Source organism: Geotrypetes seraphini, chromosome 8, assembly GCF_902459505.1.
Source record: "Geotrypetes seraphini chromosome 8, aGeoSer1.1, whole genome shotgun sequence".
Lineage (NCBI taxonomy): Eukaryota > Metazoa > Chordata > Amphibia > Gymnophiona > Dermophiidae > Geotrypetes > Geotrypetes seraphini.
Window position 1 is genome coordinate 155,945,268 of NC_047091.1, and position 288,358 is coordinate 156,233,625.

Consider the following 288,358-nt stretch of genomic DNA (forward strand, 5'->3'; position numbering starts at 1 on the left):
TCCTGTTCCTGGATGCATAGAGAGGTAAAAGAAGCAGAATCTGACCAGGCAATTCTATGACTCACTGTTTCTTCCTCATAGGCTCCATGTCAGTTGAATCAGTTCTGGTTTTACCCCCATTCCATCCAGGGTAGGTCTATTATATTGACCTACCCTGAGAAGCAGTGAGAATTTTCTAAAATTAGATTGCAGTTTTTATTTATTTATTGCTTTCAATGGAAGTAAAACCCAGATGACCCTATCTGTCCTGCTTACTTCCGTTGCTTTCAGTGGAAGTAACACCTGGATGTCTCAGTCTGTCCTTCTTTTTCTGGAGCCATATGGTAACCCTGGGGAGGGGGGGGTGGGGAGAGAAATATTTAGGGAACTATTTACAGCAGTGTCTCAAACTTTTTAGCTCCAGCATACTAAGGGCTCCTTATACAAAGATGCGATAGCACGCGCGCTAGACACTAACGCCAGCATCGAGCAGGCGTTAGTTCTAGCTGCGGTGTGAGTTTAGCACTAAAATGCTGCATGCGCTAAAAACGCTATTGCAGCTTAGTAAAAGGAGCCCTAAATGGAGCAAATGTTTTTCATGGCATATTATAATTGAAAAAAGCTGCTTAGACTTTTTCATTGCCAGCCATGGCAGTATTTGCTGTGATGCTCATAGGAATTCTATGAGCATCGGAATTAATGCCACCATGGCCGGCGATAAAAAAGCCTAATGCGGCTTCATAAAAAGGGGGGGTAAATCTGAGAGTTAGTTATTTAAAGTTTTAAAAACTATGTATGTGTAATTGTGACAATGGGATGCCTGCAGCGCCACTTTCTGTCCAGCTCTCCCCAACGCTCGCACCCTCTCCCTGTCCTCCTGCTCCAGGGTGCTTGAGTATCCCCCAAAACGGACGGGGGCGGGTGATGGAGAAGAGGGAGCCCGGGACACCAGTGTTAAAAGGAGGAGGGGGATAATGAGCCAAGCGCGTGACTCCGTGCGGCGGACCCTCGCTTCCCAGCCCCGCTTCCTCCCTTTCCTTTCCGGCACAGGGTACAACAGAGTCCCGCTACACGCCAGCTGTGCGGGATGGAGCCTGAAAAATGGGGGAAACCGCCACAGGCACAGTTCTACTGTACTGCGCATGCACAAGCACACCACGGATCATGGACCCACAAAGTTTGAAGTGCACATGCGCGCTAAGGGTTTTATTATTATTGATATATATATATATCTTTATTGAAAATTTTCAACGTACAAAACTCAGCAACTTACAATCAGATAAAAGCAGACCAAGTAAAGTTGTCCGTGTGAATCCTTCTCGGAGACTTATAAGATCCAAACCCCACCCAATCCCAAGCCCCCTATTTTTGACTCCTCTGTATTGTATTTATTTCACTTACTTCTATTGTAATGTTCTTTAATGGGTTATAAATGCTTAGGATTGGGATTTTACTTCTCTGGTAGCTGTTTTGTGTTGCTATTTTTTTTGTTTTCTGCTTTTGTTTTGTCTAACTCACTTTTTTATTCATTCATTCTCATAAATATAATGCTGTTATATTATTTCACATTTTGCTTTGTATATTCCAAAGAATGAAAAGGTAGATGTTAAAATACTTGCATTAAAATTAAATGAAATAGAAAAGGTGCTGGATCTGGACCAGCAGGGAAGAGGAGGAAAGGGCGGTTGCATCTTCCAGCTGTTATTCCAGCTGCAGTGAAATAAAGCACTAGGTTCAGAAAGGCAACCTGGCTGGAATTGGCATAAATTCAGCACTGCTAAGAGGAAAGTCCCCAGAGGCTTCGAAATCTCCTGGGCGAGTTCATTGGGTTCAGTAAAATTGTGAACTGTCATGATCTAGAACTCTTTTATCCCTTTAGGTTGTTTTTTTTCTGTTGCTTTTATTTCTACCCCCCCCCCCCCCCCCCCGGGACCGTTGCTGTTCAATATATTAATTAATGACCTGGAAATAGGGATGAAGTGCGAACGAAGTTATAAAATTCATGGACGACACAAAACTCTCCAGTAGGGTCAGAACTATTGAGGAATGCAAGGATCTACAAAGTGACCTGAACAAGCTGGGTGAGTGGGCAAATAGATGGCAGATGAGCTTCAATGTAGAGAAATGTAAAGTCTTGCACATAGGGAAAGGGAACCCCATGTACAGCTATACGATGGGAGGGAGGGTATTGGGGGAAGGCAACCTTGAAAAGGACTTGGGGGTATTGGTGGATACAACGATGAAGCCAGTGGCACAATGTGCAGCGGACTCAAAAAAGGCGAACAAAATGTTGGGTGTTATCAAAAAAGGTATCACTACCAGAACGAGGGAAGTTATCCTGCCGCTGTATCGAGCGATGGTGCGCCCGCATCTGGAGTACTGCATCCAATACTGGTCGCTGCACCTTAGGAAGGATATGGTGATGCTCGAGAGGGTCCAGAGAAGAGCAACAAAAATGATTAAGGGTATGGAAAACCTTGCTTATACTGAAAGGCTGGAGAGGCCGGGGCTCTTTACCCTGGAAAAGCGGAGACTTAGAGGGGACATGATAGAGACCTATAAAATCATGAAAGGTAGAGAGGGACAAATTCTTCAGGCTAGCAGGGACATCAAAAACAAGAGGGCACTCAGAAAAACCGAAAGGAGACAGATTCAAGACGAATGCTCGGAAGTACTTCTTTGCTCAGAGAGTGGTGAACGCCTGGAATGCGCTTCCAGGAGAGGTGATAGGACAAAGTACCATAATGGGTTTCAAAAAGGGCCTGGATGACTTCTTGAAGGAGAAAGGGATTACAGGGTATAGATAGAGGGGTACTATACAAGGTACTTCAGGATTAGGGCATCAACAAGTCAGGTGGAGGGAACTTACAGGTCAAGGACCTGGAGGGCCGCTGCGGGAGTGGACTGCTGGGCGCGATGGACCCCTGGTCTGACCCGGCAGAGGTAATACTTAGGTTCTTAGGTTCTATCCCTTTCCCGTAAACCCCATTGTTTTTGTTTGTCCATTGTCTTGGTAATTTTTATTGTTTATTTTAATATTTTTTATTTTTAACCCACTGTTTTTACTTTTGTCAACTGCTTTGATTTGATTTTTTTGGGGGGGGGTAAAAAATTGCGATACATCAAATAAACTAACGGTAACTGTGTTCTGCAGCATCGATGCTCCTGGACCAGAAACAAGCCAATGAGAGAAATAGATGAGCCTGGGAAATATGAACTTCAAAGATAATCCAGTCTATGTGTTTTTCTGGCACATAAAACTGCATGAAAACTTTTCGAGAGCGAGAAGGAATGCATTTCATTGTTATTTAAAAGCGAAAGAAAGACCCATGAGTTCCACAGATCATGGGAAAACCAAAAGCAAAAGCAGCGGTGGATATGGTGTTCTTGACGCAGGCTTTTATTCAATCAAAAAAAAGTCCACAATTGCATGAAGTGGATTAAGGAGGACCGAACATGGTCCGCGTTTCGGCAAACTGGCAGTTCAGCAGCATATTGTTTCCAAAGCACAGGACTACAGCACTGTACATTTTAACATACAATATAACATACAATAGACAGTCCCTGCTCAGAAGAGCTTACAATCTAATTTAGACAGGGCATTTTAGGGTTGGGGGAGATTATGGTAGAGGAAATGATACAGTGGGTACAGGTACCTGACAGCAGTGAGTGGGAGTTAAGAGTTGAACATAAGAACATAAGAATTTGCCTCCGCTGGGTCAGACCAGAGGTCCATTGCGCCCAGCGGTCCACTCCCGCCGCGGCCCATCAGGTCCATGACCTGTAAAGTGATCTTTTGTCTAGAACCTGTTCTTCCCTAATCCTTTATATCCTTCAAACCCCTTTTCTTTTTTATCTGTACCCTTTCTTTCTCCTTTATCTGTAACCTTCAATCCCCTTATCCTTCAGGAATTTATCCAGTCCCTCTTTGAAACCCCATAATTTAGTCTGACCTATTACACCCTCCAGAAGCGCATTCCAGGTATCCCCCACCCTCTGTGTGAAGAAGAATTTCCTAGCATTGGTTCTAAACCTGTCCCCTTTCAATTTCTCCAGATGTCCTCTTGTTCTTGTAGTTCCCAGTACGCTGAAGAACCTGTCCCTCTCCACCCTCTCTATGCCTTTCATAATCTTGTACGTCTCTATCATGTCTCCTTCTCCAGGGAGAAGAGCCCAAGTTTCTCTAACCTCTCAGCGTATGAAAGATTTTCCATACCCTTTATCATTCGTGTGGCTCTTCTCTGGACCCTCTCAAGTATCGCCATATCCTTCTTAAGGTACGGTGACCAATATTGGACACAGTACTCCAGATGCGGGCGCACCATCGCCCGATACAGCGGCAGGATAACTTCCTTCATTCTGGATGTAATACACTTCTTGATAATACCCAACATTCTGTTTGTTTTCTTAGAGGCCGCTGCGCATTGTGCCGTTGGTTTCATTGTTGTATCCACCAACACTCCCAAATCCTTTTCAAGGTTGCTTTCCCCCAGTACCAACCCCCCCATTGTGTAGCTGAACATTGGTTTCTTTTTCCCTATATGCATGACCTTGCATTTCTCCACATTGAAGTTCATCTGCCATTTATTCGCCCACTCCTCCAGTTTGGTCAGATCCCCTTTGCAGTTGTTCACATTCCCCTACAGTTCGGACCCTGCTACAGAGTTTGGTGTCATTCACAAATTTTATAACTTCACACTTTGATCCTGTTTCCAGGTCATTAATAAATACATTGAACAGCAGCGGCCCAAATACCGACCCCTGCAGGACACCGCTCGTGACCCTTCTCCAGCCTGAGTAGTGGCCCTTCACTGCAACCCACTGCTTCCTGCCTGCCAACCAATGTTTAACCCATCTGTATACATCCCCTTCCACCCCGTGGTTTCACAGTTTCTTAAATAGCCTTTTGGAAGTCAAGATATATGATGTCTTTGGGATCCCCTTTGTCTATATGACTGTTTATCCCTTTGCAGAAGCCATGTTTTCATTAGCCTATTTCTTTCTATGTGCTCACAGATGCTGTCTATTATCAGTATTTCTACCATCTTGCCCGGTCCTGAAGTCAAACTCACCGGTCTGTAGTTTCCCGGGTCACCTCTCGATCCCTTTTTAAAGATAGGTGTGACATTTGCTATTTTCCAGTCTTCCGGGATCATTCCTATTTTCAGGGATAGGTTGGGCCTTTAGCTTGGATTTGAACACTGCCAGGGACGGAGCATGATGTACTGATTCAGGCAGCCTGTTCCAGGCATACGGTGCTACAAGAAAGAAGGGACGGAGTCTGGAGTTGGCAGTGGAAGAGAAGGGTTCAGATAAGAGGGGCTTGCCCGATGAGCGGAGATCACGGGGAGGAGCATAGGGGGAGATAAGTGAGGAGAGATATTGGGGGGCTTCAGAGTGAATGCACTTGTAAGTCAGCAAGAGGAGTTTGAACTGTATTCGGAAATGGATGGGAGCCAATGAAGTGATGTGAGGAGAGGAGTAATGTGAGAATAGCGGCTCTCATGGAATATCAGTCGTGCAGCAGAATTTTGAACGGATTGAAGAGGTGGTTTCAGACTACACTTCCGTCTCCACTTTTGCCTTTATTACTAGCGAAGCATTTCAGTGGACCCCTGAGGAAGGCAAGTTTGCCGAAACGCGAACCGTGTCGGGTCCTCTTTTATCCACTTCATGCAATTGTGGACTTTTTTGATTGAATAAAAACCTGCATCAAAAACACCATCTTCTTTTGCTTTTTTTTTTTTTTTTTGGGGGGGGGGGGGGTTCCATTATTATTTCCCAAATGTAACAACAAACACTACACAAATTGCAGGTGAGGCATTTTATTGAGCCATCACAATACATTTTTGAGAAGAAAGTCTGAAGCTCCTTCTGTGTGTTCATCTGACAACAGAGGAACAAATCTTTAGGTCCAAAAGGGCTGAATGCAAGCCAACAAGGGGCCATACTAACCAATGTTTGCCAGTCTAACCCATCCCCATCAATCTGTCTCTTTTTCAAAAAAACCCTTTACTCATACCAAGGTTTATGATTCTAGTTTCTCTCTCCCTCCCCACTCCATGTCCAGTATCTCTCCTTCTTCTTCCCCATTCTAACTAGGTACAGTATCTTTCTTTCTCCTCCCCCCCCCCCCCTTGGACATGCTACCCAGGTTCAGTATCTCTCCCCAACAACTCTATCAGACACCCCACAACTTGGACCTAAAGGCAGAAGAGATACCCAATTACTTCTTCCTTTAATGCCTAGGAGTGAGGTGCTGCAATTTTGAAAGATGATGGCACCAGAAACAATTGGGCATCACTCCTGCACTGGATTGGATTGCGGCTGGAGTATCCGCTCTACACCAGAAATCACCAAGTCTCAGCCTGCCTGTCCAACATTGCTGCCTGGATATCCCACCACCACTTAAAACTGAACATGACCAAGACTGAGATACTTATCCTTCCTCCTAAACCAGTGGTCTCAAACTCAAACTCTTTGCAGGGCCACATTTTGGATTTGTAGGTCCTTGGAGGGCCTCAGAAAAAAATAATTAATGTCTTATTAAAGAAATGACAATTTTTCATGAGGTAAAACTCTTTATAGTTGATAAATCTTTCCTTTTGGCTAAGTCTTAATAATAATATTGTCATTTATAGCTAAAGAGACATATGATCAAGAAACTTTTATTTTACTTTTGTGATTATGATAAACATACCGAGGGCCTCAAAATAGTACCTGGCGGGCCACATGTGGCCCCCGGGCCGCGAGTTTGAGACCTCCTCTCCTCCCCACTCTCTGTCTCGCTCTCATCCTCTCTGTATCATCAGCTCACCACCTCAGGGTCATCTTTGACTCCTCTCTCTCTGCACAAATCCAACAGACTGTCAGAACCTGTCATTTCTTTCTCTGTATCTCCAAAATCTGACCACACTACCAAAACATTTATCACCTCCTGCAACTTGCTTCTCATTGATCTTCCACATAACCATCTCTCTCCCCTTCAATCTGTTCAAAATTCTACCACACGCCTTTTATTGTGCCAGATTTGCTATGCTCACATCATCCCTCTCCTCAAGTCACTTCATTGGCTCCCTATTTCCGCATACAATTCAAACTCGTCTTATTGACTTACAAGTGCATTCATTCTGAAGCTCCTCAATATCTCTCCTCTCTCCATACTCCTCCCCAGGAACTCTGTTCATCGGGCACGTCTCACTTATCTGTACCCTTCTCCTCTACTGCTAACTCAAGACTTATGTTCCTCACCTGGAACAGACTGCCTGAGTCCATATGACAAGTTGCGTCCTTGGCAGTAGTCAAATCCAGTGTAAAAGATCACTTTTTTTTAGGTTGCTTTTAATTCCTAGCTAGAGAATGACACAGTGAGTGTTTCCCGTGGCTAGCCATGGGAAACCTGCCGAAATCGGGACATTTAAAAAATGGTCACCGCGGGTACGGGGAGAAGCCCAGTCACTATCCCATGGAGTGGTGAATGGCTTTGTCCCTGCAGTTAACTGAGGATCGTGCTGAAGATTGCGTGGTCCAGCAGCTTCCACCCTGTCGTGGTCCGGGCATCTCCCTCCCTCCCCTGGCTTACTTTAATTTTCTTCTTAACAAGCCGCTGGAGCTTTGAAGTTGCGTGCTGCTGTCGGAAAGTCCTCCTCTGATGCAACTTCCTGTTTCCGGTTGTATCAGAGGAGGACTTTTCGGCAGCTGCACATGACTCCAAGGCTCCGGCGGCTTGTTAAGATGAAAATTAAAGTAAGCCAGCGAAGGTAAAGGGAAGGGAGGGAGGAAGCTGCTGGACCAAGCGAAGGGGAGAGAAGAGGAACAGATGCTGTACACTTTGGTGGATAATAAATGTGGGGGCGGGGATGGGAATGGAGCTCAAGGGGATAGGACGGGGCAAATTTTTTCCCTGTGCCATTCTCTACTCCTGGCCCAGACTCACTTGTAAAGTATCCATGCCTGAGAAACTGCCTAACTCCCTACTTGTCTTGTTTGATTAGATTTTAAGCTCTACTGAGCAGAGCCTCTCTCTTAATGTACTGTGCTATAAAAATGATAAGTAGTAGTATAAGGCTTCTGGCTTATAGTCCTTGCGCCGAAGACTGTTGTTTAGAGAATCATTTCATTATGAAGTTCACAGTTTTCTGCTGTCATCTCTTGCACTCAGGGCAGGATTAACCAATAGACCAAGTAGGCATGTGCCTGGGGCCCGAAATGGTCAGGGGGGCCCGATGAAGGAGGGCATCAACATTGTTTTTTCCAAACGGCGATGGACTCCTCCAGCATCGATCGGCAATGCGGGCCTCACCCCGATCGGCAACGCAGTCCCTCCCATCGATGGAAAGACAAGCAAGCAACGCGGGTAAGAAAGGCAACGGGAACTGTAATTGTGCAAGCGGTGCTGCTTGCCCAAAGCTTCCCTCTGATGCATCTTCCTGTTTCCGCCTGGGCGCATGGTGGGGTGGGGCGGGGCGGGGCAGGGGGGCCCAGTGTACTTGTGTGCCTAGGGGCCCTCAATTAAGTAATCCTGCCTTGCTTGCACTATATTTGACGCCAAACTATGCAATATAGTAAACGGCTATAATCTACAGGATGCTATGGAGCAAGACCTGCGTACTTTAGAAAGTTGGTCCTCGATCTGGCAGCTGGGCTTCAACGCCAAGAAATGTAAGGTCATGCAACTCGGTAACGGAAATCCTTGCAGAACTTACACCCTGAATGGAGAAACTTTAACCAGGACTACGGCAGAACGAGACTTAGGAGTAATCATCAGTGCTGACTTGAAAGCAGCCACTCAAGTGGAGAAGGCTTCATCTAAAGCACGACAGATGATAGGTTGTATCAAGAGAAGCTTCGTCAACAGGAAGCCTGAAGTCATGATGCCATTGTACAGAGCCATGGTGAGACCTCATCTGGAATACTGTGTGCAATTTTGGAGGCCACATTACCATAAAGATGTGCTCAGAATTGAATCGGTTCAGCGGATGGCCACCAGGATGGTCTCGGGGCTAATGGGTCTCCCGTACGAAGAAAGACTGAGCAAATTGCAACTCTACACTCTCGAAGAGCGTAGGGAGAGGGGAGACATGATTGAGACATTTAAGTACATCACGGGACGGGTCGAGGTGGAAGATGATATCTTTCTTCTGAAGGGACCCTCGACCACAAGAGGTCATCCGCTCAAACTCAGGGGAGGGAAGTTTCGTGGAGACGCCAGGAAATACTTCTTCACGGAGAGAGTGATTGAGCATTGGAACAAGCTTCCAGTGCAGGTGATCGAGGCACGCAGCATCTCAGACTTCAAGAATAAATGGGATAACTATGTGGGATCCCTATGAGGGTCATGCCAAGGGATAGGGTCACTAGGGTATAGACTTGAAAGAGCGGGTCAGTAGAGTGGAAGTATAATTACAATCATACTTAAGGGGGTCATTAGACTTAATAGGGAGGGTCAATAGGGTGGGCAGACTTGATGGGCTGTAGCCCTTATCTGCCGTCATCTTTCTATGTTTCTATATTTGAAAAAGCACAAAACACAGCCACAAGCGATGTATTTCTGCTTCCAGTCTGCCCTAGAAGTATTAATACACATGTCAGAGTACAAACTTTATTTCCTTGCTTGTAATATTCAAGCTCTTTAACCTCTGAGTGTATTCATAAGAGTGTTTCCAAATTTGAAACTTCAAATAGAGTTTTCACAACCTTCTCTCTCCCTCTATACATGTAAAGAGCTTACAGAAAGTGAAATATTAAGAACAGCTTTACTTCCCCAAAAAAATAAGATTTATTGTTTCAGTTGGAAATACACATATAAAAAATGTATTGCATTTCAATACAGTTGTTGGAAGATTACACTTAGGAATAAACCAATCACTTTAGTCCACGTGACAGAATAGCGACAGCCATCAATCAACTCTGAACAATACAAACCCCCTGCTCTGAACAATACAAACCCAATTGTAGAAGAAATGGCTTACGCAGTTTATACCATACTAGGTATTGTTTATTAGAATATAAGAATTGTCATACTGGGACAGACTAAAGATCCATCATGCCCTTCCAACAGTGGCCAACCCAGATCCCAAGTACCTGGCAGAAACCCAAAGAGCAGAGCTGAGACTGTGATGTCATAATGTCTCTTTCCACCAATGGCTAAGCGCCAACCTCATCAGTGATGTCACAAAGGCTTGATTTTCCTATACTTGGCTCACACAAAAACATAAGAATTGCCATACTGGGACAGACCAAAGGTCCATCAAGTCCAGTATCCTGACAGATTGCTCTGGAGGGAACAAAGGCACCTCAGCTACTGCAGGCCCACGAGGACACAATTTTTAAAGATCTCATTGATCAGGACACATCACAGCTTCACAAACAAAAGTTGCATCATAAGTGCAATCTGATTACATCGCTCCTACAGAAAACAGCAAAGATATTCACAAAGATCTCAGTTTCACAGAAAGGTTAAAATACAGTCTGTTCTCGTTATTCACAGCAGTACGGTTCCCAAAAATGTTTGCAAACTGCAAAATAGTGAATAACGAAACGTGGAGTCTAAGGGGAAAATAGAGGTTAGGGTCCAGCAGTACACGTTGCATCTCAAAAACACAGAAAGTGAACAGTAGATCCTATTGGGGAAAAAAGGGTTAGGTTTCTGCAAGGAACAGAACTTGAAGTACCTGTAATTTACTCTCCAGATGCTTGGGGGGGGGGGGGGGGATATCTGGAAGCAAAGCTTGACCACCAGGTGAAAGTGAAAGCAAAAAGCAGCTGATTTTTTAAAAGTATTGGTCTGTGAATATGCAAACACAGCGATACAAAAGGGGAATATTGGTTGCAATCAGTGTTCCCGCTAAGCTGCGCTGGCGTGCGCTGGCGCACAAAATATTACATCGCAGCGCACAAGTTTCTCGTCACAGCGCACGGCGTAAGGCAGATGGCAGGGCGGCGAGAGGAGAATCGGGCGAGTTGGCTCATAACTTGCTGGCGCCCGATATTTTTAGCTCACAGCGAAAAAAGTTTGCTCACAACACCCGCCCGCTTAGAGGGAGCACAGGTTGCAATTGGTACAACTGTGGATAGGCAAAATCACGCATCATGAATATGCGAATAACGAGAATGGACAGTTAAGGACATGGGCCAAGAATCTCAGCATTGGGTGCTACCTTCTTTCTGAAATGTCCTGCTAGATGTATTGCAACGTTTTATGGTAGAAATGATCTTCTTTTAGCCTAAGCCATTGCTTTATTTTTTGATGGCTAAAGAATTAGTAATGTCAGTAATTTCTCATAAGTAATTTTGTACTTACTGGCTGCAATGACCAATTGTTTATTCTGTTGCTGTTTGTAAAGTATTTTCCAAGAAATACAGTAGAATCTCAGCTAACCGGCATTCAATTAACCAGCACTCTCATCCAACCAGCAAAAAAAATTGCCAACCAAAAAAAAAAAAAGTTTCCTGTGCCCTTTAGACAATCTCCAAACAACCCCCTCCCTCCCTCCAACCACCGAAGCAGTAAGTAGCCACAGAACTCCCTGCATCCCTCAAAGCAGTATTGGCCACTATCTTGCCAACCCCCTCCCTCCCTCCAAACTCAAAGCGACAGCCAATCTTGCCAACCCCCCTTCCCTCCCTTGGCCCCGAAGGATCAGCCAATCCTGACAATCCCCCCCTTTCTCCCTCAGCCTCAAAGCAGCAGCGGCAGCTGGTCTTGACAAACCCCTCCATCCCCTACTGAAGTAGCAGCAACTGGTGAACAGAAGAAGCACCTCAAGTCACCTCTGACGTGGCATAAGGCCCTGCTGGAGAAGGCCTGTTTATGGCGCTTCTTCTGTTCACCGGGGAAGGAGGGGGTTGTCAGGATTGGCTAACAGTGCTGCTTTGGGGGCCAAGGGAGGGAGGGTTTTTTTTGATCAGGATTGACTGCCGCCTCAGACCTGTAGGGAATGAGGGGGGATTGCCAGGACCGGCTCCGTTGCTTCGGGGGGCTGGAGGGAGGGAGGGAAGGAAGGGTGTTGTCAGGAACGCCTGCTGCTACAGTCTTTTTTTTCACTAACTCTCAATCAACCAGAAACTATAGTTATTCGGCATCCACCACTCCCCCTGGGTGCCGGATAGCTGAGAGTCTACTGTATTGTTTTTATATCTACTTTCTATTTCCCTGTGGCTCCTCCCAAATTATTGTGGGCTAAAGTTTTTGAAATTTTTCCCTAGTATATGCTTACATTACCTTTGGAATTTCCTTTTTTTCCTGTTTTGAAGTGTGTAGTACTTGAATTATTTATATATATATATATATATAGTATAAATTTAAAAAAATGATATATATATATATATTGCATAAATTAAAAAATTTTAAAAAGGGGGCAGCATGTTGCTTTAATACTCCTGCATAGTTGCCGACTTGCTCTCTGCTATCAAATTAGAACCAAGACCAGATACACAGGATCCAAACCAGTATATAATCCTGTAAATGATGGCAGAGAAAACCAAAACGGTCCGTCAACTCTGCCCTTCTAATTTGGAAGCGACCAACCCCAATTACCCTTGCTCCAGCCGCCTGTGACTTGGATTCCTTGGTAACGCTTAAAAACAAATTTAGAAAATTTAAAGATTGGCACTAAAATGTGAGACCATGTCACAGAACACGATGCACTGAATCTTATCCCACATAAAAGTTAAAATCACTAATCTGTTGGGGAAAATGGGTCCGAGTTATCAAAGATTTGCTAGATGTTAAATGGATTACTGCCTGTCCTCACAGAGCATGTTTATTTTCCTCTGCTACGATCAAGAATACAAGTACAGAACTCCCGCTGATAATGGGCACATTATCCATAGGAGGGCTGCCAACTAACTATATTCTTTCAACTACACATCAGATTTTGTACCATCTCCCCCCAGCTGTACTGCAAGGATTTTTTGAAATTTATCAGCCTAGAACAGTGGTCTCAAACTCAAACCCTTTGCAGGGCCACATTTTGGATCTGTAGGTACTTGGAGGGCCTCAGAAAAAAAATAGTTAATATCTTATTAAACAAATGACAATTTTGCATGAGGTAAAACTCTTTATTTTATTTAATTCAATTTCTATCCCATCCTCCCAGTAGCTCAGAATGGGTTACAAGGTTTATAGTTTATAAATCTTTCCTTTTGGCTAAGTCCTAATAATAATATTGTAATTTATAGCTATAACTTTTATTTTGCTTTTGTGATTGTGATAAACATACTGAGGGCTTCAAAATAGTACCTGGCGGGCCGCATGTGGCCCCCGGGCCGCGAGTTTGAGACCACTGGCCCAGAAGGTGTCTGAGATCAGAAAATAGTATGAAACTGAGCTTAGAGGGTACGATGTCAATCTCTCACATTAGGATTGGTGCAGCGATGCTGCTTGTGGCAGATGCTAAGCTTTGAGATTCGTTGCCTAGAATTTTGCGATATTGTGATGGGAGGATGAACTTTAAGAAAATGCTGAAAACTCAATGGTTTGTTAGCGCTTTCCTGTGTTAAGTTTTCTTGGTTTCCTTTTTTACGACTAATCTAATCTAATCTAATCATTAGGTTTGTATACCGCATCATCTCCACGTTCGTAGAGCTCGACGTGGTTTACAGTAGGAGAAATAGGAAGGAACTACAACAGAGGGTTAGAGGTAGAAGTGTGAAGAAAATGTAGAGGATTTGGGATGCCAAGATATAAGAGTTTCCTTGATTCCTAAGTTGGAGGGAGACTTACATTTTTTGAGAAAAGCCAGGTTTTCAGATGTTTGCGGAAAACTTGGAGAGAGCTCAAGTGCCGAAGAGGGGAGGTAAGGTTGTTCCAGAGCTCAGTGATTTTGAAGTGGAGGGAGGTCCCTAGCTTTCCTGTGTGGGAAATGCCTTTTAGCGAGGGGAAGGATAGTTTTAATTTGTGGGAGGATCTGGTGGTATTAGGGTTTGAGGAATTCCAAGAAAGAGGGATAAAGGGAGGGAGGATACCATATAGGATTTTGAAAGTTAAACAGGCGCATTTATAGTGGACCCTGGCGATTATCGGAAGCCAGTGGAGCTTGGCCAGGACTACAGCTCTGAAATTGTTTTATGACTGTATGCTTTGTAAACCGTAGTTAATATACGGTAGATCAATTTTTAAGTACAGTGGTACCTTGATTTATGAACATAATTCGTTCCAGAAGCATGCTCATAAGCCAAAGCACTCGTATTTCACAGGACATCCTGTGTGCTTGTACGTGGTGTGCGTGTTGTTGGAGCGGCGGCCGGCTTGACTGGGGAGTTGAGAGGTCCTGCGCATGCTTCTGGAGGATGGCGGCCGGCTTGAATCGGAAGGTGGGAGGCGCTGGTGGATGGCAGAGGCACCGGCTGAAGCGGGAGGACAGCCGCACGGGGACCCCGAGGGAAGGAAGCCACCACGCTGCAAGGGCTGCAGCACCCACAGGCAGGTACAATAGTGAGAGCTCGTTTAGCAAGTCAACACTCGTTTTGCGAGTTAAGGTTTGCAGAAGTGTTTTGCTCATCTTGCAAAATACTCACAAACCGTGTTACTTGCAAACCGAGGTTTGACTGTATATTTTTTTTTAACATAAATGTGAAGAAAAGGCAAGATTGTTGAAGGTAAAGTGGGAGAGTCACGAAATCCATCTGTTAAGCAAGGTGGACTCTGAGAAGGAACCTGTGCTCCCCATGCTAAGAGAAGCCTTTAGACCAGCGGTCTCAAACACACGGCCCGCGGGCCGCATGTGGCTCTCCAGATTTTATTTGCGGCCCACGGTCTGGACTGGATCATTATCTTCCTTTTGGAGCAGCAGCGTGTCTGGCCGGCTCGTTCCGTTCAAAGCCGCGGGTTGGCGGCTCCTTGCGCTATCCACAGAAGAGCCGGCCAGATACGCTGCTGCTCCAGTGGCGTACCAAGGGGGGGGGGGGGCGGTCCACTGTTCTCCCTAGAGTGCAGCTCATCTAGAGCAATGGTGCCCAACCTGCTTCCCTTCCCTTCTCAGGCCGGCACCGTGTTATTTGATCTCCGTGCTTCTCTTCGGGACCGACCAACTCTCGCCGCCCGACGTCAATTCTGATGTCGAGAGGACGTTCTGGCTAGCCAATCGCTGCCTGGCTGCCCGGAACGTCCTTTCTGACGTTAGAATTGATGTCGGGCGGCGAGAGTTGGTCGGCCCTGTGGAGAAGAGAAAGAGGGAGATCTCGGCCTGTTCCCGATGGCAGCAGCAACCTATTCCCCGGCGGCGGTGACGTGGGGGATGGCAGGAAGGAAGGAAGAAAGAAAGAAGGGGGGACAGGGAGCCAGAAACAAAGCAAAAAATGGGACACGGAATCGAAGAAAGACAGACAAAGAGAAAGAAAGAAAAAGTTGGGGGAGGGAATGAGGTCTGGAGGAGAGGAAGCATACAGGAGGCTGAAAGAAGAGAAGAAATATTGGATGCATAGTCAGAGACTGATGAAATTACCAAACAAAGGTAGGAAAATTATTTTATTTTCTATTTAGTGATTGAAATGTGCCAGTTTTGAGAAAGAAAAGATATTAAACTTTAAATGCAGAAAAAATAGAGCACTTGGAGGGCCGCAGAAAAAATAGTTAATGTCTTATTAAAGAAATTACAATTTTGCATGCGGTAAAACTCTTTATAGTTTATATATCTTTCCTTTTAACTGTTAAAGGAAAGTTTTATAAACTATAAAGAGTTTAACCTCATGCAAAATTGTCATTTCTTTAATAAGACATTAACTATTTTTTTCTGCGGCCCTCCAAGTACCTACAAATCCAAAATGTGGCCCCGCAAAGGGTTTGAGTTTGAGACCACTGCTTTAGACTAAGCACTTCTATCCAAAGCGTCATTAGAAGACGTTGCCTCCATGCAACTGACTAATCCTGCTTGTCAAAAAGAATTACATGTTAATCTAGTGAATAGCTCTGTCAGGGATGGATTACATGGATGCTTCAGATACAGCTGCATAGATAGAAATATAGGTGCATTTCAAAGCAATTTATTTTTCCCTGAGAACTTTAACCAACTGCCTCAGGGAACAGTAATGCACATTGTGTATGCTGGATTGTTACAAAACACAGTGGATTAACCCAATGCCACTAGGGTTCATGGATTCAAGTTGATTGATCAGGTCTTATATCTGCAACATTCTAGCATGCATCATTTCACACCACAGTCACATATTATAATCATAGCATTAAAAATCCAAGGCCAAAATATGCCAAACCTCATTTGTTGAATGAAGGTCATTTGCAAACTCAGAAATTAACATAGAAGCTTACATATGAAAGCCACAAACATTACTTAAGTAAAAACAGAAATTCTATGAGGCAGATGTACAAAATAGATGTTCAAAATGCCATAGATGTTCTATAGCAATGTGTCAAAACTCCAAAGCTCTCCTAAATGTACTTCCTCACACTGAAATAAAAGATGTATTAAAGTTCTTTAAGTGGCTTTGTGGGTTAAATAGAATATTGGATGTTGTGAGAGTGCAAAGCTTTCCAGTGAAGTATACTTGGGAGAATTTTGAAATCTAGGCAGGGAAGTAATGACAAGGTGACAAAATTCATCACCGTTCCCGCCCCAGTGATAACCGCAGGAAACCATCTCCTTGTCATTTTTTAAGGAGAGAGGGAAGACTCAAAGTGTGAATGGACACAACCACTGACCCTCAAGCCTTGCATTGAAGATTTTTGGTAAAAAGGACAGAGGTTGAGACACAGGATGGTTTCCTGTAGTTATTCATGGGGACAGGAATGGTGATGAATTTTGTCTTCATGTCCTAATCGCCTTGCACTTAGATATGGAAAATATACTCAACAAATTGAAAGCCCAATACTGTGCGTGTAGATGCAACCTTTGCAGGGGGGTTTTCCCCCACGGACTATGCACCAGCTCTCAAAGGGAAAATTATAGGCATGCTTTTCCCTTTGAAGATGCCTCAAGATATAAAAAATTACCCTCAGAAATTGGAACCCGTTTTTTTCCAATGGAAAAAAAAAAATAAAAAATCAACACATGGTTAGTTTTCAAAATGCAAAACCCTCACACGGTTTTTGCTTCCTTCACATCGTGCTAAAAACATGTGCATTCGTGTATTTATTTATAGCTTCAATTTATTATTGCACCCATCTCTAAGAGTTCAGGAAAGGTTAAAAAAATTGAACAAAAATATATAAACACATATACTGTATATATTTTAAAAAAACAACACAAAAAACCCAACAATAATACATTCAAAGTCCACTAGGCACAATACTTCCATCCATGTACAGGCTGGAAAATTTCAGTCTGCCTAGAGCTGCAGCTCTTCCTCCATGTAAAACACCGCAAAGCAGGCTTAACTTGTAGAAAAAGAGCAGAGAACAGCCAAGCAATGAAATAATATGTCTTGCCTCTAACGATTTTTGCTAGATGGAGACTCCAGATCACAGATGGAACATTAAGAATGAATGAACTGCTTTGCAAGGCTCACCCTCACAGAGCCACTTGCACAAAGTGACAAAGAAGACAAAGTATTAATCATATTTGGTCAGGGTCCGACTCCTCCACATAGCACTGCAGGTCACAACCTATGGATTTCCTGCAACTCAGACAGAATGTCACCTTTCCACTCCGTACTGCAATGATATTCACAGTTTTTACCCTGCTCCTTGAGCTATAATTTCAAACGGGAACTGAAAAGCCCTCAGCATCTGCTTCTAACCACACCCAAAGGGTATAGCGGGCACTAGGACTTTTCCTAAACACTGTGCAAACAGATTTTGATCTATTGGTGTCATAATTTATCTTCTCCCCCCAAAAAAACCTAGCCATTATCTAAAACAGTGGTCCCCCAACCCTGTCCTGGAGGACCACAAGGTCAATCAGGTTTTCAGGCTAGCCCTAATGAATATGCATGAGAGAGATTTGCATATAATGGAAGTGACAGGCATGCAAATCTGCTCCATGCATATTCATTAGGGCTATCCTGAAAACCCGATTGGCCTGATGGTCCTCTAGGACAGGGTTGGGGACCACTGATCTAAAACATGACCTCTGTGACAGTGGCGTAGTGAGGGTGAAAGGCGCCTGGAGTGGAGACACCCCCTCCCCCGTCCTCTTCTCTGCCCCCTCCCACCTCCAGACGCTCTTTCCCCACCCCCTCCTGCCACGCACGCACACCGCTTCCCTTCTCTCGTACCTCTGTGACATTTCCGGCGCCAGCAGCAATCCCCAAGCTGCTTTCGTGCCAGCGTCGGCTCTTCCTCTGATGCCACTTCCTAGGTGCGGCTCCAGGAAGTGACAACAGAGGAAGAACCTACACTAGTGCGACAGCAGGTTGGGGGCTGCTGCTCGCGCCAGGAATGTTACAGAGGTACGGGGGAAGCACGATGCGTGACAGTGGAGGGGGAGGGGGGAGCACAGAGAGGAGGATGGGTGCCCTCGCCAAGACGGTGCCCGGGACAGACTGCCCCCCCCCACCCCTTTACTACGCCACTGCTCTGTGAAAATCTTATATGAAGTAATGGCAATTTTTTCTCTAAATTTCAATATTTTATGAGGTACTATCCGAAATATCAAAAATTAAAGTCTCCTCATTTAGTTAGATATCAGATGGTAATCAAAAAGCTTAACTTCAAAAATTCTTTCTGATATATCTCAATTTCAACATTTATCTCTATGATAAGCTATGTTATTAAACTAATTTATTGAATCAAACTATTTAAAGCTTTATAAACTCAGATTGGAAATCAAAATAAAATAAGAATTAGTTTATTGATGGGATGGCGGTTGGGATATGACCAATGAGGAGGCCAGCGATGTTTGAAGTCTGCACTATGACAGATCTGAATTGGTACAGATGTAGCCACTGAGGTCATGTCCTTTCTATTATTGAAAACTATTTCTTTCTATCATCAAAAACTATGAATTGAGCATATAATAAGAACATAAATGAACTGCCATTTCATCTTGCTAGTGTATGGGGATTGCACATGTCTTCTCTTGTTGGCAGCACATCTGGTGTTTTCTTGATTGCAGTGTGCTGCTCTTTGTTGTGTTTTCGCTGCCTATAATATGTATTTCTTGTATTTTGTGTATTTCTCAATAAAAGCTTTATTTGAAAAAAAATGAACTGCCATTTGCTAATTATAGAATATTGAAATTGAGATACATCAGAAAGAATTTTTGAAATTAAGCTTTTTGATTACCATCTGATATATAACTAAATGAGGAGACTTTAATTTTTGATACTGTGAAAATCTTAAGTAGCAAGCCAAGACTGAACTCCTTGCAACGCTATGATTGTGCCTATCCCTAATATTCAGCACCTTGAATTGCACACATGTCCTAGCTGTGTCTAAATTAAAGGTCTGCACGGGAACGGAGATCGCGGGAATCCTGCGGGTCCCGCAGGGGTCCCGTGGGAATCCCCCCTAACCCACGGGACTCCCACGGGGACCCCCCTCTAGCCCACGGGACTCCCACGGGGACCCCCCTCTAGCCAATGGGACTCCCAAGGGGCTGGAAGGCTTTGGAAGCAGGGTTCGTCCATATAATATAATGGACACGTCAGCCTTAGTAAAAGAGGGGATTTATAAGTTAATTACCTGAACAGAAAACAAAAAAAGGGTTCCACCAAAGAGATTCCACAAGAAAAACAACAGTGCAAACACAAAAGAAACTGTGGAATTGATGATCCTGTCAGAAGTAATTGCTGCTTTTATGGGGATGGGCGGGGATGGAGGTAATTCCTTGCGGGGATGGGTGGGGACGGAGAGGATCCTGGCGGGGACGGGTGGAGACGGAGAGGATCCTGGCGGGGATGGGTGGGATTTCTGTCCCCGTGCAACTCTCTAGTCTAAATCTGGACTGGTGTTACTCAACATCCTCATCTCTCATATACAAACCTCCATTTCAAAAGGGGCCAGAGGGGAAGTCTGCACCATATCCACAGTGTCAACTTAACCCCCACCTTCTGGAGCGATTTAGTGCCCCGCATGCAATAGAACAGTCCGACTTGAGGGCTAGAAAGTTAAATCTGTGTGTGTATTTATACACTCAGCTCAGCTTCCTGCATTTTAAAAAGATTTTCAATGATATTATTACTCGTCTTGTGCAGAAGGGACAGAAGAGACTGGCCCCGGGGGTGGGGGAGGGGGGTTATATTTCTTGTTAAAATTACGATGACCAGGGTTGTATTATATAGTACCATTTATTGTGGATTTTGTGTGGAGTCATCAATAAAAATCGTTTAAACTTAAAACAAGATTTTCAAACTGTTCTAGAAGGTTTCCCTTCCTCCAAATGAGGTTCTCATTGTGCTTCTCTGTTAATTAAAAAAAAAAACAAAAAAAAACCAACCCTGCATATATTATATACAGATTTTTCTTCCTCTACAGGTTGATCACTACATAAAATTTCTCTCTATCAGCACTGCTTCCTACTCTCCAAGAATGCACTACAGAGCAACCCGAACTGTGAGGTAGTCACAAACCCACATCCATGGTCACCACCTGGCTGAGCTCTTCTTAGATGCATCTTGATTCTACACATCTGAGGAGGTCACACAATTTTATTTGGCCACCAACCACTTACCCTCCTGCAGTTTTAATGAACTGCAGTCACTGTTGTCCAAAGGCTGAATGCGGGCAGTGACCTCAGAAATCAGTCTACAAGCAGCAGAGGAAGAAGCTCAATACCCGAACAGCCCAAAATATTTTGACTAAGTTTGGGTCAACCTTCTCCCTTCGTTATCTTCTGTTGGTCTAATGGGGGTGCATCAAACTGCAGACTGCCCTAGAAAGCTTTTCTTAGACTCCACAGTCAATGGAACTTGCACAAACATCTTCAGCTGACATTAATGTCTGTCCAAATGTAGTTGGATTCACAGCATCCTTCATAACAGCATGTGCAGATGACAGGGCATTCAACTACCATGAGGATACAACTGACTATGAAAAATAAAGTTTTAGGGTAATAGGCAAACACTTCGTTACAAAGACATGTACAAGAATTAAGAAAGGACCAACAAGTGTGACATCATCTAGTAAAATCATCTTGTCTCCAAGATCATTTACAGTTTGCAGACAGCAGAAAAAAAAGTTATTTTTTATTCTAATTTTTAATCAGAGAATAAAGAATGTTTTCAGAGTGAAGGGTCTTTGGTAAGGGGGAGGGGGGTCACTGATGGCAGTTTTCTCCGTAGACTTGTTTGAATGCATCCTGGAGTCTAGCCACTAGGTGTCACTATTGTGCAAAGAATGGGAGTCTCTCCCATCAGGGGATGCAGATTTTGCTGCTGCATTATTCCCAGTCACTTCCCATCTGAGCAGGAGTCTGGCCCAAGAGACAAAAACTGGGTTTCTACAGATATATTTAGTGAGCATAAGGAATTGCTTTAAAAAAAAAATATCCTGCAAAATACATACTCCTTTCCAAGCATTTGTAGAAAAAGGCTTTTAAAATAGCAGTACTAGTAATCATCATACTTAAAATAAATGTTGACATAAAATTTTGTAAAATTCTCAGTCTCTGCTTGAATTCTTACTTTATTTCTGTGGTGGAACAGTCAAATATGTTTGTAAGCCTCGTCTACTATGAAAAGCTCACATTTACCATTATGAATTTATGTGGATTCTCAAGCGATACTGGTAAAGTAGGGCTGTGGCATGGAAAGTGGAAGCCTGGACTTGGGAAAAGACTTTAAAAGCTCAGAGGCAGTGCAAGGTGGAGACTTTATATCCAAACAAGGTGTAAAATGCTAGAATGATAAATGCATGAAAAGGGAGGGGGAGGGGGAAGAGACAGAGAATAAGATCACAGGAGGACACAATAAAATAAATTGATATTTTAGGCTGGGGATAGTAATGTTGCTTTATCCACCTGCTAATTGGCTCTTTGTGCTCTCAAGATTCATTTGAGCACTTATATTCCTTACCCTTCAATAACAAAAAGGCTTTAATGTATAGTAACAAGCAACTTCACAAAGCCAAATGTGGGGAGTGCAACTACCCTTTGAATTTCAATCTGCTGATCAAGAGAGATGACAAAAAAATGCTTATAAAAATATATTTGATGACTGATACTAAAAAGAAAACAAAATTACATTCCCTTTAACAAAGTTTTCCTTATGGACCCTGGAGGCAGCCTCTTAGTGATGGCAGTTTGATGTACTAAAATCTTGCCGTGGTCTATCTAGATACAGTTTCCTGAGACTCTGGATAGATACCTGAGCTTAGTTCTCCTCCCAGGGCAGCACTGGAGAACTGAACATCCTGAAGCCTGCTGCACTGTGACTCTTGACATGGAGATGGCCTCGCTTCACCCTCCTCTCTCCCAGCACACTGCTCTGTGCCCATACCACTATGGATAGTGCTATGGAAAACACAGACGGATGGTGCGGTGCATAGGAACCACAACATATGGGCGTCCTCACACAAATCTAAGCCTGCTCCTGCCGCTAGGTGGCGCCAGTGTTCTTGTTGACCTTGGTCACTGCTTGCATGGCTTCTTCTGCCAGTCCCAATGGGTCGGAGAGTATGGAGGTCGTCGTACTTAGATGCCGAAGAGTGTTAAGCACCACTGGGAAACCAAGAAAGAGCGACATGGAAAATAAAGTTAGCAGGGGCAGAGAAAAAAAAAAAAGCAAGGTGACCGCGCTTAAGTGCTGCTGGATTTGCAAAGCTTGGTGACCAGGTTTAGAACAGAACACCAGTAGCATGGTCAGCTACATCTGCAGTGCCGGCATTTAACCCAGAAATTGAATGCCAGTGGCTGGATATGGCCCTGGCATTGAATATTCGGGTTTGCCAACTGCGGGAAGTAGTCAGGTTACCTCATGCGGTGTGAATATCGGCTTTACAATTTTACTGCAGTGAACATGAATATATGAAATCAAGAGGAACAGATGACTGGCTAATTTCTGTGAAAGGACTTAGACAAAGACACATATAGGTATTATGCATTTATTTAAAAAAAATAAAATATTTATATATATATACACACACACACACACACATATTATATATACACAGAAAACTCCTTCAGTATATATATTTGAATTTTCAGGATCTTAAAAGGGAGGATGTACTCACTTTATTTTTGTTTTCCATACCTAATACACAGCAACATGGCAGATAAAGACCAAAGAGGTCCCTCTAGTCTTCCCCGTAAGGTGATTAAGTCATAACTACCACTTTATGCAAGTTTCCCCCCATCTGTGCCTTCTTTCAGCTTGGTGCAGGTTACCCTCCCCTATCTATGCCTTCATTTAGGGTCAGAACCGCTGCTCCATGCAGGTTACTCTCCCCCAATATCTTTTCACACATGGAAAAAGTTATCTCACTTCTGTTTTCAGCTAAGTGCACATCTAAGAAATAAAAATAAAAGCTTCCTCCATATCTTATTTTCTCCATTTAAACCAAAGAGGATCACAATAAAACATACTTACTATAGGACATTGTATCATTGGATTGTTGTTTTGTTTTTTTTAAAAAAAACCATCCTAAAAGATTATCGGTTCCATAGTTTTCATCTTTGTGCATGGTTTCTAATGCAAAAAAGATGACATCATGAAGAGGGTGGTGTAGTGGTTAGAGCTACAGCTTAAGCACTCTGAGGTTGTGGGTATAAACCCCTGCGCTGCTCCCTGTGACTCTGGGCAAGTCACTTAATCCTCCTCTGCCCCAGGTACATTAGATAGTGAGCCCACTGGGATAGATAATAATAATAATAACTTTATTTTTCTATACCGCCATAGTCAGGCGACTTCTAGGCGGTTTACATTGTAAGAAGGCTGGACATTCAGCGAATAACAAAAGGTCTTAATACAATACAATAAGTCTAAATACAATACAATATAATAAGACTAAATACCATACCATACAATGAGTCTAAATACAATATAATAGTCTAATGGGAAACTTACGTGCTAATTGGAGTTCTATAGGTAATGAGTACCTGAATACTTTAGAACTTACATATGAATTGGAGTTCTATGGGTAGAGGATATCTGAATAGATGAGGAGTTTCTTGAGAGAAAGAAAAGGCGTTTACGGGGAGGGGAGTCCTAGTGAGGGAGGGGACAGTTTTAGTCAATGAATTTTGCGAATAGGGCGGTTTTGATCGATTTACGGAATGCACTGTAAGACAGATTGGGTTCGTTTATGTAGTTTTTCAGCCAAACTTGCTGTCTGTTCGCTTGGAACTTAAAGGTTCTATCCAGGAACGATTTGTATCTGCAGCCTGTAATCTTTGGGTACGCAAAGATGTTTTTGTTTCTGGTTGCTCGTGTGGGGTTGTGCAGGATGAAGTGAGTTTGCAGGTATGAAGGTGCTAGTCCCCAGGCTTGCCTGAAACAGGTGCAAGCGAATTTGAATAGTATCCGTGCTTCTATTGGAAGCCAGTGCAGCTTTTTGTAGTAGGGGCTGATGTGATCGTTTTTTCTTAGTCCGAAAATTAGGCGAACGGCGGTGTTTTGTATTAATCTCAGTTTTTTTTATTGTTTTTTGTGGGATGCCCAGGTAGATGATGTTGCAGTAGTCAAGAATGGATAGGATCAGTGCCTGTACCAGCAACCTGAATGAAGTTGGGTCAAAGTATTTTTTTATGGTCCTTAGTTTCCATAGCATGTAAAAACATTTTTTCACTAGTGAGTTTGTGTGGTCAGTCATAGTTAGATGAGTGTCTAGAGTGATACCGAGTATTTTTATGTTTTTGGAAATTGGGTATTCGTGATTGTTTAGGGAAAATGCTTGACATACCTGTATGTAAACTGCTTTGAGTGTGGTTGTAAAACTACAAAAAGGCAGTATACAAGTCTCCATCTTTTTCTCTGATGTCATAATGCCTCATTCCACCAATAAAAGCCAACCTCATCATACTTGGCTCACTTCTGATATTGTATTAAAGGAGAGTGTGGCGCAGTGGTTAGAGCTACAGCCTCAGCACCCTGAGGTAATGGGTTCAAATCTTGTGCTGCTTCTTGTGATCCTGGGCTTCTTGTGATTGAGAGCCCATTGGGACAGATAGGGAAAATGCTTGAAGTGCCTGTCTGCAAACCGCTTTGAGTGTGGTTGTAAAAATGCATACAAGTATACAAGTCCCAGGCTGTTTCCCTGATGTCATAATGCCTCATGCCACCAATGCCTAAGAGCCATTGCCAGATGTCCAGATTTACCCAGACATGTCTTCGTTTTAGAGGATTTTCAGGGTGTTTGGATGGCTTTCTAAATTGTCTGGCATATGGCTCTCCCCTGTCCCCCATCTACCTCCTCTGCTGAAATTTAAACTTCGAACTGGCTGGCAGCGTTGGCAAGAACAGAAAGTCACTGCAGAGAGAAGGCTTCTGGGGCAGGCCAATGGCGGAAGGCTCACCTTGCTAATGCTGCTGGCTGGCCGAAAGATTAAATTTCAGTAGAAGAGGTAGGTGGGGATACAGAGGAGAGCTATACCCGACTTTGGGGTGGGAGGAGGCTAGAGAAAGGGCCCGTGCCAGCGGATCATGCTGGGGGAAGGGTAGGTTAGAGGAAGGGAGAGAGAAAGAAAAGTACCTGCAGGAGGGGGGGTTTGAAGAGAGGGAGGGAGAAAAAAGCATCTGTGGAGGGGTTGGAGGGAGGGAGAGAAAAAGTGAGGGAAGCACCTGTGTGTTTGGGGGGGGTGGAGGGAGATAGAGAGAGAAAGAAAAAGAAGCACCTGTGGGGGAGGGGGGAGAGAGAGAGAGAGAGAGAGAAAGAAGTACCCGCGGGTGAGGGAAGAGAGAGAGAGGCACCCGTGGGGAAAGGGATTGGAGGGAGGGAGGGAGGGAGAGAAGCACTAAAAGGGTACAGAGGATGGGAAGGGGGGATTAAGGAAATGGTTGAAAAGTGGTGGTGGTGGGGGAGGCGGCAAGGTTAAGGTCATATGTCTTCGTTTTCTGACTTCTCAAATATGGTAACCCTAATGCTTCAATATATACATGTTTCACCAATATTCCTTGCAAATATCAGGCTGGGATGGGGGAAGCGCTCTTAAGAAACTGCATTAGAGAATTGTTCCATTTTTTTTTTTTTTTTAATTACAAGCATAGAGATGCTAAGTTACTCAGTTCAAGCTGGAGATTTTGGGAAGTCCCGGATTTCTGGCCACCCTATCCTGGTGCATTATGGGACTTGCAGGATTGATTTTAATGAGCAGGATCAGGCTAGAGAAAGCTTTGGGATGTACATTCAAAATCAGGACCATCTAAAATGCCTCCAGCCAACAACTAGATAACTTGGTATCTCTGCAGGCATAAGCGAAAAGAAAAGAACAGTTCTTAAACATCATTTGATAATCCTGCTGTCCCAAATGTCAAGTCTATCTCTGGCAATCTAATCACCTTTCTAGCACGATTTAACAGACTACAAACAAAACTCCCCATCTCCTAAACACATGCCAGTACCTTTCTCTCTCACTGCTTTGACTCCCGATTAATTACATTTGAAGTGCACGTGATCTACTTACTTGGTCTAAGAACAGGGAGGGAGCAGTGTTGCTCCAGCCAGGACAACGTTGTTTGATACAGGTCGTTCAAGCTGGTGGTCGACACCATACCATTGAAGGATTCAAACAGGGGTTTAATGATAATACTGAACTGCACATCAGACACAGTTAAGGAAAAGGCTTTGTAAGTTACAAAATCTGCCCTAGGAGACCAGGGCCAGTGCAAAAGTATCAGACAGCCAAGGGAGGCCTTCAGTCCTGAGTCCCTCCCAATTAATTTTTAGGCTTCTTTACTCTTGCCCCCCCAAAAAACAAATCAGTCACCCCCAACACCATTCCTCCCAGAATAATCTGGGTAAATGAGTCAAATAAATCTAAATCTGTTCCTAAGTGGTATAATGGAGTAGCATGTTTTATTAGCCACACAGGTCACCTTCATTGCTGGAAGCAAGGGTCCCCTCCAGGACATAGTCTCTCTCCAGATGGCCGAGATATCACATAATAGTTTCTCAAGTTTATTTTTTTAACTTATTGAATCGCTTATCTAATTTACTAAGCGATTTACATAATAAAAAAAGGTATACACATATATTAATTTTCACAATAAGTTACATAGATTTGACAAATTAATATACAAACTAACAGCTGCATAAGGAAAGGAGGGCAGAACTACAATAGTATTTATTAGAAAAGAAGACATGAATGGTAAGAAGTAAGAACAATGGGAAGGGGGAATAAAAAAAAAAAAGAAGATAATTGTTAAATGTGATTATAGATTAAAAGCGTCTTTAAAAAGAAAGCTCTTCAGAGAGCGTTTAAAATGATTCAAGTCATTTTCTTCTCTTAAATACTGGGGTAAGGCGTTCCATAATTGTGGGGCTATCACAGAGAAAATTTCGTGACGACGGGTTCCGATAACTTTCAATGAAGGAACTGCTAAAAGTTTTTGATTAATGGACCTTAAAGAGCGTGATGAGCTATGGGGAATAAGTAGTTTATCAATAAATTGGGGTTCGTTCGAAAATAGGGTTTTAAAGACTAAAAGTAAGATATTAAATAAATAAAATCCCAATAAAATAAATAATAAAACATGAAATAAACAAAATTCAGGAGTTGTGAAAGAGAAAGGTCATCCTGAATTGGACAGAACTGAATATTCTCCTTCCATGTCATCCTGACCCTCTCCCCTCTACAAATATCTTTTCTGTAACACAAGAAAAAACAGATTGGGAATATACTCACCAATACCTTGGTGAGTATATCAGCCGGAACGTCAACGAGGGCAATGAGGTGGGCAGAGCGTCCCAGGGCCAACAAACAACAATGTTTCACAAAGGATATAAACCCGAGCTGGCAGGCAACACGACACTAAACAAAGCAGGCTGTGAAAACTATAGGCCCCTTTCACTAAGGTGCGCTAGCGTTTTTAGCACGCGCAAACCCCGCGCTAAACGATAACTACTAATGCAAGCTCTATGGAGGCGTTAGCGTCTAGCGGGCATGGCATTGTAGCGCACGCTAAAACCACTAGCACACCTTAGTAAAAGGAGCCCTATAAGGCTGTTCACAGCTTTTCTACATGCTGTTTTAGAATCTTTAATTTCTAATTTTTCAATTTGTATTTTGTACTTATCTTTTTATTCTTTAACTAGTATTTAAGCCCGTTACATTAACGGGTGCTAGAATAGATGTGTGTGTCTGTCTTTCTTTCTTTCTCTCTGCTTGGCCGCTTTCTGTCTGTCTGTCTTTCTTTCTGTCTCTCTCTTTCCTCGGCTGTCCACCACCACCCCTTGCCTGCTACCCCTGTTCAGCAGCAGCCCTTCTCCCTTCCTTTTACCTCCCCCGTGTCCAAGCAGCACCTCTTCCTTGCTCCCCCTGTCCAGCAGCAGCCCTTCTCCCTTCCTTTTACCTCACCCCGTCTAACAGCACCTCTTCCCTGCTCCCCCTGTCCAGCAGTAGGCCTTCTCCCTTCCTTTTACCTCCTCCCCCGTCAACAGAACCTCTTCCCTGCTCCCTGTCCAGCAGTAGGCCTTCTCCCTTCCCTTTACCTCCCCCCCGTCTAACAGCACCTCTTCCCTGCTCCCCCTGTCCAGCAGTAGGCCTTCTCCCTTCCTTTTACCTCCCCTCCTGTCTAACAGCACCTCTTCCCTGCTCCCCCTGTCCAGCAGTTGGCCTTCTCCCTTCCTTTTACCTTCCCCCCGTCTAACAGCACCTCTTCCCTGCTCCCCCTGTCCAGCAGTAGGCCTTCTCCCTTCCTTTTACCTCCCCTCCTGTCTAACAACACCTCTTCCCTGCTCCCCCTGTCCAGCAGTAGGCCTTCTCCCTTCCCTTTACTTCCCTTCCTGTCTAGTAGCACCTCTTCCCTGTTCCCCCTGTCTAGCAATAGGCCTTATCCCTTCCTTTTACTTCCCCCCCTGTCTAACAGCACCTCTTCCCTGCTACCCCTGTCCAGCAGTAGGCCTCCCTTCCTGTTATCTCCCCCCCTGTCCACTAGCACATCTTCCCTGCTCCCCCTGTCCAGAAGCACCCCTTACCTGCTCCCCCTGTCCAGCACTTGGCTTCCTGGTCATTTGTGTCTGCCCTCCTCTTCAAAAAAGCCTACTGAGGATAGCAGTCAGCAGTAGCGAACCTCGCAGGCGCTATGCACCTCAGTATCACATTCCCTCTGATGTGATCCGGTGCTTCAGAAGGAATGTGCTACTGAGGTGCAGAGCGGCCTGCGAGGTTCACTACAGCCGGCCGCTATCCTCAGTAAGCTTTTTTGAAGAGGAAGGAAGACAGAAGATCCGCTTCGGTGGACTGGATGGAGGACTGCTGCTCGATGCCTGGAGGAGCTGAAGAGCAGGGAGGTATGCACTTTAAAATTTCTCTGCCAGTAGCGTGCATGCGCACTCCTGCCTGCCACGGACATACGGATCATGCAAGTAGGAGCTTAGCATTTTATTATTATAGATTTCTTTAGGGCTGCAATTAAAGGTACATTATTCCACCTCCCCACCCCCTTCCCCTGTAGCTCCTTGTGACTCTGGGCAGGGGAGGGTTAAAGTGACTTAACCAAAATCACAGGAACTACAGTGGAAAAAAACCCCCAACCCTCCAAACAAACATACCTTTAATTGCGTGATTAAAAATGTAATCAAAATGCCTTCTGTCCTCCCTCATTGTAACACACGCCCTACATTGATGGTTTTAGGTCCAAAGGCCACAGACCCTATATGCAAGTATCCTAAGTCCAGGTGTTAGGGTTTCTTTATACCCCAAACAATTTTTGTGAGGACTGTTGGAAAATCTCACCCCCCACCCCCCTAAATGAATACATCCTACTCTGTGGGCTTCCTCTTCTCTTATGCTGGTAGATAAAAATCCCTTGATCATCTCCTCCGATTCATACTTCTACCAGGTCTGGATCTAAAGTGCTGTCGCTCAGGGCTCGGCTGTTCGGGTATCCATCTGACACACTGAGAAGAAAAAGATACGATCCAGAACTTCCAGTTTTGAAGGGTTCTGTTCTTCACATACTGCTCGTACATATCCCGCATGTGGTCGAACCTCTGGCGCGAGATAGGCACCCCAGTTTCCGGAAGCTGCTGTTGACAAGAACTGAGCAATATGGAGAGACAGGAACTTCATTAAGAATAACAGAATCATTACACGAGACATCATTTTCAGCGTTTCCCTTTTTCTCCCCATTACTCGCTCTAACGGGGCTGATGAGCTGCCCTATGCTAACCCTTTCTCCCTTCTCCTTTACTGTCACTTGATCTATTGGAGCAAGGAAGAACCTGATCCCCAACATTAACAGTAACATAGTAGATGACAGCAGATAAAGACCCAAATGGTCCATCCAGTCTACCCAACCTGATTCAATTTAAATTTTTTATTTTTTCTTCTTAGCTATTTCTGGGCAGGGCAAAGTTTTGGATTCTTGCCCAGAAATAGCTAAGAAGAAAAAATAAAAAATTTAAATTGAATCAGGTTGGGCAGACTGGATGGACCATTCGGGTCTTTATCTGCTGTCATCTACTATGTTACTATGTTACATTCATATGGAGGGGCATAATCAAAAGAAACGTCTAAGCCAATTTTGGGCCTAAGTCGCAAGTCGCCCAATGTCGGACACGGGAAAAGGTCCATTTTCGAAAAATACATCCAACGTATTTTTTTTTCTGAAAATCATCCAACTGTACGTCCTGCCGTCTGATCTTCCAGATTGCTGTTGTCCATATTTATACCCCATTTTTGTACAAAAATTCGTCCAAGTCACAAACGCCTAGAAAAAGACCTTTAGGGTGTAGGAGGGGCCAGAAAAGTGATGGACTGGACACCCAAACATGGCACCAGAGTAGTGGAGTACCTTACAGGGCACTGCTGTGAACTTCACAAAAAGGATGCCACATAAACATCTCTCTACAGCTCCCTTATAGGTCATGGTGAGCCCCCCAAAACACTCCCAGAATCTACTGGACCCACCTATCTACCACCCCAATAGCCCTTATGGCTGCAGGAGCCACTTATATGACAGTACAAAAGGGTTTGGGGGGTGCACATTTTTCACCAAGAATGCAGTGATTAGAGTGGCTTATGGGCCTGGGTCCTCCTCTCCATGGTTCACTAACCTTCCCCCAAAACCACTTAAGCCACCTCTGTGCAACTCTACAAGGCTTTCCTATGCCAGGCTGCCAGGTGCTGATGTTCTGGAGGCAGATATGTAAAGTTGTTTTTACAATGTTTATTGGGGAGGGGGTGTCAGTGATCACTGGGGTAATGTGTGAAAGCCTGTACTTTGTGTCTGCAGTGCTTATCTGGTCACTGTGTTCCTTCTTGTCACTTAGACCTGGTTTTAGATGGCCTAAATCACAACAGCCAGGTTCCGTTCTAGGCAGTGTTGTAAAACTTTCGGATATACATGCAGTACAACTAAGTCTAGACCTTCCCATGTCCCGTCCAAATCCTGCCCTTGACACTCCTCCTGACACACCCCTTTTAACTCTGATCGTTCAGCAGTACTGTGAAGGCCTAGGTTGTTTTTAAATACGTCTAAAACCCGGTTCAATTATCAGCGCTTAGACGACTTGTGTTACTGATTGTCCAACTGCCGATTTAGGCCGGTTTTTAGACATATTTCTGTTTTGATTATGAGCCCCTTAGTGTACTGACTTGATAGCAGAGTTCAGCTTCTCCACTTCTTCACGCAGCCGCTTGGTTTCCTCCTGTAGCTGTACCCTCTCCTGCTGAAGCTTGCCAATATACTCCACAGTCTTCTGCAGGGTAATAGCGTGGCTGATCTGTGCAGGGATAGCAAAACCAACACTCGCTCAAAAGAACTGCCAAAGCTAGGCCAGAAAGAAGGTGTCTTCCCCCATCCCCCATTTGAAAGGAAGCTCTGGAATGAGAAGGCATAGGATGAAGTTAAGAGACAATAGGCTCAGGAGTAATCTAAGGAAATACTTTTTGTACAGAAAGGGTGGTAGATACATGAACAGTCTCCCGGAAGAGGTGTTGGAGACAGAGAATGTGTCTGAATTTAAGAAGGCATGGGATAGACATGTGGGATCTCTTAGAGCAGGGGTGTCCAATGTCGGTCCTCGAGGGCCGCAGTCCAGTCGGGTTTTCAGGATTTCCCCAATGAATCTGCATGAGATCTATTTGCATGCACTGCTTTCAATGCATATTCATTGGGGAAATCCTGAAAACCCGACTGGACTGCGGCCCTCGAGGACCGACATTGGACACCCCTGTCTTAGAGAGAGGAAGAGATAATGGTTACTGCGTCTGCCATCATTTTCTATAACCGTAAAGTTCTATGACCTCACAATGCAGGTGTAAAGAGCCTTAGCCAATAGAGAGAGGAGGAGATAATGGTTACTGCGGATGGGCAGACTGGATGGGTCATTTGGCCTTTATATGCCATCATGTTTCTATCACTTTTTTTTCAGCTTCTATCCCTTCCCAACATCAGAATCTCACTATACTTAAAGATGAGATTGATAGTTTGGTTTTCTTGCCTTTTAAACTACTGTGGGTACTACCAGATGCAGACTCTGCTCTTTGACATCGTTTGACATAATACATCCGACAAAGTATTGGTGATCCCTGCCAAAACATGGCCCCATGTCTGGTTTTTTATCTGTTGGTGCTTTGCCAATAAAAGAGTGCTATATATTCTACACTCGTGTGCAGGAAAGTTCTTCATCCACCCCTACTTCTGTGTGTTCTGAGGTCTCCCCAGTCAGTCAGGTTTTCAGGATAGCCACCATAAATATTCTTGAGAGAGATTAGCATTCAATGAAGGCATTGCACGCAAATCTTAATCATGAACAAGACCAGTTTTAGACATTGTGGACAGTATTTAAGAAGGGCCCTCCTCCCGATTCCCTTTCTTCCTTGTCCTCCCTCCCCCCACCCCATGCTGCAATTTTTATATTTTCGACCTAACAGAAGTACACAAGTCACTGTTTCTCTCTCTATGGTGCATTGTGTGGCATCTCTTTCTGTGGTGTTGCATTGTCTGGCTTCTCTTTCTGTGGTGTTGCATTGCCTGGCATCTCTTTCTGTGGTGTTGCATTGCCTGGCTTCTCTTTCTGTGGTGTTGCATTGCCTGGCTTCTCTTTCTGTGGTGTTGCATTGCCTGGCATCTCTTTCTGTGGTGTTGCATTGCCTGGCATCTCTTTCTGTGGTGTTGCATTGCCTGGCATCTCTTTCTGTGGATTTTGCATCGTGTGGCTTCTCTTTCTGTGGTGTTGCATCGTGTGGCTTCTCTTTCTATGGTGTTGCATTGTGTGGCTTCTCTTTCTGTGGTGTTGCATCATGTGGCTTCTCTTTCTGTGGTGTTGCATCATGTGGCTTCTTAAGGGTTCCATTTAATTTTTGTCTACATATGTTGTATTTTTATCGATTAACCTTTAGAGCAGAATAACACAGCTATGCCACTACTTTATTCTAAATTAAAAATAAAATTATTTTTTCTACATGTATGGTCTGGCCATTTCATTTTTTAAATCGTGTTGATTCCAGTCTCTGGTTTCTGTCTTGCCAGGATTTCCTGTCCATTTGTTATTTTTCTCTCTTCACCTGTCTTCTTCACTTCCTCCATTACATCCATCTCCAGCATAGATCTTTTCCTTTCAATTTCTTCCATTTATTTTTCTGCCTCTCTGTCCAGATTTCACACCTCCCAGTCTTCAATTTCCTTTTTACTACATCTACCTAAAGGTCTCCATCTCTTTTCCTCACTGTGGCCCTCCCATTCCCCCTTCTTCATATTTCTCAAACTTTCATTAACTGTACCCTCTCCTCCTTCAATCTCTTCCTATTCTATCCAGTCTCCTCCCTTTTTCTCTCCCTTCCAACCAGCGTCTCCCATTCTCTTTCTCCTTCCATCCACTGTTTCTCTCCACTCCCATTCAGTGTCACCCCTTCCATCCAGAATCTCTTCTCTCCTTCCCCCTTTCTCCACTACAGCCACCCAGGTTCTCTTTCTTTCTCTCTTACGTCCTGAGGACGAATCAGGGGAGAATCGGGAATAAGAACTGCATGAAAATGTAGGCGGAAGAAGACGCAAGCATAAGACCTGCATATATTGTAAGCAAAGACCCCTGAGAACCCCAAATAGTTATATTTCTAAGGGAGACATTGTGCATATGAATTCAAACTTCTAAGCAGTCATTTTCCTCTCTGCCAGTAAGAGAGAGATTCACCTTTGCTCCAGAAACCAGCAGTCAGATCGCCTGACTGTGACATCACTGTTTTGGGACTTTTCAGAACAGTACAGTACATGATAAGATTTCCTCCTAAGAAGTACTAGCGAGGGACAGTGTAACTCAGTGGGGGCTTGCTCGCTGAAGTTATTAGCCTTAGTATTGGGAATGCATTTGTCAGGGAAATATAGAAAGGTCAGTTTTGGCACCAGGCGACGTCACGCTTCAGTATGGCTCCATGATAAGTGTATATATCATATAGCCAATAAAAATGATGAATGTGATGTAACTAGGTGGTACCCTAGGCTACTATAAATATTATGCAGACGGGTATAACAGGGAGAGAAGAGAGAGGAGTCAGACCCAAAAGAACATCAGATTGCTATTTCGTATGTATGTTATCCTTATAGCCAATATGCTGTACTTTGCTATTTCATGTGAGTTGCCTTTTGCTTATCGCTAATAAACCTATCTTATTGTAACTATCACTGTCACGAGGGCTGATGATAAGATCTGCAGCCAATCTTATCAGTCCCCGCGATCCAATATCTCTATTTCTTCCCCATCTAACACACCCTTTTGTTTCTCATCCCCCACTTAGCATCATAAGTGTCTCTCCCAATATTCCTGTCTCACTCTTTTTAATCTTTCCCCCATCATGCCTCTTCCCCTCACCCTACCATTGTCCCATTATCTCCCCATCTTCTTCCTGGTCTCTCATGGAAGCCTCATCCTGGTCCCTTCCTTCTGGAGTGCAGCAGCCTGTAGGAATCGGGAGCTCACTTCCCTGCCTGTCACCTGAGCTGCCGGGGCTCTAACCCTATGCATGCCGCTGCCAGCTTCCCACCCTTCCTTGCCTGTAGCTCACTTGCTCTCCCTCCTGCCACCTCATGCAAACAAAACTAACCCCTGTCTTAGGGCCCTAGCACTGTGTGTGCTGCTGCCAGCTTCCTTCCTTCTCCTCATGATGCAACTTCCTATTTCGTGAAGGGAAGAGGAGGGAAGCCGGCAGTGGTACGCACAGTGTTAGGGCCCAGCAGCAAGGGTTAGATTTGTTTGCACACTGCCGCAGCAGGAGAGAGAGGCCTGCAAGTGAGTGACAGGGAGGGAAGCTCACCTCACCAGGCAGTCGGGGGCCCCTTGTACTGTAGCTGTGGGCCCCAAGGCAACTGCCCTGTGTCCCTCCCCCCTCAATGCCACCCTGATCGTGAATATTCATTGTGGATATCCTGAAAATCTGACTGGCAGGGGAGCCACTCAGAACAGATTTGGGAACCACTATCCTAAAGGCTCTAGGCCTGTATGCACAGCCACACATAGGACAGGCAACATCGTTAAAGTCCATTTTCACAGAAATACATTTTACAGATCCTGGGGTAAAGTTATGGAATTCGCTGATACGACAGTTAAGGAAATGTGCTGACAGAGGAACTTTTAGAAAATTCTTAAAAACACAATTGCTTGTTACTGCCTTTTTACAGGGTCTGATTCACTTTGATCAAAGATTTATTGTGAATTAAAATCTTGAGGTCTGCTTGTTTTTTTGTATTGTTTTAAGTATTATGTATGTTTGATCTTATGTAAACCGCCAAGGCCTACACGGTCTAGAAATTTCAAAAATAAATAATAATAATAAAAATAAATAGTCAGCCTTACGGAAAGGGTTGAGGGCGGGGTGGAATTTTCCCGCCTATACTCTACCCTTCTTCCTGAAGCCCCAACGGATCCCTATAGAGCTCAATGGGATAGCGAGTTGGGGGGAGGCTTGGGAGATGCTGATTGGTCCTTTTTGCATAAATTTCTGTTTTCTGTCCCCATTTCCTCATCCTTAATTGAGAATGGTTACAAAATGTACTACTGTTGGTACATGACCCACCCCCCATCGATTAGCTCGCATTTATGCACATACTGCGAGTCTTTGCTGGAGGGCATGTGGACAAGAGGGCACCTGTCGGCATATCTGGTGGGACTGTCCGGTAGTAAAGCGATTTTGGAATATGGTGGGACAGATTTTAGTGGGCATTACTCATTGTCCTATGTTGATGGAGTGTTGTCTCCTCAACGCGGTTAATCCTGGGTATTCAGTTCAGAAACAAAAGCTAGCTATTTTTGTATTCACAGTGGCAAGAGTGGCTTTGGCATGGTGTTGGCAATCCCCACACATTCCAGAGCGTGGCTGTCTCCTCTGGTGCCTGGACTATGTCTATTTGAATTGCCATTTGACAGCTTCACGACGTCAAAAACTAACTCCTTATCATAAAATATGGGATAAGTAGGTGGCGTGGAGGGCTGATCGCTAATGGTAATGTTTTCAACCGCATGGTCTCATTTTTGAGTGGTAGAAGGGGACTGGGGGGAGGTAGGTGGTTTGAGTTGTGGGTTGTTATGCTTTGCTTATTAATAAAGGCTGAGAAGTTTGGTACGTAGCGGTTGTTCATATCGTGTTGTAATATTTGAAAAGATGTGAATAAACAGATTTGATAAAAATAAATAAATAGTCAAAGAAAACAGATAAGAGGAACTGAAGCTGGGGATAACAGGGTTTGGACATTGCGTTACTACCCAAAGAGTTTCCCAGAAATACATCAGCTCTACAGACGTCTGTGTTGTGGTCCTGTGCATGGGAAACGTACTGGTTTGGTGCTGGTTGACAGCAAGCTGTGCAGGGTGCTGAAACCAATTCGGATGTTGAACCTTCTCTTTTGCTCTGCTGAAATGTGTTTCATTCTTCGACTCTGTCAAGAAAGAATACATATTTCTAAATAAAAGGACATTCTGATTAGGTGTAAGTGCTCGGTCAGTTCTTTCCAACTGCTCAGTGTCCTTCATGCACCCAAATCCAGCAAGTCTCCATGTTTCAGTAAATTCTTTCTTCAGGGTCGAGGGGTTATTACTCCGTGCCTAGACTCATTATCTTAATGCTCGACCCGTATCGAGATGGAAGAAGAGATTCTCTTTCTCAAAGGACCCTCAGCCACAAGAGGGCATCTGCTCAAACTGAGGGGCGGGAAATTTCATGGAGACACCAGGAAATATTTCTTCACCGAGAGAGTGGTTGATCCTTGGAATGAGCTCCCGGTGCAGGTGGTCGAGGCAAACAGTGTGCAAGAATTTAAGAGCAAATGGGATGCCCATGTGGGATCCCTTAGGGTTAAGCCAAGGGAACCTGCCACCAGGAGTGGGATCCCTAGGATAGTAGACTTGGAGTTGGGTCAGTAGAGTGGGTAGACCTGATGGGCTATGGCCCTTATTTGCCATCATCTTCTATGTTTCTATGAAGAAAGAATTTACTGAAACACGCATGTCGGGAGAGGTGGCGATTATTGCTTGAACACCAGATAGGAAGGTTTCTACAACAACAGATAAGTTTTGTGGAGCATTTTTTGAAAAATACTATATTTATAAAAAGAAGTTAAGTATTATTATGATAAATATGAAAATGAATCAATGAGAATTGCTGCTGTCGGGAACTATAGACTTGACAGTTTTCTGATGATCCACAAAAAACTCTTATTTTCTGTATAAAATGTGAGTTAAAAAAAAAAAAAATTTCTCGTATGTGTGATGCAATAATCTTGAATTACCATTTTCTCACACTGTGCCTAGCTGCCAGTTGTTATATAGACACATACACACTAAGAAAGTTTCAGACGCTCATGCCAACTGCCAACAAAATGATTCACTGCTTACAGCAGACTGTTAAAAAGTGTTCTACAGCTACATATTAAGTTCTCAGGCTGGCCAGAGAGTTCGATGGCAGTGCATGCTCAGTCATCAAACTGGACCTCTTCTTAGGCCTGCTTTCTGTTCCTGGGTCAACTGGGAATGTTGCAGTAAAGGAGTCTGGGACTGGTTTTCCTAAGTGTTGAACTAAGTTTTCTCTTTAATAAAATGCTGAATTATGTTTAGCTGCAGACCTACCTTATCTCATGTTCTAGCCTGCCTGCACTGGGTGTTTTAACTTGGGCATTCTAGCTTCTTATGGCTATCTCAGCATAAACAACATGTAACAGAAAGACTGCAGGGCTTAGATAAGTGACCTGCTAGTGACCTGCTAGTGTGAGCTTAGGACCAATGATTGTTAAGAAAAGTAACACGTGAAAAGTTTTTTCTAGAATTCAGTTGTATAGCCAGAAGAATGTATAAATATCTCTGTAACTTCCTGGTTTCTGGACTTCTGAAGCCAGCTTGGGGCTCAGGGGTCCGCATATGCTGAATAAAACATCTGTGCTTTCTTCAAGTCTCTAAGTTTTGTGGCTGCCCAAAGTGACCTTTCAGCAGAGGTGGTATTCACAGTGATTGGCAAGAGCATGGGAAGGTCTCAGTCACTGGGATATCGGTGACATTTACCCCCTCTTTTACTAAGGTGCGCTAACCGATTAGCGCGCACTAATCGAATTAGCATGCGCTAAATGCTAACGCGTCCATAGACTGACATGCACGCGCTAGTGTTTAGCGTATGCTAATTCAATTAGCGCGCATTAATCGGTTAGCGCACCTTAGTAAAACAGGGCCTTAGTTGCCAGATCAGTGGCGTACAAGTACTCGACCCTGGTCAAGCCCAGTTTTTGCCATGTCATGATCAGGAGGGAGGGTTGTTCTATAAAGAAGGTGCTTTAAACATGGAGGGACATGACATTCTGGGGTTGCCTCCTACCTCGATGTTGCAACGGCCTAACACCAAATAGAGACTGGATTGGACTGATTCTATGATTTTTTACGTTGGTCTTTATTTTATTTCGTTTCAACTTGATTTGATTTTTATGTTAGGATTTTATTTATTTTTGGTTGAATTTTTGTTCTTTCCGCCTTTCTATTTTATCTTTATTATACAAATGTTGTTTTGTCTTAGGCACATTTAGTCTAGATCAGGGCTGCCAAAGTCCGGTCCTCAAGATCTACGGGCAGGCCAGGTTTTTATGATATCCACAATGAATATGCATGAGAGAGAGATTTGCATACCAAGAAGGCAGTGCAGGCAACTCTCTCTCATGCATATTCATTGTGGATATCCTGAAAACCTGGCCTTCCAGTAGATCTTGAGGACCGGACTTGGGCAGCCCTGGTCTAGATTCTCTACTGTATTAATTTTGTAAACCGCATAGTATTGAAAGGCTTTTGCGGTATATAAATACCCTTGCTGCACAAGGGATGCTGTACAAGGGATGGAGGGAAGGATAGAAGCTGGTCAAGAGTTCTGCTGCCCAAGGGATGGGAGGGTGGGAAGGATAGAAGCTGGGCAAGGGTTTGCTGCACGAGGGATCGGAGGGAGGGAAGGATAGAAGCTGGGCAAACGTCTGCTACACGGGGGGATGGGAGGGAGGGAGGAGAGGAAAGATGCTGCACATGTGGAGGAGAGAAAGGAAAGAGGAAGAATTGGGATGAAGGAGAGGAAGGGAGAGATGATCATGTGCCTTTTTTGGGCCCCAAATTAATATAAGACATTATCTTATTTTTGGGAAAACACGGTAATTACTGTCTTGTTTGTGCCCTGGAGCTGGCTGAACTCTGCTATACAACTAGAGAATTTGTCCCTGTTCCCTGGTTAACCACAGGAAACCATCCCAGTGTCATTCTTTAAGGAGAGAGAGAAATATCATAATATGAATGGGCAGAACCAATGACCCTCAAGCCTTGCATTGAAGAATGCTGGTGTAGAAGGACTGAGGTTGAGATAGACACTAAAAAATGACAGTCTCTGGTATCCAGAGCAGATATTGTGATGTCATAATGCCCCATACCACCACATACCACCAATAAGAGCCAACCTCATCAGTGATGTCACAACCAATGTTCCCTCTAAGGATTGATGAGGTGTGTGCAAAAAAAAATATGCATGAGCGACAAGTTACATACTCCACAAATTTATGAGCAGGCGCGGAGGACGCATTTTTAAACAAATGTAGTTTATCCTTGTACTCCTTATGTATTTTTAATCATCTATGGATATGTTTGTATGTTTATTGTTCAAATGGTTTTATTTATTTCCCCAAATTTATTTTTGTTATACGCATTGAAAATATTTGATATTGCGTTTAAATCAAAATCTCAATAAACTTGAGTGCCCGTGAGATTGTGGGAGGGTTAAATACTCAAAACTTAGAAGAATAACAATTTACTTAAAGTTCTTTTAATTACGTAATATCATCAGTTCTTCAATCTTCACAAATATTCTCTTCGATTCTTTTCAGTTTTCCAAAGATTGTAGACCTTTTCAGCATTTACAGTTTGTCCAGAATTTAAAAAGAGCTTTATTCTCATTAAATTGTCCAGATGCTCAACATCTAATCTATTTCTATGTTTTGTCTTTATGTTGTTCATCAAACTGAATCCTCTTTCACAGTCAGCACTTGAAGCCTGGAATGTACCGGAGATATCCAGAAGCAAAAAATAAGTCTTGAAGTTGATCCTGCTGTTTTGTGAATGCAACTAGATCTGCAAATGTCTTAACTGCTCCAGTTTGCAATTTCTCATTAACAATCAATTTAAATTCTGGAAACTGCTTACAAAGTTCTCTCTGGAATGCTTCGTTGTCTTTTTCCAGAAGAACATGGTATCGGTTTCCAAGCCTCTTCATCTGCTCAAGACCAAATGTATAATCCTCTAAGTTCACAGCTGTTGAAAAACATTCTTTGTCAAATACTGCCCAATCTTGTAATTCCTCCTCTGGAAATATATTATCCAAATGTTCACATGTCTGCTGAATGAACTTAATTATTGACTTTGTGTTCACTGGGTGCTGAAATGACGAAAGCAAATGGCTGGCATTTTCGGTGTAGTGAAGTTTCTCTCCAAGATACTGTGATCTGTGTTTCTTTATTTTTGCCTTTGCAAACTGAAAGGCTTCCACAGTAGACAGCAAACTTCTTTGAAAAAGTTTACACAAGTCGCTTAATTCTGATAATACATCATTCAATATTGTAATTGCAACATGGTGTTCTGGATTCTGTAGTTTCTCTAGGCAGTATTTATGGACCGGGTCATTATTCTCATCAACCTGTTTTCTACAGTATTCCACTAAAATATCATAGTTCAAAACCAAAGCATTGACAGCAAAATGCCTGGATAACCACCAAACTTTGTTGAGTGGTCTGAATGCAATCACTTCTGCTTCAACAGCTTTGGCCAAGGCCTCAAATTTATCCTTCTTGACAGATGATCTGCAGAAAATTGTGTAAACAGTTCTCAGCAGAGTTTCTATCTCCTTCATCAATGGTATATCTTTCCATGCATCATCTAATCCCAAATCCTCTCTGTGTGCCACACAGTGTTGTTCAGACAAATGTGGAATTAACTGGCGAAGAAATGCTGCTACCCCTCTCTGCTTGCCTAGCATAACTGAGGCTCCATCAGAGGTAAACATAACCATCTTGTTCAAATCTAATTCATTGTCTGCATAAAATTTCTGAATGGCTCCAAGGATTGACAAGCTATCACAAGCTGTTAATTTAAAAATTCCAGCAAATACAGTTTTATGGACTGAATTATTGGCATTTCTAAATTTCATGTACAGAACTAACATTTTGGAAACTGAAATATCAGTTGATTCGTCCACGATCAAGGTATGGTAAACTGCATTTTTAATCTCCAATAATATTTCCGACCTAATGGCTGAATTTATACACTCAACAAATTCAAAAGCATAGTTTTTGCTTCACCAGCTTTCTGGTATCTTAAATAATAAAATGCTAGCCCGCGCATGCGCAGTAGCGAAACGTGTTCCCTGATCCCTTTTCTGTCGGGATGTGGCCGCACGAGTGCGCATGCACGCTTACTAGGTCACTGTCAGAAGACGAACCGTCACAGAGGGAGTGAACGCGGAGTCCTGCCGTCCCTCAAACGTAAGTCTCCTCCTTTGCCCGACTCCAGCCTCTGCCCTTCACCAGTCCTGCCTTCGGTCCTGTCCCTGTTAAACCGGCTGCCAATAACAAAGCCAGATGCCATGGGTTCTTCCCTTTTGCCAAATTGCTAAAGGCTCTGCCGGTCTCGATCCTGTCCATCTCTGAAGTTACTTCCTGATTTTGAGGGGCGGGATCGAGACTGGCAAAGCCTATAGCGATTTAGCAAGAGGGAAAGCCCCCATGATGTCTGGCTTCGTTATTGCCAGCCGGTTTAGTGGGACCGAGACAGGACCGAAGGCAGGGCTGCTCACAAAGGCGCACGCCGACAACTGAGCGCAAGACGGAGGCGCGCACCGAAGAAAATTACAGTTTTTAGGGGCTCCGACGGGGGGTTTTGTTGGGGAACCTGACACACGCCTCCGCGCTGCGTTCAATTGTCTGGGCGCACCTTTGTCCCGGCGCGCTTTTGACCTGACACCCTCCCCCCTCCTTCTAGCGGCCGGCAAACAACATGGAGGACTGCTTCCGGGAGGAATCGGCTTCCAGCTTTATATGTCAGGCCTGACTCGCGACTCCATTGGAAGAAGCAAGGAGTAAAAGGTGATGGGCAGAGAGAGAGATGAGGTGTTGGAGGAAAGAGGGGAGAGGATATGCTGGATGGAGGGAGCAAGACAGATACTGGTTAGAAGACTGAAAATAAAGGGGGAAGAGAGAGAAAGAGAAGATGCTGGAAGGGAGGAGTTAGCAAAAAAAAAAAAACAACAACAAAAAACCCAAAAAAACTCCCCAAAAAACAAACAACTGGAGAAATAGAAGCATATAGAGATGCAGAAAAATAAATGGAGGAAAACTGAAAGATAAGGTTAAAGTCAGAGATGGATGTAGGAGAGGAAGTGAAGACAGGAATGAGAGAAGAGCCAGATAGACTGAAAACCCTGGTAAGAAAATTGAGAGAAGAGAGCAGAAACTGGGATAAACATGAATAAAATGGCCAGACAATAAAAATAGACTGCTTTCTTTTCATATTCCAAAGTGTATAGTGTTTTTTCTCTTTCTCTGCTGTTGAACTGCATATTGCTGGACAGGGAGAGCAGGAAGAGGTGCTGATGGACGAGGGAGCAGGAAGAGGGGGGAGGTAAAATAAAGGGAAAAGGGCTGCTGTTGGATAAGGTGAGCAGTGATGGGGTGGGGGAGGACACAGGGGAGGTAAAAGGAAGGGAGAATGAACAGGGAGAGCAGACAAGGGGTGGTGGTGGAGGACAGCCAAGGAAAAAAAAGAAAGAAAGAAAGATAGAAATACAGAAAGCGGCTAAGGAGAGAGAAAAAGAAATAAAGACAGACACACCCATATATATTCTAGCACCCGTTAATTTAACGGGCTATAAGACTAGTCTTTACATATTTCGCAACATGGTCATGAATTGCCTGCACCGATAGCATTGAAGAATTTATATTAACAGCAAGTAAAACGTTATCAATGAGTATCTTTACCTCATCAGGAGTCGCTTGTTGCCGATTAACTAATTCTTTTCGGTTTTCACGATCTTCTTTCGATTCTGTCAGCATGTTTTTCAACAGACTTCTGCTTTTGTTTTTCAGTTTCGTGACTGCTTCAATGTGCGATTTTTGGCTCAAATGCTGTTTTAAATGATCAACTTTCCAATCGGTCCATGTTTTTCCTGATGTTCAGTCGCTATTGTATTCCGCTTTCATGCAAATTTTGCACTTAACACCATCAGTTTCTGAGTAATAAAAAATTTCCCCAAGTAGCACATGCTGTGCGGTGCCATGCGGTAAATCCGTTTCAACATAGCATTCAGTCAACCACTCTATTTTAAAACCCAAGCACCTCTTCTTGCCTGTGTTACATAAACTTTCCTCAGCTCGCCGCTTCGACATGGCCATGACTTCTTTAAAAATAGTGAATTCTTTGATATTTAAAGTAACTTAATCCCTATGTTCCCTCTAAGCTGAGCACATGAGCAAATGCTCATATATTCTAAGAGTGCCACTCACAGATTTTATATGTTAATAAAGCAAGATGGCTCCATCACCACACCTCCCCCCCAAAAAAAGATTCCTTATAGCACCTTGGGCTAATCAAAGAAAAATCAGGTCCTTAGATGTAAACACCCTGTAATTCTATCTGGGCCTGGATATCACCAGACCTCTCCAGAAATATCTTCAGTTATTATAGGGACAAGTCCCTATAATGGCTTCCTATGGGGTCACAATCAACTACCTCTGGTTTCTAAAATCCACCAAGGGGTGGTGCCATGCTGAACAAACTTAGCAGCTCTCCCAGGCCAACTTGGAAACAGGGCATTCCACACACTGGTTCCCTGCTCAACGAGGCCACTACTTCTCCTGCCCAATCCTAAGAGAGAACATTGGGACTCCTATTTGTGAGGGGTGCGCATGCGCGAGTCCCCAGCCTTACTGGTGCTGTTCTTCGGTCTGCCCTGCTCCTTGCCTTGCCTTAGTGTATTTTTAAGGTGAAAGACGTGGCCGCTGCATCGTTCAACTTAAAATACACTAAGGCGAGGAGGGCAAACCACCACCGACGCTTCCTCTCACCTCCGCCACCGCTTCCTCTCACCTCCGCCCGCTCGATTGAGCGACACGAGAAAAAGCATGAGCGACGCCACTGAAAAGAGTGAGCGATCGCTCATGCGCTCACCTTAGAGGGAACACTGGCAATGGCTTCATTATCCTAAGAATCAGAATATGAATGGGCCAGTCACTGACCTTCAAGCCTTGCATTGAAGAATGCTGGTGTAGAAGGACTGAGGTTGAGATAGACACTAAAGAATGACAGTCTCTGGTATCCAGAGCAGATATTGTGATGTCATAATGCCCCATACCACCACATACCACCAATAAGAGCCAACCTCATCAGTGATGTCACAACGGCTTCATTATCCTAAGAATCAGAGTATGAATGGGCCCAGCCCCTGACCCTCAAGCCTTGCACTGAAAAATGCTAGTGTAGAAGGACTGAGGTTGAGATAGACACTAAAGAATGACATGGGATGGTTTTCTTACGGTTATCTGCTGGGATGGGAACCAATTCTGTCCCTGTGTCATTCTCTAGGAGGGTCTATTTTTGTTGCAATTATGACCATAAAAGGAAGGGATGTACATAGGATCAAAGCACATGGCTACAGAACCCATTCACCACATGGCTGGTTCTCAGTGTCTGCGCAATCAGGGAACCAGTGGAGGCAGATAGCAGAGAGAAATCTACTTACCTTGAATGCTACGGCCTGTGAGTCAGCGCTGGATGTCCCTGTACAGATGTGCTGTGGGGACTGAGGACTCAGACTCTGCTCAGAGGCACATGGCGAACCTTGTCCTGAATTCTGACATTCTTGACCTGCAGAAGAAAAAAAAAAAAAAAAAAGAAGCAAATTCTGTTCAATCATACTAGCAAAGGTTAAAAGGACTCCACCCTCCAAAGGATAAGTACAAACCCCTCAAAGCAAAAAACATTGACAATTGGACAGGGTAAAATAACTCTCATGACTTTCAACTTAGAACACCCAGTCCATGCCACCTCTGAGTTAATTAGGGCTGGCAAGAGAATGGATTACTTATGATATGAATCTGAAATACTTATTAGAACTTAAGAGTTGCCACACTAGGACAGACACAAAGGTCCATTAAGCCCAATACAGGTCACAAGTACCTGGTAAGAGCCCAAAACAATAAAACAGATTTTATGCTGCTTATCCTAGAAATATGCAGTGGATTTCCGAAGTCTGTCTTAATGACTGCTTATGGACTTTTCTTTTAGGAAATTAACCAAACCTTTTTTTAAACCCGAAGGGGCTAATTTTCATAATAGAAAGACATCCAAAAATCAGCATAAAGTGTCCCTTGGACATTTTTCTGGCCAAAAGGTCCAAGTGCTGATTTTCGAAGCTGACTTTCTGGACATCTTGCTAGGCTTCTTAGCTGCTGTGCATCCAAAGTTTGAAGGGGTGTGTTGGGGGGGGGGGGCAGGCTTAGCACTTGGACGTCTTGTGGTGATAATCAAACATTTCTCAAGACATCCATGACCAGTGGTGTAGCAAGGGTGACCGGCGCCCGGGGGGGGGGGGGGGGTGGCGCCCCTCTCCTGCCCTCTTCCCTGTGTCTCTTCCCCTACAATTTTCTCTGTTAGCGCCCCCTCTCTTTGGAACAGTATCCCAAATTACTTATGTGAAAAATCAACTCTTGCCAATTTTAAGGTGAAGTTAGACATTTCTCTTTCTTGATGCTTTTGTAACTTAAACTATCCTTTTAAGACAACTTAGATTCAAGAAAGGTTTTTTTATCTTCAGTTCCCCCTCCCTTTGTTATTCTTCCCCTTGTGTGTTCTCTTTCTCTCTATCAATTGTAGTTCTAACCCTTCTTCCCTTTTGTTCCCGTTTGTCAACGTCTTAAAAAATTGTCATTTCCCCTGGTCTGTTTCTGTTTAAAATGCATTTTATTTGGCACACTGATTTGGCATTTTTGTACTCCGCCTAGAAGGCTTGATTGGGCAGTATAAAAAATTTTAAATAAACTTGAAACTTAACTGTGACGTGAGCAGCAAAGAACTTGCTGCCCACCTTGACTTCAGAGCTATCTCTGATGTCACTTCCAGGAGGAAGTGACATCAGAGAAAGAGAGCTCTGAAGTGGGCAGCAAGTTAAAAAGGTACAGGGAAGGGGCACGGGGGCGCGCAGCAGGGGTAGGAGTGGGAAGGCGGGGATGGAGAGGAGGAAGGGTGCTGGTGCTCCAAGAAGACTATGTCTGGGCGGACCCTCCCCACCTTTACTATGCCACTGTCCAGGACAGAATTTTGATGTCCGGAGCTAAACCTATTTTAACAGCATCTAATTGCCAAAAAGGAACCCAAACTGACCAGATGACCACTGGAGGGATTACATAATGACCCACACACACCCACCCCAGTGGTCAATGACCCCTTACCACCCCAATAACATCTGATTTAACAGCAGCACCTGGTAGGGGAAAGCCTAGTAGAGCAGCAAGCAGATGTCTGGAATATCCTGGTAGGCAGTGTATAGAGAGGGGGGATCCAGGCCCACTCCAACCACTAGATTTATGGTGGAAAGTGTGAGGCCACCAAAACCCTACTATACTGCCACACAGAAACATGACAGCAGATAAAGGCCAAATGGCCCATCTAGTCTGCCCATCCGCAACCATCATCTCTTTCTCTCTCCAAGAGATCCCACATGCCTATCCCAGGCCCTTTTGAATTCAGACACAGTATCTGTCTCCACCACCTCTTCTGGGAGACTGTTCCATGCATCTACCACCCTTTCTGTAAAAAAGTATTTCCTTAGATTACTCCGGAGCCTATCACCTTTTAACTTCATCCTATGCCCTCTCATTGCAGAGTTTCCTTTCAAATGAAAGAGACTCAACTCACACGCATTTACGTCACATAGGTATTTAAGTGTCTCTATCATATCTCCCCTCTCCCGCCTTTCCTCCAAAGTACACAGATTGAGATCTTTAAGTCTGTCCCCACACACCTTATGATGAAGACCATACACCATTTTAGTAGCCTTCCTCTGGACCAACTCCATCATTTTTATATCTTTTTGAAGATGTGGCCTCTAAATGAGGTGCCATCTGCAACCATAAGGGCTATTGGGGTGGTAGACAGGTGAGTAAAGCAGGATTTGGGGAAGTTTTGGAGGATTGACCACAAATTATATGGGGTTTAAGACAATTCATCAGGGCCGTTTCAGCAAGATGAACTGGCTGCAATGAATCCGATTCCGCATTTGGAGGGGCAATGCCCCCCCTCCCCTAAATTAGACCTCCAAGCGTTGGCCCTGGAGCAGCAGACCGCAGGATGAGGCTGGGAAGCAGGTACCAGTGGCTGGTGGGGAGCCCAGGCTCTGGAGGGAGAAACTGCCGCCGGAGCTGCTGCATCCTTCAGCTCTCTGCGGCAAAGGCTGGTGGAAAGCCCAGGCCCTGGGGGTAAAAGCTGCTATCGAAGTCGAATCCTTTAGCTGCTTGGGCAGCAGTAGCTGGCGGGGAGCCCAAGTACTGGGGAAGGGGCTGGAGTGTCTCTGCAGCAGTGGCTGAGGTGGAGCCCAGGCCCTGGAGGTAGAAGCTGCTGATGGAGCTTTTAGCTGCTTGTCACATGGCTGGTCGTCCATGATGAATCATTCCATTCCAAAATTTATAGGGGGTTATGGTGAGATGTACCTCTGGCACCCTTTATGTGAAGTTCACAGCAGTGCCCTTTAAAGGTGCCCCAATGCTCTGTTGGCATGTCTCTGTGGCCAGTCCATTACAATTCTGGCCCCTCCCATGCCATAACAACATAAGAATAGACTTACTGGGTCAGACCAATGGTCCATCTAGCCCAGTATTCCTCACGGAGGCCAATCCAAGTCAGAAGTAACTGGCAAAAACCCAAATAGTCTTACTCACAAGAATAGGGGTTAATGGACAATCAAAATACCACCTTGTATTTCAATTGCAAACCAATGCTGGCAACTCCCTGAACCACATATATTCAAAAAAATCACCAATAAAATCTTCTTTCCAACCACCATGAAAAAACCCACATCATAACCTCACTCAGATAAATTATCAACTAGGGTTTATCATAGAATCATGAGGATTCAGTTCATAGGACCTCTTATAACCTGGATGTTATTTCAAGTCCACATCCTGCATGAGGAATAATTTTCAACCATCTATATCCAAACCTCCTTCCCATTCCTTAAGTAAATGCACCACAAGAATGGCATGAAACACTTATTTATCTTCTAACCATCTTCTAACCATAAGGCTAATGTGTGTAAAGACAGCAACACTTATCGCAAATGCCAAAACCCAAATAGTAGCAGTATTCCATGCCACCGATCCAGGGCAAGCTGCGGCTTCTCCCATGTCTGTCTCAACAGCAGACTAGGGTCCAAATGGTCTGGATTTGGATGTTTTAGGGGTTGAAATTAATAAAGAAAGTTGGGTATCCTAAGGCTGGACATACTGATGGCCAAAATGCCTGAATAGATCATTCTCAAAAAAAAAAAATTTGGATGTCTAGCGGTTTCGAAGATGGACGTTAGGGGAGGGGAAACATCCAAAGTTGGACTTAGACATCCTATCGAAAATGCTCCTATAAGCTAACTGCTGTCAGCAAATTCTCTGGCAATGAATTCCAGAGTTGAATTTAATTACACGATGAGCGATGACATATTTTCTAGGGTTGTTTTAGATCTACTACTTAATAGCTTCATTACGTGCCCCCCTCCCCATTCCATTATTTTTGGAAAGAGTAAACAAGCGATTCACATCTATTTATTTACTGAAAAATTTATTACCCGCTTAAACCCTTTACATTCCACTCGGTATTTTATAAACCTCTATCATATCTCCCCCGAGTCGTCGCTTCTCCAAACTGAAAAGCACTAGTTGGTTTAGCCTTTCCGCATAAGAAACATGTCCCATCGTTTTCATTGCCCTTCTCTGTACCTTGTCCAATTCCGCTATGTCATTTTTGAGATGCAGTGACCAGAACTACAAACAGTATTCAAGGTGTGGCCGCAGTCCTCTATCCACTGCTGACCCTAGGGCTGGTGAATAAAGTGCACTAGGCTTTGCACAGGGTTAACGTGGCTTTACTGCTCAATTCTGTTGGTGCACACGCCAAGAAAGGTTTTGAGCCCAGTCTAACGCCGCAGAAAGCCTTGCACAGCTACCGGTGCACAGCATATTTTAAATCCACGATAACGAGGTTTTTAACTATTGTACACAGATGCAGAGAAGTGTACAGAAGACTGAAAGACTGAGCTTAACTCCCGGGCTTTTCGTTATGTCAGGTGGCTTTAAAAAAATGAAGACAGAACTGATGTTTTAGAAGAGCTGGACCATTGAGAGCTGTATAAATGCACAGCAGGTCCAAGCACAATTGTATCGGCACCCAGAGCTGTGCATGTGCTGGAATGTTATTTTGTGCAATGAATATCAGTATTGAAAAACATTCCAGCACATGGGCAAACATGGGTGGTTGCATATTAACTCCAGGTGTCGATATGATATACTGTGTTCAGACTCGTGCACAAGCTTTAGATACCACTAGTGCAAAAATGTGTATGCATGGATTCAGTGTGATTTCATAAGATAGCATACAAGTTTTACACGAGACCTATTTACATAAAATTTGGTTGCTGCATCAACAAGGAGAAATTAGGTTCTTATAGATTGGTATAGGCTTATATCTTACAGATGGGATCTTCGCTATTTTTGGCGGGAGGCCCCTCCATCTTGTCTGCAACTTCAGGTGACCTTCCCCCTGTATTGGAAAAACGATCAGGTTTCAGCTTGGGTCCCCTGCTGTGGCTCCCAGCTGAAACCTGCCCCTGTTTTTCCAACACAGGGGGAATGTCACCTGAGGTTGCAGGCAAGATGGAGGGGCCTCCTGCCCAAAATGGTGAAGATCCCATCTGTAAGATATAAGCCTATATCGATCTGGAGAGTTTGTTAAAGAAGCAAAGATTTGGCGTTATGCTTGCATTAGGAACCCGTGACCCACAAAGGAGACGATCACCTCGGCACAATCAACTGCAAGGTCCAAAAAAGGAACAGAGTGCGCCTGGTCTTCAAAACCCACTTTATTAGCAACCAAACATTAAAATAAACAGCAAAACTTTAAGATGATCAAGGACTCGACATGGCCCATATTTCGGCTATTGCCTGCATCAAGAGTCTCACCAGCGTGCACAGCGTAATACTGATTGGCTGTTCATGCTGGTGAGACTCTTCATAAGTCTGGAAGCATGCTGATCAGTATTAACGCTGTTCACGCTGGTGACTCTTGATGCAGGCAATAGCCGAAATATGGGCCGTGTCGAGTCCTTGATCATCTTAAAGTTTTGCTGTTTATTTTAATGTTTGGTTGCTAATAAAGTGAGTTTTGAAGACCAGGCACACTCTGTTCATTTTTTGGACCTTGCATTAGGAACCCGCCAACTAAGTGTCAGCACACAGTTCTAACATATGGTTAATAAGCTTACTGAATCAACCCTGTGTGGGTCCAAACAAGCTACGGTACTTAATCTCCTGGTATTCATCCTTGGACTCCCCCCTCCCTATGGTGTCCAGCATTTTTTCCCTCCCCCTGAGTTAAAGATTTGTGAATCTTCATATAAGATGAGTATTCAAGTATTATGCTCGAACATTACAAAAACATTAAGCTACGAGGGTCATTTCATAAATAATGCACACTTTTTTTAAAATTTACATGTTTTATTATTTTTTTTTTCAAGTATTTCTTTACAATCCTTCAATATAGTCTCCCTGCTTTGCAATGACCAAGTGCCAACGTCTGGGAAGCTTCATTATTCCATCCAAGACAGTTTAGTTCAGTTGCTGAATGGTTCAGGTACTGGCGGAAGAAAGCTCTTCCAGAGATGCAAAACGATGTCCACGCATAGGTTGTTTCAACTTTGGAAAAAGGTCGAAGTCTGGTGGACTCATGTCTGCACTGTAGGGAGCATGAGGTAACACCTTCCAGCCATATTCGCGTAGTTTTTCAATGACGAGTGGAGAGGTCCATCTTCCCCACGACCAAAAAAATTTTGATGAGTTCAATCAAAAGTCAAACAAATGATGATTTTTGTTTATGATTATGAAGGCATCATCATCACAGACAAAGTTCCATGTGGAAGAAGTGTCACAGCAGTGTATTATCATGATTTTTTTCAAAAAAATGCGCAGAAAAATGCACAAAACCCAACCTCAGTTGTTCTTGGTTGGGCCACTCATTCTTCACAACGCTCGCCCGCACATAGGGAATGTCATCATTGAAAAACTACGCAAATATGGCTGGGAGGTGTTACCTCATGCTCCCTACAGTCCAGGCATGAGACCACCAGACTTTGACCTTTTTCCAAAGTTGAAACAACCTATGCGTGGACATCATTTTGCATCTCTGGAAGAGCTTTTTTACACCGTTACTCGAGCCATTCGGCAACTGAACTAAAACGGTGTCTTGCATGGAATAATGAAGCTTCCCAGATGTTGGGACTCGGTCATTGCAAAGCAGGGAGACTATGTTGAAGGATTGTAAAGAAATACTTGAAAAAAAAAAAAAAAATAAATAAAACTTGTAAATTAAAAAAAAAAAAAAAGGTGTGCATTATTTATGAAATGATCCTCGTATGTTAACAAATAAGATAATAATTGGATCTATGATGAGGGTGGGTGTGTACAGTTAAAGGTACGAGATGAACCTTTGAGTGGCACTGCTGAGGTTTTTTTACTAGTAAAAAGAGGGAAAGAGGATCTTTATGGCACCAAGGTCATTATTGTATAGTCCTTGATATTTATATGTTTCTAGGGTGACCTGTCAAAAGTTCGCCAGACTTTGGCGCACCGACAATCCCGTGGTGACATTTGCGTACCGGACATATGCGCACCGCCGCTTTCAAGTCTTTCTGTTAGCTCTGTGAAGGAGGTCTGGGGGGAACCCCCCCACTACAAGTCCTCTTGCTCCCATTGGGGGGGCTTGGGGGAGAAACCCCCCCACTACACTGAAAACTCCCAAATAGCAAAAACGAAAAGGAGAATGGGAGTTTTCAGTGTACAGAAAGGCTTCAAAGCGCGCATATGTCCTGCGTGCAAACGTCGCTGCAGGATTGTCGGCGTGCCAAAGTCTGGCACGCTTTTGACGGTGTACCATTTCTGGAGGTATTAAACACGGAATATGATGAAGATTTTGAGCTTGAAGACAGAATAGAAGTTGTAAAGGATTTCAATCTCCTGGGCTCTTTTGTAAACAAAGCAACTAGCAGGGAAGAAATAGGCCGCAGAATAGCACTTCGTCACTCTTTAATGAAGACTCTTGACAAAGTATTCGGTTCATAGACAACCCCGCAAAAGACAAAGGTGCGCGCCGACAACTGAGCGCAAGATGGAGGCGCGCGCCGAAGAAAATTACAGTTTTTAGGGGCTCCGACGGGGGTTTTTGTTGGGGAGCCCCCCCAGTTTACTTAATAGAGATGGCGCCGGCGTTGTGGAGGGTTTGGGGGGTTGTAACCGTCCACATTTTACTGTAAACTTTACTTTTTCCCTAAAAACAGGGAAAAAGTGAAGTTTTCAGTAAAATGTGGGGGGGGTTACAACCCCCCACAACGCGGCGTGATCTCTATTAAGTAAGTGGGGGGTTCCCCCCACGCCCCCCCGTCGGAGCCGTAAAAACAGTACTTTTCTGCGACGCGCGCCTCCACGCTGCGCTCAATTGTCTGCGCGCGCCTTTGTCCCGGCGCGCTTTTGACCTGACACCAAGAATTCGAAGGCAAGGAAATAACACTCCAAACGAAGATCAGACTTGTCCATGCACTCATTTTCTCAGTGGTCAATTACGGATGCGAAAGCGGGACACTACAGAAACAAGACAGAAAGAAGATCGACTCATTTGAGCTTTCGTGTTAGAGAAAGATTTCATGCGTGTCCTGGACTGCCAAAAGAACAAATGGATTCTGGAAGAGATCAAACCAGCTGTCATTCGAAGCCAAAATGGTGAAATTACGACTTATTTTGGTCATACTGTCAGAAGAGAAAGATCTTTGGAGAAGGACATCATATATGGAAGGATTGAAGGCGAAGAGGATGACCTGCAATCAGATGGCTGGGCACTTTGAAAACCGTGGGGATGATGCTGGAGGACCTTACCAGATTAGTACAAAACTGATTTCTTTTTAGATCTGTAATTCATCAAGTCATAGGACTCAAGCATGAGTCGATGACACCTAAGAAGAAGAACAGGCATTTCCTTTATAAACTAGGCATAAAACAGGTGCTTTTTGGATATTCCACATGAACAGCTTCTTATGAAACTATCCTCATTTTTGATTACCTGATGCTTGAACAGCCACTTGGTTCTTGCAGTTGAGGGGTGAAATTTGCAGCCCTTTCTCCAGACTACTGTCTTGCCTCTTACTGGAAGAAAAGAGATTAGATACCATAGATGGAGCCTGCAAACAACCAGGTACTGGCTGAGTTGACCCAACAAGAACGCTGCTATGGAATTCTGTTTGACCCGGACCCTAGAAAACAACACAAAAGTTAGCTTGAACAAAAGCATGGGAGGAGGAGAAGTTACATTACGGTAGTGGTAATTACAACTCTAAACAAAGGCATGGGGAGAGGGAATAAACTACATGGAGTGGCATTTATAACTCTAACCACTGGGCTGGGCAGACTGTATGGCTCATTTTACTCTTTACCCGTTGTCATCTTACTGTGTTAGAGATAGAATGCTAAAAATAATTCAAATCACCTGATATTCAGACAGTGGTGGTCAGTGTTACTTTAAATACTAGCCACCATGGATGTTTCTAGGCCCAAATATCAAGTGCTGCTGACCCATGCCTGGATCCTGGCATAGCTGGATATCTAGTTCTTCAGCCGCTGCTAGAAATTATCCTGGTTATCACTGATTCAGCACCGGTACCCAGAAATCTATTTGGGCAAGTTAGGACAACTTTTGCTCTGCTCTCACTTGCCCAAAGATAGGACTACCAGATTTCTTTATTATAAAAAGAGGCCACGTAGCCCTGCCCCATCAAGTTCTGACCCCAGCACCACCCCTACACCACCCTCGTCACCTGTTCCCTGAGCCCGGGGTGCGTCTGGAGAGCCTCTGAGCATGTGTGGATGCAATGTGATGTCACATGTTTCATGTTTATTAAAATTTGATGCAAACGCTTATAATAAAATTTCAAAGCGAATTACAAATTTCAAAGCGAATTACAAATCTAAAAAACGAGATTTACAAATAACATTTAATTACAGTAACATTCAAGGACAAACATATGGACTACATGAGGAAAGGGGGGGTTGAATGACAAATATTTTATAGGACAGCAACAGTAATGGTTCATACATTAGGACAAGGATAGAGGGAGAATCTGTATATCAAAAGCAAACTCTGCTGGGATGCTTTGGCGCACGTGTGTGACATCATACTTGGAGGCCCTTCTGATGCGGCCCTGAGCTCAGGGCTTTTTAAAACCCAAACTGTCGTGTTTTAGAAATCTGTCCAGGCAGATTCTAAAAAGAGGACATGTCCGGGTTTTCACAAACATCTGGTAACCCTACCCGAAGAGCTACCCTGGTACAGATGCTAGATAACTTTTGGCTCTACCCTGGATTGTGCTAAGGCAGTCTGACCAGATATTAACTGGATTGCGCCGCTGAATTTCTAGCCAGGAGCCAGTCAACGGGGTTAGTCTGATAGAAGCTGCCCACATATGTTTAACTTCCACTGAAACTGGCCTCAAAAGGATTTATGGCCCTACCTTTGAGCATTCTGTGCCTAAATTTGCTTCTGAAAATATTCTATTTAGTTGTGACTTTCTATAGCACCTTTAACTGTAAATAAAAAACAGAGCAAGGCCGAGTTCCTATATTTATATTCAAAATGTCACTAGGCTCCTAAATTTAGAAAAAGACTAAAAAGTGGGTGGCAACAGTGGTGGATTTAGAGTGGGAAAGAGTTAGGAGCTTAGCACTGATTGTCAGAATTTGCCTCATAAATTAGGGATTCCTTTTACTAAGCTGCGATAACGTTTTTAGCGCACGCTAAACCTGCACCATGCGGTTAGAACAACCGCCAGCTCAATGCTGGCATTGTCTAGCGCGTGCGGCAATCCAGCGCGTGCTAAAACCGCTATCGCAGCTTAGTAAAAGGAGCCCTAGGTAAACTAATCTAGGCAAATGAATGGCAGGCCTACATTTAGGTGAATTTGCAGAAGAAAAAAAAAAAAAGCAACTTTGGCTCCTATGTTTGACTGATAAAGAGGGAGAAATTTTAGGCATCTAGTTTAGGAGCTGAAATTTAGGACTCAGCGGAGGGGGGGGGGGGGGTTATGTCAAACTCAGAGAATGAAACAGCAAACAAGAACTATTTCATCGCCCAAAGTACGAGGGCATTTCAAAAAGTAACAACAATTTGACAGTATTTCATGAAACGAACACCCCTGGCATTTCAAACTCCCACAAGGGAAGATACATTCTTAGAGGAAGCATTGACACTGCCCAATAGATGACATGGTGTGCTTAATCGGTAGGGCACTATATACAAAATGGCAGCACCCTTGGATGTTTGCACAGTAGAGGAGCAGTGAGCAGTCATCAGATGCTTGAGGTCGGTGGATGTGAAACCTCGTGAAATTCATAGAAGAATACTGCAACACTGTGGAGATGTCTGCATTGGCAAGAGAAGAGTGTACGCGTGGATAGATGCATTTAAAAATGGGTGAACATCAATCTCTGATGAGAAACGCTATCGGTCGTTCCAGCACGGCCGTCACTGATGAGAAGGTGCGTCATGCTGATGCCATTATTTGTGAAAACAGGAGCATTTCTTTAGAAGTTCTGGCCAGGGAAATGGATGTCAATATTATCAGCTTTACATTGCTGTATGTTGGCTGTCAGCAGTTCTGTTGGCCTGGCCAGAGTGTCAGCAAAGGACTCGGGGACATTATATTAAACAATCTGACCCTGGGAATGTTACTGCAGACGAACTGGGTGAGCCCCTGCCCATAATCCACATGTCTTGAGTATCCAGCCAGCCTGGATTTCTCAAGAAGATATGTTAATTGCCAGCACTTGAATAGAACAAAAGCCAGACAGACTGATTAAATCTACCATTCCTGCAAGTGTCACGCTTTCCTTATCAATTAAGGGCCATTGCCTCAAACAAGCACTAAATTGTGGCACAGAGAGATGCTGGAAAATATGTTAAAGATCAGTATTTGCTAACAATAGATGCTATTTTTAGAACAAGACTCAAACCTACAAATGCAGGTTAAACCCTTCCCCACTCTCTTATCGCCCTCTTGGCTATCTTCTCCCCCACCTCACAACCAGACACACATTCATTCAGGTTAAACCACATGCTCTCTCTGCTCTGGGAAAGCAGCGTTTTCCTATACACATACAGAAGCAGCTGTATAAAAAATATATTTCTACACATTAGTAACAAGCATATGTATAGTGTATCTATCTTCTAAGCATTGTACCTCTGAAATAACAAGCCTAGTCCTATAAAATATACTTTATATGCAAACCTTCTGGCTATTATTGTCATTGATTTTACTTTCCGCTGCCTCATTGAGGGAACTGAAGCCAGGACCTAGAATAAATGCGCATATACATAAAAACACAAAAGCTTACAAGTATCAAATCTGCACTTACAGTACCATTGTCACAGAGGTTCTCAAATATCGCAAGTTGTGTGCATGGTGGGTGCCTAAGATGCAGACTTATAAGCACAAGATGATTCGTGTGCAGACTTTCACAGCCTTTCTGGCACAGTATAATAATGGAGACGGCCTCCTGGAATTTGTTGCCGGAGAATATGGTGAAATCAGTTAGCTTAGCAGGGTTTAAAAAAGGTTTGGATAATTTCCTAAAAGATAAGTCCATAGGCCATTATTGAAATGGCTTGGGGAAATCCACTGCCTATTCTTAGGATAAGCAGCATTGAATCTGTCTTGCTACTTGGGATCTAGCTAGGTACTTGGGACTAGGGTTGGCCACTGTTGGAAACAGGATACTGAGCTTGATGGACCTTTGGTCTGTCCCAGTAAGACAATTCTTATGTTCTTATCACTATGAGCCTGAAAGCAAGAGGCAGTCTTCACAATGGCATCACACATCATCTCCAGTCAAGAAGTTCACCCTCCGCTGAAAAGGTCCTGTTAAATCTCTTCTGGGATATGAATGGACCAATTTTGGAGCACTATCAGGAAAAGAGTGAAACAGTGAATAGTGCCCAAAACAGTGCAATATTGGAGGAGCTGAAGCCAAAAATACCAAGCTGTCACAGAGGAATTTTGTCTAAAGGCGTTCTTCTCCTTCATGATAGCGTACAGTCTCACATGGCCACTGCAACTCAACACCATTCGGAGATTGAGATTTCAGATCTTACACCATTCTCCGTACAGCCCTGACCTTGCTCCCTCTGATTATCATGTGTTTGAACCCTTGAAGGACGCTTTGAGAGGACAAAGATTTGGAAGCAATGACGAGGTCAAAGAAGTAGTGCATTCCTGCACAATCAAAAATGTTTTTTTTTTTTCCAATGGAATAAAGAAGTTGGTGCAATGGTGTGAATGTTGAAAAGGAGGGTGATTATGTAGGAAAATTACATATAATTTGTATCTCTAATTGATTCAATTTGATGTTACTTTTAGAAATGCCTTCATATTTTTTATGAAAATGGAGACGTGGAGTGTGGTAATAGACTTTCAATGAAAACCAGAGAAGTGAATGATATTCCAAATTTATTAAGCTCTCCACACAGCATCAACACCACTGAGACTAGACATGGAACCGTGTTTTGGCTTCTAATGCCTGCATCAGGGGTCATATACCCTAAGTATGTCTTAGGGACACAAGCCTAAGAGCAACTGAATCAAAACATCCACTGGGTGACTGGCCTGACTGGAAACTTGACGAATCAAATCAGCTCACTGGCAAAGTTCCCTGTCAGATATGTAGTTTATGAAGCGACATAGCAATGAAAGTTTACACCTGGGACGGAGGACCAGGCATCACCGCGCCGTGTGCCCCCTGCCAGTCCGAGGTAAGCTTCCCTTACCCTAGTGATTCCAGCAGGTGCGATTAACACTTTGGGCTGAGACAGGTGAGGACTCAGGATCACTTCTTGTTTCAGTGATGCTGGGGAGACTATCACAGCTCTGGGTTGTCCCTGAAAGGCAGCTGTGGGGATAAAGGCAAACTGTTATCATCTGACTAAGGCCCCAATGCTCAAAAGCTTGCCTTGCAAGTAAGACTGGTTGTAGCCAATCTTACTTTCAAGGCAGCTCAGCCTCTGATGCTCAAAAGGCTTCTTGGGGGGGGGGGCGCTTATACCAATCGCAATAGCAACCGAGAACACTATGCAAATGCGTTACAAGGAGTTCATTAGTATTAAAATGAGCTCGCCTTGTACTATTCAGAAGGGAACCCCTACTTCCTGCTGTTTCCTGCCCCTCCCAGCAAGTTCCCCCATTCTTCTACCCTCAGTTTCCTCATCACTCCCCACATTTGTCTTTGCTCCTAACTCCACGCACCATTCCATTATTCTGAACATGCCTATTTCTCTCCTCACCTCCACCTCTCTCCATCTTACTGGGCAAAATTTTCCAGCAGGTCTGGAGCTGCCGGTAGCTGTTTGTGTGTAAGTTGTGCGAGTGTATGTCCCGTGCACACGGTCAGAACGCAGCTGTTAGGCACAGGACACACAAATACACGCACAACAGCTGCGTCTATTTCGTGGCTAAGACACAAACCCCACCACCCCCACAAAAATAAAGCTCCGGAGCACCAGCGATCAGGGACTGTACTGAGCCTGCGCAGAATAATAATAATAATTTATTTTTATATACCGCCATACCTGAGAGTTCTTTCTAGGCGGTTCACAACATTTAAGCATAGAACAAACAACGCAAATCATAGGGATTCACCAAAATTAAGTGCATACAATATAGGAAGAGATACATACAATAGAAAAAGATGGAGCAATTTTAAAATGGAGTAAAAAGTTAAAATACTAAGGTACATTAAGAACCCAATCTGTTAAATATTTGAGTTTTTATCTGTTTTCTAAAATCGAGATAAGAAGACGCTTCTAACACAGTTTTGGCCAGCCATAAATTTAGTTTGGCCGCCTGAAAAGAAAAGGTTCTCTCAAGGAACCTTTTTAAGTGACATAATTTTAGTGAGGGATATGCAAACAAATGTATTGTTCGAGAACTCTTATTAGTATAACTCAAAGTAAAATGAGGAGTAAGATAACCCGGTAAGAAGAGTTGTGCCTACCTGTCTTTTAACCGGCTGCTCTCCTCTCTTCTACCTTCCAAAGTACTTAGACAATGCAGTCTTGTTAGAATGTTTATTTTCTTATTTTTTCCTCTCTCTCTATTTTTCACTTCTTTTTTACTCTCCAGGTACTTTAGTTAGATTGTGAGCCTTCGGGACAGTAAGGGAATTTCTAAGTACCTTTCTTACTTATAATTTTAATGCATATTTTCTGTAAACCGCTTAGAACCTAACGGATTAGCAGTATATAAGAAATAAATGACATTACAAATTACATTACTCAGCGTCCACGTGATTTGCATGCTATTTGTGCTGAGCAAGCAAAATCGCTCTCAACCCGGTAATTTTTTTTTTTACCAGGTTGCTGGAGCTTTGTGCACCCACAAAGCACGATAACAACCTGCGGTGGCACTCTCATACCTGCATGAGTGAGATCACGGATAAAGCTGCCCTCGGCTCAGTTTCTATCCTCTTCTTGAAGTACTTTAGTCAAGCTGAGGTTATGGCGCCACAGACAGCGAGAATGTAAACGCCATCATTTGCAAATACTTTTATTGACAGCTGAGTCACCGAGGGCCATATTCTGTAAACACCGCTGAACATCAGGCCAGCTGCCAGCACCTAAATTGCTTTAATCTGTTTTAATTGGCATGATAATTGAATGCGCCATTGAAAACTGACTAAAAATACATTTTAAAAAGTAGGCGCCTTAGGTGCCCACTGGGGTAGGTGCCAGAATCGGGCCTACGGAATGGCGCCTAGCGACATCCAAGGTCAAAGTAGGCGTGTTTAGGGGCAGCGACGACCTGAGGCGTCACTAGGCACAGCTCTGTGCGATTCTCCATAATACTTAGGCACTAGAAATGAGGGCCTTTAAAACCCTGGCACCTAAGTGCCAATAGCTGCGATTCTGTTTATGACACCTAAAAGTGATTGTCAAGCGGTCAGCGCTGTTTTTCTAGGGCCAGCCGATTTAGGCGTCATCATTTACAGAATCCAGGCCCGAGTGGCCACACTCTTGAAGACATTCGGGCCAGTTCTGGGCTGGCAGCTTCCATGCAATGCATTCTGGTATGTGTAAGTCCTGCCTCTTTGAAAGTGGAGAGCAACATACCAGAATGTATTAGATATGAGAAAGTAGAAATGAGTCTACAATTTCTCACCATACACTGAGTCATTTAACCAATCTTCTGAAAATAAAACTGTAAATGATTCCAAATGACCTTACTCTTTCTCCCGCTCTATCCCTCATCTCTCTCAGCACTCCTTTCTCTTCCTTAACGCCTTCAGTATTCTCCAACTCATTCCCTCTCACCTCCCTCAGTACGCCTCACCGTTCTGTTTATTCCCTGCCCTACCCAGCAAGTTCTCCCATTCTCCTGCCCTCAGTTTCCCCATCACTCCTCCCCATTTGCTTGTCTTTGCTCCTAACTTCACTAACCATTTCATTATTCTGCCTCCTTCTCTCCTCACCTCCACCACTCTCCTTCTCCTCTCACATTACTTCCCCAATCCCACGATTCCTCACTCCATCATCATCATCTCCCCCATTCTCCTGCTCCTTCCCCTCCAACATCCCCTATCCCTTTGCCCCTTCTCTCACAATCAAAGCAGGCTGTTTCTCAGATTAACCTGGGGCTATGAAGGCATTCTTTAATAGTAAGGACATGGTCTCGGGCTGTGGACCTGGCACAATCTTCTGCGGCTGCTTCACTCGGGCTCTAGATTTGGTCATCGGGATAGTTTTCGCTGAACTGAACTTCAGCTGAGCTTGTGGTGAAGGCTGAGGCTGCTGTTGGACGGCTACAGTCTGTCCCAGGTGTGGCACCTGCTGCTGAGTGGCCAAAAGCAGGCCCGGGCTAGGGCTAAACGTGGTAGCGGCTGCATTCTGGGTAAGGGTAGTAGAGTCTGTATGTGTGATAACAGTGGAGTTACACAGAGCAAACTTAGCTGGGTCCGAGGGAGTGTACAAAGTCTGGGAGCTCAGGGTCGGACTTGGGGATACTGCTGGAAGCGCTTGGTGCTGTCGAGTGGTTGGCACTGGTTGGACAGGAGGCACTGGAGGGGAAAACATAGATACAAATGCTCGCTGTGTGCTTAAGGATGATGCTGAGTTGAAGCATGCTGATCCAATGCTACCCAAACTGGCACTCCTCTCTCGTTTGATGTCAGGGGCTCTAGCAGAAACAGGAGCTGACCCAGGGGATGCAATCAACGCCACATCCAGATTCACCGGGCTAAGTGTGTCTGGCAAGACAGCAGGCTAGAAAGGAAACAGGAAACAGATATAATCCAGGTACAAAGAGTGGACATCACATAATAGACTTCTTATTATACATAGTTTGTTCTAACATAACTCAAAAAAATGTTATCAGGAATCTGAAACTGGACTTTTAGTGCATAAGACTTCATCTTGTTACAACATGAGACAGGAAGTGAGCAGTACCTCCACAGTTAAAACCCAATGAGAACAGAAGCAGAGCAGAATGCAAGTTCGGCCTCCCATTTGCCGTTACAAAAGATACCTGAATAGAACTCTCGCCTTCCAAGCAGGTCAACTTAATAATTGGCTGGGCAATATTATCTCGCGCTCCTCATCCTACCTAAACTTCAGGAAATTACTAAAAGCTAATCTATTTAACCGATTTATAATCTAAGACCTCTATGCCCGATCTATGGCCCCTTTTTATTGTACCTGTATCCTGCTTACCCATATAAACTGTATCTTCATTTGCTGATTGTACTTATATTCGCTGACTGTCCAGCCCCCTCTTTGATGTACCTATAATCGCTGATTGTACCTTTTCGCTGACTGTCCAGCCCTTCCTTGTTGTACCTATTTTCGCTGACTGTACCTATATTCGCTGATTGTCCAGTCCTTCTTTGTTGTAAACTGCCTTGAACTACTAGGGCTTTGGCGGTATATAAGAAATAAATTATTATTATTATTATTTATCCCAATAGGCTCTGTACCACCCATCTTGACCCCATCTAATATCTGCATTTGGCCCTACAGCTATATGATAAGCACTGTTCCTAAGCACTGTTCCTGGGCAAATCACTTATTCCCCCCATTGTCCCAGGTACATTAGATAGATTGTGAGCCCACCAGGACAGACAGACAAAAATGCTTGAGTAAACCGTTCTGAGCTCCCCTAGGAGAACAGTATAGAAAACTGAATAAATAAATTAAATTTACCTGCCTTCAGGAAGCAGGTGAAAGCTTGACTCTTCACACAGGCCTTTAATGGAAGAAGTAACTAACTTGCTAATCACACACTTAAGGAATTATGCTTGGCTGCACATATTATAGCAAAACATGTTAATTCACTTCAATTTTCAAGCACCAGTCTGACCTCATGTGCTACTTTCTTCAAATTAGTCCCTTATTTTTTGAGCTCTGTTACTCTGTCTCTTCTATCTATATACTCCATCTTTGCTTACCCCTTGTGCTGTCTATTAAAATGTTTTATTGTGCATTGTGTTGGCACTGTAATGTAATATACTATGTCATATGGAAATATTAGATTTTTACCTCAATAATCTTCTGTCTTGTAGATGTGTGTAGTAATTCTGAACCATAGGGTTATGTATCTGAACCCGCAAGTTGCTTGCAGAATACTGTCAATCATCTTTGAATTACGCCTCCTTCCCAAAAGCAATCAAAGAGGAGACACCGCCTCCATTGTGCTGAACACAGATGTTGAAGACCCTCGGCAGTTCAACTAGGTCTTCCACATAAAGGTCACAAAATCTGGAGTGAAGTCTTGCACTGGGGGACTTAAGGGCCCTGGCAGGGAATCCCTGCAGGTCCTCCTGGGCTCTGTGGCATCCACGCATCTGTGCTTAGCCAATGCACCTTTGGAGGGCTCTGGAAAGGGTCTCTTCCCTTGGGAGCACGCATCTTGTGGATCTCCAGCCCTGGAGAACTCAGAGGGGTTAAGCCCAAGGCTTCTGCCCCTCCCTTGCATGCTCTGCTGCACACAGGACATGGATATTCCTTGGCTGGCCAACCAGCACAAACCTAGGCATGAAACAGGGGTAGGAAGGCCTGAGGGGATCATCCCTATCAATTTTAAGTAAAATTGATGGGTTGAGGCAGATGGAGGCTTCAGAAAAAAGATTGTTTAAAATCCAAGATGGTCACCTTGCCAAAAACAGCCCGTGGGGACTCTCCTGATTTTCCCCATAGGCTAAAATAGCCTTACTCAATGTGCCTGCCTGTTTCAGCTTTGGAGTGAAGCTGGGACAAATGGAAAAGAAATCTGCCTCACAGGTTCACAGGACAAACGATCTTTGGGCTGCCAGTTGGACTGAGCCTCAACCCCTGGAAAACCTCATGCCACAACGGGGGAGCAGATCATGCAGCCGGATCACTATTAACCCCGGCCAAGCAGCCTCTGAGCAACTTGCTTACAGAAAAAAAACAGAGGGGGCAGAAACAGCTGCCTGGGAAGGAAGCAAGTTCAAAAGATGATTGACAGCATTTTGCAAGAAACTTGTGGGTTCAGATGCAAAACCCTAGCGTTCAGAACCACTAGACACATTGCATTAGAATTTGTATTTAATCTGAATTTTTTTTTTTTACTGCTGCAATTGTTTATTGCTTATGTCTGACTTATTCTTGTTGTACACATAACAACAAAATCACAAAGGCAGTTCAGCGAAGAGACGAAGCGAAAACATGTGTCACGCTCGTCTGTGTCTTGAGAGACCCACAGGAAGTTTTTTGCCAATGAAGTTCCCCCGCCTGAACACCTTATGCAACTGCTGTGGCAGTGCGAGGACCTTTTCTGAGGCTTTTTCCTCCCGAGTGGTCTGTTCCTTACTTGTGTTTTAGCTTCGTCTCTTCGATGCGCTACCTTTGTGATTTTGTTGTTATACGTTCCACTGTCTTCTCACTTTAACTGAGTTATTATACTTATTCTTGCTGTACACCACCTTGAGCGAACTACTTAAAAAATACAGTAAATAAATAAATACATGCTTTATAGCTGTTTCATAAGTATTATGCTTACATTGTACTATAACTCTCTTATCTGAATTTCAGTGCTGTTATAAGCATATTTCTGAAACCGTTTCATGGTAGTCCTATTATGACGTTTCAATTTGCTGATTTTGAGTTCACCTTGTTCATTTTATTTATATTTGATCTTTTTATTTCTGTTATGCTGTTAACAAAATTGTAAAATTTAAGTTGGATTGAATCTCTCCATAAAGGTAGTTTAATTACCCTCCCCCCTTTTTACTAAACCGCGATAGCGGTTATTAGCGCAGGGAGCCACACAGTTATCAAAATCAAGAGACTATGCAAGCCCAGTATATTATAATCACATTCAGAAGAATCCATTAAATAAGTAGCATTTTTCTAAAGGAAAGATAGGAGTTAGTTTATCCAGCTTGAAAAGACAAAATTCTATGGAAAAATCTTTGGTATATGCAACCTTTTACAGTAGGAAATGTAAATAATCTAAAATGCCGAGAAAAACGTGTTGTCAGTAAATTTAAAGTGATCAATAATATCATCAAGTACGAGGGATGTTCAAAAAGTATCAGACCTTTATTCATAAAAAATACTCGTATTCAGATACTTATACTAATCTCCTTCAAAGTAGTCCCCTTGGGCTGCCACATACTTCTTCCAACAGTTCTGCCACTGTCGGAAACAGCGCTGGAACGCCTCCTTTTGAGATTGCTCGCAACTAGTCCATCGAATTCTGCATGATTTCTTCTCTTGACTGAAACCTAGTCCCTTTCAGGGGCATTTTCAGCTTGGGGAAAAGCCAGAAGTCACACAGAGCCATGTCGGGAGAGTGGGAGCCTGAGGAATCACAGGTGTGTTGTGTTTGCCCAGGAAATTCCGTATTAAATGTGAAGAATGGGCAGGTGTGTTATCGTGATGGAGTTGCCAATTGCCCGCTGCCCACAGGTCCGGCCATTTGCATTTCACAGCGTTACGAAGGCAATGCAGAACTTCTTGGTAGTACCCCTTGGTGATTCGACGATCCTGCATCACCAGGGTCCTCACTTGGTCAATGACGATCTCATTTCTAGATGTTAAGGGCCTACCAGAACGTGCTTCACTCTCCAATGATGTGTGGCCATCTCTGAAGCGGTTGTACCACTCCTTTATCTGTTTGGTGACCATTGCTTTGTCCCTGAAGGCCTGTTGAATCTTGCAGATCGTTTCCACTTGGAAATCGCCAAGCTTTACACAAAATTTAATGCAGTAGCGTTGTTCAACTTTTTCTGTCATTTTGTCAAAAATGAAAATTGGACGGCGCTCACTTAAACTTCCTCACTCATCGGCAGTCTGCCGGTGACTGACAGCTTCTGTAGGCGGGAAAAATTCAAGCATGCACATTAGGATCGCCTACATAAGTGCACCAAACCATGCCTCCCTAGCTTTAATTGTTTATGCAAGAAAAATTTAGGTTTGATACTTTTCGAACAGACCTCGTATAAGGCCAAACAATGCCTTGTAACAGGTACAACCTAACTTGAATAATATTTTTGCCTCAACTGGGAGCCAATGTAGCTTCCGATAGAATTTAGTTACATGTTCAACATATCTATGGATGCTTGTCAAGATCCTACTTATAGATTAACAAAAGTGCTTGGTGCTCGGCCTGCAGCAACAGCCATTAAGTAATTCCACAGCTATTCTCTTCCTGAACTGCGCTAATTATATCTGTACCTTTCACTTGGCAGACAGCCCACTGAGAACTGAAAATGCTTTAACTTCCTTATTTAAAGTGATTTAACTGGCCAGAAATGGCTCCTGGCCAGTTAAATCACTTGTTTGGGGCCAACCAGTCATTTTCAGTGGCACTTAACTACTTAATGCTGCTGAAAATGACCGGTTAACGCTCAACACAAAACCGGGGGTGATCCGAGGCTGAAGTCGGCACCTAGCCAGTTGTGACGCTATTCAGCACTAAACCAGAAAAGGTCACCACATAAACAGGCCCACATTACAGTCGAGAGCATACTTCGATGTCGCCTCATTCAGACTCTTGGTTCAGACCCTGGTCCTGAGCCAACTGGACTACTGTAATATTTCTGACTTGGCAAGAACATTGAAAAACTTGCAGCAGAGATTGCGCATTGTCCAAAATGCTGCGGTGAGATTAATTTTCAAGCCAAAGAAGGCAGACCATGCCACTGCCTTCTTTTGCGAATTGCACTGGTTGCCAGTGGAGGCCCGAATTAAGTTTAAGTTCAGGTGTTTTTGCTATAAGACCCTGTTTGGTCTTACCCTGCCTTACCTCACGAGTTCATTTTCACTCGCAACTAGGGAACATACTAGACGTTCACATGCCACTTTCATTTTTCCATCAGTAAAAGGATGCAAATTCAAAAAATTCCACCAACGTCTCATCCTATCAGGCAGCGTGTCCTGGGACAAAGACTTACATCTCTTAACCATGACTTACATCACTTATTTAGATTTCTGGAGGCATTTGAAAACATATTTGTTCACCAAGTAGATAACTAAGTTATTCTATTCAATTGTAACAACTTTCTCTTTTGTAAAGCACATAGAGCTTCACGGTCCTGCGGTATACAAGCAGAATGTTGTGTCATGTTTATGTGGTGCCCCATAACTGGTTTAGTGCTGACGATTGCATTTAACCGGCCATGGTGTATACAGCTCTGCAAATTCTAAAATTACATTACATTAGTGATTTCTATTCCGCTTGTGCCTTGCGGTTCTAAGCGGATTACAAATTAGAAGATATCTGGACATTACCAAGAGAATTGTATAACAAAGATTCATGTACATTACATGATACAGTTGATAGTTACAAATTAGAGGATATCTGTATTTATCCGATGGAATTACATAGTAAAGATTCAAGTACTTACAGGAAACAGTGGAGAATAACAATATATTCGGGTAGCTGAGGAGGATAACCTAACATTGAAGGGATAAGTTTATTGGATGCATGTGGTAGATGCTTATTTAGCGGTCTGGATATTTTTTGGTTGGTAAGATTCGAGGAATTGACTAGTGTGTTATTCACAGGGGAGAAAGCATGTACGAGTGGGAGGAGATTAGTAAGTAAGGACGTGTTTTTTGAATAGAACTGTTTTGATTTCTTTTCGAAACACTTTGATGTCTGTTGTTTTGATCATCAGTTTGGTGATGGTGGGGTCAATTTTCGCTGCTTGTGTCGCCTGGCATTGACTTTCTGAACGTATCGCTGATGGCGGTGAGAAGAATTCCTTCTGTTAAGACCCTTTTCCACAGGATGCATCAGGATATTCACTGAGCTTAACTTCTCAGGGGGAGGAAGGACAGCAAGGGAAAGAGGGGACCCCCAGCAAACCAATATTTTATAATAACATAGTATGTTATTATGGCAGATGGCAGATAAAGACCTGAATGGTCCATCCAGTCTGCCCAAAAGTCACACTCATTACTAATTGTCTTTCTTTTGCATTTCTGGGACATAGAGTGTAGTGGTCCACCTGGCACTGCCCTTATGCTCCAACTGCTGGAGTCGGTGTTGAAGAACATTCCAGCCTATCCAAATCTTGTCATCTGCGGGACACAGACCGTAAAAGTCTGCCCGCAATTACTGGAGTTTTCATCAAAGCCCTCTCCAGCCCAAGCTAAACCGAACTGCCATATACGGGACACAGACCATGTAAGTTTCAGGTTTTATTATAATTTGTTACACCACCTATGGTAACTTCTAGGCGGTTTACAATATTAAAATTATTTTTAAAAAATGGAGAACGAACATATTTACAGGACTGACAAACAGACGGACAGAAGTCTGCCCAGTAGCGGCATTAGTTCTTTACAGCCGGAGTTCTACTCGACACATCAAATACATGCAATCATTTAAAATTAGTTTTTTTATTCCATTCATTTTCTAATTAGTGATCCTTTGTGTTCATCTCGCGCCTTTTCGAATTCCATCGCCATTTTTCGTCTCCTCAGAAGGGAGGGGGTGGTGATGAAAATGGTGATGGAATTAAAAATTTTCTTTTTTTGCTTAAAAAAAAAAAAGTATATCCTGCTTTATCTAAGCATTCAAAGCAGGTTCCAGATAAATGTTCATAGAATTAAAACAAATAGAACATAGAAAAAACCTATATAAACTGTATCCACAATACAATTAAAATCAATCTGTTCCAAAATATATCCATAAGAACAATTTAAATTTGTTCAAATGCTTGTGTAAGTCTTCAAGGATTTTCTAAAGATGTCGTTTGTCTTAACTGTAATGGAAGATCATTTCATAGCTCTGATCCCGATATAAAAATAAGTGCAGTTTGGCAGCCGTCTCATCCTAAGTGACATTTCTGGCGTAGAATGAAAATATGACTCACCTCTTCTTGTCACTCTCTCAACACCAGTGCACCAATGTACACTACTTTCCTCAAAGGTGCATTATTTGGTTACTTAAGAATGTAGTTTGGCAAATGATCACGCATCTCCTGTGGGTTACCCACCTGTGCGGCCTGGCTGTTTGTGCAGAGGGCATTGGCTGGAGTCGTGGTAGAAGCAGCAGCAGAGGCTGGGGCAGGCCCAGGGGTCAAAAAGCTGCCCGACTGGAAGCGAGTGAAGGAGAACAGATCTGAAAGAAAAATTCAGGTTTCAGAAAGACCTAAAATCCCACCTTTAGGGACTGATCTACAGCCACCCCACCCCAAACTTCTCCTATCGTCAAGATGCCACATAAATCAGCTATTCGCCTCCACAAAGACATACAATTTGTCCAGGAAATGCAGTGTGCATCATATAGTATGATTTGGGTACAGATATTAAACTCAAGAATTGTTTTTTTAAATGCGAAACTATTGTTCTTCTTAACTTTGTAAAATTACAATGCTACAATAATTGGTTAATCTCTATATTGTGAATTGTTTCCTAAATTCAATAAAATTTCTGCATAAAAAAAATTAAATGCAAAACCAAGCACCGCCATTTTTTTTTTTTTTTTTAAGGAATTACAAAGGTCTTCTTTTATCAAGCCGTGATAGTGAGTGCCGCGCAGCAAATGCACTGAAGCCCATTCAATTCCTACGGGCTTTGGTGTGTTGGTACCGCAGCTTTGTAAAAGGGGCCCAATGTTATTTTGATAGGTAAGCTGAAGAAAGTTCCCTCAGACTAATCATTATCATAAGAGTATTCAGCTTTCTCTCAGAGTCACAAATAGATGCCATCTGTAAAACTGACCATTGCCAGCTGGGCCCAGTCCAAGTTCATCTATCTTCCCTGCTAGCATACACTCACCTATAACACTGGCTTCCTTAAGGAAAAAAAAAGAGGCAAAAGGGCTCCAAGTTTGTGGATACAACAGTGTAAATTCAGGAGCCACCAAGCACCCAAGTATTGGGTGACCTGTCTAAAATGCGCAGGACAAAGGTGTGCCGACAATGGTGCGCAGAATGTCAGCGCGCCGGATTAACCCTTTCAGGACCAAGGGACATATTTGTCCCATAACTTTAAAATCCTATAAATTTTGATTGGGATAGTCTACAGTTCTAAATTTGATATGTACGGATTCCATATGATACTGCCTTTATGTAAACAAACTGGTTCCGACATTCATTCATTAGCGTCGTTGCTAGATTGACGAGAAGATTCACTTGCCACACTGTCCATAAGCCAGAAGTGTGATTTTTTTAAATAAAAATAATGATATTTCACAAAAAAAATCAATTTTTTGGCATCTGCAAGCCCTTTTTACCATAAAAATGTCGTCAAAACCACAAAAATTGGCCTACGATCCTTATGGTCCTGAAAGGGTTAAAAGAGTAATTTAAAATGCTCAGAGAGTGTGAGGGAGAGGGGGGAACCCCCCCATTTTACTTAGAACTGTTGGCGCGCCCATGGGGGGTGGAGAAAACCTCCCCATTACAGAGGAAACTAATTTTTCCCTAAAAAAGAGGAAAAAAGGCTGTTTCCTCTGTAATGGGGTCTTCCCCCGCCACCCACCCCCAACAGGAGAGCCAACACTTCTAAGTAAAGTGGGGGGGGGGGTCTTCCCCCCAAACCCCTCTGCGGACCGCTTATAATTACTCTTAATCCGGCACGCTGACATCCTGCGCACAATTGTCGACGCGCCTTTGTCCCACATGCTTTCGTTACAGAACCAAGTATTGTGCTTCATTTTTGAATTAAAGTGCCCTGACATGACCTCTGCCCTCGCTCTGTACTCTATGGCTGGGTCCCACGCTGACTCTGGGAACCAAGAACGTAAAGAAAGCTCAGCCCTACCTGGAAAAGGTTCCAGGGTATCCATCAGATCTAAATTCGGCTGCAGCGGAATGAGTCCCGGCTGGATCATGTCGGCATTCCAGGCATGTGCTGTCATGAAACACACAGATCTGCTTTAGCAACGCTCCAGCCAAAGTGAGCACAGGACCAGAACATTTCCTGCACTAATAGTAACAAATATCTGTTGATCTTGCTTTCAAGAAGGAAATGACATCACTGGGCTCATTTTCAAAAAATAAAAACATCTATAAAGGACTGTTTTCTTGCCAAACCCTTCTAATTTGCTATTTCGAAACCTATATCCTAGACCAGTGTATCGCAAACTGTGTGCCGCGGCAGATTCCAAGCGTTCTGCATGATGCTTGCAAGGAGAAGTGCCGGCTGACCGCTTACAGGACGTGCCTCTCGCGCAGAGAGGCACTTCTTGTGGGCTGTCAGCCGGCACCGACGCCTCTCCTCCTCTCCCCCACCGGCAAAGGGACAGGTTCAGGGTCGCAGCCGGAAGGCCTCCGCCCTGCGAGGATATTGATGCGGTGATGTCATGCATGTGCGTGACATCGTGGCGTCAACATCCGCACACTTCTGGGTGCCTTCTGGCCGTGGCACCGGATTTAGTGTGCCTTAGTGCCGAAAAGTTTGCAGGACACTGTTCTAGACGGATATCTAAGCTGTGGATCAGTGGTTCGTCTAAATCGCAAAGAGGCACGGTGTGGGCGGGCTTATGATTCGGACCTTTTTCTACCGTAATCAAACATTTAAGACTACGTCCAAGGCACAGTTTGGACATCTGGGGCTAGACCTGTGTTAATAACGAATGAGTGCTGGAAAGGTGCCCAGACTGACCACTGGAGGGATTGAGGCATGACCCCACCCCCATACAGTGGCGTAGCAAGGGGGGGAGGCGCCCGGGGCGGTGGCACCCCCACTCCTTCCCCGCCCCCCTCCTGCCGCACATGCTCCCCTTCCCCTGTACCTGTTTAGCTTCGGCTCTCCCTCCAATGTCACTTCCTAGTCGTGGGACCCGGAAGTAACAAAGGGGAGCACTGAAAATAGCGCGAGCAGCAGGCTGGAGCTGGAGGTACGGTGGCGGTGAATCGAAAGTGTGTGTGGAGGGGTGGGAAGGAGAAGGGGGGCAAATAGGAAGAGAGGTTCTGGCGCCCCCCCCCAAATGGCGCCTGGGGTGGCCTGCCCCTCCTTAGCACGCCACTGCCTGCATACTCCAATGTTCACTGATCCCCTCCCCCATACTTCCCCCCATGTTCACTGACACCCCTCCCCCCAAAAGATGTGACTGAAACGGTACCTACCAGTCCTATTAGAGCAGCAAGCAGGTTCTCGGAGTAGACTGGTGGGCCCATAGCCCACCTAACTACCACACTTGTGGTGGATTATGTGAGCCTTCCAAAACCCACTCTAATCTCACCTACAGGCATAAGGGTCCAGTAGGTTTTGGGTGGATTTTGGAGGGCTCACCATACACTATAAGGGGGTTATGGTGAGATGTGTACCTGGGTCTTTTTATGTGAAGTTCACTACAATGCCCCACTGCTCTGCTGGGATGTCTGTGTGGCCAATCTACTAAAAAGCATGTGTGTACCGTTGGTGTATTCTTGATACGAATTTTCAAACAGAAAGAATGTGAGAGCTTTCTTTGAAATCAGCTTGATGTGTAGGTGCTAAAACACAGCCAAACAATTTGGGGCTGATTCTAGAAATGGCGCCCCAATTGTAGGAGGTGGTAGGTATCAGATTGCTGTCTAACTAGCTAATCGAGATGCATGCTTTCTAAACCCCCCCCCCCCGCCTGAGGCAGGCTGCCTACACAGTAGGCATCTGTTGCGGGTGCAGGAAGATGCATCAGGACACTTAAGGCTGGGAAGTGGCCTTGAGAGAACTTAAGCAGCCCTAGGCTTCTCTCTAAGGCCACGATAGATGCTTGAAATGTAGGCCAGCAAAATTCTGGCCTACATTTCAAATACATGTGGTCGCTGATAAGCCGAGCGGCCATGGCAGGGCACCCCCCTCCCCCACAAAGTCCCCTGGCAGGAGGGATGCCCACTCCCTCCGGCCCCAAGCACCTAAACCCGTTCCAAAGTGGCCAGGCAGAAGGGATGCCCACTCCCTCCTGTCCCCTCCTCTGTTGAAGACTGGGAAGAGCAATGCCCACTCCCTCCTGTCATCACCCTCCTGAACACCCCCGGAATCCTGATAACCCATGAACAAGAAAAAAAACCAAACAAACAAACAACACCCCCCTAAAGCTGCAGGCCCCCACCCGCACCCCTAACTCTATCACCCACCAATGTACCTTGTATTTGAAAATCTGGCCAGAGGGATGCTCACAGGCTTGCCATTCCAACATGATGTGCCTTCCCCTTCCCAGTGCATTATGGGATGCACCAGGGAGGGGACTAAGACTCAGATTGGCTCAGATGCCTAAGGCCCCTCCCAGAAAAGTAAAAGTTTTTGTTTTGTTTTCATTTGGAGATAATAAATTATGTTGAACTTTGGAATTGTTTGAGGTGAATGAAACAGAACCCAGAATGGATTAATTTCTGGCTACCAGTAGTGTAGTGAGGGAGGGGCGAGGGGGAAAACCACCTCAGGTGCCTTCTTGGTGGGGGGTGCCAGCATCTTTCCTCCTCACCACCCACCCATCTCTTCAAATCTTCGCAAGCATCTCCTCCTACCTATTGTTTGCGCTGGCCTCAGGTCTTCCTTGGATGTCACTTCCTGGCCCCGTGACCAGGAACTGATGTCAGAGGAAAAGCTTAGATTGGCGCAAGCAGTTAGGAGATGCATCTTGCTGCTGTCAAAGATTTTGAGGGCATTGGTGGGCGGTGAGAAGAAGTGCCGGTGCCCCCACCAAGAGGTATGCGGGAGAAGGAAGTGGGGGGGGGGGGGGCACAGTGTAGCAATACTGGGTGCCACCACCCTGGGCACCTCCTTCCCTCATTATGCTGCTGGCCATGATTAAACTCCAAGGAGTTTGAGTGTTTCTTCTGACCTGAAAGAGTAGGGTTACCAGAATTTCCGTTTGGAAAATCCGGACCCCCATAAACCCGCCCCCAGGCCCGCCCCATCCTGCCCCCAATCCCACCCTAGCCCCTCCCCTGCTGCCTGCTCCGGTCGAGCAGGAGTGCATCTGCGCATGCGACGCGATGTCACGTACTCATCCTGTCCAACGGCAATTTTGAGGGAGACTTTTGAAAACCCGGACAAAGTGCTGGGTTTTGAAAAGCCGTCCGGACCCCCGAACATGTCCTCAAAAGGAGGACATTTCCAGGAAAATCCGGACGTCTAGTAACCCTATGAAAGAGGGCGGAGACTTAGGCCAATGTGGTTCCTACCCATGACGAAGGTGAGCAGGATCATCTGTGTGCATGTGTGTGTATGTGGGTGTGCACAGCTGGCTCACATTGAAAACTAGCCTTATAAGTAAGGACAGGTGATGCCAGCAGAAGAAACACACAAAAAAAAGAGATATCAAAGTACACACCAATTTCTCTTGGATTGGACCATGGGAGGGGCTGATGGGAAGACAGCGTTGAAAAGAGCGTGTCGCTGAACTCCGCCATAAGCATATCCATATCCAGGAGCTGCTCCTCTTCCATAGGGACCGGTGTCTCCCTCCCCTCCCTACTTTCATTCCAGAAAACCAAGTCATCATCCTGGAGAGAGCAGAAAAACAAAACACGACCCAGATGAACAGGCTCCACAGAGTCCGACAAATAACAGAGTGGAGAAGACCTCAAGGTGCTGGAAAGGTCCTTTATTGAGAAATAAACAAGTTTTCAAGTTTCTTTAAAAATTTGTTATATCGCCTATCAGGCTTCTAGGCGGTGTACATTAGTCAATAAAAACATTCACGTTAACAAACATATTGGGGGGGGGACAATTAACTAAACGGAAAGATTTATACAAAAGGAGAGAAGGGGTCAAACTACAATGTTATAGGAAAGAAACACTGAAGGAGAGAACAAAAGGTAGGGGAGGGGCTTAAAAAACGGGACTCAAATTGTCCTTAGAAGGGCGGTTGCTATTGAACAGCATCTTTAAAAGAGAAGGGGCTAATCGAAGGCGTCTTTGAATAAGCAACCTGGGACCCTAATACACCTCTTAATGTTTAAATATATTTATTAAAGTTTTCAATAATGTGCAAGCAAACAAAACAGAAATTACTAAGAGTTCTCATAATTGTGCAGAAGTTATATCTGTACCCCAACTTCCCCCCCCCATTCCCACAAACCCACACAATCATCTGCAGGTCAGGAGCAAAAGCGACATCCAAGGTTGGAATCCAGGTCACCAATAAGCCTTCGCTCCAGGGAGGCATGTACAATCATCAGCGATCTCCACTGGGCACAAGTCGGTGGTTCACTGGACAACCAGTTAGTCAAAATAGCTTTCTTACCAAGGAGCATCACCCTAGCAATAAAACCTGACATTCCCTTAGGTTTCTGACCATGTTTCCCCACTCCTGTCCAATCTTCACTGGCTCCCAGTGATTTCCGGAATCCATTTCAAATGCTCCTGCCTGGCTTTTAAGATCATTCACGGTATCCTTCCTCCCCTAATCCCACTATCCTTTAACTCCTCGAGTCCTGACTCCACCAGACCTGCCCAAAGATATAAACTATCCTTCCCCTCTCTACGCGGTGTTCTCTATGCAGGTAAACTGGGAAAATCTCTTCTCTTCAAAATCACAGGTCTCTGGAACGACCTTACTATCCCGTTGCGGAACCTGGGCTCTCTCCAACTATTCCGCAAGCAACTGAAAACTTGGCTCTTCTCCAACATGTAATTCTATTTTCCCCCTTACTCTTCCATTCTATATACAAGCTCATGTAAACCTTTTCCTTTCTCTTCTTATATTTTAAGTTCTTGTAAACTGTGCCGAGCTCCACTTCCGTGGAGAGGATGCGGTATATAAACTTAAGGTTTAGTTTAGTTTAGTTTAGTAGTTTCGGTGATGTAATGTCCAAAAAGTGCTCGCGGGGCTGGTGTCCATCGCCGACCCCACAAAGATGTAGTATAGTGACCCAAGCATAGCCAAAACTGAGAAATCTGTGGACAGGACCAGAACATGTGTCCCAGATAATCAAGTTTCAAGTTTTCAAGTTTATTAATATATTTGATGAATCGCTTATTAGGATTACTAAGCGATGAACAAAATTAAAAATAGAGTATAATACAAATAAACTAACATATTGACAATATTCTTTCATAAAATACACACATGAGTCGGGAGGGAAAGTGGAAAAGTTACAATTTTCATCTTGGTAGAAAAAGGGAAAAAAATAAAAGGGAGGGAGGTGGTTAAACTATAGCACATTTTTTGAAACCTTTCTTAAAAAGTTTAGATATTAAAAGCATCTTTAAAAAGATAAGATTTTAAAGATTTTTTGAACAATGTGAGATCTTTTTCGTTTCTAATATATTGTGGCAGAGAGTTCCACCATTCAGGACCCATCACAGAGAACATGTCCGATCTTCTTATTCCTATAATTTTCAAAGAAGGAACAGAAAGGAGATTTTGGCTTGATGAACGAAGTGGGCGTTGAGTACTGTGTGGTATTAACAATCTTGATATAAATTGGGGTTTGTTGAATGCTAGAGTTTTAAATATAAGCAACATTATTTTAAAAATGATCCGATGGCCAATTGGAAGCCAATGGGCATCTATCAACAACGGTGAGACATGGTCATATTTCCTAGCATTGTATATTACCGTATTTTCACGCATATAACGCGCGCGTTATACGCGTTTTTACCTACCGCGCATACCCCTCGCGCGTTATATGCGTGAGCGCGGTATACAAAAGTTTTAAAACATAGTTCCCACCCCGCCCGACGCCCGATTCACCCCCCCCAGCAGGACCGCTCGCACCCCCACCCCGAACGACCGCTCGCACGCGCTCCCACCCGCACCCGCATCCACGATCGGAGCAAGAGGGAGCCCAAGCCCTCTTGCACGGCCGACTCCCCGACGTCCGATACATCCCCCCCCCCCCGGCAGGACCACTCGCACCCCCACCCCGAAGGACCGCCGACTTCCCGACAATATCGGGCCAGAAGGGAGCCCAAACCCTCCTGGCCACGGCGACCCCCTAACCCCACCCCGCACTACATTACGGGCAGGAGGGAGCCCAGGCCCTCCTGCCCTCGACGCAAACCCCCCTCCCCCCCAACGACCGCCCCCCCCAAGAACCTCCGACCGCTCCCCCAGCCGACCCGCGACCCCCCTGGCGACCCCCACGACCCCCCCACCCCCTTCCCCGTACCTTTGGTAGTTGGCCGGACAGACGGGAGCCAAACCCGCCTGTCCGGCAGGCAGCCAACGAAGGAATGAGGCCGGATTGGCCCATCCATCCTAAAGCTCCGCCTACTGGTGGGGCCTAAGGCGCGTGGGCCAATCAGAATAGGCCCTGGAGCCTTAGGTCCCACCTGGGAGCGCGGCCTGAGGCACATGGGCCCAACCCAACCATGTGCCTCAGGCCGCGCCCCCAAGTGGGACCTAAGGCTCCAGGGCCTATTCTGATTGGCCCACGCGCCTTAGGCCCCACCAGTAGGCGGAGCTTTAGGATGGATGGGCCAATCCGGACTCATTCCTTCGTTGGCTGCCTGCCGGACAGGCGGGTTTGGCTCCCGTCTGTCCGGCCAACTACCAAAGGTACGGGGAAGGGGGGTGGGGGGGGTCGTGGGGGTCGCCAGGGGGGTCGCGGGTCGGCTGGGGGAGCGGTCGGAGGTTCTTGGGGGGGGCGGTCGTTGGGGGGGAGGGGGGTTTGCGTCGAGGGCAGGAGGGCCTGGGATCCCTCCTGCCCGTAATGTAGTGCGGGGTGGGGTTAGGGGGTCGCCGTGGCCAGGAGGGTTTGGGCTCCCTTCTGGCCCAACTACCAAAGGTACGGGGAAGGGGGGTGGGGGGGTCGTGGGGGTCGCCAGGGGGGTCGCGGGTCGGCTGGGGGGGTGGTCGGAGGTTCTTGGGGGGGGCGGTCGTTGGGGGGAGGGGGGTTTGCGTCGAGGGCAGGAGGGCCTGGGATCCCTCCTGCCCGTAATGTAGTGCGGGGTGGGGTTAGGGGGTCGCCGTGGCCAGGAGGATTTGGGCTCCCTCCTGGCCCGATATTGTTGGGGAGTCGGCGGTCCTTCGGGGGGAGGGATGTATCGGATGTCAGGGGGGGGGGCATCAGGCTTTCAGGATGGGGACAGACCTTCAAGGGGGGACAGTGCACGGAAGTCAGGGGGGGTGAACGGAGAGTCGGAAAGTCAGGGCGGGCGAAAGGAGCGTCGGGCAGCATGCGCGGTATACCCGTGAGCGCGGTATACCAAAGTTTTTGTACATATCATCGTGATTTCTGCGCGCTATACCCGTGTGCGCGTTTTATACGGGTGCGCGTTATTTGCGTGAAAATACGGTAGTTTGATTGCAGTGTTTTGTATTAACTGAAGTCTCCTTTTTTCTTTTTGGGAAATATTAAGGAGAAGTGCATTGCAATAGTCAAGTTTTGCTATAATTAGAGAGTGAATTAGTATTTTGATCGAATTTGGGCTCAGAAATTTGGCAATTGATCGGATTAAACGTAACTTAAAAAAGCAATTTTTGACAGTAAGAGAGATATGTTCGTGATAAAGTAGTCTATCGTCGATTATTACCCCAAGGATTTTAACAGAAGAGACTAGGTTTAGAGAAGTATTGTTAAGAATAAATGAGGTTTTCAGGGTTATATCTTTTTTCCAAGTGAATAGCATTGATTTTGTCTTATTTATATTTAATGCCAATTTGTTTGTGTTAAGCCAGTTTTGAATTGTTTCTAGTTTTTTATTGATAGATGAAATATCATTATTGTTTTCTGGGTCCAATGGGTGAATGAGTTGAATATCATCGGCGTAAGAAAAAGGAGTGAAGCCGATAGACTGACAAATGCTTAGTAATGGAGAGATAAAGATATTAAACAAGAGAGGGGACAAAATAGATTCTTGAGGAATTATCAAAGGAAGAAGAGTAAGTTTTAGACAGTTCATTATTAAACCTAACTAATGAGGTACGATTAGCAAGATAAGAGGTAAACCAAGAAAGAACTTTCTCGTTTATACCTATCGATTCTAGCCTATTTAAAAGTAAATATCGAAAGCGGCAGAAATGTCTAATGAAAAAAGGATAACAGATTTGTGGTGGTCTAAAAAGTATTGTATATTCGATGTTAATCCTATCAAAGAATATTCCGTATTGTGGAATTTTCGAAAACCTGTTTGGTTAGGATGTAAAGCGTTAGTGTTTTCAATAAAATCAGAAAGTTGATTAAATATCAATTTTTCTGTTAATTTTGCCAAAAATGGTAAATTAGCTATCGGGCGGTAATTTGATAGTTCGTTTACACTAGTTTTATGGTTTTTAAGTATAGGAGTAATGATTGCAGTCTTCCATAGGGATGGAACGGTAGCAGTGAGTAAACTCTTCAGAATAAGTGAGTGAATGAAAGGTCCGAAGCATGAATAGTGTTTTTTTAAGTAAAATGGTGGAATGATTTCAGAGCTGGAACCTTTTAAATTAACTTGTTGAAAGAGAGATTCTATATCTTTAATTGAAGGGATTTTGAAATTGGAGCACTTTGCTATAGGAATAAATTTAGTTTGGTTAATATTCGTTGAATTACTTGTTATGTTAGAAGGAAAAGAATTTTGAATAATACACCTTTTATATGAATGCCCTAACTTACAACTTACAAGACATTTGGTCCAAAATCTGCTCAATTTTAAACATGAATATTAATGAGTTGCCCATGTCATATAAATCAATCATATTGCATTCCTCTAATCCAGATATATCAATACTACCGTTATATAAAAAAATATTTGATTTCATGATTGCCTTAGCTATCCACCATGTTGTTTCCAATTGGAAAGACAATTCTAGGCTTAATTTTTAACGAACGGTGGAATCACCTTTGTGTCATCAGAAAATATGAGGAAATAACAACATTCAAACAAAATAACATAGTCAGATTCACAAAAATTTGGGCCCCTCTTGATGAATATGTAAGGACTCATGTAAATCCTAATTAACTTTACTTTGTATATTAACTATACTATATTTTGCATATTATTAGGTACATGTTGGTATCTGCAGCTTATTGTTTTGTTTTATTCTTATACTTTTGTATTTGTAAAATTTCAATTAAAAAAAAAAAAAGTTTGTTTCCTCTCTTATGTGATTGGGTATGGAGTTCCAGAGGGTAAGTGCAGTGACTGAGAAGATGTTTAAGGCCTCATCATGAGTTTTAGTTACAGCAATAAACCAATAAAGTGTTCTGGAAATAACGCAGCTTGCATTAAAACTTTGTGGCGAAATCAACTGCCTGTGGATCATAACTAAAAGCAATGTGTAATAAAACACGGCTGCAAGCTCAAAAATCTACCATATAATGCTGGGTAGAACACTGTAAATGAGCTTTATAGATTTTGAGCGTCTCTGTTAAGGTCACCAGATGTCCGGATTTCTCCGGATAGGTTTTAAAAAGCTTTCTCGAAATCGCCTCGGGCAGGAGGGCATCCGCACATACGGAGATGCCCTCCTGCCTGACGAGAGCAAGCAGCGGGGGGCAGGGCTGGGGCAGAGCTAGGGCAGGACTGGGGGTGTCATGGGGCAGGGATGGGTGGAACTGGATGGGTCTTGGGGGGCGGGGGATCCAGATTTTACTAAAGTAAAATCTTTGCCCTTATGAGCGTAAGAAACCACGCCGAGACGTCCATTGCCCCGACGCAGCCACACAGCGAAACGCCAGCTAGCTTCCGTCGGCAAAAGTGGATCGGCAAAGACAGCAGGGGGAATTAATAGCCCTGCTGTTCAACTTGATTGAAACCCTGCCTAAGCCAAGGTCTTTGCCTTACCTTTATACTTTTTGAATTGAAACGTTTTGAAGAAGCCCAACACACCGAATTGTGACTTAGCATTGAACGGATTGTATTAGGCAGGAGGGGGGGTGGAGCCAGTGAGGCATTTTCCCTTTCTAGTGCGGTTATTCAGTTAACATACTACACAACGCCCCTTTTAAACAACAAACACACTAAAACACATCAGAGACGAGGTGAAGAGAAGGACTTTCATTGCCCCTTTCTCCCTGATAAAGTTAGATATACATGAAGGAAAGAATATAAAAGAGAGGTATTTTTGGAAGAACCCGCTGCTTATCTCTAGGGGTTGGTAGAATGAAATCTTGCTACTTTTGGGGTTTTGTCAGGTACTTTTGGCCTGGATTGGCCACTACTGGAAACAGAATACTGGGTTGGATAGACCTTTGGTCGGTCCCAGTACAGCAATAATAATAATAATAACTTTATTTTGTATACCGCCATACCCAGAGAGTTCTAGGCGGTTCACAGCAGTTAATTAAGATTACAAACGAAGAGATCATTGGAATTAACATTTTAGGAATGTAGAGGTCATTGAAGTTGATAGGGATATACAAGAATGTACAAGGAATATACAAGAATGTACAGGAATATACAAGAATGTACAAGGAATATACAAGAATGTACAGGAATATACAAGAATGTACAATAGGAATATTTTATTTTCAGGAATATACCGGTCATTGAAGTTAATAGGTTTGGAGGGTACGAAAAGAGAGAAGGAGGTGGTTCACCTGTATTGATGGGAGTTGAAGAGGTGTGAGGGTGTATTAAGGGTTCTGTCCGTGCCACTTGGTAAAGAATCTTTTGGACCACCCTTTCTACTCCTTGGTAAACAATTATCTGAAGCACCTCATGGAATGAGTTAGAAATGTAGCAAGAAACAGAGTTAGGCCCTGGCCTAGCCCAACATAGAACATTACCACACTAATAGCTCAGATGCCATTCTTAATGCCCCGATTCTTGAGTCAGTCAGTGGAAAAAAAAAAAAAAAAAAGCCAGATTAGAAATGGTATTGCTACAAGGAGGTAAATTCTTTTTTAACTGCTTGAATCAGGTGGTTGTGTCAATCAGGATAATTTCCCAATCTGTCTCTAATTCTTACACACTCGTTCCACTGTAAGCATACTCTAAATCTGTCTGGTCTTTCACCCACTAACTGTTAATTTCAGCGTAAATCTATCTCTAGTCCCATGGCCAACACTTTTGTTAGAACAGCAGCTCTCGGATAAGACAACCTTTGCATGCTGCAGGGCATTACTTACTTTGACCAAAATTGAAAGATCCTCATCCTTATGTTTCTGTAACTGTAGAAAAGAAACAGCAAATTAGGAGGGTGGGGGAAAAAGACCCCAGATTTAGAAAATACTCCAGACATGCTTTGGTTGATATTCAAAATGATTTAACTGGTCAGAAATGGCCGCCGACTGGTTAAATTGCTTGTTTAGGGCTATCCGCTAATTTTCAGTGGCATAAAACCAGTTATCGCCACTGAAAATTAGCGGTTAGTGTCTAAGTGAAAGCAGACTATTTTTGGGGCATTGGGGGGGGGGGGGGGGGTAGCTAGCACCTGGCCGGTTAAGTGCCAAAATTCAGCACTTAACTGGCCCGGGTAATCACATAAATGGGACCGCATAAAACACACCCCTATCTTTATATGGTAAACTGTGGCCACTTAAGTTCTGAATATCGACTTAATTGGCTACGTGTTAGCCAGAAACACATAAACTGGACACGGCTTGGCACGGAATATCTGGGAATAACGCTGGCAGCGATCAGCAAGATGCTCACCACCGTCGGCTGAGTATTTACCCCATTATTACTAATTGTTCTGCCCCTGTGTGTCATGTTGCGACGCCCTTGGATGGATCTGTCAATACCGATGACAATCGGCGGCCCGAGCTTCGTCAAGTCCTACGTCAGCGGCTGCTGTGCCCTGGGCTGCTGCATGTGTGTTTGTGGCCAGGATTTGTTCCCCAGACTATCTAGTGGCAATAGAAGAGGGAGTGACACTGGCAGTCTGCCAGCTTCCCCCTGTAAAAAAAAATCAGCAAGGCCAGCTGCTGGTCTCGGGGAGTTGCTGCAGGGGACAGGAAAATCTGGAGAAGAGCTAAAGCTATTTGCAAATTATGGTATTTGCGAGAGGGCTGCACCCCTATCCCCTGTGAACATGGAGGGAGACCAGTACATCAAATGCATGAACCTTTTTATTGGTTACTTCTTTCTCTTCCCAAAGAGTGGAATGGAGGAGTGGCCTAGGGTTGGAACTGCTAGCTCGGCACCCTGAGGTTGTGCCGCTCCTTGTGACTTAACCCTTCTTTGTTCAAGGTACCATAGTCCGATTGTGAGCCCTCCAGGACAGAAGAAATTAGAGTACCTGTTTACTAGAGAATGACACGGGGAAAAAATCTGTCCCCGTCACCGCCCCGTCACCGGCCCACCATCCTCTGCACCGCCCCGTCACCGCCGTTTCCTTCACCGCCCCGTCACCGTCACCGCCATCCCTTTCACCGCCCCGTCACCGCCACTGCCATCCCATTCACCGCCCCGTCACCGTCCCCGCTGCATCCTTTTCCCTTTCACTCCCTCCTTACAGTTTGAGCCGGGAACACGGGTGATCGCACGGTCCTCGCAGCCCCCACCCGCCTGCCCAATCGATTCTAGTGTTTAGCCAGCTCTCTCCCTTCTCCTCACCTTAGTTTGCAGGCTTTCTTTTTCGGCGACCTGCACACTTTCCCAAAGAGCCGCACACGCGCGGCTGCTCAGTGTTCAATCTTCTGCTCTGCTGCAACTTCCTGTTTCCGGTTGCGTCAGAGCAGAAGATCGAAACTGAGCAGCGGCGGGTGCGTGGCTCTCTGATAGCGTGCGGGTCGCCGAAAAAGAAAATCTACAAACTAAGGTGAGGAGAAGGGAGAGAGCTGGCTAAACACTAGGATCGATTGGGCAGGCGGTTGTGAGCTGTGGGGACCGCGCGATCCTTCATGCCTCACTGCGGGGACAAGACCCATTCACCGCCCCGCGGGCGGTGAATGGCCTTGTCCCCGTCGCCGCAGCGACTGCTAGTTTTCTTCCCCGTTTTCGGCGGGTGACCCGCGGCTAAAATGCGGTGGCCGCGGGTAAACCGCCACCGTGTCATTCTCTACTGTTTACTATTCAATGTATTGTAAATTGCCTTGATATCTGCAGAGGAAAGGCGGTATATCAAATAAGGAGAGTGAAAAGTATTGTGTTCTCAAAATTCTGGAGAACTTAGATACAGGAAGGCATGCTGAGAGGTTTTATAAAGCAGGGAAACAAACAAACAAACAAAAATACCCTTTTTTTGAAGTACGTTCTCCACTTATGGTATTCCCGGATCACAATCTCAATTCTTCTTTTCCAGTACTTCCCTTCTGTGGCAATGTCCTGGAAGGTAAAAACAAAGACGTTTAACTGGGAAGGTGTCTGGGTCTTAGCTCTCCACTAGACCCTCATTCCCTCATCTTCAGCCTTCTCCAGCATCCCAGTCCCATGTCATGAAAGTGAGCAAATGAACATTAATCCAGGATAAAAGGCAGACCTTACAAAAAGAGGGTAAATGTGAATTGCTCGTTTACTCTTTCCAAAAATACTAGAACTGGGGGCCATGCAATTAAGCTACTAAGTAGTTGATTTAAACCAAACAGTAGAAAATATTTCTTCACCCAACATATAATTAAACTCTGGAATTTTTTTGCTGCAACTTCGACCAGCACAACCGGAATTCTCTCTCCTATTGTACTTACCTTCTTCCTCTCGCTTTCCTTTACAATATTGCATTTCCTCCCCTTAACCTATTGTTTCACTACAAGTTGTTTTGATATGCACTCGCACGATGTCTTGAACTGTAAATGTAATCCTTAGTTTTATTTTATCTACTTATGCACGCCACTTAGAAATGTGATAAGTGGGTTAACAAATTTTAGCAGGGTTCAAAAAAAAGGTTTGGATAATTTCCAAAAAGTCCATAAGCCATCATTAAGATGGACTTGGGAAAATCCCCGTTTATTCCTAGGATAAGAAGCATAAAATCTGTTTTACTTTTTTGGATCTTGCCAGGTACTTGTGACCTGGGTTGGCCACTGTTGGAAAAAGGGTACTGGGCTTGATGGACCTTTAGTTTGTTCCGTTATGGCAACTCTTATGTTCTTATGGAGCTCATGCAGAGCAGAAAGGGCCCGATTATCTAAAGGACACCAATCTTGGCAGCTAACATAAGAATTGCCACTGCTGAGTCAGATCAGTGGTCCATCATGCCCAGCAGTCCGCTCACGCAGCGGCCCTCTGGTCTAAGACCAGCACCCTAACTGAGACTAGCCCTACCAGCGCATGTTCTTGTTCAGCAGAAACTTGTCTTAACTTTGTCTTGAATCCTTGGAGGGTGTTTTCCCCTATAACAGCCTCTGGAAGAGCGTACCGACTTTCTACCACTCTCTGGGTGAAGAAGAACTTCCTTACGTTTGTACGGAATCTATCCCCTTTCAACTTTAGAGAGTGCCCTCTTGTTCTCCCTACCTTGGAGAGGGTGAACAACCTGTCCTTATCTACTAAGTCTATCCCCTTCAGTACCTTGAATGTTTCAATCATGTCCCCTCTCAATCTCCTCTGTTCGAGGGAGAAGAGGCCCAGTTTCTCTAATCTTTCGCTGTACGGCAGCTCCTCCAGCCCCTTAACCATCTTAGTCGCTCTTCTCTGGACCCTTTTGAGTAGTACTGTGTCCTTCTTCATGTTTGGCGACCAGTGCTGGACGCAGTACTCCAGGTGAGGGCGTACCATGGCCCGGTACAGCGGCATGATAACCTTCTCTGATCTGTTCGTGATCCCCTTCTTTATCATTCCTAGCGTTCTGTTTGCCCTTTTTGCTGCCGCCGCACATTGTGTGGACGGCTTCATCTACTTGTCGATCAGACCTCCCAAGTCCCTTTCCTGGGAGGACTCTTCAAGTACCACCCTGGACATCCTGTATTCGTGCATGAGATTTTTGTTACCAACATGCATCACTTTACACTTATCCACGTTGAACCTCATCTGCCATGTCGATGCCCATTCCTCGAGCTTGATTATGTCATGTTGCAGATCTTCACAATCCCCCTGCGTCTTTACTAAGAAGTGGCTGCCGATCACGTGTCAATCACGCATTGGCATCCTATAGTGAACTGCATCTTTTTTTTTCTAACAGACACTTTAAATGTAGACCAGCATTTTCCTGAACTACCTTTAAGGTGTCTGGCTTGCGCCTACTCAGATGCAAAGGAACGCTTACGGACACCCAAGGTCACTTCTGATGGAAACCATGCCCATGCCAGCCTTGGGTGTAGCGCCATGGAATTTTTTTTCAAAATGTGCATCCCGATTGGCTGGTGAGTCGGTAGTAAGATGTCTACTGCCGCCTACAACTGGGACGCCATTTGAGGAATCAGACCCAAAATGTGTTCGAAGGATGAAGGTCTTTCCCGTGCATACTTGCAAAAAAATCTTTACATGTGGGAGCATGACACCCTCCTTCCAGGTTAGAGGTCTGCACGGGAACGGGGATCGCAGGAATCCCACAGGAATCCCTCCCCTAACCCAAGGGACTCCCACGGGGACCCCCCTCTAGCCAACGGGACTCCCACGGGGATGGAAGGCTTTGGAAGCTTACTTCTTTCCTCCCTCTAACCCCCCGAACCCCCAAAACAACCTGCTCTACCCTTTTTTATCTGAATAGGACCAGATATCTTTTTGTAATCCACCCTCTTTAACTCTTTTGTAATCTGCCTTGAACCACAAGGTAATGGCGGAATAGAAATCCCTAATGTAATGTAATGTATTGTTAGATTTGTACTTCTATTAGTGCTTGTACTGTTTTTGCACGTTTGGTTCATAATAAAAAGGAATTTTGATAAAAATCACCAAAACTCTGGTTAACGACCTTTACTATGCATACTTTCCATGGTCTCACAGGCCGCATAAAATTCTAATTCTTGATTTCACCAACTTTTATTGAAATTTTATAACAGTAAATAAAATCCAAAACAACTAAACCAATACAATTATCATCAAAGGGGAAGAAATACAAAAAAAATATCCCTGATGAAATAGCATTATTTAAAATAATGATATATATTTCATCAGCAGATGTACTCTAATTATGCAAATCTAAATGAAATACAGTGGTACCTTGGTTTACGAGCATAATTCGTTCTAGAAGCATGCTCGTAAACCAAAATACTCGTATATCAAAGCGAGTTTCCCATAGGAACTAAGGGAAACTCACTTGATACGTTCCCACCCCCTCCCCCACCCCCGAGGCCAGCGGCACATAAATTCAATGTCCGACAACATGATGCACGACCTACTCCTACTGGAGTGCTGGTCTAGGTCCTGGCAACTCAGCTTCAATGCCAAAAAATGCAAAGTCATGCACCTGGGCAACCAAAATCCATGCAAGACTTGCACCCTTAATGGCGAGATCCTAACAAGAACTGAAGCAGAACGAGACTTAGGGGTGATCGTCAGTGAGAACATGAAGACTGCCAATCAAGTGGAGCAAGCTTCATCCAAGGCAAGGCAAATCATACGTTGCATACGCAGGAGTTTCGTCAGCCGTAAGCCTGAAGTCATTATGCCATTGTATAGATCCATGGTGAGGCTCCACCTGGAATACTGTGTGCAATTCTGGAGGCCGCATTACCGTAAGGATGTGCTGAGACTGGAGTCGGTCCAGAGAATGGCCACACGGATGGTCTCGGGACTCCAGGATCTCCCGTACGAGGAACGGCTGGATAAGTTACAGCTGTACTCACTCGAGGAACGCAGAGAGAGAGGTGACATGATCGAGACATTGAAGTATCTCACGGGCCGCATCGAGGTGGAAGAAGATATCTTCTTTTTCAAGGGTCCCGCGGCAACAAGGGGGCATCCGTGGAAAATCAGGGGCAGGAAACTGCACGGGGACACCAGGAAATTCTTTTTCACTGAAAGGGTGGTTGATCGCTGGAATAGTCTTCCACTTCAGGTTATTGAGGCCAGCAGCATGCCTGATTTTAAGGCCAAATGGGAAAGACACGTGGGATCTATTCACAGAGAAAGGTAGGGGAGGCTCATTGGGATGGGCAGACTAGATGGGCCGTGGCCCTTATCTGCCGTCTATTTCTATGTTTCTACCCCCCCCCCTGAGAACCGGTATTGCTCCCCGCGAAGGCCCTCCCCCGTGTAATTCAGCACCCTTCCCCCCACGATCTGAAATCCCCCAGACCCACACGAACACACTTCTTACTTCCATCTAGCCACCGACACCGGCACCGGCATGTCCTGTGCGTTGGTGCCGGTGCCCCAAGATCTGCCTCCTCTTCATTGCTGGGCCTTGAGCATCTGCGCATGCTCAAGGCCTGCGAGTTCACGCTCTCTCCGAGATTCTCGGAGATCTCTGAGAATCTCGGAGAGAGCGTGAACTCACAGGCCTTGAGCATGCACAGATCCTCAAGGCCCAGCAAAGAAGAGGAGGCAGATCTTGGGGCACCGGCACCAACGCACAGGACATGCCGGTGCCGGTGGCCAGATGGAAGTAAGAAGCGTGTTCGGGTGGGTCTGGGGGATTTCAAATCGCAGCGGGGGGGGGGGGGGTGCGATGCGAGCGGGGGGGGGGGGGGGTTGCCGGATCGCGGGGGGGGGGGGGGGGTGCCGGATCGCGGGGGGCAACGCTCGCAAATTGAGGCAAGCTCGGTTTCCGAGGTGCTGATTTTGCAAATGTTTTGCTCGTCTTGCAAAACACTCATAAACCGGTGCACTCATAAACCAAGGTACCACTGTATAAGAATAAATAAAACCAATATACAGAATCTTGGAAAGTCAAAAATGATCTATAGGAGAATGGAAATGAGACCATATTATAATCAATAGTATTTTGTCTGTTCAGCAGCTTTACATTCATATCTATGTATTCTGCCTTTTTGGAGTTTTACAACCACACTCAAAGCGGCTGACATACAGGTACGTCAAGCATTTTCCCTATCTGTCCCGATGGGCTCACAATCTCAAGAAGTCCAGGATGACAAGAAACAGCACAAGATTTGAACCCATTACCTCAGGGTGCTGAGGCTGTAGCTCTAACCACTGCGCTACACTCTCCTTCAATACAACATTACAAGTGAGCCAAGTACAGAACAATGAAGCCATTGTGACATCACTAATGAGGTTGGCTCTTAGGGATTGGTGGCATGAAGCATTATGACATCAGGGAAACAGCCTGGGACTTGTATTCTGCCTTTTTGTAGTTTTATAACTACACTCAAAGTAGTTTGCAGTAGAGAATGACACGGGGAAAAAAATCTGTCCCCGTCACCGCCCCGTCCCCGGCCCACCATCCTCTGCATCGCCCCATCACCATCGTTCCCTTCACTGCCCCGTCACCATCACCGCCCCGTCACCGCCACTGCCATCCCATTCACCGCCCCGTCACCGTCCCCGCAGCATCCATATAAGCCTTAGTACTGTAATATTTAGCTTATTCCTTTCTTATAAATCAAAGTTCCTGCTGTTGAACTAGAGAAAGATGTTCAGCTGGCAGGGCTTTGTTTATAAATGCTTATCAACACAACTAATATACACAAAACTAATAGAAACACAACACAACTAATATAAAGCAAAAAATAAATAAATAGAATTTTTTTTTTCTACCTTTGTTGTCTGGTTTCTGCTTTCCACATCTCATTCAATTCCTTCCATCCACTGTGTGTCTTCTCTCTGCGTCTTCCATTTGCTGTTACTGTGCCTCTCCCTTCACCCCCTCCTCCCCAATTGGTCTAGCACCCATCTTCTTCCCTCCGCTCCCCCATAGTCTGGCATCTGTCTTCTTCCCTTCCAGCATCTTCTCCCCACTCTGTCTTCCACATTTCCCTTCAGGGTCTGTTCCTCTCCACCCTCCTTCAATGTCTGTTCTATTCCTTTCCACCACCACCCTTCCCTCCCTCCTTTACCATCTGTTCCTTTCTACTACCCTTCAGCTCCTCTCGCGTGGCCTATCTATCTACCTTCCTCCCTCTTATTTTCGTGGCACGTTACAATGTAATTTGTGCAAGCCACTGGAGCCTGCGAGCTCGGTCCCTGTCCCATCCCCACAAACCATCTCGCTTCTGTGCTCCTATTTTCCCCATTTCTAATATCTCCCCTATGTATCTATTGCCCCCCCCTGTGTCCATATACCATCCCAATGGCATGTTCCCTTTATGTCTCTGTCCCTATGCCCCATGCACATAATTTCCCCTCTTTCTGTTACCTTCCTGTGTCCAGATTTCCCCTATCTTCCTCTTCCATACCAGTGTGTCTCTTCTTTTCAACCCCATCTAGCTTCTTTCCCTCTTTCTTCCCTCCCCCCTGCTTCCAGCATCTGGCTCACCTGCCTGTCCTCCCTTTTCTTTCCTGCTGTGGGTTTTTCTTTCCCTCTTCATCCCCTTGGTCAAGAATCCTTTTCCCTTTCACTCCCTCCTTCCAGTGTGAGCCGGGAACACGCAGTCCCCGCAGCCCCCACCCGCCCGCATGATGGATCGTAGCATTTAGCCAGCTTCCTCCCTTCACCTCACCTTAGTTTGCAGGCTTTCTTTTTCGGTGACCCGCATGCGCGGCTGCTCAGTGTTCAATCTTCTGCTCTGCTGCAACTTCCTGTTTCCGGTTGCGTCAGAGCAGAAGATTGAACACTGAGCAGCTGCGCGTGCGCGGCTCTTTGAAAGCATGCGGGTCGCCAAAAAAGAAAGCCTGCAAACTAAGGTGAGGTGAAGGGAGGGAGCTGGCTAAACGCTACGATCGATCGGGTGGGCAGGGGCTGCGGGGACCGCGCGTTCCTTGATGCCTCACTGCGGAGACAAGAGCATTCACCGCTCCACGGGGCGGTGAATGGCCTTGTCCCCGTCCCCGCAGCGACTGCTATTTTTCTTTTCCTGTTTTGGCGGGTTACCCGCGGCTAGCCGTGGGTAACCGTCACCGTGTCATTCTCTAGTTTGCAGACAGGTACTTCAAGCATTTTCCCTATCTGTCCCGATGGGCTCTCAAGCTCAAGAAGTCCAGGATCACAAGAAGCAGCACAAGATTTGAATCCATTACCTCAGGGTGTTGAGGTTGTAGCTCTAACCACTGCACCACACTCTCCTTCAATACAGTATCAGAAGTGAGCAAAGTATTGAACAATGAAGCCATTGTGACATCACTGATGAGGTTGGCTCTTAGGCATTGGTGGCATGAGGCATTATGACATCAGGGTAAGAGACTGGGACTTGTGTACTGCCTTTTTGTAGTATTACAACCACACTCAATGCGGTTCACAAACAGGTACGTCAAGCATTTTCTTTATCTGTCCTGGTGGGCTCACAATCTATCCAATGTACCTGGGGCAGTGGAGGATTAAGTGACTTGCCCAGGGGACAGATGGATGGATGGATTGAGGGAAGAGATGGTGTACATGGACAAATGAAGGGAAGAGATGGTGCACATGGAAGGAGGGAAGGAGAAGAGTTGGCAAGATAGATTTGAGATGGAAGCAGAAAAATGGAAGAAAACTGAATATAAAAATCAGTGCCAAAGATGGATATCGTGCACGATGTGGAGAGGAAAGAAACAGCAAATTCATAAGGAGGCCTTGGAAGCAGAATTAAGAGCACAGATGGAAAAAGATGACCAAAAAAATAAAATTGCCAGATAACAAAGGTAGGAAAAATATTTTTAATTTTCAATTTAGTGACTGAAATATGTCCATTTTGAAAATTTACATTTGTCAAGAAAAGTGTGGAATAACTTGTACGCTACATTTCATAGTTCCACATCACTCTCTTCTTGGTTGGGCTGAGAACTTCTCAATGGCCTCTCATAAACCACTTTGGGACGGGTAAATCTCTTCGTGAAAAGGTGGTTAATAAATCCCAATAAATATATAAATAAATAGAAAAATGATTGCCTTCGATCATCAAAAAGAAGCTGATACTAGCAGGCACAAGAGCTCTTCTGGGCTTTTCACCTCAACCAGCAGATGACAGAGCGAGAGTCAGAAGGTAGCTGCAGTAACCACAGGCTGACCTGATCAACAGATATAGCAGAAAATAGGGGGGATTGGTAGGCCTTTGCCCCTCCTTCCTAGGGCACTGCCTGCAGGGGATGGTTAGTCCTTGCTTCTACTTTCCAGGCACTGCCCCCAGATAATCTTTGCATGAGCTGGCAGGAACTTGATTTCCTCTCCTGCATCCAGTACCATCTTTCGAGGACTTTATTCTTCCCATCTCTCTCCCTATCCCCTTTCAGGTACCTCCTACTTGTGACAGCAGCGGGCTCTTGCCTCTAAGCAGTTTCATTCCTGCTGATGCTCAGGTTCACAAAAGCCAAAGAGACATCTAATATAGGATATGATTCAGCAGCAAAAAAAAAAAAATAAAAAATCACAAGACAGCTGTGTCAGCTAGCCAAAAATCTGAATGCAAAATGCATTATCTGTCTTTATGAGAAGAGTACATTATATATATATATATATATATATATATATATATATATATATATATATATATATACATACACACAAGTGTTTAAGCACGTTACATTAACGGGTGCTAGTAAAGCCTCCTTCCCTCACATGTCCCCTATTTTCAGCCCCAGCTCCAAAACCATTTCCCCCCAGCCCCCTTCTCCCATCTTTTCCTTCAGCCTCAGCCCCCCACGAAGCAGGCATCGTCCCCGTAGCACATGCCGTCCCCAGAAGAGGAGCTGAGCGCGGGGAAGAGGGAGGGTGAGCCTATTAGAGCCGGCTCCTGTGCATCTGCCGTGAGGTGAGCCAACCCACCGCCATCTTCCTCTTTCGACGTCGTGTTCTCGACGCAGTAGCCCCCTACGCCCACGCTCCGTTGCTATTCAGATGCGATCATCTCTCTGTCTGGCAGCAGGCTTGCCAGCTCCGGCCAGACAAAGTTCATTTTTTAGTTCAAAGCCGATGCTGCGTCTCCTCTCTCGATCCCCGCCAGAGTCGGAAGTCTTCTCCGACTCTGGTGAGGTTTGATAGAGGAGCCGCAGCGGGGGCTTTGAACAAAAAAATGAACTTTGTGTGGCCGGAGTCGGCAAGCCCGCTGCAAGACAGAGAGATGCGTGGTAAGCGCGCATGCACACTCTGCTGGCCACGGAATTACAGATCAGGCAACACGGCATTAAGAGTGCGCCTGCGCGCTTAGCGTTTTATTATTATAGATAGATATATATTTATATAAAACAAACTTTTTTCATATTATTATTTTTCACTTAGTAGTATTTTCTCATTATGGAGGAGACATTATGTATGATGTATGGGGCAAACTCATCAATAATAATAAAAAAAAAGGATTGAAGGGATAGAGGGGTACAGATAGAGGACTACTACACAGGTCCTAGACCTGATGGGCCACCACGTGAGCAAACTGCTGGGCACGATGGACCTCTGGTCTGACCCAGCAGAGGCACTTCTTATGTTCTTAACCCTAAGAGAGCATGTGCACTCCTACCTCCGTGATCCCTGCCTCCGTGATCCGTAGATCTGTGGCCCCCTATGCAAAGTAGAAGGAGCCTATGGCGTTTTGTGTGCGGCGGTTTTCTGGCTCCTTCTACTGCGCATGCGGAGGCACGGAGTCTGAAGTGGCAAACACCACGGCGGAGACTCCATAGAGGAAGCCACTGAGCAGGGAGGAACCGCTTACTAGGGAAGTGGCAGTGCAGTGGCAGCAGTCCTGACCCCATTCCTTACCCAATGCAGCAGTGGCAGCGCTATAAACAGGCTATTTGCGGCAAGCCCTTCAGGGCCTTTCCTCTGCCGCATCACTTCAAATGCGGTATAAGAAAGGACGCGAACAGCCTGTTTACAGTGCTGCCGCTGCTACTGATATTTGGGTGGGGTAGGAAAAAGATGCCTGATTGGGAGTTGGACAATAACTGGGTTGTTATAACAATGTAGACATAGACTTAGTCGAAATACCTCAGCCCCACCACTCCACCGCAATAATGAATTTTTTCTAAAGCGGGAGATTTACGTGGTGCTTCATCACTGGTAAATCGTCTCTAGCGCCATGGTTATGTTTAAGTTTTATTTTTTATATATATATATATATATATTTTTAGTTTTTTTCACTTATGGATAAATAATAAATTGTAAAAGTGTATAAGATTATATACTTAACGTCTATACACAGCTAGACCTGGGAGTCCGACCCGACATGTTTCGCACCAATTGTGCTGTCTCAAGGGTCTCCCGAGGTAGCCGCAGTCATCCGACTCACAAGTAAACTGTCTGTGAAAGATCTTTCACAGACAGTTTACTTGTGAGTCGGATGACTGCGGCTACCTCGGGAGACCCTTGAGACAGCACAATTGGTGCGAAACATGTCGGGTCGGACTCCCAGGTCTAGCTGTGTATAGACGTTAAGTATATAATCTTATACACTTTTACAATTTATTATTTATCCATAAGTGAAAAAAACTAAAAAAATATATATATATATTAAAAAAATAAAAATAAAAATATATATATATATATAAAAAATAAAACTTAAACATAACCATGGCGCTAGAGACGATTTACCAGTGATGAAGCACCACGTAAATCTCCCGCTTTAGAAAAAATTCATTATTGCGGTGGAGTGGTGGGGCTGAGGTATTTCGACTAAGTCTATGTCTACATTGTTATAACAACCCAGTTATTGTCTTTGTACATGATTTAGTGGAGGGGGTTGGTTATAAATCTATATAAACTACTGGGTCTTGAGTAATGATTGGGAGTTGGGGCATGGGTTGGTGAGAAGAGAGACATGGGATAGCCACTGGAAAGTGGAAGCCATAGCTGGATTTAGGAAAGGGCAAGGGATCTCTTAGCTGGCACAGCTGGAAGGCGGCTTCAGTGAGGGTCTGGGCAGGGAGAGAGAGAGAGAGAAAGAGAGAAAGAAAGAAAGACAGCGTGAGAGAGAGAAAAAGAAAGAAAGATAGACGGGGCAGGAAGAGAGAGAGAGAAAGATAGAAAAAATGATAGACGGAGCAGGGAGAGAGAGAGAAAGAAAAAAGATAGACGGGGCAGGGAGAGAGAGAAAAAGAAATAAAGGAAGACAGACATCTATTCTAGCACCTGTTAATGTAACGGGTTTAAACATCAGGCGGCGAACCAGCACCAAGGGTGAGCAAACGGGGTTCGGAGGGGAGACCGGACACATTTGCCCATTGTGTAGCTGGGCAGGTGTGTGCGGGCAGCAAGGGATCCCTTAGCTGGCACAGCTGGAAAGCGGCTTTAGTGAGGGTCTGGGCAGGGAGAGAGACAGAAAGAAAGAAAGACAGGGCAGGGAGAGAGAGAGAAAGAAAGAAAGGAAAAAAAAAAAAAGATAGACGGGGAAGGGAGAGAGAGAAAAAGAAAGAAAGGAAAAAAGATAGACGGGGCAGGAAGAGAGACAGAAAAAAAGAAAGACAGACAGACATCTACTCTAGCACCCGTTAATGTAGTTTAGGTTATAATCTCCAAGAAATATGAGTTGTCTGCCCAGGGGCACACTGCTAAAGATTTGATTCACTGCCATTCCCCAGTACCGAAGTCTCTCCCGATTGATTATATTTATGTTTTATATTCTTGTACTCCTCCCCATTTTGACACATATAGTGAGGGTTTTTGCTCTTTCTATATTAATTGCTGATTTTTATTGGTATTGTGTTTTATGGCAGCAAGTCATATTTTCCAAGCAATGAATTTTGCTCTTCTGGATGTTTTGCAATCAAATTTTGTCACATTATTTTTCATTTCCAGTTTTTGGCCAGAGAACCGCAGGCCCAGGTGTCCACCAGACTGCTCTTCAACCGGACCTTGCTGAGCATCGGACACCCGAGAACCAGTGAACTACAATACCTGCAGCACTAGATGGTCTGGGGAGCAAATCCGGGTCGCAAACACACACGCAACAGCACAGGGCCATGGCGGCCACTGATGTAGGACTTGACATACCTCAGGCCGCCGATTGTCATCTATATCGACAGATCCATCCAGTGGTGTCACAAAATGACACACAGGGTTCTTCCGCTTTTCCAAGTCTGAAAGAAACAGCAAGTACCTTTTAATGTGCACAGTCCAGAGAAGTGAGAAAAGACACTATCGAAAGCTTCAGGGTTTTAGTGAGACGCTGGAAACTGTATTCAGTGAGCCAACAAATGCGTAAAGATGTCTGAGCAGATTTATTTTAGGTGTTCATTTCAACAGATTTGATATACTGCTCTTCACAGCGGATATGTGGATAAGTTAGCATGCCTGAATATCTGCATAAAAATATATGGATAACAGATTGCAGGATTTGCATTCCTAATTTCACATGCATTTGTTACCTGTATAGACTTAGGTCATTATATGACTTAAAACAGATAAGCTAAATATAATTCTCTCTTTATATAACCTCAGACCCAATCCTGGAATGCCCTTTCGCTTCTTCATGAAATACCAATAAATTCTGGCCTTATACGAACACATATTGTCAAAATGTATATGTTCATCATGGCCCAAAATTTAAACTGAAACACTTAGGCAGTCAGCATCACACACCCCAAACCCTCTAGGCCCCGAAACGTTGTCTGTACTATCTTCCTTTGATTGTTTTGGGTCTGCCCCATGAATAACAGAAGGGAGAGCCTTAATGGTATGTGATATGCTGGGGTCACTGGCTAGTTAAATTGTTTGTTTGGGGCTAGTCACTAATATTCAATAGCACTTAACTGGTTAAATGCCAATGAATATTGTCATTAGTGCCAAACAAAGCAGATTATCTTAGGGGCATTTCGGGGGTGGAGTAAGTGTTGATATTCATAATGCATAAGTGAAACTACAAAAATATCTATAGATGTTTACGCGGTAATCCGTGGCTGCTTAAGTAATGAATATCGACTTTAAGTGGTTATGTATTAGCCAGCTTAAAAATAACTGGACAGTCAAAGCCAAAGCCCATGCAGGTCCCAGCTTTGACTATCCGCGAATAAAGCCATCAGCGGTGAGCAAAATGGAATGGAATGGGTTGGGCCATGGCCTGACCACTACTTTGTTCAACTTAGCATGTGCCACTAGAGCAGTGTTCTTCAACCACCGGTGCCGGTCCACAGAAATTTCCTGCCGGTCCACAGGGCCAGCACATGCATCAGGCCCAAAACAGTGTTCTTCAACCGCCGGTCCACGATGCGATCGATGAGGCGTTATCTTCGAGCCAGCTCCCTCTTCCTCACTGATTCAGTGCACAAAGCCACAGGCAGTGGCTTCTACGCGCATCCTGCGCCTGAACCAGAAGCCTTCTCTCTGACGTTTCAACGTCAGAGGAAAGGCTTCCAGATGAGGCACGGGATGTGCAAGGGGCCGCTGCCCACAGCTTTGTGCACTGAATCAGTGAGGAAGAGGGAGGCGGCCTGAAGATAATACCAGGCCAGCATAAAATGACCAGGCAGGAGCAGGCCAGAAGGTAAGGCATAGCATGGAGGGAGGGAGACAACAAAGGTAGGGGGGAATGATTTTATTTTTGAATTTAGTGATTTGAATTATGTCAATTTTGAGAATTTACATCTGCTGTCAGTGTGCTTTGTGTAGTTTAATTTTGTGGTTAACCATTATGTGTTGTTAATAAGATTATATTGTGTATCTGTGAAAAATGAATGGAAAAAATAGTGTTACAATTAGTACTATTATGGGGGCGGGATCTGGGGTGGAGATTCGGTAGAGATGGACGGGGTCTGGCCCATGACCTAGCCCAGTGTTCTTCAACCGCCGGTCCACAGAATAATTCTTTTATTTCTGCCGGTCCATAGATGTAAAAAGGTTGAAGAACACTGCACTAGAGGACTTGGGAGGGGGGCTGTTTGGCTGCACAGGGTGTAAGGGAGATGGGAATACAAAATTGCTCACTGTCCATTGTTTCTCCTGTTGCAGTTGCAGTGCAATGGGTGGGACAGGAGCGGCAGTAGCGTAGTAAAAGGGGGTGGACCGCCCCGGGTGCTGTCTTGGTGGGAGTGCCAGCACCTCTCCGCCCCCTCGTGCCACGCTTGCGTCCTCCCTTCCCCCCCCACCCAGTACCTCTTTAAATCTCCGCCAGTGCAAGCAACTTCTCCGGCCTGCTGCTCATGCTGGCCTGGCTCCCCTCTGAAATCACTTCCTGGTCAGAGGTCAAGCCAGCGCCGGCACAAGCAGCATTCCAGAGAAGCTTCTTGTACTGGCGGAGATTCAAAGAGGTATCGGGGGGAAGGAAGGGTGTGAGTGTGGCATGGGGGGGTCTAGAAAAGAGCGGGGGAGCACGGAAGGAGTGGGCAGGGTGGGGGGTACAGGGATGCTACCACCCCTGGCACCTCCTATCCTTGCTAGGCCACTGGACAGGAGTGCTAGGGGGCATGTTGTGCAGGGTCCGATTCCAGCTCAGGATGCTTCAGAGCTTTACATTGGTTCGTTTTGCTGCACTTGATATCCCTCTCACATGGACCAGTAGAAAAAAAAAACAACCCTTGCTCCTGCTTGATAACATTAGCCACAAGTACTGACTCGCATGCCTCCTACTCTCTGTTTAATCTTCATTTTTTCATTTGTCAATAGGGAAAACCAAACATAGACAGACAGAGATAAAGTGATGAGCCCAGGGTCACACAGAGTCACTGGCAGAGGTAGGCCTTGGACTCCTGCCCTAAACCTTCCTCTGGCTCGTGGCCGAGAGCTCCAATGTCTACCTCAATCAACCTTCCTCAGAGGCATCTGGGCAGAATTAACAGTGACCAGCGACAGGGAGAACAGAAAGCACCCTACCAGACAGCCCACAAATGTCTATCGGAATCAAAACTAAAATTCAGCAAGTAAAACCTAGGGATTAATGAACAGATTTAACCAGCTACTGGGAGACAGAGAGGTAGCACAGAACTATTACTGACTGGTTTCCAAAGAGACTGGAAAGCCAAATGAAAATAACAGTACTTACACTGCATATACCACGCTCGCCAGATGGCATTATTCAGGCGAATTTTGTCTCTCCACTGAAGCTTCAAGCCTTTAAAGTTCTTCCATTTGGGTGAGACCAGCTTCCCACTGGAATAAAATGGCGAACAGATTAGAACCTTCACAGAGGGATAAACTGATAGGGAGCAGGGCCTAGATTTTTACATCAGCCGTGACACGACGTCATCTAATGGGTATGAAGTTGAAAATGCAAATCCTCTCCTTTGATTTTGAAAAAATTATGATGAGATAAATGCATTACATATCACAAGAGAGCAAGGGAGCAGAACAGGTACAAGTGGATCGATTTTTCACTCTGTCAAAATTTACAAAGACTAGGGGACACTTGATGATGTTATAGGGAAATACTTTTAAAACCAATAGGAGGAAATGTTTTTTCACTCAGAGAATAGTTAAACTCTGGAACGCGTTTCCAGAGGTTGTGGTGAGAGCAGATAGCGTAGCTGGCTTTAAGAAAGGTTGGACAAGTTCCTGGAGGAAAAGTCCATAGTCTATTATTGAGAAAGACATGGGGAAGCCATTGCTTGCCCTGGATCGGTAGCATGGAATATTGTTTCTCCTTGGGTTTTGGCCAGGTACTAGTGACCTGGATTGGCCACCGTGAGAACGGGCTTGATGGGCTACTGGACTTGATGGACCATTGGTCTGATCCAGAAAGGCTATTATGTTCTTAAGGGAGGGAGAGGCAGATAGAGGTGGAAAGAGAACCAGTCTTTCTTCTTCTGTGCTATTTTCTATAGTTGATCACTACATAAATTGGGAAGGAAAAATCTAGTATTAATTTGGTACTAACCTATACAATATTTTTAGAAACTGGACACCACTGAAAATTAAGAGTAATTTTCAAAGCCATTTACCCAAGTAAATAGTGACCTACCTGGGGAAACTGATCTGTTTGAAAATTGTCCCCCTCTGCCTGGCTAATGTACAGGTTTACATAGAGGGGCATAATCAAAAGAAATGTCTAAGTCCCCTTTTGGCCTAAGTCCACTGAAATCGATCAAAATTAGTTTTTTTTTTTTAGAATGACCTACCTCTACGTTCAGCAGTTTAATCGCCCAGACCACCACTACGTCTCTCCTTAAAACACATTCCCAACCAAGTCCCAAACGTCCAAAACAAGACCTTTTAGTCGAAGAAGGGGCCAGTCCTTCGCCTAAAAGCAGGATTCTGTAACCAGCATCTGTCATAAAAAACGCCAGTTACAGAATCCTGGAACTGTCCCCCCCCAACCAATCGTGGCAGGAGATATGCCTAACCTCTCCTGCCACAATCCCTTCTAACCTCCCCGGCAGGAGAGATGCCCAATCTCTTCTGCCGACAAAATCCCCCCCCCCAAACCCTGCGATTACCGGCAGGAGAGAGCCCAAGCCCTCCTGCCAGACAGAACCCCCCCCCAACCCCCCACTGGCAGGAGGAAGCCCAAGCCCTCCTGCTGGACAGAAACACCCCCCCACCACTCACCGGCAGGAGGGAGCCCAAGCCCTCCTACCGGAAGGAAACCCCCACCACCACTCACTGACAGAGCCTTCCCCCCAGACCCCTCTCCACACTCTGCCAGACCCCCCCGCACTAACCTAAATTGATGGCTGGCCAGCTGGGTCCTCCCTCCGGCCGGCAAGCCCGCCTTCCTCGGAATGGCAGGCTTGCCCCTTTCTGGTGCATTGTGGGATGCACTGGGGAGGGGCCTAGAGTCTGATTGGCCCAGGTGCCTAAGCCCCCGCCCACAGAGGGGCATTAGGCACCTGGGCCAACCAGAATTGGGCCAGTTGCCTAACGCCCCTCCTATGGGTGGGGCCTTAGGCACATGGACCAACCTAAGAATAGAAGCAATGCAGCCTTTATTAAACAGGTGCATTTGGAAATGTTTATATGCTCTTTTGTATAATGTCACCCCAACATATTATATTACATTACAATCATATTTGTGGATCGCTAATATACCCCAGAAGGCGTTCAATGCAATTTACAATGAGAAGAGCCTGGCCATATCCAGGGATTACATTATTTCATTAGGGTTCATGACACGGATAACTTGGTTTGTGTTCATGTAGGTGTATGATTATGGCATATGGTTCGGAGAAGACTGGCTATATCTGGTGTTACAGTCTTGATATTATGGGTTCTGGTATGGATGTCTCTTTCCCGGTTTGTAGGGAGCTTGGTCATCTATCGAAATAGGAGAGGTGGTTTGTGTCTTGTTTGGTTTCTGGCGTTTGCAGCCGGCTTTCTGTGCCTTTGTCTCATATTTTAAAACCCTGTAACATCTGTATAAGAACGCAACTTTCACTTAACGTCTGCATATTATTATGTGCCTCTTACAATATATTTTTTAAATTGAGCAAGTCTCTGTTTCGCACAGTAAACTTCATTAGCAGATACAGAAAGGTTGTCAAGTCTATAACTGTATATTATGATCAATGGCTTTTCTCTTCAGAGATACAGAGTAGGAGGACATCGTTTGATAATTTAGTTCTGTGATGGGAAAAGAATGTCAAGAGCAGCCACTTCTTCAAAGCAGAAGACACAATCCCTGGCCACCAAGAAAGGGTTTTATTGGACTCAGTATTTTACTGCCCACCCTCAAAGAAACAGGCCCTAGTTTCACAAGTCTGAAACCAAAGCAGAACCGCTTCCCCCCCCCCCTTTCAATTTATTCTATCATGACATTTTAAGAACTCAGTTTTCAAGAGCTGGGCTGGTGGAAGAACCCAGGTTCAGTTCCCAGGCAGAACTGTACCCTAGGTTGGTTGAAGCTTGGGAGGCTGCCAAAACAATGCTCATCATCTCTGGAGGATAGAGTTACTCTATAGTCATTATCCAATTGCGACACCTAGTGGACAATTATAGAGCCCATGGTTGCAGCGTTGGAGGAGCTTTGATATAAGGTCCTGGCAAATAATTTTTGTTGTAATGACAGGGCAGGGGTAAGCTGGATTGGATTTTTTTATTTTGATATACTGCTATTGACTTGAGTTTTAAGCAGTGTATAATACACAAAAAATTCAAAGCAGCTACAGAAATATAACAATACAGGTGTACATTACAATACAAAAATACTACAGAGCTAGTGTTAGAATTACTAAAGTTACTCACAGTCAATGAATAGTTGGCCCATAATACTGATGAAACAAAATTGTCTTAATTAGCTTATGAAAAGCAGAATAAAAAAAGATCACTATAAAAGCTGTCATACAAGGCATTCCAAAGTGCAGGTCCAGCACAGGAAAAAGCTGTACCGTATTTTCACTCATATACCGCGCACCCGTGTAAAATGCGCACACGGGTATAGCGCATGGGGAACAGAAATTTATGTAATAAAATTTTAATATAGCGCGCACACGCGTATACCGCGCATGCTAAAACCTAGTCCCGTCTACTCTGAACCGGCATCCTCCCCCCTGCTCGTGTCACCCCCCTCCTCCGCGATCCTACATCCCCCCCAGCACCACAAAGACAACTCTTACCCGATTTGGCACCGGCACCAGCACCAATGCACAGGATGTGCCAGTGCTAGTGCCCGAAGATCCTCCCTCGTTGGGTTGGGCTGGGCTGGGCGGTGCGAGAGAGATCCTCCTTCTTCCTATGCTGGGCTGGACTAGGCTTTGAGCATTAGCGCATGCTCAAAGTCTTTTGGTCTCGCTCTCTCGGAGAGAGCGAGACCAGAAGGCTTTGAGCATGCGCAAATGCTCAAAGCCTAGTCCAGCCCGGCACAGGAAGAAGGAGGATCTCTCTTGCAACGCCCAGCCCAGCCCAGCCCAACCCAACGAGGGAGGATCTTCGGGCACTGGCACTGGCACATCCTATGCATTGGTGCTGGTGCCGGTGCCGGTGCCCAATCGGGTAAGAGTTGTCTTTGCGGTGCTGGGGGGGGGATGTAGGATCGCGGGGGAGGGGGGAGGATGCCGGTTCGCAGGGGGAATGCCGGATCAGAATGAAAAAAAAAATTTGTACAACGCGCTCACACGTATAACACGCATGGTTATGCACGGTTTGTAAAATCGTGTATAACGCGCGCGTTATATGCGTGAAAATACGGTACTTCTGATCGACAGAAATTTGATCTCTTTTGAGGCCAGGTAGTTTGAACTGACCTTTTTGAGAAGAGCGCAGGAATATATTTGAACAAATTTCTTAGACAAATACTCTGGTTGTAGCAAATGGCAAGCCTTCATTTATCTTATTCAGTTAAGCCTTCAATACCTAGCACAACAGTTTAAATTCCATACGTGTAGAACAGTGGTCTCAAACACGCAGCCCGGGGGCCACATGCAGCCCGCCAGGTACTATTTTGAGGCCCTCGGTATGTTTATCATACCGGTAATCACAAAAGTAAAATAAAAGTTTCTTGGTCATATGTCTCGTTAGGTATAAATTACAATATTATTATTAAGATTTAGCCAAAAGGAAAGATTTATAAACTATAAAGAGTTTTGGTGTCAGGTCAAAAGCGCGCCGGGACAAAGGCACGCGCAGACAATTGAGCGCAGCATGGAGGTGCGCGCTGCAGAAAATTACTGTTTTTACGGCTCCGACGGGGGGGGGGGGCGTGGGGGGAACCCCCCACTTTACTTAATAGAGATCGCGCCGCGTTGTAGGGGCATTGTGGGGGGTGGGGGGGGTTGTAACCCCCCACATTTTACTGAAAACTTCACTTTTTCCCTGTTTTTAGGGAAAAAGTTAAGTTTACAGTAAAATGTGGGGGGTTACAACCCCCCCAAACCCCCCACAACGCCGGCGCGATCTCTATTAAGTAAACTGGGGGGGGGCTCCCCAACAAAACCCCCCATCGGAGCCCCTAAAAACTGTAATTTTCTTCGGCGCGCACCTCCGTCTTGCGCTCAGTTGTCGGCGCGTGCCTTTGTCTTTCGCCGAGTTGTCTATGAACCAAGAGTTTCACCTCATGCAAAATTGTCATTTCTTTAATGTGGCCCTTGCAAAGGGTTTGAGGTTGAGACCACTGGTTTAGAAACAGGTAGCTGATGCAATCCATACAAAAGGCTAGAGTAACCTGCTCAGTTTTCTTTGCTCCTGTAGAAACATAGAAACATGATGGCAGATAAAGGTCAAATGGCCCATCCATAGTAACCATTATCTCTTCCTCTCTCTAAGAGATCCCATGTGCCTATCCCAGGCCCTCTTGAATTCAGACACAGTCTCTGTCTCCACCGCCTCTTCCAGGAGACTGTTCCACACATCTACCGTCCTTTCTGTAAAAAAGTATTTCCTCAGATTACTCCGGAGCCTATAACCTCTTAACTTCATCCTATGCCCTCTCATTGAAGAGTTTCCTTTCAAATGAAAGAGACTTGACTCATGCGCATTTACATTACGTAGGTATTTAAAAAGTCTCTATCCTATCGCTCTCCCGTCTGTCCCAATATGCCTTATGATGAAGACCACATACCATTTTAGTAGCCTTCCTCTGGACAGACTCCATCCTTTTTATATCTTTTTGAAGATGCAGCCTCCAGAATTGCAATATTCTAAATGAGGTCTCGCCAAAGTCTTATACAGGGGCATCAATACCTCCTTTTTCCTGCTGGCCATACCTCTCCCTATGCAACCTAGCATCCTTCTAATAGAAACATAGGAGCCTAAGAGCGATGTTCTGGATGGGAATAAAAAAGAGACAGATCACTTGATACTTGCAAATGAAGGCTTGTGGTACCAGATCCCAGAAGCCAAAAGGAAAAAAAAGTGCCTTCTTTCTCCTGGCTGAGATGGTGAATTTAAGCGCACGTGCATTTGAAGCTAACCCACAGCGAAAAGAGGCTCTCTTCCCTTCCTCTGATACAGCAGCAGAGTCCGATGGGAACAGCGCCAACTATCAAGGTCTCATCTTGCGAAAGCATGGACAAGCTGGCACCAGCTACTTCTGCTGCCATGATTACAGCAAAGCGGATGCTCCTGGCAGCCATTTTTAGATTTAAACTATTTTATTGATGATGACTGAATGCATACAATACAGAAATTGGTTAACTGAACAATAGAGAATCGAACAAGAAACAGAGTATTAACACGCCAAAGGATAAACAATCATCACCAGTTTTACAAAATAAAGAATGCTACTGGTTTGCAGCCTATGATCACATCTGTACCAGGGCCCTGGAGATCAATAGCTCAAGAACCCCCTCCCCTGCTGAACACCCCAAGACGGAAAACAAACAGAACAAAAAAGAGAAAAAAAAGAAGAAAAAAATACCCCCATGGAAAGGGGGGGGGGATCAGATGACCAGCAAAAGCGACCGTCTCATCCCAGGGCCCCCCCGGCCAACACATCCATTAAGATCTCAAAGTTTAAGAGTATTAAGAATCCGGCTACGAGTTCTAGGAGGCAAAGAGTTCTAGGAGGTCCCCATACTTGAAGGAAAAATTTTGTTTGTCGAAAATAACCTCGCACCTGACCCCTCTTGAGGAGCACGTTAGCCATTCCACCATGCCAAATAAAACGGGGGAATGGGCCCAATAAGACTCTCCCAAGGCTGGTCTACTGGCAGCCATTTTTAAAGCAAGATGGTTCTTGGCAGTCATCTGCAAAGCGAGATGGCTTCACAAGTGCAAGGCATCTGGTTTAGCAAAACCTGGTTACGTTTCAGATTGTTAATATACTTTCCTGTTGCAGACAGAAGCTGTTCCATTAAAAAGGTTTCTTGTAGAATAGCAGACAGAATAAGCAATGGATCAAAGATTATTCACCCAAATGCAGTAGCTGACAAGCACTGCTGTGCTGCCACCCTTTGAGATTTCAGCTTAAGTTCATATAAAAGAACAAATGCTGACAGCACCAATCGCCAGCCTACTTCGAAGACAAGGAGCTGCGAGTACACCCAGACAGTGCGATGGCTAGGAACTGTTTACCAGGCACAGAAATCTGAAACCAGGTTGCCTGTCACAGAGCATAAAATAGCGCTCAGTACAGAACGTGTCATGCTCATAAATAGACCCAACCACTACAGCAACTATCAGCTACAAGAAGCTATGGGCTTTTTTTGTTTTTGGACTTCAAAAGGGTCCAGAGAAGAGCGACTAAGATGGTTAAGGGGTTGGAGGAGCTGCCGTACAGCGAAAGATTAGAGAAACTGGGCCTCTTCTTCCTCGAACAGAGGAGATTGAGAGGAGACATGATCAAAACATTCAAGGTACTGACTTAGTAGATAAGGACAAGTTGTTCATCCTCTCCAAGGTGGAGAGAACGAGAGGGCACTCTCTAAAGTTGAAAGGAGATAGATTCCGTAAAAACGTAAGGAAGTTCTTCTTCACCCAGAGAGTGGTAGAAAACTGGAACGCTCTTCCGGAGTCTGTCATAGGGAAAAACACCCTCCAGGGATTCAAGACAAAGTTAGCCAAGTTCCTGCTGAACAAGGACGTAAGCTGGTAGGTCTAGTCTCAGTTAGGGCGCTGGTCTTTGACCAGAAGGCCACCACGTGAGCGGATTGCTGGGCACGATGGACCACTGGTCTGACCCAGCAGCGGCAATTCTTATGTTCTTACACTTCCCTTGTCTGGTTCTCATAGTTCCAAAACAGAAAGTAAATTGCTGGATTTTTGTTTAATAATTACAACAGTTAAAACGCTTAAAGAACATATCCATTTTGACTGATCACTAGATTTCAGTTGCTTTTGAATCTACAAATGCTTGAAAGATCATAAAACAAGCCATTCCATGTCTGACATATATAGGGTTACCAGATATCCGGATTTCCACAGACATGTTCTCCTTTTTGAGGATATGTCTGGGGATCCAGACAGTTTTTCAAAACCCGGCACGTTCTCCGGTTTTGAAAAGCTTCTCGTCAAAATTGCGTTGGGAAGGGGTATTCACGCATGCGCTGATGCAATGTGGTGACATCACATGCACGTGACATCATTGCATCACATCCGTGCGTGGATGTTATCTGGAAGCGGGGCAGGCCTAGGGGCGTGGTCTTGGGACTGGATTTTCCTTCAGGAAAATCTGGTAACCCTGGACATAAACAGTAAAACCTTGGATTGCAAGTAACTTGCTTTGCAAGTGTTTTGCAAGACAAGCAAAACATTTTATTAAATTTTAACTTGATATACAAGCAATGTCTTGCAGTACAAGTATATACAGTATACACACGTCACAACTGAGCCAATGGTTCTGCTCTCTCTGACACTGCAGGAGTGTAATGACTGTTCTAAACGAGCAAAGTCTTGCAATACGAGTACCGTATTTTCACGCATATAACGCGCGCATTATACACAATTTTACAAACCGTGTGTAACCATGCGCATTATATTCGTGAGCGTGTTTTACAATTTTTTTTTTACATAGTTCCCCCCCCCGACAGTCCGATTCACCCCGAAGGACCGCTCGCACGCACTCGCACCCGCACCCCGAAGGACCGCTCGCAGGCACGTGCACCCGCACCCCAACCCCGAAGGACCGCTCGCATCCCCACAGCCTCCCGACCCCCCCCTCCATCATGTAAAAGTTCCTACCGCGTGGTCCTGCTGCTTCCTCTTCGGCGGTCCCGGCCCTTCTGTGAGCCCTGTGCCAGTGCTGCTTCCTCTTCCGGCGGTCCTGCCTTTTTTCTGACGTCAGAGAAAGGGCGGGACCGCCGGAAGAGGAAGCAGCGCTGGCGCAGGGCTCACAGAAGAGTCGGGACCACCGAAGAGGAAGCAGCAGGACAACGCGGTAGGAGCTTCTACATGATGGAGGGGGGGGTCGGGAGGCTGTGGGGGTGCGAGCGGTCCTTCGGGGTGGGGGTGCGAGTGCGTGGTCCTTCGGGGTGGGGGTGCAAGCGGTCCTGCGGGGGGGGGGGGGGAATCGGACGTCGGGGGGGGCATCAGGCTTTCAGGCGTGGGGACAGGACTTCAAGGGGGAGAGGAGAGTTGGGGCAGGCGAAAGGAGAGTCGGGGTGGCCAGAGGAGAGTCGGGCGGCGACGGGAGAGTCGGGGCAGCATGCGCCTTATACGGGGGTGTGCGGTATCTAAAAATTTATTTACATATATTACAGTTTCCCGCGCGCTATACCCATGTGCACATTTTACACGGGTGCGCATTATCTACATGAAAATACGGTACATATAATATACACGCGTCACATCATCACAACTGAGCCGATGGTTCTTCTCTCTCCGACGCTGCAGGAGTGTAATGACTGTTCTAAATGAATGAGGTCTTGCAATACAAGTACGTATAGTATTTTGAATTAAAGTTTTGGGGTTGTGGAACCAATCGTCTGAGTTTCCATTATTTTTTATGGGGAAATTCGTTTTGCTATACGAGTGCTTTGGATTACAAGCATGCTTCTGGAACGAATTACGCTCGCAAACCAAGGTTTGACTGTACATTTATATAGATAAAAACTGTAGTGGGGGAATCAAGTGGCGATATATATATATATATTTTTAATGTACTTTATTAACAGTGGAAGAATGCATACAAAGACAAACCACTTTCAAGATTCAACAAGTACTGTGAACAACACATAGGGCTCCTTTTACTAAGCTGCGATAGCGTTTTTAGCGCACTAAGCCCGTGTGCTACGCGGCTAGAACTTAACGCCAGCTCAATGTGGCGTTAAGGTCTAGCGTCCGCGCTAAAACCACTATCGCAGCTTAATAAAAAGGAGCCCATAGCCAATTGTGTACAGAAGTACATTAGTTAAAAACCAAATCTCAAGTCCCAATATTGATCCTGAAGCAAACTGCATTCCTCAAACTGGGATAACAAGGCATCTAAACACGGAGGAGTCTGGGAGCTCTAGGCCAGCGCTTCCCGAGGCAAACTTACATTAACAGACATATCGCATGGCACATTTACATTCACAGGACACAGTATGGACAGGTTGAAAAGGCAACGGTGGAAGCTAGGAGGATGCTTGGGTGCATAAGGAGAGGACTGGCCAGTAGGAAAAAGGAGGTCCTGACATAAGACTCTGGTGAGACCTCATTTAGAATGTTGTGTGCAATTCTGGAGACCGCACCTTCAAAAAGATAGGATGGGATTGGTCCACCGGAAGGCTACTAAAATGGTCGGTGGTATTTGTCATATGTCGTATGGGGACAGACTTAAAGATCTCAATACTTTGGAGGAAAGGTGGGAGAGGGGAGATATGATAGAGATGTTTAAATACTTATCTGGCATAAATACACATTAAGCTAGTCTCTTTCAACTGAAAGGAAACTCCAGAGGGAGAGGGCATAGGATGAAGTTAAGAGGTGATAGGCTCAGAGGTAATCTAAGGAAATACTTTTTTGTACAGAAAGGGTGGTAGATGCGTGGAATAGTCTCCCACCCGAGTTGGTGGAGACAAAGACTGTGTCTGAGCTCAAGAGAGCGTGGGAGAGGCACGTGGGATCTCTTAGGGGGAAGAGGAGATAGTGGATGGTCAGACGGGATGGACCATTTGGCATTTATCTGCCTTCATGTTTCTATGTTATGTCTGACAACATTCCCATCTAATCTTTTGCCTAGTTATGGAGCCTGCGACAGAATGTCCAAGCCTAAACGCTGAAATGTTATCTCGGAGAGAGGTTAACATTTTCAGTCACGTCCCAAACCGCTTCCCTACTGCAGTTCACATCGTCTAAACACATTGTTGTCAATTCCATCCTTTGAGACATCTTATGTGGTTTACAAAACCTAAGATACAGGTATGGCCAATATTGTTTGGGCAGTATTTTCACTTAATCATGAAATACGCAAGGTGAAAGTCTCAGTGCTGGGGTTGCATATCTTTTCTGTGTTCTGCTCCGACGTACTCGAATGCAACCCCTCTTGAATCAAGCCACAGCATTCTGTGGTGTGGTGTGGTATGGGGAAATACGCCGGCCTGAGAGAAAGAGAAGTTCGTTGCCACTGTACTGGTGTGTACAACTGGCCAATTAGCACCACTGAGGCTTGTCTCAAGTTTTCAAGTTTTATTAAAATTTGATTCAATCACTTATCCAGGATTCTAAGCGAGCTACAAACTTAAAATTGGAGTGCCACGAAAGTAAAAACGCACGAACAAAATTGTAATGAACATCATTATACGGACTAACCGGAACGAAAAAGAAAGGAGGGGTAAAAATACATTCTTTAAAATATAGAAAACATTTAACGTTTAAAACGGTTTGGAGGGGAATAAATGAAGAAGCTGGTAAATGAAAGAGAAAAAAAGCTTCCATCGATGGCATATTATAAAATAAAGGGATCCTTAAATAAGATGCTTTTCAAGTTGCCCTTGAATCGGTCCAGGTGTTTTTCCTCTCTTAGATAAGTCGGCAAGGCATTTCACAGTTGTGGCTACCAATGAAGCATCGTATCTGTTATAAAATTACATTACTGTCTTTTAAGATTTGCCAGGCTAATCTTCCAACATTTCTCGACAGGTTACTGACCCCCCTTACACTCTTTCATCAGATCAAAACCTCCTTTCTGGCCCATCTAAGTATATTGGCACAAGACGGACAGAAATCTTCTCAGTAACCACACCACAGTTATGGAACTCACTTCCAGGATATATAAGAGAAGAAGCGGCACTGGATACACTCCCCCCCCCCCCCTCCGTATTTGCGGGGGTTAGGGGCAGAGCCGGCCTGCGAATAAGGAAAATTTGCAAATAATTTTTGTGCCGACTCTGACCCATCCCCGCACTTTACCTGGTGGTCTAGCTGTGACGCGGGGCAGGAGTGATCTTTCCACACTCCTGCCCCGTGCAGAACCGTGTTGCAAGTTCCTCTGGTCTCACGAGACTACAACGGGAGTTCCCATTGTAGTCTCGTGAGACCATGGGAACTCACAGCACGGGTGCACAGCACAGCTCTGCAAGGGGGAGGAGTATAGGAAGATCGCTCCTGCCCTGCATCACCGCTAGACCACCAGGTAAGGTCCGTGCATGAAGTTGCCACCGGAACTGTGTCCACAGCTGAGGGCTGTACTCCTGGGGTGGCTGCCTGCTCCCTCCTCCTCGCCCCGATCCAAGTCCCGGGGCCAGCTCTGGTCAATGTGAGCTGCCTCCGAGCAATTCTCTAGTGGAGGGGAGGGGGTCTGGGAGAAAAAAAAATTGCAAATAGTTGAAACCGCAAACGCCGAAACCGCAAATAGGGAGGGGGAAGTGTAGATTTAAAAGCTCTCTGAAAACTTTTCTATTTAGAGACACATTCAATAATTAGACTTCATATCTGCAGATAGCGTCCCAGCAAACTTTGCTTTTAGCATAGATTTTCCTTCTTCCCCTATCCTAGTGTATGAGCCATTATTGTTAGTTCCCTATAAAATATTTGTAGTTCAACCCCCTTTCCACATGTAGTCTGTAAGTTTGTCCTTAAATGCCATTATAATTACAACTAAATGTTATTTATAAATCCCATTTTTAGTAGATTTGTAATTCGCTTTGAAATATTATTATAAGCGTTTGCATCAAATTTTAATAAACATGAAACATGATAACAGAAAAGATGTCGTGACGTCTTGTGCTGATTATCTTCAGTGACGGGATGGATAGTAGGTTTCAGCTGACTTAGAATATGTTTGAAATAGTAAATATGTGATCGGAAACGCCATTCCTTCCTCAATATCACAGGTCTGACTTTATCCTTTCCATCTCTGAAAGCTGTAAAATACAATCATCATTCAATGATCAAATTAGAAAAATCCAGAATTCACTCCTCATAGAGTTGCTTATTACTCTCATGTATGCTTTATTTTGCAAAAATCTGAAAACATGGCTATTTCATAAAGCCTACGTTAGAGATTTAGGGCTTCTTCCATACGAAGAACGGCTTGACAAATTACAGCTATACTCGCTCGAGGAGCGCAGAGAGAGGGGAGACATGATCGAGACGTTCAAGTATCTTACGGGCCGCATCGAGGCGGAGGAAGATATCTTCTTTTTCAAGGTTCCCACGACAACAAGAGGGCATCCGTGGAAAATCAGGGGCGGGAAACTGCGAGGTGACACCAGGAAATTCTTTTTCACTGAAAGAGTGGTTAATCGCTGGAATAGTCTTCCACTACAGGTGATTGAGGCCAGCAGCGTGCCTGATTTTAAGGCCAAATGGGATCGGCACATGGGATCTATTCACAGGGCAAAGGTAGGGGAGGGACATTAGGGTGGGCAGACTAGATGGGCCGTGGCCCTTATCTGCCGTCTATTTCTATGTTTCTATGTTTCTTTTACAAAGCCGCATTAGTGGCTGCCGCATGGCAAGCACTCCGACGTCCATTAATTTCCTACAGGCCACTTTCATACAGAATCAGGAAATACATTCTTGTTAGTAAATATAGAAGGTGCAAAATGAGCTGTTTCAGAGACAGCCTGGCCTTGTCAGTACTTCACGGCAATTAACTTTTATCAAATACCACTTAATCCCAGCCGAGTGAAATGTCAGCACCAAAAGTCCATGTGTGGGCACATGGCCGGGCTCTGGGAAACTTGTCCAACATGACAGACAGCAAACCACACTAAAAATAAACTGAGGCCTTTATTCACACACTGGGAGATGCCACACTTGTTAGACTTTGCAAGCTGAACAGGGTCGGCCTGGCTGGGACCCTCAGATTCTACTGAGAAAAGGTCACAGGTTTCACTTTGGTGAACACAATCGTCAAACCCTCTATACTTAAAAAATGGGCAGAAAGAACTGGGAAACACAGAGCAAAGACTCAGCATTCCCGCAGGGAGATCCTTCCGGATAAGCACTGCGTACAAACGTTCCTACAGCCACTTCCTCCCTCAGCAGTGGAACCAGCTGCTCACACAGATAAGGTCACTGGACTCACTAATGACCTTTCGAAGAGCAGTGAAGACTTTCCTCTTCCGCTGAATGGGCCATCGGTGACTAGCCTCCTCAATATACTTCTCTTTGTGGTGACCAGTCTGGACTCTAGAATAAGATCTGTGATTGTCTAACTGTAACCCGTTCATTGCCATGACTAGTCTGTCTTGAAAACCGATCGTGAATGTCAATTTGTAACTCGTTCTGAGCTTCTGGGAGAACGGGATAGAAACTCAAAATAAATAAATAAATGTTCAAAATGGACATTCTGGTGTGGGGGTTTTTTTTTTTTTCATTCTGGTGTTGTGTTATGTGTAATCTGATATCCCACCAAATCCTCATCAAGGGAGTTTGAGGCAGGTTACAATCAGCATTATTGCTACACACAGGTAAACATAAAGTATAAAATCAAAAATCCTCCAAGTTCCTAACATATAGGCCCTGTTTTACACTTCTCCCTCGTCATTTGCGGGGGATACGGGCAGAGCCGGACCGTGAATGCTGAAAAACCGCGATTATCTGGCTCTGACCCACCCCCACCTCCCTGCCGCCTTCCCGGCCTTATCTGGTGGTCTAGAGGGTTTTCGGGGCAGGAGCGATCTTCCTACGCTCCTGCCTCGTGCAGATCGCCATCAGGAAATGGCTGTAGGGAGTTCCCGACGTAGTCTCGAGAGACTACGGGAACTCCCAGCAGCCATTTCCTCATGGCGATCTGCATGGGGCAAAGGCGTAGGAAGATTGCTCTTGCCCCGAAAACCCTCTAGACCACCAGGTAAGGGCCAGGAAGGCGGCAGGGAGGAAAAAAGACTGTTTTTTAAATTTTCCCCCTCCCCAGAAAAAAATTGCGATTATATGAAACCGCGAGTGCAGGAACCGCGAATGGGGAGGGGGAAGTGTACTAAGGTGCGCTAACCGATTAGCGCACGCTAATCGATTTAGCACACACTAAACGCTAACGTGTACATGTTAGTCTAAGGACACGTTAGCGTGCGCTAATCGGTTAGCGTACCTTAGTAAAACAGGGGGATAGTCTTCTAAAATAGCGGGTTACAAACAGAATTTTCATTACACACTGATAAAACACAAAGGGCAGAGTCATGGTCAAATTAGTTCCCCCCTCCCTTCTACAAAGCTGCACTAATTAATTAGCGTAGGGAATTAATGGACGTCGGAGTGCTGGCCACGCGGCAGCCGCTAATGCGGCTTTGTAAAAGAAGCCCTAAATCTCTAACGTAGGCTTTATGAAATAGCCATGTTTTCAGATTTTTGCTAAATAAAGCATACATGAGAGTAATAAGCAACTCTATGAAGAGTGAATTCTGGATTTTTCTAATTTGATCATTAAATGATGATTGTATTTTACAGCTTTCAGAGATGGAAAGGATAAAGTCAGACATGTGATATTGAGGAAGGAATGGCATTTCCGATCACATATTTACTATTTCAAACATATTCTAAGTCAGCCTGTTTCTGTAGATGTTACTCTCTGGAGGGGGGTGTAGCCAGTCAGGTTTTCAGGATGCCCACAAGAAACACTTATAAGATAGATTTGCACACCAAGGAGGCAGCGTATGCAAATCGATCTCATGAATATCATTGTGGATTACCCTGAAAATTTGACTAACTGAGGTTCCCCCGTGAGAGATTTAAGAATTACCACTCTACAGTCTATGGTCTCGTATGCTCACATATTTCTCTGTGCTTACGGAACAAATCTTAACTAACTGAGCGAGAGAAACTGGTTCTGTTCGGTTCAGTGAATCACTCCGAGGCAGATTCAGATCTTTTGGGAGATAATTTCCCACTCCCTTTATGTAGCATAACTGTTTGAAAGGTAAACATGATTCCACGCGGCATTTACACCTACAAGTGCTCCATCCAGCAGACAGAAAATTATGCAATCAAACACGGGAACTGATAAATACAACAAAACGGCGAGAAGAGGGAATCGAAGTACACATCAAGCAGTAGACTCAAAAAAAGCACCAAGGGCCTCACAGATTGGGATAAAACTGAGTTCACGTTATGAAATGACCCGACCCGGGCCGTGTTTCAGCCAAGATTGCCTGCATCAGAGGTACATTCAACTTAAGTCAGATGAACAAGTAATCAACCTATGTGAACTCTCAAATAACCAATCCAGATAAACATCTGTAAATCAGTATGCTAAGCTTCTACTAGAGTGGCATTCTCTTCCACAATAGCCAGCCGGGGACGAATTGCTTATCCAGAAATATATTGCACGCTGTGTAGGTAAATTTAGAGACGGGAGAGAAACTTTCAGGTAGGTAAAATACAAACTCTTAACACACTCATCAAATATTATAGGAAAAGTCGTATATTGTGTGACTTCACATCAAAAGAGATCAAAGAGTGGCAAAGCTCTTAGTGGTTACAAATATGAAATCATAATAATGTACAAAACTCACAAGCCCATAGCACTTCAGCTAATAATCCAGACCAGTTCACAAGGTCCACTTTTGGTGAACTCAGTCTAACAGAGGCAAGTCCCCCCTATAAGGAAAGTCCAAAAATCATAGAACAATCCAGAGCTTAGTGACTTCCAAGACAAAAAAACTGAAAAGGAGGCACTGAAGGTGTCTCCAATGGGAATTAAAAAAAAAAAAAAAAGATCTGGGTTTTCATGCAGCAATTTTCAACACAACACAAAAGATGTGAAAAACCAGGACAATGACAATGCGGGAGAACATCCCGATACGGCAGAGACAAATGGGAGAAATCAAGAATAAAACCAGAATGACAAGCTAATGCATGCCACAGGGTAAAAATAGGACTGGACTGCCTCGTTCTTTATGACATGGAGCCAACTGGCACCCTACACTGGGGTGACTCATGGAACTGAAATGGGAGAAACAAAGCCACACAGCTAGAACGCTTGGCTCCTTGGTACTCCAGGCCTGAAGCCTAAACATAGGCCTTTCATTAAAAGGAGTTCCCACTTCACCTTCTCTATCTGTCTCTGCCAGGCAGTTAAACTTCCAATTATCTCAAGATAAGCAAAAACTGACAGTTCCACTAGGGTGAAATGTATACACTTTCCAAAAGTATGCAGTAAAACGAGCCCTGCAGACAAACCAGAGGAGTAGCCTCTGTAAGTACACTGCTGAAAACCAGGATTGATTCTGTCTGCGGCTCCTTGAGCACCTGGGCAAGTCACTTAACAACATTACCCCAGACACAAAAACTTAGATTGTGAGAACTCTGGGAACAGACAAAGTTCTACTACAGAAAAGCAGAATATGAAGAATCCAGGAAACTAAAAAAAAACAACAACACCCCTACGTGGGATGAACACAAAGGATCTAGAATCAGAAAATAATATTAAATATTGAACTAAGGCCAGTACTGGGCAGACTTGCACGGTCTGTCTCTGTGTATGGCTATTTGGTGGGGGATGGGCTGGGGAGGGCTTCAATGGCTGGGAGGATGTAGATGGGCTGGAGTAGGTTTTAACGGAGATTTCGGAAGTTGGAACCCAAGCACAGTACCGGGTAGAGCTGTGGATTCTTGCCCAGAAATAGCTAAGAAAAAAAATTTAAAAATTTAAATTGAATCAGGTTGGGCAGACTGGATGGACCATTCGGGTCTTTATCTGGTGTCATCCACTATGCTATTATGTTACCAATTATCTGCCTTAAATAAAATGGTAATTACTTTTCCTCTTAGGTTTGTCAAAGGTCCCAAACGGTTAACCTGAAATCCGCCACACTGCCTGCTTCACATCACCTTATCAAATCCTCTGTATAATTTTAGCCTCATTCAGAATGTTTGAATACAATTGACATCTTCAGAAAAGCTTTCCTGCATTTAAGCCTCATTTTAAACATTAAAAAGAAGCTTTTCCAAAATTGTTTGTATGAAATATATGCGCTGACAATGACAGGCACACTTACATGCATGTTGTTTTTAGGCATTCCTGAGGGAAGAGCTGCAATGCAAGTGTTTACTTGATCAAGGCTGAAAGAGAAGGAGGTTAACCAAGGACTAAGCTCTAAGAGACAAGACAGCGGAAGAATTCTTGGGGTAGAGGAAGACCGACATAACAGATCAGAGAAATCTATTCCTGAAATGGCAACTTAGTGAAGTGTGGCAATCTAGCCATTGGAAATGTGAGGCAGGAACTGGACTGCAAAAGAAAGGCCAGGTTGACTACAGGGTTTAGGAGCTTGGGAGTGGGTGGCACAGGGGTTAGTGCTACAGCCTCAGCACCCTGAGGCTGTGGGTTCAAATCCCTCGCTGCTCCTTGTGACCCTGGGCAAGTCACTTAATCCCCCCATTGCTCCAGGTACACTAGATAGAGTTTGAGCCCACTGGGACAGATAGGGAAATATGATAAAGTACCTGAATGTAAACCACATGGGATATAAAGGTAATTAATAAATAAATACTGAAATAGCTTTTTGGTTAATTATTGTATGAGCTAATCAGGTTACTATTACCATGTTTCCCCGAAAATAAGACACTGTCATATTAATTTGGGGCCCAAAAAAGGCACTAGGTCTTATTTTTTTTCATGTACAATGATTATCTCTCCCTTCCTCTCCTCCACCCCAATTCTTCATATTTCTTTTCTCTCCCCCACTTGTGCAGTATCTTTCTACCCTCCCCCTCCCTCCCATCTCCCTGTGCAGCAGAAACTTTGCAGCCTATATCCCTCCCTTCCTCCCATGGAGTATTTTTTAATCCCTCCAAACTCCCTGCCGCCGCCGCACACCCTCCCCTCTCCCTGCTGATCCTTTCATCTCTCCCACCCATCCGAAACCCCAACCGTGAGACCGAAATACAGTACCTTATAACAAACATGGCAGAGAAACGCCAGGGCTTGAGAAAGCCGCGTTGGGGCCTGTGCTGCCGACGATGTGGTTTGTTATAAGGGTTCAGATGGGTGGGAGAGATGAAAGGGTCGCGGGGGAGTGCTGCTGCTGCCGCCGGCGGTGACTAGGGCTTATTTTCAGAGTACGTCTTATTTTTGGGGAAACACGGTACTACTATTAATTATTTTTATAGCACGACCAGACGTACACAATACTGTACAGATTCACAAATAAGAGAGTCCCTGCTCGAAGGAGCTTACAATCTAAACAGACAAGACAGAACAGGATGTCATAGATAAAGTTACGGGGAATGGTTAATCTGCTGGCTAGGTTGGTGGGTAGTAGGGTTATGAATTGAAAGCTATATCAAAAAGGTGGCTTTTTAGTCTGCTTTTAAACAAGGGAAGAGAAGGGGCGTGGCAGACAAACTCAGGTAATTTATTCCAGACATAGTGGACAGCTAGATGAAGGGAACAAAAGTTTGGAATTGGCAGTGGAGGCAAAGGGTGCAGCTAAGAGCAGCTTATCTGAGGAACGGAGTTCTCTGTGAGTCGTATAAGGAGCAAGGAGAGATATTGAGGGGCTGTAGCATGAACACACTTGTAGGTCAGCAATAGGAACTTGAACTGTATTACTGCTATTGTTCTGCACCCATTTTACGTGGGCATTTTCTCAGTTCTTGTATAAACAAGTATATAAGTGATTATGCTAAAATGTGTAAGCAAAGTGTGCTCTGTGGACTTATATCCCCAGAAAGCTTTGCTTCTCACAGAGAAGCTTGCCCATCTTTAGCTTCTGAGAGAGAACAATATCAATTTTGTTACACCGCATGGCTGCATGAACACTTAGGTCTAGCTTTATCCTTTTACAAGGTTTTAACCCTTTATTTCCACTAACCTAATACAGTTTAGATTCAATATCTAAGTCTGAAGCATAGTGTTATTTTCCACAAGGTATGTGGACACACTCCCAGCTTTCCTTTGGATAGGTTGTGCCAGTAGAGTAAGAAGATTATGTACATAAAGTTGGATTGTCTTGAAATCTTCAAATTGTAAGCGTTTATTCTTTACTTCAACTTATTAAAGAAAATTGTTCAAAGAACTACAGAGTCTGGCTGATAACACTAAGGGACCTACAATCAAAAAAAGCATCCTAAATCAGTACTTGGATGTCCTAATCGCCAGGACATCCAAGTGCCAATAATCAAAACTGTCTTTCTGTATGTCTAGCAAGGTGTTCCAGCCTTCGTATATTCAGAGCACGAGTTGGGTGTGGTAGAGGTATGTTAAGGGAGGGCTTTGGGCAGAATCAAGGACAAGTTAGACATGGACGTCTTATAGCAATAGTCAAACATTTTGAAAGACATCCTAGACAGAACTTATACATTTGGAACAAGACCTGTTTTAAAAGGGTTTAAGTGCCACAAAGGTGCCCAAACTGCCCAGATGACCACAGCATGCATTAAGGTAAGACACCTCCACACTCACCCAATGCTCATGGACCCCCCCCCTCACACCCACAAAGATTAGAATACAAAAGTACATACCTGTCTCCAGAACATCAGCACCTGGTATAGGAAAGCCTAGTAGAGCTGCTCACAGGTATCTTAAGTAGCCTGTGGGTGGGCCAGTGAACCATAGAGAGGAGTAGCAAGTTAGAGAATGACACGGTGACAAAATTCATCACCGTCCCCACGGATAACCGCGGGAAACCATCTTCATGTCATTAAGCACATAAGCATTGCCTCCGCTGGGTCAGACCAGAGGTCCATCATGCCCAGCAGTCCGCACACGCGGAGGCCCATCAGGTCCAGGACCTGTGTAGTAGTCCTCTATCCGTACTCTTCCATCCCCTTTTCTTCAGAAAGTTGCCCAATCCCTTCTTGAACCCCAATACTAACTAGAAACGCCTTCACCGGATCAGACTTTAGGTCCATCTATTTTGGTGACCCGCACACGCGGAGGCCAAGCCAGGTGCTCCCAGATGGAGACCCTGACTACCCATATCCCTCAATGTGATTTGCAAGGAAGTGTGCATCCAACTCACGCTTGAAACCCAGAATGGTAGTCTCCGTCACCACCTCCTCTGGGAGAGCATTCCAAGCGTTCACCACTCGCTGTGTGAAATAGAATTTCCTGACATTTGTCCTGAGCCTGCTGCCCCTCAGCCTCAGTCCATGACCTCTTGTCTGTGTCACTTTTGACAATGTGAACAATGGTGTTTCTTGCTCAATTTTATCGAATCCATTCAGTATTTTATAAGTCTCAATCATATCTCCTCGCAGTCTCCTCCTCCCGAGGGTGAACAGTCCCAGTCCTTCGAGTCATTCTTTGTAGCTCAAATTTTCCATACCTTTTACTAGCTTCGTGGCTCGCCTCTGCACCCTTTCCAGCAGGGTTATATCCTTTTTTTAGGTATGGAGACCAGTGTTGGACACAGTACTCCAAGTGTGGTCTGACCATTGCTCTGTAAAGCGGCATTATAACGGCCGCCGATCTACTCGTGATCCCCTTCTTTATCATACCTAAAATTCTGTTTGCTTTCTTTGCCGCCGCTGCACATTGAGCCGACGGCTTCAGGTTCCTGTCTATCAGTACCCCCAGGTCCCTTTCTTGATCGGATTTGGCCAATGTTACACCTAACATTTTATATTCATGTTCCTTATTTTTCCTACCCAGGTGCCTCACCTTGCATTTGTCTATGTTAAACCTCATTTGCCACTTTTCCGCCCATTCCTCCAGCTGATTTAGATCCTTCTGGAGATCTTCACTTTCTTTTTGTGACCCAACTGCCCGACATAGTTTTGTATCATCTGCAAACTTGATTATAATACTTGTTGTTTCCTCTTCAAGGTCATTTATGAAGATATTGAATAAGATGGGCCCAAGAACCGAGCCCTGGGGCACGCCGCTAGTCACCTTCTCCCAGTCCGAGAATTTCCCATTTATGCTTACCCTCTGCAATCTATTCTCTAGCCATTTGCCTATCCATCTAAGTACGTCCCCTTCAATTCCGTGGCTTAGTAGTTTCCTTATAAGCCTTGTGTGCGGGACCTTGTCGAATGCTTTCTGGAAGTCCAAGTAAATTATATCCACCAGGTCTCCGTTGTCAATTAGTTTGTTCACCTTCTCGAAAAATTGAAGTAAATTCGTCAAACATGACTTCCCCTTCCTGAAGCCATGCTGACTAGCTCTCATCAGGTCATGATTCTCCAGGTGTTGCACTATGCTATCCTTGATTAGTGCTTCAACCATCTTCCCAGGAACCGACGTAAGACTGACAGGTCTATAATTGCCTGGTTCTCCTCTCGATCCTTTTTTGAAGATTGGGATGACATTCGCTATCTTCCAGTCATCAGGTATTTGCCCGGTTCTAATTGACATGTTAGTTAGGGTTTGTAATAGTTCTCCAATTTCTACCTTTAGCTCCTTTAATACTCTCGGGTGAATTCCATCCGGTCCGGGGGATTTGTCACTTTTCAGTTTGTCAATCTGATAGTATATCATGTCCAATTCCACGTTCACTGAGGTGAGGCTATCCTCTATGTCACCCATGAATACCCTTCTTGTTTCCGGTATTGTTGTTGTTTCCTCATTGGTAAAGACGGAGGCAAAGAATGAATTTAGCCTGTCTGCAATTTGTTTGTCTTCTTTAATGCACCCTTTCCTTCCTTGGTCGTCAAGAGGGCCAACTGCCTCTCTTGCTGGTTTTTTCCCTTTTATATACCTGAAAAAGGGCTTGAAGTTTTTAGCTTCTTGTGCTATCTTTTCCTCATAGGCTGTTTTGGCGTCTCTTACCACCTTGTGACATTTCTTCTGGTCGACCTTGTGTCTAATCCAGGCCTCAGTTGTTCGTTCGCGTTTCCATTTCTTGAACGAGTTCCTCTTATCCCTTACCGCATCCTTCACCCCTTTAGTTAGCCAAGCTGGCTCTCCTTTGTTCTTTTTTCGCCTTCCTTTGGATATCTGCGGGATGTAGAGATTCTGTGCTTCGGTGATTGTATTTTTTAGTAGGGACCATGCTTGATCGACCGTTTTGATTCCGGCTGTCTTATTCTTGAGCCATTTTTTTACCATGACTCTCATTTTGTCATAATTCCCTTCTTTGAAGTTAAAGGTTGTGGTTTGGGTCTTGGTTTTTTTTCCCTTCCCAATGCCAATTTTAAAATTGATCATGCTGTGATCGCTCGTCCCCAGGGGGACCAGGACTTCCACGTCTGATGTTCTCCCAGTTAAGCCATTGAGGACTAAGTCCAAGGTTGCGGAACCCCTTGTTGGTTCTCCCACCATTTGTTCTAAGAAGCAGTCCCCTATTGTTTCCAGGAACATCGTTTCACTGCCGCAGTTCGAGGTTCCTAGGTTCCAGTTGATTCTTTAAGGAGAGAGGGAAGAATGAGAGTATGAAGGGCCACAACCACTGACCCTCAAACTTTGCTTTGAAGAATGCTGGTGTAGAAGGACTGAGGTTGAAATAGACAATAGAAAATGACATGGGATTATTTCCCGCGGTTATCCGTGGGGATGGGAACGGTGACGAATTTTGTCACCGTGTCATTCTCTATAGCAAGTCCCACAAGCCAATCTAACTACTACATTTATGGTAGAAAATGTGAGCCCACCAAAACCCTACACTACTGCCATATAAGTGCCACCTGCAGTCATAAGGTCTACTCAGGTTGTAGACAGGTGTTATAGTGGGTTTTGGGGGGGGGGCTCATCATAACATACATGGGAGTTCTGGTGAGATGTTTATCTGGCAGTCTTTATGTGAAGTTCACAACAGTGCCCCACTGCTCTGCTGCCATGTCTGGGTGGCCAGTCCATTAAAGGTCTGGCCCCTCCCATGTCCAAATGTTCTTGTTCTGGGTGTCTGGAATGAAATTTTGTTCGAAAATGTGGTATAAAGATAGACATCCTGGCAATCTGAGTGTCCCAATGGCCTGGACGTCCAGACAGAGGATGTAAAAATAAATAAATAAATAAAATTATTTCTAGACATATGGAGATTTGCCTTTCGAAAATAGGCATTTTCGTACTGCTGACTTTTGGACGTCTAGCATCATAAGTCCAAATCAGACGAATGTTTTGAAAATGCCATTCCGTGGTTACAGAAGTAAGGACTAACTGAGAGGGATTCTCTGAGACGTGCCAATCTAATGCAGTTAGTTCTGCAGTGCATGGCCAAGAGAAGTCTCTGGTTTTCAGTACAAAACCTGAGGAAGTTCCAGTAAAAATCTAGGGTAAAACTGTTCAGTAAAGCTGTAATCTGCACACTTAAACTTGGATCCAGCATAACTAGTATTAAATATCAATTTCTATAGTGTAACTAGATGCATGCAACACTGTAAAGAAATGCGTTAAGAGACAGTCCCCTGCTTGACAGCTTACAATCAAATAAGGGATCAGGGAGTTCCATTTATTATGGGAATGATTAAAACGACATGGGTATTGTATAGGTGAATAAGAGGTTAAGAGGTAAAAGCAGCGTTAAAAAAAAAAAAAGAGCTTTTAGCTTAGATTTGAATAAGAACAGAGATGGAATATGACCTACCAACTCCAGAAGTCTATTCCGGGCACACGGTGCAACAAGATAGAAGGAGTAATAACACTATTTGGCCTGTTCCATATTCTTCTGACAGGAGAAATAAAGTTCTTTACAAAGAATGAAATGTGCACGAGTCTTATTCTTCTGCTATTTCCTACCAGCACATCAGGCTCACCATTTAAACAAATGCAGCCCTGGAGATCCCATGGATGCTCGTGGCGCAGTGGTTAAAGCTACAGCCTCAGCACCCTGCTCCTTGTGACCCTGGGCAAGTCACTTAATTCTCCCCCATTACCCCAGGTACATTAGATAGATTGTGAGCCCACCGGGACAGACAGGGAAAAACGCTCGAGTACCTGAATTCATGTGAACCGTTCTGAGCGCTCCTGGGAGAATGGTATAGAAAAATGAATTAAATAAATAAATAAAATCTAACTACAAGTCAATGTTCCCTGTAAGGGCACACATCCGAAATCCTTGGGACCAGGTATATTTTGGTTTTTGGAATGGTAATTTTAAGTCAGTAAAAGACAGGACCATAAGACCATAAAATTGACACCAGACTTGTCTTTCGGTTTCTTTAAGTCATATATGGTTGTTGTTCCCGTACCATATTCTTCAGGCAGCCACTGTACAGATACAGCATGATCAAGCTTCTTCACTACCTCAACTTTCTGTGCTATTGAAAATAATAATAATAATAACAGTTTATATACCGCAGGACCGTGATGTTCTATGCCGTTTACAATGATGAAAAAAGTTACAGATTGAGTAGTACTAACAGAGTTAAGATTTAGCGGTCCGTTATTGTGGGGAGAGGATTGTTCAGTGTAGCTGCCTAAATACTTTGGGAACAAATATGTTTTTAGGTGTTTCCTAAATTCCCCATAAGTATTCGCAAGCATGACTAATTGTTTCAGGTCTTTACCCCATAATGCTGCCTGATAAGAGAAGAGATGTTGATGGTGTCTTTTAAATTTACATCCTTTAACCGGTGGAGAAACAAAACTCAAGTTTGAGCTTCTCTTAAGTCGATTGGTGGAGAAAGAGAAAAGGTCAGTTATACATCTGGGGGCTAGGCCAAAAATTACCTTAAAGCAGAAACATCCAGACTTTAAACTTCACACGTGCCTCCATCGGCAGCCAATGCAGGAGTCGGTAGGAAGGAGTTACATGGTCGAACTTCTTCAGCCCAAAAATCAGCCTGACCGCCGCTTCCTTTTCTGCTCCTCAGTGTCACGCTTAGTGGAATCTGCAGCTCTGTTGGCCATTTTTCCAGCCCTCTGACTTGAATTGTGCAGAGAATAGGAGAAACACACACTGTTCTGGATTATTGCAATAATATATTTGGGATCTCATTTAAAAAAAAACAACTCCTTAAAAGATAAAAACTTATTCAGAATACAGCGGTCCATTTGATTTTTGGTCTGAAAAAAACATGACTGTGTCACTCCATTTTACCAACAGTTACACTGGTTGCCTTTTGAGGCAACAATACACTTCTGCCTCCGTATTCGCGGTTTCTGCACTCGCGGTTTTGCTTATTTGCGATTTTTTTACATGCTGACTCTGCCCCCCCCCCCTCAAATTACATCATGAGTAAAGTTCCTTTTCTTTTACTGTACCGATAAAAAAGTTTAGCTCTTACCAACATTCACTCTGAAAATCGCTGCTTCAAATCTTTCTCCCTCAAAATCGCTGCTTCCCTGCTTCCCAGTGTGCACAGAGAAAAATGCTGCTTCCCAGCATCCATAGCAAGAAACGCTGCTTCCCAGGATGCATGGAGAAAATTGTTATTACCCTGAAAATCGCTGGGGATCTCTGCTTGCCTGCTATAAGCCCGAAAATCGCTGGGAGTCACTGGGAATCGCTGCTTGCCTGCTATAAGCACGAAAATCGCTGGGAATCCTGCAGTACTTGTACAGGACGATGAGGAGGAAGACACTGCCTGAGTATTCTTTAGTACTGTACTGTAGTACAACTATTCCAGTATTGAACTTTTTTTTTCCTTGTTGAGAAACCAGTATTGTACTTTTTTTTTTTACCCTGAGATTATTACTGTACACTTACTGTATTGTTGCGCGATAAATATTGTTATTCCCCCCAAATTGCAAAATTTTGATAGTAATAATAGTGGCTGTTTCCAAAAACCACGAATAACAGTTGAAAATTTATTCGCGGTTTCAAAAGTAAAAACGCTGGCTTTTACAAAAAAAAAAATGCAAATAACATATAAAAAGTTATTTGTGGTTTTTCCATATTCGCGGCTATGTTCCGCCCGCATCCACCGCGAATACGGAGGGAGAAGTGTACTGTTTAAGTTCGGTTGCATTTGTTTTACGGCCTTATTTGGTCTGGCTCCCACTTACCTGTCTTATGTTTTGAATGATATAAACAGGATCACTCGAGGAAATTATCTATTTGTTTATCCAACCATAAAATCCTGTCGATATAAGATTTCTTGACAAACTATTTGCATTTCAGGCAGGCAAAATGAATTCATGGTTATGTACTATTATTTCTCAGGCTTATTCTTATGTGTCTTTTAGGAAGCTTTTGAAAACTGATCTGTTTGGTAAATTTGCAAATTGCTATTTTAATATGTATATTTTAATTTGATCTTAATGTATTTTTATACCAATTGTATTTCTTTTCACTGATTGTACAGTTCTTCTAGATGTGAACAGCCAAGAACTGTGTGGTGTGGCAGTATATAAAAATACAATTATTACTTCTGTTGGTTTCCGCATGTGTTATATCAGGAAAGTTGATGACTTTCTGGTTCACATCAAATTTTGGTTTTCGTAGCATTTCAGAACTTTGGATAAAGGATCTTGTACCTTTATTATTCCAACTAAGAGATTGCCATTCTAAAAGGAGATTAAAAAATGTGAAGGAAAAGCAGAACAATGACGCAGAAAATTTTGATGTACACTGACAACATCTGCATCATGCATCAAGGTATTCACATTTAAAATGTTACAACTAGAAAAACTGAATAGGAATCATGGTAGCGGATGCAGGACACCCAGGATAATTCTGAGACTCAATTTTTCCTGTTAGGGGCATGTAAAATATTGTCACTGATTCAAATATATTTAAGTGGCACCTGCTTTTTCACAACAAAAACATTAGAAAGGATTGTGAATGTTAATTGAAAACCACCAAGAAAAGATATAGTGGTGCTAGAAAAGGTTCAAAGAAGAGCGACCAAGATGATAAAGGGGATGGAACTCCTCTCATATAAGGAAAAACTAAAAAGGTTAGGGCTCTTCAGCTTGGAAAAGAGATGGCTGAGGGAAGATATGATTGAAGTCTACAGAATCCTGGTGGAGTAGAACGGGTACAAGCAGATCGATTTTTCACTCCATCAAAAATTACAAAGATTAGGGGACACTCGATGAAGTTACAGGGAAATACTTTTAAAACCAATAGAAGGAATTTTTTTTTTCACTCAGAGACTAGTTAGGCTTGGAACCCATTGCCAGAGATTGTGGATAGCATAGCTGGTTTTAAGAAAGATTTGGACAAGTTCCATACTCTGTTATTGAGAAAGACATGGGAGAAGCCACTGCTTGCCCTGGATCGGTAGCATGGAATATTGCTACTCCTTGAGTTTTGGCCAGGTACTAGTGACCTGGATTGGCTACCATGAGAACGGGCTACTGGGCTTGATGGACTATTGGTTTGACCCAGTAAGGCTATTCTTATGTTCTTAGGTATTTTCAGGCGGGGTATACATTTTAAAATAAATAATAATAATTTATGAACCCCCTTCCTTTACAAAGCTGCGATGGCGTGGCTTTGTAAAGGAGGGGGGGGGTAAAAGAATTATTGCTTTGCAACTGTAATCAACCATAGATGAGATGAAAAAGTATTCAAATAGTCCTTATTGCTCAGGGGCTTTATTATCTCATCTACGGTTAATTACAGTTGTAAAGTAATAATTTCCTTTTAATAAACCTGTTGGGTTAAAAAAAAAAAAAAAAATCTATCCAGATACTGGTTTCTTTGTTTTACTATTTTCTGTTGTGACTTTTGCATTGTGGAACTTTTCCCCCCTCTTTTTAAATTTGGTTGCACCTACTTTTTTCTACATTTATTTCCACCTCTGCAAAAAAAAAAAAAACAAAAAAAGAACAACAAATTCTTTTCCTCACAACATCCCTATGTTCTAACCTAATCTGATTAACACATTTTTTTTTTTTTATTGTATTTTTTCTTTTTCCCTCCTTTCCTACTGTTTCATGTGTTTGTTACCCCAGTTCGTTTTTTTAATTTTAAAGTAATTATTTTTATTTACGATGTATTTGTGATTTAAGAAATCCAATTTTATTTCTTTGTAAAACGCTTTGTATCCTGAAAAGCGTTTAATCAAATAATATAATAAACTTGAAACTTGAAACAGAGGCAGAAAGGGTGAGATATCCTGCATATCTCATAGTTGGGAGATCTCCTTAACTATAGCAATGCAAATCACATGGGCCAGCTGGTCCTGTCCTAAAATTATTATGGAGAAATTAGGTCTTACCCAATAATTTTCTTTCCACTAGTCCTTCAACCTGTTCCAGACCAGTGGGATAGTCTTGTCCATCAACCAGCATAGAACTCACAAAGAGAGCTGCCTTACAAAGTGAACCCAGACAATAAGACCCCCAGATAACACCCGTGCTTGTGCTGCCTCTGCCAAACTTCCAGACCTTCAATGAACACTTCACCCTTCTTTCTTTTTCCTTACAGCCCAGCCTTGAACCAGCGCACAGTGAAACAAAGGTTACTGCAGCTCCAGGAAAATAATGTCCAGAGAGAGAGAGAGAGAGGGCTTTTGGAATAGTGTGAAGGACTAATGAAAAGAAAATTATCAGTTAAGACCTAATTTCTCCTTCCATTGCCTCCTTTCCACTATTCCAGACCAGTGGGATGTTCCAAAGCAGACTTTAGCAAGGGAGGGCCACTGGAGCTGCTGCCTGCAAACCCTCTGCTCCAAATCTAGAATTCCACTTGGTAATGTCTGACAAAGGAATGAACAGGCGACCAGGTGGTCGTCTTGTAAATGTCCTTTGAGGACAACAGAATTGATTCAGCCCACGATGACACCACACGTCTCGTCGAATACACCTGTAATTGGGCTGGAGGCTGCTTCTCTAACAGCAAATACGCCAAGCCAATCACCTCTTTCAACCATCTCAGAATCGTAGGCTTTGAGGCGGAACAATCATGGCTCTGACTACCCCAAAGAACAAACAACCGATCCAACTTCCAGAAGTCATTGTGGCTAGAGAATGACACGGGGACAAATTTTCCCCCGTCTCCACAGGAACTCAATTGCCCCATCCTGTCCCCGCAAGTTTTGTTGCTCTCCTTGTCCCTGCTCCATTCCTGAAAGCTCTGCTATGACTGTTGACTTACATAGTGCTGTAAGGGGTGTGCAGTTACCAGCACCATGTCCAAAGAGCTTACATTTGAGAAACATGCTCTGGGAGACACTGATTCATAGAACATGGCAAAAATTAAAAGGAAGTCATGTGGAGGCAAAATTAAGTACAAACATCTGTTCTGGTGCTAGACTATGCCATGAGATGCAGCTTGGGCAAGAACTGTCTGGGTTCTGCAACACTAGAAACCCTGAATGCAGAGCCCATATGTTATCCAGTCTGACGACAGCAGTTGGTTATCCGAGTGTGACAAAAACAACAGACCTTACTCTGGCAAGATCTCAGGTGTTCAAAAGGCAACTCAACAGAATGGAATGTACTCTTGGAGAAAGCAAAGACATCGGGGTACTGCAATCACAAGGTTGGCCGGTGAACCATCAATGAGATCACTGTACTTTATCAAAACTTTGTAAAACTTCATCAGTTTTAAGACATGTTTTTTTTTTAAAGGATAAATAAAAGTAGGGCAGCAGGGACTAAAATCAGGGTGGCCTGTAGTTTGGAACTTTAGCTAAAACAGCCATCGGTATTTTCTTAATGTAACCCCGAAATCTCAGTCAGTAAACACTTGGTGATTTATTTTCCACATGGACTTTCCTCAGTGCAATGAAAGCAAAACAGAGCCTGCTCCAAAAGACAAAACAACAAATTCACGGCTCCCGAAAGCACCTGCTGACAAGAAGTCAAAAAGAAATCATGTGATATTGTGGTTATGGGACAACTTTGGCTGCCACTGTGACTTTAGCCTCCAATTAAAAAGGTAACCATTTATACTCGAATATAAACCGAGATTTTGGGGCCAAAAAATGGGGGTCTTAGTTTATATTTGAGTTGGTGCCTCCCACCCCCCTCCTGGACCTGTTGCAGGCCTCCCCCTGACCTGTCATGAGCCTTGGTTGTCCAGCGGTGCGCCGAGACAGGAGAGTTCCCTCCCTCCTCCTGTCCCGGCCAACTCTAAAACATCCCACCTCCCTCCCGCCTCCCAGACCTCTAGAATGCCTACATTGAAAGCCCTGGCGGTCTAGCCCTGAACCAGGGCAGGAGTGATCTTCCTATGTTCCTGCCCTGTGTAAGCTGCTATCTAAAATGGCTGCCACAAGTTCCTGCAGTCTCGCAAGGTTTGCCGCGGGAACTCACGTCAGCCATTTTAGGTAGCAGCTCGTACAGGGCAGGAGCGTAGGAAGATCTCTCCTGTGCCGGTTCACCACTGGACCACTCAAGTTAGGCTTTCTAGAGGTCTGGGAGGCGGGAGGGAGGTGGGATGTTTTAGAATCATCTAGGACAGGAGGTGGGAGGGATCCCTCCTATCCCGGATAATTCCTGGACCACCAGGGCTTACGGCAGGCCTTGAAAAAGGCCTGCAAGGGGAGGGAAGAAGTAAGGTGAGGGTGCAGAGCCTGGCAGGGGAGGGAGGGGGAAGGAGGCAGGCTGGGTACAAGCCCTGGTTTATATTCGAGTTAACCTCCTCCCTCTTTTTAGGAGAAAAAAGGTCACCCCGGTTTATATTCGATATATATGGTAAATACAAAGTCTTCACTGGGAAAGAACTTGTAAAATCTTGACACCTTGTTCATGTCAATCAGAAACAAACTTTCCTAGGCCAGTCCAAAGTTGACAGTGTCCATTTTCTGATTTTCAGTGTCCCGTTTTACCAGGTCCTCAGCTGAGCATCTGAAGTGAAATATGTTATGGTGGTTCTCAACCCAGTTTTCAGGGCACATCCAGTCAGTCAAGTTTTCAGGATATCCATAATGAATATGCATGTGAGAAACTTGCATGCACTGCCTTCAAGATCTATCTCAGGCATATATGCATTGTGGATATCTTGAAAACCCAACTGGCTGGGTGTGCCCCAAAGATTGAGTTGGGAAGCACTGAATTATACTAAAAAGCTATTGAAAAATAAACCCCTGAAAACACACATCCATCTGATCTCTTTTTGCCCTGAAGTGCATTCTTACACTGCCGTCTCTAAGGGGACTGCCGCCAGTGCTAGTCTAACACCCACAAAATGACTGTGTAGAACTGCCTGGCTGCCTAGATTAGAAAACACACGTTTATTAGGAGAAGGAAGTTCCTCTACCCAATATGGTGGGCTACCAAGGAGGAAGGTTCAAAAGATCATCCAGAGTAGGGAGGAAAAAATTTCCAATAAAAATGGCTGGCCGCCTAGGCAATGGGGTGGGGATAACCTTCCACTGAACTCGGCTGCTTAGGTACACTCAGAGCAATATGTGGAAATATGAAATTTGATCTAAACCCACTCACTCATTTTCACTTGCTTCTTCAGCCCATTTTTCCCATCTAATACAGGCAGTCTTCGAGTTACAGACACCCAACTTAAGTACGACTCATACTTAAGAACCTGGTTACGGCTCCATTCGATTTCACTGAGCAGACTTCCAAGCGGCATAGACTCCTACACTTCTCCTGCAGCAGATTCAGGAATGATACATGGCCACATTAAGAACAATGTGTGGTTGTGCAAGCTGCACCTTAGAGGGAACACTGGTAAGGACAGTTGGCCCTTTTGTCAGCTGGGAGCAGAGTTGAGCAGCAAAAGAACCTAAAAATCTACAAGTTCCGACTTACATACAAATCCGACTTAAGAACAGCTTTAAAAACATAACTTATTCTTATCTCGGGGACTCCCTGTATTCTCTTCAGTGTGGGGAGGGGGTGGGGATGGCAAAGGACAGGAATTATAAGAAGAAGTTGTATTTAATGGAGGGCTCTGCACTTTCAATAACAGGACATAAAACCCAAAGCCTTACTCTACAATTTTGGCTTAACTATTTCAGTGCGGTCTCAGCACTTTCTCTGGACTGACATCTTCTATACAGGGCCAGATTAAAGAGTAGGCCCAGGAGGCATGTGCTTAGGGCCCAGAAATGTCAGGGCGTTAGGGGGGAGCAAACAGGGCAGCTGCCCTAGGCCCAACAGATCCAGGGGGCCCCGCAGTCCGAACTTCTTAAACTCCTAAATTGTCCTTTTCAGAAGGGCCCTGACATGGCAGCTGTTCTCACAAGCTACCGGCGGCTGCCCCAAAGCTTTCCCTCTGCCGCGATATGCCCTGTTGGAAATGGGAAGCTGTGGCAGAGGGAAAACTTTGGGGCAGCTGCCGGTAGCTTGTGAGAACAGCTGCCATGTCGGGGGTCCCTCTGAAAAGGACACTTTTGGCTGCAGGGGAGAAGGGATCTCTTGCCTTGCCTTCTCCCCCATACTGTTCAGCTTTCCCTCCCCTGCTGGCTGGAACTCCTCATCTTTCCCTCTTCTCAGCTGTATTGGCAGGCAGGGCCAGCGTTAGGGGGAGAGCAAGGAGAGCAGCTGCCCTGGGCCCTTGCCTTCTGTTTTGGGCTGCGATGGTCGTTTGCTTTCTCCCTGCTTCCCCGACACGGCGGGCCCACAAGCCTTTCCCCCCCTGATGTCGGAGAGGAAGTTCCGGGCCAACCAGAATTAACGTCGGGCGGGAAGGCTTGTGGGCCCATTGCGTTGGGGAAGCAGGTAGAAATCGACGGCGGTGGCTTAGTGTAATCAGCAGCAGCGGCGGTGGCCGTGGGGGGCAGGGCAGAAAGAGAGAAAGGAAGAAAGAAAGAAAGAAAGGGACAGGGAGAGAGAATGAAAGAAAGAGGGGTCAGAGAGAGAAAAAAAAGAAAGGGGAGGAGGCAGGGAGAGAGGAAGAAAATGCTTAAAGTTGGAGGAGGGAATGGAGTGTGTTGGGTGGCAGGGGCAGGCAGGGAGAGAGGAAGAAAAAGTTGGACTCATGGAGGGACAGAGAGAGGTGTTGGTTGGGATGAGGTTTGGAGGAGAGGACGCATGCAGGAAGATGAAAGAAAGGATGCACAGCCAGAAGGAAGTGCAACCAGAGACTCATGAAATCACCAGACAACAAAGGTAGGGAAAATGATTTTATTTTCAATAGTGATCAAAATGTGTCAGTTTCTTCAAATTTACATCTGCTATATTTATATTTTGCAGAGTATTAGGGGATTATGGGTCATTATTTCTGTGGTGTTTCACTGTATGCAGTTTGGCTTCTTGGCGGTTCAATTTAACCTTTATCTACGTATTACTATTTTTAGTTTGTGATTACTTATTCCATACTGGGTGAGGGTGTATCTGTGTTCTGTGTGTATGAAAGACATGGTTTTCTGTTAGCATTGACTAGCCTTGTTTGGTGAAATGAATCAGGCATGGTTCTTGGGAGCACCTTGAATAAACCTGATTTGAATCTCCTTATTGTCTGCCGATCTTCTTTTGTTTCATGTTGGATTCTTTGGTGGACTGCTTGGCTTGTTTCGTTACAAGTTAACATACATGGAGTGGAACGTACTAGAGGAGTTACAGAATTGGTTGTTTATACATACATATGGGTTATAGTTGGTCGACGTAGAGTGAGGCAGTTGAGAGGCATTGTAAACATGGTTATTAATATAGACTTATATTTCGGATAGTATTACTGCTTTACAATATATTTGAACACTTTTATATACGTATGGAAAGGGTTCAGAGTTAAAGTCCTGGATAAGTAGGTGGGAAGGGAAGAAAGGGGAATTTGTTCAGAGATGTTTAAGGGTGGCATAGAAAAAAACTGTGCACTGGTATGCTAATTTTTGTGTTTTGAATTAAAAAAAAAGAAAGAAAGAAATACAAGTGGAAATAAAGTAAATAAGAAAACAGATAAATGGGGATGGGGCAAAGCCAGGGGGGCCAGTGTGCCTAGGGGCCCTCAAAGAATTAATCCTGCCCTGCTTCCATAGTTTATCTATGATCTACTATGTTCCATTGTTTGTTATGAATGTTGTGCTATATTTCTTAACTGAATAAAACAGATTTAAAGTTAAAAACAACACTGGCTCCTTCCCCCTTCTCCAATACATTTTCCATGGACCCCCATCCCATCCAATTTCAACCTCTGCAGCTTGTGAAAGGGACCAGAGCATGCCCTTATGATCTGCACCCAGGGTGGACCACCCCCACCGCCTCACCCTTGGTACGCCACTGCCCCCCAAGACAAGAATATAGTTTAAAATGCTAAACATCTAATTGGTGAGGTCCAGTTTTGTCATTTCTCTAGACAGCAAGCAGCTGGAAATATTAAAAAGCAGAGTGAGAAAAACAGCCGGGCACAATCCCACTTGAAGACAAAAACACAAACCAAGCAAGGACGGACTGAATAAGCACCTGATCCCAAAACCTGAGACGGCATGCGCCAAGCACGTTTTGTTAACAGATCCAACAAACTGATAAAGTAACTAGAAAGACAAACAGGCTAATTACATAAAACTCAAGATCAAAAGTCAGAAAACTCCAGTATTAACACAACAAAAGAACTCAAGAATCCAAAGTCCAGAAACTAGAAAGCACAGTTACTTACCGTAACAGGTGTTATCCAGGGACAGCAGGCAGATATTCTTGACTGATGGGTGACGGCACTGACGGAGCCCCGGTACGGACAATTTTAGAGTGATTGCACTCTAAGAACTTTGAAAGTTCTAGTAGGCCGCACCGCGCACGCGCGAGTGCCTTCCTGCCCAACAGAGGCGCGCGGTCCCCAGTTAGGATAAGCCAGCTAAGAAGCCAACCCGGGGAGGTGGGAGGGACGCAAGAATATCTGCCTGCTGTCCCTGGATAACACCTGTTACGGTAAGTAACTGTGCTTTATCCCAGGACAAGCAGGCAGCATATTCTTGACTGATGGGTGACCTCCAAGCTTTGAACATTTTGACTCCTGAGAGTCGTAGTCAGGTCTTGAATAGACTCCACCTCTGACACTGTGCTTCTCGGTGTCTATGCTGATCCCTGCTTATGAGATTTTCTGTATCTCTGGGGGGATGGGGAGGGGTGGGTGGGGGGTAGGGGCTTCTTTGTTGGGGGGTGGGGGTAGGGTGGGTCCGGGGAGGACATAAGAGTACAGTCCTCCGCGGGTGTTTGACGAAAATGTATCACATGGTTGTTATTGCTGTTGTCTTTACTGTTGCTTAATAAAATAGATTTGAACTAAAAAAAAAAAAAAAAAAAAAAAAAGAGGGATGGAGGGAAGGTTGGCCATTAGGAAAATAAATTTTGTAAAACAGATTGGCCGAAGTGTCCATCCTGTCTGGAGAATGCATCCAGACAATAATGTGATGTAAAAGTGTGAACTGAGGACCAAGTAGCAGCCTTGCAGATTTCCTCAATGGAAGTAGATCGGAGGAAAGCTACAGACGCTGCCATAGCTCTAACTTTGTGGCCCGTGCCAGAACCTTCCAGTGTCAGGCCCGACTGAGCATAACAGAAAGAAACGCAAGCAGCAAGCCAATTGGAGAGAGTGCGTTTAGATACAGGATGACGTGTTAGGATCAAAGGACAAAAATAGTTGAGGAGATGATCTGTGGGGCTTAGTACGTTCAAGATAGTAAGCCAGAGCACGTTTACAGTCCAAGGTATGCAAAGCCTGTTTACCTGGATGAGAATGAGGCTTTGGAAAAAATACAGGCAGGACTATGGACTGGTTAAGATGAAAGTCAGACACAACCTTAGGAAGAAATTTGGGGTGTGTACGGAGAACCACCTTATCATGGTGAAAAACAGTGAAAGGTGGATCGGCCACTAGTGCATGCAGTTCACTGACCCTCCTGGCAGAAGTGAGAGCTATAAGGAAGACCACTTTCCAGGTAAGAAATTTGAAATGCGCTGTGGCCAAAGGTTCAAAAGGAGGCTTCATTAAAGCGGAAAGAACCACATTGAGATCCCAGACCACAGGAGGAGGCTTGAGAGGTGGTTTCACATTGAAAAGGCCTCTCATGAACCGAGAAACCAAAGGATGAGCCGAGAGGGGTTTTCCATGAATTAGCTCATGAAAGGCAGCAATGGCACTAAGGTGAACTCTGATAGAAGTAGATTTAAGACCAGAGTCAGACAAGGAAAGAAGATAGTCCAACACCAGTCCCACTGCTAGAGACATGGGATCATGGTGATGTAAGAGGCACCAGGAAGAAAACCGAGACCACTTCTGTTGAAAACATTGGAGCGTGGCCGGTTTCCTGGAAGCATCAATGATAGAGCGGACAGGCTGAGAAAGAAGTGAGTGAGCCGAAGTCAGCCCGAGAGATACCAAGCTGTCAGGTGCAGAGACTGAAGGTTGGGATGCAGTAGGGTCTGCTGATGCTGAGAAAGCAGAGAAGGAAACAGTGGAAGAGGTATGGGTTCCCTGGAACTGAGTTGAAGTAGAAGGGAGAACCAATGTTGCCTGGGCCACCGTGGAGCGATGAGAATCATGGTGGCTTGTTCCCTCTTGAGCTTGAACAGTGTTCGCAGCATGAGCGGTAGAGGGGGAAAAGCATATAGGAAGAGACTTGTCCAATCCAGGAGAAATGCATCGGGCGCCAGACGGTGAGGAGAGGAGAGTCTGGAGCAAAACAGGGGCAGCTGATGGTTGTGGGGAGCTGCAAAAAGGTCCACTTGAGGAGTGCCCCATTGAGCGAAAATGGACTGAAGAGTCGAGGGATCGAGAGTCCATTCGTGAGGTTGGAGAATTCTGCTGAGATTGTCCGCTAAGGAATTCTGTTCCCCTTGAATGTAGACAGCCTTCAGGAATAAGTGACGAGCTGTCGCCCAAGAACAAATCCGTTGGGCTTCCTGACACAACAGGCGAGAGCCCGTTCCTCCCTGTTTGTTGATGTAGTACATTGCAACTTGATTGTCTGTGCAAATGAGTAGTACTTGAGGAAAGAGAAGATGTTGAAACGCCTTGAGGGCATAGAACATCGCTCGGAGTTCCAGGAAATTGATGTGGTGTTTCTTTTCCTGGGCAGTCCAAAATCCCTGAGTTTGGAATTCGTTCAAATGAGCTCCCCAGGCGTAGGGGGAGGAATCTGTGGTGATGACTAGTTGATGAGGAGGGAGATGGAACAGCAGACCTCTGGATAGATTTGAAGATGTCAACCACCAAAGAAGCGACTGTCGTAGAGACGAGGTCACAGATATGTGTTGTGAACAAGGATCCGTCGCTTGGGACCATTGGTTCGCTAAGGTCCATTGAGGAGTACGCAGGTGGAGACGTGCGAAGGGTGTGACATGTACTGTCGAAGCCATGTGCCCCAATAGCACCATCATGTGATTCGCAGAAATGGTAATCTGTTGAAACACCTGCTGACAGAGATGGAGGATGGCGTGAAGGCGGTTGGATGGAAGAAACGCCCTCATCAGAACAGTGTCCAGAACGGCTCCAATAAATTGAAGTCGCTGGGTCGGAATGAGGTGAGACTTGGGTAGATTGATTTCGAACCCTAATAGTCGAAGGAAGTGAATGGTCTGATTGGTGGCAAGCAGAACCGCCTGAGGGGAATGAGCTTTGATCAACCAGTCGTCCAGATAAGGGAAGACTTGAAAGTTGTGAGAGCGGAGATAGGCCGCTACCACAATCAGACATTTGGTGAATACCCTGGGAGAGGAGGCCAGGCCGAAGGGTAGCACTTTGTACTGATAATGATGCTGATTGATGAGAAAGCGCAGATACTGCCTGGACGTCAGATGGATAGGAATATGTGTGTAAGCCTCTTTGAGATCGAGGGAGCATAGCCAGTCGCCCTGAGCGAGAAGAGGGTAGAGGGTGGCAAGAGAGAGCATTTTGAACTTCTCCTTGACCAAACATTTGTTGAGATCTCTGAGATCTAAGATGGGTCTGAGGTCTCCGGTCTTTTTGGGAACTAGAAAGTACCGGGAGTAAAAACCCTGACTTCACTGATCTTGAGGAACTTCTTCGATGGCATTGAGAAGAAGGAGGGATTGAACCTCTTGAGCTAGAAGGAGGGACTGAGACTTGTTGGAAGCAGACTCTTTTGGCAGGCCTAACGGCGGGGGAGTCTGAAAATTGAGGGAGTAGCCATGGGCTATGATCGAGAGCACCCACTGGTCGGTGGTGATTACCTCCCATCGAGAGAGAAAAATGGTTAATCGACCTCCTATGGGCTGTGGAAGAGGACAGGAGGGAGGGAGACTGGCAATGCCCAGGAGACGGGAGTCAAAAGGGCTGAGTCGGCTTAGTCTGAGTGACAGGCTTTATGGTAGGCGGCTGTTGCTGACGTGCTTGTTGGTGCTGTTGCCGCTGCCTCCGAGGTTGTGGAGGTTGAGGCTGAACTGGCCGAGCAGAAAACCGCCTCTGATATGATGGCTGCTGTCTAAATGGACGAGGAGGAGGAGGCTTCTTTTTATTTTTCAGCAAAGTATCCCACCTCGTCTCATGGGCAGAGAGCTTTTGAGTGGTGGTATCCATAGATTCTCCAAAGAGCTCATCACCCAGGCAGGAAGCATTGGCAAGGCGGTCCTGGTGGTTCACATCAAGGTCGGAGACTCGGAGCCATGCCAATCGTCTCATCGCTACAGACATAGCCGTGGCTCGGGATGTGAGTTCAAAAGTATCATAGATGGACCGGACCATGAACTTCCTGAGTTGTAGGAGACTGGAAGTGCATTGTTGGAATGCAGGAAGCTTACGGTCAGGAAGATACTTTTGAAAAGAAGAGACTTGCTGAATCAAATGTTTCAGGTAAAAAGAGAAGTGAAACGCATAATTACCTGAACGGTTGGCCAGCATTGCATTTTGGTAAAGTCTTTTACCAAATTTATCCATGGCCTTGCCCTCTCTGCCAGGAGGGACAGAGGCATATACACTAGAGCCTGCCAATTTTTTGAGGATGGACTCCACCAGCAGAGATTCAAGGGGCAGCTGGGGTTTGTCAAACCCTGGAATAGGAATCACCTTGTAAAGCGATTCCAGCTTCCTAGGGGCTCCTGGAACAGTGAGAGGAGTTTCTAAATTTTTGTAAAAAGTTTCCCTCAAGATGTCATGGAGGGGTAACTTTAAAAATTCTTTCGGAGGCTGGTCAAAATCCAAAGCATCAAGAAATGCTTTGGATTTTTTAGAGTCAGACTCTAGAGGGATGGAAAGGGTGTCCGACATCTCCTTAAGAAACTTGGTGAAGGACGAGTGCTCTGGCTTACCAGCAGGATCCTGCACCGATGTAACATCCTCCTCCGAGGAATAATCTGCCTCGGTACCGAGGGGGTCATCAGAATCATCCCACAAATCAGGGTCCCGTATCGATGACAGACGGCCCTGAGAAAGTGGGGTAGAAGGTTCGGTATGCTTGGTTTTGCGTACCGATTTACCAGACCTCATGGACACCGTACCGGGTGACTGTACAGCAGTACGGGTGTCAGAGAACGGCACCGGCTCCGAAGTCGAGTAAGAAGTGCGTCGAAGAGACTTCGGTTCCGCCGAGAGAACAGGCATAGAAACAGATTTTTGCGATGCCGACAACGTCGATGCCGACAAAAGAGGCTGTTCGACGATCGGCACCGAATGCTCAGTAGGTACCGACACTGGAAGGCTCGGAGTCAGCAGAGCCGGGAGCAAGTGTTGTAACTGCTCCTTAAGCTGGACCTGAAGGATGGATGCTATTCTCTCATCCAGAGACGGTCCCGATGGCACCGGTACCGCTTTTTTCTTGCTCGGTACCTGCGGTGCAGCTCGACGCTCAGGCGAAGTCGATGCCGATGAAGAGGCAGTGACTTCAATAGGAGCGAAGCGTTTGCGAGGCCGGCGTGCAGTCTGCAGGACTTGGCTCACTGCTTGTTCGACTGGCGGGCTAAGGACAGTAGGGGATGGCTTCTTAGCCGGCTTACCTACAGGGTGCGACACCGAGGATGGATCTTGCGGTGTCGAAGTCACCGGTGCCGATTTGGAGGAAGATGACGGCGTCGATGCCGGGGGAACTTCCATGGCGGCACCGAAAAGAATTTGCTGTTGAATTTGGCGATTCTTTAGAGTTCTCTTTTGGAGAGAACTGCAGCGGGTGCACGTTTCTGCCCTATGGTCCGGACCCAGACACTGAAGGCACCACTTGTGCGGGTCGGAAAGGGAAATAGGACGTGCACACCGCTGACACTTCTTAAAACCCGGTGAAGGGGGCATGAAGGGAAAACGTCCGTAGCAAAATCGAAGCCTGAGGCTTCGATGGTGCCAACAGGCCCCGCCGGGGCTGACCGGAAAAAAGTTGAAAAAAATTGACTTTTTTTTTTTTTTTTTAAATAAAAGAAAGAAACGATAAGGTGAATAAATCACGACAAGAAAATAACGCGCGAGCGGGAAGGCGAGAAAAATTTGAAAAAATTTTCCAACAGCAGTTGGAACACGCGTCTTCTTAGCTCCGCGGAAACTAAGAAACTGGGGACCGCGCGCCTCTGTCGGGCGGGAAGGCACTCGCGCGTGCGCGGTGCGGCCTACTAGAACTTTCAAAGTTCTTAGAGTGCAATCACTCTAAAATTGTCTGTACCGGGGCTCCGTCGGTGCCGTCACCCATCGGTCAAGAATATGCTGCCTGCTTGTCCTGGGATAATATACATATTGTATTGTACTCATATGTGGCTGGCGGGGATCCCCAAGTCCCACCAGCTGACGACTTCTGGATCTCTCTCCCTCCTCATGGGCCAGGAAGTTGTGTCAGGGCAGTGCAAACAGCAGGTGTGAATTACTGCTCACTGCTAGTGAAGAACTGAAGAACTTAAAGGTACAGAGGGATTGGGGAAGTGGAGTTGAGACTCTCAATTAACCAGGAAAGGGGCAAGGAAATGCATTGCTGAGGTGGGGAGGAGGGGTTCTCTTACCCATCTGCTTTGGGCTCAGACTCACCCAAAATTGGGTGTCTGGCTATACCAGGGGTGTCAAAGTCCCTCCTCGAGGGCCGCAATCCAGTCAGGTTTTCAGGATTTCCCCAATGAATATGCATGAGATCTATTTGCATGCACTGCTTTCATTGTATGCTAATAGGTCTCATGAGTATTCATTGGGGAAATCCTGAAAACCCAACTGGATTGCGGCCCTCGATGAGGGACTTTGACACCCCTGGGCTATACCCTTGCTTTGCATAGGTTCGGGCCTGAGAAGTGTGACATCAGAACCAGCTGACCAAGAGTGGGAAGGGAATTTGGATTATTCTAAAGCTAACAGGCTATTCCCAAACAAATCTCCTGTTACTCGACCTTTATCGTGTCCTAGCTTTATCTCACAGTTCTGTTTATGTTCAGCAAATAAAGAAAGACAGAAGAGGCTGTTGACAGCAGCGAGAAAGACACACTACCCAAAGCAGGGCCAAACAGGCAAGATGACAAGGTTGATTTGAATGGAATAGGGTAGGGTTACCAGATCCAGACATGTCCTCTTTTTATAGGACTGTCTGGGTGTCTGGACCAGTTTCCTGGACTGCAGGGAGTTTGTCTTGGTTTTGCACTCACTCTCTCCAGTCCAGCCCCCTCCCCTGACTCGGGAATGGCTCTCCGAGTCTCCCCTGTTCCCAGTACCAACTCTGGCACTGCAGTTTCAAAACTTCAAGCAACCGGCAGCATTAGCAACATGGTCCTGCTGCCTCTGCAGCATCCCTCCTAAGTGCAAAGTGAAGGCTTCCGGCGCAGGTCAGCGGCAGAATCATATTGCTAACGCTGCCCAAAAGTTTTTGACATTGCAGCGCCGGAGGAGATACTGGGACACAGGAGACTCCGAGAGCCATACCCGACTCCAGGATGGCCCAGGTAGGGGGCTGGAGTGAAAGAGAGAGAGGCTGCGCTAGGGGGGGGGGGCAGGTGTGATGCAGGGGGGTGAGACTAGTGGAATGCAGAGGAGAGGCTGAGGGTCAGATGTCCAGTTTTTTGGCTTAACAAATATGGTAACCCTAGAACAGGGGCTAGGATGGGATTACAACATTTATTTAGGGAATACGTGTATATGACCTGACAGGTAAATGTCAAAGATTTGCTTCTCTCATTCCCTTGAACAAAATGACAGTAAGGTACAGAAAAAGGTGCCCCGATACTGCATCTTCCTGGTTTTATACCCCTGAAGTTCTCACTTCCACATTACAAGCCACCTCCCCCCCCCCCCCCCGAAAAAAAAAAAAAAAGATATCACACACCCTTCCAATCCGAATGTCCCCCCTCAGAAAAGCCATCCTCTTGGAAATATGCTGAAAATACAATACAAAACCAAACGTGAACAAATTAGTGAAGAAGCCCAGCAGTTAGAGCACTGGGCTGACAACTTAGGAAGCCCAGTTCAAAAATACTGGGCAAGTCACTTAACCCTCCAATGCTGCCTCAGGCACAAACTTACTACTACTACTTATCATTTCTATAGTGCTATTAAATGTATGCAGCGCTTAACACTTCCCCCTCCAAATCCGCGGTTTCAGCATCCGTGGATTCGGTTATTCACGATTTAAAAAAAAATAAAAAAATAATAATTTTAATTTTTCGGGCTATTTTAAGCCCTGCAAGTCCCCCCTTAAGCCTTACCTGGTGGTCTAGCGGGTTTTCGGGGCAGGAACGATCTTCCCATGCTGCTGCCCCGTGCAGATCGCTCATATGAAATGGCTGCCTTGAGCTCCTGTAGTCTCTCGAGCCATTTCCTATGAGCGATCTGCACGGGGCAGGAGTGTGGGAAGATTGCTCCTGCCCCAAAACCCCGCTAGCCCACCAGGTAAGACTTAAGGGGGGGGGGCTTACAGGGCTTAAAATAGCCAGGGGGAAGCAGGGCTTAGGGGCAGAACCGGCCTGAATATTATTCACGTTTTTTTTAATATTCACGGGCCGGCTCTGCCCCTAACCTCCATGGATATGAAGGGAGAAGTGTATATGCAGATACTTTCTCTGTCCCTAGCGGGCTCACAATCTGAGCTGGGGTTGGGGGGTTTGTTTTTTTGTATCTGGGGCTATGGAGGGTTAAGTGAATTGCCCAGGGTCACAAGGAGCTGCTGCAGGAATTGAACCCACTTCCTCAGGATCTCAGCCTGCCGCACTAACCAACAAGCTACTCCTCAACTCCAAAGCTAGACAGCGCAGGCTGCTGCGGTACTTGCCTCGAAGTCCATAGAGATTAAAAGGGCTTTTGCCACCCAGTTTTGTAAAAGGGAGGGTTCGACTGTGGGAAATACCTAAAAACAGTGATTCTTAAACCAGGCCGAGGCACACCCAACCAGTCAGGTTTTCAGGATATCTACAACGAATATGCATGCAGTAATTTTCCTAAAAGAGAAGTCCATATGCCATGACTAAGATGGATGTGGGGAAATCCACTGCTAATTCCTAGGATAAGCGGCATAAAATCTGTTTTACTCTTTGGGATTTTGCCAGGTGCCTGGGTGGTCTAGATGGGCCAATGTTGGAAACCAGATACTGGGCTTGACGAACCTGCGGTCTGTTCCAGTATAGCAATGTTTATACTCTTATAGATTTGCATACCACGAAAACATCATTATAGCTTGACCACAAAACAACTCGGTCTTCTAAGTTTTCAACACTAACATCTTTTGTTCCTCTGTCTGAAACTGGCAAAGCAGCTCTTCTGGGTTAAAAAAAATGTGACCATGCGAGTCCTTTCTATCAACGACTCCATTGGTTGCCATTGGAAGGGAGAATTTTGTTTAAATTTGGCTGTATCTGCTTTAAAGCCCTGTTTGGTTTGGCTCCAGGATACCTACCTTCCCAATTTAAATTTTATATAAGTCGAATAAAAATACTCGAAATAACTGCTTGCTATATGGCACCCATAAGAGCATACCAAGCCCACATCAGTACTTCAGCAAGATGCCCCAGATGCGCGGCTGCCAGAGCTACTCTTGGACACATGTTTTTGCTATGCCCCGGTATTCAAGCCTACTGGCGGCGCATAGGGCTCACAATACAGTCTCTATGGAACTGCTCCTGGACACAGACGTCGACTTTCCTCTTTACATTGAAATTCTCACTGGACCCGGCTAAGCCAGGGGTAAATGCATTTGTACAAAGGGCTATCCTGGTGGGCATAAAGACTATTTTACAATGCTGGTTGTCCCCGCATATGCCTTCTGTTTCGCAGTGGCGAACTCAGATGATTTACTGGGCTGGTTATGAAAGACAAGATGTTCTAGACATACATTCTAAGAAAGGGGTTCAATTTCTTCGTTGCTGGAGGCCTTTTTGTTCTACTTTGTCTCCCGTAGCAAAAGCTAGATTATTGGAGTGAACTTATTCAGGCGAGCTTGACAGTGGCTGTTCCCTTTGGGGGGGGGGGAGGGAACGGGAGGGGGGGTCATTCTTTTGTGTATTGCACAATGTTACGTCTTGTATCTTATGTTTGCTGTTTATCAAAAATAATAAAACAAATTTAAACATAACTGCTTGTTTATGTATCTAGCTGTAAAAGCTTGTTGCTAATAAGAGATTTTTAGATAAGACTTTTGCTTTCCAGTTAGGAAAAATGAATTCCTGGTTAAGTATTCTGATTCCGCAAGCTCAATCATATCATGCTTTCAGAAAGTTGTAGATATCCTGAAAACCTGACTGGTTGGGTGTGCCTCGGCCTGGTTTAAGAATCACTGTTGTGGGGGAGGAAGTGACGTCATCTTACTGAATGGCAGCTTGAAGCAGGAGCTCCGTCGGGCTTTTGTTTATTTTTGTGCTTGGCGCTTCCAAAGTGAGTTTTTTTTTGTCACTATTTTGGGCTGGCAGGGCTCCTTCTTATGGCGACTCGAAAACACTTCGAAAAATTAAAATTTTTTGGCGAACCGCCGGATAAATCGGGCCCGGAGGCGACGGGCGGCATGGGGGAGAAAAAAAAGATGGCAGCCGGACCGGCGATTCACTCCGAGTCGGAAGACGAGGGCATTCCGGAAGAATCACTGTTGTGGGTTCAAACCCCGCACTGCTCCTTGTGACCTTGGGCAAGTCACTTAATCCTCCATAGCCCCAGGTACGTTAGATAGATTGTGAGCCCACCGGGACAGATAGGGAAAATGCTTGAGTACCTGATTGTAAAAACCGCTTAGAAAACCTTGATAGGCGGTATATAAAATCCTAATAAACTTAAACTTAAAATTTGTTTGAGAAGTTTGATTATTCTTGTACCCCGACCCTGTATACATGTATGTTTCACTGATTGTACAGCCCTTCTTGGTTGGGAACCGCCTGGAACTCATGGTTGGGCGGTATACAAAAATAAAGATGATTATTATTATTAATTGACTGAAACGCAGGCAGTGTTATAGTTCCAGCACCGAAAGGTCAACGTTATCATCTGTTCTCTTGGCTCATGAACAGGGCAGCAGTTCAAAAGCGGGCGGTGGATTTTAGTTAAGGCCAGTGGTCTCCAACAACACGTGGCACCAGAGCCAAATGCAGCCCCCAAAGTCCTCCATCGTGGCCCTCAATCAGTTGGCTGAAATGCTCTTCAAAGCCTATAAATGCATTACTTTCAATCTTGCTCGCTTGATATAATAACTGCACACAATCTCTTAAGTATGTTACTCAGGAGTCTCAGTTATAGAATTTATTGCTGCTGACAATCCATAATCAAGTACGTTTTTAAAATATATCCTTGAAGTGTTGTAGAATCAATATCATGGCTGTGGAGTCGGAGTCGAGGAGTCGGAGGAAATTTCGGGTACCTGGAGTCGGAGTCAGAAGTACAAAAAACTGAGGAGTCGGAGTCGGAACATTTATCTACCGACTCCATTTTTGAACTTGGCATACCAATCACGAGCGATTCTTTCAGCTATAGCACCCACTATATACACAGCACAAACGTTGCGAGCAGCTTCTGCGGCCTTAGAACCTTGATTAAAAGCAAAAAGAAGGTGGTGTCGAAAATGCTCATTTCTCTCAACTTGACATTCCATTTTAATGATCTGAAAATTAACCAGTGCTGTGGAGTCAGAGTCGAGGAGTTGGAGGAAATTTCAGGTACCTGAAGTCGGAGTCAGAAGTACAAAAAAACTGAGGAGTCGGAACATTTATCTACCGACTCCACAGCCCTGAACAATATTAGAATTAAGTAATTTTTACTGTTTAATATCCAATCTGAACAAACAGGTCAAGGTAGTTTACATCCCCTCCCCCCCCCCCACACTTTTATGAAGCTGTGTTAGGCTTCTTTATCGCCGGCCATGGCAGTAAAAGCTCCGACGCTCACAGAATTCCTATGAGCGTCGGAGCTAATACTGCTGCGGCCGGCGGTAAAAAAAAAAAAGCCTAACGCGGCTCCATAAAGGGGGCCCAAAATGAGTATGTGTAAGCCTTAAATCTTTTGGTGACCCTCCAAGCTCTCTCATTCACGCTGCAGCCCTTTACATGAAAAAAGTGGGAGACCGGTGTAGTAAATCATTCCGATCACCCCGATTTTGTAATTCGAAGAACTTCTGGAGGGAAAGGAATGTTTATTACGCCGTCTGGTGAAGCCATGTGCTGGCGTTTCGGGAATCATGAACATTTCTGTGTTCATAAAAAGTGATAAAGCCGCCAACATTGATAAAAGTGCCTCTGTATGCAGACAAAGCATCTGTACATGTCTGCAGGCGGAGGAGCTGCCAGTGGTGTAGCCAGGGCGGTGGCACCCCCTCCCCCACCCCATGCCATGCACGCGCCTCCCTTCCCTTCCCCCGGATCTTTCCAGGTGAGAGCAACGGCACAAACCTGCTACCCGCACCGTGTCGGCTCTCCCTCCGGCGTCGCTTCCTAGGTGCGGGGCCCAGAAGTAACGTCAGAGAGAGGAGACACCGCCGCAGGCAGCAAGTTCATAAGGCTGTTCGCACAGGAAAAATTAAAGCAGTACGAGGGAAGGGGGTCGGGAAGGAGGTGGGCAGAGAGGAGGTGGCCGGGCCTACACCCTTTACAAAGACCACCCCCCCTCCCCCCCCCCGCCCAAGGCTATCAACGGAGCCCAACTTACTTGAATAACAGACTAAATCAATCCTCCTCAATCAGACACAGAAGAACCCATTCACTATTCTATTACCCACCATCCAAAAATGTCAAACGAAAAAAACCTTTATGACAACTTAATAGCCTCCAAAGCACTTAAGTTGGACAAACAACTCACCACTCTGTTATCTCCATCCACAGATTACAAAACCTTCAAGAAAGAAATTAAAACAATACTCTTCAAAAAACACAACAATCTTAACCCAACATCCAACACTCTATAAACCCTTAGTACTCTCTAATTTTTCTAGTTACCAAACATTATCTAAAACCCATAATTCTCCCTTAAAATTTTATCTCATCGTTTATTCTTATTACTTCAAAGTTGAAATGTAATTCTTGTTTTTAGTTTGGATGTAATCCGCCTTGGGAATGGCGGAATAGAAATCACTAATGTAATGGAATGTAAGAGGTGAATAGCAATTAGTGAACCACATTCTCGTGATCACTGCAGAGTAAATGAGGTGTTACGCAGCAGAAATTAGTTTGCAGCAGTCTAACTAAAAGTTACAGATTCCTTGACCGAATGACCGGTCAGGGAATCTGTTAAGAGTCTGATACTCCTCCCTCTGCCTGCAAGAACACATCTGGGCTTTCTCCACACTGCACAGTATTTGACTGGGGCTTCAGAAAGGCGAGCGCTAGCCCCAAGAAGACCATCTAGCATGCCGTTGGTCAATCTTTGTGGCTGTGATCCCACGATCTAAGCCAAACAAAACTGTGTGACCCCCCTCCGCCCCCGGAGATGCAGAATACTGATGCAACTATGGAGGGCCCTTCCAGGTCATGACCTCAAATATGAGTTCTGCGACTTCATTTGGGGGTCCCGACCCACAATTTGGGGAGCTCTGATCTACAAGATGATAAAAAAAAGGAGCAGAAAAATGGCTCTCTGTGCCCCAGAACATAATAGACTATGACAAACCATGGGGAGAAAGAACATGGACCCCATGCACCAACCAGCAAACCCACCTAAGCCCAGAATTTAGACTTAATAATAATAATAACTTTATTTTTCTATACCGCCATAGTCAAACTGACTTCTAGGCGGTTCACATAGAAAGAAGGCTGGACAATCAGCGAATTACAAATTGCAAGAAGAAGGAAGTTACATCATGAATTGGAGAAGCATGGGGAAAGAATACATGAGAAAAGAAAGATGTTACATAATACAATGGGGTTATAAGGGGAAAAAAAACAAAACAAAAAAAAACTGAGAGAGGTGATCTCATTAAGCAAGGAATTTGCCAAATAGAACGGTTTTAATTGATTTTCGGAATGTGTTGTAGGTCTGCCTGGCTTTATTTGCTGTCTGTTTGCTTGGAACATGAAGGTTCTGTCTAGGAAGGATTTGTATTTGCAGCCTGTGATCTTTGGGTATGCAAAGATGTTTTTGTTTCTGATTGTACGTGTGGGGTTGTGTAGAGTGAAGTGAGTTTGCAGGTAGGAAGGTGCTAGGCCCCAGACTTGCTTGAAGCAGATACAAGCAAATTTGAACAGTATTCGCGCCTCCACAGGTAGCCAGTGTAATTTCTTGTAACCCATCCCAGTGCAATCTGGAAGCCCTCACTGGGCTAGAATTTATTTATTCATTCAATTATCTATACCATTCTCCCAGGAGAGCTCAGAACGGTTTACATTAATTTATTCAGGTACGCATGCATTTTACCCTGTCTGGCCCAGTGGGCTCAAAATCTATCTAATGTACCTGGGGCAATGGGGGGGGGGATTAAGTGACTTGCCCAGGGTCACAAGGAGCAGCGTGGGTTTGAACCCACAATCTCAGGTAGCTGAGGCAGCATTAACCACTGCGCCACTCTAGAAATCATAATGTAGTAAAAGTGAGCCAAGTAAAGGATAATCAAGCCATTGTGACATCACTGATGAGGTTGGCTCTTAGAAGCACTGTTGGAATGAGGCATTATGATGTCACAATACCAGCTCTGGTTATGAGGCTGAAACTTTTCACATTATATATTTATTCAATTTTCTATACCGTTCTCTCTGGGGAGCTCAGAACGGTTTACATTAATTTATTCAGGTACGCAAGCATTTTATCCTGTCTGTCCCAGTGGGCTCAAAATCTACCTAATGTACCTGGCGCAATGGGGGGATTAAGTGACTTGCCCAGGGTCACAAGGAGCAGCGTGGGTTTGAACCCACAACCTCAGGGTGCTGAGGCTGTAGCTCTAACCACTGCGCCACACAAAGGGAAAAGCATGGGAGTGTTGCTAGCTGCGATGGCACCGCTGGCTGAAAAGTGACCACAGTGAGCCAAATCTCCAACATGCCACGTTTCCAGTTCCCAGAATTCACAAAGAAACGGGAATCATGTCAACCGGAATCTTGAAATTTTCATTTTTACAGTTGTGCCTCTTCCCTAACCTCATCAAAACATTGACGAGAGTCCCTGCTCAAAAGAGCTTACAATCTAGTCAGGACAGACAAACTGGACAAGGCGGTGCATCTATCCACAGTGATCAGGTGGAGGAATCATACACAGCTACATTATGATGTCATCAAGAATTCTGGGTATGACCCAGCTGCATTGTGATGTCACAGAGTATTTAGAGAGCTTGAGCTTCTACTACTACTACTACCACTCATTTCTATAGTGCTACTGTACATCAAAACACAGACAAGACAGTCCCTGCTCAAAAGAGCTTACAAACTGGACAAGAAGGTGCATCAATACACTGTGCTCAGGTGGGGGGAATTACAGAGGGAATCTAACCACCGACATGGAGTAACTGTTGGCACGCTAAGTCCATCTTGCACTCATGTTCTGTAATGGAATCTTGGTGTTTGTATACTGTTATACAATCAGTGCCAAGGGCATGGCAATGCAGCAGTTATGGCACCAACGTTATGGTTCTGTGTTCACCTTGGCATTTTTCAGGCCCATTTATAGAAAATACACATCCCTGTCTGCGAGCCAGAAATAGAACAATTGTCACTATTTAAACGTGTTTCAGGTCTACATGATATTTGTTCAAGCAGCTGAAACTCCAAGGGCACAGAAGGACAGAAAGTTTCAGTGCAAGAGGTGGTCAGTTGGATCTCTCCGATCAGAACATTCATCCTACGAACGGACGGATTATAAAGATTTTTTAAGATAAATAGAAGGCAGGCCTGAGGAGTGTCATGCGTCGTGCCCTCTTCTTTGCCAAGAAACTGATACTGTTATACTGGCTGGACTCGGTCCCTCCCAGTTTCAGAATGGTGAACGCCGATGCTGCATCAACTGAAGATGGAACGAACGGACGCGATTGATATGGATTCTGAAAAGGGCCTCCGGCTTCAGACTGTCTGGGAGCCTTTAATAATAATAATAACAGTTTATATACTGCAGTACCGTGAAGTTCTATGCGGTTTACAAAAGATTCAAAGAAGGATACAAATTGATTGAACTTAAAAGAGGTGAAAGATAGTGGTTAATAGGTCAAGAGAACCGTTATAGAGGAGAAGGAGATGTACGGGTCAGCTGTCTAGATACTTCAGGAACAGATGTGTTTTTAGACGCTTCCTGAATTCCTCATAAGTGGCGGGCGAAAGCAATTGTTCTAGATCTTTACCCCATAATGCTGCCTGATGTGAGAGAAGGTGATCATGGTGTTTTTTCAGTTTACATCCTCTAACTGGGGGGGGGGGACACGAAGTTCGAATGTGAGCTTCTCTTGTGTCTGTTGGCTGAGAAGGAGAAAAGGTCAGTTATGTATTTAGGGGCTAGTCCGTATAGTACTTTAAAGCATATGCTTGCAGTAATGTTCTGAATCTTTAACTGAGCGCTACGTTTTGTTCTCTGGAGTTATTGTCCTCTATGTCTCGCCTCCCCCCCCCCCTTTTTTTAACTTTTGGGAGGGGGGGGGTTGGGTGGGGTATTGGATTTTTAATAAGACAGTTTGTGATGCTTGTTTTGCTCTGTTTGATCAATAAAAGATATTTGAAATAAAATAAATAGAAATGACCTTCTGCTCCGAGAGCCTGATAAGAGGCTCACGTACGGTACAGTTTGCAAGCAAAGAAAACGAGGTCTCAGGCCCAGCGCAGTGTGGGTTAACATTTAAGAGCACCTTTTGAACAGAGCCTTCTTTGTATTTAAAAACGCACAGGCTAATATTTTCACTCGTGCTGCTGGTAATTCAATTGAAGAATGGAATAAAAAAAATAAACACTGGGACGTCACCTTAACTGCATTCTCAAGGAGCTATCAGTGCTGGGAGGAGGCGTGGCTAAAGCTCCTTCTACACTTCTCCCTCTGTATTCGCTGTGATAGGGGATTAACAGACCCGTGAATACAGAAAAACCAGGAATAACTTTTTCATGTGTTATTCGCGGTGTTCTATTAAAAACCATTGTGAATATGGTGAAACCGCGAATAACATGGTGGGAGACTGGCCTGTTCCTGAAGGAGAGGCAAAACACGGTAAAGAAAGTGCTGGGAATCAGCAATTTCTCTTGATGTAATTGGGGGGGGGGGGGGGGGGAGGAGCCAGCAAGCTAAAAACCGCAAATAATCGAAACTGCGAATGCTGAAACCGCGAATACGGAGGGAGAAGTGTACACTGTCACATGTTTTTTTTTAATGGGGGGGGTAGATACTCTGACTCCACATGTATGCAGCCGTGTCTTACTTGGTTGCCCCTGACTTGAGCTTTTGTTGTTCCTTTTCTCACATTCCTGGTGTGGGGGGAAAGGGGGGGTGAAGGGATGGATAGTTACTTAACCTGTTGGCCTTTATGACATTGTCTCTGCTTTTTGTTTTATTGTATATGGCAACTTTTCTTCTGTGTTGCACGGTTGTACTTGCTTATATTTTTTGAAAATTTAATTGATAAGATTGAGTTGGGGGGGGGGAAGGTGGGGTGCTGCTGCTCTGATCATCAGACTGATACATGTGTAGTTTGAATACAGTGTCAAGCAACCGCAGTGGGATGGGACAATGGTTCTGCCAAATGAAGAGAAGCCAAAAAGGGGATCAATAAAAAAAAATATATATATATCAATTAATCAATTTATTCTGTCCATCCTCAAAAACTGCTTTTGTGGGGGGGGGGTGTTTTGTTGTTTTTTTAAAGTGCACATTTGACCCCTGAGGCAGACGTACTGGACGCCGAAACACAGTGCCATGTTGGGTCGTTAACTTTGTGGATGGACAGAATAAATTTGGTGTTTTCACGGATCCTCTTTTTGGCTTCTCTGTAGGGGGTGGTCCTGCAGAATTTGCCTGTCCCTGACTAATGAAACTGCAACCCCCCCCTCCCCCTACTGGCAGGACTATAAGTGAAGGAGTCCCAGTCAGCTTAGAGGGAAAAGCATGAGTAAGGCATGAATGCGGCATGGAAACCTGAAAAGCCAACTCAGAAGGGAGCTTAGGCAAAAAGTGGGAATGTAAATAAGAATACAGTATCATGCATAGCCAGTTTCCAAGGGTTTTCTCGTTGCCTTCAACACTTACTCAGCAGGCACAATATGCAGTTGTCAGAAATACATCATGAGTGCGATTCTTTCCTGCCCCATACAGTCCTCGCTCTTGTCCATTTTCACACTCCATGCCATTCCAACTCGATCCTTTATCTCCTTGTACCTCTGCCCCTCTCTACATGTCCTTTTACCTCTTTTCCCACTCATGCCCCCTTTGTCTTTCTTCCTTCCCCATCTCTCAATCACTGGTCTTCCTACTTCGCTTTTCTTTTAAAATTATCCCCAACCCTCTTGGTCTCCTATAATTATTGGGTACAAAATAAGGGCTAGATTCTCTAAGCAAACCGATTGTGTACCGATCAGTTTGCGACCCGATTTTCCACAGGCCCGATTCACTAACGTCTGTCCCGATCATCCTCCAATCCAACCAGCTGCTAACTGCTTTCCAAGTGCATCTTGCTCTCTCGGCCTGGATTCTCCTGTCTGCTCTCCTGCCTTGACTCTCCTCAGGCCGCCCTGCTCTGCTCTCCTGCCCTCCCGACTCTCATGCCATTCGCCACACTACAAGCCCGTGGTTTAAACCCGCGGATTAAAACCACAGCTCACGAAGAAAAGCAAAACCAAAAAGTTTTTAAAAAAAAGGCTGCTGCTCTTTACGCATGCGTAGACCATCTACAGATGGTCTGCGCATGCTCAAGGATCGCTGTTCAGTGATCCGATTCAGTCGGTTGAGGGCGTGATTCCGATCGCCCTCATTTGCATGAGGGCAATTGGTGAATCAGTCCCCTAGACACAGATCGTATCCCTTAGTGAATCTAGGCCTAAGTACCTGTATATATGTAAAACCATTTTGAATGTGTAACCACAAAAAGACAGTATACAAGTCCTATTCCTTTTCCCCCTTCATTTCCATACCAGTACTCTTTTTTCCTTCCAGCCTCAATGGCAGCCCAATAACAGAGACTACTCATGCTACTCAGGAGCCGAGAGCGGGGCAGGTTTGTCTTCAGCTGGCAGGACACCGAGGCCCCTCCAGCCTCTCTCTACCACTTGCTCTGTGGCCAGCAGATGCTAGGAATGATTAAGAAAGGGGACCACAAACAGATCGGAGAAGGTTATCATGCTGCTGTACTGGGCCTTGGTACGCCCCCACCTGGAGTACTGCATCCACCACTGGTCGCCGTACATGAAGGACACGGTACTACTCAAAAGGGTCCAGAGAAGAGCAACTAAAATGGTTAAGGGGCTGGAGGAGTTGCCATACAATGAGAGATTAGAGAAACTGGGCCTCTTCTCCCTTGAAAACAGGAGACTGAGAGGGGACATGATAGAAACATTTAAGATACAGAAGGAAATAGACTTAGTTGATAAAGATAGGTTGTTCACCCTCTCCAATGTAGAGAGAACGAGAGGGCACTCTCTAAAGTTAAAAGGGGATCGATTCTGTACAAATGTAAGGAAGTTCTTCTTCACCCAGAGAGTGGTGGAACGCTCTTCCGGATTTATAGGGGAAAACACCCTCCAGGGATTCAAGACAAAGTTAGACAAGTTTCTGCTGAACCGAGCGTACGCAGGTAGTGCTGGTCTCAGTTAGGACACTGGTCTTTGACCTGGGGGCCTCCGCGGGAGTGGACTGCTGGGCGCGATGGACCACTGGTCTGACCCAGCAGCAGCAATTCTTATGTTCTTATGACGGGCATGCAAATCTGCCTCATGCATATTCACTAAGTATATCTTGAAAGCACGACTGACTGGTTTTCAAGATATACTTAATGAATATGCATGAGGCAGATTTGCACGCCTGTTACCTCTATTATAAGCAAATCTATCTCATGCATATTCATTAACTTAATTAAACAGCAACTCAAGTAAAACTAATTACATCCTCAATTCAAATATTTCATCATTTATTATATTATTCATTAAATTATTTTATTAAATGCTCATTTATATAACTCACATTAACTACACACAAATGCCACAAATACAGAACCTCCCAGTTCATTCACCCAATTAAAATGTCCCAATTAAATGAATTGGGGAGGTTCTGTGTTTGTGCCATTTGTGTATAGTTAATGCGAGTTATATAAATGAGCATTTAATAAAATAATTTAATGAATAATATAATAGATGATGAAATATTTGAATTGAGGATGTAATTAGCTTCTCTTGAGTTGCTGTTTAATTAAGTTAATGGGTGTAGCTATTGGTGTAGTTTATTTAATGCATATTCATTAGGGATATTCATTAGGGACTGGCTAGGGGTCCCCAGGAGAGGTTTAAGAGCCCCTGACTTAGGATATAGGTGGTATATAAATAAATAAATTGTAAGTATGAGGGAAAAAACCCTTTCTATTATCCGGTTCATAGACAACGGCGCGAAAGACAAAAGCGCGCGCCGACAATTGAGCGCAGCACGCGCTGCCGCACCGCTCTAAATTACAGTTTTTAGGGGCTCCGACGGGGGGTTTTGTTGGGGAACCCCCCCAGTTTACTTAATAGACATCGCGCCGGCGTTATGGGGGATTTGGGGGGTTGTAACCCTCCATATTTTACTGTAAACTGAACTTTTTCCCTAAAAACAGGGAAAAGTTAAGTTTTCAGTAAAATGTGGGGGGTTACAATCCCCCACAACCCCCACAACGCCCCCACAACGTGGCGCGATGTCTATTAAGTAAAGTGGGGGGGTACCCCCCACGCCCCCCCGTCGGAGCACTAAAAACAGTAATTTAGAGTGGCGCGGCGGCGCGCGCTGCGCTCAATTGTCTGGCTGCGCCTTTGTCCCGGCACGCTTTTGACCTGACACCTATTATCCCACACAAGGGTCATATTGCACACGTGATACTGACTGCCCCAGCTTTCTTCAGAATCTCAATCTCCACCCCTCTGTCCCACCAATCCTGTCTCCATTTTCAACTCCTGTCCCCCCCCCCCCCCCCCCCAGGATCTCAGTCCCTTGTTACTGGGCACTGTATTAACAGATAAATGCAAATCCGTTGTTTGCTCTTTCAATACATGACCCATAATGAGAAAAGAAATGGGAAGGTCTGTCCACTTTCTAGTCACCATATTCCCTATGAAAACATGAACCAACAGGTCTGCTGCTTCCCATTAAGAGAAAGTACATTATGTATCATACGCCCCAAAAATAAAAACCTGTCGAGTTTATTATGCAACACATCTTTAAACAGTAAAAAAAAAAAAACAAAAAACAAACAAGGCCCTACTGCATATCTAACCAAAACTGCAGTCTGTAATATTAATGACAAAATCATGAACTCCGAAAGACCACCACTAGATTTTGCATTTAATAGGAATCAAGGAAAGGGGAAGAGGGTGTGATTTCCAAACCGACAACATACAAATAAGCCTCTTGGCACTTTGGTACATGATCTGTCACCCTGCAGTAGAGCTGAGATGCCCAGCTAAACAGGTAATGAAAGGGGCTTCTTTGATTGCGTACAGAACTTAGGTCCGCTTTTACAAAGCTCAGTAGCAAATGCACCAAAGCCCACAGGCATTGAATGGGCTTTGGAGCGTTTATCGCAGCAGCCGCTGCAGGGTTTGAACTCGCAACCTCAGGGTGTGGAGGCTGTAGTTCTAACCATTACGCCACGCTCTCCTTCAAGACAGACTGGACAGCAGAACGCATTAACCACACACAGCCCTGCCGCACGTTAAAATATATAACATATAGAGAATGACCCGGGGACAAATTTTTCACCATCCCCGCGAGAACTCATTTTCCCATCCCGTCGAGTTCTTTTCCTGTCTCTGCTCCATTCCTGCAAGCTCTGTCCTCAATCCGCACAAGTCGTCTATACTCAAATATAAGTTGATCTGAATATAAGTCCCAAAAGGAGAAAAAATGGTTGACTCGAATATAAGTCAAGTGGCTTAATATTCAAGTGCCCTGCCAGGATCTGCACCCAGCAACCCCTCCCTATCTCGTCAGGCTCTGCACCCAGCCTCCTCCCTGTCAGGCACTGCACACATCCCCCTCCCTCCCAGGCTCTCCACCCTGTCCTCCCCCTCCCTGCCCATCGTACCTTCTCTGCTGCTAGAATCCCTGGTGGTCCAGGGGTGTAGTGAGCATGAGTGAGTTTTCTGTGCTCCTGCCCTGCTGCTAACTCGGTCGGTTGCTGCCCAAGTTCCGGCTTCAGAATTTGTGGGAGCCATTCAGAAAGCCGCTTAGCACTGAGCAGCAGCACCAAAGCACACTCCTACTCGGTACCGCTCAGCGGATGAAGCCAGAACTCGTGGCAGCGACTGACAAGGTTAGCAGCGTGGAAAGCTCGCTCCTGCCCGTTACACCTCTGGACCAACAAGGATTCCTGGACAGGGCATGGGGGGGGGGGGGGGGGGGGGAGAAGCCTGAAATAAGTCTGGAAGGGGATTGGGTGGGTGCTGGCCCAAATATAAACCGGGACCCCATTTTTGAGCCAATTTTTTGGTCCAAAAATCCCGGTTTATATTCGAGTATATACACCGTCTATTTAGAATAATCCAAAACTTTAAAAAAAATTCCTCTACTGGAAAAAAATGACAACTGAACCACATATGGTCGGTAAACCAACTTTATTCCAAAGATCATCTGAAACCTTTCTCAAAATTTATTGAAGTGTATCCGTCACTGAAACACAGTGAATTCCACTGGTTACTGTTAACTTCACTCACCTCATCTTTATCATTAATTCACTCCATTCCAGATGATGCTACATATATTAAGAAATGGTGTGACTTAGTCCTCATACAAGGTTAAAGCTGTTTCCAGTTTTTATAAACTCTTAAGGGGCTACCATTATGTATTTACTGAGGCAATCTGCTCTAAATGGTCCCAGCATCTTACTACTTCATTAAAAGACCTGGCATGGAATATCTTTTGGTCTAAAGTTAATAGACCGCTGCTCTCTGTTGGACTATGTCAACTCCTATACTTCATCATGTGGAAAGCCACCTGGACTCCACACAGAATGCGGAAAGCTATTGCAATTCATCATCTGGCACTCTATTACATATGTTATTTGATTGCTCTAATGCTTTTTGGAGAGCAATCTGGTCATCACTGGATGTTCCGCTGACATTAATTTTGACATAATAATTCTTTGATCGCTACATCCATGCTTTAACTATTTTATTTGTAAACCAAAACTAATTGACATCCTGCTTTCATAAACTCCATAATCATAGAGCTCGGCACGGTTTACAGGAACTTAATATAAAGAGGGAATACCATAGAAAGGGTTAGGGAAGAATATAGAGGGAAGACAGAATTACATTTTTCAGAATAGCCAAGTTTTCAGATGTTTTCGGAATAGTTGGAAGGAGCCCAGACTCCAAAGTGAGGTAGTAAGGTTATTCCAAAGCTCTGTGATTCTGAAGGAGAGAGAAGTCCCTAATTTTCCCGTATAGATGACGCCTTTTAACAAGGGGAAGGATAGTTTAAATTTTGGGGTGGATCTGGTGGTATCAGGACTCGAGGAATTCCAAGATAGTGGAATTAGGGGAGGAAGGATGCCGTGTAGGATCTTAAAAGTTAGGCAGGCGCATTTAAAGTGAATCCTGGAAATTACTGGGAGCCAGTGAAGTTTAGACTCGAAATCTGAAAAAACCTGGAAACCTGCTAAGTTCCTGGACTACACTTTTTGGTGGGCCTCCGTTTGCATATATAAGTACTTTGAGCTACATGCGACAGAAAAACATACTCCTCTCTCTTAACCTATTCAGAAAGCACTGTGGTCTCCCATTGACATATATTTACAAATAACTGGTCTTTGTTTTCATAGACAACGGCGCGAAAGACAAAAGCGTGCGCCGACAATTGAGTGCAGCACGCACCGCCGCTCTAAATTACAGTTTTTAGGGGCTCTGACGGGGGGTTTTGTTGGGGAAGCCCCCCAGTTTACTTAATAGACATCGCGCCGGCGTTATGGGGGGTTGTAACCCTCCACATTTTACTGTAAACTGAACTTTTTCCCTAAAAACAGGGAAAAAGTTAAGTTTTCAGTAAAATGTGGGGGGTTACAACCCCCCACAACGACCCCACAACATGGCGCGATGTCTATTAAGTAAAGTGGGGGGGTTCCCCCCCACGACCCCCGGTTGGAGCGCTAAAAACAGTAATTTAGAGCGCCGCGGCGGCGCGCGCTGCGCTCAATTGTCTGGGCGCGCCTTTGCCCCGGCGCGCTTTTGAGTTGACACCGGTCTTTGACCTGGGGGCCTCCGTGGGAGCGGACTGCTGGGCGCGATGGACCACTGGTCTGACCCAGCAGCCGCAATTCTTATGTTCTTCTGACGGGCATGCAAATCTGCCTCATGCATATTCACTAAGTATACCTTGAAAACCCAACTGACTGGTTTTCAAGATATACTTAATGAATATGCATGAGATAGATTTGCATATAATAGAGGTGACAGGCGTGCAAATCTGCCTCATGCATATTCATTAACTTAAACCTATAATATATCTGTTCTTAATGTTAAATAAGACTATTCATATGACCTGAAGAGAATTTCTATGTTTTGCCTTATCGAGATATTCTTGATTGATATTTTTCAGTGTTTTATGCCTTTGTAATATTTACAAACTTCAATAAAGAAATTTAACAAAAACCAACTCCTGATATAGGTTATCAAAATTTATCCTGGCATAAATGTTGGAAGCCAAGGAGTCTGGATCCATGAAATGGCCTCTAATCAAGGCCTGAAGCCCTGAACTTTCCTGAACAAGAAATACTGGAGATTTTAGCAAAAGGGGGTGGGGGAGGGGAAAGGTGCAAAAAGGCAGGAAGTGTCATGCGCACACCAGCTCCTACACTGTACAACCCTAAGGAAAAAGTAAGTATAACTACTTTTTTCCGACTAAGAAGTTGGGATTTGTGCTGGTTTATAACAAACTTTCCCTCAACCTTTGTGGTTTACATTTTTCTTACTGTTGCTAGACATTGATTTCGCAACACTCTTCTCAGCTAGAAACAGTGTTTCTAACGACGAGGAGCCAAGTGCAGACATTTACCCAATAACGTCCTAAAACAATGCAGCATGTTTCACTTTCTCCCAACGCTACCTTCCTACATCGGTGTACACAAGAGAGAAAAAAAAAACAAGGGCGAAAGAAACGCGCGCGGAACATGCAAAGGGTCACGTGAAACACAGGATTTCTGCAAACATCCAAGGAAAGTGACAAAGCAAAACAGAACCCCTCTGCTCTCTTCCCTGACACTCGCCATGTGCCTGCACAACACGAGCCAGGCTGGCGTGTCGCATTTATAGGGGCTTAGGAGAGAGCAGACAACCCCCGGCAGTATCATTGCGTGCGTGCTGCTCGCGGTCTCCAAAACCCAGTCAACAAAACACAGCTGTCAAGAGCCCTGGAGGACTCGATCGAGTTACCCAAGGGCCAGGGACGGTGAGAATAATACGCGTCAACGGCCAGGGATAGCATTCTGAAACCAGTCCAAGGCCACAGTATGCTCTACTCAGCCTGGAAGTAGGGAAAGGGGCAACGAAATAAAGAATGACACGGGAACAAATTTTTCCTCGTCCCCTCCCTGCTTCTTTTCCTGTCCCTGCCCCATTCCTGCTAGGTTCATCCTCCTCTGCACAAACATTCTAGAGCTCAGATTGTGATGTCATAATGCCTCATTCCGCCAATGCCTAAGCTCTGTCCTCATCTGCACAAGCCTCAAACCCTTTAAATTCAAAAGTAGCAACATTCTAGAGCTGATTGTGATGTCATAATGCCTCATTCCACCAATGCCTAAGCTCTGTCCTCATCTGCACAAGCCTCAAACCCTTCAACATCATAAGGAGCAACATTCTAGAGCTCAGATTGTGATGTCATAATGCCTCATTCCGCCAATGCCTAAGCTCTATCCTCATCTGCACAAGCCTCAAACCCTTTAACATCAAAAGTAGCAACATTCTAGAACTCAGATTGTGATGTCATAATGCCTCATTCCACCAATGCCTAAGCTCTGTCCTCACCTGCACAAGCCTCAAACATTTTAAAATCCTAAGTGTTCCAGAGCTTACGGGAATGGGGCAAGGACAGGGACAAAAATCGTGGTGACGGGACGGGGAAATTGAGTTCCTGCGGGAATGGGGAACAAATTGTCCCCATGTCATTCTCTAAAACTAAACCTAATACACCAAAATGTTTTTCTACAAAAAGATCAACTGGTAGACGAACAGCCCCCACAACGTAATCTACATTCCTGCCACAAGTTTCTAAGTTCAGATAGGCACTTAGAAATAATAAAATGAACCACTGGAAGATGGATGATTATTCCCGGAGATGTACATTTTTATCCTATACAAAGATTCTCTAAAATACGTCCACCAAAACAGAACTCGGTATTTCTTGCACACTTTCCCGACCCACTGCTGCAAAAACTAGTGGAGGTGAAGGCACGGGAATCACCTCGGGGGGGGGGGGGAGGGGTAGTCCTAAGTGTGGGGGGGGGGGGGGGCGGCTGCCTCTACCTGTAAGCCAGGGTCATGCACTCGAAGAGTTTGGTGAGAGACGCGTCTATGGAGAGGTGGCAGGCGCTGGCTTTGCCGAAGCTGTACGTCTGGCACGTCTGCTTGTTCACCGTGTCGAAGTCGTAGCCCTTCTTCGGGGGATGCTCGCTGTGCGGGGACGAAACCATGAAGTGTCCGCTGTGGATGATCTGCGGTTCGGGGCTGTCCGACTTCTTCGGCAGAAGGTTGGGCTCGTCCGTGTCCGAATCGTCGTCAGCCTCCTGCTTCACAATCACCTGCGCCCGGCAGCGGAAGGCCGGCGTCGCCCGAGCGGTCATCATCCTGCCGCCCCCACAGCCAGAGAAGCGACGATCGGCAGCGGCTGCACTAGACTGACCATAGCCAGGAACTCCCCTGCCCCAGCGGCCCTTCGCTGCCTCAGTCTCCGTGCAGCTGGAGCATTGTGACGTCACGCGGGCGGAGGGCCCAATCGGCGGGTCGCTGCGCCGCACGGGGGCGGGTACTCAGCTCCCTTACGGAGATTGGATGGAATCGTGGCAACGCCCACGGCCGGAATGCCGAAGGGAAGGGGGTGGGCGGAGACTAATGGAGGGGCTCGAGGCTAGCCGGGAAGCTCAAGTCCCGGGAGCCCCACGCCTGCCAGCCCCTTTGCGTGCTGCCCATATTTGGTCTGGGGGAGGGGGAGACTTGCAGGAAGTAGACTCGAGGTCTGATGCGGTTTGCGTAAAAGTGGAGTCTCTCGCCTGCAGATGGAGATCTGGTATTGACCGTAGGTCATTTAAAAAAATCAAAGCTGGACAATTTAGCTTGCGCTGCAAATCAACACTGCACTTTACCATTTGCAGTGCGGAAAAGACGTTCTGAGTACTCCAAGCAAACTTATGTTTATGAAAACAGTATTTCGGGAACTAAGATGAGCTCAGATTTATTTGTAGATCACTTGACAATGAAAACAGTGGGAGTTTCCTGTTGGGAAATTTTTGTGTGTGTGTTGGATCCTTTTAAGAACCTGTTTCCTTTCCCCCCCATTGTAGCTGGCGGGAAGGTAAAGCTAGTGATGGCCTTCAACCCAGGGCAGGATTAACCAATAGGCCAAGTAGGCATGTGCCTAGGGCCCAAAATGGTCAGGGGGGCCTGATGAAGGAGGGCATCAACATTGTTTTTTCCAAACGGCGATGGGCCCCTCCAGCATCGATCGGCAACGCGGGCCCCACCCCGATCGGCAACTCAGCCCCCCTCCATCGACGGAAAGTAAGACAAGCATGCGACGCGGGTAAGAAAGGCAACGGGAACTGTAATTGTGCAAGCGGTGCTGCTTGCCCAAAGCTTCCCTCTGACACAGCTTCCTGTTTCTGCCTGGGCGCATGGTGGGGCGGGGCGTGGCAGGGAGCCTAATGTACTTGTGTGCCTAGGGGCCCTCGATGAATTAATCCTGCCCTGCTTCAACCTGTTTTTTATTATCACCTAAATGAGATATTTTTTTAACAAAACGACTGAAAAAAATGAGATTATATAAAAAAAATTCTACAAGTGAAATGCCTACTGTACCTTAATGTAACTAGCCTTGAGCTGCTACTACTGGCTGACAGCATCTTCAGATTAGAAAATAGTTCTCAATCTGTATCCCTAGCAGTAAACATGATTTATCCCTCCATAAGGTTAAGAACATAACATAAGAACATTAGACGTTGCCTCTGCTGAGGCAGACCAGAGGTCCATCTCACCCAGCGGTCCGCTCTCGCGGCGGCCCTTCAGGCCTATTGCCTGAACAGTGATCCCTGACTATTTCTATAACTTACCTCTTACTCCTATCCCTATAACCTGCCTCTACTCCTATCTGTACCCCTCAATCCCTTTGTCCTCTAGGAACTTATCCAAACCTTCTTTGAAGCCCTGTAACGTGTTTCTGCCTATCACAGCCTCCGGAAGTGCGTTCCATGTATCCACCACCCTCTGGGTGAAAAAGAACTTCCTGACTTCCTGACTATATTTTAATTCATTGCCTGTCTGCCTTTCTGCCTCTATTTTCCACCCTCCCTTTTTGCACAGACATAATTTCTTTCCTTAACAAACTCCCCCGCTGTTCATATCCCCAAAGTAGTCCAGGGAAGTTGTATAAACTGGTCCTGAGCAAGGTGACAGATTGTATGCCAGTGCAAAGTATTCCAAGCCTCATTCTAGAGTTGCCAGAGATTTTGACTATACTCCCTTTGGAGTCCCACAGCATCTTCTTTCATCCTTGCAGGAATTGGGTGGGATTCCCATAATCACATACAAAAACACCCACTTCTTTATGTAGAATCTCACTGTGCAATACAAGAACACGGCAGCTAGACTGATTTTCCAAAAGAGATTTCCCCAATGAATATGCCTTGAAAGCAGTGCATGCAAATAGATCTCATGCGTATTCATTGGGGAAATTCTGAAAACCCGACTGGATTATGGCTCTCGAGGACCGGAGTGTATATAAACTGTTATTAATATTATTATTCCCTACCTCTGTTCTACGCTATGTAAATATTCCGCTAACTGGGCGTCGACACCGAATTTGAGCACTTTTGCAGGCCAAGAGATTCCTGCTACTGGCCAAAATACTGTAGCGTTTTGTGTCTCAAAGAAGCTGCTGCATCAGGGAAAATGATCATTTCTGCTGTTTTTCTGTTAAAAACTGTAAATCAATCACAGAATCATTAATATATCAAAGGCTGGAATGCTATTAGAACCCAAAATAAAAATGCTCAAGACTAAGGCCTCCTTTTGTGAAACTGCCATAGCCTGAATGGCCCGAGCTGCTTCTGACGCTCATTGAGTTCTTGTGAGCGTTGGGAGCAGTGTGGGCCATTCAGCGCGGCTCCCCTCGCTAGAATTTCTATTGCAGTTTCATAAAAGAGGGGTTAAGTGGTCTTCACACAAACCAAATTCTATCTAATTTAACAAGATGTCTGAGATAATTATGATATGTTGTAAGGGAGTAGCTCTGCTATAGAAATATGGAGTTTGTTTCAGGTTTATTTAAAATTTGATAATATCACTTATAATACTGCTAAGTGATGTACATTTTAAAAACAGGGATACGATATTACAAATTAAGAACATAAGACAAGATCATATAAGGACCAACATGATGCAAAAAGGATCAGGGGAAAGAAGCAGGGGGTGCTGGGTTTATTTTGAGATTCTGTCCAATCCTGTAGAGAATCCAGACTTCACTTCCACACTGAAGAATTTGTAGAATGGTGTAATCAATTATAATGATGGTTTTACTTGTACCTGGTAGCTGACATTAGAGGTAAGTTTCTGTATACTGTACATCAGGGCTGCCCAAGTCCGGTCCTCGAGATCTACTGGCAGGCCAGGTTTTCTGGATATCCGCAATGAATATGCATAAGAGAGATTTGCCTGCATTGCCTTCTTGGTATGGAAATCTCTCTCATGCATGTTTATTGCGGATATCCATAAAACCTGGCCTATCAGTAGATCTCGAGGACCGGACTTGGGCAGCCTTGCTGTACATATAAAAGGCCCTAGTGTCTTCTATTGCTAATTTAAAATGGGGGTTGGAGGGGGAGGTTCAGATGTGGTGGTGGACAGGATGTGTGGAAATGTCATTTTGGCTTGCCCCTCTATTGCTACTCTAAATATTTCTGTTTAGAGGTGTCATTGGGGAGGACACTGGAGTTGCCTGTGTGCCCTAATCCAGAGCCTAACTCGCTGAGGGGGGTCAGTGTAGAAACCTTGTGTTAGAACTGCGGGCTTCCTAATGCATTTTGTAGTAACCAGACAGCGCACATATTTTTTTTCGCACTGGGCTTATTTGCATACTAACATGGGAGAGCGCATTGAACACATGCATACACAGGCCTGCGCTAGCGGCAGACTTAGCTTTTGCATAAATCAGCACCCGTGTGTACTGGTATCCTAGATGGTGGACTGGCCTGGACCTGCTCTAGTAGTGTGCCGTTCGCTTTTCCATTGTTTGCACCTTTTTTTGTATTCTTGTTCTGATGATTGTATTGTCAGCTCTATGGGCCACTTGCCATTTTTCAATAAAAATATGTATAAAAAAATAAAATTTGTCCAATATCAATATTTATGTGTAGAATAGCATTCCTATCAACGAAATAGTCATAAGGTCTAGGGCAAAGGGTATAGAGGACATAGCCTTCTCCTATCCATACAAAAGTTTATGGTATAAATAGATAGTGCAGTTTACCAATAGAATAGCATTCCAGGACATACACAAATGCACATGTGTTCAACCCTGGGTGTTGATACAATTTGTGCTTTGATCTGTGCATGCATGCAACTCCCAGCAGTCCAGCACTTTGCCCTTTGTCCAGCACACCACCCCTTTACTTCTGCCTTTTTTGCAAATTTTAATCCTTGCTTTTTATGGCATCCAAAAAGTTGTGGGTGTTTATACTCTTGAATCAAGGACAGTGAACAGGTATGAAATGCTCACTAATGTTGGCTGGAGAAGAATGAGGTGCAACCTTTTACACCTCTTCAAATTTTGCATTCAAAGCCTTATCATTGAATTCAGCCTTTTGGTCTTCCGAACCTTTCTCTACAATCATTAGCATCATAGGCATTGGAACGGGGAGGCCACAGCGGCCATGGCCTCCCCAAAAATTCTCGTTCATTTTTTTGGCTCTTCCACCCTCCATTCTCCCGGTGGTGTTGCTTAAATCTTCGAGTAGCCACCATGCAGCCGCCGTCAGTGTCAGACAGCAGGCATGCCACGGAACCCTTCATTCTACTTCTGGTAGCAGGCCTGCTCCATGGATGTTACGTGGCCTGCTACCAGATTTAGATTTAACTGAAGCGCTGGGAGGAGGTGGGCAGGGGACGCAGGAGCTGTTTAGAGCAGTGGTTCCCAACCCTGTCCTGGAGGAACACCAGGCCAATTGGGTTTTCAGGCTAGCCCTAATGAATATGCATGAAGCAAATTTGCATGCCTATCACTTCCATCATATGCAAATCTCTCTCATGCATATTCATTAGGGCTAGCCTGAAAACCCGATTGGCCTAGTGTTCCTCCAGGACAGGGTTGGGAATCACTGGTTTAGAGGTCGTGTGCCAAGGCAGAACTCCTGCCACTCCCCCACCCCCAAACAAAGCAGCGTTTTGCTGCCTATGATTAGCATGGATTTAAGTATATTGTGTGCTGGTGCCTATGCAAGGCTTGTGTACAAATTAATTGTTGGCGTTATGTGCCCATAAAATTGTGCACCAAATCAAACTAACTCGTGCACAAAGCTTTATGAACTTTGCTGTATCTGCCCCTGAAGATGTGTTCCTTTGCCTGGGAAGAGGAGGAGCTGGAGGGAAGAGAGGAGGAGCTGGAGGGAAGAGAGCAGGAGCAGAAGAAAACAGAGCCTGTGTGACATCTAGCCATATTTTATTATTTGAAGTTTACTGATTGGAATGTACTGTATAACGTAATATTGTAGTAGCTTTGTGGCACAGGATTCTCTGCAGGCTAATGATAGCTTTTATTGAATCAATATGCTTTATCTAAAAATTTGATGGAAGGGGCCTGTCTGAGGAGGATCTGGAAGATAGAAAACAAAAAGTACAGGGTCCTTGTTATATTGTGTTGGAAGGGAGGGGCCTCAGCCACTGCCAAGTGATTATACATGAGCTATCCAGAGTAGAAATGTCCCTTCCCCAGAGGTGAATAAGGTCACTGAGGTGGTATCTGAAGAAGGGACGTATTTGGTTTCAAAAGCTCATGTATTTGCTTTTATTTTAATGAAACCCATAGACACCATGTTTTATTAAGGGTTACTGTCCGAATCTTGTTAACGAAGAGAGAGGGGAGACATGATTGAGACCTTTAAGTATATTACGGGACGTATAGAGGTGAAGGATGATATCTTCTGTCTTACAGGGCCCTCGGTCACCAGAGGGCACTCGCTGAAAGTCAAGGGAGGGAAATTTCATGGTGATGCCAGGAAATACTTCTTCACCGAAAGGGTGGTCGATCATTGGAATGAGCTACCTCAGCAAGTAATTGAGGCCAACAACGTGTCAGATTTTAAGAGAAAATGGGATATCCACGTGGGATCTCTAGGGGAGTAAAAGTCAGGGAGTGGGTCATTGGTATGGGCAGACTTGATGGGCCGCGGCCCTTTTCTGCCGTCAATTTCTATGTTTCTAACTGGTTTCATTGGTCTTTTGCCAGAAAAAATGGTCTTTAAAAAAACCCCAGAAATAAATAAATGTAGAATGTGAATTTTTATCCTGATTCAGTAAAATGTTTATTTGCCAAGAATCCTCTGATTAGAATATAATTTTCAGTAGTAAGTTATTTGTACATTTTATTCGTTACTAAAAAAAAGAAAGGTGGTGGTTAATTTATGAAAACACGTCATGGCTCTGGACAGGGATGAAAAATGCAGGGACGGTGAGAGGACGGGGAAGAAAAATGCACTTCACTGTGGGGATGGTGAGGGGACGGAGATGAATCTTTGGCCCTGTGTCACTCTCTAGTTGAAAGGAGCTTCTGTGTACCAGATGATCTGAGCAAAAACTTTCCAAATCAGCAAGGTTTACAATGGTGCCAAATGCCAGTCAAGGGCGTATGAGAGGCCAGAAGTGGAAAGCATAGTGAAAACCTCCCCTCGCATTCATCTCAGATCCCTAGCTTAGTGCTGAACTGCTCTAATGAGTGTGTTTATATGTAATGGGTAGGATTTCTGAATGGAAAACGGAGAAACATGCCACAAGATTTAGGGATTAACTAAGGGCAGTAATTTTCCTCCCACTGCCAGTACAGACTAAAACAAACACACACTTCAGCCTCTTTCAGTAAAATAATGCATGGAAATAAACTTTATAAAGGTTAATTCAAAAAGATAAGAACATCAGAATAGCCATACCGGAGAGGGGTTGGAAGGAGGGCAAGACAAGGAGGATATGCACGACGTCACATCTTAATTAGATTAATAATAACTTTATAATAATAATAACTTTATTTTTCTATACCACCACAATCTTGTGACTTCTAGGCGGTTCACAAAGAAGAAGAGCTGTACAATCAGCGAATTACAGTAAATGAATACAAGGTGGTTGAAAGGAAAATTATACATAGGTTGAATTATAAGAAATTAACTATTTTACATATTACAATTGAAAATAGTCGGACACCAGCGAATATCAGGATATAATTATGAAGAGGGAATTTTAGCAGACAGGGAATGTGGATACCTAATGTGAGGAAGAAATTCAGGATAAGGTGTGGAAGTTATGTTCGCGGAAGAGTGTCTGGCTAGGACAAGAATTTCTTAAACAAAGTGGTCTTTAGTTCTTTCCGGAAGATGCTGTAGGTCAACCTAGTAGTATCGATGAGATAGCCTAGCCATGATTGCTGTCTACCAGCTTAAAACCGATACTCCTGCCTGTGGATTTTCGCTCTGTCGTTCAAGCGTTATTTGCTATCTCGAATTGATTACTACAATCTTTTATATCTTGGATTGTCAAAGAAAACATGCCAACCTGTGCAACTTCTAATGAATTCAGCAGCTCGATGGGTATTCCTAGGATTGCCCATATAACTCCGATCTTAAAAAAAGCTCTACACTGGTTACCTGTTCAACTCTTAACTCCCACTCACTGCTGTCAGGTACCTAGACCCACTGTATCATTTCCTCTACCATAATCTCCCCAACCCTGTAATGTCCTGCCTAAATTAGATTGTAAGCTCTACTGAGCAGGGATTGTCTATTGTATGTTAAAATGTACAGCACTGCGTATGCCTTTTCAGCGCTATAGAAATAATAAATAGTAGTAATTTGCTATAAAGCTCTGTCACTTGTTCATCAAATACTGTACTCCTCTGTTCCTATTTGCTTTCAAAACTTGTGGGAAGTCTATCAGCCTGCAAGATGTTTGAGATCTGAGGGGGGGGGGGGATGTTGCTCATCAGTTAAAAAAAAAATGGGATTCGCTATGTTAAATCTAGAATATCTATTTTCTCAATTACCAGTAAGAATCTCTGAAATTAAATTACAGGTATAATGAGATTATGCAAAGATCGTATGTCTTTCAAGAAATTGTTAAAAACACAATTGTTTGTGGATGCCTTTCTCTAACTCTGGTTATTGTTTGTTTTAGATTTGAATAATTCTGTATTAAGGAATTTTTTTTGGGGGGGACTGATTTATCTGTTTACTGCATTTTTATAATGTTTGTGTTTCAAATTGTGGATGGAATGTTTTTGTACATTGCTTAGGTTTAAGCAGGGGTCTCAAAGTCCCTCCTCGAGGGCCGGAATCCAGTTGGGTTTTCAGGATTTCCCCAATGAATATGCATGAGATCTATTTGCATGCACTGCTTTCATTGTATGCTAATAGATCTCATGCATATTCATTGGGGAAATTTTGAAAAACTGAGTGGATTCCGGCTGAGGAGGGACTTTGAGACCTCTGGATTTAAGCGATTCATACATTAAAAAAATTTAAAAAGATTATATTGTGCGTATATGAAGAATGAATGGAAGAAATGGCATTACAATTAATACTATTATTATGGGGGCAGGGTCTGAGATGGAGGTTGGGCAGGTCAAGGGCTGAGCTTTTGCCTCCCCCCCCCAAACAAAAAAGCATTCCGTTGCCTATCATTGTAAATATTTTATTTCCAAAGCCACCTGAAATATCTTGACTTCTAGGATCCAGAAAAAATGGTTTGCAAGCTAATTCTACCAGCCAGCCTTAGGCCTTTTAAACACAGGAGGTCATGGTGTGTGTGTCAGCAATTGACACAGCCATCGAAAATGTGAGATTTATCATGGCTGCTGCTTTCATTCAGCATGGGTAGGTAAGTTACACCTTGAATCATTCTCTCAAAGGCTGGCTTTGCATCTGAGTTGGTATCACTGGATTTCCTTTACCTGTGCACTCAAGAATGCCTTTTCCAGCATGACTGCAGCTGGTTGAAGGGACCAGCAACTCCTTCAAGTCCAAAACTGGAAATGGCTCCTGCATGTGGGTGGCTTATTGGTCCTACATTCATTTCAAGGCATTTCTAATTAGGATTACTGTACTTTTTTCTATTTAGGATTTCTATCTAATTTATGGTCAGTTAAAAGGAGAATGTGTTTCATTATTAACCCTCTCATCATGTCCTCAGTACTTTTTCAAATAGTGTTACAGCTTTGCTTCTATTTGCCTCCTCCTAGTGGATATTATATGAAAAGACAATTTCATTTTGGCTAGTAGCAATTCTAAGAAACTTGAGAGAAATTCCACTTTATACAGTTTTAAAATATTTATTTTTAGCTGAAGACGGCATTACAGCTCTGCTGGATGTAGAATAATGCAGTAAGATAGGAGGGAATTGTGAGACGTTTTATATAATGGTTTCCATACAGTCATACCTGTAATGATCAGCGAGTTTCAAATTCAGTTTCTTGGAAAAGACCATGTTGTAGGACAGTGGACAGGTGAACTTTGAAGGTGATGTTGAACAGAAGAATAGTAAAATCCTACTCATTAGTAATTGACAGACACAAGGGGGCTGTCATCTGCAAAGCTCCTGAACTGTGGAAGTGCTGATGGCATTCAATCTGCAACAGTTTATAATCGTATTAAAAAATAATAGATATTTGGATTGATTTGGGAATATAGGACTCTCATGCAAAGGTTTATGCCAGCATCTAATGGATGAGAATAAAAGATCTCTATACATAAATGAATAGGGCAAGAAGGAGGCTGACATTCAAAGTAAAAGAAAGCCATCATCTCCAAGAAAAGGCTGGAGCAATTACAAAATACATTGCATTGAAGCAATGACTCTGGCCTGGAGCAAGTGCTGGGCACAGACATGCTGAAAGGGGGATGAGACTTGATTAACCGCTTTTTCTGTATGGTTTACACAATCAAAGAGGTTAATATGGTACAATGAAGTGTTAATTTGTTTTAATTGATTTTATTGTGCTTTGTAAGCTGCATTGCTCTGTTGTAAATTGCAAGATACCAAATTTTAATAAATATAAACATCAAGAGGGGCATAATCAAAACTTTAAAACATCCAAAAAACTGCCTAAGGGCTAGATTCACTAACCCTCCGATCCGTGTGCGATCCATTTCCGTTTGCATGCAGGCCGACAAATTCACTAAAGGCCTGCATGCAAATGGAGACGATCGTTGGCATGCCCCCAGCCAACTGCATGGATTGCTAAAGCCCTGACAGAAGAAACAGCCGTCTTTAAAAAAAAATTTTTAATTGGGTAGATATTTTGCGTGTTTTACACACACAAAATATCTACCCGATTAAAAAAAAAAAAAAATTAAACCTCCCCTCCCAACAAGTGCCCCGAACCCCACAAAAAATTTGCCCCGCAGCCTGCTCTCTGGTGCCCCGAAGCTCTGCCCCAAATCTCCCACCCAAAATCTCTCCTGCCCTTCCCCGCACTGGGAGCCCTTGTAAACTTTTTTTGTCAGGCAGGGATTAAAACAATGGGCTCGCAGTGCGGGAAAGGGCAGGAGAGATTCAGGGCAGCAGAGAGCAGGGCCGGCAGAGAGCAGTGCTTTTAATGGAGCTGGAGAGTCGAAAAGACGTTTTCGACTGGTCCCCAGCAGTCGCTTTTTGGGTTGATCGGCCAGCCCAGTTGGATCAGGAAATTTGTTTAGTAAATCGCGTCCCTACCTACTTTGCATGCAGTTCTCCTCATTTGCATGCACGGATTGGAAGCAGATCGCAGGAGAGGTTAGTGAATCGGGCCGGGGTCGCTAACTGATCGGTACACGGTTTGCTTAGTGAATCTAGCCCTAAGTCGGCACTTGGACGTCCTAATAGCAGGAACGTCCAATTGCCGATAATCAAAACCAACTTTCTGGATGTGCAGCAGCACTTCTAAGATGCTGTGTGTCCAGAACTCAAAGGAGCGTGTTGGGAGGTGTGCTATGAGCGGGAATCGGGTAGGCTTAAACCTGGACGTACTGCAGCCATAATCAAAGCTTTCCTAGAGGGAACTTAGATGTCAGCAGTTAGACCTATTTTAGTTGCATCTTAGTGCCCCAAAGCTGCCCAAACTGACCAGATGACCACAGGAGGGATTAAGGCATGATCCCCCTTACTCCCCCAGTGGTCATTGACCCTCCTCTCCCACTACCCAGAGATGGGAGAAAAAACAGCACATTGATGGCTTGCCATCAGCTGATCGCAGTAGAGGAATCCCCATCAGCAGAGCTGGTTTTGGGGATTCCTGCCAGCTCAACTGATGGGGATTCCCCCTGCCAGGATCAGCTAGAGCCCTACACCCTCCCCCCAACATCCCTGTACCCCCCAACAACTCCCCTAATCCCCAGGCTCTCCCCCACACATCACCTGACACCTCCGTTATGAGGCAACACCCCCCACATCATCCATGAGGCAACACCCCCCATCACCTGAAGCCCACTCCCTCCTGCCTACAGGGCCACATGCTGAGAATGACAGGCCTTCCCCCTCTCAATGCATCTTGGGATGCAGTGGAAGGGGCCTAAGACCCCGATTGGCTCAAAGTCACCCAGAGTCACAAGGAGCTGCAGTGGGACTTGAACTCACAACCTCAGGGTGCTGAGGAAACTGCTCCAACCACTGGGCCACTCCACTCCCAGTTTGATCCTTGACTTTGTTCTGCTGCTGCTCAGGTCAGAGGTAGCGTTCAGCGTATATCTAGACTCTAGAGGAACTGTCTTTATGCAATTTTCTAGGTCCATGGCAGGACTATCCTGGCCCAACAACTAGGCAGTTACCTAGGGTAGCAAAGAGCAGCTGCTGTCAAAGCAAAACAATAGGTTGTGACAGCTACACACACTCAAAGAATCATCAGTGCAAACTTTTACCATGGGCAGTTTCCAAATGCAAAAAGTTAGTACTTGAATGCTTTCTCAGAGTTGGAATGGGAGCACTTAAATAATATGAAGTCTCAATGCACAAGAGCAACAGATGCTAGGATAATGCCAATACTATCATTGGGACTCCTGGCAGTTGTTGCTTTTGTGCTACAGGAGCTTTGAGGCTTCATAATAGTTAAGATTAATTCATTTAAGCTGCGTGCTCCCATTCCAACTCTGAGAAAGTATTCAAGCACTAGTTTTGTTCAGTTTTCAAATAGCCCATGTGCCTTGGAAATTGCCGAATGTATCAGCACCACCACAGGGAGGTGGGATCAGCCGGTTATCTGAGCCACAAAAGCAGCCAGATGAACCCAGACGGGTTTTGGTCTGAGAAATGCACACACATCCCAGGAGGTCAGCACTTGCCAGTATCTACTAGCTTTAGAATCACCACAGTTACCCCAGTAACGGAGCAATCAAAGGAAGCAGAACTGATTTCATGAACCGTTTGCAGTTTCTTCAGTGTACCAGCTTTAGAGGAAGAATGTGCAAGCAGACACGGGACCATATTTCACTTTGAGCCACAGAGTGCAGCTCCTTACACAGGAGAGTTTTACACCTGTTTATTATCGATTTTGTTTACTTTACCCATTCTGGTTTTCTGATACTCTGTGTACCAACATTAGGGACCCCTGAGGAAGGAGTGTTTTTTCAAAACATGGACCATGTCGGGTCCAGTCCACATGAATATTAGGACCAGCTGTTTTGGATATTTTTTATGTAGTTTATGCACTTGTTTTTAAGATTTTTGCTTTTGTCATCTTAATAAAATTACTGCACCCTGTACGTTTTCCTGCAGTATTGTTGTTGTTTGCCTTGTGTGGTTTTTTTCACTGCAGGTTTTGTTGGTTCTTTTTTTGGTTTTGCCATATTTCATGAAATCACTTGCTGTTTCAAGCAAGTTTTTTTTTCTACTAAATCAAAACTTTAGTGCAACATTATAAATCCAACAATTAACTTACACCTAACTATAAGACAGGTGGTCTCTCAAATAATGTCTTAAAAATGGTGACCACGCTCTCAGATGCCAAACTTTAACCTATCATATGGGTTACTCAGCTAATAAGGTCAACATTACACTAGAGAGAACTAAACCAATGCAAGATTTAATCCTGCTGGAGCTACCGTATTCAGAGATACAAGTCCATCATTGGGTGGTTGTTTTTTGTTTTTAATATATAGTTCAGCAATTTCATTATGTCACCACCCTCCCATCCAATCTTAATTTTATCTATAACTTGCCACTTAAAATCTTATATTGTGTGCCACTCATCACATCAATGAGCCACTTATGGGGATGTAAGACAGTTACCTAAAATACAGGATTCGTGCTCGGTGAGTCCTATCTTAATCTGCCTAAATGTTCAACCAATATAAATCAGTTGGCAAAGGCATTGAATCACATTAGTAGATTCACAATTGGAATTTATTCTAGAACATTTCGATATTGCTGAAGGGTTGTCTGGTAAGATTTGCCTCTTTGCGAATGATAGCAAAATCTGCAATAGAGTAGACACACCGGATGGTGTGAATAACATGAAGAAAGATGTGGCGAAGCTTGAAGAATGGTCTGAAATTTGGCATCTAAAATTTAATGCTAAAAAATGCAAGATCATGCATTTAGGATGCAAAAACCCAAGGGAACGGTACAGATTAGGGAGTGAAGAGCTTATGTGCATGACAGAAAAGCGGGACTTGGGTGTGATTGTATGTGATGATCTTAAGATGGCCAAACAGGTTGAAAAGGTGACGGCGAAAGCTAGAAGGATGCTAGGTTGCATAGGGAGAGGTATAGCCTGTAGGAAAAAGGAGGTATTGATGCCATTGTATAAGATGCTGGTGAGACCTCATTTAGAATATTGTGCACAATTTTGGAGGCCGCACCTTCAAAAAGATATAAAAAGGATGGAGTTGGTCCAGAAGAAGGCTACTAAAATGGTATGTGGTCTTCATTATAAGGTGTATGGGGACAGACTTAAAGATCTCGATCTGTATACTTTGGACGAAAAGCGGGAGAGGGGAGATATGATAGAGACATTTAAATCAAAAATAGTTACAAAAATGTCACTCACCAGTAGTGGGTTATACCTCTAAGATCAACATTAAATTGAAAACAGGTGAAGAAAAACTTCATGGTAAATATCACGTAGCAATCATTGATGATTTACAGCTGGCGTTATTCTTGGCATTGGCATAAAAAACTCACACCCAGGAAATGTAAGGATCTATAGAGGAAAAACCCCACTACTGTGAACATCTAATCTATATTTTTAGTTTTATAATGTATTTTTTTCAAAAACAGGAAAAGAATTAATAACTTAGCTCTGGCGCCAAAGGCTTACTGCTGCAGTTGAAAGACAGACGCCGGCGTCATGCATACATTCACTCTTCATCGGCATTCAAAGCTTCTCTCACAGCACCCAACTTCCCAAGCGGGCGGCAGAGCTGAAACACTCCTACAAGATCTTGTTTCACCAATTGCCACCAGAGCTAAGTTATTAATTCCTTTCCTGTTTTTGAAAAAAAAATGAATTATAAAACTAAAACTATAGATTAAATGTGCACAGTAGTAGATTCCTTACATTTCCTGGGTGTGAGTTTTTTTATGCCAATGACAAGAATAACGCCAGCTGCAAATCAACAATGATTGCTGCATGATAACATTTACCTTGAGGCTTTTTCTCCACCAGTTTTCAATTTAATGTTGATCTTAGAGGTATAACCCACTGCTGGTGAGTGACATTTTTGTAACTAATTTTGATTTAGTTGTCACTACTATTTTTTTACTTGAGAGACGTTTAAATACCTATATAATGTAAATGCACATGAGTCGAGTCTCTAATTTGAAAGGAAACTCTGCAATGAGAGGGCATAGGATGAAATTAAGAGATGAAAGGCTCCGTAGTAATCTAAGGAAATACTTTTTTACAGAAAGGGTGGTAGATGCATGAAACAGTCTCCCAGAAGAGGTGGTGGAAACAAAGACTGTGTCTGAATTCAAAAGGGCTTGGGATAGGCTCGTGGGATCTCTCAGAGAGAGAAAGAGATAATGGTTACTGCGGATGGGCAGACTAGATGGGCTATTTGGCCTTTATCTGCCATCATGTTTCTATGTAAATTGGTTTGGTATTATATCTATCAACAGAAACCTCTCTTGACATACCTTCCATGATCACATTTACAACCTGTTTTACAAAGCTGCACAGCAAATGCTCCGACACCCATTCAATCCCTATGGGCATCGGAGCAATTACCATGTCAATCCATGATATCGGACTTCGTAAAAGAGGGGTTTAGTATGGCCACTCAGTAGTGCCATAGAGGTTTTTAATCCAATTGTTTATAAGACAATACTTGTCTAATAGTATGTCCCTTCCAATAAGCTAAAATAACACAGTGAAGTGAAAAATTATTAATAATCAACCACTCTTTCACAATAAAGTGCACAAGGTCTAAATTTCAATATTATATACCATGAACGTTTGCATATGCTCAAGCCAAACATGAAAGGAGGAAAAAGCATCAGACTACATTGCACAAGCCAGCTTTGTTAATGGCTCTAAGGCAAGGCTAAATGATACCCCAGGGGTATTAAAAAACCTCCTTTATTTTGCTTGAAAAGTGCTCTGTGCAATGCAAACTATCAAGGAAAAAGACTCAAAAGGTCCAAATAGCAACAAAAAGTTAATTATTTTCATCCGGGATCAGTGCACCAACAATGGCCAGCATTTCACAATTTTCTTGCTGCCTCAGGGTATAAACCGCCAATTGATCTTCTCTTTAGGGAGTGTGATGCAGGGAGCGACGCGTTATGTGCACTCCCTAAAAAGATTGATTGGCATGACATAAATAAGCTAAATCTGATCAAATGAGCAGATTGATTTTTTTTTTCAAAATTGATCCATAAGTTTTGTAATTGGTGTGATAAGTTACCTAGGGCTCTGCTTAGCTCCAAGTTTCTCATTGTTCCAAATTTTTTTTGTAAAGAGTAGTTTGCATCTATTTTTATTTAGGAAATATGTCCTGCAATGCTAATCCAATGTTTGTCTAAGCTTTGAAATATAATTCCTTGAAATGTGCAGATACCTCTTATTATTGTAAGCTGCCTAAAACTGAATAGAAGTCAATAAATGAAATGTAATGTAATTGTCCAAAGTTTAAATATGCCTTTAAAATTAATTGATCAACCAATCTGACCATGAATAATCCCAAGGTTATATGCGACCTACATAACAGTGGCAAAATAAGGCAGCATTAATTTATAGAAGAGGCAGCCCTGTCCTATGTAAATACCTTGCTGTGAGCTCCCTTTACAAAGCAGGAACTGAATGGGCTTCTTCGCATTTAGTGAAACGCTAACTAGTAGCACTGCTTTGCAAAAAAAGCTCTCTATGAATACCTACCAAACAATGCAAGTATACTTAAAAGGTCACATTTAAAATATATATTTATTTCACATGAGAAAATACAACCCAAAATCTTTTTTGTAAGAGCACTCAAGAGTAATTGATCACACTGTATTCATGTTTTTTAAAATTTTTTTATTGTTTCTGAAATGGTACCATTGTACACTGTACAAACCATAGCTAATAATGGAATAAATAAGTGAAAAAGAAATCATTACTGCTGTACAAACACACAAACTGTAAAGTAGAAATGATTACGTACGCAAATAAAAAAAAAAAAAAAAAGAGAAAACCAAAGGGTTGGGGTTTTTTTTTTCCTTGTTTTGTTTTTACACCCAACAGATCCACAGACATAAAAAGAATGTCAAAAACGGTGAAAATGTTTATGCGGCAGTAAGGTTACTGCCAAAAACAAATAGTTTTAAACTGCCTTGATTTTTTCATAAGTGCCAGCACTTTTCGGAATGTTTTAACTATATTTCCAAGCATAAAAATTCCAAGGAATAGCTGTACTATAAAATTTTGGCTGAGTAAATCCTTTATTCAGGCCTTCACATGTGTTTCACAAGCTTGGCTATTCCTTTGCTTCTGTTTTTATTAACTTTATGCAAGCAACTAACTTGACAACATTCAGCACGTGGTACGGAAGCACTTGTTCAGGTTTTGCACCATTTCTAAACATTTTACCCGTCAAGAGAACTTTTTGTTACCTAGAAAGCTGCAACTGAACCAGCTCCTTCTGGTTTATATATGATTGATTCTGCATGAACAAACACCACCATTCGCTGGCAGAAAAGACCCCAAAACAAAACATTTGCATCACTTTTCCCACTGGCCCCAGTAATGCTGTCAGGCACTTCAATACAAGCCTAATAACAGTCAAAGACTCATTTCGAATTATCCCTACACTAAAGGCTCCTTTTACAAAGGTGCGCTAGCATTTTTTAGCGCACGCACAAGATTAGTGCGTGTGTTAGCTGAAAAATTACCGCCTGCTTAAAAGGAGGCGGTAGCGGCTAGTGCGGCGGCATTTTAGCCCTCGCTAAAACTGCTAGCACACCTTTGTAAAAGGAGCCCATGGTAACCAAAGGGGGTGTTTTACTAAAGTGAGCTATGTTTTTGTACTTAGCAAACCTTAATAGCCAAAATTAAAGTATGTTAAGTGCAAAGGCTTTGTGCTAATTGTCGGGGGCATGCCAGCATGTCCTCAGCAATTGCCCCAATGAAGAGTCGTTAACGCACTGAGGCAGCGCTAAGTAGACCCATGCTAACAGTGAAAGTGACAGCACACAGTTAAGTACCACATTCTAAACTATACTATATGCAGCCCCGGCCATTCTCCGCCTACTTTCCATCTCCTATGACAACTTGTGAATTTGTGTGCTAACTGGCATGATACTTTACTAACAGCTGGTATGCTTGTGGGGCAGTGTGCACAAATTTGTGCATTAACAGCTTGATGCACTTTAGTAAAAGGGCTCCTATGTGCCTCTGACAGCTCTTCATCATAAACACCGACATTAACAAGTTTAAGGAACTCGCACGTGTGTGCTGCTGGTCTGAAGCATGCAGAACTGTTCTCAATCTAGTATGAAAACTGAGATTATCTCAAAGGATCAAAAAAGTGCTAGCTTTTTAGATTTTAAACAGGAAAACAGCCACAGAATGAGGTCATGCTTTGTTGTTTTCAATGCCACAAGCACACTGAACACAATACAGAGCAGAAGCAAGCAGGAAAGCATACACAAAAATGCACTTAAATTTAAACCTGCTGGTGTCAGTAACATTAATGTTGTTTTATTTTTTTGAGAAATGTGCTTTGAGGTATTTTAATGATGCTATTGTGTTTACTCTTCTTACTGAAGTACAAGAAGGAGCCTGCTTCTATAACAAGATTTATATCCACACCCTGGGAACATATATGGGGGGGGGGGGAACCCAAATTAAAACTGAAAATTCACACACAGTGGTCAGATCCATGAAAAGCAGCCTCTACAGAACTTTTAACATATACCATTCTTTTTGTTATGTGAAAAAATTTGTTCTAACCACCTCTAGTTTAAAAGCTGCTAACAAAAGGTGTGAAAAAAAATTATTTAAAAAAGTTACAAGATAATGGGAGGAAAAATAATTCCAGAGATTTACTCCCCTCTTCTACAAAGCCGCGCAGCAACAGCCCCGAAGCCCTTTATAGCTCTATGGGCTACGGGGCCGTTACTGTGCGGCTTTGTAGAAGAGGGGGTTAGTATATAAAAAAAATTTCTGCCTTTCAGCACAGATATGCAGAAATCTTTCTCCTATTCCCTTAAATAAATCCGGGCTCACTGATGCCTCAGTACCTGAAAATTCTGTTTGTCTGTATACTGTCCAATTATTCTTGAGAACAAATCTAAGTGAGCAGGTATCCTAGGTTACACTGGGCCATAGTTTGCCTTTAAAAGCCTCCTGTATGAATTCTATTAAAAGGCTCCATAACATTCTGGAATTTTAGCCTCTGAAACCCTTGTTCCAATTCAACGAGTCTTTGCCCGTGAACACTGCAATGGGGGACCTCACAAAACCCTGCGCCATAAAAAAGTACCCACTGGTTAGAACGACTAGAACTGGTGATGCCCGCATTCAAAGGACTTCATTTTCCTTTTTTCAACTTGTGCCCTTTCACTGCAAGTAGTCCTGGCCATGAGTGCTACTTTGGTACTCATATTACAGGTTCAGCTACTGCTGTAGCCTCAACCCCTATCACCATTTGTCACAATAAGAACCAGAATGGATCCAGATGGGTGATAAAGGGAGATTAGACCAAAACGAGATGGAGTTCCTCAAGGGAATGCCACAGACTACTGTGAAGGAACTTGGGACAAGTGCGCAGCCTTGTAACAGGGGGCCTTAGTGCAGGAAGGTAATTTGGGGATTAATAACTATGAACATGCTATATTAAAGGGTAGCATGGAGATTTTATATAATATAAAGTCTTTTTCCTTTTTTTAAGTGTCTTTAACATGAAAGCAGCAAATGCAAACAGAACAGTCAAAGTTCAAGCCATTTTCACCCAAGGAGAGTTCAGAAATAGTTTAGCAAGTTTAATAAGAAAATAGACTAAAAACAGTTCCATGCATTCCTGTATATGTTCATTTTGCATACTAGGTGCATCCGTGATCCAAAATGTTAATATTTTATTTTAAAAATGACAAGACCCATCTGCTCCATACAGAGCAATAAAAACAGCACAGTCATCACTGAGCACACTGAAAAACAACTTCATTACACAGAGCAAGCCTAAAATTTCTACAAAATGTAGAGAATCAGGAGGTAACATAGCCAAGGTGGCAATATTTATAAGAATGCCTCATAAGAGAGACAAAAGCTGGCCTTAGGGGACATTAGAGGCAGTTTCCAGGAAGGTTATGAATGACCAGGAACTTACTACCAAGCAAACTAGTGTCATCCTGAATGAAGATCAGATTTAAGACAAAGGCGCTGAGTAATCACTAGTGCATGGTAAGGTATGATAAAGGATGCCAAAGGCATATCCTGAGTGCCTCGTAAGGCATAAAATTGAGGGAGGTTTAAGCCTGCAAAATACACTGATATTAGAGAATGACATGGGGACAATTTTATCCCTGTCCCCATAGGAACTCAATTTCCCTGTCCCATCCCTCCGAGTTTTGTCGTCCCTGTCCCTGCTCCACTCCTGTAAGCTCTGCCTTAACCACACAAGCTTCGAACATTTATGAATTTAAAGTGTTTAAGGCTTGTGCAGAAGAGGTCAGAGCTTGCAGGAATGGGGTAGGGACAGGAAAAGAACTTGCGGGGACATGAAAATGAGTTCCCGCAGGGATGGGGAAAAATTTGTCCCTTTGTCATTCTCTAACTGATATTCTTCAATGCTAATCCTGTGTGCTGGCACACAAAAAGAACACCCAGATACTAAATATTATGTACATTTAAAAATGTTTAAAATAAAAGTTAACTCAATCCTTTTTCTCACTATTTCAATTGGAATTTCAGTGAAGCTAGAGCCCACTGTGATGTCACCAGCATTCACTAAGCATTTTTGCTATTGGTTGATGGCTTACAATGCTTAGTTACATGATACTGATAAATCTGTATTTTTCTTGTACTTTTTCTTTGGGAGCAAGGAAGATATATGAATGAATTCTGCACCAATCCCTTTCATTTTATAAAGTTGATAAAACTTGGAACTAATTTAGGGCCTAAGGTTTGTTCAATGATCTGCTTGTGTCTGAATTGGTTTAAGTATACAAGGCCCAGATGAAAAATTTCACTAACAAGTGCATATTTCCTGCATAGAGGACAGTGAAGAGAAAGGAAGTCAGCTAATTGCTTAATTTAGCAACTCTCCTAGTGAAGAAAGTCTGAGTATGTTCTATGTCTGGTACCACTGATGTTTAAGAGAAACTCAAATATTAAATTGGTTCACAGATTTGATAAACCATTAAGAGTATCCACCACAATTAAAGTAGAAGAAATACTGTATAATTGCTTTACTCCAGATGTGAAAATGGCTTCTTATTCATCCAGCTTTGCTACATTTGTTAACAAGTTGTATAGAATGAGAAAAAAAAAACTTGCTACATGGCATCATACAAACATAGGGCACTTTTGCAAAATAGGACATCGCAAAACAACTATAAAAACCGTTAGCAGTGTTTTCAGAACACAAGGCACAAAAGAAGCAGACAGCATGTCAGAACGAAGAACCTCACATGTAAGCTAATACCTGACCTGTACCATTTTTAAATATTTTACATTGTTAAATAGAGAAATGAAAAAAATACAGCAGCACAAATGTCCAACTGATTTTTAGAAACAGTGCGTAGACCCTCCTGAGTTGTTTACTCCAACCAATTTCAAAGACTGCAACTTAAAAAAAATTCTTAATTGATGCCTTGGAGGAAAAAAAAGTTTAGCAGTCTCAGAAGTCACACCTCTCTGAATTTTCTTGGAGTTCTCCTTGGTAACCTTGAAACACGTTCTAGAGTTCTGTTCTCATCAGAGCCATTTAGGTAAGATTGTTCTGTAATTAAGCCCACTGATGTACCTTACAGAAAAAAAAATGACCAGAAAATCTAATTGTATAGTCTAAATTTCCTCATCATTTTGTTGGGAAGCATCTACTTTAATCTTTTTAGAAGGCGGCACTCCTCCTTCAGAATCCTTAATGGAGGCAAAAAAAAAAGAAAGAAAGACATATCAGTGCATTAATCATGCTTGGTTTTGGTTCTATTCAGAGAAGGAACTCTGAGTACATAGGCTCAGCTTGGATTTTGTATATAAACTTTCTGAAGCATATGTATTACTTTAAATCACTTGACCATGTGAAGGCAGATTTCAAGTGGACAATAGCTTTAAAATTGAATTCTGATATAAAATGCTAATTCAACAAGACAGGCAGAGGACCCAACTTGTGCTCTAACTGGCAATGGGAGGCTAACAGGAACCAGACAGTGAGGTTTTTTTTCCTACTTATTTGGAAATTAAATTGAGGTCCTGCTTCCTTTTGGAAAGTTCTGCAAACTATATTTACCATATATACTCGAATATAAACTAAGATTTTTGGGCAAATAATATGGCCCCAAAATGGGGTTCTCGGTTTATATTCGAGCCTTCTTTGGATGATGGTGCTTTTCCCCTCCCCTCCCCACTGGATGACCAACAATGCTATTGTCCACCCCTCCAGATGCCTGGCATTGCTGTCCCTCCACCCCTTCACATGACCCGCAAAGCTATCTCTCCCCCACTCCCGATGACCACCACTGCTATCCTCACTGGTGACCACTGCTAGCTCCTCCTTCCCCCTGATGATCAGCAGTCCTATCTCCCCCCCCCCTCGTTGACCGGCATGCCTATCCTCCACTCCCCCAGACCAACATCACATTTACAGTCCCGATGTGCCTGCTGGCTCCTGCCCTCTCCGGGATTCTTGAAGGGAGTCAGGCAAGCCTTGAGCATGTGCAGACGATCAAGGTCCTTCACCAGTCCAGCACAGAGAGTTGGCTTCTTGAACATCGGGTTGTAAGTGCAATGTTGGTCTGGGGAAGGGAGGAGCGAGTAGTGGAGTACCTAAGACAGTGGCTTCCTCTGTATTTTTCTTTTGCTGTGGTCCACGCACCCTCTGAAGCAACTTCCTGTTTCTGCTTGAGTGGATCACAGCAAAGGAATGGTGCAGGGGAGGCCATGGGCAGCAAGAGTAAGGAGATGGTGGCACATGGATGGCAGGAAGGGGAAGAGATGGGGCACATGGAGGGAAGAGATGGTGCACATGGACAGAGAGAAGGGGAAGAGTTGGAAAGATAGATTTGAGATGAAGGCAGAAAAATAGAAGAAAACTGAATATGAAAATCAGTACCAAAGAAGGATATAGTGCAAAAAAGTGAAGGAGAGGAAAGAATAGCAAATGTCTTAGAAGGCCTTAGAAACAGAGTTAAGAGCACAGATGGAACAAGATGACTAGAAAAATAAAATCGCCAGATAACAAAGGTAGGAAAATGGTTTTTATTTTCAATTTAGTGAATGAAATATGCCAACTTTGTTTTCTGCATGTGTGACTGAGGCCAGGTGTTCTAGGGGGGGGATAACAAATGACACTCATATACCCAAATGTTTAACCTTGGGTTAACCTTAAAGTCAACCTTTTTCCCACATCTTTTTGGGGAAAAAGGTTACCTTGGTTTATATTCGGATCAATGTATATTTGAGTATATACGGTATTTCAATTATTTTAATGTTATTATAGACCACTTTGTAGCCTTTTCTGTTGAAGAAGTGATCTGTAACATAAATAAATTAAACAGACTCACTCACTGTCTGAGAGTTTTTGGATAGCAGAGTTTACCTGAGAGTTTTTGGATGACTCTGTAGTTAAATCTTTGTCTCCACATGGCTGCACTTCTGTTTTTTCTGAACTATTCATTGAACTTGCTATTGAAGACTGTGAGTTCTGCCCGGAAGTATCTGAAAACCAAAACAGAATGTGTATATATTTTTCCCCAGAATGTTAAAAACCTTTCTACACATAAACATACAGAGGGAGAATATGTAAAAACTGGCCTAATTTCCTCTGTTGCGTCCCTGATGACGTCATCGGGGACGCGGCAGAGGAAATTAGGCCAGTAGAAGAGCTGAAGAGCAGTGTGTTTAGTGTGCCTGGGATGCTGCTGGAGCTGCCAGGTTTGTCGGCCGTGTAGCGGTGGGAGGGTCGGCTGGGAGGGTCAACGGGGGTATCTGGTGTGGCGGGTAGGGTCGGCAGGAGGGAGGGGAGTCACGGCGTGTTAGTGGTGTGGCGGGTAAGGTCGGCGGCGGGGGGTGGTGGAGGAGGGGGAGTCGCGGTGTGTTACCTGGCTGGTCCTTCGATGTTTCTTGGCGGCCTACAGGCTCTGCATGCGCACTCCTACCTGCGGGTCCCTAAAGCGCATGGAAAACGGGTGCACGTAGGTGGAAGTGCGCATGCGCGCTTAGGGCTTTATTGTATTAGATTCAATTTTCTATACCGTTCTCCCAGGGGAGCTCAGAAAACACAGTTACTTACCGTAACAGGTGTTATCCAGGGACAGCAGGCACATATTCTCACATATGGGTGACGTCATCCACGGAGCCCCGATGCGGACAGCTGCACTGCACATGCGCAAGTACCTTCCCATCCGACGTAGGGCGCGCATCTCCTCAGTTCAGATAGCTAGCTAAGAAACCAACCAGGGGAGGTGGGTGGGTTGTGAGAATATCTGCCTGCTGTCCCTGGATAACACCTCTTACGTTAAGTAACTGTGCTTTATCCCAAGATAAGCAGGCAGCATATTCTCACGTATGGGTGACCTCCAAGCTAACCAGAATGGGATGGTGGGAGTGTTGGCATTTAGGAGAATAAATTTTGTAATACTGTTTGGCCAAAATGGCCATCCCGTCTGGAAAAAGAACCAAGACAGTAATGTGAGGTAAATGTAATGCAAGGTGAATGTATGAACCGAGGACCAAGTGGCAGCTTTGCAGATTTCCTCAATAGGAGTAGATCTAAAGAAAGCTACTGAAGCTGCCATAACTTTAACTTTGTGTGCTGTGACTTGACCCTCCAGTTGCAGCCCAGCCTGAGCATAACTAAACGAAATGCAAGCAGCCAACCAGTTGAAAATCATCCTTTTGGAAACTGGATGTTCCAACTTGTTTAGATCAAAGGAGACTTTAGGGATGGAAATCTGATAAGTTCTGATCCAGGGCATCAGAACACAGGCAAGGTCAGCACACAGGCAGTTCTGAACCAGGCCAGGTAGGCACACTGATCTAGGCCCTGTATACGGATCTAGGCCCTGTGAGGCCCTGTGTAGAAGTATGAACCTTTCTCTTTCCCTCTTGACAAAGCAAGGAAAAAGGTTTGCACCTTGAGACAGAATGCTGAGGCAGTCCCCCCTCCCCCTTTGTCACAAGATTCTTGCCACATATTAACCTGACACAGGTTTACCCTTATCTTATCTCGTACCTTGTTTAAGCATCCCTTATATGGGCAACAATCAGACTTTGCCTAAGTGCCAAAGCAGGCCCTGAGTTTAAGGCTAATCAAGAGAGCTTAAGAACCATGCATTATAACCTTTGGACTGTCACATGCTATAGTAAGATTTGAGACCTATCAGAAATGTACACATTGGGAATCACTTTATTATAACCATTATATGTATTCAGATGTCACGTGAGATAGTAACTTTGAGAAGCACATGAAATATGTAAACAATGAATTACCTTGGTCTAATCCTCACTACAAATGCATTATTAAATTATAACCTTGTAGAGCATTAGCTAAGTAATTAATGGAGCTATGATTCTCAATAAAAGGGGGAGACCCCATCCATTTAGGTCACCTCATCCCACTCTGAGCCTTGTGTGTGCAGCATCATTCCTACAGGAGACAAAAAAGTTGAGAAGATCTATGTGATTTAGTCCTTTGTAAATAGAAGGCCAAAGCACACTTGCAGTCCAGAGTATGAAGAGCTGTTTCTCCAGGATGAGAATGAGGCTTGGAAAAAAATACTGGAAGTACAACAGATTGATTGAGTTGAAATTCTATAACAACTTTGGGTAAGACTTTGCAAGCAGATGTGAGAACAATGAGGAAGACCACTTTCCAAGTGAGATATGTCAGATGAGCCGTAGACATTGGTTTAAATGGAGGCTTCATGAGTTTAGCAAGTACAACAATGAGGTTCCAAACCACTGGAGGTGGTTTGACAGTGAAAAGTACTTTCATAAATCTGGAAACCATAGGATGAGCAGAGAGGTTTCCCTTCAAGCGGTTGATGGAAAGCAGCAATTGCACTGAGATGGACTCTAACAGAGGTGGATTTGAGACCAGATTGAGATAGATGAAAAAGATAATACAGAACTGAAGACACGTCTTGCAGGACATTACTACCGAGGAGGTAGCGGAAGAGGCTCGGGTAGACACCCAGCGCACAACTTGGACTCCAAAACACGCTGATCAGCCCCCCCGGAAGGAGCGCAGAGTGGTAGTCATTGGGGACTCCATGCTGCGAGGAACCGAGGGTCCAATTTGCAGACCAGATTTGCAGTCAAGGGAGGTCTGCTGTCTCCCTGGAGCCAGGATTCGTGACATCACCACCTGTCTCGATAAACTACTAAAACCTAATGACCATTTCCCTATGCTTCTTATCCATGTAGGTACGAACGACACTGCAAGGAACACCTCAGAGAACATAACCGATGACTTCAGAGCCCTGGGTAGGAAGCTGAAGCAAACAGGTGCACATGTGGTCTTCTCATCCATCCTCCCAGTTAGAGACAGAGGAAGAGCCAGGGAAGAACGCATCCAACGTACCGAGTGGCTTCGCAACTGGTGCATAGAGATGAACTTTGGATTCCTACACCATGGAAAGGCACTCCAGGGACTGCAGGGACCGGACGGACTTCACCTGACCAGAAGAGGTAAAAACGTACTTGGCCACCGTCTAGCCCGCCTACTTTGCAGGGCTTTAAACTAGGTAAGTTGGGGGAGAGTATCCACTCACATTCCAGAGCAGTAAGGAATCATCCTGTGGAGGCGAGACACAACCGCTCTTCTGAGCCCAAGGTAAGCACCCATAATACGCATGACAGCCCTAGCAAACACAAGGGATGGAGGGCCATGTATGTCAATGCACACAGTTTAGGCAATAAAATTCTGCAATTGGAGACCGAGATAGTGAATGCCGACCTAGATGTGGTGGCGATATCCGAGACCTGGTTCACAGACTCTCATGGGTGGGATATGGCTATACCGGGTTACAGTTTACTTCGTCGTGACAGAGAGGGCAGGTTAGGCGGAGGGGTAGCGCTATACATTAAAGAAGGCATCAAAACCACCAGAATCACGGACGTTAAGTACACCAGGGAATCCCTCTGGGTGAACCTGGCCAGAGGGAAAGAGAAATGCCTGTATCTTGGTGTAGTATATAGACCTCCAAGACAACCGGAAGACAAAGACACGGAACTAATCGAAGACATAGAAAATATCGCTCTACAGGGGGACGTTGTACTAATGGGAGACTTCAATATGCCGGATGTAGACTGGAGCACACCTTCAGCAACAACCAGCGGCAGCAAGAGGCTATTAGTCTCCATAAGGGGAGCACGCCTCAATCAAATGGTAATGGAGCCCACCAGGGCCCAAACGATCCTTGACCTAGTACTCACCAATGGGGAAAGCGTCTCAGAAGTCTTCGTGGGAGATAAGCTAGCCTCCAGCGATCATAACATGGTATGGTTCCACCTGAGGAAAGGTTTCCATAGATCAAACACTAAAACAAAAGTACTCAACTTCCGAGGAACAGACTTTGCACGCATGGGAGTTTTCGTCCATCAGGCGCTCCAGGACCAAACTAAGACAGGGAATGTGGAGGATATGTGGTCATCCCTGAAATCTGTCATACATAAGGCAACCGGCCGTTACATAAAATCATCACATAAACAGCGAAGAAAAGACAAACCCCAGTGGTTCACCACAGAGATCTCACGTCTCGTTAAGGAGAAGAAAAACGCATTTGCTTCCTTCAAACGCACGGGGAAAAGCGAAGATCAACTGCTACACAGGATCAAGTCCACAGAGGTCAAAACGGCAGTCAGGGAGGCCAAACTTCGAGTGGAAGAAACTCTAGCAAACAACATTAAGAAAGGGGACAAATCCTTCTTCCGGTATATCAGTGACAGGAAAAAAAACACAGACGGGATAGAACGCCTGAGAAAAACGGACGGGAATTACGCAGAATCGGATCCCGAAAAGGCTGAACTACTGAATGAATACTTCTACTCGGTCTTCACCTGCGAGGCGCCAGGGTCCGGCCCTCAATTGAAGCCACAGTCAAACACAATAGACCCATTTCGGAATTTTAAATTCACACCCAGCGAGGTTTACTTTGAGCTAACAAAACTCAAGGTGGACAAAGCCATGGGACCGGACAATCTGCACCCCAGAGTGCTCATGGAGATAGGTGATGTCCTTGCAGAACCGTTGGCCGAGCTATTCAATCTCTCACTGAGTACAGGGACAGTCCCCTTGGACTGGAAAACAGCTAACGTCGTTCCTCTGCACAAAAAGGGTTGCAGGACAGAGGCTGCAAATTACAGACCGGTGAGTCTGACATCGATAGTATGCAAACTTATGGAAACACTGATCAAACGCCAATTGGACACGGTCTTGGACGAAGGGAATCTACGGGACCCCAATCAACATGGATTCACCAAGGGTAGGTCCTGCCAATCAAACCTCATCAGCTTCTTTGACTGGGTAACAAAAAGACTGGACGAAGGAGATTCACTGGACATAGTGTACCTAGACTTCAGTAAAGCTTTTGACAGCGTCCCACATCGCAGACTGTTAAACAAGATGAAATCGATGGGGTTAGGAGAGACTCTAACGGCATGGGTCAATGATTGGCTGAGTGGCAGACTTCAGAGGGTGATGGTTAACGGTACTTTCTCTGAGACATCGGAGGTGACCAGTGGGGTGCCGCAGGGCTCGGTCTTGGGTCCGCTCCTCTTCAACATATTTATAGGAGATCTGACTCAAGGGCTTCAAGGTAAAGTAACATTATTCGCCGACGACGCCAAACTATGTAATATGGTAAGCGAGAGCAATTTACAAGATAGTATGGCGCAGGACCTGCGTACATTGGAATGCTGGCCTTAAACCTGGCAGCTGGGCTTCAATGCTGGGAAGTGTAAGGTCATGCACCTAGGTAGCAGAAACCCGTGCAGAACTTATACCTTAAACGGGGAGACCTTGACCAGGACTTCAGCGGAACGAGATTTAGGAGTAATCATTAGTGCAGACATGAAATCTGCCAATCAGGTGGAGAAGGCTTCCTCAAGGGCAAGGCAGATGCTGGGTTGCATCCGTAGAAGTTTCGTCAGCAGAAAGCCTGCTGTCTTAATGCCACTGTACAGGACCATGGTGAGACCTCATCTAGAATACTGCGTGCAATTCTGGAAGCCACATTACCGCAAAGACGTGCAGAGGGTTGAGTCGGTCCAAAGGATGGCCACCAGAATGGTCTCAGGGCTTAAAGGTCTCTCGTACGAAGCAAGACTAAACAATTTGCAGCTCTACACTCTCAAGGAACGCAGGGAGAGGGGAGACATGATTGAGACGTTTAAATACGTCACCGGACGTATAGAAGTGGAAGATAACATTTTCCTTCTCAGAGGCCCCTCAACCACAAGGGGGCACCCGCTCAAACTCAAGGGCGGGAAATTTCACGGCGACACCAGGAAGTATTTCTTCACGGAGCGAGTGATTGATCAATGGAACAAGCTTCCAGTACAGGTAATCGAGGCCAGCAGCGTGCCAGATTTTAAGAATAAATGGGACGCCCATGTGGGATCACTACGTGGGTCAGGGCAAAACATTGGCTAATCTTAAGGGGAGGGTCTATAGAGTGGGCAGACTTGATGGGCCTTGGCCCTTTTCTGCCGTCATCTTTCTATGTTTCTATGTTTCTAAGGAGGTAGTCGAGGCTCCTTATGATGAAGATTGCACCAAGCGGAAAACCTAGTCCACTTCTGGTTGTAACATTGCCTAGTGGCAGGTTTTCTGGAAGCATTTAAAATGTCTTTGACAGATTGAGAAAACTGAAGGTGTGAAGTTATATTGAAAGGAACCAGGCTGTCAGATGTAGACTAAAGGGTTGGGATAAAGAGAACCATAGCTCTGTGTAAGCAGAGACGGAAAAACTGGTAGAAGTAGTGGCTCCCTGTTGCTGAGCTGAAGTAGAAGGGAGAACCAAGGTTGTCTGGGCCACAAAGGAGCTATTAGAATCATGGTGGCATGTTCTTGTTTGAGTTTGACAAGTGTCTTGAGAATAAGAGGAAATGGAGGGAACGCATATAGGAATTTGTTCGTCCATTCCAGAAGAAAAGCATCTGCTTCCAGGCGGTGAGGAGAGTAGATTCTGGAGCAAAACTGGGGCAGTTTGTTGTTGTGGGGAGTCCCCCACTGAGAAAAAAATGTGATTGAGAGACAGAGAATTGAGTGTCCATTCATGAGGTTGCAGACGACTCAAATTTGTCCGCTAATTAATTTTTCTCTCCTTAAATGTAGACAGCTCTCAGAAAAATGTTGTGAGGGATTGCCCAATTCCAAATCTTTTGAGCTTCCTTGCAAAGGAGAAAGGATCCTGTTCCTCCCTGCTTGTTCACATAGTACATAGCTACTTGATTGTCTATACGAATGAGCATGACTTAATTTTGAAGAAGATGCTGAAAAGCTTTGAGAGCATTGAAGATCACTCTGAGTTCTAACAGATTGATGTGATTTTGATGGTCTGTGGCGGACCAATGCCCTTGAGTACGGAGCCCATCTAGATAATCCCCCCCCCCAAGCGTAGGTCGAGAAATCTGTTGTAAGAACCTTCTGATGAGGGTGCGTTTGGAACAGCAATCCTCTGGAAAGATTGGAAGAAAGCATCCACCACTGAAGAGATTGCCGTAGAGAAGATGTCACTGTAATGTGCTGAGAGAGCGGGTTGAAAGCCTGCGACCATTGAGAAGCCAGAAATCCTTAGGTGAGAAATCCTTAGGTGAAGTCTGGCAAAAGGAGTCACGTGAACAGTAGAGGTCATGTGACCTAGGAGAATCATCATGTGTCTTGTTGAGAGTGAAGTGAGGATGGACACTTTTTGGCAAAGTTGCACAATAGCCTTCTGACGCTGTTGGGGAAGGAATGCTCTGAGTTGCACAGTGTCTAGAAGAGCTCCAATAAATTGTAAAGGCTGAGAGGGCTGCAGTTGAGATTTGTGAAAATTGATTTCGAATCCCAAATTTTGCAGGAACCAAATGGTCCGTTGTGTCGCTACAGTAACCCCCTGAGACATACGGTCTTTGATGAGTCAATTGTCAGATATAGAAAAACCTGGAGTCCATGACTTCGTAAGGCTGCTGCTACTACTACCAGGCACTTAGCAAAAACTCTGGGAGATGATGCCAAATGATACCCTGTATTGGTAATGTTGATTTCCCACCCGAAATCTGAGGAACTTGCGAGAGGCTGGATGAATAGGGATGTGAGTGTAAGCCTTCCTGAGATCCAGAGAGCATAACCAATCGTTGTGATCCAGAAGGGAGTACAAAGATGCCAGAGACAGCATCCAAAAGTTTTCTTTGACAAGAAATTTGTTGAGAGCTCTGAGATCCAATATTGGTTAGAGACCTCCTGTCTTCTTCAGGACAAGAAAGTAGCTGTTCCAGGGGAACTTTCTCGACAGCATTGAGAATGAGCACAGCTGGGACTTCCTGGAGAAGAAGAGAGGCCTGCGAAGGATTGGAAGGAAACTCTTTTGGTGGGCGATCTGATGGAATTTGAACGAAGAGAATAACCTTCCTTGATGATTGTGAGCACCCAGAGGTCAGAAGTGATTAGTTCCCAGCGGTGATAATAATAATGAAGACGACCTCCGATGGGAAGAGAAGACAGAGTGATAGACATTATGCTCTGGCTAAGATGGTCAAAAAGGCTGTGTGGGCTTGGACGCAGCCGGTGTTTGAGGTTTCTGCGGACGTTGCTGGCACTGTTTCTTCTGCGGTGGTCTGGAATATTGTGTAGACTTGGGAGAATAATACCTCTGATAAGAGGAAGATGGTTTGAATCCCCGGGAAGCAGAAGATTTGGCCTTAGGTCTGAGCAGTGTGGCAAAGGATTTCTCATGTTCCAACAGTTTTTTAGTGGCATTTTCAATGGAGTCTCCAAAGAGTTCATCACCAAGGCAAGGGATGTTCGCTAATCTGTCCTTGAAATTAGGGTCCATATCAACGATCCTCAACCACGCCAGCCACCGAATGGCTACTGAGAATGCTGTAACTCGAGAGGTCATCTCAAAAGCATCATATGCCGCCTGCACCATATGTACTCGAAGTTGCGTGAGAGTACGATGCATATGTTTGAATTCTGACAGGTGATGAGAGGGTAAATATTTGAAAAAAGTTGGCATAGTCTTTATCCAAAATTTAAAATATGAAGTAAAGAAAAAATTATAATTCAAAATTCAGTTGGTCATCATAGAGTTTTGATATAATCTGCGACCAAATTTGTCCATACAGTAGCGTACACTTTAGAAGGATTAGACTTCTTTAGAGAAGATTCCACCACCAAAGATTGGTGTGAAAGCTGAGGCTTCTCAAAACCTTTACATTGGATGACCTTGTAGCGAGAGTCCATTTTGCCAGGAATTGCTGGAATCAAATATGACGTGTCTAAATTTTTTTGAAAAGTGTGTTTAAGGATGCCATTCATGGGAAGCCTAAGCAATTCCTTAGGAGGATGTTTAAGTTTCAACTCCTCCATGTACTCCTTGCTATACTTGGAGTCTGCTTCTAGATTAATGTTAAGGTCTTTACTTATTTGATGAATGAACTGAGTAAAAGAAACTGGTTCATATGGTGAAAATTCTCTCTGAGAGGTGAAACGAGGAGAACCCATGAACCTTCTGCCACCGAGTAAGAAGGTGAAGCTGCATGAGCATGCTTGAAGTGAATGTCTGAATACTCAGGCATGAAGAATAAGAATAGCGCTTCCTAGAGCGTTGTGGAGTGGATGATGTAGAACGCTTCCTCTTAATAGAATGTGCAGGTGAGAGATGTTTAGATTTGGAAACATGCTTCCCTGATTTAGAAGATTGCAATGAATGTTTAGAGAGACTGGATCCGTGCCTCGAAGTATGAAGATGCCTTTGCTGACACTCCGAGGAAGAATGATGCTTCGGTGGAAGAGATCAATGCTTTGATGAGCGTTTAGGAGAAAATGATCTCTGCCTCAATGATCGATGCTTAGGAGAGGATGATCTCTGCCTCAATGATCGATGCTTAGGAGAGGATGATCTCTGCATCGATCATCGATGCTTAGGAGATGATGATGATCTCTGCCTCGATGATCGATGTTTAGGAGAGGATGATCTCTGCCTCGATGTTGAGGTGAAACTTATCGATGCTTCGATTATCGATGCTTCTTCTATATAGGCGAAGAATAACGCTTCGGTAGAGAGCTACGCTTTGAAGAGCGATGCATTGGTGAAGTCTATCGATGTCTCGAAGACCGAGGCTGTGAAGCATGGCTCAATGATGAGGATCGATGTTGTCAATGCAGCATCGATGGCTTGACACCTTCCAGTGGCATGGAGTGATGCTCAGGCTGGACTGGTATTGGAGGTGCCAACATGAGAGTAAACATGGCGAACATGTCACCAAACTCCCTTCGAAAGAGAGCATCGAGCTTCTCTTTAAAGACATGCACTGATACCGTAGGTCTAGAAGTTGGTAATACCGGTACTGGAGTGCGCTCTGAAGAGGAAGACATCGAAGAAGATGCTCCTCAACACTTGGAGGCAAGCTGCATAAGAGGTCTCTGAGTGGCCGGCATGAATGGACTTAATGCCTATATGGCCTGAGACTCTGTCTGGGAAGCTGGTGGCTTCTTAGCTAACTTACCTGACTCGGATGGTGACATCGACTTGGACATCGATGCTTCGGACGATGTCAATGTTTTCCCTAAGGTCGATGGTTTCCCCAATGACGCTGGTTTGCTCGATGTTGAAGCCGAAGTCAATGGCTTAACTGGAGTAGGATCCTTATTACTGAAGATCTTACTTTGTTTGGTACGCCATTTTTTTATGGATCGCTTCTGTAGAGTGGCACAGTGCGAACAAGACTTCACACAATGGTCTGGGCCCAAACACTGAATGCACCACTTATGGGGGTCTGTTAGCGAAATCATGCGCTGATACCTGCTACACTTTTTGAAACTGGTAATCAGGTGTGACATGGATGGAAATACTGCCTCAACCAAATCAAAGGCTTGTCCAAAGACTGAGGCGGCAGACATGGCCCCGCCGTCAAGAATGGCTGAAAAAAGAAAACGAAATAAAACAAAATATTTTTTGTTTTTTAAAAAAAAATTTATTAATAGAAAAAGAAAAGATCAACTGATATAAGACGCAAAAAAACAAATGGATAAAGCCCGTGGCTGAAAGGCACTAGGAAATTCACACAGAATGCAAAGTAGGGACTTCTCAGCTCTGTGGAAAAACTAGAACTGAGGAGACAAGCACCCTATATCGGGCGGGAAGGCACTCTTGCATGCGCGGTGTGGCAGGCGTGAACTTTCTAAAGTTCTTCAAGCTGTCCGTATCGGGGCTCCATAGATGACATCACCCATACGTGAGAATATGCTGCATGCTTGTCCTATGATAATGGTTTACATCAATTTCAGGTACTCAAAGCATTTTTCCCTGTCTGTCCCGGCAGGCTCACAATCTATCTAAATGTACCTGGGGCAATGGGGGGATTAAGTGACTTGCCCAGGGTCACAAGGAGCAGCGTGGGTGCTGAGGCTATAGCTTTAAACACTGCCCCACACTCTCTGACACTTGACAGATTTTGGAAACCCAAGATGGAGTTATGATTATATGAGGCATGGTTTGAGAGTATGGCCACAAAAGGAGATTATGTACTTACCCTGGTAAGATCTTTTCCAATAGATAGGTGAGACATTCTAGACCAGGGGTGGGCAAACTTTTTGACTCGTGGGCCACAATGGGTTCTTAAATTTGACAGAGGGGTTTGACCAAGAGCAACTTTCTATCCCTCCATCCCTCCTATCCCCCTGTGCAGCAGACCCTTGCCCAGCTTCTATCCTTCCCTCCCTCCCACCCATCCCTCGTGCAGCAGAACCCTTGCCCAGTTTCCATCCTTCCCTTCCTCCCATCCCTTGTGCAGCAGAACTCTTGAGCACCCGCCCCTGCCGCGCAGCCAATCCCCCACTGAGCCTCCATCCTTCCCTCCCATCCGAACCCCGCTGTCCGCAAGCCCTACATACCTCCCTTCAGAGCAGCGTCAGGCCAGCAGCACTCTAAACAGGCTGTTTTGCGGCCTTCTCTTGTCGGGACCTTCCGTGTGCCGCTTGACTGATGATGATTGCGATCGACCTTTTGGGCAACCCTGGTTTAGAATGTCTCACTTATTGCACTGGAATATGAATTACCAGATCAAGCTAGACCATTTCCTTTAGTGTTTGGATAGGGCACACTACAGGGACAACTGGTAGCCAAATATGTACTTTGGAGTTTTACAGATTTAAATAATCTTGTGAAGTTTGAAAAATTGATTGCAGGATATGCTTTATGTAAAGGGGATGTTAAAGTAGTTTTGTGTAAATTGTTAGGTTCTGGGATGGAAGTAGTAATGCACAGCAGGAATATGGGATGTATCTATGGTAGATTCACAGCTTGACAGAGTAGAATGTAATAGATTCAGAGGATATATTTCCATATGTGAGAGATCTCGGTTCTCTTATGGCAAAAAGGTTTAAAATTGGGAAGATACAATACAATATTTAACAGGCTTTCATGGTAGTTGGGAATAACAGACGGGGGGAGAGAGGTTTGATACTCCTGGTATGCTGTCTATTTCATATCAATTCTTGAAGGCAGGATTACCAAAATCTTTACAGCAGAAATCAGGGATTGAGAATAAATCTTGGACAGAAATACAATCCCATATTCTGCACATATACGGCTTTAGCCAAAGAAACAGAAAAAACCTATTAAAGAATTGCAGGATATGCAGCAGAAACTGTGCACTGCAATTAAAGGGGAAGCTCAGAATAGTTCACAGGTTACTCCTGGAAATGAACAAGAAATTATGATACAGGCAGCACATATAAATTGGATGCTACAGAGGGGGAGGTTTCCAAGGGCAGTCAGATTTAGACAGCAAGTACAATGCTGGTCATGTGGTAAGATGGGACACTTTAACAGAGAATGTAGGTCCAATGCTTCTGGTGGCTGAGAATACAGACATGGTAGGTTTGGCACTCCACAGGGGCAGAGGCAGAGGACAGCATGCTAATCTTTTGTTTCATGAGCAAATCCAAGGAAATTTTTGTGGTTTACCTGCAATTACATCACTTTCTATTCCAGAGATAAATTAAAAAAGATTTGACATCAAAATGTAAACATTTCTTGAGAAAGAACTGAATATTTCATAGGGTGTCCTAATTTTTTCACATGACTGTATATATATTTAGAGATACATTAGTTCCTCAGTAGTAGTGCTACTTCAGCACAAAAGTATCTAGAGGGGGAGTGTTAGGAACAAATTTAGAAATTATATTATTTTATCTCTATGAATTGGGGATAACAGGATTAGTGAGATGTATGCTAACTTAAAATGGAAGACAAGGGAAGTTGTCTCTCTCGAAAATGGCTGACAAGCTTGTGCTTGGCATAATTTGACTGTTTTTCAGAATTAGCAGATGCTCTTTGGCCTGTTATCTAATAATTGGTATGGCCACATGTTTAAGTTGGACCCAAAGCAGCTGACTCATGCGAGGAAGCAATAGGGCTGAAGAACAGACTTATCACATGACATGCCTAGATGTGAGGAGCATGATGTCCTAGACCTGGAAGAGGTTCTGGGAAAAGGAGAATGGCATGCACATGCATCTACCTATTGGATGTTAGGGACGGGAGGTATGGCATAAACCAGCCAATGAAGAGTGGCTGCTATTGTGTATTTTCCCCCTCCTTATAAGGTCTGTGTAAAGATGACTTATGCCCTAAGAAATGAATGCATGAAAATTTGGGACTTACATGGTATAATTTTTATGGATAAAAGACTATTCAGAGGTAGATTAGGGGGGCTGCAGCTGGTTACCTTCCACTGAAAGCACATAGCTGCGCGGGCCTTTCCAGAGAGAGATGCGTGGGTAATATATCTCTTTGACTTAATTTTATATTCTGTAGTTACAATTATGATATTGGGGAACTAGTGTTTTGGTTTTAGTTAAGGGAACATAGAGTAAGAGCTAGCTGAATTACAAAAGTGATCATAAGAACATAAGAATAGCCTTAATGGGTCAGACCAATGGTTCATCAATCCCAGTAGCCTGTTCTCACAGTGGCCAATCCAGGTCCCTAGTACCTGGCCTTTGAAAGACATATGTTTACCTCCAGTTATATATTACCAGCTGTACTAAGTTCTTTTCTTTGTAATTTTGCTGAATTAATTATTTTAATAAACTTATCTAATTATTCTATGTTACATTTTTCTTTGTCATATGTTAGGGCGGTATAGTATATGAAGGGTGATTTTCTGAACCTGGGAACCGTTTCCTAACATTAGCTTAATAAAATATAGATCTTTGGGTGGAACATAGCCAAAAAGTGCACACATTTGGTAGATTGCTCAGTGCAGTTTACCATAACATGCTTTGATTTTAGGAAAAACATTAACCACTGGGGGATTAAGAAAATGACCTCCTGATCCCTTTAGAGTTCTGCTCAATAAGAGCACTTTTCTGAAATCTAGACATCCTGGGTAGCAGATATAAATCTCCACATGGATCTGTTAGTATACAGACCTTCATTCCCCTTCTGAAATGGGTAGAAAGCTGGAACGCTCTTCCGGAGGCTGCTATAGGGGAAAACACCCTCCAGGGATTCAAGACAAAGTTAGACAAGTTCCTGCTGAACAAGAACGTGCACTGGTAGGGCTAGTCTCAGTTAGGGTGCTGGTCTTTGACCAGAGGGCTGCCGCGTGAGCAGACTGCTGGGCATGATGGACCACTGGTCTGACCCAGCAGCGGCAATTCTTATGTTCAGTTTCTAGCTCCATCCATAACCTGCTCAGACTAAGTCTTCTTGTTTGACTATTTTTCAGTTTTAGATGTGTATATCCCAGCTCGTAAAATTAGAAAGTTGACCACGTAGACCTTGGTCCATCAAAGCTCATGCCTCAGATCCACTTCCATGTTATTTCCCTGACACTGGTGTGAATGGGACATGAAAAGTTCTAGATTACCTTCAGAATCAGGCTGTTCGCTTGTGTTTGTAGGGACTTCAGACCTGCCTAGCTCTGGGCCATCAGCTTGTGTTGAGCAGCAGTTCTGCTCCGGTGCTGGGCTGGAGTTACTGCTGTTCTCTTGCTTTACTGGAGAACCATCAGCTATTGAACTCTGGTTGCTGTTGTCATCTGATGGGAAAGTAGGAAGGGAGAAAAAGATTTATTTTTTTAAACAAAAACTAAAAATAAACAAGGGTATGTTTATAAATTACACAGACATATTTCAACCTAGTAGACTCTAAATTTAGACAGTTGTAAAAAAATACCCAAAGGTTACACAATGATAAATTTAGCACTGTACAGCTTCAGAAAGAAAGATTATTCTCACCTTGATAATCTTTCCTGTACATGGGTGTAGAGATCCTGCATGTTCCCTGCAGAAGGCATCAGTCATTTTCTTGGCTCCACCTCTTTCCCCAGAGGGCTGTGTTGTAGTTCCTCAGTTTGTACCAAAGCAATGGAATATTTCTATATAATCAAAATATACAGGAGGTGGCTCAGGGAAACTCCCTGATGAACAATTGTTTTGTTCTGCTCTGTAATACCATGCATAAACCACATGAATTAAACACAAGGTGGAATAAAATAGCCACCTACTTGAGCGCAACTTGCACTAACAGTTAAAGAGTTCTTACCAATTCTTGTTGGGCTCTTGAATTGCTGAAGCCTCATCACTTTGCGACACTGCTTGACAGGGGATGCAAACGTGTTAAGACATACCTGACTAAAGCAGACAGTCTATTATACTGCAATACATTTCTTGGAACCCCAAGCAGGCGAAGTAACAACTGATGAATGAGTTTCAGGACCTCTACACCCATCTACAGGAAAGAAGATTATCTTGGTAAGAACCTAATCTTTCTTTCTAGTGCAATGGGTATAGAAGTCCTGAACAGCTGTGATGTACCTAAGCAGTCCCTAGAGTCTAGGGTGGGACAGATGAGGCTACTGTCAGCACCGAGGACCCAAAGGCTGTGTCCAGGCTAGCCACTACATCCTCCCTGTAAAACTTTGTAAACGTACATAAGGGGGACCATGTCACTGCCCTACAAATTCCTTTGGGTGGAATTGCCTGGGACTCCACCCAGGAAGCTGCCACACCCCTGGTGGAGTGTGCCTTTAATGAAATCGGGGATTGCTTTCCACTCCCAATGTATGCTGCAAATATGGCCATATGGACATCTTGGTTATGACCTTCAGCAAGAAGGAAGGGGCTGTGTGTATTGATACTCCTACCTCAGTAAATCTGAGGAACGGTTCTCTATAGGACAAAACCTGCAGCTCCGAGACTCTTCTCACTGTGGCGAAAGCTACCAAAAATACCGCCTTCACTGCAAGATCCATAAGCGACACCCCCTGTAAAGGTTCATACGGAGTCCTACAGAGGGCCTTCAGGACTAGGTTAAGATTCCACATCAGACAAGACTGTCTTGCAGTGAAAAAATGTTTCCTCCTATTTGTTTTAGAGATATTTACATGTAATTTCATCAAATGTTCCCTGATCTTTGTACTTTTTGAAAAAGAGTCGAAAATCCAATTCACTTTTACCCATTCAATGCCACTCAGATTTTGTAGACCTTAATCATATCCCCCCTCAGATGTCTCTTTTCCAAACTGAAAAGCTCTAACCCCTTTAGCCTTCTCTCTTATGAGAGAAATTACATGCTCTTTATCAGTTTGGTTGCTCTTCTTAGAACATTTTCTAAATCTGTTATATCTTTTTTGAGATATGGTGACCAGAACTGAAGGCATACCTAACGTGACCAAACGTCCTGTTTTGAACGGGATCATCACGTTTTTAGGTAGCCTATCCTGTTGTCCCCAAGCACAACTTTGGGACACTGAAATGTCCCGTTTTCAGAAAGAGAGCAATCCACTAACAATTTCAAAAAAAGGCGCTGTGCTTGGGGACAACGGGATGCAACTTTACAAGCGATGTGCCCACAAGCCTTCTCTCCCCCCCCCCCCCCCCAACGACAATTCTAATGTAGGAGAGGAAGTTCCTGGCAAGCCAATCCCTGCCTAGCTGGCCCGGAATTTCCTCTCCGACATCAGAATTGAAATCGGGGGGGGTGGGGGGGGGGAGGGGAAGGCTTGTGGGCCCGCCACTTGTAAAGTCACTGCACGTACATGGCCTGTTGCTTCGTTGGAATCGGGGAAACAGGAAGAAATTTGCGGTGGTGGCTTGGAGAAATCAGTGGTGGGGGGGCAGGGAGAGAAAGAAAGAGACAGATATCTACAATGTTATTACCTAAAAATTAGTAGATGTCCTGTTTTGAGGAAAAAAAATTAATGGTCACGTTAGGCATACCCAATATGAGGTCACACTATGGAGCGAATACCGATGCATTATAATATTCTTGGTCTTAATACCATCTCTTTCCTAATAATTCCTAGCATTCCATTTATTTTTTTGGCCACCGCCACACACTGGGCAGAAGATTTCAGCCTAGTATCTACAATGACACCCAGATCTTTTTCTTGGGTGCTGTCTTTAAGGTGGATCCTAGATTATTATTCCTAATATGCTTCACATTAAATTGAATCTGCCATTTCAAAGTCCAATCTTCCAATTTCTTAAGGTCTACCTGCAATTTTTCACAATCCACACGTGTTTTGATAATTTTGAATAGTTTTGCGTCATTTGCAAATTTAATTACCTCATTACTTGTTCTAATTTCCATATCATTAATGAATATGTTAAATAGCACTGGTCCCAGTAAAGAACTCTGCAGCAATCTACTATTTACCATTCTCCACTAAGAAAAATGTCCATTTAACCCTACCCTCTGTTTTCTGTCCAACAACCCAATTTCTAATCCATAATGGAACACTGCCTTCTATCCCATGATTTTTTAATTTTCTCAGAAATCTCTCGAGAGAAATTTTGACTAAAGCTTTTGGAAAATCTAGATACAGTACAACAACTGGTTCACCTTTATCTACATGTTTATCAAGCCTTCAAAGATCACTAGCAGTAGATCAGCAATTTCATATTTAAATTCTTTTCGTACCCTTGGGATGTATACCATCTGGTCCAGGTGATTTATCACTCTTTATCTTATCGATCTGGTTCACTACGCCTTCCAGATTCACTGATATTTTTTCCAGTTTCTTTGTATTACCATTCTTATGGCTAGATCTCTTACATCTTCTTCTGTAAGACCAAAGTAAAGAATTCATTCAGTCTCTCCCTATGGCCTTGTCCTCTCTGAGTACCTCTTTTGCTCCTTGATGACAGTTCCACAGTTTCCCTCATAGGCTTTCTGCTTCCAATATAACTGAAAAAGTTGTTACTGTGAGTTTTTGCCTCTGTGGCAAGCTTCTCTTCGCATTCTAAACTTCTTTATCAGTGCTTTGCAAATTAACTTGCCAATGCTTTATGTTGCTTCTTATTTTCTTCATTCAGATCTTTTTTTCCATTCTTTGAAGAATGTTCTTTTGGCTCTAATAGCCATGCGGGCTGTCATATGCTCTTCTTTCTGCCTTTAGTAATCCATGGAATACATCTGGTCTGGGCTTCCATGATGGGATTTTTAAACAATGTCCATGCCTGGTTTAAAGTCCTATACTTTACGGTTAATCCTTTTAGCTTCTTTTTATCCATTTTCCTTATTTTATCGTAGTTGCCCTTTGGAAAATTAAATGCTGCTACAGTGCTGACTTCATTTCAGATATCAGCTCAAATTTGATCATGTTATGATCAACATTTTACAAAGAACCGATGTGCCTCCTCTGCCTGAGCCTAAAATTGTTGGAGCTTTTTATCAATGCTGCCTCGATAGCAGCTGTTACCTTGGCAGTTATCTCCGCTGTCCAGGCCAAGCTGATGGTATTTGTTGGGGGCGAATATGGTGCCACCATTTTCGAGTCAGCCTGTTTTAATCATTTTGGATACCATACGGGGCCAATTTGCGAAGGGTATGTTGAACAAGTGATGAGAAAACAGTAGGAGGTTAGAATGTCCTATTGATATTTATCAATGACCTGGAAAAGGAGAAAAAGTGCGAGGTTATAAAATTTGCAGATGATACCAAACTGTGCGGCAGAGTTAGGTCCAGGGAGGAGTGTGAGGACCTGCAAAGGGACCTGGACAAGCTGGAAGACTGGGCAAACAAATGGCAAATGCGCTTTAACATGGAAAAATGCAAGGTCATGCATATAGGGAAAAAGAACCCGTTGTTCAACTACAAATTGGGGGGGGCATTGTTGGGAGACAGCAGACTTGAGAGAGACTTGGGTGTGCTGGTGGATGCATCACTGAAGCCATCTGCACAGTGTGCAGCAGCCTCGAAAAAAGCCAACAGGATGCTGGGCATCATAAAGAGGGGCATAACAACCAGGACGCGGGAAGTCATCATGCCATTGTATCGAGCGATGGTACGTCCACATCTGGAATACTGTGTTCAGTATTGGTCGCCGTACCTCAAGAAGGACATGGCGGTACTTGAGAGAGTCCAAAGGAGAGCAACGAAACTGGTAAGAGGGCTGGAACACTGCCCATACGCCGAGAGGTTGGATAGGCTGGGACTCTTCTCTCTGGAAAAAAGGAGGCTCAGGGGAGATATGATAGAGACCTTCAAGATCATGAGGGGCATAGAGAGGGTGGATAGGGACAGATTCTTCAGACTGAAGGGGACAACAGGTAGGGGGCATTCGGAGAAACTGAAGGGAGATAGGTTCAAAACAAATGCAAGGAAGTTTTTTTTCACCCAAAGGGTCGTGGACACTTGGAATGCGCTACCGGAGGAAGTGATCAGGCAGAGTACGGTACAGGGATTCAAACAGGGATTGGATGGATTCCTGAGGGATAAAGGGATCGTGGGATACTGAGAGAGGTATCCAGGTAATAAGTATAGAAACCCAACCAGGTCGTGCATGTGCAAGACCGGATGGTTAGGACTTCGATGGGAAGATAGGACTTCAATGGGAAACCAAGGTGGCAAGGGAGCCCCTTCTGGTGATTCAGACAGGTCGTGACCTGTTTGGGCTGCCGCGGGAGCGGACTGCTGGGCAGGATGGACCTATGGTCTGACCCGGCGGAGGCACTGCTTATGTTCTTATATGAAATCTGACGTTTAATGCATAGATTCTGAAAGGCTGCACGGAGCTCCGCTCAAACCCTGCTGCTCTGTGGCATGGCAACACGTGACTCCTCTTCCATCGCACCTTTAGTGTATGCATTAGCGGGTCCTCCTCTGCTTCTATCCTGTTAGTGGTTGGCGTACCCCAGGGTTCTGTCTTAGGACCTCTTCTTTTCTCTCTCTACACCTCTTCCTTCAGTACCCTGAGCTCCTCCCATGGCTTCCAGTATCACCTATATGCTGATGACTCCCAGAACCACCTCTCTACACCCAAAATTTCACCTAAAGTTCAAGAAAAAGTCTTAGCCTGTTTGACTGACATTGTTGCCTGGATTTCTTGCTGCCATCTGAAACTAAACATGTCCAAGACTGAGCTGCTCCTCTTCCTCCATTCTGCATCTCTGTAAATAATACTATTACTAACCAACAAATGTGTTCATGCTGCAGCCCCTCAGAATTTCTCCTCATACGCCTCCCTGAGAACTCACCAACTACCTAGTTGACCATAATATACTTCATTCCTCTCAATCAGGATTTAGATCTCACCACAGCACGGAAACACTACTAGCAACACTACTAGACATAGCCCGACAATACCTCAGTAAAGGACACAGGATCCTAATTATCCAACTAGATCTTTCCGCCGCCTTCGATCTAGTTGATCACACCATATTACTCCAGATACTTGATGCAATTGGGATCTCAGGGGTGGTTTACAACTGGTTCCAAGGATTCCTTAAAACAAGAACGTACAGAGTTAAGACAAACAACACGAAATCTAACCCATGGTCAAATCCATGCGGAGTCCCGCAGGGGTCTCCACTATCGCCCATTCTATTCAATCTCTTCATCTCCTCCCTCGGTACCACTTTAGACAACCTAAATGTAACATCATTCAGCTACGCAGATGACATAACTATTCTCCTCCCCTTCGAAACCCAAGACCACACCTCAACAGGACACCTGGAAATAATTCTGGATGAAGTAGAAAAATGGATGACAAACCACAAACTGAAACTAAACTCGGACAAAACCAAATTCCTAATGCTTGAAACGGACAAAAACCCATCCATAACAGACCTAGAAATTAAAGCAACCAAATACCCAATCCAGACCTCACTCAGAATCCTGGGAGTGCTGATAGACAGATGCTGCACTATGCAGACTCAAATCAACAAAACTACCCAAAAAGCATTCTTCACAATGCGCAACTTAAGAAAAATAAGGAAATTCTTTGACAAAGAACACTATAGGATCATTGTACAATCCCTGGTACTAGGTCTTATGGACTACTGCAATATCCTATATCTACCATGCCCCACAAACATGATCAAAAAACTTCAAACCGTTCAGAACACAGCTCTTAGACTAATCTACTCACTCGGAAAATTTGACCACATCACCAATGCCTACCTAGACTCACATTGGCTACCGATTCGAGCCAGAATTCAATTCAAACTATACTGTCTACTCTTCAAAGTAATTAACGGTACTGCACCTACCTATCTAAATGATCGCCTAAACCGTAACCTTCCACCCAGAAAGCACAGTTACTTACCGTAACAGGTGTTATCCAGGGACAGCAGGCAGATATTCTCACATGTGGGTGACGTCATCCACGGAGCCCCGATGCGGACAGCTTTTCAAGCAAACTTGATTGAAGATTTCAAGTTTGCTAGTGCTGCACCACGCATGTGTGTGCCTTCCTGATCCACTAGAGGGCGCATCCCCTCCTCATGGTCTTCAGTTTAGATAGCTAGCAAAGAAGCCAACCTTGGGGAGGTGGGCGGGTTGTGAGAATATCTGCCTGCTGTCCCTGGATAACACCTGTTACGGTAAGTAACTGTGCTTTATCCCAGGACAAGCAGGCAGCATATTCTCACATGTGGGTGACCTCCAAGCTAACCAAAAAGGGACGGAGGGAAGTTGGCAATTCAAGAAAACAGATTACGCAAAACCGACTGGCCAAACCGGCCATCGCTCCTGGACAGAGTATCCAGACAGTAGTGGGAGGTGAAAGAATGAACCGAAGACCAAGTGGCAGCCTTGCAAATCTCCTCGATAGGCGTTGACCTGAGGAAAGCTACAGAAGCCGCCATGGCTCGGACTCTATGTCCCGGGACTCGACCATGCAGCGCGAGACCAGCCTGAGCGTAGCAAACCAGCAGCCAACCAGTTGGACGAGGTGCGCTGGGAAACAGGGCGTCCCACCCGAGTAGGGTCGAAGGACAAAAACAATTGAGGAACCGTCCGATGAGACTGAGTGCGTTGAAGATAAAAAGCCAACGCCCTCTTACAGTCAATCGTATGAAGCGCCACCACGCCAGGATGAGAGTGGGGCTTTGGAAAAAAGACCGGAAGAACAATGGAACGATTGAGATGAAAGTCCGAAACCTTCTTGGGCAAGAACTTGTAATGAGTACACAGGACCACTGTGTCCTGATAAAATACAGCAGAAGACGGGTCCGCAACCAGAGGTTGCAGCTCACGGACTCTACGAACAGACGTGAGACCAACCAGGAATACCACCCGCCAGGTGAAACAGATCAAAAGAGCGTTATCAATGGGTTCAAACGGAGGTTTCACCAATTGAGCCAGGACCACCCTAAGATCCCAAACCACCGGAGGGGGCTTGAGCGGAGGATGAACATTGAAGAGACCCTTCAGAAAGCGGGAAACCGTTGGATGGACGGAGAGCAGCTTCCCATCCAGCGGCCAAGGAAAGGCAGCAATCGCACAGAGGTGGACTCGGATAGATGTCGATTTGAGACCAGACTGAGACAAGTGGAACAGAAAATCCAGCACTGAAGGGAAGGAGGCAGAGAGTGGATCCATGCAGTGCTCAGCACACCACGCAGCAAATCAGGAGCATTTCTGGGAAAAGCATTGCCGAGTGGAGCCCATACGAGAAGCCTCGAGAATATCCCCACCGACTGAGAGAAACAGAAGGAGGGAGGCACGTTGCGAGGAACCAAGCTGATAAGTGTAGAGACTGCAGATTGGGAGGCAACAGAAACCTCAACACTGAGACAGCAGAGAAGGGAACATAGGTAGAAGCAGAGGCTCCCTGACACGCTGAAGGAGCAGGGAGAACCACAGCTGTCAGGGCCACAGAGAAGCCAGCAAGATCATGGTGGCGCAGCCCGACAGGAGGTGCATCAAAGATCTGAGAATCAGAGTAAAGGGAGGGAACGCATAGAGGAACCTGCCCATCCAATCGAGAAGGAAAGCATCCACCTCGATGCGAACCCGGAAGAACAACCTCGAGTAATATCGAGGCAACCAGTGAGTGAGGGGCGAAGTGAACAGAACTACCTGTGGGGTTCCCCACCGAACAACCACATGCCGCAGAGTCTGAGAATGGAGCGACCATTCATGCGGCCGAGAAGGGCGACTCAACGTGTCCACCAGACAATGCTGCTCGCCCCGGAAATACACCGCCCAAAGAAATAAGTAGTGGTGTAACGCCCCCTGCCAATGACGAAGGGTTTCCCTGCAAAGTAACAGGGAACCTGTACACCCTGGCTTGGTCACAGAATACATCGCCACCGGGATGTCGGGACGCACCAGGACCCCGCAATCTTGCAACCAATAACGAAAATCCACCCCGGCATTATAAATGGCCCGGAGCTCCAGCAGATTGATGTGGCTGCGACGGCCCGCACCCAACCAAAGACCCTGAGTCCGAAGGCCATCGAGGTACACCCCTAAGCCTATGCCGAGGAGTCCATCGGCAGAACCTTCTGATGCGGGGATATGAAGAGGTGGCACACCAACGAAACAAGCGTGTCAAGGAGGGAGGCACCACAATGTGCTTGGAAGCGGGATCCCGATCCTGCCACCACTGAGATGCTCGGGTCCAGCGGGGAACACGAAGATGAAACCAGGCGAACATCGGGACATGAACAGTGGAGACCCATGATCCCAAAAGGATCAACATCAGCTCGGCCGAGGCCGAAGACTGCGGAGACACCAGCTGACTCAAGCGCAGACAGGCGGCCTGCCGAGGCAGAAAAGACCGGAGGCGGACCGAGGACAGAGGGGCCACCTTCCGGCATAAACAAACAAGGGCCACCCCCTGAGGCCGAGACAAGAAGGAGCGCAGACAAACTGGGTCCAGGTCCGCCCCAACGGACTCCCGAGACTGGGGTGGGCAGAGTCTGAACCAAGTTTCCAAGTTTAATATGTATTTGATTGATCGCTTTATCAATTTCAAAGCGATTAACACACGTTTAAAATTACAATATATAAAAAATTACAATATATTAAATTATTAAAAAAAAAAACACGACAAAACATAAACTAATTACAAGACAAATTGGAAACATTAGGATAAGTAGGGGGAGAAATTACAATATGTTTGAGCAGAGTGGGAAACAAATTAAGGAAAACACATATGGGTGGGATAAGAGGGGAGAAGATTGAAAAAATATTCTAGCAATAAAAAATGAATTGATTCCGAAACTTGTAAAAATATGGAAGAAGAAGCCGAATAAAATTAAATAATAAAAGCGTCGTTAAATAAAAAAGTTTTAAGATTACTTTTGAATTTGTCCAAATTAGATTCTTCACGTAAGTGGATGGGGAGAGAATTCCAGGTTTGGGGCGCTGTAACTGAAAAGATATATTGTCGACGCGTATTGATTATTTTTAATGAGGGAATTGTTAATAAGCGCTGTTTCTCTGATCTTAAAGTTCTGTTAGAAGAATAAGGAATTAGTAATTTATAAATGAAAGCCGGAGATTTAAATAGGAGGGATTTAAATGTAAGTAAGCAAAGCTTATAGATTATTCTATGGGCCACAGGGAGCCAATGGGCCTCCTTAAGGAGAGGAGTAATATGATCAAACTTTTTAGCTTTTGTGATAAGTCTGATAGCTGTATTTTGTATGATCTGCAAACGTTTAATCTCCTTTTGTGCAATACCTTTAAACAGTGCATTGCAATAATCTAATTTGGATATAATGAGAGAATGAATGAGTATCTTTAAAGAATCAGTATTGAATAATTTAGAGATAGATCGTATTTGTCTAAGTCTAAAAAATGAAGACTTAATGACGCTATTGATGTGGTCATGGAAGGAAAGTTTGTTATCGAGAATAACTCCGAGTATTTTGGTTTTTTGTACCACTTGTAAAGGAAGTCCAAGTATGGAGATTGGTGAGACAAATGTTGGATTATCTTTCCAGGGAAAGAGCAGTACATTTGATTTAGTGATGTTTAGTGCTAGACGATTATTGTTTAACCAGTGGTGTACTTTTTCGAGTTTTGTATTAATTAGAGTTATATCAGAGAAATTATTAGGGTCGATTGGATGTAAAAGTTGTATGTCGTCGGCGTAGGCGAATGTAGTGAAGCCGATGGATTGACATAAAGTCAACAGAGGTGCCAGAAATATATTAAATAAAAGTGGAGATAATATAGAACCTTGAGGTACACCATGCTTAGTAGAGAAAGTGTCAGAAGTTGTATTATTAAAGGAGACAACAGAGGTACGATTTGCGAAATAAGATTGGAACCAAGCTAAGACTTGATCTGAGATGCCTATTGATTGAAGTCTGTCTATTAATAAATCATGATCAATTGTATCAAAGGCCGCCGAGAGGTCTAAGGAAACTAAAAGAACTGACTGATGATGGTCCAAGAAATAGTGAATAGAGGTGGTCATACCGATTAAGGAATGCTCCGTGGAATGATATTGTCTAAAACCTGTCTGATTAGGATGAAGAACGTTAGTTTTTTCAATGAAGTCGGAAATCTGATTGAATACAACCTTCTCAGTCAACTTAGCTAGAAATGGAATATTGGCTATGGGTCTATAGTTTGTACAATCTCCAGCACTGATTTTTTGGTTTTTTAAGATGGGGTGAATAATTGAGTGTTTCCAATCATTTGGCATGATGCCTTGTGCTAAACTTTCACTGACTAAAGTATGTATTGGTGGTCCGAAAATGCGAAAAAAACGTTTAAGAAGAAAAGGAGGAATGGAATCAGTCTTAGAGCCTTTTATATTAATAGTATTTATGATAGATTCTAATTCCGTTAGACTAGGTATGTTAAAGAAGGAGCATCTGGAAGAGAATGAGATGTCATCAATAGGTGGTAGATTAGATTTAGAGATTGAGTTTATTGTGAAGGATGATCTAATGTCTTCTATTTTTTTAATGAAATATAGAGCAAGGTCATTGGCTGTGAGATTAATCTCGACTAGAACTAGTGCAGGTCACGAAGGGCCTGGACCAGACGCAGATGGGAGGATGGGAATGCCCAACCGACAGAAGCGAGGCTATACTCCCGGTGCGTAGACACGGAGACACCCCTCCCGAAGGGAGGGGAGGAATCCCAGAAGGAGAGCAGCCCAGAGGCTATGCGAGAATAGTCAAAAAGACGGCCAGGAGTCGCCGAAGCCGGCGACTGGACCATAACCCGGCGCTGCTGCAGCTGTTGCGGTTGCTGCGAAGGAGGCCGAGAACACAAGAAAGGTATCCAGAGGGCCCCTCCGGAGAAGGAGTCCAAACCACCAAGGCAGACGGGATTCAGCTGAAGGCGTCCCGATAGGCGAAGGACCGGTCGCGTTCTGAGAGGCGGTTAGTGGCCACCGCAAGAGAGGCCTCAAGAAGCGCAGAACTCACGCAAGTAAAAGTGTCGAGACGATCCTGGAGGTTCGGATTCTCAGCCACACTCTGCGCCAAGCGAGATAACGCAAGGCAGGAGCAATAGAGCCGGAGCAGGGAGAGAGTCTCCTCCAGGCAACCAAACTCCATACTACAAGATTCCGTCACGGCTGCCCGGAATGAACCGAAGAGAAAGCGGGGAACCCTTTCGAACAGGAGCTGGAGACGCCGAGGCACAGAGCCCCAGACGACGTCGAGACACTAAGCCCCCGTCGATAACGGGGCGAAAACCCGCAGTCGACGCCGAGGCCCAAAGCCTCAGCCGCTGCCGAGATATAAAGCCCCCAGCGACGTTGCGGCACCAAGCCACAGTCGACATCGAGACACAAGGCCACCGCCAACCAAAGGGCAAAGCCCCAAGCGACGTCAAGTCACAAAGCTCCAGTCGACGGCGAGACACGAAGCCTCGGCAACGACGAGGCACAGATCTCCAGCCGACAATGAGGCCCCCAGCCTCAGTCGACGTCGAGGCACAAGCCTCAGGCGCCGTCGAAGCACAAGACTCAGGCGCCGTCGAAGCACAAGCGTCAAGTGACGCGGAGCACACGGCCGCAGCAGACGTCGAAGGTACAAAGCATCCGTCGACGTCGAGACACCCAGCCTCAGTCGACATCGAGACACCAAGCCCCAGTCGACATCGAGGCAGAAAGTCGAAGCACAAAGCCTTAGACGATGTCAAGGCACCAAGCCGCCTCCTACGTCGAGGCACAGGGCCTCAGGCGGCGGTGAGGCACCAAGCCACAGTCGACGTCGAGGCACCAAGCTGCAGTCGACGTCGAGGCACCAAGCCGCAGTCAACATCGAGGCACCAAGCCGCAGTCAACATCGAGGCACCAAGCCGCAGTCGACGTCGAGGCCCAAAGCCACAGTCGACGTCGAGGCACAAAGCCACAGTCGACGTCGAGGCACAAAGCCACAGTCGAGGTACGAAGCCCCAGTCGACATTGAGGCACCAAGCCCCAGTCGACGACGAGGCACCAAGCCTCAGTCGACGAGGCACCAAGCCTCAGTCGACGTCGAGGCACCAAGCCTCAGTCGACGTCGAGGCACCAAGCCTCAGTGGACGTCGAGGCACGAAGCCTCAGTCGACGTCGAGGCACGAAGCCTCAGTCGACATCGAGGCACCAAGCCCCAGTCGACGACGAGGCACCAAGCCTCAGTCGACGAGGCACCAAGCCTCAGTCGACGTCGAGGCACGAAGCCTCAGTCGACGTCGAGGCACGAAGCCTCAGTCGACGTCGAGGCACGAAGCCTCAGTGGACGTCGAGGCACAAAGCCTCAGTGGACGTCGAGGCACGAAGCTTCAGTCGACGTCGAGGCACGAAGCCTCAGTCGACGTCGAGGCACGAAGCCTCAGTCGACGTCGAGGCACGAAGCCTCAGTGGACGTCGAGGCACGAAGCCTCAGTGGACGTCGAGGCACGAAGCCTCAGTCGACGTCGAGGCACGAAGCCTCAGTCGACGTCGAGGCACGAAGCCTCAGTGGACGTCGAGGCACAAAGCCTCAGTGGACGTCGAGGCACGAAGCCTCAGTCGACGTCGAGGCACGAAGCCCCAGTCGACGTCGAGGCACGAAGCCCCAGTCGACGTCGAGGCACGAAGCCCCAGTCGACGTCGAGGCACGAAGCCCCAGTCGACATCGAGGCACGAAGCCCCAGTCGACGGTGAGGCACGAAGCCCCAGTCGACGGCGAGGCACGAAGCCCCAGTCGACGGCGAGGCACGAAGCCCCAGTCGACGGCGAGGCACGAAGCCCCAGTCGACGGCGAGGCACGAAGCCCCAGTCGACGGCGAGGCACGAAGCCCCAGTCGACGGCGAGGCACGAAGCCCCAGTCGACGGCGAGGCACGAAGCCTTAGTCGACATCGAGGCACGAAGCCTCAGTCGACGTCGAGGCACGAAGCCCCAGTCGACGGCGAGGCATGAAGCCTCCACATCGAGGTTCAGAAGTCGGCACCGTACCAATGAAACTGGTAATAAAGGTGCAGCAGTGCGCTCCATAAAGGACAACCTCGAGATGAGTATTCCCATGAAAGGAGGCACGCTTCAAAGGTATCGTAGAGGCGGGCACGACTGCACTCGATGCCTGGAATGCCTGAGACTCAGCCGGTGGCATTACCGAGGTAACGCAGCTAGAAGAACAGAAAGAAAGAAAGAAGACTTACCGGGGATCGAAGCTACTCAGTCCGATTCCAACGAAGGAAAAATGGTCCTGGCCATCCTGCTCACACGAGGTGAGCCCAGAGAGAGGCCAGGGAAGAAGAAAATACAGCTGCAGCCAAATGAGGCCTAGCCGCATGGCTGAGGCCCAAGAAGGGCCTGCTGGTGGAACCAGCAGAAACACAATAAAAAGTCCTTTTTTTTTTTTTTTTTGAAACAAAGAAATACACGATCAATCAACAAACGCACAGCGACTCCCTAACAAAATAAAGAAGTCGCGGTGCTAGAAAGGCACTTATAAGAACGCAGAGAAGAGAGACAGGGCTTTCTGGCTCCACGGAAAACTAAGAACTGAAGACCATGAGGAGGGGATGCGCCCTCTAGTGGATCAGGAAGGCACACACATGCGTGGTGCAGCACTAGCAAACTTGAAATCTTCAATCAAGTTTGCTTGAAAAGCTGTCCGCATCGGGGCTCCGTGGATGACGTCACCCACATGTGAGAATATGCTGCCTGCTTGTCCTGGGATAACAAGAAGAATACTGACATCATTCTCATACCCACCACTCAAGGGTACTCATCGCAAAAAGCTTTATGATAGCCTCCTGGCAACACATGCAGCAAAACTCGAACCTTCCATCACCAGATTGTTAACCACAACATCCGACCTCAAGAAATTCCGTAAAGAAATCAAAACACTGCTGTTCAAAAAGTATATACAATCTACCTAATCTCCCTCACCTCATCCCCCAAGAAATCATAACACTGCTGTTCAAAACATCTTCCGATGTTATTAAGTCTTTACCATCATTCTGTTATTAAGTCTATATCCTCAATCTGTATTCTCCAATGTCATGTACCCTCCTGGAAATGTCCAGTTCTCTTCTTATGTAATCCGCTTTGAACCGCAAGGTACAAGCGGAATAAAAATCACTAATGTAATGTAATGTAATGTAACTCAGTTCCTCAGATAAGATGCTTTTATCTGTACCCCTTTTCTCCTCCTCTGACAATTCTAGACTTCATCCATCAAGCCCCACCCCTTCCCTTGTTTAAAAGTAAACTGAAAACCCATCTTTTTGATATAGCCTTCAATTCATAACCCTATTCCCCCACTGCTCACCACCCTAGCCAGCAAATTAACCATCCCAACTGCCATCCTGTTCTTATAAAGTGCATTCACTCTGCAGCTTCTCGATATCTCTTTTCTCTCATCCTACCCTATTCCCCTCCCCGAGAATTCCATTCATTGGGCAAGACTCTCTTTTCTGTACCCTTCTCTTCTATTGCCAACTTCAGACTACATTCCTGCTGCACAATACACCTAGAACAGACTGACTGAGCCAGTATGTCAAGCTCTGTTCCTGGCAGTATTCAAATCCAGGCTAAAAGCCCACTTTTTTGAGGTTGCTCTTATTTATTTGTTTAGATTTGTATCCCGTTCTCAGGAGCTCAGAACGGGTTACAATTGACATTCACAATAAAGTTACAGGACAATAAAATTATACGTATTCGAAGAAGAGACAGGTGAGAAGACATAGAGAAAGAAGGTGAGGAGAGCAAGGAGTTAAAGGAAAGGGAGCAGGGAACAGGAGAGTGGGAGGAGAGAAGGAGAGAGGGAAAAGAGAAGTAGATAAAGAATGGGAGCTAGGAGGAGGTTGTTAGCACTGTTCAATTGAAGAGATGGGTCTTCAGAGGTTTCCGGACAGACATCAGGGAGTCTTGTGATCTTATCTGGGCAGGCAATTGGTTCCAAAGATGGGGGATGAAGTGGCTATATGAGTGTTTATGAGCTGCTTCCTAATTCCCCCTCGCTTGAGAAACTCCCTGATCCTCTACTTGTCCTGTTTGTCTGTATGATTAAACTGTAAGCTCTATAGAGCAGAGACTCTCTCTCGAATGTTTTAATGTACCGTACTTTATGCATGTGTGTATTTTATAAAATAATAATAATTTATTTCTTGTATACCGCTATACCAGAAGTTCAAAGCGGTTCACAACAAAGGATACATAGAAACATAGAAATAGACGGCAGATAAGGGCCACGGCCCATGTAGTCTGCCCACCCCAATGACCCTCCCCTACCTTTCTCTGTGAATAGATCCCACGTGTCTATCCCATTTGGCCTTAAAATCAGGCACGCTGCTGGCCTTAATAACCTGAAGTGGAAGACTATTCCAGCGATCAACCACCCTTTCAGTGAAAAAGAATTTCCTGGTGTCCCCGTGCAGTTTCCCACCCCTGATTTTCCACGGATGCTCCCTTGTTGCTGCGGGACTCTTGAAAAAGAAGATATCTTCTTCCACCTCGATGCTGCCCGTGAGATACTTGAATGTCTCGATCATGTCACCCTCTCTCTGCGTTCCTCGAGTGAGTACAGCTGCAACTTATCCAGCCGTTCCTCGTACGGGAGATCCTTAAGTCCTGAGACCATCCGGGTGGCCATTCTCTGGACCGACTCCAGTCTCAACACATCCTTACGGTAATGCGGCCTCCAGAATTGCACACAGTATTCCAGGTGGGGTCTCACCATGGATCTATACAATGGCATAATAACTTCAGGCTTACGGCTGACGAAACTCCTGCGTATGCAACCTATGATTTGCCTTGCCTTGGATGAAGCTTGCTCCACTTGATTGGCAGTCTTCATGTTCTCACTGACGATCACCCCTAAGTCTTGTTCTGCTTCAGTTCTTGTTAGGATCTCGCCATTAAGGGTGTAAGTCTTGCATGGATTTTGGCTGCCCAGGTGCATGACTTTGCATTTTTTGGCATTGAAGCTGAGTTGCCAGGACCTAGACCAGCGCTCCAGTAGGAGTAGGTCGTGCATCATGTTGTCGGACATTGAATTTATGTCTGTTGTGCTTTTGCCCACTATATTGCTTAGTTTGGCGTCATCGGCGAATAATGTTATTTTACCTCGCAGCCGATATTTAAAATACAGAATTAACATTTGATATCTAGTGCAGAATAAAAACAATCAGTAAAAGAATACATCAGATAAAGTCAGTAAAAGTTAAGACAATAGTTCAATTGCAAGTAAAAAGCTGTTAAAAATCATAATAGATTTGACAGTAACATAGCTAAGAGGAAAACATATCAAACAGGCGTGTTTTTAGTGATTTTCTAAAATCAAGATAGGAAGTGGCCTCAAGTATTAATCTTCCAAGCCATGTATTCAGTTTGGCGGCCTGGAATGAAAAATTTCTGTCAAAGAATTTCTTGTATTGACATGATTTAAAAGGATAATTAAATAGTGGAGATGATGCGGTATATAAACTTAAGGTTTAGTTTAGTTTAGGTTTATTCTTCGAGTACTCCTATTGGAACTATTCATGGAAAACTGGGAGGCAAGATAATCAGGTAGCATCCCAAAAACTGCTTTGTAACTAATGCAGGAAAGCTTGAACATAACTCTAGACTCCACTGACAACCAGTGAAGTTTTTGATAGTAAGGGGTAATGTGCTCCCATTTTTTTAAACCAAAAATGAGGCGAACCGCAGTGTTCTGGATTAGTCTTAGTCTTTTAAGTATTTTTTTGTAAGCCCCTAAATATATAATATTGCAATAATCCAGAATACTCAGAATGGATGTTTGTACCAATAGACGAAAAGAAGGTTCGTCAGAATATTTCTTGATGGTACGAAGCTTCCATAAGACTGAGATACATTTCTTGAATAATAGATCAGTGTGTTTTTCCAGAGTCAAATGTTTATCAAGAGTTACACCTAGTATTTTTATAGATTGTTCAATTTTGTATTCTCGTCCGCTCACTTGAATACATCACAAATCTGCCCCAGCTCCACCCACATTATACTACCAGGAAGGATTCAGCCACACAATGTTATAATGGTCATTTTTCCTCTATATGCAATTATCCCTAATAAGAGTAAAAAAAGTCATCCACCTAGGAAAATGAGCTCTTTATAAACAGGCCACAACCCTCATAAGTAAAATTATGTGCTGATGATTTTTCCACTTTACAAGGGTGTCAGGACCTATTATTTATACCACAGTTGCTGCTCCCCTAAGCCAATTGGGCCAGCCTCAAATTTCTACTTTTTCTTAATTATTCCTTTCCAATCCTCCTATGTAAAGAGCATGTTTTGACATGCTTTATTTTCTTTTCACTTACCATGTATGTCCATCATTCCTGGAGAAGAGCTGTTCTCTGGAGTTGTCAGTTCAGAACCGCACTTTTCATCTTTGGCCTTTTTCTTGCTCTTATTCTTCTGAAAAATAAAATGAGAGAGTGGTTTGTCAGGATAAGGGGGGATTTGCATTAGATTTGTATTTCACTTTTCAACTCAATTCTTCCTTTATCCCATTCAGAAATGTTAGGAGATTAAGGGTTAGACGTATACTATACCCCATATGTCATGGTGGACAGTTATAAGGAAGTTTTTTAAATAGGTCAGAAAAACACCCTACTGCATTAATTTTAATGTATTCATTTCTATTTTCAAAATACTGCACAGTACAAAAAAAAAAGCCCAAAACTCCAAACATTAAAATCCTATATATTGTTAGACACTCATTAAAGTATGACACTTTTACAATTCTCTTTCTAAAGTTCAGAAAGCATGCTTAGCATATAACAAATATGTATCACTATTATTAAACAAAGCATCTTTGTACACTGCCATTAGGTTTCTCTATCTTCATACTTCTGTTTTTTATAATTATGTGCTGCAGCCAAGTCCTAGTCAGTATACTAACCAGTTATTTTTCAATTAAAACTTGCTGATACAACAAATTTTTAAAGCTGCTTTCAAACAACCTACACCTGGTTCTCATGGATCACAGACCAAATGATTTTAACCCTGTTTTCCCATAATATATTTCTCCATGGATATGCATGATAGTGCAGCCACACTTTGAATATTCTTTGCTCTAGCCAGGAATGCAGAACAGCCCTCACTAGCTTGTTTAAACTGTTAAGCCAATACAGTACTTCCCCGATATTCACAGGGGTTCCGTTTCAGGAACCCCCGCGAATCTTGAAAAACCATGAATACGGTTTGTCGTGGGGGAGACTGGAGAGGGCAGCGGGAGAGGCAGGAGAGAGCAGCCAGAGCGCCGGCGAGTGAAGGAAATAGTAACATAACAACATAGTAAATGACAGCAGATAAAGACCCGAATGGTCCATCCAGTCTGCCCAACCTGATTCAATTTAAATTTTTTAATTTTTTCTTCTTAGCTATTTTTGGGCAAGAATCCAAAGCTCTACTCAGTACTGTGCTTGGGTTCCAACTGCCGAAATCTTTGTTAAGACTTACTCCAGCCCATCTACACCCTCCCAGCCATTGAAGCCCTCCCCAGCCCATCCTCCACCAAACAGCCATATACAGACACAGACCGTGCAAGTCTGCCCAGTACTGGCCTTAGTTCAATATTTAATATTATTTTCTGATTCTAAATCCTCTGTGTTCATTCCATGCTTCTTTGAACTCAGTCACAGTTTTACTCTCCACCCCCTCTCTCGGGAGCGCATTCCAGGCATCCACTACCCTCTCCGTAAAGTAGAATTTCCTAACATTGCCCCTGAATCTACCACCCCTCAACCTCAAATTATGTCCTCTGGTTTTACCATTTTCCTTTCTCTGGAAAAGATTTTGTTCTACGTTAATACCCTTCAAGTATTTGAACATCTGAATCATATCTCCCCTGTCTCTCCTTTCCTCTAGGGTATACATATTCAAGGCTTCCAGTCTCTCCTCATACGTCTTCTGGCGCAAGCCTCCTATCATTTTCGTCGCCCTCCTCTGGACCGCCTCAAGTCTTCTTGTGTCCTTCGCCAGATACGGTCTCCAAAACTGAACACAATACTCCAAGTGGGGCCTTACCAATGACCTGTACAGGGGCATCAACACCTTCTTCCTTCTACTGACTACGCCTCTCTTTATACAGCCCAGCATCCTTCTGGCAGCAGCCACTGCCTTATCACACTGTTTTTTCGCCTTTAGATCTTTGGACACTATCACCCCAAGGTCCCTCTCCCCGTCCGTGCATATTAGCTTCTCTCCTCCCAGCATATACGGTTCCTTCCTATTATTAATCCCCAAATGCATTACTCTGTATTTCTTTGCATTTAATTTTAGTTGCCAGGCATTAGACCATTCCTCTAACTTTTGCAGATCCTTTTTCATATTTTCCACTCCCTCTTCGGTGTCTACTCTGTTACAAATCTTTTTATCATCTGCAAAAAGGCACACTTTTCCTTCTAACCCTTCAGCAATGTCACTCACAAACATATTGAACAGGATTGGCCCCAGCACTGAACCCTGAAGGACTCCACTACTCACCTTTCCTTCCTTCAAGCGACTTCCATTAACCACCACCCTCTGGCGTCTGTCCGACAGCCAGTTTCTGACCCAGTTCACCACTTTTGAGTCCTAACTTCAGCCCTTCAAGTTTGTTCAACAGCCTCCTATGAGGAACTGTATCAAAGGCTTTGCTGAAATCCAAGTAAATTACATCTAGCATATGTCCTCAATCCAGCTCTCTGGTCACCCAATCATAAAATTCAATCAGGTTTGTTTGGCACGATTTACCTTTTGTAAAGCCATGTTGCCTCGGATCCTGTAACCCATTAGATTCAAGGAAGTACACTATCCTTTTTTTCAGCAACACTTCCATTATTTTTCCAACAACTGAAGTGAGGCTCACCGGCCTGCGTGTCAAAGCAGCTCCTGATTGGTAAGGCCCGACTTTAGTGCAGGAAGAAGCGATTGGAGCATACAGCGAGTGATTTCCTTCACTCGCTGGCGCTCCGGCTGCTCTCTCCTGCCATCCTCTCCTGGTCGGTGATTTAGTCGGAAAATACCACGAATGACCGGGACTGCAAACCAACGACCGCAAATGACCGGGGGAACATTGTAATAACACTGTATTTTTCTCACCTCACTGATGTCACACATACTGAGGATCAGCCTGGTTTTCTTCTGTACTGAGGTAAGGATGCACCAGCCCTCTCCTCACTCAGTTTGGAGGATTTAAAATTACAATTTATTAAATGGACTGCTGCCATGGCTCAAGTACCTACATGCTCCAACAAGAACAGCCTCTCTAAGGTACTAGAGGGCTCTCCTTCTGTGAACAATGCTTCTGCTCCTGTCCCTGCAGGCTCAGAGTATATATGGGACCTGGCACTCAGCTGTTACTACCAGTTTCCCCATTGGGGTGAAATCACAGAATGGAAGATTAGGTTCTTACCTTGCTAATCTTTCTGCTATAAGATATAGGATTCTGTACCATAGCTGTTGCCTCTCACTAGTTGTGAATCTGCAGAAGGGTGTCACTCAAAACTTTGAAGTCTTCCCTTCTGCAGTGGAGAACAGCTCCTTCTTCAGTTAGTACCAAAGCAATCGAACTCCTGTCAAACAGAAGAAAAGAGAAGGAGGGGCAAGAGGAACTTCCTCAGCAAAAAACTATATTCTGGTCTGCTCTGTAACTTATGAGAAAAGAACAATGATTAACAATTAACAACAACTGGGCTCCGTGGATGATGTCAACTATTTGTGAGAATATGCTGCCTGCTTGTCCTGTGATAAAAACTACTATTGCAAATGTAAAGCAATTTTGTTTTTCATTATAGTAAAGCTTTGACAGCTCCTACTCTATGTTTAAAATAGGACTGTAAATTCACAGGAAGGAAAATTGTAAAACAAAGGACAACTGTAGAGTCAATATTCTTGGTAAAAAATTAAGTTTATTAAAAAATATAATAAAATCTCAAGAGGAAAGTCAAGAGGAAAAAATAACCACAATCAATAGGATGTAGACCCATGTAGGGTGTATCCGACATGGTCCATGCTTCGGCTAAAAAGGTCTTCTTCAGGGGTCCAACTTGGGCTAACATCAGTATAAATGAGAGTAGTGAATTGTAACACCATAGAAGTAACTAAAAAGTAACTCTAAAATTCAGTAAAACCATAGTAGGATAAGAACCAAGTGCAAACTTGTGGGAGGTAAAGGAATATGGTAACCAAATAATTTACTTTGTCCAGTGCAAGGTACACTGGCAGCACTAGAAAGAATAACTACTACTGTTCAGATTTCAATCTTGAAGAGGGCTGGGAAAGACCACAAAAAACAAGACCCTGATAATTTTTCAAGTGTATAATAGACATAGAAACATAGAAGATGACGGCAGAAAAGGGCTACAGCCCATCAAGTCTGCCCACTCTGCTTACCCACCCCCTGTCTGTGCCCTAATGACCCAATTTCCTTATCTTGACCCTCGTAGGGATCCCACATGGGTATCCCATTTATTCTTAAAGTCTGGCACGCTGTCTGCCTCGATCACCTGCACTGGAAGCTTGTTCCAATGATCAACCACTCTCTCTGTGAAGAAATACTTTCTGGTGTCGCCATGAAATTTTCCGCCCCTGAGTTTGAGCGGGTGCCCTCTTGTGGCTGAGGGTCCCTTGAGAAAGAAAATATCATCTTCCACTTCAACACGTCCCGTGAGGTACTTAAATGTTTCGATCATGTCTCCCCTCTCCCTATGTTCCTCGAGAGTGTAGAGCTGCAATTTGTTCAGTCTCTCTTCGTACGAGAGACCTTTGAGCCCCGAGATCATCCTGGTGGCCGTCCGCTAAACCGATTCAATTCTGCGCACATCTTTACTGTAATGTGGCCTCCAGAATTGCACACAGTACTCCAGATGAGGTCTCACCATGGCCCTGTACAACGGCATTATGACTTCAGGCTTTCGGCTGACGAAACTTCTATTGATACAACCCAATATCTGCCTTGCCTTAGATGAAGCCTTCTCCACTTGATTGGCAGTTTTCATGTCTACACTGATGATTACTCCTAAATCTTGTTCTGCTGAAGTCCTAGTTAAAGTTTTTCCGTTCAAGAAGTACGTCCTGCATGGATTTCCGCTTCCGAGGTGCATGACCTTACATTTCTTAGCATTGAAGCCTAGCTGCCAGGTTGAGGACCAACTTTCCAATGTAAGCAGGTCCTGCGCCATATAATTCTGTAAACTGCATTCACTTACTATATTGCATAGTTTGGCGTCATAGTGTTATTTTACCTTGAAGTAAGAACACAGCACAGTTTAATCTAGCAGATGGTTTCTGTTGCAGATCTTGTATGCAAACTTATTTTCCTACATATCTAACTAAATGGCAACTTCACTGCTTGCAGCACAAGTTAATCAAGCTTTCTCTTTAGGCAGGAGATGATATAATGATCAAGGAGTTTTACTAATCTCTGGTCATTTGACTGTATACTGGCATCTGAATGTTGACATCTTCTTTATGATGAGGAATGGGTATGGCATTAACAATTAATCAACACTTTATTTAAGAAAAAAAAATTGTTTCTAGTGCCAATATCCAAGTTACAGAATATATTTTCCATTTCTCTTCTCAATATGTTCCACTTGTTCCAGAATGATGTCAGTCCCAAGGAAATTGGATTCAGTGTGGAAATACATGCAATTCATTGTGCTTATTATTTAACATAGCATTTAAGTACAGTCAAGAGCTTTGTGCTGCTCTTATACATGCCAGCTCCTGCTATCATTTCAGCATGGTAAATCAGAGGGATGCAATGTCTGGATACATGGTACATATGGAGACCAAGTCAAATAACTTATCCTGATTCTCTGTGCTGGAAATAGCTGCATCAGGCAGAACAGCTGATTCAGCTTTTTCTGCTGAAAAAAAGATGCAGCTCTGCAGCTACATATCCACCACAGGAAAGGTCTAAATTGGCCCTTTATTTTATAAACAAAAGCCCATTTGAACTTGTGAGGGAGGTGTCTCACATAGGGCATAATAAATTCAACATCAATTACAGGAAATATATTCCCCCCTTTTACAAAGCTGCGGTGGCAGCTGCCATGCGGCAAATGCTACGACATCCATTAAATTCCTATGGGTATTGGAGCGATTACCGCAGCTTTGTAAAAGGAGCCCATAGTCAGTTGTAAGAAAAAGCAGTTCATTACGGTTTTAAAAATTCTTCCACCTAATTTATAAATTGAACAAAGAATAGCCCAACATCTAAATCAGTCAGCATATAACAAGAATGTCTGTCCTCAACATAAGAGAACTAGCTTTAGGCAACAAAACATGGTCTCCATGCTGGCTAATATATATGTCCCCTGCCTCCAAAACCCTCTTTCTGACTTAATCTTATTCTTCAGACTTACATCAAACCACTGTTTATTAAGTAATTCATTTTAACATTTATTTCTAATTTAGTACAATAAATTAGGACTTAAGGCAATTCTTTCCGGAGCTGAAATCAATGGACAATGACCATCCCTACTGTCTGCAATCAGCCCTTGAGATTAAAAACCCCCAAAACAAACCAGATTATGTCCTTACCTTGATAATATCTTTTCCAGTAGATAGGTGTATCATGCTGGACAAGCGGGTTATCTCCCCATGGCCGTGAGCCATATGCAGAAGGAATCTACTCCGTATTTTTTTGTGATCCTACTACTTCACCAGGAGCTCTACTGCCACCTGCAGTTAGTATCCAAGCATGCAAGAGCTCCATCAAAATTATGTGAAGAACAAATAAGGGAAATTTCCTAATAAATCAACTGTTGTGTTCAAACATAACACTTGAACACTCAATGAACAAGCCAACAGAAGCTTCAAAGGAGCTCAAGTAGATGCTAAGAACATATCATACAAAATTCTTTAGAGCCCAAAGGGCTCACTGGCATTCAAGATACATACTTGGAGAAGAATAAACAGAATGAGACAGGCGCAGGAAGGACAGGGCAGGGGGTCCAAATGACACCCTATCTACTGGAAAGCACAGTTACTTACCATAACAAGTGTTATCCAGGGAGAGCAGGCAGATATTCTCTACATGTGGGTGACGTCATCCACAGAGTCCCGTCGTGGACAGCTTTTCAAGCAAACTTGATTGAAGATCTTAAAGTTTGCTAGTGCTGCACCGCACATGCGTGTGCCTTCCCGCTCAGCTAGAGGGCACGTCTCCTCAATGTGGATCTCAGTTCAGATAGCTAGCAAAGAAGCCAACCTGGGGAGATGGGAGGGTTGCGAGAATATCTGCCTGCTGTCCCTGGATAACACCTGTTACGGTAAGTAACTGTGCTTTATCCCAGGACAAGCAGGCAGCATATTTTCTACATGTGGGTGACCTCCAAGCTAACTAGGAAGGGACGGTGGAAGAGTTGGCAATTTAGGAGAACAGATTACGCAAAACCAACTAGCCGAACCGGCCGTCGCGTCTGGAAAAAGCATCCAGACAGTAGTGAGAGGTGAATGTATGAACCGAGGACCAAGTGGCGGCCTTGCAGATCTCCTCAATAGGCGTGGACCTGAGGAAAGTGACAGACGGCGCCATCGCTCTGACTTTTTGTCTCGTGACCTGACCCGGCAGCGGAAGACCAGCCTGAGCGTAGCAGAAGGAAATACAAGCAGCCAACCAGTTGGACAAGGTGCGCTTGGAAACAGGACGGCCCAACCGATTAGGATCAAAAGATAGGAAGAGTTGAGGAGCCATCCGATGAGACTGGGTGCGTTGGAGGTGAAAAGCCAACGCCCTCTTACAGTCAAGAGTGTGAAGCGCCACTTCACCAGGATGAGAATGGGGCTTCGGAAAAAACACTGGAAGAACAATGGACTGGTTGAGGTGGAAATCTGAAACCACCTTGGGCAAGAACTTTGGATGAGTACGAAGGACCACCTTGTCATGATGAAAAACAGTAAAAGGCGGGTCCGCAACCAGAGCTTGCAGCTCACTGACTCTGCGAGCAGATGTGAGAGCAGACATGAGAGCAACACCACCTTCCAAGTGAGGTACTTCAGAAGAGCCTTATCAATGGGTTCAAAAGGAGGTTTCATCAATTGAGCCAGAACCACATTAAGATCCCAAACCACAGAGGGGGGCTTGAGAGGAGGATGGACATTGAAAACCCTTCATAAAACGGGAAACTTACGGATGGACCGAGAGCGGTTTCCCATCAAGTGGCTGATGAAAGGCAGAAATCGCACTGAGGTGGACTCGAATAGATGTCGACTTGAGACCAGACCGAAACAAGTGCAACAGATAATCCAGCACAGAAGACAAGGAGGCAGACAGTGGCTCCATGTGATGCGTAGCACACCCCACAGCAAATCTAGTCCATTTCTGGGAGTAGCATTGCCGAGTGGAACTCTTCCGAGAGGCCTCGAGAACATCCCGCACCGACTGAGAAAAACTGAAGGAGGGAGTCACGCAGAGAGGAACCAAGCTGTTAAGTGTAGAGATCGCAGATTGGGATGCAGCAGTGAACCTTGACTCTGAGACAGCAGAGAAGGAAATACAGGCAGAAACAGAGGCTCCCTGACACTGAGTCGAAGTAGAAGGGAGAACCAAGGTTGTCTGGGCCACCGTGGAGCTATCAAAATCATGGTGGCGTGAACCGACTTGAGCTGGACGAGAGTCTTCAGAATCAGAGGAAATGGAGGGAACGCGTAAAGGAACTGGTCCGTCCAATCCAGAAGGAAAGCATCCGCCTCTAGACGATCCGGGGAGTAAATCCTGGAGCAGAAGAGGGGCGAGGCGAACAGATCTATCTGTGGCGTCCCCCATCGAGCAAATACCTGACGCAGCGTCGAAGAATGGAGTGACCATTCATGCGGATGGAGAAGGCGACTCAACCTGTCCGCCAGGCAGTTGTACTCGCCTTGGATGTAGACTGCCCGAAGGAAGATGTTGTGGTTTATCCCAGATCCGAAGAGCCTCCCAGCAAAGAGACAGGGAACCCGGACCCCTCTGCTTGTTCATGTAATACATCGCCACCTAGTTGTCTATGCGCACCAGGACCACGCGATCCTGAAGCAAATGCCAAAAGGCCACCAAAGCATTGTAAATGGCCCGAAGCTCCAGCAGGTTGATGTGGTGACAATCGGCGCTCGACCAAACACCCTGAGTCCGGAGGCCGTCAAGGTGAGCCCCCCATGCATACACGGAGGAGTCCGTTGTTAGGATCTTCTGTGGCGGGGGCGCGAGAAAGAGAAAACCTCTGTAAAGATTGGAAGAGAGCGTCCACCAGCGGAGTGAACGCTTCAAGGAGGGAGTCACCGCAGTGTGCTGAGAGGCGGGATCCCAGTCATGCCTCCACTGGGACGCCAGGGTCCACTGAGGTACTTGGAGGTGAAGTCTGGCAAAAGGAGTCACATGAACGGTGGAGGCCATGTGTCCCAACAGGATCATCATCTGCTTGGCAGAGGCCATGGACTGAAGGGAGACCTGCCGGCACAAGTGGATGAGGGCGGCCTGCTGAGATTGAGGCAGAAACGAGCGGAGGCGAACCGTGTCCAGCACCAGCCCAATGAACTGCAGAGACTGAGAGGGGCACAACTGGGATTTGGGAAAGTTGACCTCGAAGCTCAGACGCTGAAGGAACGTAATAATCCGACGGGTCACTGAAATAACCTCCAGTCTTGATGGTGCTTTGATGAACCAGTCGTCGAGGTATGGGAATATGTGAAGACCCTGCGACCGCAGGGCCCCCGCCATAACCACGAGGCACTTCGTGAAGACATGTGGGGACGAAGCGAGCCCGAAGGACTTGATACTGTAGATGAAGGTCTCCCACCTAAAAGCGAAGGAACCTGCGAGAGGCCGGGTGGATCGGGATGTGAGCGTAGGCCTCCTTCAGGTCCAGGGAGCATAACCAGTCCCCCTCGTCCAGCAGGGGATATAATGTGGGAAGAGAGAGCATACGGAACCTCTCCTTGACCAGGAACTTGTTCAGCACCCGGAGGTCCAGGATAGGGCGCAGGTCCCCGGTCTTCTTGTACTGGGAGTAGAATCCGGTGCCCCGCTGACACAAGGGGACCTCCTCCACCGCCCGGAGGCGAAGGAGAGCATGAGCCTCCCGGAGAAGAAGAGGGAGTTGCGCTCTGTTGGAAGGACACTCTCTTGGGGGCAGGTCCAGAGGCGGTGCCCGGAAGTGCAGAGAATACCCCTCTCTGAAGATGGAGAGGACCCAACTGTCCTTAGTAATCAGCACTGAGGCGGCCCCCTATATGCAGAGGAAAAGGCTCGAGGACGGAGGGGGCCGGCCCTCTCCAACCGAGACAGTCAAAAGGATGGCGCAGGCTTAGCCGTTGTAGGGGGTCTGATGCTTCTGAGGGGCCCTCTGCTGCTGCTGAAGTCAAGGTGGCCTGGAAAAAGCCAGTGTCGACTTCTGGGGATAGCACCGGGGAGACAACTTGTACAACTCAGGAGGAGCGGTCTTTGCCTTGGGTTGGACTAAGGAGGCAACGGAGCGCTCATGCTCGGAGAGGCGTTTGGTGGCGGTCTCGATGGAGTCATCAAAGAGCTTGTTGCCCAGGCACAGGAGATTCGCCAGCCGATCCTGCAGATTCGGGTCCATATCTACTATGCGGAGCCAAGCCAGGCAGCGCATGGCTACCGCAAATGCGGACACCCGCGAGGAGAGTTCAAAGGCATCATATGTCGCCTGAAACATATACAGTCTAATCAGCGACAGCGTATCCAGGAGCCGGTGAAATTCCGTCCAGCGATGGACCGGCAAATCATCCTGAAAGGAGGGCATGGTTTTAATGCACTTCTTGAGATAGGATGTGAAAGTAAAATTGTAATTCAGAACCCTGTTCGCCATCATGGAATTTTGGTACAGGCGTCTGCCAAACTTATCCATAGTCCGGCCTTCGTGGCCCGGCGGGACCGCCGCATAGATCTTGGAAGGGTTAGACTTCTTCAGGGAAGACTCCACCACCAGGAACTGGTGGGAGAGTTGAGCCTTCTCAAACCCCTTATAGGGGACTGTCTGGTACCTGGATTCTATTTTGGATGGAATGGCCGGGATAGCGTAAGGAGTCTCCAAATTCCAGAAGAAAGTCTGTTGCAAAACCGGATTCAAAGGGAGGCGAAGGGATTCCTTCGGTGGATAAGGAAGCTCCATCTCCTCCAAATATTCCTGGGTGTACCTGGAATCAGACTGGAGGTCCAATTGCAGCGCTTTGCCCATGTCCACCACGAATATGGTGAAAGAGGACGGCCTGCTCGCAGAAGGCCCCTCAAGGGGGGAAGCCGAGCGAGATTTCGGGGCAGCTGAAAACGAGGGGGAAGCCTCCCTCGAATACTGCGCCGGCATGTCAGTGTCAACAAGCATGGACGTCGAGGAGGCTCCGCTGAAAGAATGCAGGGGAGTCGAGGACGGCTTGCGCTTAGAGAGCCTGGACGGCGAGGACCCGGGGGTCCGAGGACCGAGGTCCGGGGAGCCCATTTTGGCGAGCCCCGGGAAGAAGAGGCCTGTCAATGAGGGAGGGAGGCGGGAGTCCGACCTCAGGGCTCCTCGGTCCGGGGACCGAGGCAGCACAGGAGAGCGGAAAAAGACTAGGGTCAGACAATATGAGGTCTGATGGCTTGATGGAACCTGTAGTGCGAGGGCCTGGTGACCTACCCTGCTTCGGGGAAGAATCCCTGGGCCACATGGCAGACCTCCACCTCGAGGAAGAAGCACTTCTCGACTGGCGCTTCGAACGAGGCCGGGCAGCGGGAGAAGTCTGCCTCGAGGGAACAGGCGAGGTGTCACTCGAGGACAAGCGTCGAGACAGATGCACCTTGCCTCGAGAGCCCTCGGAGCAATGCTCAGGTTGGTCCGCAACGAGCAAGGTCGAGGCCGGGGCAAGCTGAGCTAAAGCAGAGTAGATTTGCGAGGTTAAGATAGCCTTAAGCATATCCTTGAACATCGGCCCGAGACCAAAGGATTTGGACATACTGGTGCAGCCGTGCGCTCCAACGAGGGCGACCTCGATGTAGAGTATTCCCTTAATGTGGAGGCACGCTTGGGAGGAGGTCTCGTCGAGGCCAGCAGGACTACACTCACTGCATGGGTGGCCAGAGACTCCGAGGACGGCTTCTTCGGTAGCTGAGCTGAACCTGGAGGAAGAGGAGACTTACCCGAGGTCGAGGTCTTCAAAGCCGGAGCCGCCGAGGCCTTCGAAGTTGAGGAAGACTTGATCAGGACTGAGGTCTTCGAGGCCGACGTCGAGATCGGGGTCGAGGTGTGGTCAACTTCCATGGCGAAGAGGTCCAGAATCTTGGCCCGACGCCGACGAAGAGCCCGGGGTTGAAGGGTGGCACAACGAGGACAAGAGTCCGTAGGGTGATCAATACCTAGGCAAAGGATACACCAACGATGCGGGTCTGTGATGGAAATAACCCGACCGCACTGTGTGCACTTCTTGAACCCAGTAAGAGGCCGGGACATATGGTAAAAAGGAAGGCCATGGCCATGCGAGGCCCGCTGACCAAAAAAAAACTGGGATCCCCCGGTTGCTGAATGACGAAGAAAAACCGAAAAATAAAACTTATTTTATTATTTTATTTTTTTAGAGAAAAAGACGCAAAGCACAGCGACTTCTGACTAGAAAACAAAAAAAGAAGCCGCGGTGCAAGAAAGGCACTTAGGATCGCAGAGAAGAGAGACAGGGCTTTCTGGCTCCGCGGAAAACTAAGAGCTGAGGTCCACATTGAGGAGACGCGCCCTCTAGCTGAGCGGGAAGGCACACGCATGCGTGGTGCAGCACTAGCAAACTTTAAGATCTTCAATCAAGTTTGCTTGAAAAGCTGTCCGCGACGGGGCTCTGTGGATGACATCACCCACATGTAGAGAATATGCTGCCTGCTTGTCCTGGGATAAAAGATATTATCAAGGTAAGGACATCATTTCTTTTTCCAATGCAATAGGTATGTCATTCTGGAAAAACAAGATGTACAAAAGCAGTCTCAGAAATCTAAGGTAGGCTGACTGCACCAGCCTGTAACCTGGAGAAACCAAAGGCAGAGTCTTCCCTTGCCGCAACGCCCACCCTATAAAACTTTGCAAATGTGTGTAGAGTGGACCAAGTCGCTGCTCTACAAATCTCAGCTGGAGCGATGGCCCTAGCTTTGGCCCACAATGAAGCTAAACTCCTTGTTGAATGCACCTTGATAGAAAATAGATTCTGTTTCCCACAGATAATGTAGGTTGACAAAATGGCCTTACGGATCCATCTAGAAATTGTGCCCTTGGAAGCAGGTGCGCCTCACTTAGTCAAATGAGTCAGCACAAACAGATGGTTGGTCAGAGTGTCTAAACTTGTTGGTGACTTCTAGATGCACTCTTCTCATGTCCAACCTTTTCAAAATGCAGTCCTGGTGAAGTTTGAAGAATGGTATGAAATTTGGCATCTAAAATTTAATACTAAGAAATGCAAGGTCACACATTTGGGCTGCAAAAAACTGAGGGAATGATACAATTTAGGGGGTAAAGAACTTATGTGCATGACAGAAGTGCAGGACTTGGGTGTGATTGTATGTGATAATCTTAAGGTGGCCAAACAGGTTGAAAAGATGATGGCGAAAGCTAGAATGCTAGGATGCATTGGGAGATATATGGTCATTAGGAAAAAGGAGGTATTGATGCCCCTGTATAAGACTATGGTGAGACCTCGTTTAGAATACTGTGTACAATTCTGGAGGCCGCACCTTCAAAAAGATATAAAAAGGTCGGCATGAGTAATCTAAGGCAGTGGTTCCCAACCCTGTCCTGGAGGAACACCAGGCCAATTGGGTTTTCAGGCTAGCCCTAATGAATATGCATGAAGCAAATTTGCATGCCTATCACTTCCATCATATGCAAATCTCTCTCATTCATATTCATTAGGGCTAGCCTGAAAACCCGACTGGCCTGGTGTTCCTCCAGGACAGGGTTGGGAATCACTGATCTAAGGAAATACTTTTTTACAGAAATTGTGGTAGATGCGTGGAACAGTTTCCCAGTAGAGATGGTGCAGACAGAAACTGTATCCGATTTCAAGAAAGCCTGAGAAAGTCACATGGGATCTCTTAGAGAGAGGTAGAGATAATGGTTACTGCGGATGGGCAGACTGGATGGGCCATTTGGCCTTTATCTGCCATCATGTTTCTATGTTTCTAATCTTGTGCAAAAGGTACGTACCACAAACGAGGCAGCTGCTGCAGCCTTAATGCCCGAAGAAGCCACTTCAAAGAACTTAATACCAAGTCCACCCTGCAATCCAGAGCATCTTTAAGCATTACTCCTCCTTCACTAGGGAGGGCTGCGCACTTGGTAACCTGAGTCACTGCCAAATCCACCTTCGGCTGCTCAAACAGTTATTGAAATTCCGGAATCATAGGATAAAGCTTAGCCATAGCTTTAGTCAACTTGAAAGAACTCTCTGGTGTCTCCTACTGTTCTGTAACCAGAGCAGTGAGATCTGGATGAGCAGAAAAAAAATGTTAGAGCATTAGAGTGGCTCATGGCTACACACTGAGACATGGAGGGCTGACCTTCCAAGTTCACTTCTTCCATGGCGTCTGTAATGAAATGGTGGACTGAAGCAGACTTAAACAGCTGGCGTATGGAGGGGCCATCACTCAGATCAGAGCTCCCTGAGGCATCCTGCTTAACTGTCCCACAAAGGGAATTAGTTTCATCCAGGGTGGAAGCAGCATCTGGTGACAAAATAGGCATAGTATCAGCATGCCAACTAAGGCAGTCTAGGTCCATAGGAACCAGAGCACTGGGAATCTGGATAGGTGACCTCTGCCAAGGAGGGCACTGGTCTGGAAGCTTGTGGAGCGCCCTCTGACAGCACTGCATGAGCCAGGTCCTTAAGATATGCTATCCATATGAGCTAGACAAATTCCGGGGAAAAAGCCACACACAGGAGCCGAAGCTGAATCACTCCGGACCCCAGACGAGGCCTGCAAAGAATCCCCAAAGCAATCTACATATAAATTCATCTGATTAGAGGTTGATGAGTCCATCCCTGATGATTTTGTTTACAAAATCGAGGAGTTATGAGGCAGAAAAAAAGTTGAAAAATGATCAATAAAATCCAAAATGGCCATCACCAGTAAATTTAGAAATGATTGAATTTTGGAGGTAGGAGACCTGAACCTTACTCCCAGAAACTGCTAAAAAAATACTTTTTAGATCTCCCTCACCCCTGATTTTCCCATAGGAAATAATGGGGCTGTACTCAAGTCTCAGAAGTGCCTTCCTGTGTCTGCAGCTGAAGTGAAGAAAAAGGAATTTCTGCCTCAAATTTTCTCCAGACTGTCCAATCTTCAAGATCTTCAGGCTGCCAGAAGGACAGACCACAACCGAAAACTCAACACATGACCATGGGTGGGAAAACACAGCTTGTGCTCTGATACGCCGAGGGCTCTTACTCAGGGCACATACAGCCTGCACTTAAACCTCTGACAAGGTCAGAAGCCAAGCTGGCTCCCAGAGGGCCGAACCTCAAGCTGTGATAGTGGCACACAGCAGACTGGCTCTACAGATCCACTCAATGCTTGCCCTGTAAAGCTGAGAACTGCTTCCTTTTCCAGACAAGAGAACCCTTTAATAAGGGGGCTCAAGGCACTAAAGCTATCAAAAAGAACAAACTTAAAGTAAAAAAAAAAAAAAGAAAAAAGAAGAAAATAAGCAGATCAGATCCACCTTACAGACCCGGGGCTTTTTCTCCCTGCGTTGTTGGAGACAATGACAGAGTATGGGGACTTCTTGGGATTTAAACTTAACTTAGATAAATCTCTGGCACTAGCCACGTCTGGTGAGGTAAAGGCGAATTGGAGAGGGGTGTTTCTGCTGAAATAGGCTGACCATTCTTTTCATTAACTTCAACTACGTCTCAGCTGAAGGAGACTAATTTGACCTTATTGATGGATTATACTCGTCACCGTTTGGCCTTTTGGAAACTTTTTCCTATCTCTCTTCATGGTAGAATCCAGTTATTCAACATGATAATTTTTCTGAAATGTCTCTATGTGTTACAGCTTTTACCCCTCCGTTTGTTGAAGGATTTACAAGCATTGTATGGACTTCTGTCTAAATTCTTCTGGGGCGGTAGAAAACCTTGTGTGGCTTTTCATTCTTTACTAGGGAGGGATGGGAGTCCCTGATGTGCAAAAATATAATCTAGCATGCTTGCTTCGATATCTTGGGATTGGACCCTAGACCAAGAGACATATTCTTGTTTTGAATATGAATTAGCAAGGTACTGCCCCTGGCATTTGAATTCATTACTTCAGGCCCCCAGATCTATTTTCCCTCTTCATTTGCGCTCCAGTCTATTGCTTTGTTCTTTGAGAGGTACCTGGAAAGCTTTGGTAACCTTACTGGGGGGGGGAGGATACTGGGTGTTTCAGACCAATTACCTTTGCAAGGGAATCTTCAATTCTTACCAGGGCACAACAACGCCACCTTTCGGAGATGGGAAAGTTTGGGTATATCTTTGTTATCACATGTTCTCCGGGATCATGGGTCCTTGACACCTTGGGGAGATCTTCAGCGTAGACCGGGAATTGACCAACAGACTGTTTTGCATACCTGCAGCTGAGACATTATGTGAACTCCTTAAACGTGGAAGGTTTGAGGGTAGATTTGGGAAGTAAGCTTAAAGCCTTTTTTGATAGATTTGCAGAAGGTTTGGCCGTTACTTTGCTTCATAAAGCATTGTATCTCCTTTCCCCTAGTAAATCATGGGAACACCTGTGTGTCCGCTGGGCGCCGGTTCTTGGTATTTTGCCTAGGGATTTAGATACAGGATGCCTCATCAGTCATATTCTGTCTCTGCAGATTTCTGCTGAGCTACCAGAATGTCAATTTCGAGTATTGCACAGAACATATTTTACACATGCAAAACTATTTAAGTCGGGTCTGTAGGATTCACCCCAATGTGAAAGGTGTAAGCAAGGGGTTGTCTTTTTTCCACGCTTTTTGAAATTGCCCGGGGATTAAGGCCTTTTGGAGAAGGGTGATTAACTATTTAAAATGTTTATTGGGCACTCCATTCCCCATACACCAGTGGGATTCTTTTTAGACAAGTATGAGGTCTTCAGCTTGCCTGCTTGCTCTTATAGACTTTTCATTAGGAAAGCTGGTCTTCTAGCTAAGAAAGTAATCTTAGGGGTGTGGACCTCAGCATTGCCCCCATCATTTTGGGTGTGGCGTAACCATATCCACGCTCTCATGCTTTTGGAAAGAGGTTGGGTAAGGGTCCTTCCAACAGAAAAAACTTTTACTTCAAATTTGGAGTCTATATCTCAATTCTCTGCCTCATAAAGCTCGTAGTCTTGAATTCCCTGTAAGTTAGATGGATCTTATGGCGGATTTATATGGAACCCCTACAGATATCAGCACTTCTAATTTCTCAACTGCCATGCCCTCTACCATCTACTTTTTTGTCCCTTTTCCTTTTTCTTTCTTTTCTGGGGGTTGAGGGACGGGCTGACTGGGGGAGATGTTGGACCACTTATTGAACATGGATACTTCTCATGTATTGGGTTGCATTTACTTTTATCCATGTCATCTATTTTGCGATTAATAGTTTCATTATGATGCTATAACAGTGTATGTTAGGGTTTTGAGCTATGCTTACATTTGATTCTTTGTTTTGCATTTTTTTCAGTGCTGCTTGGTTCTTTTATAGCATCTGTACCATTGTTTTCAACTGTCCTAGAAAGGGGAGGGGACCGCAAATAATATTAGATGACTTATTTGTACTGTTTATTGTTATTGTACTGCTATCAAGTCATCAATAAAAAAACTTAAACCTAAAAATAAGCAGATCAGAAACAGTTCTGCATGGTTCGCTTACAGAAAGGGGGGCTCTTTGTTCCTCTGCTAACTAGGAGGAGCAGAAAAGAATATGTGGATTTGTGCAAGACTCGGTTCTTGGGTACAGATTGAACACCTACTATACAGACTCCGGAGTGGATGTAACAGAAGGACTGTTTAGGTCTTTATCTGCTGTCAATTACTATGTTACACTGAAGTGCTGCTTTAAGAAATACTTACCTCATCAACCTTCGGCTCTGTTACAGGCACCCACTTGTAGATCCTGAGGGATGTATCACCTACAGTCACCCATTTCTTCTCCCTGCAAATCACAGTAGAGAGGACATCACAAAATTTAACAGAAGAATGCTGCAAGCGAAACATCTAGCATAGATTAGAAGACCAGAAGCATCTACACAAAGCAACACACAAGCTGAAAATCCACTTCTGTATTTTATGGTCTTTTATTAGCAAAAGTTTTTGGGCTTGACTTTCAGTTGGGCAGCATTTAAAGCTTAAGAACCAAAGCCAACACCGGTGCTAAACCTAGTAAGTATGTTCTCTGTTTAACAAGCACTTCCGGATACATGTGTAGTATAAGCTTTGACTAAGCTGACAACTGTCCATTTAAATTTAGGTATTTTGTCAGCCTCAAACAAACAGTTAACTTATCAATTTCACAAATGAATACTACCACTAAATGGATAACTAACTGCTGGTTCTGCCTTTGCTTCTCTCCAAAGCCAGTCCCTTATTATATGGATAAAATCTGGATGTTTAATGATTTTATAAAAGCTGAAAATATAGATAGGCGAGTTATACAGTCACAGCTTGTCAGCAAACACAACTCCCTTTGAATATCCTCACCTTTGTATTTACTGAAAGTTAAGAAAAACATAAATAAAGGCAATATCTTTTACTGGACTACAGCAGTTCCTGACTAGCTTTCAAGTGCTAATATTTCCTTTCCTCAAGGCAGAACAATAGCTTTCTATTTAATCTGTTCTGATACAGAGAAGGGAGAAATAGCTCCTTAAAAGGTAGAAATGTGGACTTCCGGTTGAGCAATGGGGCAGGGAGGACGCTGCCTTTTTTGCTCCAGAGCTATCTTTCTCTACCTTTTGTAGCGCCCCACTGATGTAGTTTTTGATTTATTTTTTTTGTTTGTTTCCTTTTGATTTTGTTTGATTCTTCCATTCCCCACTAGCAATAATTGGATTATGATGAGCAAAAAATTGTTTTCAAGACTTCTCAGCAAGTGTTTATACTTCATCGAGGAAATTACACCGTATGAGCATACGTTTTACCTTACAATACCCAGCAAAATTAAAAATCATGCTCAATGGCGTCTCCAAGATCTGGGAACAGGTGGATGAAGCAGCGGCTTTCATGACGCAGTTGGAACAGGATCATGCAGCTTCTTCTTCACCGGGAACTTGAGGTCCTTTGTGCACAATGGCCATTTGGAGGGTGGAATATGGGTTTCAGAATGTGTAAGTGTGTGGGGCGCTGGGCTGTTTATCTGAGTTTCTTTTCTTCTTTTTTTTCTTCTTTATTAATTTTAATAATATTCACAAGCATAAATCTTGTTCCATATAATACAGAGAAGGAAACAATTCCAAATAAAATCTTTCCACATAATCGGTATAATTTTTACCTCTTTCTTAGACCACAATATAGAGGAGTGGTATCAAACATTCAAAAGAAAAGGCTTAATGGGCTATCAGCTGCAATATTCTAACATAATATCCATTCCTTAATCAATCTTTAATGATCTTTTTAACTTTTAGAAACTCCCTCAAATGGTCTGGAGAATAAAAAGTATATTTTATTCCCAAGACTAGGCATTTATAATGGTATGCTAGAAAAAACGTAGCCCCAAGTTTGAGAGTCTCTTGTCGTAGGAAAAGGAAATCTTTTCTTCTCTCTTGCGTAACTTTTGAGACATCCGGGTATATACAAAGTCTTTGATCTCCAAATAATTTTTGGGAATTTTTAAAGTATAATTTTAAGATCATGTTTAAATCTTGCTTGAAAACGAAAGACACTAAGAGAGTAGTTCTTTCAGTATCTACAGACAAAGTTTGTTCCAAAAGAGCAGAAATATTCCCAAAGTCAATCTGTTTGTCTTCTCCGTCCTCTTTTCCTCCATCTTTTTGAGGAATCTTATTTGGTAGATAGTAAATTTTATTCAATGGAGGAATATTGTTAAAGGGAATTTTAAAATTCTCAATTAAATATCTTTTAAAAAGATCTATAGGCGGATTTCCAGATAATAGTGGAAAATTCAGAATACGGAGATTCAATCTTCGATTATAGTTTTAAAATTGTTCTAGTTTACGATGTACTGAGGAATTATCTTTAATCATTGCTACTTTAAATTGTTGCAACTGGTATATATCATCCTGTGTTTGTCTAGCTTGGTCTGAAAGATCTTTTTTCACCGAGTCGACAGTTAAAGTTAAATTATCAAGTTTAGCAGTAATAGTTGTTACCTCCTCAGTAGTTTGAGTCAATTTAGTCTCCAGACTTCGTACGAATGTCCAAAAGTCTCCTAAAGAGGCCTCCATGGGAGCGGGAGAAAATCCCTTTCTCTCCAGTTGATTCTTCAGCTGCACTACCTGTGCTGGCTCTGCACCCTCACAGGGAGACCCCGCGGATCCACTTCCGGGATTGCGAGTCTCCTGCAGCAAAGCCCCAGTCGTAGCTTGACACGAAGGGTTGGAAGGAGCCGGAGAGGATAGCGATGTCTCAAACCCTGAAAGATGGAGAGGCTCTCCAATATCTCTCCCCAGTGCCGGGTCACATCCTCCAGGTTCTTTAGCAACTGAAGGCAGAGCTGCAAAGAAGCGGTCTACAGTTTGCTGGACGGGTATTGAGACAAGGGCCTGCGAGGGATCAGCCCTAATCACCCCCTTCCATTTTGAGTAAAGCTTTCCCGCTAGAAGAATCAGCCAATGGTGGTAAGGTAAAAATAATGTTCAAATGGAAGGCACCAGCATGCGCAATTTTCCTCCGTCTCTCTAGCAGCTACTCACACCGCTACCATTTTGACCACTCCCCTGCCTCTGAGTTTATTTTCTATTTCTTTTATTTTTTGTTTGGGGATACACACTGTTTCACCTGTGAACTGCTTTTTCCACCCTTTGTTTTTGACATAATGCTGTTGGTTTTCTTTTGTTTTGGGGTTTTTTTCCTTTTCTTGCTTTTTGGGGGAGGGATGAGATAGGAGGTGTGGCACATTTGCTTTGTGCAGGGTTAAGATTTTTGGGGTTCGGGTTGGCTTGGTTGCGGGATAGTTTGGGGTGGAGGAAGGGATTTTGTAGAGGGGGGGGTATGAGGGGATTCTGTACTTCCTGGTGATGTTGTGGGGAAATCAGTTCTATCTGTTACAACTGTTCTGAGAGAGGAGTGGGGGAGGTGAAGGCTGGGACGCCTCCTCAGATTTTTCTGGAAACTGTCCCTTGACATTTAAGGATCAGCTAGAAGGGTTATGAAATGTATCACATGGAATGTGGGGAGAATATCTTCCCCAATAAAAAGGTATAAAGTTCTCCAGGCATTAAATTGGCGCTATGCAACCTTAGCGTTTCTCCAGGAAACTCATTTGACAATCCAGGAACAAAAGAAATTATGTAAATGGTGGGTGGGTCAGTATATAGATGCCCCTGCTAGTGGTAAAATAACAGGTATGATTATATTAGTATGCAAAAGTGTTCATCTGGACACACATAAAATAGTATGGGATCCATCTGGCAGGTTTGTTAAAGCTCATGTTATATTAAAACGACAGGAAATAGTGTTATGTAATATTTATGCCCCTAACCAATATGATAACAAATTTTACAAAAAGATCTTGTTACACTTACAGGGCTTTGAGCACATCCCATTTCTTATGGGAGGGGACTTTAATGATGTTCTTGAACCAGCTTTAGATACCTCTGGTGCTCGAGCCAGCAGTGGGGCCGGGAGAGTGTGGGGACTTTCTGTACTTTGTGAGCTGCTGGACATGGTGGATGTCGGGCATTGCATCCTATTGAATGGGATTATACACATTTGTTCCAGGCGCACTCCACCATGTCCAGAATTGATTATTTATTGCTCTCCAGGTCTTTAATTACTTGTGTGACCGCCACAGATATATCGGACCATGCTATAGTGTGGATGGATATGTACCCCTCAGGATCCCCGTCCGGTCCATCCCAATGGAAATTCCCTTTTCATTTTTATGGTAACATTAAATTTCAAGAATTTTTACATCAAAAATGGAATTTTTATAGGGTGTCCAAAGCAGCTAATAGTAACATGCCAATTCTGGTTTGGGACACTGCTAAAGCAGTACTTAGAGGGGAGATCATAGCATATATTTGTCATCAATGTAAAGCTAGAGATCGGGCTATTTTACAACTCAAGCGTAGGGCAACTCAATTGAGACGACAATATGGTCAATACCCAACAGTGGCTCTTAGATTGAGTCTTTTGGAAGTACAAGAGCTTAATGAGCTACTTTTTCAGCATACAGACTGTTATAGATATTAGCTATATAAGCATGCAAACAAGAGTGGGAAATTAATGGCACATTTATTTCGACAAAAAGTGGGCCTTCTAAGATTTATGTATTGTGTAGGATGGATGGCTCTTTGTGTAATTCAGATGAGAAGATTCTACAGGTTTTCACTGCTTACTATGAACTGCTTTATTCTACTCCGGATCCTCTTCCTATGGATAGTAGGATATATCTTTCTAATCTGTCTCTCCCTTCAATAACGCCCTCAGAGTGTTCCAAGCTCAATGCCCCTATAACACAGGAAGAGGCTGAATGGGTTATACAGTGCAGTCCCTTAGGGAATTTTACAAACTGTTAAAAGCTGAGATTGCATGCCCACTCACAGTTATGTTCAATGCTATGATCGCAAATGGTGTCATGTCCAACTCTCTTAATATGGCACAAATAATAGTTACTTCGCAAGCTAAACAGAGACCTTACATTTCCTGAGTCTTACCGTCCAATATCACTGCTCAACTATGAGGCTAAAATTGTTAGCCGAATCACTTGTCTCAGCTGCTACCTAGACTTATAGTGGACCCTTAGGTTGGTTTCGCTCAGGGTCACCATAATGTGAAGAATATGTGTCAGAAACTGGCCACTCTGTTGATTGCCCAAGCCACTAAGACTTCTTCTTTGCTAATCAGTTTTAATGCGGAGAAGGCTTTTGACAGGGTGGTCTAATCCTTTTTGTATGGAGTATTGGATGCCTAAGGCATCACAGGGTTTTTTCAGGAGGCTATTAAGACCTTATATAGCTGTCCGAAGGCTAGGATTAGAGCAAATGGAGTAATGGCAGCCCCTTTTGACATCAAACATGGGACCCAGCAGAGGTGCCCACTATCCCCCCTACTTTTTGTTTTGATGTTAGATCCAGTTATTCGGGACATTTTGGATAATCCAGATATAAAAGGTTTTACTCTGGGTCCTCACACATTTAAAATAGCAGCCTTCGTAGACGATTTGTTAACCCATATAATGGATCCTCATGTTTCCTTGCCTACGGTTTGTGAAAGCTTTGGGGAATATGGCGACTTCTCAGGTTTTCAATTAAACCTGGACAAATTTGAAGTGTTAGCACCAGGGGATAGTTATCAGCGGGCCTGGGGTGCTTCTTTTCCTTTAAAATGGGCAACTGATTCTTTTAAATATTTGAACATTCGCTTGACCATGCAGCAGGATCGGTTATACCAGCTTAATGTAGGCAGATTACTCTACGAGACCAGATGTCAATTAGATAAATGGCGTTTATTGCCCCTCTCCTTCCTCTAGTGGCTGTATGTGCTCCAGGTTCTGCCGTTATACTTACTTCGTAAAGATTTGTTGGCTTTGCAGAAGTTATGCTGTAATTTTTGGGGGGCAGGGATAAAAATCAAAGACGCACATGAGTTACCTGTATGACTCTTGGGGACGAGGAGGATTGGGTGTTCCTAGTTTTAAGAGCTATAATCAAGCATTTATTAAGACATTTACGAGATTGAGTTTTTGCTTTAGAGGAATTCAGTCCTACCTCGAGGGAACGACATCTTTTTGCCCCAAGGCATTTTTATTCCTTATTACATGCTGAGTCGGGTGCTTTGTGCCAAACCTTACGTATGCACATTTTATTGCGGCCCATGCACTCTTTATGGAAGGATCTAATAGCTTTGTGGCAAGAGAATTTTAATTATAACAACCTTTTGCCAGCTGTATGGAATTTAGCTTTCACTCCCAGGCAGGAGTGAAACTTTTTGAAACTGGAGGGACTGTGGTTTTGACCTTTTGGAGGACTTTCTCAGAGAACAAGGAAAATGTTGTTACCTCAGATTTACAGCAGCGCAAGACCCTTATCTGGAGAGACAATTTTGCGTACCATCAACTCCATCATTATGTAGCCAGTTTAGATCAAGCCGGGCTACACTCCCATCTGGGTAATAAACTTAGGCTTTTTCTGCAAGAAGATGCAGTGGACCCTATGTCGGTTTCTAGCCATCATAAAGCTGAGCTTCAAGAATGCTAATATCGTATTATTTGTAGAGCATACATTTCTCAGCGCCAGGCTCACCAGGCAGGTTATGCCCCTAAAGTTGTCTGTGTTAAATATGCCTCAGCTGATAATACTTTCTTCCATGCTTTTTGGGAGTGCACCACTATATAAATCTTTTGGACTCAACTTCATAGTTATTTGGTTAGATTATTAAGGTGTAGTATTCCTTATACATGGAAAAGTGTTTAACAGAACTGAGGGGTATGGAATTCCTGGTAGAGGGGTTAAATTGCTGCTGGGTAAGGCCTATACCCTGGAAAAGAAATTGATATTGCAACATTGGCTACAGGAGGCCGGGCCCTCTATATTTTTGGGGGTAGGGGAAAAAATCAAAGACGCACATGAGTTACCTGTATGACTCTTGGGGACGAGGAGGATTGGGTGTTCCTAGTTTGGCTACAGGAGGCCGAGCCCTCTATATTACATTGGAGAAATAGATTACATGCCTTATGCTCTGGGAGTCGAGAGAGGCCCAGCATTCGAGGAAACAGCAAAAAATGTTCCTGAAAATTTGGAATGTATATTTGCAAGATATTCTTCTGAGAGCATGTAGTGTTGCTCTCAATGGATTTTCCAGAGACCTGACATTCTCCCTTTTACGGAGTTCACAGTTAGTCTACTCCTTACCTTGTCAGGAAGTACAATGGGGAGGGGGGATGGTGGGAGATGGGATGGGGTGGGGAAGGGGGAGCAGATGTTTCTTTACTATTCATCTCTTGTACTCTGTTCTTTCCTACAATGCTTCATTCTTTGTATTGGAAACTATTCTGGGAGGCTGATATGTTGTCAGGTAACCATCTTTTTTTGTATGTAGCAATGAACAGATTTCATGTTAGATATTGGGAAGACGGGGGAGGGGGGATGTGGGTTCTGTGTAAAAAAAAGATGACGAACATGGTTCTGTTATGCCTTTTATTGTCATTGTGATTTGAAGTTATCAATAAAAAATTGTTAAACCTTAAAAAACAGAGAACACGCATTACCCCACCCTGTTCTGCCCCATCCCCACATGCACCTCATGTCTCCTTTCCTGGGCTCCGGGCCATGTCTGGGGGGCCTCCACGCATGCGTGGATGTCGTCACGATAGCATGATGCTTATGTGTGTGGTGTCATCACATGATGCTCACGTGTGGTGTCTGCACATGCGTGTGGGGGGGGGGGGGGGTCCTCCGGATGCGGCCCTGAGCTGGGCCTTCCAAAACCTGGATAAACTGCCAACATGGCCCCAGTTATTTTCCTATTTGGGGCCATGACACCAATAATACTTCACAACATTCTTTCCTACCAGAACACCAGAAATTCTGTGCAAATACAGAACCAAAACTAAAAGTCCTAATATACACAAACAAAACCCTAAGACGCCACTCTGCATGCAGTACATCAGAGAGATAGAAAGAAATATATTTCTGCCTTAAAAGTGCAAAATATAAACAGCAAATGTAAATTCTGAAAACTAACACATTTCAATCACTAAATTGAAAATAAAATCACTTTTCCTTTAAAAAAAAAAAGGTAAGAAATGTATCAATTCATGCACAAGATAGGGGGAAGACCTGCATTGCCTGTGCTAGGCTAATCTTTCAGTACTGTAGCTGGGAAAAGGAAAAGGAGTAAGAAGAATCTATGCCAATGCAGGGACAGCAGTACTGTCATTCTTGTACATGTCATTGCGCTGGGAACTCCTGGGAAGTGGAGTTTATGTCAGTGTAGAGTAGCACCTCTGTCAGTCTTGCACCTTTCACTGCACTGGGAGCTCCTGTGGATGTGCTCTATACCAGTGTTTTTCAACCTTTTTTGGGCAAAGGCACACTTGTTTCATGAAAAAAATCACGAGGCACACCACCATTAGAAAATGTTAAAAAATTTAACTCTGTGCCTATATTGACTATATATAAAGTAATTCTCTTGAATAGGAATCAAATAAACACAAAGAAAGTATTTTATAATGCTGCCACCGCCAACATCACCGTTGGCGGCGGTGGCACTCAAGTGGCTAAAGAGCCGCAGTTTGCCGGCCTAGGGACAAAACTGGAGGGTGGCCAGCTGTGCACCCCCTTGGGACGTAAACCCGGGGTGGGGCAGACCGCCCCCCCCCCCCACCCTGGTATGCCACTATCTGTACCTCACTCCCTCCCTATGACCAAAAATTCTCCTTTCTTCTATTCCCCGTGTACACAACCATCTCTTTCCCTCCCTTCCTCTCTCCAAAGTCCATGCCTTCTGTGTCCAAACACTCATTCCCTCCCCCACCTCAGCATCTCTTTCCCTCCCTTCCTCTCTCCCAAGTCCATTTCTTCTGTGTCCAAAAACGCATTCCCTCCCCCACCTCAGCATCTCTTTCCCTCCCTTCCTCTCTCCCAAGTCCATTTCTTGTGTCCAAAAACGCATTCCCTCCCCCACCTCAGCATCTCTTTCCCTCCCTTCCTCTCTCCCAAGTCCATTTCTTCTGTGTCCAAAACGCATTCCCTCCCCCACCTCAGCATCTCTTTCCCTCCCTTCCTCTCTCCCAAGTCCATTTCTTCTGTGTCCAAACACGCATTCCCTCCCCCACCTCAGCATCTCTTTCCCTCCCTTCCTCTCTCCCAAGTCCATTTCTTCTGTGTCCAAAAACGCATTCCCTCCCCCACCTCAGCATCTCTTTCCCTCCCTTCCTCTCTCCCAAGTCCATTTCTTCTGTGTCCAAAAACCCATTCCCTCCCCCACCTCAGCATCTCTTTCCCTCCCTTCCTCTCTCCCAAGTCCATTTCTTCTGTGTCCAAAAACGCATTCCCTCCCCCACCTCAGCATCTCTTTCCCTCCCTTCCTCTCTCCCAAGTCCATTTCTTCTGTGTCCAAAAACGCATTCCCTCCCCCACCTCAGCATCTCTTTCCCTCCCTTCCTCTCTCCCAAGTCCATTTTTTCTGTGTCCAAAAAACCATTCCCTCCCCCACCTCAGCATCTCTTTCCCTCCCTTCCTCTCTCCCAAGTTCATGCCTTGTGTCCAAAACGCACTCCCTCCCCCCTTTTGTGTTCCGTGTTTGCCTCCCAGCCCATCTTTGCAACTTTCTCAGCAAAACGAAGCTCAAGCCCCGAGGCTTGTCTTCTGCTTCCTGTCTGCCCTGCCGCACACAAATAGCCGAACGGAAGTATTCTCCGACGTCAGCGCTGACGTCGGAGGGCAGGCTTTGCTTAAGCCCTCCCTCCGACGTCAGCGCTGACATCGGGGAACGCTTGCGATCGGCTATATGTTAGCTGCAGGGCAGGCAGGAACAGAAGACGAGCCTCGCGGCTCGAGATGTATTGAACTCTGCGGGTCCCCCGTCCAGCTCTCTCCTGTCCACGTGAGGCGGACCGCCCCTCTCCCTAGACTGGTGGTACTGCCCTGATGGCGGCCCTGACCGTACGGCACACCAGGCAACATCTCGCGGCACACTAGTGTGCCGCGGAACAGCGGTTGAAAAACACTGCTCTATACAGTGGATACAACACCTGTGTTGATGACAGTGGGCAGCTTAAGAGTTGGAAGAAAAGCCTAGAATGTGGACAGACCCTAGATTGGCATTTGGGTATTTCGTGCTGGAAGAGGAAGGCTCTGTAAGATGTTGGCGAATGCTAAATGCCACAACTTCGGAGGCCTCATGTCAGGGCCCTGTAGCCATACCAGGGAATCTTCCTAGAGTGGAGCATCAGGAAGGACAAAGGCAGAGATGTGCCTGAATTATTTTGAGATAAGAACATATTAGCCATACTGTGTCAGACCAGTGGTACATCTAGTCCAGTAACCTGTTTCCACAAGTGGTCAATCCAGGTCATAAGTACCTGGCAGAAACCCAAATAGGGCAACATTCCATACTACTAATACCAGGGCAAGCTGTCACTTCTCCCATATGTCTCAATAGTGAGTTCCAGAACTTAACATATTTTCACCTTTTGATTTTATAGGTATTTCCATGTTACTTCATTAAGTGTCCCCTACTCTGTGGTAATTTTTGAAGAGAAGTGGAACAAAATGGATAAAAAGCAGCTAGATAGGGTTGCAGTTACCTATAAGAAGGCAGGCTCTTGGGAAGCAAATCCAAGCTGGCACCACTATGCACAGCTGCTTATCCTTCTTGTCCATGGAGGGGAAAAAAAAGAAGCCATCACCATACATTTTTTTCTTGTTTAGTTTAACATGTATTTCAATGCACTCAAATGGAATAACATGGCAATCATACTTCTTTGTAGTCACTAAAGTCCGAATTCTGTAACAGGTGCTGTTGGCGGCAGTCTTAAAAGTGGCTGCCAATTGTGTGTCAATCACGTAATGGCGCTAGGTACAGAATTACACTTCCTGCAAAGGTAGGTGCTAGAAATGGCCTACATTTCCAGCGCCTACCTAGAACATGAATCGCACCTCCATAGGCAATTTAGGCCACCTGACACTTCCAGCATTAGCCACGCTCACAGTGGTGTTAGGCAGCCTAAAGCGCCTACGGAAGCATGATTCTGGAACTGATTTTTTAGCACCCGATAGGCACCTAGAAACTCAGTTAAAAACTTCATTTCAATGGCATTTTTTTAACCAAGTTTGGGTACCATTTAAAGAATCTAGGCTCAAATTTATAAAATTGTTTGAATTACTGAAAAGGGAATATCACACCATATGGGTACCTCATGCTGGTGAGACACTTTCAGAATTTCTTTGTGCACTTGAGTCACATAATCAAAATTTGTTTGCAAGTTTAATGTACAACATTCATCAGCATCAGGACATAAGTCATGCTGAGTCACACCAAGGTTCATCAAGCCCAGAATCCTGTCTCCAACAGTGGCCAGTCCAGGTTGCTATTGGCAGATTCCAAAATGTAGACTTATTCCCTCCTAGTTCATTTCCAGAGATGATCAATGGCTCTACCACATCTACTTACCTAGCTATTTATTTATATTTAAAGACTTTTCCTCCAGAACTTGTGCAATCCTTTTTTGAATTTCAATATGTTGGTCACATCTTCTGGCCTTGTGTGCTGCATGAAAAAAACTCTCTCTGATTTGTTTTCAATCTGCTGGTTTTTAGTTTCATGATATGTTCTCTTGTTTTTGTGTTTGAAAAAGTTAAAACAACTTTTCTATGCCCTTACCATTTTACAAAGATCCATCATATTCCCTTTTCAGTCATCAGCAAAAGATCCATCCTAAATGATAGGCTGATTACAGTAACTGTTTAAAAATGCTTTAATGATTTTTACAACATTTACTACTCAGTGCTTCAGAAACTAGGTTCATTTTATTCCCAATGCAAAATCTGACCAAAGATTTAGGTTTCCTTTTACTAAGCTGCAAGTGCTTCTAGCTGGTGAGAACGAACAAGCGAGCAACTCAAAGTATGTATGAAAGTTGAAGTCCATATGCCCTGAAGAAACGGTTTTATACCGTGAAACATTGGCTATTGCTTAAACATCACTTATATCCTCACAATATAGAGGCAGCTGTGTATCTCAGTCCTGCACTAAAATTGAATAGTGGTATTAGCACATTCTCCTCGGAAGTTTTTGCCAATGATGTGGGTGGAGGAGGTCTGAGCATTTATGCTCTACCTTAAATAAAAACCTGAGGCTTTTTTTCCGTTGAGATAGTGCTCTCAATCCAGAAAGTGGAGTATTTATTCTTGAATCTATATAGGCATAATGTGGATTTCTGTCATCCATTTTCTAGATGTAGAAATCACTTGGAAAGAGAACAAGTTCTCTACTACAGTCTATAAGAAACCGACCGACTGCAATTCCATTCTACACTCTAGCAGTTGTCATCCTGTGAGTTAAAAAAAAAGTTTACCATATTCACAGCTTGTATGTTTTAAGAGAATTTGTAAGGACCAAAAAGCTTTTAAACAACAGACCAATTCCCTCTCCAGAGAATGGAGAGTGAGTTCAGAATGGAGTGTGAGTTATGAGGGAGTGATAGCCTTGAGAAAACCGTTGGTAACACATGGGTGAAACATGTCGGTTGTCTCCCCCTTTCTGTGAACTGAGACCAGAAGTTAAACTAAATAAAGCTAAGTAAACTACTTTTAATTAATATTTATAAACTATCTAAGATAAGAAGAAAACGGAAAGTTTATAAATGAATAAAAGTAAAAAGTATTAAGGATCCAATGACGAACTGAGGAATAAAGCCGCCCACTATGAGTGTATACTGAGTGGGGAGATGGCCTCGCTGAGGATTGAAGTGTTTCAAAAATTATTGGAGCGAATGAGGTATGAAGATATATGGTTTATAGACCATATATATTGGAGCCAGTGATATATTATTGCCTCTTTCTTTAATATTTAAGTAAGCTGAGTGCCTTCTGTTCTAATTCATTGAAAAAGTAATTGAGCCATATAAGATCCAGTACCAGTCTAACCAAACTTCTCATCAGGGGTACCCGAAAGGAAAAAGAATAACTGCCCTGGTCCCAGTGGTCAAGAGGAACTGGAACTACTGTCTCAAATTCCATTAACCGCTGAAGGGGCCTACCACCACCATCACCTATGGCTGCTCAAGACTTGGTGACCTCCAGAAAGAAACTGTAATAGGAGAGAAGGAGGCAAAGTTGCAATCAACCTAAATAAGGTCTAAAACCCATTGACTGTACCGTTTCATGTCTCCCCCTTTGTGAGAAAGCCGGATGAGCTGGCAGAGGGAGCCAAGACTTGGAAGGTCTAGATGCAGTAAAGAAACTGCTATGAAAAAATCCAGTGCGCGGTGAAAGAAAGAACATAAGAATGAGTCCACGGAAGCAGTTACAAAACCCAACTGCCCTCAAAGGGAAGACGCCCTAGGCAGAATCTTGAAACTGCATTAAGCACCCTAAGGCAAACGAACTGTACCCTGTGATCCCAAAAGAGAACCTCAGCCATGAAACCAACTTCCAGATATCCTACACCCCTCATAAAAGCTACCTGCGGCAAAAAGAGAGGAAGCACAGACAACAGAACCTGGGGTAATCGGTGAACGGGTACTCAAGACAGTCCTTGTGGATCTGTTTCAGCCTTCAAAGAGGTAGGTTTAGGGGAAAAATTGACTTTCCCTAGGCCACCAAAAGAGTGCCCTGGGCTACAAGGAGCTGCACAGCACATGCTGCCAGCTTGGAGGGCAGTCCAAAATGTCAAATTAGAAGATGGCGGTCCTAGACTGCTGCTGATTAATAGACTGTAAAACCGGGAGAACCGGCTACTAAAAAATAGAGGAAGACAGGCCTGCCACCTGAAGAGGAGAAGCATCATCTGGCCACCTCGCTCCTACCCTATCTCATCTGCACCCCGGAAAGTCTCACTGAAATCACCATGAAATAATGCTATAGCGCCACCAAACACCCGCAGCGCTATCCAGAGACCTAGAGAACAAAACAGCCAAGCAGGCCCAGCCTCTAGACTGAAAGACTCCGAGACTGCTGCTATTTAATATATTTATAAATGATCTAGAAACAGGGACGAAGTGCGAGATAACAAAATTCGCGGACGACACCATAGAAACATAGAAATAGACGGCAGATAAGGGCCACGGCCCATCCAGTCTGCCCACCCTAATGTCCCTCCCCTACCTTTGCCCTGTGAATAGATCCCATGTGCCGATCCCATTTGGCCTTAAAATCAGGCACTCTGCAGGCCTCAATCACCTGTAGTGGAAGACTATTCCAGCGATCAACCACCCTTTCAGTGAAAAATAATTTCCTGGTGTCACCTCGTAGTTTCCCGTCCCTGATTTTCCACGGATGCCCTCTTGTTGTCGTGGGACCCTTGAGAAAGAAGATATCTTCCTCCGCCTCGATGCGGCCTGTAAGATACTTGAATGTCTCGATCATGTCCCCCCCTCTCTCTGCGCTCCTCGAGCGAGTATAGCTGTAATTTATCAAGCCGTTCTTCGTATGGAAGATCCTTGAGTCCCGAGACCATCCGGGTGGCCATTCTCTGCACCGACTCCAGTCTCAGCACATCCTTGCGATAATGCGGCCTCCAGAATTGCACACAGTATTCCAGGTGGGGCCTCACCATGGATCTATAAATGGCATAATGACTTCCGCCTTACGGCTGACGAAACCCCTTTGTATGCAACCCATGATTTGTCTTGCCTTGGACGAAGCCTGCTCCACTTGATTGGCAGACTTCATGTCCTCACTGACGATTACCCCCAAGTTTCGTTCTGCTACCGTTTTTGCTAGGATCTCGCCATTAAGGGTATAAGACTTGCATGGATTTTGGCTGCCCAGGTGCATAACTTTGCATTTTTTGGCATTGAAGTTGAGTTGCCAGGTCCTAGACCAGCGCTCCAGTAGGAGTAGGTCGTGCATCATGTTGTCGGTCATTGAATCTTCGTCCGTTGTGCATTTGCCCACTACATTACTTAGTTTGGCGTCATCGGCAAATAATATTATTTTACCTCGAAGCCCTTCTGCCAAGTCCCTTATAAAGATGTTGAATAGGATTGGGCCCAAAACTGAGCCCTGTGGCACTCCACTGATCACCTCCGTCATTTCGGAGGGGGTGCCGTTCACCACCACCCTTTGAAGCCTACCTCCAAGCCAGTTCCCAACCCATTTCGTCAATGTGTTGGGGACTAAAGAGGACTGCGAAGAATTACAAAGGGATTTGAACAAACTGGGGGAATGGGCAACGAGATGGCAGATGAAGTTCAACGTTGAGAAATGTAAAGTACTACATGTGGGAAGCAGAAACCCGAGGTACAGCTATACGATGGGAGGGATGTTATTGAATGAGAGTACCCAAGAAAGGGACTTGGGGGTAATGGTGGACATGACAATAAAGCCAACGGCACAGTGCGCAGCAGCTGCTAAGAGAGTGAATAGAATGCTAGTTATCAAGAAGTGTATTACAACCAGAATAAAAGAAGTTATCCTGCCATTGTATCGGACGATGGTGCGTCCGCATCTGGAGTACTGCGTCCAATATTGGTCGCCGTACCTTAAGAAGGATATGGCGATACTCAAGAGGGTTCAGAGGAGAGCGATACGTTTGATAAAAAGTATGGAAAACCTTTCATACGCTGAGAGATTGGAGAAACTGGGACTTTTTTCCCTGGAGAAGAGGAGACTTAGAGGGGATATGATAGAGACATACAAGATCATGAAGGGCATAGAGAGAGTGGAGAGGGACAGATTCAAAACGAATGCTAGGAAGTTTTTCTTCACCCAAAGTGTGGTGGACACCTGGTATGCGCTTCCAGAGGACGTGATAGGGCAGAGTATGGTACTGGGGTTCAAGAAAGGATTGGACAATTTCCTGCTGGAAAAGGGGATAGAGGGGTATAGATAGAGGATTACTGCACAGGTCCTGGATCTGTTGGGCCGCCGCGTGAGTGGACTGCTGGGCACGATGGACCTCAGGTCTGACCCAGCGGAGGCATTGCTTATGTTCTTATGAGACAGCCCAGGAGAAACCCACATAAAGCACTGGGTAAACGCCAATCACTGATGGCACTCTGCTTCGATGGCCTGTGGCAATCCAGTGCGGAAGGCCCCTAAACCGAGCAGGCAATCACCAAATTAAAATCTCCCTGCAACACCTTGTCAAATCTAACAAGGTGGGTGCCTAATACAGCACGCACCGGAAACACAAGGCCAAGTGCAAAGAAACACTGCCCGAGATCAAGAACGGCATCATATATATATACATACATATATATTTTTTTGTTTGTTTGGGGTTTTTTTTGTAATGCAGAAAAAATTACAGCCAACTCAGCGAATTCCGACACCTCGGCCCATTGAAAATGACAGCCTCCGGGAAACACTGTGGCATCGCCAACTGCAAAGGAATTCGGCCCGCTGAAAATAACTGCCTCGGGAAGCGCTGCGGTACTGCCGACTGCGAAGGAGTTGTGCCTGCTGAAAATTACTGCCTCAAGAAACGCTATGGCCCTGCTGACAGCGAAGGAGTTGTACCCGCTGAAAATTACCACCTCAAGAAACGCTGTGGCCCTGCCGACAGCGAAGGAGTTGTGCCCGCTGAAAATTACCGCCTCAAGAAACACTGTGGCCCTGCCGACAGCGAAGGAGTTGTGCCCGCTGAAAATTACCGCCTCAAGAAACACTGTGGCCCTGACAACAGCGAAGGAGCTCGGTCCTGCCGAAATGCCCGGCCTCAGGAAACGCTGTGGCCCTGCCGACAGCAAAAGAGCTCAGTCCCGCTGAAAAGTATAGCAGCGGGAAACCCCATGACTCTACCTATAGCAGAAGAGAGGAAGCGTATACTGTCTGCGCACAGGAAAAATGGCCGGCATTCAACAGCTTGCAAAATACAAAACCGAAGCCCACCAAAAAACAGTCTCCTACTGGAAATACCAAATGTGAGAAATGCCCAACCGAAACCGTATTGCACAAAGCACAAAATAACAGATGTTGTACTTGCGCGATGCCGAACCCACATTGGAAATAAAGACAGACAAAGCTTATTCACAAGCTGGTGGATATAGCTGGTTGAGGCCGGTTTTTCAGCACAAACATGGCAGACAGAATGTAGTAATTGTTGTCTCCTTTTTTTTTAAACAATGACGGGAAAGATTTAAAATGGAGACCCAGTCAGATCCTCTATCATCAGAGGGAGGGTGAGGCAGGGACCTGGGAGGGCCCAGGTGTAACCCCTAAAGCTGGCACCATTCAGCCGGACACCCCTATCTCATTGAAGAGAAAACCTCAACAGGAGAAATAGAAATGTCAGCTCACTGAAGAGAAAACCTCAACAGGAGGAAACAATGTTCCAGACACAGCTAGAATCCAGGTGCTAGTTGAATAGCGACCATCACCTGCTGGGAGATAGAGCATACTGAAGACGCAGGAGGCGTGCCAGCCAATAGGACCACATCTTATGCTGTTGCTAAGGAAGAAGACGATGTCAAGCATCCACCACAGCTAATGATTTATAGAAATAGCGGAATGTTTTACCCATACCTCAACTGGATATGACTGGAGAGTGGACCTGTTGACCAAAGGATCATATACCACATTAAAGACTTCTACCACAATAACAGAGCGAGGCATATAAGGCATGCAAAGTCTCATTAAGGTCTTGCAAAAAAAAGTAGGATTGTGTGTATTAGAGCCATAAACTACAAGTAAACAGAACTCTCTGCCAAGCACCTGCATAGCACTAGAGCACTTTATTCTCGCCCTTCACCTCTGTGATATCAATTTGCATTTTATGTTTGTTTTTATTGTTGATTGATTGTTTTTTTATGTCTCTTTTTAACTTCCCATTTTAGACCTCTGTAAGCCTTCCTCGGATCTGCTGCCGCAAAGCGGCAGCGCGTTGACACTACTAGCAGCTGACTTCTGGTACATGATATTTAAATTGACCTCCTTTGCGGCGCACGCCAAAGGAGCGCAATTAAGGAGCAGGTTCTGCTCCTTAATGCGCCTCCTTGGTACACCTTCCTTTATAAATTATTAGCTCTCAAGTCAAGACTTTTTCTATTCAATTTGTTCCTTCTTCAGTTTTCTTCGATTCAAACCTTATGGAGGGCCCAACTTTTTTGATTCCAGCAATCTGGGGCAACAGACCAACGAAAAATGGTGAGTTAATATCTCCTTGACCACCTACATATACGGAAATTCCTTTAATTACTCCAAATATAACCCAGTCAAGAAATATAAATTTATGCTTAATTAATGTAAGATCAATTAAAAGCCAATTTCATGTAAAGCAATGTTACTTACCCTAACAGTTGTTATCCAGGGACAGCAGGCAGCTATTCTCACTAGTGGGGTGATGTCATCCGACAGAGCCCCGATGCGGACGTCTCACAAGCATACTTACTTGAAGAAACTTCAGAAGTTTCGAGATGCCCGTACCGCGCATGCGCGAGTGCCTTCCCGCCCGATGCACCGGGCGTGTCTCCTCAGTTCAGGTAGCTAGCAGAGAAGCCAACCCAGGGGAGGTGGGTGGGACGTGAGAATAGCTGCCTGCTGTCCCTTTATAACAACTGTTACGGTAAGTAACATTGCTTTATCCCAGGACAAGCAGGCAGGTATTCTCACTAGTGGGTGACCTCCAAGCTAACCTCAATGGGATGGTGGGAGAGTTGGCAACTTAGGAGAATAAATTTTGTAATACTTTTGGCCAAACTGTCCATCCCGTCTGGAGAAAGCATCCAGACAATAGTGAGAGGTGAATGTATGAACCGAGGACCAAGTGGCAGCCTTACAAATCTCCTCAATCGGTGTCGATCTGAGGAAAGCTACAGAGGCCGCCATTGCTCTGACTTTACAGGGAAGGAGTAATCCAGCCTGGGCATAGCAGAAAGAGATGCAAGCTGTCATCCAGTTGGAGATGGTACGCTTCGAGACAGGACGTCCCAACTTGTTCGGATCAAAGGAGACGAAAAGTTGAGGAGCAGTTCTGTGTGGTTTGGTGCAATCCAGGTAGAAAGCCAAAGCACGTTTACAGTACAGAGTGTGAAGAGCTGATTCTCCAGGATGAGAATGAGGCTTTGGAAAAAACACAGGAAGAACTATGGATTGGTTGAGATGAAATTCAGAGACCACTTTAGGCAGGAATTTCGGATGAGTGCAGAGGACCACCTTGTCATGATGGAATACTGTGAAAGGTGGATCCGCCACTAAGGCTTGAAGCTCACTGACTCTGCGGGCAGAAGTGAGGGCAACCAGAAAAAACACTTTCCAAGTGAGAAACTTCAGCGGAGCCTTGTTGAAAGGCTCAAAAGGAGGTTTCATAAGTCGAGAAAGGACAACATTGAGATCCAAAACCACTGGAGGAGGTTTGAGAGGAGGACTGACATGGAAAAGTCCTTTCATAAATCTGGAAACCACAGGATGAGCAGAGAGAGGTTTCCCTTGCAGAGGCTGATGGAAAGCCACAATAGCACTCAGGTGGACTCGTATGGATGTAGACTTGAGGCCAGAATGAGACAGGTAATGTAATGTAATTTAATGTAATGTAATTTATTTCTTATATACCGCTACATCCGTTAGGTTCTAAGCGGTTTGAAGAAAATATACATTAAGGTGTAGAAGATAGTCCAATACAGCAGATACGGAGGCTTGTTGAGGCTCCTTACGATTAGAAACACACCAGTTAGAAAATCTAGTTCACTTATGGGAGTAGTATTGTCTAGTAGCAGGCTTCCGAGAAGCCTCCAATACATCCCTCACCGCCTTGGAAAACTGGCAAGGAGTTACGTTGAGAGGAACCAAGCTGTCAGGTGGAGAGACTGCAGGTTGGGGTGGAGCAGAGATCCTTGATGCTGAGTAAGCAGTGAAGGAAACATTGGAAGAAGGAATGGCTCCCTGCTGCTGAGTTGAAGTAGAAGGGAGTACCAAGGCTGTCTGGGCCACCGAGGAGCTATCAGAATCATGGTGGCATGGTCCGACTTCAGCTTGACCAGAGTCTTTTGAATGAGAGGAAACGGAGGAAATGCATATAGAAAGAGATTCCTCCAGTCCAGAAGAAAGGCATCTGCCTTGAGGCGATGAGGAGTGTAGATCCTGGAGCAGAATTGAGGCAGTTTGAAGTTGTGGGGAGCCGCAAAGAGGTCTATCTGAGGTGTCCCCCACTGAGAGAAGATCTGATGAAGGGGCCTGGAATAGAGGGTCCATTCGTGAGGCTGGAGGAGACGACTTAAGTTGTCCGCCAAGGCATTGTCCTTCCCCTGAATGTATACAGCTTTGAGGAAGGTGTTGTGGCGAATCGCCCAATCCCAGACTCTGAGAGCTTCCTGGCAGAGGGAGGCCGATCCCGTGCCCCCCTGCTTGTTGACATAATACATGGCGACCTGATTATCCGTGCGAATGAGGACCACCAGGTCGTGAAGCAGATGTTGAAAAGCCTGAAGAGCATTGAAAATCGCTCTGAGTTCCAGAAGATTGATATGGCACAGCCGGTCCGCACTGGTCCAGAAGCCCTGAGTGCGAAGACCGTCCAGATGAGCCCCCCATGCATAGGTCGAGGAATTGGTCGTGAGAACCTTCTGGTGGGGAGGAGTGTGAAACAGCAAACCTCTGGATAGATTTGAAGAGATCATCCACCAATGTAGAGACTGCTGAAGAGCAGGAGTGACCAGGATGTGACGAGTCAAAGGATCTGACACCTGTGTCCACTGAGAAGCCAGGGTCCATTGAGGAATTCTGAGGTGAAGTCTGGCAAAAGGAGTCACATGAACTGTAGATGCCATGTGGCCCAGGAGAACCATCATGTGTCTCGCTGAGATGGACTTGCGAGAAGACACTGACTGGCAGAGATGAAACAGAGCATCCAGGCGTTGAGGAGGAAGGAAGGCTCTGAGCTGAATAGTATTGAGAACTGTCCCGATGAAGGGGAGAGACTGGGTCAGTAGCAGATGAGACTTTGGGAAGTTGATTTCGAATCCCAGACTCTGCAGGAACCAGATAGTCTTTTGGGTCGCTGAGATGACCCCTGGAGCCGAGGCGGCTTTGATGAGCTAGTCGTCGAGGTAGGGAAACAGCTGAAGACCATGGTTCCGGAGTGCAGCGGTCACCACAACCAGACACTTTGTGAAGACTCTGGGAGACGAGGACAGGCCAAACGGAAGCACTCGATACTGCAGATGCAGATGTCCCACCCGAAATCTGAGGAATTTGCGAGAGGCCGGATGAATGGGAATGTGAGTGTAGGCCTCCTTGAGATCCAGAGAGCATAACCAGTCGTTCTGCTCGAGGAGGGGGGAGAGAGAAGCTAGGGTCAGCATGCGAAATCTCTCCTTGACCAGGAACTTGTTGAGAACTCTGAGGTCTAGAATCGGATGCAGGTCGCCCGTCTTCTTCGGAACAAGGAAGTACCGGGAGTAAAACCCCCGGTTGTGTTGGTCCACAGGAACCGGCTCAACGGCCCGAAGCAAAGCCTGAGCTTCCTGAAGAAAAAGGGCGGTCTGGGTCAAGTTGGAAGGATACTCTCTTGGAGGATGGTCCGGGGGGACCCGATGGAACTGAAGAGAGTATCCTTCTCTGATGATGGTAAGGACCCAAAGGTCGATGGTTATAGCCATCCATCGATGATAAAAATGATGGAGTCGACCCCCAATAGGAAAGACAGTGGATAGCAGAATGGTGTTGGTTATGCTCCCTACCAGAGAGTCAAAAAGGCTGAGTAGCCTTGGGAACAGCAGAAGGCTGAGGTTTTTGCTGAGATTTCTGCGGGGGTTGTCTCTTCGCTGGCTGCCTCGCAGCAGGAGCCTGCCTGGGAGTGTTGTTCTAGACCGAGACACTGCAAACAGCGTTGGTGCGGGTTTGTCAACGAAATCGCGCGCTGGCACTTGATGCACTTTTTAAAACCGGTAATTGGCTGGGACATAGGCCGGAAAAGCTCCGCCGCTAGATCGAAGGAGCGGGGCCTCAGCCATGCGGCCGACCCGGTCGGATCTTCGGGAAAAAATTTTTTTTTTTAAAAATAAGAAAACGACAGAATGAAAACACATGATTAAGAGAAAACAAACTCAAAACCGCGGTACTAGAAGGCAAGAACATGGGTTCACTCAGCGCAGAGAGTTGAAGCAAACTTCTCAGCTCCGAGAAAGAAAAGAACTGAGGAGACACGCCCGGTGCATCGGGCGGGAAGGCACTCGCGCATGCACGGTGCAGGCATCTCGAAACTTCTGAAGTTTCTTCAAGCAAGTATGCTTGTGAGACGTCCGCATCGGGGCTCTGTCGGATGACATCACCCCACTAGTGAGAATACCTGCCTGCTTGTCCTGGGATAATTAAAGATACAATTCATCAATTTAATTTAGATATTCTTTGTATAACTGAGACCTGGCTCCCTACTGGAGACAAGGCATATCTCTCTTTTACTTGCACCTCAGGATTCTCATACATTTATAATCATTGGATAGGCAGGAAGGGAGGTGGCCTAGCTGTGCTTTTTAAACATTCATTGTTACTTAAAGTAGACCACTCACCTATAGGAACTCTCATCGAATTCCAACACTTTAAAGTAAATACTTTTCCACTGACTGAGTTTTTGCTTTTATATACTCCTCCTCCAATGAGATGTGAAACTTTTGACTCCTTGAAAGCATTATTATTTGATTTTAATTCCTTATCATCTAATGCCATATTACTTGGTGATTTTAACATTCATCTGAATGATATATGTAACCCCTTCGCAGTGGAATTTTTAGAACTAGCTTCAAATTTAAATCTCACCACTTTGATTAAAGATCCTACTCACACTGCCGGTCATACTTTAGATATGATCCTTGTCTCTACATCTCAAAAAGATGCTTTTACAAACCCCACAATTAATTATGTTCCATAGTCAGAGATCATTTCCTAATTACTACAAATTATTGTCTTAAATCTGTCAAGAAAGCACAGTTACTTACCGTAACAGGTGTTATCCAGGGACACCAGGCAGCTATTCGCATATATGGGTGACGTCACTGACGGAGCCCAGATGCGGACGCCTCACAAGCAGACTTGTTTGAAGAAACTTGAAGTTTCGAGTTGCCCAAACCGCGCATGCGCGAGTGACTTCCCGCCTGGCACAGGGCGCGTCTCCTCAGTTCAAATAGCTAGCAGAGAAGCCAACCAGGGGAGGTGGGTGGGTTGTGAGAATAGCTGCCTGCTGTCCCTGGATAACACCTGTTACGGTAAATAACTGTGCTTTATTCCCAGGACAAGCAGGCAGGTATTCTCACATATGGGTGGGTGATCTCCAAGCTAACCAGAATGGGATGGTGGGAGTGTTGGCAATTTAGGAGAATAAATTTTGTAATACTGTTTGGCCAAACTGTCCATCCCGTCTGGAGAAAGTATCCAGACAATAGTGAGAAGTGAAGGTATGAACAGAGGACCAAGTAGCAGCCTTACAAATTTCCTCAATAGGTGTAGATCTGAGGAAAGCTACTGAAGCTGCCATTGCTCTGACTTTATAGGCTGTGACTTTACTGTGAAGGGGTAATCCAGCCTGGGCATAGCAGAATGAGATACAACAAGCCACCATCCAGTTGGAGTACCGCTGAGAAATAGGATGGCCCAACTTATTTGGATCGAAGGAAACAAAAAGTTGAGGAGCAGTTCTGTGTGGTTTGGTGCGTTCCAAGTAGAAGGCCAAAGCACATTTACAGTCCAGAGTATGAAGAGCTGACTCTCCAGGATGAGAATGAGGCTTTGGAAAAAACACTGGAAGAACAATGGATTGGTTGAGATGAAATTCCGAAACCACCTTAGGGAGGAATTTAGGATGAGTACAAAGAACCACTTTGTCATGATGGAACACCGTGAATGGTGGGTCAGCAACTAAAGCTTGCAGCTCACTGACTCGTCGAGCAGAAGTGAGTGCTATGAGAAACACCACTCTCCAAGTGAGATACTTCAGATGAGCCTTATCAATTGGTTCAAATGGAGGCTTCATTAGTTGAGTAAGGACAACATTGAGGTCCCAAACCGCAGGAGGCGGTTTGAGAGAAGTTTGACATTGAAGAGTCCTTTCATGAATTTGGAAACCACCGGATGAGCAGAGAGGGGTTTCCCTTCAATAGGCTGATGGAAGGCCGCAATTGCACTGAGATGGACTCGGATAGATGTAGACTTGAGGCCAGAATTGGATAAGTGCAACAGGTAGTCCAAAACAGAAGATAAGGAGGAATGCTGAGGCTCCTTATGATGTGAAAAACACCATGTAGAAAATCTAGTCCATTTTTGGTGATAGCACTGTCTAGTGTAGGCTTCCTAGAAGCTTCTAAAACATCTCTTACAGATTGAGAAAACTGAAGAGGGGTTATGTTGAGAGGTACCAAGCTGTCAGGTGGAGAGACTACAGGTTGGGATGAAGCAGAGATCCTTGACTCTGTATAAGCAGAAAAGGAAAAACTGGTAGAAGGTATGGCTCCCTGCTGCTGAGTTGAAGTAGAAGGGAGTACCAAGGTTGTCTCGGCCACCGAGGAGCTATTAGAATCATGGTGGCATGATCGTTCTTCAACTTAATGAGAGTCTCGAGAATGAGAGGAAATGCATATAGGAAAAGATTCGTCCATTCCAGAAAAAAAGCATCTGCCTCGAGGCGATGAGGAGAATATATCCTGGAGCATAACCGAGGCAGTTTGTAGTTGTGGGGAGCCGCAGAGAGGTCTATCTGAGGTGTTCCCCACTATGAAAAAATGTGATGAAGAGGCGAAGAATGGAGTGTCCATTCGTGAGGTTGCAGAAGACAACTTAAGTTGTCCGCCAAGCAATTCTTCGCCCCTTGAATGTAGATAGCTTTGAGGAAGGTGTTGTGGTGGATTGCCCAGTCCCAAACCTTCAGAGCTTCTTGACAAAGGGAGGCAGATCCCGTCTCTCCCTGTTTGTTGACATAATACATGGCGACTTGGTTGTCCATCCTGATGAGGACTACCTGGTTGTGAAGAAGATGTTGAAAAGCGTTGAGAGCCTTGAAAATCACTCTGAGTGCCAACAGATTGATGTGACATTGATGATCCGTACTGGTCCAGTGGTCTTGTGTACGGAGACCATCGAGATGAGCACCCCAAGCGTAGGTCAAAGAGTCTGTTGTGAGGACCTTCTGATGAGGGGGCGTTTGAAAAAGCAAGCCTCTGGAAAATTTGGAAGAGAGCATCCACCAATGGAGAGACATCGTCAATGAAGAAGTGACTGAAATGTGTCGAGAAGGAGGGTCGCAAACTTGCGTCCATTGAGATGCCAGGGTCCACTGAGGAATTCTGAGGTGAAGTCTGGCAAAAGGAGTCATGTGTAGAGGCTATGTGACTCAGAAGTACCATCATGTGTCTCGCTGAGATGGAAGAGCAGGAAGACACTGTTTAACAGAGTTGAAGAAGAGCTTCTAGTCGTTGTTGTGGAAGGAATGCTCTGAGTTGGACAGTGTCCAGAATAGCTCCAATGAATTGTAGAGTCCTTGAGGGTTGAAGCTGAGATTTGGGAAAATTGATCTCGAATCCCAAACTTTGTAGGAACCAGGTAGTCTGTCGGGTCGCTACAATAACCTCTTGAGACGTGGAATCTTTGATGAGCTAGTCGTCGAGATAGGGAAACACCTGAAGACCATGATTCCTTAGAACTGCTGCTACCACTACCAGGCACTTGGTGAACACTCTGGGAGACGCGGCCAAGACGAATGGTAGTACTCTGTATTGATAATGCAGATTCCCCACCCGAAATCTGAGGTATTGACGGGAGGCTGGGTGAATGGGGATATGAGTGTAGGCCTCCTTGAGATCCAGAGTAGAGAATGACACGGTGGCGGTTTACCCGCGGCTACTGCGTTTAGCCGCGGGTAACCCGCCAAAAACGGGGAATGAAAATTAGCAGCCTCTGCGGGGACGGGGACAAGGCCATCACCGCCCCGTGGAGCGGTGAATGGTCTTGTCACCGCAGTGAGGCATAAAGGATCGTGCGGTTCCCGCAGCCCCCACCTGCCCACCCGCCGGCTCGATCGTTTAACCAGCTTCCTCTCTCCACCTCACCTTAGTTTGCCAGCTTTCTTTTTCGGTGACCGGAACGCTTTCAAAAGAACCGCGCGGCTGCTCAGTATTCAATCTTCTGCTCTGACCCAACCGGAAAAAGGAAGTTGCAGCAGAGCAGAAGATTGAACTTTGAGCAGCCGCGCATGCGCGGCTCTTTGAAAGCGTGCCGGTCGCCAAAAAAGAAAACCGGCAAACTAAGGAGAGCTGGAGAGCAGTAGTGTACCAAGGGGGGGGGGGGGGGGGGCGGGAGGGGCGAAAAAGGTAATGGCACCAGGCCTTGGAGCACCGAGGCAGACCGCTTCTCCCCCCTCCCAGCCGAACCCCCGCTGACCCTCCTATCTCTCCCCTCCAAGTGAACCTTTCCGACCCTCCCAGCGAAAGCAGCAAACCTCCCTCCAGTAGCGTCAGCTTTCTCCTCCCTCTGCCGCATCACTGATGACGTCATCAGTGATGCGGCAGAGGGAGGAGAAAGCCGCGAAGGAGGTTTGCTGCTCTCGCTGGGAGGGTCGGAAAGGTTCACGGAGGGGGGGGAGATAGGAGGGTCAGCGGGGGGCTGGGAGGGGGGAGAAGCGGTCTGCCTCGTGCTCCATTACCTTCTTCGAGCAGCAGCAGCGTTTACAATTTGCTGCTGTTGCCTGCTTCAGGCCTTGTTCTCTGCCGGGTCCTGCCTACTTCCTGTTTTCATGAAGACAGGACCCGACAGAGAGGAAGGCCTGAAGCGGGCAACAGCAGTGAATTGTGAATGCTGCTGCTGCCCGATGAAGTTCAGGACATCAGGACATCGGGGAAGGAGCAGGGAGAAATCGGCTGCTGGCTTGGGGGTGAGGGTAGGGAAAGAATCGTGAAGAGGAGAAATTGGCACGATGGCTTTGTGGGGGCTAGGGGGAGAGAGAAAGAAAGGAAAAAAATAAAGAGGGGGGCCAGGGGGAGAGAGAAAGAAAGGCAGAAGTAAAGAGGGGTCAGGAGGAGAGAGAAAGAAAGGCAGAAAGAAAGAGGAGGGCCAGGGGGAGAGAAAAATAAAGAGGGAGGCCAGGGGAAGAGAGAAAGAAAGGCAGAAATAAAGAGGGGGCCAGAGGGAGAGAGAAAGAAAGGCAGAAATAAAGAAGGGGTCAAGGGGGAGAGAAAGAAAGGCAGAAAGAAAGAGGAGGGCCAGGGGGAGAGAGAAAGAAAGGCAGAAAGAAAGAGGGGCACCAAGGGGAGAGAGAAAGAAAGGCAGAAATAAAGACGGGGGCCAGGGGGAGAGAGAAAGAAAGGCAGAAATAAAGAGGGGAGCCAGGGTGAGAGAGAAAGAAAGAGGGGGGGGGGGGGTCAGGAGAAGAAAGAAGAAGGACCAGAGACTCATGAAATCACCAGACAAAAAGGTAGGAAAAATGATTTTATTTTCAACTTAGTGATCAAAATGTGTCCGTTTTGAGAATTTATATCTGCTGTCTATTTTGCACTATGGCCCCCTTTTACTAAAACGCAATAGCGGTTTTTAGCGCAGGGAGCCTATGAGCATCGAGAGCAGCGTGTGGCATTCAGCGCAGCTCCCTGCGCTAAAAACCGCTATCGCAGTTTAGTAAAAAGGGAGGGGGAATATTTGTCTATTTTTGTATAGTTGTTACTGAGGTGACATTGCATAAAGTCATCTGCCTTGACCTCTTTGAAAACCCGCAGAATATAAATGATAATTAACATTTTCTCTGCGTACAGCGTGCTTTGTGTTTTTAAAATTTTATTGTTGGTAGATCATTTTGACTTGGCCACAAAGGTAAGGGGGAGGGAAGGAGGGGAGCTGCTGAAAGACATCTAGTAATCCTTGCAGGCTCGACTGTGCAGGGAATTATTTTTGTAAAATCATGTTTTGTTATGTGACTGGCATTATCTAGACTTTAATTTCTATGAATGAATAGAATGAAAATGATATAAAATTACTTGCTTGCGGGGATCGCGTGTTCCGGCTCACACAAGGAAGGAGGGGGTGAAAGGGAAAAAGTTTATCTTCCTTTGAAATAGATTCTGAAGTGACCTCATCAAAGAAGACCAGCACCAAATGTACAAGAAATCCCTTAAACAATGTCAAAAGGGCCCAAAATAGAAAACTGCTACTGCCTTGAGACTCCATTATTGAAGGAATCAACTTGAAATCACAGAAGAGACAGGAAAAGGTTAAATGCCTTATGGAATCCTCAGGTACAAAACACAAACCAAATTGTGAATGAAATCAGAGCAGACAGTAAGAATTATAAAATTGATGTCATTATCCATCTGGAAAAAAAGGCGTACTAGAAATAATGCCTCAGCAATACAATTTTCAGAAGTTCTATTTGCTCATGGTAAGGGAGAAGAGAGACTGCTAGTGATGGTGGGGGGACTGATAGAAGATATGAAAGAAGGGTGGTAGAAAGGAACAGATGGTAAAGGAGGGAGGGAAGGGTGGTGGTGGAAAGGAATAGAACAGACATTGAAAGAGGGTAGAGAGGAACAGACCCTGAAAGGAAATGTGGAAGGCAGAGTGGGGAGAAGACGCTGGAAGGGAAGAAGACAGATGCCAGACTATGGGGGAGCGGAGGGAAGAAGATGAGTGCTAGACGGTGACGGTGACGGGGCGGTGAATGGGATGGCGGTGACGGTGACGGGGCGGTGAAGGGAACGACGGTGACGGGGCAGTGCAGAGGATGGTGGGCCGGGGACGGTGCAGTGACGGGGACAGATTTTTTCCCCGTGTCATTCGCTAATCCAGAGAGCATAACCAGTCGTTCTGCTCGAGAAGGGGATAAAGGGATGCCAGGGTCAACATTCGAAACTTTTCTTTGACTAGAAACTTGTTGAGAGCCCTGAGATCCAAAATGGGTCGCAGATCGCCCGTCTTCTTCGGAACAAGGAAGTAATGGGAGTAAAACCCCCTGTTCTGATGTTCCAAGGGAACTGGTTCAATGGCATGGAGACGAAGCAGAGCTTGAGCTTCCTGAAGAAGAAGGGCGATTGGGACGGATTGGAAGGATACTTTCTTGGAGGAAGCTCTGGTGGAACCTGAGAGAAATGAAGAGAGTACCCTTCCCTGATGATGGTAAGCACCCAGAGGTCGGATGTAATTATCGTCCATCGGTTGTAAAAATGATGGAGACGACCTTCTATAGGGGGAAAATGAGACAGTCAGAACAGTGGAGGTTATGCTCTGTTGTAAACAGTCAAAAAGGCTGAGAAGCCTTAGGCGCAGCAGAAGGTTGAGGTTTCTGTTGCTTCTGAGGTTGCTGTTTCTTAAGAGGAGGATGAGTATAAGGAGCCGGCTTTGGAGCAAAACGCCGTTGATAGATAAGAGCAGGGCGTGCAGGTTTGGCAGGAGCTGGCTTTGGCTTAGGTCTGACAATAGAAGCAAAGGATTTTCATGGTCAGACAGTTTCTTGGTGGCTGCCTCGATGGATTCATCAAAGAGGTCATTGCCCTCACAAGGAATATTAGCTAAGCGGTCCTGAAGATTAGGATCCATGTCAATGGTACGAAGTAGAGAATGACACGGTGACAAAATTCATCACCGTTCCCGTCCCCACGGATAACCGCGGGAAACCATCTTCATGTCATTCTTTAAGGAGAGAGGGAAGAATCAGAGTATGAATGGCCACATCCACTGACCCACAAGCTTTGCTTTGAAGAATGCTGGTGTAGAAGGACTGAGGTTGAAATAGACACTAGAAAATGACATGGGATTATTTCCCGCAGTTATCCGCGGGGACGGGAATGGTGATGAATTTTGTCACTGTGTCATTCTCTAGTACGAAGCCAGGCAAGACGACGCATAACTACAGAGCAAGCAGCCGTTCGGGCAGACAACTCAAAGGCATCATAAGATGACTGGAGGAGATGCAAACGGAGTTGAGACAAGGAAGCAAGGACTTCCTGAAATTCAAAATACATTTGGGTATCCAAATAATTCAAAAACTTTGGTAGTAAAGAAATAAGGAATTCAAAGTAAGTGATGAATTGAAAATTATAATTGAGGACTTTAGAGGACATCATAGCATTCTGGTAGATGCGACGTCCGAATTTGTCCATAGTTTTCCCCTCCCTTCCAGGAGGAATGGTAGCATAAACTTTGGAAGGATGGGACCTCTTCAAAGAGGACTTGACAAGAAGGGATTGATGAGATAACTGTGAGTTGTCAAACCCTTTGCGATGCACAGTCTTATACCTAGAATCCAATTTTCTTGGAACAGCTGGTATGGAAAAAGGTGTTTCCATGCATTGACCAAAAGTCTGATTCAAAAGCTTATGAAGAGGAAGCTTTAGTGATTCTGCCGAAGGTTGAGGGAGATGCATGACTTCGAGATACTCCTTAGAGTATTAGAGCCAGTGTCCAATTGAAGATCCAAGTCCACAGCCATCTGCCGAAGAAAAGATGAAAAAGATAGCTGATCCGCCAATGCTTTGCCTCGAGAAGGACTCAAGGACACCGAGGCTGCTTGGGTCGAGGATGAAGCCTCAGCAGGAAAAAAGGCATCAAAGGAACATGGTGACTTGGACGAGGCAATTGAAACTGGGATATCCTCGAGGTCCGCCATCAGGGACCTCGAACGAGGAGTCGGTGGTCTAGTCGAAGTTGGAGTAGATCGAGGCTTAGTTGAAGAAGGTCATTCTTTAGAAGAAGAACTATGCCTGGATGGATGCCTCGATGCAGGTCTCGATAGTCGGTGAGAATTGTGCCTGGAAGCAGATCTCGAGGATCAAGGAGACTTTGCCTCGGAGACGGAAGCAGCCGATGCTATCAAAGAATGGATAGAACTGGAGGCTGTAGATCAAAGCTCCAGAGGCTTGGTGGAGGAACCTCGATGCACTCCCAAAGACTCTGCTCCTTGTATAGAGTGTGAGGATTCCTGTCGGAGCACTCACAAAGAATCTGCTCCTTGCTTCACTTGCTTGGATACCAGACCAGACACTCGCAGAGACTCTGCTCCCTGCAAAGAGTGTGTAAGCTCAGACTGATGCAAAGGACGCGGCTCGACCTCGCGGGAGTCTGCTGAATGCCCAGGCTGGATAAGAGGAAGCAGTTTGGGTCCCATATTTGTAAGGAACTGAATAAACTGCTTCTCTAACATGGTCTGGAAAGAAGCCTGTAAGGATGGATCCGCATCTGAAATCGGACCACCTGCCTTGGCTGGAGGTTCCTTCGAGGTAGTGTGAGTGTGCTTCGACCTGGGAGTCTTAGGCACTTTAATCACTACTGGTGGAACCAACTGCTGAGCTATCTGAGCTGAGGAAACAGGGGAAGATACAGCAGATGTCGTCGAAGAAAAAGCCGCTGCAATCGATGAAGGTCTGATGAGGCTCGAGGTGGAAGCAGTAGAAGCAGGAGGAGCCTCGGTAGGAGTCGAGGCCGAAGTTGCCTTCGAAGTCGAGGGATCAAAAGAAGACTCCATCCCGAAGAGCTGGTCCACCAAGATACAACGACGACTGAAAGCACGAGGCTGAAGTGTTTGACAAGGCAAGCACGACCGAGGATGATGATTCGGCCCAAGACACTTGAGGCAGCGACAATATGGGCCCGTAAGAGATATCGTGCGCTGACACTTGCCACACTTCTTAAAGCCTGTAGCAGACTGGGGCATAGAAGAAAAAATAGCCACCGCAAGATCAAAGCCCTTGGGCTGGGGCCCGGCGGCCTGTCCCGGAAAACGAACGGAAGAAATTTTTTTTTTTTTTTTTAAAAGAAAGAAATAAAATAAAAGAAAGAAAGAACAGCGATTTGTGAGAAAAAGAAGTACAAATCGCGGTTCAGAGAAGGCACTAAGTAACAAAGTTCAAGCAGAGAGTCAAAGACAGACTTCTCGGCTCCGCAGAAAACTGAGGAGACGCGCCCTGCAGGAAGGCACTCACGCATGCGCGGTGCGGGCGACTCGAAACTTCGAGTTTCTTCAAGCAAGTCTGTTTGTGAGGCGTCCGCATCCGGGCTCCGTCAGTGACGTCACCCATATGTGAGAATACCTGCCTGCTTGTCCTGGAATAATAATTATCTCCCAAAAACAATTACTTATCGAGATTACAATAAAATTGAACTTTCCTCAATTATTGCATCTTTTACTTTAAAAATTGAAGAATTTTATCTTTTGCCAATAAATGAACAAATTACATCATGGCACAGTGCAACAGAAAAGTTAATAGAAAAGTTGGCTCCACTACGTAGCAAAACTATCAGTCAAAGGAAAATAAGAAACCCCTGGTTCACAGATGAACTTTCACTTATTAAAAAACAACTTAGGGCATTCGAACGGAAATGGAGATGAACAAAAACAAGGGATAATTTAAATAAATACAAAGAATAAACGCAGTATTATAAAAATAAAATAAATTTAGCAAAAAAACATATTACTCCAACAAAATCTCTTTACGCTAAAAACTCTTCTGCTCTTTTCGCTATTTTAAAAAATCTTAGAGCCCCAAAAAGAATAGAAGACCCATCTTTAGAAAGTAAACCTAGTTCACAAAATCTTGCTGATTATTTTGCAAATAAAATTAATAAAATTAGAAAAAGCATCGATTCAAAAATTAATTCTTGTTTGTAAATCTTTATTCATTTTTTTGTGTTACAACAAGTGTTACAAATAAACTCAATATAAACTTGAATACACACTTGACTAACTCATATATTAATATCAAATTTAACTTTTTTTTTTTGATAAACATTATTTTATAAAATTATAATATTATACAATGAATCTAAATTTCTGATATTTTTATTGAATATAATAATCCCCTATCCCTCCCTCCTTCCCAATCAATAATACATAAATCAACTTTATTGTAAATTCTTTAAAATATTAATTTAGTATGTAATAATCAAAAATAAAAACCCATCCCATTCCCCTCTTTTCAAATATCTTATCATGGGAGAAGTTAATTTTTCATTAGAGAAATCATGTTAACGGTCTTCAGATATTTCCAAATTTTATTTATAGGAAAAATTATCATTCCTTACAAAAATCTGTTAATGGTCCCCATATTTTTTGAAATTTATTCATGTATCCTTTGTGTGTTGCAATAGCGAGTTCCATTTTGTATATGTGGCATACCGAATTCCACCAGAACATATAATTCAATCTATCATGTTGTTTCCAATTGGATGTGATTTGTTGTATTGCAATTCCAGTTAAAATAAATAAAAGTTTGTTATTACTTGATGAAATTTGGCTTTTTGCTCTCATGGTTGTTCCAAATAATATAGTATCATATGTCAAGGCTACTGGATTTTCTAACATTTTATTAATTTGGGGCCAAATTGATTTCCAGAATGATAAGATAAATGGAATTAATTATCAAAAATTAATTCTAACACAGACCAGGGCTGTGGAGTCTGAGTCGAGGAGTCGGAGTCGGAGTAAATTTCAGGTACCTGGAGTCGGAGTCGGAGTCAGAAGTACAAAAAACTGAGGAGGAGGAGGAGGAGGAACATTTATCTAACGACTCCATTTTTGAACTTGGCATACCAATCACGAGCGATTCTTTCAGCTATAGCACCCACTATATACACAGCACAAATGTTGCGAGCAGCTTCTGCGGCCTTAGAACCTTGATTAAAAGCAAAAAGAAGGTGGTGTCGAAAATGCTCATTTCTCTCAACTTGACATTCCATTTTAACGATCTGAAAATTAACCAGTGCTGTGGAGTCGGAGGAAAGTTTGGGTACCTGGAGTCGGAGTCAGAGTCTGAAGTACAAAAAACTGAGGAGTCGGAGTCGGAACATTTATCTACCGACTCCACAGCCCTGACACAGACACAGAATAAATACAAATGATACCTATCTCCAAATGTGCTAATTTCAATATACCAACTCTAGAAGATCTTAAAAGACTCCTGCAAAGTATTAATAGTAAGGGCTCAGATTTCAATTCAATCTCCCCTCTTTTCTTAAAACGTTACTTCTCCTTTTTCGGTCCTTTTATTCAGACATTGATTGAAACTAGCTTAACTACAGGATTTATACCGAAAGAATGGAAAGAGGCAGTCATCCGTCCAATTATGTTCAAATATATTTATTGAGCTCAACAAAAGAAATGAAACAAGTAGCAATACACACAAAAGGCAAACAAGCCAAATCATTTTCAAGAAACCTACAACAGATAACAACCCCCCCATCAAACCCCCCAGCTCCCTACCCCACCCCAACCCACCCTAGGTCCTCCTTCCAGGTAAATCCCCAGTATCGGACTACAGAACAAAAACACAACAAAACAATAGAAAGAGGCATCGCCAGTTAAGTAAGCGGCTACGGGCCACCGGCGTCATAGTAGACCAAAAGGGCTCCCAGGTGTACTGGAAAAGGCGACCTGGGGGCGAGAAGAAATTCCTCGCATCCCGACGCTCCCACATCAGAAGAATAATCATCCGGCACCTCCACAGACAATAATCGGGCGCTTCCCCATCAAGCCATTGAAGTAAATACATTTCAGGGCAATAAGCACTGTCCATTTGAGAAAAGCAGCAACTCCACGTTTGCGGGGAGAATAATGGGGAACAGCTCCAAACAGGACCAGTGGAGAGCGCGTGATAGTGATACTCCAAATACGTTCCACAAAAAAAAAAATGGAGCCTCAAAAGGATTGAATGGAGGGGCAGTCATCCGTCCAATTATAAAAAACCCAAAAGAATCAACTGCAATTGAATCAAATTACCGATCTATAGCCAATCTTCCCTTTCTTATCAAATTAATAGAAAAGTTGTCTTTAATCATGTAATCAACTTTGTAGAAAAAATCATATTTTACGTCCCAATCAGACAGGCTTTAGGTCAAACCATTCAACTGAACATTCCATGATAGGTCTTACAACCAATATCCAATATCACCTGGATCACCATAAATCTGTCCTGGTTTCACTTGATTTATCTGCAGCATTTGGCACTGTTGATCATTATTTACTTATCAAGAGACTATCTTCCATTGGCATTTCCGACCAAGTATTAAATTGGTTTAAATCATATTTTCAAGATCAGTCCGCTAAAATTATCTTTAACAATTCAGTATCAAATAATTACACAAACTCCTATGGTATACCTCAAGGCTCAATTCTGTCCCCGCTTTTATTTAACATCTTTTTGTCACCTTTACTTACCCCTCAGTCAGTTTATTGGATTTTCCTCTTTTGCCTATGCAGATGATATTCAACTCTTGCACCCATTAAATATAGCAGATCCCAATGAGATAACTAATAAAACAGTAAGTTAAAACAAATAAGTCAATGGCTTAAAGATAATATGTTGGCCCTGAACGTATCAAAATCCTCAGTAATGTTTTTTCCATGGTAAAATGATCTTAAATTTTCATCGCGAATACTCTTAGATAATACCCTACTCCAAATAGTAACAACTACAAAAATATTGGAAGTGATTCTAGATCAGGAACTTTCTAATCATGATCAGATTAGTTTAGTAGTTAAAAACTGTTTCTATAAGTTACGTCATTAGATCATTATCAAAAGTTTTAAAACCAGAAGCTCTTTACAGGTCTGGGGACCTTGTATATATTCCTTGTCGCACAGAACCCGTAGTATGATTCTTAATACCTTGCTGGTTTAGTCTGCCTTAAGTGCTGTGGGGTTGGCAGCCACGGGGTGGCCTTTTTTTCCCTTTTCAAAATCTTTGTTGCTTGTCCGATTGCTTACCTTGGTTTGTGCTTCTTAGGTGTTTTTGATTTGGGGAGTGGGGACTGTTGAGGGGGGGGGGAGGTCATGCACATTGTCCTTTGGGGCTCATAAGAATCCAGGGCTCTGAATGGTATGCTTTTTCTTTGGTATAGGTCAGACCTTTTCCATTTGGTGGGTTGGGATACTTGTTCTTTTTTTTGGTTCCTGTACTGCTGGTTTCCCCTTTAGTTTGTATGCACCAAGTTTTCATGCATTCTTTCTTGTTAGCCTCTAATGGCTGCTACTTCTATATTTCTCTGTTCTACAAGTGAGAGCTAGGGATAGGGGGTGCGGGGATCTTGGGACCAGGGGCCTCTTGTTGTATACTTTCTTGAACTACTGTATCTCCAGTTGTTGTACTTGCTATTTTTTTTCTGGTTTGTTCAATAAAAAATTGTTTTCACTAAAACCAGAAGCTCTTAAACATCCTCATTCATTCTTTAATTATTTCTAGGCTCGATTATTGCAACACAAGTTATCATGGTATAACCCAGAAAGAAATAAGAAGACTACAAATTATACAAAATACAGCAATACAAATTATTACTAATTCAAAAAAATACGACCATGTCACACCACTTCTACAAAAAGCACATTGGCTATCAATCTCATACAGAATTACTTATAAAATTGCGCTGTTAACCTTTAAAATTCGACATTCTAATGCACCAATATTTCTGGATCGTCTTTTGATATCATATTCACCATTTAGATCCACAGAACAACATTTACTGACCATCCCTTCTTTAAAAGTCATAAGTACTAGGAGATCTATTATAATTTCGGTATAGCACCCCAGCTCTGGAACAATCTACCAAACTACTTACGTGGAGAACCCTCATTAGAAAAATTCAGAAGTTCTATAAAAAGTTTCTTGTATAAAGACGCATTTGAGACATAGATAAGATAACTCGTCTACCACTAAATCTTATGCTCTAATACTTAGGGCTCCTTTTACGAAGCTGCGTTAGCGGCTTTAGCGTGCGCGACTTTTAATCACGCGCTAACCCCCATGCTAGCCGAAAAACTACCACCTGCTCAAGAGGCGGTGGTAGCGGCTAGCGCGGCCAGCAGTTTAGCGCGCACTATTATGCGCATTAAACCGCTAATGTATAGGTCACAAACTTTTCCTACCTTCTCTTCTACGCTTATCCATTTTCTTATATTTACTCTTTGTCACCCTCCAGATGTGCTCTCCTTAAATGTTTATTTTCTTTAAAGATTGTAGTTCATCCGCCCCCCCCCCTTTTGTATTTAAATTAGAACGTATATATTTTATGTTAATTTGTAATAAAACTATTTTATTTTTGTCCCCTATTTTTAAATTGTTATATGCATTGAAGTACTTGACATTGTGTGTACAGCAAACTTTTAATAAACTTGAAACTTGATAATTTGAAAAGCAACTCAGCTTTACTGTTAACATAGTAAATGATGGCAGATAAGACCTGTGTAGACCATTCAGTCTGCCCAACAGTCACATTTATTATTAAGGCAATATTGAACCCAAAATACAGTTAATTATCCATTTTACTTGCTAAATTCCACTATATAAGGTTTTCCCCTCTCCCCGAGAAAGGCAAGATCTGTACTCAGATGATATGAATGTGGTATAAAGTATACATACCTGCTCCTGATCTATCCTGTAGAAGTCCACCCTGCATCAGCTACCCTGCAGGAGTCACCGTTAAAGCTAAATCCAACCCATCCCGATCTTTCTTGCCATAATATGGGACAAAGACTATAGAAGTCTGATCAGCATCAGCCCCACTTCCCCCACTGCTAGGGCTGCCGTTCAAGCACCATTTCTGTTCATTAAAAACAAAGTTATAGTTGTTGATCTGTCAAGACCTCAATTAGAATAGTGTGTACAATTCTGGAGACTGCACCTTAACAATGATATAAAGAGGATGGAGTCAGTACAGAGGAAGGCTACTAAGAAGGCTGGTGGCTCTGGGAGAGAAGGTGAAGCAATCAGGTGCGCAGGTGGTATTCTTGTCCATCCTCCCTGTCGAGGGTAAAGTCCAGGGCAGAGAACCTTGCATCCTGGACATGAATGCGTGGCTACGTAGGTGGATAATGTCGTTGAGAGCGTTTTGGCTACCTGGACCATGGGATGATTTTCCAAGGGCTGCTGAGCAGGGATGGTGTGCATCTATCAAAGAAGGGAAGACGTGTCTTCGGCAGCAGGCTGGCTAATCTATTGAAGACGGCTTTAAACTAGAAGTGATGGGGCAGGGTGATCAAAGCCCCCAGGTGAGTATAAGCCCTCAGGTAAGTAAATCACTGAATATCTCTACATGGATGGGAAAAGGGGGCAAAGGCTGGAAAGCAGTATATATTAATGCTCGAAGTATGGGAAACAAGATTCTGGATCTAGAAGGTGTGATGGAAGAAGATGAGTTGGATACAGTGACTGGGATGTAGTTATACCAGGCTATAATCTGTTCAGGAACGACAGAATAGGAAGAAAAGGAAGGGGAGTAGCGTTATATGTTAAAGATCATATTAAAGCCACACAATTGCAGGGTCAGGAAAAGGTACTGTTGATCAATTTGGAAAGAGGGAATGGTGAATATATTTACATTGGTGTGATATACAGGCCTCCTTCACAGATGGAAGAAATGGACAGAGATTTAATAGTAGACAGTCAGAATATAATTTAAAAGGGGGAAGTTTTACTAATAGGTGATTTTAACATGCTGGATGTTGATTGGGGTATATCTATTGCAGGGTCTTCTGGAAGTAGGGAGATCCTGGATCAAAACCCTAGCAGGCTCTTCTCCAACCTACATATCTGAGCACCTCGAAATTGCAGGCCCCTCTCGTACTCGAAGCATCTACCTGTTTTCTTTTCCCTCCCCGAAGGGCTGCCTCTACAAAAAATTCCTCGACCGATCCCTAGCATTCCAAGCGGGCAAATGGAACAAATGCCTCTCCACTCTCATCTCCAATTCCCCCCCCCCCATCAAACTTTCAGGAAATTAACTAAAACCTACCTTTTTGACAAATTCCTCTGAATGTTCCCCTCCCCTCCCTCCCCCCCCCCCCTCTGATCTCGACCCTCCCCAGACTCTTTACCGCCGTATGTAACACTTCTATTTGTAACTCTGCTGTATATAACTTATAGCAAACATAACGACTCCGAATATACTACCTACCTGCAAAAATTAACTTCTCCGTAAATATATCGCCTAAAATGTAAATCAAATTTGATTGAAAAATGCATAGTCTAAAATGTTAATGTAACACTAATGAAACTGTATCTTCACTGTAATTGTACAGTCTCTTCTTCTGTTAACTGCATAGAACTTTCATGGTAATGCGGTATACAAGAATAAAGTTATTATTATTATTATAATAAAAAGAGCTGTTCCACCAGTTGGTAATGGAACCCACATGGGAGGGGGTCATACTGAACTTAGTGCTTACAAATGAGGAGAGCGTTTCTGATGTTACAGCTGGTGATCATCTGGCATCCAGTGATCACTGCATGGTAAGGTTTAATATTAAGATGGGTATAGAGAGTGCTCATTCAAAAGCAAAGGTTCTAGATTTTTAAAAAATTTTGTTCAGATGGGAGATTACTGTATATACTCGAATATAAACTGGAATTTTTGGGCCAAATAAATTAGCCCAAAAATGGGGGTCCCAGTTTATATTCGAGCCAGCGTCCGCCCCCCCCCCTCCCCAAGACTTATTGCAGTCCTCCGCTGGGCTGTCAGGCTCTGCACCCTGTCCCCCTCCCTGCCCATTGTATCTCCTCTGCTGCTGGAATCCCTGGTGGTCCAGAGCTGTAGCAGGCAGGAGCGAGCTTTCAGTGCTCCTGCCCCGTCGCTAACCTGGTATGTCACTGCCGCGAATTCCAGCTTCAGCCGCTTAATTCGCGGGAACCGTTCAGGAAGCCGCTTAGTGCCGAGCAGCATTACCAAAGTGCACTTCTGCTCAGTACTGCTCAGTGGCTGAAGCCAGAACTCGCAGCAGTGACTGACCGGATTACTAGCAGGGCAGGAGTGCTGAAACTGCCTGCTATACCCTCTGGACCACCAGAGATTCCAGCGGCAGATGAGGTATAATGGACAGGGCAGGGAGGAGGGGATAGGGTGGAGAATCTGGGAGGGAGAGAAGGGGGATGGGTGTAGTGCCTGGCAGGGAGAGGGCTGGGTGCAGAGCCTGACAGAGGAGGGAAGAGGGCTAGGTGAAGAGCCTAACCGGGTATGGAGGAAAGGGAGCTGGGCGCAAAACCTGGCAGGGCAGGGCACTTGAATATTAAGCTGCCTGACTTATATTAATGTCAACCATTTTTCCTCCTTTTTGGGGGGAAAAATGGGGGTCTCAACTTGTATTCAAATCGACTTATTTCCGAGTATATACAGTATGTCAAAGAATTGTTGTCTAGATGGGAATGTCTGGAAGGAGTGGAAATGCAGTGGGCAAAACTGAAAGTACCGTATTTTTCACTCCATAAGATGCACTTTTTCCCCCTAAAAAAAGTGGATGGAAGAAAGGAGTCCTATGGAGCGAATACTCAAATCCCCCCACCCTTGTTACCTTATTTAGACCGCCCCTTGCTCGCCGCCACTGCTGATGGTCGTTCACTGCCGCAAAAATTAGAGGAAGGGAAAGGCCAGGTGGGTGCAGCGATTGTACGCTGCTGGCCTAGAAGCCTTACCCCTGACGTCAATTCTGACGTCAGTGAGAAGGTCTGGGCCAGCCACTTCATAGAAACATAAACATAAAACATGACGGCAGAAAAGGGCCACGGCCCATCTAGTCTGCCCACACTAATGGCCCACCCCATAACTACCTCCATGAAGAGATCCCACATGCCAACCCCATCTTTTCTTAAAATCTGGAACGCTGCTGGCCTCAATTACCTGTTGTGGAAGATTATTCCAGCGATCAACCACCCTTTCGGTGAAGAAATATTTTCTGGTGTCGCCATGAAATTTCCCACCCCTGATTTTCAACGGATGCCCTCTTGTTGCCGTGGGTCCTTTAAGGAAAAAGAGATCCTCTTCCACCTCGATACGGCCTGTGACATATTTGAACGTCTCGATCATGTCTTCCCTCTCTCTGCGTTCCTCGAGTGAGTACAGCTGCAACTTACCCAGTCGTTCCTCATACGTGAGATCCTTGAGACCTGAGACCATCCTTGTGGCCTTTCGCTGAACCGACTCAATTCTCCGCACATCTTTTTGATAATGCGACCTCCAGAATTGTACACAGTATTCCAGATGGGGTCTCAACATGGATCTGTACAACGGCATTATGACCTCGGGCTTACGGCTGACGAAACTTCTACGGATACAGCCCATGATTTGTCTAGCCCTGGATGAAGCTTTCTCCACTTGATTGGCAGTCTTCATGTCTTCGCTAATGATCACCCCCAAGTCACGTTCTGCAACAGTCCTTGCTAGGATCTCACCATTTAGGGTGCAAGTCCTGCATGGATTTTTGCCGCCAAAGTGCATGACCTTGCATTTTTTGGCATTGAAACTTAGTTGCCAAGTCTTTGACCAATGCTCCAGCAGGAGTAGGTCCTACGTCATACTGTCGGGCATTGAGCTTTTGTTGGGCACTGTGCTTTCATCTGTTGTGCGGTTGCCTACTATGTTGCATAGTTTGGCGTCATCAGCGAATAATGTAATTTTACCTCAAAGCCCCTCAGCCAAGTCTCTTACGAAGATGTTAAATAGGATCGGGCCCAAGACCGAGCCCTGCGGCACTCCGCTGATCATCTCCGTCGTATCGGAGAGGGTACCGTTTACCACTACCCTCTGAAGTCTACCTCTAAGCCAGTCCCTAACCCATGCGGTTAATGTTTCACCCAGTCCCATCGAACCCATCTTGCTCAATAACCTGCGGTGTGGGATGCTATAAAACGCTTTGCTGAAGTCCAAGTACACGACGTACAGGGACTCTCCCCTATATCCAGCTTTCTTGTTACCCAGTCAAAGAAGCTGATCAGATTTGATTGGCAGGACCTTCCCTTTGTAAATCCATGTTGATGGGTGTCTCGTAGATTCTCCTCGTTCAGGATCGTATCCAATTGGCGTTTGATTAGTGTTTCAATAAGTTTAATCACTATCGATGTGAGACTCACAGGTCTATAATTCTCAGCCTCCGTCCTGCATCCCTTTTTGTGGAGTGGAATGACGTTAGCCATTTTCCAATCCAACGGGACTCTTCCTGTACTTAGGGAAAGATTGAAAAGCGTGGATAATGGTTCCGCCAGGACATCACTCAACTCCCTGAGTCGGGGGTAAGGCTTCTGGGCTGGTGGCGTGCAATTGCTGCACCCGCCTGGCCCTTCCCAGCAATTCCTTCCATTTCTTCAGTTCCGGTGCCACACTGCTGAGCCTGGAGTCCTCCCCCTTTGCTGCTTCATCGACGTGTCCTCACAGCGGCAGCAGAGGGAGGTAATTCAATCGGGCGACTGGGCGGGCAGGCTTGGGGTGGGCGGAAGAGGAAAGAGGCTGGAAGGCAGTGAGGGGAACATAGGGGGAGGGAGGAAGGGACAACTGTTTTGCCTGAATTGTGGGGGAGAAAGAGGACAAAGGCTGGAAGGCAGTAGGGGAACATGGGAGGGAAGAAGGGACCATTGTTCGGCCTGAGGAAAGAAAGAGAGAAAGAAATCACCAGATAACGGGGGGGGGGGGGGAGAGGAAGAGGATAAAGGCTGGAAGGCATTGAGGGGGACATAGAAGGAGGGAGGGAGGGAGGAAGGAAGGAAGGGACAATTATTAGGCCTGAGAAAGGAAAGAAATAAAGAAATCACCAGACAATAAAAGTAGGAAAAATGAATTTTATTTTCAATTCAGTGATCAAAATGTATCAGTTTTGAGAATTCATATCTGCTGTCTATATTTTGCACTATATTTGTCTATTTTTCTATAGTTGTTACTGAGGTGACATTGCATATTTTAAAAAGTCATCTGCCTTGACATCTGTGGCCTGTCCCTTCCTGCCCTACGCCCTGTCCCGGCCTACCACTAGACCACCAGAGAAGGGGGGGGGGGACAGAGTATAGAGCCTGGCAGGGAGGGAGGACAGGGTGCAGAGCCTGGCAAGGAGAATCTGGTTCAGAATGGGTTTTTTTTCTTGTTTTCCTGCTCTAAATCTAGGGTGCGTCCTATGGTCAGGTGCGTCTTTTAGAGCAAAAAATATGGTAATAATTGTAAGAGCGACAAACCTTTTTGTGACGCAAGTAAATAAAAGGAAAATGCCATTTTGGTTCTCACAAGTAGTAGCTGAGAAGGTAAGGAATAAGAGGTTAGCTTTCATAAATTACAAAAGATCACATAAAGAGGAAGATAGGCAAAAATATCTGGAAAAGTTAAGAGAGGCTGGTCGTGTAGTCAGAAAAGCAAAGATGCAAATGGAAGAAAAAATAGCCAACACGGTAAAACAGGGAGACAAGATATTTTTTAGATATATTAGTGATAGTAAGAAGTGCAAAAGTGGCATTGTGAGACTCAAAGGTGAAGGGGAGAAATATGCAGAAGTTTATTAAGAAAAGGCTAAATTGCTTAACAAATATTTCTGTTCTGTGTTCATAGCTGAAGCACAGGGAGCAGTACCGCAGAAGACAAACGTAATTAGGGATGGAGGAGTGGTAGATCGTGATCGATTTTCAGAGGGCTGTGTTCATAAAGAGCTAGCTAGCTAAAGGTATACAAAGCGATGGGGCTGATGGTGTACATCCGAGGGTGCTGAAGGAACTTAGGGAAGTTCTGGTGGCTCTGCTGACAAAGTTTTTAAATAAGTCTCTAGAGTTGGGAGGACTGGAGAAGGGTAGATGTGGTCCCTCTTCACAAAAGTAAAAGTAAGGAAGAAGTAGGGAATTACAAGCCGGTAAGTCTGACTTCTGTGGTAAGCAATTAATTGAAATGCTTTTAAAACAGAGAATGGTCAAGTTTCTGGAACCCTGTTATTACAAGATCAAAGGCAACATGGATTTACTAAAGGTAGGTCTTATCAGACAATCTAATCAATATATTTCACTGGGTGACCAGAGAATTGGATATAGGATATGCACTAGAGGTGGTGTATTTAGATTTTAGCAAAGCCTTTGACAGTGTTCCTCACAGACGTCTAATAAATAAACTGAGTGCTCACTGGATGGGTTCAAAAGTGATGGGCTGAGTCAAGAACTGGATGAGTGGAAGGCGACAGAGGGTAGTGATCAATGGAGATTGCTCTGAGGAAAGGGATGTTACCAGTGGTGTATCTCAAGGTTCTGTTCTTGGGTCTGTTCTTTTTAATATTTTTGTAAGCGATATTGCTGAAGAGCTGTCGGGTAAGATTTGCCTCTTTGCAGATGATATCAAAATCTGCAATAGAGTAGACACCCAGGATGGTGTGAATAACATGAAGAAAGACATGACAAAACTTGAAGAATGGTCTGAAATTTGGTAGCTAAAATTTAATGCTAAGAAATGCATGGTCATGCATTTGTTCTGCAAAAACCCGAGGGAATGGTACAGATTAGGGGATGAAGAATTTATGTGCACGACAGAAGAACAGGATTTGGGTGCAATTGTATGTGATGACCTTAAGGTGACCAAACAGGTTGAAAAAGTGAAGGCGAAAGCTAGAATGATGCCAGAGTGCATAGGGAGAGATATGACCAGTAGGAAAGTACAGTTACTTACCGTAACAGTTGTTATCCAGGGACATCAGGCAGATATTCTCAACATGTGGGTGACGTCATCCATGGAGCCCCGCAGCGGACAGCCTCGCAAGCAGACTTGTTTGAAGAAATTCAAAGCTTGTGAGTGCTGCACCGCGTAAGTGCCTTCCTGCCCAAGTCAGGGCACGTATATCCTCAGTTCAGATAGCTAGCTAAGAAGCTAACCAGGGGAAGTGGGTGGGTTGTGAGAATATCTGCCCGCTGTCCCTGGATAACAACTGCTAAGGTAAGTAACTGTACTTTTATCCCAGGACAAGCAGGTGACATATTCTCAACATCTATATTTACCGGAACCCCTCAGGCTATATGCTGGAAGTGAAAAAAGGAAACTGACAGTCTAGAAGAGGTATACAGGCAGATTGATAGGCTTAAGAGCTATAAATCCCCGGGACCGGATGGCATCCATTCGAGGGTCATCAAGAAACTGAAAGGGACCATAGCTGAACTGCTTCAACTAATAGCCAATCTGTCGATCAAAATGGGAAATATTCCGGAGGACTGGAAGGTGGCGAATGTTACGCCGATCTTCAAAAAAGGTTCGAGGGGAGACCTGGGAAACTACAGACCGGTGAGTCTGACCACGGTACCAGGAAAGATGGTAGAGGCACTGATAAAGGACCGCATCATTGATCACCTTGATGGACATGGTCTGATGAGGACCAGCCAGCACGGTTTCAGCAAAGGCAGATCTTGTTTGACAAACTTGCTGCACTTCTTCGAGGGAGTAAACAGGCAGATAGACAAGGGCGACCCAGTCGACATTGTATATCTGGACTTTCAGAAGGCGTTCGACAAGGTTCTGCATGAACAACTACTTTGGAAAATTGCGAGCCATGGAATCTAGGGTGAAATACGTGGATTAAAAACTGGCTGGAGCTTAGGAAACAGAGAGTGGGGGTAAATGGACAATACTCAGACTGGAAAAGTGTCACTAGTGGGGTGCCGCAGGGCTCGGTGCTTGAACCCGTGCTCTTCAATGTCTTTATAAACAATCTGGACATAGGTGCGACGAGCGAGGTGATTAAATTTGCAGACAATACGAAGCTATTCAGAGTAGTGAAGACGCAGGGGGATTGCGAAGATCTGCAACGTGACATAATCAAGCTCGAGGAATGGGCATTGGCATGGCAGATGAGGTTCAACGTGGATAAATGTAAAGTGATCTCATACACGAATACAGGATGTCCGGGGCGGTACTTGGAGAGACCTCCCAGGAAAGGGACTTGGGAGTTCTGATCGACAAGTTGATGAAGCCGTCCACACAATGTGCGGTGGCTGCAAAAAGGCGAACAGAATGCTAGGAATGATAAAGAAGGGTATCACGAACAGATCGGAGAAAGTTATCATGCAACTGTACCGGGCCATGGTGCACCCTCACCTGGAGTACTGCGTACAGCACTGGTCACCGTACATGAAGGACACGGTACTACTCGAAAGGGTCCAGAGAAGAGCAACTAAGATGGTTAATTGGAGGAACTGCGTACAGCGAAAGATTACTTATTTATTTATTTATTTAGATTTATATCCAGTTCTCCCAGTAGCTCAGAACGGTCTACAAGTAAACATACACAGTAGAAATAATTAGGCAAATAAGATGTACAATAGGTTTAGATGCTTGGACATACAAGATTGTGCAGTATTTATCAGGGTACAAACAATTTTTCAGAGTACAGACAATTTATCAGAGTACAGACTAAGAGAGGACTATACTGAAATTTAGAAGAAGTTAAATAGGGGAGAGAAGAGAGAGGTGAGGTTTAAGAAGAGGAGGGTCTTTACCATTTTACGGAATGTCAATAAAGAGTTCTGTTGCCTGAGTTGGGGGGGAGTTTATTCCAGAGATGTGGGATGAAGTGGCTGTAGGATCGTTTGCGGGCAGTATCTGAGAGGAGGGACCTTCCAGGGGGAATGCATAGGCTTATTTCCGATTTTGAGCGGAGGGTGCGAGTGGGGGTGTTGAAAGGGGATTAGAGAAACTGGGCCTCTTGTCCCTCGAACAGAGGAGATTGAGAGGGGACTTGATCAAAATATTCAAGATACTGAAGGGGATAGACTTAGTAGATAAGGACAGGTTGTTCACCCTCTCCAAGGTAGGGAGAACGAGAGGGCACTCTCTAAAGTTGAAAGGGGATAGATTCTGTACAAACGTAAGGAAATTCTTCTTCACCCAGAGAGTGGTAGAAAACTGGAACGCTCTTCCAGAGTCTGTCATAGGGGAAAACACCCTCCAAGGATTCAAGACAAAGTTAGATAAGTTCCTGGTGAACAAGAGCGTACGGAAGTAGGGCTAGTCTCAGTTAGGGCGCCGGTCTTTGACCAGAGGGCCACCATGTGAGCGGACTGCTGGGCATGATGGACCACTGGTCTGACCCAGCAGCGGCAATTCTTATGTTCTTATATGACCTCCAAGTTAACCAGAATGGGATGGTGGGAGAGTTGGCAATTTAGGAAAATAAATGTTGTAAAACTACCTGGCCAAAAAGGCCATCCCGCCTGAGGTGAATGTAAGAACCGAGGACCAAGTGGCAGCTTTGCAGATTTCCACAACAGAAGTTGATCCGAGGAAAGTCAGAGACGCCGCCAGAGCTCTAACTGTATGGCCCATGACTCGATCCTGCAGAGGGAGAGCAGCCTGAGCAGAGCAGAAAGAGATGCAAGCAGCCATCGAGTTGGAGATGGTGTGCTTGGAAACAGGATGCTCCAACATATATGGATCAAAGGAGATAAAAAGTGGAGGAGCAGATCTGTGAGATTGAGTGCGCTGCAAGTAGAAAGCCCAAGCACGTTTACATTCCAGAGTATGAAGCGCTATGTCTCCAAAATGAGAATGAGGCTTTGGAGAACCACCTTGTCATGATGGAAAACTGTGAAAGGTGGATCCGCCCCTAAAGCTTGTAGCTCACTGACACGTCTAGCAGAGCTGAACTCAATGAGAAAAAAACACTTTCCAAGTGAGAAAATTCAAAGGAGCCGTATTGATTGGTTCAAATGTAGGCATAAGATTAAGATCCCAAACCACTGGAGGTAGTTAAGAGGTGGCTTGATATTGAAGAATCCTTTCATAAATCTGGAAACCACAGGATGAGCAGAAAAAAGGGTTTCCAAGTTTCAAGTTTATTATAGAATTTGATTAATCGCCTATTCCAAATTCTAGGCGATGTACAAATCGATAAAAATTACAGAGTTAGGGGAAACAAACGTAACTAACAAAAAAAACCTAAATCTACTAAACATAATAAAAAACCTAATAAAACACAAGGAAAGGCTAGGAAAGAAATACAATCTGATTATAAAGAAAAACAATTAAGGTTAAAAACAATAGGAAAGGGAAAGAGAAAACTATCAAAAGGTATAAAGATAAAATGATGGCCATAAGCAATTCATTTAGTCATTGAATGCATCTTTAAAAAGAAAACCCTTGAGTTTGCTCTTAAATTTTAAAAGTTTTTTCCTCTCTTAAATAAATTGGAAGGGCTGGTGAAAATCAGCAATGGCACTTAGGTGGACTCTAATAGGTATAGATTTGAGGTCAGAGTAAGTTAAGTGCAGCAGGAAATCTAAAACTGAAGACAAGGAGGTAGATTGCGGCTCCTTGTGATGAGTGGTACACCAAGTAGAAATCTAGCGCATTTCCGGGTGTAAAACTGCCTAGTGGAGGGCTTTCTAGAAGCCTCTAGAATGTCTAGTACAGATTGAGAGAACTGTTGAGTGGCAGTTAGGTTGAGAGGTACCAAGCTGTTAAGTGTACAGAATGCAGGTTGGGATGAAGCAGAGACCCTTGACTGTTAGAAGGAGAGGCTCCCTGGTGCAAAGCTGAAGTAAAGGGAGCACCACAGTTTCCGTCTGGAGTGTGACAAAAGTCAGGAGAATCGGAGGGAACACATAGGGAAACTGATTCGTCCATTCCAGAAGGAAAGCATACCAGAACTGAGGCAGCATGATGCTGTGGGGGGACGCAAGAAGGACTATCTGAGGAGGTCCCCATTGAGCAAAGACTTGAGGCATGAGGTTGTAGAAGATGATTCAAGTTGTCCACCAGACAGTTATGCTGCAATTCCAAAGCTTCAGAGCTGCTTGACAAAGAGGGAGAAAGCTTGTGCCTCCCTGCTTATTAACATAGTACAAGGCAACATGATTGCCTGTGCGAATGTGGACTACCATATTGTGGAGAAGATGCTGTAAAGCTTGGACAACATCGAAGATGGCTCTGAGTTCCAACGGAATGATGTGACACTGACGATCCGTGCTGGGTCAATGGCCTTGAATATGGAGACAATCGAAAGGAGCCCCCCTCCCCAAGCGTAGGTTGAAGAAACTGACGTGAGAATCTTCTGATGAAGGGGCGTGTGCAAAAGCAAATCTCTGGAAAGAGTGGAAGAGAGCATCCACTATTGGAGAGATTGTCTCAAGGAAGGAGTCACTGTAATGTGAAAATGTCAGAGTCCGCTACATCGCTAGAAGAACCTCCTGGCGAGACAATGCTTCGATAAGGATTTAAAAGCAAATGCTTCGATAAGGATTTAAAAGCAAATTAGATGCACATCTCCTTACGAGAGGCATTGAGGGATATGGGTGACTAAAATTATGCCAGGTGTACACCTGGCTGGGCCTCCGCGTGTGCGGATCGCCGGACTTGATCGACCGAAGGTCTGATCTGGAGATGGCAGTTCTTATGTTCTTAAGCCTATCATCGAAAAAAGGAAAGACCTGAAGACCCTGTGTCCGCAAGGCTGCAGTCACCACTACCAGGCATTGTGGATGAGAAGGTGAGGCCAAAAAGGACTCGGTATTGAATAGTGGAAACTGTTCCCATCGGTGATAGAAAAGATGGAAAGAAGAAACTGCGGAGGTTAACCACAGCATGAGTCTGGGGAGCTTGCTGATGGAGTTGCTGAGGCTTTTTCCGAGGTGGAGGCCAGGAACAAGCCAGAGTAGATTTCTGTGAATACTGACGCGGATGATGGCGTCCGCAATAGATTCAGCAACAACTCATATCTCTGGCCGGGCGGATTGGCCCGTCGATCTGGAAGAGTGAAATCCATGAACCAGAATCTGTAAGCAAGCCCAATGTCCCATTACCACAGCAGATGGCACCTGGAGCATATGTACTCGAAAGAGGTACAAGGGATGGGATTTACGCCGTACTTCAAATAAGAGATTTAAGGTCAAAAACCTATGCACACCAGGAAAGTACACCAAAGACGACGTCCCAGCTATTTTAATGGACCGTCCTAGTCTCCCATGAGGGACTACAGCGTAATGCAGAACATGAGGGAGAAACCGTTCAATGAAAACATGAGGGAAGAGATTCTGCTGCATAATACAGGTGAGAGAATACTTCCCGTAGAAGGGTCAAAGAGGCAGAAGTATGAGAAATTGAGTGCCTTAACAAACCTCGTAGAAACTGGAGAACTAGGATCTCCCAAAGCATGCCTCGAAGAGGAGTCCGGGGCCTTGAAAAAATAAAAAGCTCAAGATGGTGTGGAACGAGACCGACGAGGACCTCCAGCACGAGACCCTACCTGGACCTGGAACAGTCCCCGAACAGCCTCGAAGCATGAGGAAAAAAGGGGATCCAAATCCTGCCTCGAACAGAGGTGCCTCGATGGAGAGGAGTACCTCGAGACAGAAACAGAGCGAGGTTTCTTAATGGCCTCGAAACTTGACAGCTAAAGTACAAGGCCTGGATTGACCAGGCGGAGACTCAGTCAAGGACGAGGCATGAGGCCCAGTCGAGGACGAGGCACAAAGCCTCAGAGACCAAGCAGGGTGCGCCTCGAGGACATGCTCCCACTGGCTTGCAGGAAGCTGGGTCGAAGTCGAGACCCTGCCTGGGACTAGAAAGTTCCCTCAAGAGCCTCGAAGAATGAGGAAGAGAGGGATCCAAATCCTACCTTGAACAGAGGTGCCTCGATGGAGAGGAGTACCTCGAGGCAGAAGCAGATCGAGGCGGTAGAGGGGAGATAAGGTAGAGACGTTTAAATACCTACGTGATGTAAATGCACAAGTCAAGTCTTTTTCATTTGAAAGGAAGCTTTGTAATGAAAGGGAATAGGATGAAGTTAAGAGGTGACAGGCTTAGGAGTAATCTAAGGAAATACTTAATTTTACAGAAATGGTGGTAGATGTGTGGAACAGTCTACCAGAAGAGGTGGTATAGACAGAGACTGTGTCTGAATTTAAGAAAGCCTGCATTAGGCATTTGGGATCTCTTAGAGCAGGTTTAGGCAATTCCAGTCCTCAAGAGCCACAGGCAGGTTAGGTTTTCAGGATATCCACAATAAATATGCATCTCAAGGATCAATCTCATACATATTCATTGTGGATATCCTGAAAACCTGACCTGCCTGTGGCTCTCAAGGACCGGAATTGCCTACCCCTGTCTTAGAGAGAGGAAGAGATAATGGTTACTGCGGATGGGCAGACTGGATGGGACATTTGGCCTTTATCTGCCATCATGTTTCTATGTATACTTTGGAGGAAAGGTGGGTGAAGGGAGATATGATAGGAGACATATAAATATCTACAGGCATAATGCGCATGAGGAGAATCTTTTTCAATTGAAGAGATACTCTGTAATGAAGTAGCACAGGATGAAGGTGAAAGAGGAAAGACTAAGAAGTAACTTCAGGAAATACTTTTCACAGAAAGTTAGTGAAATGTGTGGAACGGCCTCCTGGTAGAGATTAAAGTGTATCTGAATTCAAGAAAACTGAGGACAAGTACAGTGGATCTCTAAGGCAGAGGAAGGGATACTACATGCCCATAAGGGTACCAAGTGCTAGCCTGCTCACAAACTGACACTAGAGGAGGAGGTGTAGCCACTATCATTAAATCTGCCCTCAACCCAAGATTGATAGACACCATCACACTAAATGAACTAGAATGCCCTATCTTCTCAGTGGGTCACAACAGAGATCCCCATTCTCCAATGGCTGTCTTAGATGACTCCTTAGCAAAGTGGTCATCATCTACAACTAGATTATCATACCAGGAGAGTTTAATTTAACAGACTATGCAAACGAGACTGAATCCCCAGCAAACTTCATCACATCACTATCAGACCTAGGCTTCCACCAAATAGTCCCCTCACTCTGTGGACCACATCCTAGACCTAATTTTTATTCAGAAAGATACGTCACTTGCCACTGCTCCATCAAACCAGTACCTTGTTTGATCACCACCTGATAACTTTCAAGCACACCTACACAATGAAACAACTTATCAACCAAGAAGCAAACCCAACCTAAGAAATTATACAACAACGCTATCTACTTAGGGGATCTCTCCACAGGCCTTTCCAACCTAGAGGGAACATTAAAAGCCAATTCTAAATCCATGGACAAGGTCACCATGAACTGGCATACCAAAGTAAGAGCCCTCTATGAAGGCCTAGCACCAGTCAAAGAGATCAAATACTATCCCCATAACTCTCCTCCCCCTGGTTTACTGACAACTTAAGAACCAAGAAAAGAGAACTAAGGAAAGCAGAAAGGAAATGGTACACATCCAAGGCTTAATGGTGAAAAATCCAGCTGGAAGTAACTTAATGAAGAATATAAACAAGCTACCCTAGATACTAAAAAGGTATACTACCTCCCAACAACTACTAAAGACCCCCCCAAAAATCAAAAAACCCTTTTAAACTAACAAAAAAACAAACAAACAAAAAAAAGATATTCACAAAATCAGAAAGAGACAGCCAAGCCTAACACTGAACTGGACAGCGAAATGCTCTCCAATTTCTTTGCTGACATCTCGACTCCATCACACTACCAACAGCAATTCTCCACAACAGACAGGTTACTTAAACCTACAACTGGACACTTTGAAATTGTTGCACATGATGACTGCACCAAGATACTAGACTCTATTCACCCGTCTGGCTCCATCCTAGACCCCGGCCCCTCCTAGTGACTGCGAAAGATGCCTTTATAAACTCCATCTTCTCTCTCATCATCCTCTTTACAAACTGGAAATCAGCATGCCCAGCAACTTTAGGCCTATCTCCAACCTATCCTTTTTATCCAAGATCCTGATTGGTAAGGCCCGACTTTAGTGCAGGAAGAGGCAGTCGGAGCATACATCGAGTGATTTCCTTCACTCGCGAGCACTCCGGCAGCTCTCTCCTGCCTCTCCCGCTGCCCTCTCCAGTCTCCCCCACGAAAAACCGTATTCGTGATTTTTCAAGATTCGCGGGGATTCCTGGAACGGAACCCCCGTGAATATCGAGGGAGTACTGTACTCCTAGACTCTAACCTATCATTTTCCAACCATTTTCTCAGGTAGTCTCTTCTTCATTCTACTATCTGCGACAACTCCAGAAAATGCTTCTCCGAACTTGACTTTACCCAACTTCTCCATGCCTTCATCCTCTCCTGCATAGACTACTGCAAAGCACTATTAATTGGACTCCCAGCAAAGAATATACAGCTTCATCAGCTTGCAGCAATCTGATTTCTAAAAAACCTTCACACCCATGACCCTGTCTCCCCGACTCTCTGTCATCAGCCCACTGGTTACCCATAGCCAAACGCTGCATCTTTAAGAGCTTGAAGCTAGCGTACAAGTCCTTGCACAATATGGCACCCAACTACATGCCAGCTAAGCTTCCTCCATAGGCCATTCCAAATACCCCTAGTCATGCCCTTCAACTCCAGAACACCAGACGAAGATCCTACTCCCATTTCATATCAAGCTACTGGAATCAATAGCCCCTACAAATCACATCCCTCAAAGGGCTTCTGAACTTTAGGAAAGCAATAAAAACTTACCTCTTCACTTAACCCCCTTGCCAAATGCCTATATAGTTAAAAAAAGAAATGTACACAAAATGTATGTTGAATTAGATCCTCTGTATATGTCAAGTTAGGATGAACACATTGTATTATAAGTATGGCAAATTGTAACCAGTTCAACCATATATTATGTACGTTAACCTGTAACCAGTTATGAGCTCACTGGGGAGAATGGGATATAGAATTAATTAATTAATTAAATAAATAAATAAATAAATAGGCAGACTAGATAGAAAAATGAAGACAGATAAAGACCATATGTTTCTAAACACATTTTATTTTATTTAATGCTTGATAAGAGATTGTCAATTTATGTAGGAGAGCAGTAGTGAGGTATCAAGGTCTACAGTAGATTGTTCCCAGTAACCGAGTCAATGCACATTTTAAAAGATTAATCAAGGGCTAGTCGGATGACTCAGTTATAGCACCATGCAATAATAGAGTCTGGCTGTTCCAGTCAGTCTGGCTTGTGAACATTGCCTATAGACAACTCACAGTTCTTGGGAAAAGGATGTGCCCAAAACAGCAAGAGTTATGGCATGTTAAGATGATATGAGATCTGGGCTTGTAGGAATTTTGGGCAAATAGCAAAGGCCAACCTCAAGAATGTGTACTCTGTACACAAACACAGGGCATCAGTTTTTGGGGTGTTTTTTTTTTACACAGGTTACCACTCAGCCTAGGAGGTCTTGGTGAGTTCCAAATATCAAGATAGAAACATATTTTTCTACTGAACCAGAATCACCACTCAGGTCAGTGTACACAGCAAAGGTAGCACACTCAGATTGAGAGAGAAAGTGTAGTATTGCTATCTATCCTATCAGCCTTTAATGAGTTATCATCAGCACTCAGAGTATGTATTAGAAGATGTTTTCTTCCAGTCCTGGGGCTGCAATGGTCACCTGAATCATAGACAAAGCTGAGGGCTCAAAAATATAATAGAATATTCATTAAGCAATTTATTAAAATCAGCACTACTGACATCTTTATACACACTGGACCAAACATCTAAATTAAAAACAGGATGAAATACATACATAAACATTTTTAGTTGAATACTAAGCTAAGGTGGGCTTTTACAAAAGGTATGCTAAATGCTGAGCCGCCCATAGGCAAAGAATGGGTAGCTCAGCAGCACACTTCTGTACAAGAGCCCATAAATGAGTCAATTTAAATTATAATTTTTCCAAATGAGATTAAAAATAATTTAAACTACTAATTTCAATTACATTCTTAAAAATGATAAGCTATATATTTTATATTTTTAATAGGCATGCAAAAAATACAGAATATAAAAGTTTCCCACAATTTTATATCTAAAAAGCATGCATTTGTTTCTTGAAATTACTATAGTTTACTTTTAAAAATCCTGCATCTTTGAAGCATCAGGTTAAGAGGGAGGTGAGAACAGCAGATGAAGAGATAGCAGTGTGGAGAGCAGACAAGTTAGAGCTGAAGCAAGAACTATGCAGAAGTCTCAACAGGAAAATATTTGTGCTATTCTGACTAGATCATGCTAACTTGAACAGCTGGATGCACAATTATTTTTCTGTAAAATCTTTGCAGCTAAAGGCTGAAAAAGCACAGTTACTTACCGTAACAGGTGTTATCCAGGGACAGCAGGCATATATTCTCACATGTGGGTGACGTCATCTACGGAGCCCCAGCGCGGACAGCTTTTCAAGCAAACTTGATTAGTTTCAAGTTTGCTATGCTGCACCACGCATGTGCATGCCTTCTTGCCCACTAGAGGGCGCATCCCCACCTCGTGGTCCTCAGTTCCATAGCCAGCAAAGAAGCCATCCCCGGGGAGGAGGGCGGGTTGTGAGAATATCTGCCTGCTGTCCCTGGATAACACCTGTTATGGTAAGTAACTG

General features: G+C 44.7%; 2 protein-coding genes across 8 annotated transcripts in view; both read right to left on the reverse strand.

The window, feature by feature from the left end:
* Positions 1-22,003: 22,003 nt before the first annotated feature.
* MLXIP (MLX interacting protein) lies at positions 22,004-160,641 on the reverse strand. Of its 4 annotated transcripts, none has more exons than XM_033953869.1 (18): positions 160,165-160,638; positions 98,902-99,008; positions 95,919-96,004; positions 84,263-84,352; positions 82,213-82,254; positions 74,541-74,712; positions 71,042-71,131; positions 69,271-69,395; positions 61,435-62,065; positions 58,580-58,701; positions 53,828-54,017; positions 45,201-45,325; positions 36,742-36,843; positions 31,569-31,696; positions 29,888-30,011; positions 26,433-26,562; positions 23,401-23,499; positions 22,004-22,532 (listed from the first exon to the last, which is right to left on the reverse strand). In XM_033953869.1, the coding sequence occupies exons 1-18, from the start codon at positions 160,482-160,484 to the stop codon at positions 22,411-22,413; spliced, it is 2,805 nt and encodes a 934-aa protein (XP_033809760.1). In that variant the 5' UTR covers positions 160,485-160,638; the 3' UTR covers positions 22,004-22,410. The 4 variants fall into 4 exon arrangements, with proteins under 4 accessions (XP_033809760.1, XP_033809763.1, XP_033809762.1 ...); XM_033953872.1 differs by lacking the exon at positions 160,165-160,638 and adding an exon at positions 124,144-124,168; XM_033953871.1 differs by lacking the exon at positions 36,742-36,843 and having other exon boundaries at positions 160,165-160,641.
* Positions 160,642-180,964: 20,323 nt separating this feature from the next.
* The window catches only part of BCL7A (BAF chromatin remodeling complex subunit BCL7A), a 120,062-nt gene continuing 12,668 nt past the window's right edge, over positions 180,965-288,358 (reverse strand). For 2 of the 4 annotated variants that reach the window (XM_033957338.1, XM_033957335.1), the window contains exons 2-6: positions 233,595-233,676; positions 215,895-215,991; positions 197,801-197,971; positions 183,312-183,430; positions 180,965-181,633 (exon numbers count right to left, since the gene is read on the reverse strand). In XM_033957338.1, coding sequence (XP_033813229.1) covers positions 181,559-181,633; positions 183,312-183,430; positions 197,801-197,971; positions 215,895-215,991; positions 233,595-233,676 — 544 coding nt within the window. In that variant the 3' untranslated portion in view covers positions 180,965-181,558. Of the gene's footprint in view, positions 181,634-183,311; positions 183,431-197,800; positions 197,972-215,894; positions 215,992-231,979; positions 232,131-233,594; positions 233,677-243,951; positions 244,016-288,358 lie in introns of all 4 variants that reach the window. The other 2 variants (XM_033957337.1, XM_033957336.1) reach the window with 2 other exon arrangements.

Bases quoted from the DNA above. Each gene is read 5' to 3' on its own strand.
- MLXIP (XM_033953869.1), bottom strand. From the start codon at position 160,484: ATGATGACCGCTCGGGCGACGCCGGCCTTCCGCTGCCGGGCGCAGGTG. The intron at 69,396-71,041 runs GTAGGGCTGAGC...TTTTTCTTTCAG, and splicing joins TACCCTGGAACCTTTTCCAG to ATCTGTTCTCCTTCACTCGC. The intron at 62,066-69,270 runs GTGGGTAACCCA...TTTCCTTTCTAG, and splicing joins CAAACAGCCAGGCCGCACAG to CCTGCTGTCTTGCCAGACAC.